Genomic DNA, 286,601 nt, shown 5'->3' with positions numbered 1-286,601 from the left:
GCCTCAAGAGGGAAAGAGGAATGTTTCCAAAATAATTATGCTATAAGATATTAAGAATAATCAATTTCCATTTTATTAAATTATATGCTTATATTATGATTTCAATTTCAAGTATTAAATGCATTATAAGTGCTTCTAAATCTATTACAGCAGAGTTTAAATAAGAATTAAAATGTATCTCTAACCTCTTTGATCTTTTCACAGTTTTACTGTTTCAGTCTATTTGAATGACTCTGAGCCATTCACCGCTACATCATTCATTAACCCTAGTTTCTTAGGGCTGAATTTTAACAGCCAAAAATGAATGAATTAGGTTTGAGTCAGATATTGGGTTCGAGTCAGATATTAAAATCTAAAAAATCTGAATCTGGGTCTCCAACCCGCCCACTTCCGGGTTTAATGGAGGCCGGACAAGGAGCAGGCAGCCATTCTGCTCACAGGAGATGGGTTGGCAATTTAAATATTTTTGTGAGGCTGGCAACCTCTGGTTTAACCCGATTTATAGGTGTATCTTTGGCCGGCTGGGTTTCTTAAGCCTTGGGAAGATCGTCAGCTCAATTGAGGCAAAGGCAAGTTCACAGAGAATGTCAGTGTGCCTTTGCAGCACTGCATATGGACCAGAAGGAGCAGGAAAGCTTCCTCCCGCCTTTATAGATCTCCACAACAGATCCCTCCACCATACAAAGACCCCCAGGATCCCCCCAAGCCTCTTTAACACACCTCTATTAAGATGCAGCCTGTCGTGTTCACCATGGTAATGGTGTTGCCATCTAGTGGTTTAAAGTGGAAAAACATTACATAAAATAAGATTTATTAGGACGTTAGATGAGTCACTTCAGCTGTTAATTAACTGAAGTGATAACATTTGAAGGAAAGGTAACTTTGTTGCATTACTGTTGAAATAAGAAACATTCTGACCAATACCAATTTCATCATTCTTTAGGTTCTGTGTTTTGTTTGCTTCTCAATTCTGATGCCATCAGGCCAGGAAAGCACATCCTTGACGGTTGTGTGAGATGGTGCTGTGGTTAGAGTTAAATGTTTGAAAAAATTACCTGAATGTGGTTCCGCCAGTAAAACAAGTTTAAAAATCAAACCTGTGTGATTGTGGGGGGAAGAAAAACTATTTTTCCTGAAAATCCCAACATCTAGAAACTTTTCGTCTTGCACTCATCAGGAAACTTCACAAGAATACCAGTATAAGGGGAAGCATTTGCATGTACTGGAAGCTACATATATTAATACACAGGGGTCTGTTCTTTGCAGACAGAAAGAACATGTGTACACATTGTGCCTGTTTCAGCTAAACAAAATAAGTGATGACCATTCGCTGACTTATTCCTTAGGAAAATGCCTTGACCAATCATGGTCAACTGCCTGGTTTAAATTTCAAACATTGCTTGGCAATTTAACTGTCAATCACCATCAACTGGTGCATTCTCCATGACAATGCCTCTACCAATCAGAGTTCACTTGCCAACCAATCAGCACTCTTCTTACACAGCATAATTTGTTGTTTGCCCTTATATTGGTATTCTTGCAAAGTGTCCTGATCAGTGCAAGATGAAAAGCTTCAACGTCTCTTTTTTCAGCAATACTCAAATTTTGTGCTATCAAACGACGAAGTCCCAATATTGTAGTTAACACCTTACAAGATAGTTAACTAGCCCAGTCAGTTTATAACTCTCCAGCGGTGCTGTTCAAGAAATCTACCATAAGTGCCAAAACAACAATGTTTAAACCCAGGCACATATCATTTTTAACAGGGTAGTGTTAATTTACAAGACTATTTGTGGCATTCACCATCAACCCAGCCTTCATTTCTGTAATTTTTTTGAGTGATTCCAAACGTACAATCTTAATGATTATTATGCTTGTTGATAAAGCACAGTAGATGCATATAAATAATACTTTGGATTCTCATACTCTATCTGTATTGTAACCAAATATTGTCTAGTTTCCTCTTTTTTCTGCTGAAAAATCTGGAACTTCCATACTCTGGACCATAACACTTCACCAGAGGATGTTCACACCCGATTGCAGCAATCACAGCATACAATCAGAGAGTTCTGTGCATCTACAACCCAATGAGGGGCTTGGCCTAAATAGCCAAGTGGTTATGGTACTGGGTTTGTAACCCCAAGATCAAGAGTTCAAATCTCACAATGGCAAATTATGAAACAATGTAACTTCATCTGAAACAGATGGAAACGTGTTTGTACTCGAAAGAGTTACAAACCCATTTCGCTTGGAAGGCTTGGCCTAAATAGCCAAGTGGTTATGGTACTGGGCTTGTAACCCCAAGATCAAGAGTTCAAATCTCACAATGGCAAACTATGAAAACAACGTAACTTCATCTGAAACAGATGGAAACCTGTTTACACTCGAAAAAGTTACAACCCAATGAGCCACTACACAGAAGAACTTGCAGCACATGCAAGAGGTAGAGCCTCTGTTAATTGAAAGTGATTTGGAAATGTCAGTGAGGGGTCACAGATGCCCTAAACCTGACATCAATTCAAAGGGAGTGTCTGACACTGAGATCTGTGTGCCTGCCCTTAATTGAGCTAATTGGAACAATAATGTCACATAAATTCTAAACTAGAAAGCTAGCAAAAGCTGACCAACAGATTCAGGACAACTGATGCCCGTCCCCATTAAGCTAACAAGATGGCTGCTGATTACAGGTCTATGTTATATATCAGGTAGACTTTGTAACTTAATTTGTAGATGTATTTAAGATACCTTTAATCTCAAAGGGAGATTTAAAAAAACCTGATTGCAGGAAGGTTTAAGGGAGAAATCTGAGTGCTGAAGGCACACAGTTAGAAATGTGTTGACTCTTAACTGCTCTCTGAAATGGCCTAGCAAGCCACTCAGTTCAGGGGTAATTTGGAATGGGCAGCAAATACTGGCCTAGCCAGTGATGCTCAATCCCATGGAAGAGTAAAGGACACAGCTAGTGGTGTACTCCTGAGGGAGATGTCTGGGGGCATGCTTGGAGTACTCTACTGAAATCAAGTCCTTTGCTGAAATTTACCACTTTATGCAGGGCTCCGCTCTCAGGATGCCTCCTCATCTGTATGAAATGCCTGTGCCAGTAATTTTGGAATCTGGTCTGTCCAAAAAGATTTATTAAAAGAATATTATTGCCCCCTCAGTTATAGTTAAATTTTGGGAGGCTTTCAGTTAAAATTTGCTCCATACATAAGTTCATTTTGATGACTAGTCTACCATTTCTCACACAAATTGGTGAGATGGGTATTTCTTTGGAGGTAACAACTCAGGAAACTAATTTTATGGAGTATACGGAGTCAGGTCACAGATCTGCCATGTTCTCAATAAACGAGCGAGTTTCTCTCCTCACTGGCAGCAACCTTCAAGTAAGCCCCAGAGACAAGGACAGCAAACAATAGCTGGCTGCCAACCCTCCAGAATTGCTCTGAAGTCTCTAGGAATTGAAGATTAGTCCCCAGGACACTGCCACAAAAAGCCTGGGGGAAAGATCATAATGGGCATTAAACAAATTTACTTTTACTTTCACTTATTAGTAATAAAGTATTGGGAATGGTAAGTAAAGGCTGTTGCACTAACAGTGAAAATGAATCGAATTGGATAACAAGGAGTCTAGTTCCTTTCCAATGGTGTGGGAACACTGTTGTCTTAGAGGATGGACCAATGGCAGGAGAGTAGGGGGGGCGGGTGGTTTGTGACAGGAGGTTATGTACTGAAATCTTCAGAAATGCATCCAGACAGAGTTGGCAGCTCGAATTCCCCAAAATATTTCCAAGAGGAATGAACAGTGAGGTGATGGCTACACCAGTACTGTGGCTTCCATTTGTAGAGTCAAACTCTTTTTCTCTCATTGATTACTAGATCTAAAAGTGCTTTAACAAAGCCACCTGCTGTAATGTTGAACTCTAGTGGCTTAGAATTTACAGCGATAATGGGAAGGAAACTGTCAGCATTCACTGTCATTCCTTCATTGAAACTGACAGCAACTCCGGGAGCCTGCACTTGCACAAATTAATGAGGAAATCCAGAAATTGCTGTCAGTGACTGTATGTCTCTCCAGATGCTGAACTATTTCAGTACCCCCAGACTGCAAGCAATGGGAAATCTTTGAACTGACATGAACTTCCTCTCCAACACTGCTAGTCTCACTGTAAAATTCTTGATTAAGTTACACCTTGCTTAATGAGGTGTATTGAATTCATAATAACTGCTAAACACGCTCAATGGCCCCAAAATAAAATTTTACATTTGTGAATGTCAAGTTTCTCCATGATAATAAAAAGTCCACACATTTCTAAAATAATATCGATATTCTTCAAGCTTATTTATCTTTAATTTACCTTCTATTATAATCCAGCCATCATCATTTATTTCACAGTCTGAAATGTTAATTAGAAGTCTACTTTTAATTTCCTGATTTGTTGTCTGTGAGAATACTTCAATGTGATTGGCTCCTTACCCTGCTTACTGACATCAGTACTGTCGCACACCTGGAGATTCCCTTGACTTAGTACCAGATTTAAACTCCCATTGAGAAAGAGGAAGTGTGTGCCACAGAGTTTTCTAGATCTTTGTGACCAGCTTTTTTAGTGGTCAGTAGTGAGAGCTATTGCTTCACCATTGACCACAAAAGCTGGGCCATTGACTGGGATTTTCTGGCCCCATCGCGGTGGGACCCATCGTGGGAGATTTGGTGGAGCAGCCAAAAGTCCATTGACTTTTGGCGGGACCAGACAATCCTGGCGGTGGGTGGGGCCAGAATATCTGCCCACTGTGTTTTTGCATTTTTATTCAGGTATTTTCTCAATGATCAGGGACCAAAGGTAGGTCATCAAAAATCAGAATGTACCATTATATATACAATACACATGGCATTCAGTCAAGGTATCAAACAGAAAGCCTTGTGTTTAGCTGAAATAACAGCAGTCATCTCAGAAGCAATTCATTGGTGTGAAGTGCTTTGCAGTGTTCTTAAGACATGGGGGTGAATTTTATGGGGCGGCCTCTTCCTCAAAAAGTTGGTTGGCATCTCACCAACTTTAAAACGGGCAGCCCTGTAGCAATGATGGGGATGGCCTTAGTGAGTTAAGAGTGAGACTTCCACCCTCAGGCACAGGAAGTCTTGCCCTTGAGAGCTGCAGGCCAATCAGATTGGCCGTCAGCTAGGCAGTACCAGAACACAGCAAAGGCCACTGCGGGGACTACAAGGAGTCTCGACAAGGAATAATGTAGATACCGGACTTAGAGGTAAATCCAGGGATTTGGTCAGGGCGGTATTGGGGTCCCTAGGAAGGAGGGGGAGGGCAGTGGGGCGTTGGAATTTAGCGGCCAGGGATGAGACACAACGCATGGGGTACCATCTTGGGGGGTCCTGATGGGCACAGAAGACCCCCAAAAAGGAGTTATCTCCTTCCTTCCCACCTTTTAGCCTGAGCTGGTGAAGTTGTGGGCTGGCCTCCTGCCTTCTGTATTCCCCTGCTCAACATATTATGGTGGAAAAGGCGGAATGAGGTCCTAATGTTGCCTTTAATTGGCAATTTAAGAGCTGAATAGGCCTAACAGCAGGTAGGCTACCTGATGCCTTACCCACCCACCGTAATATGGGGGGGCAGCTTGTTGGTGGAAAGGCGGTGGGCTCGCCACCCACTTTATTTTACTTCCCCCTTCACCTTCAAATACCGTAAAAGTCCCCCCATGAAGGTTACTATAGCTGTATAAGCATAAATCTTCACTCAGTAGTAGTGCTTAATCAGAAGGTTGTATGCTGAAGCCCACTCTAGGACCTGAGCACATCGTTTATGGTGACATTTCAGGGCAGTACTGGAGGGGGATAACAAACCAGGGTTCTCACTATTGTAACAGATCTATAGGACTATGTAACAAAGAGTAATAGGGTTCCTTGCTGTTCTGACTAGCATTTATCTCTTAACCAAAAGCAAACTATCTGGTAATTTATCTCATTGATGTTCAGCAGGACTTTGCTGTATGTAAATTAGTTGTCATGTTTGCTCACAAGGACAGCAGTACATATACTTTAAGAAGCGAGTTATTGGTTGGGAAGTGCTTTGCGGTTATAATCTGCTAAACAAATGCTTTTTTTTTGCCAAGATTACATCTATACATTTTATAATTTGTACAGCTACATATTATTACAATGTTATTCAAATTTATTAATTTATTGCTATTAATTGTTAATCTAGCACTTCAAAAACAGAGCTGCAATTAACTGAATTATTTTATAGTTGAATACATTTGCCTTAGTGTTTTGCTCAGCTAAAGTAAATGCTCCTTAACACTGTATTAATTACATCATCAAAATGTAACAGATTTCATTAAAAACATATTTTACAGTACTTCGTAAAACCACAGTATTTTCACAAAAACAACAGTATTTTACAAGAAGGTAAATTATTTTCAAGAAGTCCATGATGTCACAGGCTCAAATGTGATTTTTATGTAAAGGCCTTTCAAAGGAACAGTTCCAAATACTACATACTATTTTCTTTCTACATCTGCTGTACAAGTAACAGATTTGGATAAAATTTCTCAGACATGATTGATACCTATGGGGTAGCCTTCTTCACAAAATCCTTAAAGGTGGCAGGACAGGAAAGTGGTTTAAAAAGCTTATGGGTTACTTGGGTTTATATAAAGAGGAATAGAATGTAAAAATACAAAGAGATCATACTTGAACTTTATTAATCATTAGTTAGGCCACACCTGGTGTATTGTGGACAACGCTGTACAATTCACTTCACAAAAGATGTAGACCTTAGAAAGGGTACGGAGGAGATTTAGCAGCATAACGATGATCAAGGATGAGGGTCTTCAGTTATAAGAATAGGTTGGGAAAGTTAGGACTGTTCTCCTTGGAACAGAGAAGTTTAAGAGATGACCTAATTGTGGTTTTCAAACTGATGAGAGGTTTTGATTGAGTAGATTTACTAGACAAAATCTCTTTGTGATGTGGTGTGGCGTGTTATATGACTAGAGGTTACGGCTTCAAAATTATCGGCGAAATATCAGGAGGGGAGATGAGGAGAAATGTATTCAGACAGAGAGTTATCGGGTTCTGGAACGCTGTACCTGAAAAGTTGGTGGAAACAATTTCCATAAATACTTTTAAAAGTCGGTCATGGAGGTGCTTGAGGATGATGAACATGGCATTGGACAAAAAGCGATGATGTGGGACTCTGTACAGCTGCACTTTCTCAGAGCCAGCACAGACACAATGGGCCAAATGGCTTCCTTCTGTGCTGTAAGTTTCAATGAGCGGTATCTAATGTAGGTGACAGAAGTTTCACACTGGCTGGAGAGCTAGCGAGAGCCCCTTGTCACCACTTTTTGGCAAGGCCCATTGCTTTAAGTGCCAATCAGGCATTTAACTAGGCAACGGTGGGCCTTCTCCGGAATCAAGGACCCAGAGGTGGAAGTTCCATCCATTGAGAGATGCCAGCCAATCCGACGGCAGCTCATAACTGCTTGGCAGTACCAATGGGAGGCGGTGGCTGCTGCAGTTAATGCACCTAACTGAGGTCCAGGATCGCTGAGGCCACAGGTGAATGATCGCGGAATGGGGTTCGCAGGGGAGTGGGGTCACAGGAAGGCGGGGGTGGCTCTCAGCAGGATTCCCCCTTTCCAAATGCTGGGTCCTTGAATTAGACACTGCGTGCCTTTGAACGAGTGATCTCCATGGACACTTGCAGGCAACCCTGACAGGTTTTGCTTTTCAGGCTTCCCACATGGTAAGTCCCCTGCCCACAATTGGGGTGAATATTAACGATGGCAGGATGAGGCCCTTAAATGGGCATTAACTGCCCACTTAAAGGGCTTCAGTTGGCAAAGGGGTGAGAAGGCCATCCATGGTTCTCGCCATCGTGGAATTAATTGGGGCAGAAGTCCACATCTGTCATCCTCCTGCCAAATTAAATGCCCCACCAGCACCAAATTCACCATGCAGAGGGCATTAAATTCCACCCTATGATTCTAAACCCTTACAGTACATGCCATTTTACAAAATAAATTTAGATTTATAAAAGCAAGTAATAAAGCTGAAAAACAATAGATAACGTTGTATATTTTGTTCCTTTTCTAACAAGCTATTTGCTTGGTATTTTCTGTAGGTCATATAGTATCCCACATCTGCTGCCTTGAGAGAAGTGCCTGTGTGCTTTTGAGACAGAGAAAGTTAATAGCATCAAATGGGACATGGATTGCCTCCAGCTGTCTGTCCATCTGGTCTTTAAGCTGTTGGAACTATATGGCCAAGAAGCCATCATGCTACTCCTGTATTATTAAAATATTGTTGATCATTGTTATGGTAGTCCTAGGCCTAGCGTGGGAGCAACAAAAAAAGGCATAAACTCTTTTAATGTTCATATACTGTTCTGAGGCGGGAGTAACATAGTGACATATGGGTGAACTATGTTTTATTTTGCTCTACTTAGGAATTAATATTTTTCAATAACAACCTGCTAATGTATTTCTTGATGAACACAATCCTATTTTGTGCCATAAGTGGCAAGAGGAGATGAGGGCATGGATTGAAGAATTGGACCCAAATTTCAGCATATCTGATTCATGCCAGTTACAATTTTCTTGTGAGTAATTTGAAAAACAAAACCAAAAATGTTGGGAACCAGGTGTGCTATCCAGTTCTCTAATCAATAACAAGAACTTCACCTCATAAACCTTAAAGTTTCTGGTAAAGCTCCAATAAACAAATTTTAAACAAATTACAGTGTTACTGATGTATGGCTTTATTCAGAAAGCTTTTCACAGGTGTACCAAAAGGGTTTTCATTTACTTCAATCTCTCTTTAATTGCCAATTTCCAGAAGCTTTATAAAAGGAAAATACAGAAAAACTCACTTTTTGTGGTGCCCTTATACGTTGTGAATACAGTGGTTAACGAGGTTGATTATATCATCAGGTGTATTGGTCGCACTGGCAATGTGGATATGTGATGGGTGCATTATTGGGCCAGTTGGCTTTATGGGCAGAATTTTCTGCCTGTTGGGTGAGCGGGCCCAACCCAATCTCCGGTGGGTGGGGAGCCAATCCCTGCCGGAGAAGCGGGCCCCGCCGCCATTTCACGTGGGCGGGCCAATTAAGGCCCGCCCAGCGTGACATCCAGCGGGAGGCGCTATGCGCTTCCTGTGCGGGCAAGTGGGGGGAATCCCCAAAAGTGAGAGTGCGCTCTTTCGCACTTGCGCACGAAAGAGCGCACATCTCCATGAGGCAAAGTGCTGTCCCAGGGAGATCGCTTCCAATTTAAAAAATATGAAAAATAGAAAAAAAGAAATTCCCTAACATGTCCCCCTCATGTGACAATGCCACATGAGATGGGACATGTTCATAATTTACATAACAACTTTATTAAACTTTTTAAAACCCTACATGAAACCTCATCCTGTCGGTGGATGAGGTTTCATGTTTTCTCTATGGCCCGCCGGGGCTCCTGGCCTGCCCTCCAACCTGAAGGTTGGATGGGCAGGTCCTTTAATTGTATAATTGATCCTGTCAATGGCCTCAAATGGCCATTGACAGGTCGGCAGTCCCGCAGCTGATTTTGCTGTGCCCCCGCCTTCCTGAAAATTTAAATGGGGCGGGGTGACGTCGGGGGTTCCGCCCCGCCCCCTGCTCGCCGACAGCAAAATTCTGCCCTATGTCTGTGTCTCACCCAATGTACACAGAGTGGCATTTTGTGGAAGGGCCATGATCTAAAAGCAAGGGACATTTGCATTTTCCTCTTGCTGATGCTCCTCATTAAGACTTTCCCAAAATATATTAATCGACTTAAAGTACTTTTGGAACATAAAAGTTGCTAAACAATACAAAATCAAGCTCTGTATAATTCACCTGCTACCATCCTGATTGTCACATGTTACAACAATAATAGAAATGTTGACTAAGAATAGAAATCTCTACCAATCAATCCAGAACAGACCCGGTCATAAGGTGGGGAGTTTTGGGAACCATAGGTGAAAGGTCACCAATTCCTTCTAAGCATGCCACAATTACCATATGTCATGTTTCAAATTACTCATATTTGTATCCCAAAATATTATTTGCTGAAATAAATCGATCTAATCTGCATTTGACTTAATTAATTCTATCTTGCTCGAGATCCTATTCCATAGATTGGCCACTCATTCACTGAGATTATGGGAGAAATTTTAATAGTAAGGAACACGTAGGCTTGAACTTTGTCCAGGGTTGTTAAAATCAGCAAAAGTACAAATATGTCTGAAAGTCAGGTCCAGTGCAGATTGGACCTGGGTTGAGGAGCATGATGACCATCAGCAGCAGCAACAGCATCAGACCTGCAGCTGGTCAGCAGAGAAGAGAGCAGCAGACAGTGGAGTACCAGAGGGGTCAAGCTTGCAGAAAGCATTACTCAAATAACAGGGTGTGCAGGCAGAGGCCCAGATTCCTTGACATTTCTTCCAAGGAACAAAGTGCTGAGCACACATCATTGTTGGACAAATCCAATGAAGAGGAAGAGTAGGTGGAGGATGAAGATGGTAATCCCAGTGCAGAACCTGTCACTCATATTGCTGCTCAGGATGCCAAGGATTCCCTTGTAGCTGTGAGGTTCAGTTAATCACACCACTGGACCTAAACTATAATCACACCCAACAACTAATCTCCCCACACCTCTTCCAGAATCCCTCTGACACAAAGCAGCCTTGAAACTAGTAATCAATCTATTGCACTTACCCCTTGGCCTCCATCAATTCATGTCTTCATAGTCATTAACAAGCAACTAAAAATGCGAGTTGCTGCTGAGCAGCAAAGAATGAGCGACATGGAAAGTATTGTAAAGTAATACATTTCATGTGATTCTGCTAAGCAATGGAAATTAACAATGTAATATTTTGTCCAACAGCCATGTGAATACCTTTATTGAACTATAAAGCATTACTCTTCATACCTCTCCTACATGGTGCAAACCCTATGCCTTCAGAAAAAGTAGAGGCAGGGAGCTCACACCCCTGTTCTAACTGCTGAGATGCTCTTGGTCAATGTCTTCTGGGTTTTGGAGCCTGTGAGGACAGCTCCACCTGCAAATATTCAGTGGCAGATAGGCAGCCTGTCAGGCATTGAGGGGTTGGAAATTAGTGAGCATTTGTAGCAATTTGAGTAGAGCTCAGACTTCCATGCCCTTGTTCACCATTATTCCACTTATGAGCCAGCCAGACTCTCTGCAGGAGCACAGCTTGTATCAGATCAGTGATGTGTTATAAGGTCAAGGGTGAGTTGGCTGTAGCTCAATTTAAGTTGTCAGACCTGTTGGAATCCAGAGTGTGCATGGCCATGATCAAGGCCTCCATGGACTTAGTTGATCGTCACAATGGATGTTCCATGGAGTTGTCCAATCTATCTGTGGAAGAAACCATTCTCGCAATGCCCTGCAACATCAATATATTCATGCTGGAGCTGGACTCCTCCATTCTCTCTGCAATTGTGGACAATATGCATGGAAGACCTGCTAATACGTCACAGGTTTTCTGTTGCCCTGCAATGCTTATTCTTTTCATCAATGGCCCCTGATGTACAACATCTGTCTCCGGCTGAGCAGAGCTTGGAGAGGGCTAAGTTCTCTGACACAGACTCTCCACAGCTGTTCCTGCCACTGCTGTCCTGTGAACTGTAAGTTCCAACTAACTGGGCTGATCAAGGTGCGAATATTGGCATTGATTCTTGGTAATCACGAGTCCTATGACAGTGCACTCTCAGTAGGAATCAACTCCTTTGAGGACTCATTGCTTGGGATGTCCATTGATTGCTGATGTGTGTGTGAATGCCCTGACAGACAGAAAACACATGGGGCAGGATTTTATGTCCCGCGGGCAGGTGCATTCCTAACCCGATCGGACATAAAATGGCGCCCGATGATGTTGGGTGAGCTTCCTGGTGTCATCACGTACTTGTGCGACATTTTGGTCAACAGGTGTGTGTGAGAGTTGGCAGTGCGCCCGTCGACAATTAAGAGGCCTACTAAGGCTGTTAATCAATTAATTAAAAGCTCTTTTTCACTGCCGGTCAAACAGTACGGTTGGTGGGCAGGCCAGGTGGCCTTTGGATTTTTTAGGGAAACTCATCCAGGGGTGGGATGAGGTTTCCAACATTAATTTAAAAAGAACATGTTTTGACCTAATTTTTATTATGTTTATGTTCATGTGAGTGAGTCCTATGCGGGGACATTGTTTTCACATTTTCAAAATCTTTATTTTTGATTTTACAATTCTTCAGCTCCCTGAGGCAGCTCTCTGCCATCAGGGAGACTTCAGAGCGCCCTCCCCCACGCACGCGCAGAGTTTTGCACTCGCACTCCTTCCGCTCCCACTCCGGCAGCGCTGAGCTTCTCAGCACGCTTTTCACGTTGGCTGATTGTTACTTGGCCAGCCAGCACGAAATCGTGGTTGGGAGCCGATAGCAGGCAGCGGACTGTTTCCCGGACGCTCCTGTACCCAACCGCTGCACCTGCCCGACGACCTGAAAATCCTGCCCATGAATTTGTACTGACAAGGCAAGAATGTTGCAATTCAGTTTTGCTCACCACAGTACAAAAAGAGTATTGCAGAAAAGGATACAGAAGAGAGCAGCCTGAAAGATTGAGGTGATGGAGAGGATTACGAAGAAAGAATATGTAAATTCAGCTTGCTGTCAGTGGAAGAAAGGAGGTTGAAATGTGGTGTGAATGCTGTTTGATGGATTTTAAAGGGATTCGATAATGTATACCGCCTTGTTTCACCTTGTCAACAGCAGAATCAGGAAACTCAGCCTACACTTAAAGAAGGCAAATTCAAAACTAATCTGCAGAAACATTGGCCAGAATTTTTCGCTTGTCGGTTGGGTAAGCGTCCCGACGTCATTACGCACTCACATGACATTTCAGTTGGTGGGCACATGCAGGAGTTGGCAGCCCACCCGCCGACAATTAACAGACCAATGACGCAATTAAAAATCTAATTGAATTAAATTTTTCGCTGCCAATCCAACCTTGTGTTTTTTGTGAAACCTCATCCACGGGCAGGATAAGATTTTGATCTGTCATTAAAAAACAAATTAAACATTTTCATGTTAACTTTTAACATGCCCCTGCTCATTTAACAGAGGCACATGAGGGGATTTTTTTTTACCCTTTTTAAATTCTTTATTTTTAATTTTTAAAATCTTCATCTCCTTGAGGCAGCTCTGTGCCTGAGGGAGCTTTTCCTGCACACACCCGCTTGCATGCACAAAGCTCCCTGCACACCCTCCACCCCCGACCTCCCAAAACAGGCAATGCTGCAGCACGCATTTCACACTGGATGGGCCTTAATTGGCCAGCCAGCGTGAAATCGCAGCCGTGGCCCGATCGCGGACAATGGTCAGATGCCCAATAGCTCCCGCTCGCCCCTGCCAAGCTCACCCAACAAGGGCAAAATTCTGCCCATTGGCAATTGCCTTGCAATGGAAACCATTCAAAACTACTACATAAATCGCAAATTTTGGATGGTTCCAACTGTCATGCAGCAGTTCAGGACAAGTTAGAAGAATTAAAACCATTTCCAACTCCTGGGTAACAATAATACTGACCCCTACCCCCTTGATCCACTACAGACTCCCCCCAACCCCCTGACACCCCCCAGGTCCCCCCGACTAAACTCACCCCCCACTAACCCCTTCCCAATGTCCCCTCAACCAGTCCAACTTTGAACGCCAATAGGACTGCCCAGCTAACCACCCCGACTCCCCATGAGACCCCCCCAACCAATCCCCCCCCTACCACAAGTACTCCACTAACTCGTCACACTTGCCTGAGACCACCCCGATCCCCCATCCACTAAATAACACACCCAAACCCCCCACTGGACTGCCCCCACCCTCTCAAACCCCCACAGGACTGCCCAACTATCCTTCTAACTCCCCATGGGACTCACTCCCCCGACCCCCTCATGGATCTCCCCTCACACTCACTATCCCCCACAGGATCCCCCAACTGCTCTCTCCTCTCCCTCACTGACCACCCATCCTGACAACCTGAGCCCCCCCCCATGACTACCCTCACAGACTGCCTGACCGTTCTCCCTGGCTCCCACCCCCCTACTGACCATCCCCACTGACCACCTGATCTCCCCCCCACTGACCATCCCCCAATCCCCTGACCTCCCCCCGGCCCGCCCCACTCCCACCACCCCCGACAACCCTACCCACCCATTGATCACCCCACCCTCCTGACCAGCCCTCCAGACCACTCGACCCCCCCCCACTGACCCCCAACTCCCACCCGCTACTGACCACCCGACCCCCCCAATTGACCACCTGACCCCACCAACTGACCACCCAACCCCTGCTCACTGACCACCTGACTCCCACACCTCCACTGACCAGCCAATTCCAATCACATGATCCCCCTCACTGACCACCCCCCACTGACCGCCCCCCACTAATCACCTGCCCCTGCTACTGACCACCCCCCCACTGATCACCTGACTCCCTCGATCACCCAACTCCCACCCCCATGACCACCAAGATCCCTCTACTGACGACCCACTAATTACCTGACCCCCCCATTGACCATCCCATCACTGAACACCCAAACACCCCCAACCCAACTTACCTAGACTTAGTGGTTCCTATGTCTAGAAATGCATGAGCCTAACAAAGCACACCGTTCTCTCCTGTCCACAGTCAATGTTCCCATGTTGCTTCAGCATCTGTTGACCAGCTGGAGATCTCTACTGACAGTCGAGCACCAGTTCACCTTAGGCCATCCTCTTCTTCTATGTCCAGTAGGAGCCCACTTCATGACCTGATGGGCAGGCCGCAATGACGTTAAGTTGGGTGACATGGCCAAGCCAGCTGAGCAGATGATGAATGAAGCTGCAGGCTGTTCGGAATATTTTCTACCTTCGGTGTTGGGTATAAAATCACATCAGTGTATGCCTAGAATCCTTTGAAGACATCTGGTATCAAAGGCATCCAGTTTCCTGTCTTGGCAGATTTCCAGGTCCCAAGTTTCACAACCATATAGGAAAGTGGAGAGCACATTCGCACTGTACAACCTAAGCTTTTTACCCATGGAAACTGTTCCAAATCTTTCTTAGTTGATTGAAAGCTGATGATGCTTTACCTATTCTTGCATTCAGCCCTTTGTCTATGGCTCTGTGGATTTTAATGGAACTACTCAGATAGGTGAAGTCCTCTACAATGTCAACTTTGTTTTGATTGACATAAACATCTGTTGTTTGTTGACAGTTTGCCGTCAACATATATTTTGTTTACTTGATGTTTACAGCGAGTTCCACTCTCGCAGCCTGATTGCTGATTGAGTTAATGAGCTATTGTAAACCTGTTAAGCTGTCTAACAGGGACGCGATATCATCAGCAAAGTTGAAATCTGTAAGTTGACCATCTTTGATCCATCTCAAGGGAGCTCAGCAACATAATGAACCCGGATTGGCCTAAGATGCTGCTGGCTTGCTCAGTCCAATCTGGATGAATTCCCCATCACTTCTAAAGAATGTGGTAGTTACGAGAGGAATGCATGTCTAGATGTCACCATTGATGATGTTAGATAGATTCCCTCTGGCTACTTGAATTGAAAAATGAATGCAATGACAATCCGGCCAATGACTGTCCCATCAATCTACTTTTGATCATCAGCAAAGTGATGAAAAGTGTCATCGACAGTGCTGTCAAGCAGCACTCACACAGCAATAATCTACTCACTGATGCTCGGTTTGAGTTCCACCAGGGCCACTCAGCGCCTGATCTCTTTAGAGCCTTGGTTCAAATGTGGACAAAAGAACTGAATTTCAGAGGTGAGGTGAGAGTGCCTGCCCTTGACATCAAGGCAGTATTTGACTGAGTGCGGCATCAAGGAACCCTAGCAAAAGTGCGGTCAATGTGAATCAGGGGAAAACTTCCGCTGGTTGGAGTCATAGCGAGCACAAAGGAATATGGTTGCAGTTATTGGGGGCTAAGCATCTCAGTCCCAGGCCGTTGCTGCAGGAGTTCCTCAGGGTAGTGTCCTAGGCCCAACCATCTTCAGCTGCTTCATCAATGACCTTCCTTCCATCTTAAAGTCACAAGTGGGGATGTTCATTGATGATTGCACAATGTTCAGCACCATTTGCAACACCTCAGATACAATATACAATATGATATATGGTCATTTAGAAAGATACACACAATTCTCAGTGAACTTACCCAATGAGTAGCTGTAATATAACCACAAAGATCTCAGTTACAATCTCTACATCATTAGCTAATGTTAGTGTGCGAAAACTGGCCTGAAAACCTTTAGACTAACAAAGGGAAATTGGCCAAGGTTCCAGCTCCTAATTACTATTCAGTCAGTATGTGTGTGCATGTACATGCACGTGTATGTCATGCAAAGACAACATAATTGTTTTCCAACATTGAGGGTCCCACAGGGTTCTCCTATTCTGTTGTCATAACTTTGCTGATAGATAGGTTAAAAACCCTGGAGAAGTAGCATTAATTGCTTTTTCCATTTATGCTGATTATCAGGAATTCCACTCATTTCAAAATTCCAGGCATTACTGTCAAAGCTCACAAATAAATATTAGCTGCTTGGTGTCAAAAGGTGCCCTCAAGGAAATCAGACAGCCAGTACCTTCAGTAGGTTATAAAGATAAAAAATTAGAGCAAGTGCATCCCCACCCAAACCATACCCCCAAAAACCCACCAGGGTAGTATCTTAACCAGGCCATTAAAAAAAATCAAGTAAGATCAGGGCTGATAATTCACTTTGAAAAGCAGTGAGAAATTATATTATAACAAACATAACTAACTAAAGATACATTTATACCTTAGTTACTGATAGCTGCAGTTTGGATTGACAGCGGAATCGTGTTGAAAATGTTTACCTGTACTGTTAGAGAATGTAGATGCATGATTAGATGTATGCCTATGCAAAACTCTCTCCTGGCAGTTAGATATTTAAATGTTTAGAGAGTAAGATGTGAGATTCTCCACTGTCTAGGCATTTAATTGAGACTAAATAGGTTAGAGAGCACCCAGAAGTTCCAGCAGAACCCTGAAACATTTATATGCCAGGTTTGACAATATGCTAGCTTTACTCTTCATCCAGTGTTAAATCAAAGAAGCAGTCTGATACTCTGTGATGTGTTTTTTTTTCACCAGCTTTTGACTGATAGAAGCTGAATAAATTACTTATATTAAAGAACTTACATTATTTTAAGTTCTGTTCATCCTAAATAATACCAGATTTGCCTCCTTTTTATTTTTTGGTGGACTGAACAAATGTCAGTGGAAGCATTCGCCTTAAATAGGTGGACAATTCATTTGACTTGATTTGTGAGCTGTTGCTGCAGTGGCCCATTTTCTGCAGTTCTGGAGTATAAGATGCCTGATTAAAAAAATAACTTGCATTGATAAAGCACCTTTCACTTCCTTAGGATATTCTAAAGTACTTCACAGTCAACAAATCACTTTTAAAATGCAGTCACTGGCATTGTGTAGGCAAGTGCAATTTGTGTACAGTCCAGCAATGAGATTAAAGACAATGTAATGTGTTTTTGGTGGTGTTGATTGAGGGATGAATGTTCGGTCAGGAAACCAGGAAATCTTTGCTGCTATTTTTTTAAAAAGTGTAATGGAGTCTTTTATGTCTACCTGCACGGACAGATCAGGGTTTAATATCTCAACTGGAAAACAGCATATCTGACAATACAGCTGCCCCTCAGTTCCTCGATGAAGTTTCAACCTGGAATATGCGCTTAAACCCATACTTGGGCTTGAATCTACAAACCTCTGATACAGAGATGAGCATGCTATCATTGAGACAAACTTATACTTGGTGTAAACAATGCTTTTTTTAAATGGGTTGCTAGGCAACAGTAAATATCCTGACTATTATGAAAAGCACCACAGTGATATAAAGGTAAGTTAATTTTAGCCATTTGTAAAATGTTTTCTTTATTTTGATTAGAAACCCTTGTTTCATACATCTGGAAGAATGGGAGAACCTCTGGAGGGATGCTAGACAAGTCAAAATGCATAAGGTATGCCATGTACACAAGCTAGTGATCACACAATGGCAACAACTTACAAGGGTGAAAAGATTTTTTTTAATTCATTCACAGAATGTGAGCTTCACTGGCTGAGCCAGAATTTATTGCCCATCCCTAGTTCCCCTTGAGAAGGTGATGGTGAACTGCCTTTTTGAACTGCTGCAGTCCCTATGCTGTAGGTACACCCAAAGTACTGTTAGGAAGGGAGTTCCAGGATTTTGACCCAGCGACAGTGAAGGAACGGCAATATATTTCCAAGTCAGGATGGTGAGTGACTTGGAGGGGAACTTCCAGGTGGTGGTGTTCCCATCTATCTGCTACCCTTGTCCTTCTAGGTGGTAGCGGTCATGGGTTTGGAAGGTGCTGTCTAAGGAGTCTTGGTGAATTCCTGCCGTGCATCTTGTAGATGGTATACACTGCTGCTACTGTGCATCAGTGGTGGAGGGAGTGAATGTTTGTGGTGCCAATCAAGTGGGCTGCTTTGTCTTGGACGGTGGCAAGCTTATTGAGTGTTGTGGGAGCTGCACTCATCCAGGCAAATGGGAAGTATTCCATCACACTCCTGACTTCTACCTTGTAGATGGTGGACAAACTTTGGGAAATCGGGAGGTGAGTTACTCATTGCAGAATTCCTAGCCTCTGACCTGCTCTTGTAGCCGCAGTATTTATATTGCTAGTCTAGTTCAGTTACTGGTTAGTGGTAACCCCCAGGATGTTGATTGTGAGGGATTCAGTGATGGTAATGACATTGAACGTCAAGGGGCGATGGTTAGATTCTCTCTTGTTGGAGATGGTCATTGCCTGGTACTTGTGTGGCGCGGATGTTTCTTGCCACTTGTCAGCCCAAGCCTGGATATTGTCCAGATCTTGCTGCATTTAGACATGGACTGCTTCAGCATCTGAGGAGTCATGAATGGTGCTGAACATTGTGCAATCATCAGCGAACATGATTTAGGGCCAGATTTTGCCATCGATTGCAGGATAGCTGAAAATGGAAGTGGAAGGCCTGTAAATTCAAATTTCCCAGCAAATTGCTGGGAAATGGTTACTGGCTGCCACCATTTTGACCAGTGCAGATAACCTGATGGATGGTGATCCAACATGTGCTTAAAGTGACATGCGATTCAGCCTTTTTTTGAATCTGCCTCAATTTTAAATTTCTTTGCATTTCACATTTCTTTTGCATCTTCAGTGAGGTGGATGGGTTCCTGAAAGCTGTCTAAAATACATCGGATCAATTAACTCTTGAACCCTTAGGAATGCCTAGTGTGGAGCTGTGAACTTTTAAAAATGAAAAGACCTAGCCAACTTCAAATGTTATAAATGGATTCTGCATAACAAGTTAAATATGTTTTTAGTGTAGTGATTGATAATTGGACTGTGTCCTTAAAAGGTAAGTGACTATTAAATTGAGCAGCATTGTGTAAGTGTTCAGATGCATTAGAATGCTTTCTCCAGTGGATGAAGTGCTCTTCTGCATTCAACAGTATTGAGAATCAGAAATTAATGTGTCATCTGGACCCTAAGCTTTGATTTTTACATTAAAGTCTAGACATTTGTTGAGCCTTATAAATAGCTGAACAGATGCCTAATTTCTTTGATTAAAAGTCCATCTGGCAAGCCTTCAAATAAACGTACAGATTGGCATTGCTCAGGGAACTTCAAAAACTTCATGTATTGAGCTCTGGAGTGTTTCTTTATACAGTTATGCATTGGAATCACATAATGATTGTTTGGATGAGCTCCAAACCCTACTAATGGACTCAGCTCAGACCAGCCATCCAGGACCCTCTACCCCTGCCCCTGACCTCATCCAGTCTTCGAACCCCAGCCCCGGCCATGTATTCATCATACCCCTCTCAGATGCTGAACGTTCAGTGCTCAGCAAAGGACTCAGTTTCATACCCTTATGCCCTCACCTCAATGAATTCCGGGCTCGGCGCGATGCTGAACTCTTGTTCCGCCGCCTTCGTCTCTGTGCTCACATCTTGGGCAGAAGTCCTCTCCCCATTCAACTGATCCTTTTACCTGACTCCAATGTTCTCCCTCCACTTGGACCCGTCCCTCTGGATTCTTACCTGCTCTTGATCTTTTCATTGAGAACTGTCGGCGTGACATCAGATATCTCAATTTCTCTGCTCCTTTCACCCACTCTAACCTGTCTCTTTCTGAACTTGCCCCACTCTTTTTTCTCAGGTTCAACCCTGACTTTGTCATCAAACCTGTTGACAAGAGTGGTGCTATTGTTGTCTGGCACACTGACCTCTACTTTGCAGAGGCTGAGCGTCAAATCGCAGACACTTCCTCCTACCTCCCCCTGGTCCATGACCCCACCACTGAATATCAAGCCATTGTTTCCAGGACTGTCACTGACCTCATCTCCTCTGGAAATCTTCCCTCCACAGCTTCCAACCTGATAGTCTCCCAACCTCGGACAACCTGCTGCTACCTCCTACCTAAAATCCACAAACAGGACTGTTCCGGCAGACTGTTCCTGCCCCACGGAACTCATTTCTTGCTATCTTGATTCCATTCTCTCTCCCCTTGTCCAGTGTCTTCCCACCTACATGGGCGATTCCTCTCACGCCCTACATCATATCGATAATTTCCAGTTCCCTGGCCCCAACCGCCTCCTCTTCACCATAGATGTCCAATCCCTCTACACCTCCATCCCCCACCGGGATGACCTGAGGGCTTTCCACTGCTTCCTCGAACAGAGGCCCGGACAATCCCCATCCACCACTACTCTCCTCTGTCTGGCTGAACTTGTTCTCTCACTGAACAATTTCTCCTTAAACTCATCTCACTTCCTCCAAATAAAAGGATATGGGTACCCGTATGGCCCCCAGTTATGCCTGTCTCTTTATGGGGTATGTGGAACATTCCTTGTTCCAGTCCTACTCAGGCCCCCTCCCACAACTCTTTTTACGGTACATCAATGACTGCTTTAGTGTCGCTTCATGCTCTTGTCTGGCTCTGGAAAAATTTATTAATTTTGTTTCCAATTTCCACCCCTCCATCATTTTCACATGGTCCATCTCTGACACTTCCCTTCCCTTCCTTGACTTCTCTGTCTCAATTTCTGGTGATACTCTGTCCATCAATATTCATTACAAGCCTACCAACTCCCACAGCTACCTCGACTACAGCTCCTCACACCCCGCTTCCTGTCAGGACTCCATCCCATTCTCTCAGTTCCTTCGCCTCTGTTGCATCTGTTCTGATGATGCCACTTTCCAAAACAGTTCCTCTGACATGCCTTCCTTCTTCCTTATCTGAGTTTTCCACCCACAGTAATTGACAGGGCCCTCAACTGTGTCCGGTCCATCTCCCGCGCATCTGCCCTCACACCTTCCTCTCCCTCCCAGAACCATGATAGGGTACTCCTTGTCCTCACTTATCATCCGACAAGTCTCCGTGTTCAAAGGATCATCCTCCACCATTTCCACCAACTCCAGCATGATGCCACCACCAAACACATCTTTTCTTCACACCCCCGGTGGCTTTCCGCAAGGATCGTTTCCTCTGGGACACCCTGGTCCACTCTTCCATCACCCTCTACACCTCAACCCCCTCCCACAGCACCTTCCCCTGCAACCGAAGAAGGTGCAACACCCGCCCCTTTACTTCCCCACTCCTCACCCCCCTCTACCATCTTATATTCACCTTATTTCTATTTTTCCTTAGTTCTGATGAAGTCATACAGACTCGAAATGTTAACTGAATTCCTCTCTGCAGATGTTGTCAGACCTGCTGAGTTTTTCCAACTATTTTTGTTTTTGTTTCAGATTTCCAGCATCTGCAGTATTTTGCTTTCAGCTCAGAAGGGGTTGTTTACAGAGCTGTGAAAGGGATTATGAGCTTAGTTTGATTGACTGCTTTATAAGTAGTTAATATGATTTTGAAGTGGTTCTTCACGAGCTATTTGTTTATTTTGACAGATTTCTGAGCACCTAAAAGGAATTTTTTTAAAGGGATTTTTAATGGCTGTGTATTTCATTAACAGTTTTATGAGCTCCTGAAAGGATTAAAGTTTCTTGCAAAAGGTTTTGAATAGCTGCATCTTTATTTTGACAGTTTCATCAGCATCTCAAAGTCTTCCCAGTGTAATTATACTGCTCATGAGTTCTGTCCAGTATGGATACTGGGTGAGTGGGTATGGAGGATGCATGGGGGGGGGGGCATGAATTGCACATGGGGTATTTGGGGGATATGGGAGTGGTTGGGAGGATGAGGGGTGGTAAGGGTGAGGGCTAGGCAGCCTAATGATCTTCCACAGAAGTGAGATGATGTTCCCAAGAATGGGGGTGGGCCTTCTAACCTGTCAAACTCTGCATCTGCCCTCCTCCATTCCCACCTCAGGCCTGCTTCAGGAGGCAGCAGCCCTGAATCAAGCCCACTCCTAACTCTTCCGGTAGAAATCAACATGTGTGTGCAAGTTCATTCAGAACTTGGAAACGTGATGTTGGGAAATGGCCTGACTCGTGATTTCTGGGTCTATCATAAAAATCTGGCCCTTAGTGCTGATAAATGTATGTATGTGTGTGTGTGTGTGTGTGTGTGTGGGGCGGGGTGGGGGTGGGCAGGTGGGTGTGGGTGGGTGGGGGGGCAGTTAGCTTACTTGGCTAGACTGCTAGTATGTGGTTCAGCATAATGGCAACATTGTGGAGTTTGATCCTCATTCCGGCTGAGGTAGACTTGGGGCCTATCTCCTCGCCCTACCTCATAATAAAAATCATGGCATTAGCAACCCTCAAATAATCAAGGGGTGGAAAAGAAATGCTGATAAAGATTTGTGACAGCATTCTCCAGTAGCACCACTGAGGTATGTGAATATCTAGCTGTAATGTTAGATTCTTCCTTGGAAGCATCCCAATGTCAATATCTCGTGCTATCAGTGGCATGGGTAACCCTGGGTGATCAGGAGTCAGCATTGTTTGATTGTCCATATCTGTTAAGGTGGAACCAACCATTTCTGAATCCTCCAGCACAACTATTTGCTCATGAACAGTTGAAATGATCTTTTCAGGGTCTGGGTCCACAAAGAGGTAGGCACATTTTGTGCCATCAGCTGCAAGGATACTTGCAGCTAATACTTAGCATCAGACTGGCTTATAGTAATGATCAGCTGTGGCATGAAAATGTGTTGTATTTCCTTGTAGACATATTACAGTCCTGAATTAGGGAGGTGGTACATTTGGAGTAGTTCCGGGGCCAATACCTCACACAGCAGCTCCTTGACTTCATGAGCCATCAAACAGGAAGTTGACGCCTGGCTGCTCCATCACATTGCCCCAGATTCCTGCCTGCACTTTGCATTTCCTTTCCCTTTGCTGTTCTGTTAGTTTTCTATTCCTCCAACCTTGGCAGAAACTACTGATATGTTGAGAAGACATTTTCTTTAATTGTTCCCATCCCTTTAAGCTTAATTTGCTCATTTTCATTTCCACAACTGGTTTGTTTTATGGATCAGTTCAAATTTAGACCTGTAGTCATGCTGATCAGATGATCTACGAAAATGTATGCAAATAGTTCATCTCTGTGCAGCTCTGACTAAAAGCAGCTAATAGCTATTTTGACAGTAACAAGGATAATTGACGAAAATCCATGTGCTTGACTACAAGTTTACCCTTCAAAAACTGTGTGCAACAACAGCAAATTATATTTGTATAGGGTCTTTAACCGTAATGAAACATCCCAAGGCACATCACAGGAGCATTATCAAACAAAGCACGGAGCCACGTAAGGAGATATTAGGTCAGATGACCAAAAGCTTGGACAAAGAGATAGGTTTTAAGAAGTATCTTAAAAGAGAAAAGCAAGCTAGAGAGGCAGAGAAGTGTAGGGGTCTCAGCAACCAAATGCACAGCCACCATTTATGGAGATATGACGTTGGGAATGTATCAGAGGCCAGGATTAGAGGAGTGCAGACATCTCGGAGGGTTGTGGGGTTGAAGGAGATTACAATGATAGGGCGGGATGAGGCCATGGAGGGATTTGAAAACAAGAATGGGAATTTTCAAATTAAAATGTTGCATGACTGGGAGTCAATGTTGGTCAGTGAGCACAAGGGTGGTAAGGGTTTCTGACTTGCTATGAGTGAAGACAGAGGCAGCAGAGTTTTGGAGGGGAGAATGTGGGAGACCAGTCAAGAATGCATGCGAATAGTGGGGTCTATAGGTAATAAACGCATGGATGAGGGTTCAGCGGCAGATGAGCTGAAACAGGGGCGAAGTTGAGCGATGTTAATGGAGCTGGATCTAGGCTGTCTTAGAGATGTGAAGTCTCAGTGCATTCTTAGAAACTCGTCAATTAAGGTTGACATTTCTGCTTCTAGGCTCACCGAATCCCATTCATTTCAATGGCCGGAGTGACTAGCTGACTCTGCAGAAAAAGATGTCAGGAATGGGTTATGATCATTTTCACCAGAGGCTATTTGTCACTTTTCTCGTGTGCTTGCACAGGAACAGGAGAGTGAGCACATCCTGAGTGGGGCACAGCCAGGGTGGGTAAATCGGAATTTGGTGCAAAGCAGGAATTGAACTGATAAGTCTTTCTCTTTAATTTCTCTTTAATTTTTGTAAGTTCAGTAGTCTAGTTAAAAGGTTGGTAAGGTAGCTAACTCAGCTGACTGTGCGACAGTTAACTGTCAATCACCTGAAGCCTGATTAGCCCCTGAATAGGTGTTAATTACTATTTGAACTTAACGAGTGGTGAGTCAACTCAGCTCTATTTAAGAAAGGGACTATCTAGAAGCATGCTACAGTGTGCTTGCACAGGAACAGGAGAGCCAGCACATCCAGAGTGGGGCACAGCCAGAGTGGGTATTCAGAATTTGGTGCAAAGTGGGAATTGAACTGGTAAGTCTTTCTCTTTAATTTCTCTTTAATTTTTGTAAGTTCAGTAGTCTAGTTAAAAGATTGGTAAGGTAGCTGACTCAGTGTGGGGCACAGCCAGAGTGGGTATTCGGAATTTGGTGCAAAGCGGGAATTTGGTGCATAGGGGAGGAGATGCTCTTTGCATTTTTTCCTTGCTATCCAACTTCTTAAATCTTCAGTGCGTGTTGCAGCAGTAGAGGCTACAAGGGAAAGGAATCACTGGTAAGTAGTGGGTAAGGTATTTACTACTTTAATCGCTTATAGTTTAAGGTCTTTTTGTGGTTTACAGTTTGTATACTCTACAGTAATGAGGATCAGGAAAGAAGGGCCCTAGAGTAATTGACTTAAAAGGTTTAATTTAAAGGGGCTACATCATGGCAGGAGTGCTCAAAGCCGTGGTGTGCTCCTTGTGCTCCATGTGGGAAGCTGGGGACATTTCCAGTGCCCCGGACCAACATGTGTGCAGTGTGTCCAGCTGCAGCTCCTGGAAGCTCGGGTTTCAGAGCTGGAATGGCAGCTGGGGACACTGTGGAGCATCTGTGATTCTGAGAGCATAGTGGATAGCACGTTTAGAGAGGTGGTCACACCGCAGATGAAGGGACTTGAGGAAGGAAGGAAATGGGTGACCACCAGGCAGTCCAAGAGAAACAGGCAGGTAGTTCAGGAGTCTCCTGGGGTCCAACTTGGTATTCCGTTTTGGAGGCTGATGAGGGTGCTGGTTCCTCCAGAGGGTGCGGACAGAGCCAAGCTTCTGGCACCACAAGCAGCCTGTCTGTACAGAAGGGGAGGAAGGGAGGAAGAACAATAGTAATAGGGGATTCTATAGTCAAGGGCACAGATAGGCGCTACTGTGGCCATCAATATGACTCCAGGATGGTATGTTGCCTCCCTGGTGCCAGGGTCTGGGATGTCACTGAACGGCTGCAGGGCATCCTGAAGGGGGAGGGTGATAAGGCAGAGATCGTGGTACATGTTGGGTACCAATGACATAGGTAGAAAGAGGGATGAGGTCTTGCATCAAGAATTTAGGGAGTTAGGCAGTAGACTAAAAAGCAAGATCTCTGGGTTGTAATCTCTGGATTATTCCCTGTGCCATGTGCTAGTGAGCTCAGAACTAGGAGAATAGTGCAGAGGAATACATGGCTTAAAAATTGGTGCAGGAGGGAGGGTTTTAGATTCCTGGATCACTGGGACCGTTTCTGGGGAAGGTGGGATGGTCTACATCAGAACCAGAGTGGGACTAACATCCTTGCGGGTGGGTTTGCTGGTGCTGTTGGGAGGAGTTTAAACTAATACGGCAGGGGGAGGGGACACAGAATGCTAGCAAAATAGGGACACATCACATCATAATACAGTAAAACAATCAAGTCAGCTGCAATAAGCTTCAAGAGAGTAAGGCAAGGCTGGATGGCCTCTACTTTAATGCCAGGAGTATTACAGGTAAACCGAATGAATTAAGGGTGAGGATTGACATGTGGAATTGTGATATAGTAGCCATCACTGAGATGTGGTTGAGGGAAGAGCAGGATTGGCAGCTCAACATTCTGGGATATAGAATCTTCAGGCGAGACAGGAGAGGGGGTAAAATAGGAGGAGGGGTTGCATTATTAGTTAAGGAGTCAGTTACTGCAGTAAGGAGAGACGATATCTTGGAGGGGGCATCGAATGAAGCTTTGTGGGTGGAGCTTAGGAATAAAAAAGGGGCAACCACATTATTAGGTGTTTATTATAGACTCCCATATAGTTAGTGGGAAATTGAGGAGCAAATATGTGCACAATTTGTGGAAGTGTGTAAAAACAATAAAAATAGGGTAATTATATTAGGTGATTTCAACTTTCCCAACATTAATTGGGTTAGACATAGTGTTAAGGGCTTGGATGGAATGGATTTCTTGAAATTTGTCCAGGAGAACTTTTTAGGTCAATATGTAGCGGGTCCAACAAGGGATGGTGCATTGCTGGATCTAATTCTGGGGAATGAAGCCGAACAGGTGGCTGAGGTCGTGGTGGGGGAGCATTTTAGCGATAGCGACCACAACATGGTACTGTTTAAATTTGTTGTGGACAAAGAAATCGACAAGTTGCAAAAAAATGTTTTGGATTGGGGGAGAGTGGATTTTAATAAAATAAGGCAGGATCTGGCCAAAGTAGACTGGGAACAGTTACTTGTGGGGAAATCTACAGAGAAACAGTGGGGGTTGTTCAAAAAGGAAATGGGGAGGGTACAAGCTCAACATGTTCCCTCTGGGGTGATAGGAAGGAGTAACAAGCCCAGAGAACCATGGATGAACAGAGATATTCAGGTTATGTTGAGAAGGAAAAGAGAGACTTTTAGCAGGTACAAGGGAAGCAAATCAGCAGAGGCATTAGTGGAGTACAGACAGTGCAGGGTGGAGCTTAAGAAAGCAATTAGGAGAGCAAAGAGGGGATATGAGAAAGCTCTGGCTGGTAAAAGTAGGGAAAATCCCAAGATATTCTATAAGTATATCAATGGGAAGAGGATAACCAGGGAAAGAGTAGGGCCCATAAGGGACGAAGGGGGCAATCTATGGGTGGAGCCAGAGGACATCGCTAGAGTGTTGAATGAGTACTTCACGTCCGGCTTCACCCAAGAGAATGAGGAGGTATCTAACTTGGGGAGAGAGACTGCAAGGTTCTTAAGCAAATTGATATAGGGAGTGGCAAGGTATTGGAGGTGTTGGCAGGCTTAAAAGTGGACAAATCTCCAGGTCTGGAAGGTTTGTGTTCCAGACTGCTGAGGGAGGCATGGGAGGAGATCACATGGGCTCTGAACCAAATTTTTAATTCCTCTCTGGCCACAGCGGAGGTGCCAGAGGATTGGAGAACAGCTAATGTGATTCCGCTATTTAAGAAGGGTTGTAGAGATAAGCCAGGGAACGACAGGCCAGTGAATCTCACGTCAGTGGTAGGGAAACTATTGGAGAAATTTCTGAACGAGAGTATCTATCTCCACTTGGAGAGGCAAGGTTTGATCAGGGATAGTCAGCATGGCTTTGTCAGAGGGAGGTCATGCCTAACAAATTTGATTGAATTTTTGGAGGAGGTGACCAGGTGTGTAGATGAGGGTAGTGCAGTTGATGTAGTTTATATGGATTTCAGCAAAGCCTTTGACAAGGTCCCACATGGGAGACCTTTAAAGAAGGCAAAGGCACATGGGATACAGGGTAATTTGATAAGGTAGATTCAAAATTGGCTCAGTTGTAGGAGGCAGAGAGTGATGACAGAAGGATGCTTTAGTTACTGAAAGCCAGTGTCCAGCGGCTTACCACAGGGATCTGTGCTTGGTCCCCTATTATTTGTCATTTCTGTAAACGACACAGATGACTATGTGGGGGGTAGGATTAGTAAGTTTGCGGATGACACAAAGATTGGCCGGGTTAGGTTAACAATGAGATTGAGTGTCTTGGACTACAGGAAGATATAGGTGGGGTGGTCAAATGGGCAGCTAAGTGGCAGATGGAATTTAACCTTGAAAAGTTTGGAAGGAGTAATTTGACAAGGAAGTATTCAATGAATGGCATGATACTAGGAAGTTCTGAGGAACAAAGGGACCTTGGCGTGTGTGTCCATAGATCTCTGAAGGCAGAGGGGCATGTTAGTGGGGTGGTGAAAAAGGCATATGGGATACTTGCCTTTTTCAATTGAGGCATAGATTACAAAAGTAGGGAGGTCATATTGGAGTTGTATAGAACCTTGGTGAGGCCACAGCTGGAGTACTGTGTGCAGTTCTAGTCGCCACATTGTAGGAAGGATGTGATTGCACTGGAGGGGGTGCAGAGGAGATTCACAAGGATGTTGCCTGGGATGAAACATTTAAGTTGAAGAGAGGTTGGATAGACTTGGGTTGTTTTCGTTGGAGCAGAGAAGACTGAGGGGCGACCTGATCAAGGTGTACAAGATTGAGGGGCATGGGCAGGGTGGATAGGGAGCAGCTGTTCCCCTTAATTGAAGAGTCAGTACAAGGGGGCATAAGTTCAAGGTGAGGGGCAGGAGGTTTAGGAGGGATGTGAGGAAAAATTTTTTTACCCAGAGGGTGGTGATGGTCTGGAATGCACTGCCTGGGAGGGTGGTGGAGGCGGATTTCCTCACATCCTTTAAAAAGTACCTGGATGAGCACTTGGCACATCATAACCTTCAAGGCTATGGGCCCAGTGCTGGTAAATGGGATTAGGTAGGTAGGTCAGGTGTATGTCACGTATTGGTGAAGCCTCGATGGGCCGAAGGGCCTCTTCTGCACTGTGATTCTGTGTCATCTTCCATTGACACTGCAGTTTAAAGTATTGAAATCAAAGCAACATTTATTGCTGGATTGAGAAGGGTGTATTAAAGATTGGGGAATATTTGCTCTTGCGCCAGGGATAGTGAAATCGTAAATGAATGTAAACATCCTCATTACCCTCAGCACCAAAAGGAAATCTGGTTACTGGCTGCAAATAATAAACAAAATGAACTGATGATTTAATAAATGTGATGTCACAGTTCTGCATTGTTGTTCATTTCGGTAGGTAGTGTTGTTTAATAGCTTTTTCTGGCCATTTTGCACAGTTGATGTACACCTTATATTGTTGATGTTTTGTGCAACATCCCGCCACAGCAGCTGGTAGATTTTAAATTCAATTAATAAATCTGGTATCAGTAATGGTGACCATGAAATTATCAATTGTTTGAAAAAAACCATTCCCCACTGGCGGCGTTACGCCCACCGGAGCTGCGATTTCTCAGCCTGTCAGTGTCCAAGGGCAGTCGTGGAAACTGTAGACATCGAAACTGATCCCAGCGCCACATGCAGGTATGTGTTTTATTGATGCCTTATTCGCGTCAGGTCATTTGCAGATAAAGAGAAGGGGTTGAAAGTCTGACACAAACGGTGTGTAATCTGCTAATGGATGCAACCCACTCGATCAGCTCCGAACGCCGACTCCGCCCTCCCGACAACGCTTATCTCTCGCCATAGGCAAAAATATAGTGAAAATCTATCAACGGCACAACGTGAGAAAGGCTGGGCGATCCGCTTGTGGTGTCAGGTATAGGGGTAATGTGAGAAAGGAGATGCTTAAAGTGCCGTAAATGATCGAGAGAGTTAAATGCTCCATCATTCCTACCCACTAGAGCTCAAACTACAACTGTCTGAACTTTTATTTCATGCACACAGTTTAGCCTATTAATAGCGAGCAAAAAATCCGATTGGTTTTACGGAATGAACTGCAGATTTCGAAGAGCTAAATCATTGCGTCAATAATGGGAGAGGGGCATGCTGCAGTCTGTTAACTCACCATTATTCCAATAATGGAAATTATTCAAAATTGTCTTTTTCGATTTCCACCATAAAATTTTAAAATTTATTTTATGGGATTGAATTGGTAAAAAAAAACTAATTTTGAGACGGGGGCTGTGCCAGGTCTATGGTTTTAATATGCATGTTTAGCGATAGCCTTGCCGGAGATACATGCACACATTCCGGATCCGGCTTTTTCTGTCAGTAAAGCTTGGCGGGTTTGCATTTTTAAAACATCCTAAAATATTTGTTTAGTATATATATATATATCAAAACTATCATTTAATAATATTCTCCAGCATTATCTATTATCGCACCCTCGTAGTAGACGGTAAGTAAATCACAGCAATTAATACAGGTTCTTCAAAGTCATTTTTAACGTGAAAAAACAAATCGAGATTAAGTGAGGGCTTGTCGGCGAGGTCGCAAACATCATCTCCATGAATCATAAATATGGTTTGTCATTTAACTTTACTTAAGTACTACTCTTAAAAACTTGGCTGTTTTCTTGAGTTTTATTAATGATTGGAAATCTAGATATGTAAGTTAGTACAGAAAACAGCTACTGATAAAAGACATTAATACATATTTTTGAATTTAGTTGTAACGAATTTCAACGAGATTATCAGTAATATCATAGGAGCAACTCCAGCATAACTCCTATACAGAACTGTGGGAATAGTTTAGAACTTCTTTAGTAAACATATGGCACAGGTACCGTGAGCCCTATGACCTCCTTGGTGTGGATATATTTCCATGATTTTAATTCTTCAAATTGCAATAAAATAAAATTATTATGGGTCTGAAGAAATAAAACAGCAAACACTAAAATCAGGCAACGTCAACATTTTAACAGTACATTTGAAATAGATTATCCCAGTTGATGTTACAACTGGACAAGTCAGATCCCAGGATGGACTCTGGCTTGGTGGATCCTAACTTTTACTTTTTGTTTAGAAATGTGGAGAGCAGCAACTGAACAGAATCACAGAGTCTGCTGGTGTACTTTTAACAAAAGAATAAAACATTTAGTAAAGAAGAAAAAGATGAACTATATTACACTACTCCTCCAACCACAACCATAGCTTTACAGATACATACAGATTTGTAAGAGTAACACAAGTTACAAAATCTATCTTATACTCTAATGTTCACAGTGAGTATACAGTCCATGTAAACCAATAGGTGACCTGTGGTTGGACACACCACACTCCAAGATCAAGTGACAGATGCCACGCAAAGCAGATGCTATGGTTTTCTATTCAACTCCCCAGTTGCTTGTCACACTGTGAGCCAGCTGGTCCAACAGAAATTCTGGGCAGAATTTTCCCAGAATTGCACTAGGTGTGGGCTCTCACTCGTCTGCTCGCCATCACCCATTGTTGCATCATGCCGGCTGCTATCTTTAAAAGGCAGCCGCCAGCAAAATGCTCATCGCCACCAGCTCACCACCGCGCCTGGGAGACTCGGCCAGGAAAGGAAAAAAGACTGCAGCCCCCTGCTTCAATGACAGGTTTCTCGAGTGACTGCTGGATGCTGTGGAGGCCTGCTGGGATGTGCTCTACCCCAACTCTGGCCGCAGGATGGGCAGCAAAGTCACCAACCTGGCTTGGGAGGTGGTGACAGCGGTGGTCAGCGCGAACACCCTTCAGAGGAGGACAGCCACCCAGTGCCACAAAAGGATGAATAACCTCCTCCGCTCCACCAGGATAAGTCACTCTTTTAATCACTCCCAACTCTCACACTCACAAACCCATCACACATCCACAGGGCTTCGTTCACTGCCAGTGTAAGGGACATCACCATTCACTCTTTCACACACACTGTCATTGTCTTTATCCCATCCGTGGGACCATTCACCACGTGCAGACACCAGGCATACTTATCATCTGGCCTGGCAGGCGTCCTGATACACTCTCCCCATCTCTATCCATGCAGGACAAACTGGCTCACAACAGGAGGGAGAGGTCTCAGACAGGTGGGCGGATGCCCGAGATCAAACTTCTGACAGAATTCGAAAACAGAGCCATCCAGCCGGCTGGCGATGACCGGGACCAGTCCTGTGCTGACGGTGAGATTGGTGCGGCTCTACCAAGTGAGGATCCAGCAGTGCAACATTCATCAGACAACCATGCCATGAATGATGTGTCCTCTTTCACAGGCCACTGTCATGCACTAATTTCTTCCCCTTGCTTTCGCAGGCACATCTGCCAAAAAGCCGACAGAGTCCATGACCCAGGGCCTCCAATCAATCCCCAAAGACACCTCTGAAGGGGAATCTGAAGGCACCCTCCCTGAACTCCCGTCACAGCGCTCACTCACACCCTCCACCAGTGCAGAGACACACACCTCGCTGGGACCTAGCTTTAGAGTAGCCTTGGGATCACAATCTGATGAGCACATCATACTGTCTGATCCGCAGCAAATGGAGGCAGGGACTCCCCAGGTCCCCGGCAATTGGAGGACTGCTGGAGGCCAGAATGTTGCTGAGTCCTAGTCAGATGGCAAACCTCTGGACTCGATCATATCACAGTTGCTGGAGCTGCAAAGGCAAGCTATGGAACATCAGGAAGGGACATTCGCAGCACTCAGATTGCAAGGCATGATGGAGAAGTACGTCTGTCTTCAGGCTGAGGCAATAGCACCGGCATTGCAATGGACCGAGGTCAACACTGGCAGGATGGTGGCCGCCAAGGAGAACTTGATCCAGAACGTCACTCCTGCACTGCAGTGCAGGCTTAATTCTTTCGCTGACGCCATAGTTGGCCTACAACAGTATGTACACGAGAGGGGTGCTGGACAGTTCAATCTCACTCCAGCCACCCATTCCACTCACGGGGTCATCCAGGGGCCCTCGGGCACCCATAGGGAGGAGGATCAGCAGGTGCACACTCCAGGGCCATCCACCCAGGTGAATCTGGAAGTGACCGGCCTACCTGAATCCCCTCTTCCTGTGACCTCCGCAGCTCCAGCTTCACAGGCTGAGGAGGGTGCGACTGACACACAGCAGGACCCTGAAAGCAGGCCAGGGCCCTCTAAGTCTTTGCCCTCCAGAGGATGCCTGCCAAAGTCATCACAGACAGGGTGTCAAAGTCAGCAGGTTGCCTCTACCGCTGCTGTGGTTGTCTGGGGAGCACCAAGACATAGCAGCAGGGTTAGGAAAGTTAAGTAAAAGTAGTTGCATAGCCTGGGCACGGGTGATGATTGCTTGTATATACTGTTCACTGTTGTCAATAAATTCCTAAGAATGTCTCCCTGCCTGAGGCTCCTTGTTCTGATGAGCAGTGTTCTTGTCATTCAGTTGTGAAACCTTTCTGCGCAAGATAAAAGGCAGGTGTCTCAGTCTAGGGCCTCTTCCCTGTGCTCTGTGCAGCCTTCAAACCACAGTGATGGTCCAGCATCAGGCTCCCTGGAAACATTACTGATAACTGCACCTCGGCGGTGCTGGTCATTGCTGCCAGAATGTAGTGGGCAGGAGCCACAGAGTTCTCTCATACTCTCTCTGTGCTCTTAGCACCTTTAAGGTGGGGCTGACTCCCATCATACCAGCATCTGTGACCAGTGATGCTGTGTACTAGCTCCTGAAGGGCTGAGGTGCTGAAGGCGGACACAGCATCAGATGTGTCTAAAGTTTCATGGTTGCATCTCTGAGATGGCCCTGATCATGAAGTGCAAGCGAGCTGCCCTCGGCCAGACAGGGGTCAAACATTCTCAGAGGCTATGTGAAGATCTATGGAGTGTCCTCACTGCATGTTGTCATCATCCTCCTGTGATCGAGCAACTATTAGGGCCTCCATTGCATCTTCATGGCAGATCCCCATGGCAGGAGCATTCTCACAGAGGGTATTGGCGCTGCCATAGGCCAGACTGGAGCCAAATGTTCCATACTGAGATGTGAGGATCTATGGGGACACCGCACTGCATGTCATCATCATTCTCCACAAATCTGGTAGCTATGAGGGCCTCTCGAGTGTGCCTTTCTTGTCTAGCCAGTGCGAGAGCCTCATCCTCGTCTTTGTCACCACCGAGGACCCCCTCACTCTCATACTGGTTGGTGTCCTCCTCATCGGAGGAGACGTGCAGCTCCTCCATCACCTCCTCAGCCAGCTCCTCACCCCGCTGCAACACCAGGTTATAAAAGGTGCAGCAGACGATGCGTGACACTCTCTGTGGACTGTATTGCAGGGCTCCACCAGACCAGTCCAGGCAGTGCAATCGCATCTTCAGTATCCTGATGGTCTGCGCCACCAAGTTGCGAGCTGCTGCATGAGCCTCATTATAGCGTCGCTCTGTTGCAGTCTGAGGCTGCCACACAAGTGTCATCAGCCACAGCCTCTGTGGGTAGCCTTTGTCCCCAAGAAGACAACCTTCAGCCTCTGTGGACTTTGGAAGACTGCAGGGACCTGGGAAAGACTCAGGATGTAGGCGTCGTGCACACTCCCTGGAAAACGCACGCCTGCAGGATGAGTTTCTGGTCGTCGCATACCAGCTGTACATTCAGTGAGTGGAAGCCCTTGTGGTTGATGAGGTCACTGAGTGTAGCGACGGAGATCTGAGTGCCACATGAATCAATTGCATCCTGCACCTGTGGGAATCCTGAGATCAGGGCGAATCCAATGGCCCTTATATCCTGGGCTGTCCCAGTCCTGGGCGAAATGCACAAAGTTGTGTGCCATGGAGATGATGGCATCCATGACCTCATGGATACATTTGTGGGTGGCAGATTGTGAAATCCCACAGAGGTCACCTGAGGAGCACTGAAAGGAGCCACTGGCATAAAAATTGAGCGCTGTGGTCACTTTCACAGCTACTGGCAGTAGATGCCCTCTATGTTCCCTTGGCACCAACTCCTGCAGTAAATGGCAGATGTGAGCCACCAGGTCCCTAGACATGCACTGTCATTGGTGGCACTGCTTCTCAGTCAACTGCAGGAATAGCAGGCAGCGTCTATAGACCCTGGGTGTCGCTGGGCTCCAACCAGCCGCAGCTCACTGTCACTCGTGGGCAGCGTGTGCAGGAGCCCCTGCTGCCCCTTCTTCATGAGGTTGCTGCTCCTGCCTTTGCATGGCCAGGTGCCTCAGTCGCTCTCTCCTCAGTCTTCAATGGTCTCTGTAGGTCATCAGGCATACAGCAAGGTCACCAGGATCTATGATCCTGATGTGGTCCTCCTGCAGCATGAAAGAGAGAGAGAGATGTGATTAGCGTGGCTCTACTTATCAACTTTCCTGGCCCTGTGTGACCACCCCTTCATGCTTCCCGGAGAGTGCTGGTCACCCCTTGGATGGCCAAAGATGAGTGCGCTGCATGGCTGCCCTTTCAACCTGCGACATGGGGGACGCTGGTCCATACTGGGGTGCTGAGTTGCAAGGGGCTGTGAACACCTCCAGCAGTGACTGCTGCATGGCTAGCATTGGTGAGGAGATTGTACAACGTGTGCAGTCCAACTGCTGTTCAGTCCAATAACGTGGTGGCGGACTCAAAGTCTGTGCTTGTGGCAGGATTCCTAGCCTCTGACCTGCTCTTGTAGCCACAATATTTATATGGATATTCCAGTTCAGTTTCTGGTCAATGATAACCCCCAGGATGTTGATAGTCGGGGATTCAGTGATGGTAATGCCATTGAACATCGAGGGGCAATGGTTGGATTCTCTCTTATTGGAAATGGCCACTGCCTGACACTTCTGTGGTGCAAATGTTACTTGCCACTTGTCAGCCTATTTTCCAGGTCTTGCTGCATTTGGACATGGACTGCTTCAGTATCTGAGGAGTCGAGAATGCTGCTGAACGTTGTGCAATCATCAGCAAACATCCCCACTTCTGACCTTATGATGGAAGGAAGGTCATTGATGAAGCAGCTGAAGATGTTTGGGCTGAGGACACTACATGAGGAACTCCTGCAGTGATGGCCTGGAGCTGAGATGACCTTCAACAACCACAACCATCCTCCTTTGTGCTAGATATGACTCCATTCAGTGGAGAGTTTGCCCCTTGATTCCCATTGATTCCAGTATTGCTAGGGCTCCTTGATGCCACTCTCAGTCAAATGTTGCCTTGATGTCAAGGGCAGTCATTCTCACCTTACCTCAGGAGTTCATCTCTTTTGTCCATGTTTGAACCAAGGCTGTAATGAGGTCAGGAGCTGAGTGGCCCTGGCGGAACCCAAACTGGGCATCAGTGAGCAGGTTATTGCTAAACAAGTGCTGCTTGATAGCACTGATGACCCCTTCCATTGCTTTAATGGTTAGATTCTCTCCTGTTGGAAATGGTCATTGCCAAGAACTTGTGTGGCACAAATGTCACTTGCCATTTATCAGCCCAAGCCTGAAAGTTATCCAGATTTTGCTGCATATAGATACAGCCTGCTTACTATTTGAGGAGTTGTGTTACTTTCACATTGGCCCAATCTTCCAAACAGGTTTGGAACTGCTGCATCCAACACAGATCAGACAAAAAAGGAGCCCACTTACCTGCATTTGTTTTTGAGGCCAAACGTCCAATTTTAGATCCAGAAGAAATTCCTCAGCATAGGAATCAATGGGGAGGCCAGCGAAGAAGATCAGTTCAGAGGACACACCCCTCTTTCACAACATCAGTTTCCATATTCAGCTACGTGTTTATGGTCCTACAGTTTTTCCATCGCCCTGAACTCAGGATTCCCAGAGGTGCAGGATGCAATTGACTGCACTCATGTGGTTCTTAGGTGTCCATCGCTACACTCAGTTGACTTCATCAACCGCAAGGGCTTCCACTCACTGAATGTACAGCTGGTATGCGACCACCAGAAATGCATCCTGCAGGCGTGCGGTTTCCAGGGAGTGTACACGACGCTTACATCCTGAGTCATTCCCAAGTCCCTGCAGTCTTCCAGAGTCCACAGAGGCTAAAGGGTTGTCTTCTTGTTAGCGAGCGAGTAAGTGATTGGGTGAGTGAATGCATGAATGAATAGGTGAATGAATGAATGAGGGAATGGTTGAGTGAATGAATGGTGAGTGGATTGATGGGTGAGAGTGAATGGGTTGGTGGGTGAGGTGGGTGCATGGGTCACATGGGTAGGTGGGGAGTTGGAAAGGTGAGTGAGGTGGGTAGTCAGGTTCGGTGGGGTTGCCTTGTAGTCAGGCGTGTAGTCGGGTGGTTGGGGGGTAATTGGGTGGTTGGGAGGATGGCTGGGAGTGCGGGGGGATGGATAGTCGGCTGGTCAGTGGGGTGGGTAGGGGCAGATTTTGGGATTTGGTAGTGGAGTTCCCCAGCAGGCAGACCAGGTTTTAAGCTTTCTAACCTTTCCTGGGTAACTATCAACCTAGGTTGTGTGTAGCTAGCCCAAGTCTCTGAGTCTAGCTCAGAATCAAACCTTCTCCTATGATGCCTACAGACAGTGGTCTCCTCAGGAGGTATTCTTGGGAGAGCGATCTTCCAAGCTTTTGTTTAACTTCAAAAAAGGTAAGATGAGTCTGATTGGTTGAGACATTGCATTTTTTGAATTTAAACAAAGGCTTGGGGGATACCTGTTCCATGGGGCATTCTCCATCGCAATGCCTCAACCAATCATGTGCCAAACAATCAGCACCCTATTATCATGCGTTATGAATTGCTGCTCCCTTTTAAATTTGGTATTCTTGCATTTGTCCTGATGAGTGCAAGATGAAAAGTTTTGACAGTATGTCTCATTTTTCAGTAATACTCAAGTTCTGTGCTACTAAAGATAACATTGTTTCTACTACAGTAAAGAAAATGTCCCTAAATCCCCTGTAACTACCAATGTGTGCCAATCATGAGGTGTGCCATTAATTTTCACCAGGTGGAGGATAACTCTACCAAGAATATCTCTGGATGAGGGATTACAATGTCCATCAGCAAGAGTGGCTTGGTAGCACCACTACTGACCGAGCTGGTTGAGCCCTAAATGACGTAGCTGCTAGACTAGGTCTGCGGCAGGTGGTGAGAGAACCAACAAGAGGGAAAAACATACTTGACCTCACCAACTTGCCTGCCGCAAATACATCTGTCCATGACAATATCGGTAGGAGTGACTGCCGCACAGCCATTGTGGAGACAAAGTCCCACCTTCACATTGAGGATACCCTCCATCGTGTTGTGTGGCACTACCCTCGTGCTAAATGGGATAGATTTCAAACAGATCTACCAACTTAAGACTGGGCACCCATGAGGCACTGTGGGTCATCGGCAGCAGCCGAATTGTACTCGAACACAACCTGTAACCTCATGGCCTAGCATATCCCCGACACTACCATTACCATCAAGCCAGGGGCTCAACCCTGGTTCAAAGAAGAGTGCAGGAGGCCATGCCAGGAGCAGCACCAGGCAAACCTAAAAGTGAGGTGTCAACCTGGTGAAGCTATAACACAGGACTACTTGTGTGACAAACAACATAAGCAGCGAGTGATAGACAGAGCTAAGCGATCCCATAACCAACGGATCAGAACTAAGCTTTGCAGCCCTACCACATCCAGTTGTGAATGGTGGTGGACAATTAAACAACTCACTGGAGGAGGAAGCTCCAAAAATATCCCCATCTTCAATGGTGGAGGAGACCAACACATCAGTGAAAAAGGTAAGGCTGAAGCATTTGCTACAATCTTCAGATAGAAGTGCTGAATGGATGATCGATCTTGGCCTCCTCCGGAGTTCCCCAGCATCACAGTTGGCTGTCTTCAGCCAATTCGATTTGATCCACAGGATATCAAGAAATGGCTGAAGGCACTGGATACTGCAAAGACTATGGGCCCTGATAATATTCCGGCAATAGTACTGAAGACTTGTGCTCCAGAACCTGCCACGCCCCTAGCCAAGCTGCACCCCTAGCCAAGCTGTTCCAGTACAGCTACAACACTGGCATCTGCCTGACTATGTGGAAAATTGCTCAGGTATGTCTTGTACACAAAAAGCAGGACAAATCCAACCCGGCCAATTACCGTCTCATCAGTCTACTCTTGATCATCAGTAACGTAATGGAAGGGGTCATCAGCAGTGTTATCAAGCAGCACTCGCTTAGCAATAACCTGGTCACTGATGCCCAGTTTGGGTTCCGTCAGGGCCACTCAGCTCCTGACCTCATTAAAGCCTTGGTTCAAACATGGACAAAAGAGCTGAACTCATGAGGTGAGGTGAGCATGACTGCCCTTAACATCAAGGCCACATTCAACTGAGAGTGGCATCAAGGAGCCCTAGCAAAACTAGAGTCAATGGGGATCAGGGGGAAAATTCTCACAAAGGAAGATGTTTGTGGTTGTTGGAGGTCAGTTGTCTCAGCTTCAGGACATCACTGCAGGAGTTCCTCAGGGTAGTGTCCTCGGCCCAACCATCTTCAGCTGCTTCATCAATGACCTTCTTTCTATCAAAAGGTCAGAAGTGGGGATGTTCGCTGGTGGTTGCACAATGTTCAGCACCATTCTCGACTCCTCAGATACTGAAACAGTCCATGTCCAAATGCAGCAAGACCTGGAGTATATCAAGGCTTGGCTGACAATTGGCAAGTAACATTTGCACCACACAAGTGTTAGGCAACGACTATCTCCAACAAAAGAGAATCTAACCATTACCCCTTGATGTTCAATGGCATTACTATCACTGAATCCCCCACTGACATTGACCAGAAACTGAACTGGACTGGCCATATAAATACTGTGGCTACAAGAACAGGTCAGAGGCTAGGAATCGTGTGACAAGTAACTCATCACCTGACCCCCCAAAGCCTGTCCACCATCTACAAGGCACAAGTCAGGAGTGTGATGGAATACTCCCCACTTGCCTGGATGAGTGCAGCTCCAGTAACATTCAAGAAGCTTGACACTGTCCAGGACAAACCAGTCCCCTTGATTGGCACCACATCCACAAACATTCACTCCCTCCACTACCGACGCACAGTAGCAGCAGTGTGTACCATCTACAAGATGCACTGCAGGAATTCACCAATGCTCTTTAGACAGCACCTTCCAAACCCATGATCACTACCATCTAGAAAGATAAGGACAGCAGAAAGACGGGAACACCACCACCTGGAGGTTCCTCTCCAAGTCACTCACCATATTGAGTTGGAAATAGATCGCCGTTCCTTCACTGTCACTGGGGCAAAATCCTGGAACTCCCTCCCTAACAGCACTGTGGGTGCACCTGCACCACATGGACTGCAGCAGTTCAAGAAGTCAGCTCACCACCACCTTCTCAAGGGCAATTAGGGATGGGCAATAAATGCTGGCCCAGCCAGTGATGCCCACATCCGGTGAATGAATATAAAAAAAAATTAGCTCTCTAGTAAGCTAGTCTCATCAAATAAAGATGATGCACACATGAATAAAGTGAAACTATTGTAATGTGAAATATTTTCAAGTGAAATTTAAATTTGAAAACCCTCCTTGTTGCCTTTGTGCTCTCAAGTCTCATGTTAATGACATTGTAGTTGGGCAGGAAAGTTGTGTTCATGATGCACAGCCTCCCTGTTTGACCATAAGGCTCTTTCATATCTCAAGCATAACTGTTGCATTGTCAGCTAACGGCAGGCTTCACCAATGAAAACTTTCCCCTGCCACAGAATCACATGTTTTCAGTGTATATTGTTGTCACTTGAAAGTTTAAATATAATTATATGGTTAATGGGAAAAACAGAGAGAACTGAAATGGTGCATAGTTCGGTAATGATGTCGACAACTGCAAGCTGTTGATAAAATTCTGGCCAGAGTTCCCATTTCAGGCTGATGACCTTTCATCGCAACAACAGTTCTGATCTGCTGAATGCTGCCAGTGTTTTTGCTTTTATTTCAGATTTTGAGCATTTAGGTAATTTGTGTATGTATTATGTATGCATTATTTAATAAACTATCTTTATATCCTAATCTTATTACCTGAGTTTGATGGATATTCTTCTGCTTCCAAAGACTGAACCAGGATTTTCTGAAGGCTTAAGACAATCCAGTATCTAAAAACAATTACCAAAGAGAGTTTTGTCCTTACTTTCTCAGGTGAGTTATCAAAACTTCATTTATATAGCAACAACTTGAAATTATACATTGCCTTTAACATAATAAAACGTTTCAACACACCTCAAAGAGGCATTAAAAACAAAATATGACACCGAGCGCAAAAGGAGATATTTGGGCAAATGATCAAAAACTTGGTAATAGATGTAGGTTTTGAGGAGTGTCTTAAAGGAAGAAAGTGAGGTAGAGCAGTGGAGAGGTTTTGGGAGAAAATTCCAGAGCTTAGGACCCAGGCAGCTGAAGGCCAAGGGTGGAGCAATTAAAATCAGGAATGCTCAAGAGGCAGAATTAGAGGAGCACAGAAACCTGGGAGGCTGAAAGAGAGTACAGGGGTAGGGAGGGGCCAGACCATGGAGGGATTTGAAAGCAAGGTGAGAATTGTAAAATTGAAATATTGCTTAACTGGGACCCAGCATAGGTCAGTGAGCACAGGGTGAGGAGGGAACAGGACATAGTGCAAGTTAGAGTACAGGCAGCAGATTTTGGGATGACCTCAAGCCAAGGGTATGTAATTTTTATTTGTCCCTGGGATGTGGGCAACACTGACAAAGTGAAATTATTGTGCTCCTCTAGTTGCTCTGATGGTGTTAAGAGTCAAACACGTAGTATGGTTGATGATGTCACGTGTAGGCAAAACTAGTTAGGGACAACTTGACCTTTTGCTCTACAATATGAGAGCTGAAAGAATCAAGGATAAGAATGTTTAAAGAGACCCAAAGTATAACCTTTTATCTCCTTATTTTGCTTCTGGTTTTTTTTTGTATCTATTTAGAGTCACATTTATTTAGTCTGCTCACCATTTTTGTAGTGATTGATTTAGCACAGGGGCTTGCTGTGGGCCTGCAGAGAGTATTGAATATCAATCACTGGTCCAGGTGTAACACAAAAGGGAATGGCTCTGATTAGTTTTCATGTAAGCACCTGGAATGAAGATACAAACATCAAATCAAGCTCTGTGGGTTGTATAAGTAAGATTAAATTAACATGAAACTTGTTTAAATTTTTTATATGGTAAATTCTCTACAAAGAATCTAACAGAGTAAACTATTCATAAGAATAATTGGATGAATTAAATTGATTGATACTTCACTTATTACTGCACTTATTCTGCTGAGGGGTGCAATAAACTGTTTCCTAAAAGGTTACAACAGCAGATTTTGGCAACATAATTTATAAATGTGAATTGTTAATAATAAGAACATGAAAAATTAAGTTTCAAGAGTGACATAGACAACTTTTTTGTTGCAGATTTTGAGAAAAACCAGGAATCAAAACAGGAAGGTGACTGAAATTTATTACAAACATGCTGATCGCAATTACTCGTTCCATGCCAATGAATCTGCTTTTTCAGAGGAAGTGCTTATTTTGGCTCTGCCTGTTCATTTTGGTTTATGTTTTCAAAACTTCTTTGAATGACAGATCTAGGGAGAAGATCAACTGGCTACTCTTCCACCATCAGAAACCAATCGATAGAAATAAGTTTAATTTTACTATGAATCCAAATTTGAAACGTAAAGATGAAATTCCCTCTCTAGTTATACTAGTTGTCTCAAGTCCAAAAGAAGTAGATTCTCGACAAGCAATCAGATTAACATGGGGACAGATGCAGATATGGTTTGGGAAAAAAGTCATTACTCTATTCCTGCTTGGAAAAGATGTGGAAAATAACAGACATGTGAGACAATCACTGGAGCAGGAAAATGTTCAATTTAGAGATATAATCAGTCAAGATTTTATAGACTCTTATGATAACCTGACCTTAAAGACAATAATGGCATTTAGGTGGATTTCAGAATTTTGTCCCAATGCTGATTATGTGCTGAAAGCAGATGCCGATGTATTTATAAGTGTAAAATATTTAGTTAATTTTCTGCTGAAAATTAACAAAAATATTTCCAGTGACTTTTTCACAGGCTATCCCTTGATCAACACTAAACCAAACAGACCTTTCTTTTTAAATGCCATACGCCAAGACAAATCCAAATTTCAAATGTCAAAAAGTGACTATCCTTTCAGCATATACCCTCCACATTGCAGTGGCTTTGGTTATGTTTTCTCAGGGGAATTGGGTTTAAAGACTTATAAATTGATGAGTCATGTTAAACCAATTAGATTTGAAGGTGTATATGTTGGAATTTGTTAAAAGATATGGGTGTAAATTTGCATAATCCAGAAAAAAAGTGTTCTTTTTACAGAAGCTGAAGTTTGACAATTGTCTGTCAGTAAGTTGATTGCAGTACATAATGTCACACCACATCAATTAATAAGTTACTGGAAAAGTCTTAAAAGCATGAATAATGCTACTTGTTTAAGTCCGGTATAACAAATATATCGGGGTGGAGTTTCCACTTTCGATGCAATCAGCAAATTAATCGTAAATTGTTAAAATAAAAGCAAAAGTAAAATCCGTTCAACGGACTCTCTCACCCACCTCCAGTATTCTAAAAATGCTAGAAATCTGAAATAAAAACAGAAAATGCTGGAAAAACTTATCAGGTCTGGCAGCATCTGTGGAGAGAGAAACAGAGCTAATGTTTCAAGTCTTCAGAGCTGAAGAAAGGTAGAATTGTGATGGGTTTTATACTGTTGAAGAGAGGACACGGAGCAGGTGGAGCAAAATAGAAGGTCAGGGATAGGTGGAAGCTCAGGAGAGATTTGACAAAGACCAAGATTCACTTTCATAGCCATATTTCCTTCCTCAGCGGCTCGCTCTGTCTCCAACTTACCCTATGTGGATTCCAACTGAAGTTCCATCCTTCATGTTTCGAATCCATGTAGGATTACAGGTTCCTAAGGGACATACAATGTTCTTTGGACTGCTATTCTCGCTGCATCCTGAGATCCACACTCAGCGCCATGCGCTGCCATATGTACACACTCGACCTATCTCTCCAGCAGCACCAACTCACCCTATCTCAAAGCTGTCCTTGTCCCCAGCTCCATTTCATTTTTCGTCACCTCTGACGCTTTAACAAGAAACTTTTTCTCTTCCCTTCAGGTGTTAAGGAATGCAAGCTCCAACAACTTATTGGTATGCTCCACCCCTTCCCGTCCTTCTGACTACATCCCTTCTTCTAATCCCAGCTCTTGTCATGCATTCACTATGCCCACTGACCTTTCCCCCTGTGATGCCAAACATTCTATGCTCAGTAAAGGACGCCTTATGCCTTCATCTCAATGAATTCCGGGCTCAGCATGATGCTGAACTCTTCTTCTATCACCTTCATCTCTGTGCTCATTTCTTTGGGCAAGAGTCATCCCCCCATTCAACAGAACCCTTCACCCACCTCCAGTATTCTCCCCCTACCTGGACCCCTCCCTCTGGCCTCTTACCTGCTCTTGATCTTTTCATTAGGAACTGTCGGCATGACATTGGCCATCTTAACTTCTCTGATGCTCTCACCCACTCCAACCTGTCTCCTTCTGAATTTGCTGCACTCTCAGTCCAACCTTGATTTTGTTATCAAACCTGCTGTCAAAAGTGGTGCTGTTGTTGTTTGGCATAGCGATCTCTACTTTGTAGAGGCTGAGTGCCAACTCTCAGACACTTCTTCCTATGTGCCCCGGACCATGAATCCACCACCAAGCCATTGTCATTGAAATCAGCTCCTCTGGAGATCTTCTCTCCATAGCTTCTAACCTCATGGCCTCCCAACCTTGGACAGCCCGTGTCTACCTCCTTCCCAAAATCCTGGCAGACCCATTGTTTCAGCCTGTTCTTGCTCCACTGAACTCATTTCTTCCTATCCTGACCCTATTCTCTCTCCCTTTTTCTCTTTCCACCTACATTTGTGATTACTCTGATGTCCTATGTCATTTTAACAATTTCCGGTTTCCTAGCCCTAACCACCTCCTCTTCACCATGGATGTCCAATCCCTCTACATTTCCAACCCCCACCAGGACAGTCTGAGGGCTCTCTTCTTCTTCTTTGAACAGAGGCCCGAACAATCCCCATCCACAACCACTCTCCTCCACCTGGCTGAACTTATTCTCTCACTGAACAATTTTTCCTTTAACTTGTCTCACATCTCCCAAATAAAAGGTGTGGCTATGGGTACCCACATGGGCCACAGTTACACCTGCCTTTTTGTGGGGGTACGTGGAACATTTCTTGTTCCAGGCTTCCTCAGGCTCTCTCCCATAACGCTTTTTCCGGTACGTTAATGACTGTATCAGTGGCAGTTAATGCTCTCGTCTGGACCTGGAAAAATGTATCGATTTTGCTTCCAATTTCCACCTTTATCTTACCATCACATGGTCCACCTCCGACACTTGCCTTCCCTTTCTTGACTTCTCTGTCTCCATTTCTGGTGATAGACTGTCTACCAATATTCATTACAAGCCCACCGACCCCCACAGCTACCTCGACTACAGCTCCTCACACCCTGCTTCCTGGAAGGACTCCATCCCATCCTCTCAGTTTCTCTATCTCTGTCACATCTGTTCCAGTCATACTACTTTCTAAAATGGCACTTCTGACAAGGCTTCCTTTTTCCTGAGCCGAGGTTCCCCCCCTGCTCCCACCCACTGTGGTTGACTGGCCCTTCAACTGTGTCTGACCCATCTTCCGCACCTCTGCCCTCACACCTTCCTCTCCCTCCCAGAACCATGATAGGGTCCCCCTTGTCCTCACTTTCCACCACACCCACCTCCACATTCAAAGGTTCATCCTCCGCCATTTCCGGCAACTCAAGCATGATGCCACCACCAAACACATCTTGCCTTCACCCCCCCGTCGGCATTCCGCAGGGATCATTCCCTCCGTGAAACTGTGGTCCACTCCTCTATTATCCCCAATACCTCAACTCTTCCAACAGCACCTTCCCAGTCAATCGCAGAATGCCCCTTTACTTCCACCCTACTCACCATCCAAGGCCCAAACACACCTTCCAAGTGAAGCAGCGTTTCACTTGCATTTCTTTCAATTTAGTCTACTGCATTCACTGCTCACAATGCGGTCCCTACATTGGGGAATCTAAACACAGATTGGGTTATCACTTTGTGGAACACCTTTGCTCAGTTTGCAAGCATGACCCTGACCTTCCTGTTGCATGTCATTTCAATCTTGCTCTCACACCTACGTTTCTGTCCTTGGCCTGCTATAATTTTCAAGTGAAGCCCAAAGCAAACTGGAGGAACAGCACCTCATCTTCTAATTGGCACTTTATAGCCTTCTGGACTTAACATTGACTTCAACAACTTCAGACCATGAACTCTGTCCTCCATTTTGATATATATATATATATATTTAGCCCAGCCCTCTCCCTCCATAGGGCCAGTCTGTAACTTGTTCTTATGTTTTGCTTTCAGAGAACCTGACCCTTGTTCTGCTGTTAGCACATTCTGCTATTTGACATTTATGCCACTATTAGCACCCGCTTAGTCTTTAACACTATCATTAACATTCCCTTTGTCTTGTGTCCTTGACATCTTTGTCAAATATCTCCTGAACTCCCGCCTATCCCTGACCTATTTTGTTTCATCTCTTCAACAAAATAAAACCCATCACATTTCTCCCTCTCCTCAGCTCTGCTGAAGAGTCATATGGACTCAAAATGTTAACTCTGTTTCACTCTACACAGATGCTGCCAGACCTGCTGAGCGTTTTCAGCATTTTCTGTCTTAATTGTAAATTGTGCCTGTTTTGAGAAGAATTGGGCGGAACCTTCCTAACCTACTGGCGGCGGGCGTGATAGGTGGTGTGCGCAGAAAATATGCCGCAACCTGCTTCACGACTTCATGAAGGCAGGTCGTGATCATCTGCTCAGCCCAGCGATGGCGGGCTGGGCTTCCTGCCATTGGTTGGTGGAGAGCTAATTGTAATACATTAGCATATAATTAAAAGGCCATCCCGCCAGGCTCTTGGAACCCCGCCGTATCTTCTGTCCATGTCAGCGGGAAAGCACGCCGACGTGTTTCACACCAGCACACAGGCGACATGCACTTGGTGGCCTTCACTTTTGGGGGACTAAGGTGAGTGAGCAGCAGTGTTCTCCACAGCTCGCCTGTTGCTTATAGGCCTTGGGCACTGAGTGGTGGTGGGAGGAGGGGCAACTGATGCCTGGCCCTGGAGGGGACAGCAATGGGGTGGAGGTGGGTGAGTGTGCGGGGGCAAGTGCTGGCCAGCCTCGGAGGCAGTTGCTGAGGGAGTGGGGTGGGTACAGAGACAAGTGCTGGCCAGCCTCAGAGGCGACTGCTGAGGGGTGGGGGTGTCCGAGGGCAAGTGCTGGCTAGCCTCGGAGGCGACCATTGTTGGTGGGGGCGGTGGGGGGTTCAAGTGCTGCTCTGGCGCTGCATCCCACGCATAGTCAATCAAGGTGGGGGGCAGGGTAAGCGAGGGGAGCGGCCATGCATTAGCTAACCATGCCTCTGCAACTGAGATAGGTCAGGTGCAGCCACAGTGATATGATTTGGGGTCAGGCTTCTAGCCTGCCTGCACATGCAAGCATTGCAGAGGCATCAAAGAACCACCAAGAGCTTTATGCCTTTACTTCCCTCCCGCGCCACCGCCACCCCCCCCCCCCCCCCCCCCCCCCCCCCACCCCCGCGCAAACCCCGGCACAGACTTCGAGTCCGCCATCACGGAGCAGTTGGGCTGCAAACGTTGTACAATCTCCTCACCAACGCTGGCCATGCAGCAGACACTGCTGGAGGCGCTCAGAGCTCCTTGCAATCTCAGCATCCAGTTTGGACCAGCGTCCCCCATGTCGCAGGTTGACAGGGAAGCCATGCAGCGCACTCATCTCTGGCCATCTGAGGAGTGATCAGCACTGTCCGGGAAGCATTAAGGGGAAGTCACACAGGGCCAGGAAAGGTGCTAAGTACAGCCATGATAACCACATCTCTCTCTCTCTTTCATGCTGCAGGAGGACCACGTCTGGATCATGGATCCTGGTGACCTTGCTGTATGCCTGATGGCCTTCAGAGACCATAGAAGACAGAGGAGAGAGTGACTGAGGCACCTGGCCTTGCAAAGGCAGGAGCAGAAACCCCATGAAGAAGGGCAGCAGGGGCTCCCGCATATGCTGCGCAGGAGTGACAGTGAGCCGTGGCTGGTCAGCGCCTAGCGACTTCCAGGGCCTATAGACGCTACCTGCCATTCCTGCAGATGACTGAAAACCAGTGTTGCCGATGACTGCGCATGTCTAGGACCTGATGGTTCACATCTGCCACTTACTGCAGGACATGGAGCCAAGGGGACACGGGCATCCACTGCCAGTGGCTGTGAAAGTGACCACGCGCTCAGTTTTTATGTCAGTGGCTCCTTTCAGAGCTCCACAGGTGACCTCTGTGGGATTTCACAATCTGCCACCCACAAATGCATCCATGAGGTCGCAGATGCCATCTTCTCCATGGCACACAACTTTGTCCATTTCGCCTGGGACTGGGACAGCCACAATGCAAGGGCCATTGGATTCCCAAAAGTGCAGGGTGCGATTGACTGCACTCATGTGGTGCTCAGATCTCCGTCGCTACACTCAGTGGACTTCATCGATCGCAAGGGCTTCCACTCACTGAATGTGCAGCTGGTATGCGACCACCAGAAATGCATCCTGCAGGTATGGGCATAATTTCCAGGGAATGTGCATGACGCCTACATCCCTGCAGTCTTCCAGGGTCCACATAGGCTGCAGCATTTGCTCCTCGGGCACAAGGGCTACCCACAGAGGCTGTGGCTGATGAAACCCGTGCGGCGGCCTCAGACTGCAGCAGAGCGACGCTATAATGAGGCTCATGCAACAGCTCGCAACTTGGTGGAGCAAATCATCGGGATGCTGAAGATACACTTCCAGTACCTGGACCGGTCTGGTGGAGCCCTGCAATACAGTCTGCAGAGAGGGTCATGCATCGTCGTCGACTGCTACGCACTTTACAACCTGGCACTGCAATGGGTAGACGAGCTGGCTGAGGAGGAGATGGAGGAGCGGGAGGTCTCCTCGGATGTGGAGGATGCCGCTGGGGATGAGGGTGAGGGGGTCCTCGGTGGGGATGATGATGGAGGTGAGAATCTCGCACTGGCTAGATGACGCAGGTACAGTCGGGAGACCTTCATAGCTGCCAGATTTATGGATGATGATGATGACATGCAGTGAGGTGTCCCCGTAGATCCTCACATTGCATTTGTGAACATTTGGCTCCAGTCTGGCTTATGGCATAGCCAGTACCCTCTGTGAGAATGCTCCTGTCAGGGAGATGTAGTGGAGGCCCTAATAATCTCTCGATCACAGGTGGATGATGACAACATGCAGTGAGGACACCTCATAGATCTTCACATAGCCTCTGAGAATGTCTGACTCCTGTCTGGCCGAAGGCAGCTCTCTTGTGCTCGATGATCAGGGCATCTCAGAGACGCAGCCATGAAACTTTAGACACACCTGATGCTGTGTCCACCTTCAGCACCTCAGCTCTTCAGGAGCTGGTGCACAGCATCACTGGTCGCAGGTGCTGGTGTGATGGGGGCCAGCCCCACCTTAAAGGTGCTGAGAGCACACAGAGAATGAGAGAACTCTGTGGCACCTGCCCACTACATTCTGGCAGCAATGACCAGCACTGCCAAGATGCAGGCACCAGTATTTTTTCCAGGGAGTGTGAGGCTGGACCATCACTATGGTCTGAAGGCTGCACAGAGCACAGGGAAGAGGCCCTGGACTGAGACACCTGCCTTTTATCTTGCGCAGAAAGGTTTCACATCTGAGTGACAAGAACACTGCTCATCAGAACAAGGAGCCTTAGGCAGGGAGACATTCTTAGGAGCTTATTGACAATAGTGAACCTTATGTACAAGGGATCAACACATGGGCCAAGACTGTGCAACTACTTTTCCTTAAGTGTTCTAACTCTGCCACTACTTCTTGGTGAGGGCCAGACATCCACAGCTGAGGTGAAGGCAGCCTGCTGACTGCAACACCCTGTCTGTGATGACTTTGGTGAGCGTCCTCTGGAGGCTGAGACTTGGAGGGCCCTGGCCTGCTTTCGGGGTCCTGCTGTGTGTCAGTGGTGCCTTCCTCAGCCTGTGAAGTTGGAGCTGCGGAGGTCACAGGAAGAAGGGATTCGGGTAGGCCGGTCACTCCCAGAGTCACCTGGGTCGATGGCCCCGGATTGCGCACCTGCTGATCCTCCTCCCTATGGGTACCCGAGGGCCCCTGGCTGACTCCTGAGCGGAAGGGTTAGTTGGAGTGACATCGAACTTCCCAGCACCCCTCCTGCGTACATATTGTTGGAGGCCAACTATGGCATCAGTGATGCAGTTGAGCCCATGCAGCAGTGCAGGAGTGACATCCTGGACCAAGGTCTCCATGGCAGCCGCCATCCTGCCAGTGTTGACCTCGGTGCATTGCAATGCCGGTGCTATCACCTCAGCCTGAAGACGGATGGACTGCTCCATCGTGCCTTGTAATCTGGGGCGTGCGGCGGACATCCTTTTTGAAGTTCCCTAGCGTGCCTTTATAGCTCCAGCAGCTGTGACATGACCGAGTCTGGAGGCTTGTCATCTGATTCGGAGTCAGCAACGTTCTGGCCTCCAGCAGCTCTCTGAGTGCAGGGGAACTGGGAAGTCCCTGCCTCCGCCCGTTGTGGATCAGAAAGTGCGATGTGCTCACCAGATTGTGATCCTGAGGCTACTCTAAAGCTAGGTCGCACCGAGGTGTGTGTCTCTGCGCTGGTGGAGGGTGTGGGTGAGGCTGTGATGGGACTTCAGGGAGGGTGCCTCCAGATTCCCATTCAAAGATTTCTTTGGGGATTGATTGGAGGCGCTGGGTCAAGGACTCGATCGGCTGTTTGGCAGATATGCCTGCGAAAGGAAGAGGAGATAATTAGTGCATGGCAGTGGCCTGTGAAACAGGGCACGTCACTCACGGCATAGTTGGTTTGATGGATGTTGCACTGCTGGACCCTCACTTGGTAGAGCAGCGCTGACCTCACCGTCAGCACAGGACTGGTCCTGGTCATTGCCGGTCAACCTGATGGCCATGTTTTCGAATTCTGTTAGAACTTTGATCTCTGGCATCCCTCCATCTGTCTGTGACCTTTCCCTCCTGTTGTGCGTCAGTTTGTCCTGCATGGATAGAGATGAGGAGAATATATCAGGACTCCTGAAGGGCCAGATGATAAGTATGCCTGGCCTGTGTAGGTAGTGAGTGGTTGTATGGACAGTTTGAGGACAATGATGGTGAGCGTGAGAGAGTGATTAGTGATATCCCTTGCACTGGCAGTGAGTGAGGGCCCTGTGGGTGTGAGAGGTTTGTGAGTGTGTGAGTTGGGAGTGATGAAAAGAGTGACTTACCCTGGCGGAACGGAGGAGATCATTCATCCTTTTGTTGCACTGGGTGGCTGTCCTCCTCTGAAGGGCGTTGCACTGACCATCGCTGTCACCGCCTCCCTAGCCAGTTGGCAACTTTGCTGCCCATCCTGTGGCCAGAGCAGTGGTGGAGCACATCCCAGGGGGCCTCCACAGTATCCAGCAGTCATTCGAGGGACCCATTGTTGAAGTGGGGGGCTGCAGTCACTTTTCCTTTACTGGCCATGTCTCTCCCAGATAGCAGTGGTGAGCTGGTGGCGATGAGCACTTCGCTGGTGGCTGCCTTTTAAAGATGGTGGCCGGCGTGATGCAACAGTGCGGTGATAGCGGGTGGGCGAATGAGAGCCTGCCTGCCATGGAAATGGCGTGTTTCGCAGGAATAAATAAGTAATGAGGTGAGCTCGGGCTGATATGGCCTGTAAAACCAGCCATTTTCATCCGGGGCAGGACTATATTTTACCCGCCTGCTACCGCACGTAGCACAAATCTTGGAAAATTCTGCCCATAGATTTTGCCCAAGGTTTCACTCAAATTCATTTGCATAGCTCCAAACGCAAAATCCACCATGCGCCAGAGCAACTGTTTTAAAACGTAATTAGAAAATGTTTGCTTAATATTCTTTGATATGCTTAACAGCAGAGGTCTTGTGGTGCAGTGGTAGTGTACTTACCTCTAGATCCAAAAACTCTGGTTTTGAGTCCCACTTCAGACTTGATGGCCATGGAAGGTGCATTCAAAATGTGGTCAAACAGATTGATTATCAGACAGTAAATCTTTCCTAGCCTCTGACCTGCTCTTGTAGCCATAGTATTTATATGGCTAGTCCAGTTCAATTTCTGGTCAATAGTAATCCCCAGGATGTTGATCTTAATATAACCCTGTCAATTTGGAATAGACTAAAATCACAAGGCACAGTTTCGACGATTTTTCATGCATTTTATCAGTGCAATCTGGGTAAAATCAGCTGTCTATTGCAGTGGTGTGGGAAATTTAAATATTAGTTATGTCAGACTTAAACTGAGCTTTGCCAATCTTTAAGGCTGATTTAAAAATCATTGATCCCCAACCATAAAACTGGCCCCACCCGCAGATCAGAATAATGAGCATAAAAACAAAAAACTGCGGATGCTGGAAATCCAAAACAAAAACATAATTACCTGGAAAAACTCAGCAGGTCTGGCAACATCGGCGGAGAAGAAAAAAGTTGACGTTTTGAGTCCTCATGACCCTTCAACAGAACTGAATGGCGAGTCTCCACCAATTACAGTGGTTTGGGTAGGGTCTTCAAATTGCACTTCTTTGCTTAGGTGCACAGGCACTAGTTAGCTTGTTTTAATTTTTTGACATGTTAAAAAAGAGTATATGGAATTGAAACGTTAACTCTGTTTCTCTCTCCACAGGTGCTGCCAGACCTGCTGAGTTTTTCCAACGTTTTCTGTTTACTTTTATTATGAAACTGACTAGTACAATAATGAAGCAAGTAAATGGTTCAGTATTGTTTTATTAAGTATTTTAGTGCTTTAAAATCAGAATAGGAGTACATGCTTACTTTTGTGTGATAATCCCATTTTCAACTGTATTCATAAAACTGTAGAAGGTTATCACTCTTAAGTACATCAATGAATATTTTTCACTGAATAATTCCACTACATTCTATTATGCTGGCTAATTGTGCTGGTCCATGGAAATTGTGTTTGACAAATTTGTTAGAGTTCTTTGAGGATGCAACAAGCAGGGTAAAAAGTGTTACCCGTAAACGTAATGTATTTGGATTCTGTGACAAGCTTTGACACGCACCTCTGATTTCCTGATTTATACAGTGATTTACATTACTGCTGCTGTTTGGTGGCCTGTAAACAACTCCCACCAATGTTTACTGTCCCTTGCTGTTCCTTAGCTTCACCCAAACTGATCCTACTTCTCAATCTTTAGAACTAAGGTCATCTCTCAAGATCAAGACATAGAAGAGGTCAGTTTTTCTGTTTGGCAGAAAAGGAGACAGGAGCCCTTTGCTGTATTAGCTAGCTTGAAAGATCTAAACTTGGAAAGCTGTGTGAATAGCTTAAAGACACTAAAGAGCTGGGCGTTTTCCCGGAAGTGGCTAAATTGTGAACCAGGGTGTTATTGGTTAGTTGGTTGAAAAGGAACTCTGAAAAACTACACTCAGGACTGCCATGACCTGAGAGAGAGACAGTTTGTGGAAGTGTGTCTTGCTCATTACAATCATACCCTTGAAACTCAAAGGTGAAAGCTATTGTCAGATAGGACTCCTGACCTATCCTGTGTGGATAAAAAAACAGTACGTTGTGGAACAGTGGTGCCACATTTGTGCAGGGAATGATGTGAATGCTTGTGGTTGCCTAAGATGTATCTTTGCAGTGTCAACTATTTAAAGTGAAATTTACCTTTTTACTTGTAGTATCATTTGCCTGTTAATTCATGTTTAGTTTACATTGATTTGGACTTGTGTTAAAGTAAAATTGCAAAAAATGAAATCTTGTTGGTAATTTCTTCTTTGGGAGTCATTTGGTAAATTTGGTTATTTTTGATTTACAGTTCCCCCACAGGGATTATAATAGATTTCCAAAAGGGATTTGATAAGGTACCACATAAAAAGTCACTACATAAGATAAGCTTTTGGTGTTGGGGGTGATATAGCAACATGAATACAGATGTCATGAAGAGATATCAATATATATAATGTTATTGAATTTTTTTTAAAAAATAAAGGTTTAGTCTGTGTATAATAATTGGATTAAAGCCAGCTAGTCTGGGTGCTTTGATGTATAGTAGTTTTGAGATGTAAACAGTAAGATAGAGAGTACATTTGCATTTTGTTGAATAGAGCATTCAAGAGTGGGAGTGAAATCTTGTACCTAGTTAGGATACACCAAGCAATGTATATATTACTATGAAAATTGGTACTATGAAAGGAGTTCAAAGGGCCTGGTGATACAATGAGAATTTACGTTCAAAGGGAAGGCTGGATATAACAGAAAGGAGTTTGTGTGTGAAGGTCAGAGGCATGTAAGATCCAAGCCTGTATGCCCACCACTGTGTCTGTGAAGGAGCAAATTGAAAGGAACCTTATTTTGAATTCGTAGGATGAAAATGCTTTGCCTGGTGTCTGTTTAAGTCTATTGGTTATTGTTGCCTTAGTGGAGATTAATTTGGGAATTTGTTAAAAGTTATGATAGTAGTAATTTGTAGCCATGTGTATGTGTTTAATTTGTTGTAAATTAATAAATCTCTCATTTAATTTGATAAAAACCTCTTGAGAGCTGCTGGTCTTATTCCTGAATTTAGAGCTGCAACTCAAAAACATACCAATTGAAAATATAGGTTATGACAGTTGTTTAAAGTTTCCCTCTGGGATTTTAATTAACTCAGTCTTTAGAAACTGTGTCATAACAAGAGGTTTGGCTAACTAATGGGAAACAGAGCATTGTTATAAATGGGTCATTTTCAGGTTGGCAAACTGTAACTAGTAGAGTGCCACAGGGATTAGTGCTTGGGACTCAACTATTTATGATCTATAGTAATGACTTGGATGAAGGGACTGACTATTGTAGCCAAATTTTCTGATGATACACGATAGGTAGGGAAGCAAGTTGTGAGTTAGGTAGGTTAAGTGAGTGGGCAAAAATCTGGCAGATGGAGAGTTATGTGGGAAAATGTCAGGTTGTTGACTTTGACAGCAAGTATAGAAAAGCAGAATATTATTTAATTGGAGACTACAGCATCCTGCAGTACAGAGGGATCTGGGTGCTCTTGTACATGAATTACAAAAAGTTAGCATGCAAGTACAGCAATTAATTAGGATGGTAAATGGACTGTTGCCCTTTATTGCAAGGGGCATGATGTATAAAAGTGGGGAAGTCTTGCTAAAGCTGTACAGAGCATTGGTGAGACCACACCTCATGTAATGTGTACAGTTTTGCTCTCCTTGCTTAAGGAGGGACATACTTGATTTGGAAGCAGTTCAGAGAAGATTCACAAGGCTGATTCCTGGGATGAAGGGGTTTTATGAGGAAAGATTGAGCAGGTTGGGCCTGAACGCATTATAATTCAGAAGAATGAGAGGTGATTTTGTTGAAACATTTAAGATTTTGTGGGAGCTTGACAGGGTGGACACTGAGTGGATGTTTGCTCTCATGGGAGAATCTCGAATGAGGGAGCACAGTTTCAAAATAAGGGGTCTGCCATTTAATACTGAGATGAAAAATTTCTTTTCTCAGATGATCCTTAGTTTTTGGAATTCTCTCCCCCAGTGAGCAGTGGATTCTGGGTCATTAAATATATTCAAGACTTAATTAGACAGATCTTTGATCTACAAAGGAATCGGGAGTTATGGGATCAGACAGGAAAATGGAGTCAAGGCTGCAATCAGATCCACCGTAATCTTATTGAATCATGGAGCAGGCTCAAGGTCCCAATTGGCCTATTCCTGCACTCATTTTTATGTTCTTAAATTCTTATGCATAAAAGCTGGGCAAGTTTAACCTGTATGGTGCCTGACAGGGTCAGTTCCAGTACCAACAGTAGCATCTTCAGAATCTTGCTTCAATGTAGGAAGATGTTCAATGACTTCATAAGAATAGAAGGGCTTAATACTGCTCCTCATCTCTCTCGGTCTCCCAACAACATCTGACAACACTCCTTTACCCCTCACCCACCACTCCCAACAATTCCTTTCATCATATCCTTCAGTGCAGGGACTCAACTTTTTTGCTCCAACCAGCTAAGTGCTGCTGTTAGCTCCATGCTGCTGAGGAGGCTGAGGTACAGGAAAGCCCAGAAGCAGTGGTGTTCTGCTTAGAGCAGCTAGAGAGCTGGAATTGTGTCAAGGAGCTGATATCCTTCATGAGGAAAACCGTTTTTAAAGGGTTTTGTGGATGGGTTGCTGAGAAATATGTTGGATCTGTCTTGGTTGTGTCTGCCCATTTAACGTGCAGTTTGTGGTGTTTTCCGCCACAATTTGTCTGTTAATTCATGTTTACCTTATGTTAATTCTGGATTTTAGAGTATAAGATAAATAGTGTTGATTGTTTGCTTTGCTGACTTTTATATTGTAAATTTTTTTCTGTTTGTTCATTTGAAACTGTGGTATCCTGTGAATTTATTCTCTTAGTAAGTAACTGAGATATAACATTTAATCTACTTTAAATAAAAAATTACTGGTCCTTAACCAGATTGTAACAAATTTTGGGAACCTTGTCTGGGATCATAACAAATTGGGGGCTTGACCGAGATTTCGAATCTACAGTTGGATACAGGTGCTGGGACTTGCTAAAATTGAAGCTAACAGGATGTCACAGTGACTTGTACTATATTTACTTAAAAGCAGAATGGTTTTGTCAATTGTTACAATTTATTTGCAGCCTACGAATATAATCCTAGAATTGGATAATAAGAGAGTAAACAAATGTTTGGCAGACATTGTGCAAGAAATGGAGATGAAGGTTCCACTTTTGAAGTGTTGGGAAGAATATGAACATGTGCACAAAAGGCTGTTGCACATCTCTCGGCTAAACTAGAAGATGACTTGAGTAAAGGGAGCAACACTCGGTGCAGGCTTATTCACCTGGTGTTGATCGAAACAATGACAAAATCTGTTCTGAAGGAAGTAATTGAGGAAGATAATTTCAAAGCTGGTTGTCAATCAGAAATGTACGCTTTTTGAAACAAATTTAAAGGACCAATCAAAGGCATGTTGCCTTCAAAAGAGAAGATTAAGAAAACCCCTATGTTCTTCCGTATTAAAGTTGAGAAATCTTTATGAAAGTCATTTGTATCAACTAGCATGACTAATATGCATCCCTGTTTGAAGGGGAGGAGGCTGCCAGAGTTTCTCCAGAAAGGTTGAAAAACCCTGGTAAAAAGTAGAAATACAAACTGGTCTGGATGTAGCTAAAGAAAACTTACTGTATCTTCACTACATTTGGTTGACTATGAAAAGATTATGGAAAAAACAACGTATTTCCTGATATTCTGTCCAGAGTTTAAAGAAAGGGTACAGGAGAAAAGGCAAGCTCTGAGTTACGATAATTCTATGGCGTTAAAATCCTGCTAATTCTACTTGTTATGTGCACTTGCTTTTGTTTTGCTTAAGCCTTTATAACTCTGTATATATGATATGTGTAATTGTGAAAAAAATGAAAAGGTTACCTGTACAATATGTAGTAAGGGATTATGATGATAAGCTGTGTTATGTTGTAAAGAAACTGTAAAGCCATTGTGAAGAAAGCTTTCTTTTTTCCAAGACAAACATATGATGGAATTTGTATTCCTGGGTTGTTTCAGCGGGTTTTCCGACTGGAGGTTGAGGACTACAATTGCCAGCATGCCTGGGAATTCCAACGCAAGCACAGAACATAGAAGGGACTCAGGCCGTGTATGCTTGGTCTGGTGTTCCTCCACAATTGCAGGCATCTGGTGTGTAGTGTGTGGCAATGATAACAATGGCCATGGGACCGGGGTATGGTGCGAAGGTTAGTCCTGTGACAGGGAATTGGGAGCAGACGAAGATGAAGGTCGGCTCCACACAGCTGAAGGTTTGCCATTGCCTCTGCACTGCTGAGTGGGCTGGGGCTTAGAGAAGCCCGGGGCAGTCCCAGCTCAGGGAAGCTGGTTATTGGGGCAACAGAAAGCCCAGAGCAGTGGTGTTCTGCTCAAAGTAGCTAGAGAGCTGGAATTGTGCTGGCAATTAGATGCTAGGGTGCAGCCTCCGGAATTCAGTGGGACACAGTCTTGGGAGAAGGGATTGAGCAACTAGGAGGTGAGCAGCCATTGGGAGAGTTTGAGTTGGAGCAGCTGTTGAAGGAAATTTGAAGCTACATCCTCGAAAGAGAGGAGCTGAAATCCCTTGTGAAGAAGACAGTGGCCAGGATTATCCATGCCCACTGGCGTCAGGGGTGTTTGGTGGCTTGAGCGGAGAATATGGAGAGAAGGCCAAAACTCAGTTTCATGATGTTGTGAAACTAGTTTGTGATCGTCCGCTCAGCTCGCTGATGGAAGGCTACATTCCCTGCCATCGGACGTCGGGAACCTCATTGTGATACATCAGCATATCATTGTAAGGCCAGCCTGCCGGGCTCATGCACCCCCTACTGAATCATCTGCCCTCCCGCCAACGTGCTTCACAACAGCATATATAAGGCGTGCACTTGGTGGCTGCACTTGGCTCGGGACTTCAAGGGTTGTTTGCCTACCTTGCTTCAGTCAGCACTCAGTCATCAGCGCCAGGCTTCACAGACAACACCACATCACTTTTAGGGGAGCTCACGGGTAGATCTCTACCTAACAGATCAAGCATGTATGGGTGGCTTTTCAACAGATGCAGGGCAAGATCTTGCTTGGGGAAGGGGGAAAAGTGGCCTCAGGCAAGGGAAGAGGCTGCAGGATTACAGCTGTACTGGAGAAGGTGTCCCAGGGTGTGTGTGAGGGCACATGTTGATATGCACAAGTGGCCTCAAGATGGTGAGGGTTGAGGAGGTAGTCTCCTGAGAGATAAGGCCAAATGCAGATGTGGGGGTGTGTGTGAGAATGTGTGGTGATGTCCCTTGAGCTGGCAGTGAGCGAAATGCCAGTGAATGTGTGATGGGCTTGAGTGTGTGAGTTGAGAGTGATGAGAGGGTTGCCTTACCCTGGCGGCATGGATGAGATCATTCATCTGCCTTCTGCATTGGATGGTGTGGTCAATCTGCTCACATTCTCTTAAAGTTGTATTGCACCTCAGATTACCAGATCCGTTGAGCTTAAGAGAGTTGAAGAGACAAACTTACAGGTTCCTACTGATGGCCAAACTTTTCTGACCAACATTGGCACTGATCACCACTGCCATTGCCTACCAAGCTGGAGTGGTAATGTAGCTGCCCCTCCTGCGGCCAGAACCAAGATGATGACATCCATGGTATCCAAAAGGTATTTGAGGGCTGCAAGTCTTCTTGCCTTTCAGGGCCATGTCTTCTTTGCTGCAGTTCTGGGCTGGAAGTACTGAGAGTGTCTGTAATTTAAATGTGCCTGGCGTGATGAAGTGGCGAGGTGACGGCGTGGCAGGTGAATGAGAACCCGTCTGCCAGGGAAACCGTGTTTCCCGGGAATGCATAAGTAATGTAGCGGGTTTGGGATGATATGGCGTGAAAACCCGCCATCATGGTCAGCAGATAAAACGTCGTTTTACCCGTCCACTACAGCACTTTGTGCAAACCTGAGACGATTCCACCCAGAGCTTTTAAAGGATTTTGTGACTCACGGCGATCTCTGACACCTGGGTGGGCTGCTGAGAAATTTGTGGGATCTGTCTCGGTTGTGTCTGCCATTTAATGCACAGTTTGTGATGTGTTAGATCAGTTTGTTAATTTATGTTTACCCCATGTTCATTCTGGATGTTAGGAGTATAAGATATTGTTGAATTTTTGATTTGCTGACATTTATACATTAAAATTTCTTCTCTTTGCTTGAAACTGTGTAATATTGTGACTTTAGTCGCTTAGTAAGTAACTTGGATTTCACAGCTCATCTATTTTAAACAAAACTTACTGGTCCCTGACCAGATCATAACAGAATTTGGGGATCGGTTTGGGATCATAGCATCGTATTGTCATTATTGTAAGTGGTGGTCCCATGGTATTCAATGGATGTGATACAGAGCAGTCTGGTACACTATGACCAGGAAATTTCTGAGCTTGTGGCACAGTGGGAAAATGTTTTCAGGAATTTTCCCCAGCTATCAACCTAAATATATAAATGAGTTTTCCACATAAAGTTGCAGGCTTTAAAAACTACGCAGAACTTGACTTAAGTGGAGGTGTGTATAAAATTATTAATAAATATTCAGCATCATTTTTTAAAAGTTAGGAAAAAGTATCTTAAGAGGCTTGTTTATTTTTATTACTGGAAAGTTTGTGACCAGCAGTCAAACGGGATCATGTAGGACACCTAGTTGTGGTATAAGAAGATGGCAGTTGGCTTTACAGGGGCAATGTAAATTCAGCTTCTATTGCACTTAGAGAAATGTCTCAATATGCTTTCCAATTAATGAGCTAAACTGAAGAGAAAAAAAATCTCCTGGGCTATGTGGAAAGTGTGAGGGAGTGAGACCAGCCGATTTCCTCTTGCAGACAGCCGACATTGACATGATGGGCCAAATGGCTTCCTTCTGTTCAGTATTCATTCTATGACTGTCAGTAATCATAAATCAAATTTGAATGATATAAAGCCTTTGGCAGACATTTGTGCTAACATGCTTGACCACAGCTTGTTCTTGATTCAGGTAGTGCATTGTGCATTGTATGAGTTAGTCTTTAAGAGCATATCATCTGACCACAACCCTAGTGCACAACCTGTGGTGAAGGTAAAATTTAAATTTATGCCTTAACCCCTCGAATACTAATGTTTGTTTTAGCTATTTGCTCCCTATTATCTCATGTAAGGGGTTTAGGATTAGTTACCATTGGAGGTACCATTGACAGGAACAGCATAGCTTTTCTTTTTTTTAATCTGTTTGTCCTTGACAAACAGCCCAGCATATCTTCTGGTGGTTCACTGTTTGATATTGATCAATGTCAACAACTTATTCTCCTGAAAAATTGAATAAACATAGAAGCTTTGACATTTGACTTTAACAATTGGATTATCTGCAGACACAAGGGGAGGTATAAATTGAGAACCATGCCACAAGGAGAAACAAACCCTATAAATTCTCAAGTCTTCTTGCCTACATAAATCTGGTGGAACCCTGTGATATAGCCCAGTGAGGGGCGCAGAAATCAATATAACCTGCAGCATTCTAAATTATATTACAATAAAAGAAGGCTTGCTATTTTTGAAAGCTGGAAGCAATGATGAAGTGTGTGGGAGCTCTTCACCCCTCACAGCATGAGAAGGGTGCATTGGAAGGTCAAGGCTACATGCTATTTTCATGTTATTTTCATCTGTCAGAGGTGGGCGGTGGGTGGTTCAGCCTGAAGTGGGGACTGCCGCAGAGATGGAGATGGGCCGATGCTGAGGCAGCCAAGTTAAAAGGCCCACCTCCCTTCTCTGAGACATTGGCCCAGTTCTGGAGGGGGTGGGGGGGGGGGGGGGGGGGGCGGGTGCAGTAGGTAGGATAGTAAGATGTGAAGAGGACACAAGGGGGCTACAAAGGGATATAGATAGATTAAGTGAGTGGGCATAGATCTGGCAAATGGGGTATAATGTGGGAAAGTGAAATTGTCCATTTTGGCAGGAAAAATAAAAAAGAAACATATTATCTAAATGGTGAGAGCTCTGAGATGTTAAGGGATTAAGGTCCTAATGCATGAATTGCAAAAGGTTAGTATGCTGGTACCTAGACACTTGACCAGATCCCAAACTCGCATAGTAGTACCTGAACCAAACAGTAAAGTAGGGACATAATTATAAGAGTGTGCTAATCCACTAGGAGAGCCCAAAGACCCATGAGGAAAGACATGATAAACCAGCATGCACAAGTAATGATTCTTCCAAAGCTGTGAGGATGTGAATGAAAAAGGCGTTACTGTAAGATAATGTTATCCAGAAGAATTTCTGCTGCATTTGCCTCCCTTGTCCCTAATACTATGGACACCAGTCGGAAGAGGGGCCCAATTGAATTTTAAAGGCTCGTTCCTTCTGGTAATAAATTGCCTCCAGGTGACACCCATTTGGAAATGGACCATTTTTTTCAAAGCTTTTGCTGGTGCAGTATTCCAATGTTGTGGCATTACTTCATAACACCCCCTGTAGTGGTAATGCCACTGGACTGAAACCCAAGCTAATGCTCTGGAGACAAGGGATCAAATCCCACCACCACTGGAGCTGGTGGAATTTAAATTACATTAATTAATAATTTGGGAATTGAAATTCTAGATAATGAAACTATTATCGATTGTTGCGAAAACCCAGCTAGTTCACTAATGTCCTTAAGGGCATCTGCTATTCTTACTTGCGACTCCGCACAACAATGTGGCTGACTCTTAACTGCTCTCTGAAATGCAAGCCAATCCATTGTACCAGACTGCTACACCAGATGGACGGCAGCGGCTCACCACAATTAGGGATGGGCAACAAATGCAGGCCTTGCCAGTGATGCCACATGCGATGAAAGATATAAAAACGATCTAGACCAAGCAGGCATCTCAGCTTCAATTTATGAAATGCCCCTCATTCCAGGAATCACAATGGGAAAAGTGGCTAGATCTTCTGCTCATTGTTAGGGCAGCAAATCCCGATGCACATATTTTTGGTGTCTCCGATGAAAAAAAAGTGAAGAAAAAAGTGAAGGAGGAAAACAAGGCAGAACCAAAATGAAGGAGAGAGAGAGAGAGACAGTTATAGAATAGAACTAACAAACTCTATCATTGTCCTGTAGTCTCCAGGAATCAAAGATCTATATCCTAGACACTTGCAAGCAATCCAGGAGAAAAATGATAGGGCCATGAAAAGTTGTCTTTTTTTTCTGTTTTCTTTGACCACTTATGCTTATTACTTAAGATAGATTTTAAAAAAGTTGTCAAAAATCGATCAGTGGGTGAGGGAAGGTAATGCACTATGAGGATGGATGTGTAAGTGATCAATCTAAAGAGTGTGTGTGTGTGTGTGTGGGTGTGTGTGGGGTTGGGGGGGGGGTGGGTGGTGGCAGGGAGCGTAGGGCAGTGGAAGGTAATGCAGTCATGTGATGGAACTTCCAGGAATATGTCCACCTAGAGGTGGCAATCTTGTTACATAGACAGAAAGCAAGAAGAAAAAGGAATATCCAATTACCCAATTACCCTACAATAAATATACTTCTGGAAAGTAATTCTGGAAAGCATGAATTTCAGGTACTTTGTGTAAAGTGATGTGAGGAATTGTTACAGTTGACATGTGGCACCATGTTCACTTGCTGTAATTATGCTCTTTATCTCCTCAAATAGCACCTGTCACATGAAAGATTAATTCAACTCAGAAGTACAAATCCATATTTTTATTTTATTGTTTGCACAACACAGCTGCTTGCCCACATTTTCAGTAGTTTGACACTTTCAGATGTTCATTGTCACAGTGATTTACATATAGTTAGTATTTATACATAATCATTTCACCAGTTCTATCTAGCCACTAACTTTAGTAATGTAATTATGTCCTGGAATCATGTACTGTACAATTTAGGCATACAAAGGATGATACTTTGTCACCCAGTACGTAACTAAGACAGTATGGTTTATTTACATCCAAAACACCCTGTCAGATTCATTACTTGCAGTCTGTACTGTCTCCTAGAGACAAATATAGAGCCATGCAGGTCTTCAGAACCTAAAACAAGAATTTATTGTTTTTTTAACCATATTTATCCTAGACTCCATGTTCAGATTCATTAACAAAAGTAAGTATTAAACAATAAATAAAATAGGATTTAAAATAAGGCAACAATATAAACAAAATTGGAATCAGTTGTTCAAAATATATGAAGACCTTAACTGTTCTCCTGTTCAGAAGGTTCTGGGATTTGGATATTTTAGTTTCAGTCATGGAAATACACTGACTAATGCATCCTTGATGTTAAACTTTATTCTCTGTGATGCAGTATTTCCTTCCCCTCATTCAATTAATGTATAAGGTGTTTTGAACCAAGTGTTTTGAATTAAGACAGAATTTTTAAAATTGGTATGCTGGCAACACATTTCACAGTGGTAATAAACAGGGAAAATAACAACCCATTGTTACTATTTTGAATCTGCCCTATTTGTAAGTTCTCTATAGTCATGGACACTATAATGCACAAGTTTGTGTGAAGCCCAAAACCCATCCTATCATAGACATGTGTGAAGTATGTGCTCAATATAAGTTGAGATGTATTTACCCTTTGTTGGCCGGGAAGCAGTTTGGAAAGGCATAGGGGAAAACTTGGATTTTTACTGCCTAAGCATTATCTGGGTGGAGCTCAGAAAGAAAACGCAGGTGGGGTGGAACACATGTCCACAACAGTACACCTGAGTGCCCTTTTAAAGAATGAAAAATCTGGCAGTCTCTGTTCTCTGCATGCAACACTCCCTGTCTGATCCCTGCAGTCTGCCCAGGTAATGCTTAACACACAGGTGGTGAAGACAAATCTCTATGCCATATATTATATGACAAGATCTGATTGCAATAAAGGGTTCAGCACATACTAGTCAGAAAGAAATGGCATAAAACATGTCTTTTTTTCAATCTGATTTGATCTGCTTTATGAAATTGTGGAAAGGTTTGAGTCTGTGAAGGCTGAAATATAAAAATGAACTCATAAGTACCCTATTAGTCAGATACTGTACGGCTCATATGTTACATTGTGGACATGTTCATAGACACTGCTTTCAAGCATGTAATAATGTAAATACAATGCACTATGCAAATGGTGAAACTGGTTATAACTAAGTACCATCTGCTATCTTCACAGATTAAGGAGAATTTACTTAGCCATTAATCATATCCAAGGAGCACCATATAGACCTGTGCGCCAACATGAACAAACCACACTGGAAGTAGGAAGTAGCACAAATACACACAATTCAGAAGATGTTGACACTAGTGAGGATGCCAAAAGACAGGGCAATGAAGAACTGGCAGTGATATCGAGAGCCCAACAGATTTAGGCCTAGCATGTTGTATGTTCCTACTGAGACTAAATCTAAAATGTGTCTGCTTTCATATGGAGGCAACAGCAGCAGAAATATTGGGTGAGATTTTAACTCAGTCAAAACCCAACCACTCACACAGAGTTAAAATTGGGCCCATCGAGTTGCCATTTACCTCCTTCTGAATGACAATAATGTGGTTTGGTAGTGGGAGCAGGATGCTCAATATCCAGATTTGCAATGGTAACTCCCCCACGAGTGATGTTATGGATCAATGGTTGGTCGTATAGCGACCTGCCATTAGGCATATGGCAATATCAGAGCTCCATAGGCCACTGGCACAGAAGGGGAATTTTTCAAAAAGCTGCACTGTTGCTATGGAGGCTTTGGACTTCAGACTCTGGCTTTCAATAATTCCTGGCTTCAACTTACTTGGAGAATAGTGACTGGCAACTGGGGAGAGATGTCCACTCTGGTCATTGTGAAACAGGTGTCCTCCTGCAGTGGCCACATGGAGTAGAATAAGTATTGCCAATTAGCATGTATGCCCATGGCAGTTCTGTGCCCTTATGTAGCCCTGTAACTAAGCACTGCCTCAGAAATTACTGAGTCCATTGCAATAAGTGTACTTATGAGGTCATTCAGTATTAGTCCCACATCCTTCAAATTGAATCCTTCAATATGAGGAGCATATTATAGGGCACACTGACCACCAGTGAGAGGCTGACAACATACAAGAGGCAAACGTGACATTAAATATATACACCACTAATATTGAAGATTATTATTCCGTGCAGTCTGTCATTCTTTAATTATATATAAATTACACAATATATGCAAACATGGGAAATAAATGTGAATCCTAAATAGCTGTTCTATGATTGTATGTCCAAAAGAAAATAATCAGTTCAATTGAGGAGCTCACTGCAAGAACTAGCCATTGAGATCTTCATGGCCCCGTATCCCTACCTGCTGTGAGAAATTGACTTCAAAATACTCATCTCATTTGAAAATTTTTGCATGGTTCCATTCTATCCAAGAGCCTCTCTCCAGATGTCTGCACTCTTTGCTTCTCCAACTCTGCCTTACTCACTTGGTGGCCACTCTATTAATCATTATTCTTTGAAATTCTCCTCAAAAATTGTTTTGCTTTGCCACTTCACTCCAATCTTCAAAAGTATCTTAACTCTTTTTTTTGGTAGTGCATTTGTCTGACCCATCTCAATTCTTTTTCCTTTTTCTCAGCTCAGTGTCCGCCCACCATTTACTATCTTGTAAAACACTCTGTGATGTTTCTGTTACATGAACAGTGATACAGAAATACGAAAAGAACAAAAGAAAAGCTGGAAAAACTCAGCAGGTCAGGCAGCATCTGTGGAGAGAAACAGAGTTAACGTTTCAGGTTGATGACCTTTCATCAGAACATATGGAAATGTAAGTTGCTTGTGGTGGTGTTAGTATTGGTCAGTTACTAGTTCTTGCTGAGTTATATGTGGCAGGGTGCATCACAATAAGCGGCTCTGTTACCCATCTCAAAGCAGTAGCATCTGACTCCTAAGATGTCCCTTGTGGATTCTTGGAAGGCCTCTGTGATAGAAAATACAAGGCAACCCGCACTGCAGACCTTGGCTGCTCCTACAGCTCTTAATACAAGTGGCAGAGGTCAGTAACAATCTCCCTGTTGAACCTGACTCTCCTCAACCGTTGTTTCTCTCATATCCGGCATCTGACTCCATTAAACTGAGACAGTGGCTAGGGGAACATTTACTACAACTCACAAACCTCCCATGTCTTCTGCATTTGTGGACATCCTGTACTCTCTCTTGATTATCCTGCTTTTTCACCATGATATACAAATATTGGTTGCTACACCATGCTTGTAATGAGAACACTGATATTAATCACTATTCTTATGTCATAACACTTTGGTCTCAAAATTCCTGGGGTCAGACTGGGCACAACTAACAGCTATGGGATAGATCCCGCTCTGCTGGTTTCTGGACAAGTGAGCAATCAGCAGAACTTCCACCTGCTGCCCCCACCGATCACAGCCCCTTATAGGCTTTCCAAAAGCCACAAACATTTTCTGAGGCATCATTTATCTTTCCCGTCAGTTTAGCTCTGGTAGAAACTGAAGGGTTAAAAGATATATTTTCTTTGGCCAATTTGGGCCTCTCCAAGGATTGTGCTGCACTTTGGAAAGCCAGATCAGACTGCTGCTGTCTTTGCAGACACTGGTGGTTCCTCTCAGCTATGCAATTTTTAAAATTCTTTCACATGATGTGGGTGTTGCTGGCTAGGCCAGCATTTGTTCCCCCATCCCAAATTGCTCTTGGGAAGGTGGTGATGAGCCACCTTTTGAACCGCTACAGTCCATGTGGTGTAGGTACACCCACTGTGCTGTTAGGAAGGGAATTCCAGGATTTCGACACAGAAACAGTGAAAGAATGGTAATATGGTTCCAAGTCAGGATGGTGAGTGGCTTGGAGGGGTGGTGGTGGTCCCATGCATCTGCTGCCCTTGACCTTCTAGGTGGCAGAGGTCATAGATTTGGAAGATGCCATCAAAGGAGCCTTGGTGAATTGCTGATTGCCTCAGGTACATGGTATACACTGCAGTCATTGTGCATCAGTGGTAAAGAGGGTGAATGTTTACGGTGGTGTGGCATGTCAGTCAAGGGGGTTGCTTTGTCCAGGCTGGTGTTGAGGTTCTTGAGTGTTGTTGGAGCTGCACTCATCCAGGCAAGTGGAGAGTATGCCATCATATTTCTGATTTGTCCCTTGTAGATGATGGACGGACTTTGGGGAGTCAGGAGGTGAGTTACTTGCCAAAGAATTCCTAACCGCTGACTTGCCTTTGTAACTACAGTATTTACATGGCTGGTGCAGTTCATTTCCTGGTCAATGGTAACCTCCAGGATGTTGACAGTGGGGGATTCAGTGATGGTAATGCCATTGAATATCAAAAGGAGATGGTTAGTTTCTCTCTTGTTGGAGATGGTCATTGCCTTATGTCACTTGTGTGGTGTGAATGTTATTTGCCTCTTACCAGCTGAAGCCTGAATATTACCTAGGTCTTGCTGCATACGGAAATGGACTGATTCAGTATCTGAGGACTCATGAATCATACTGAACATTGTTCAATCATCAGCGAATATCCCCACTTCTGACCTAATGATGGAAGGAAGGTCATTGATGAAGCAGTTGAAGATGGTTGAACCGAGGACACTACCCTGAGGAACTCCTGCAGCATTATCCTGGACTATAATTGACCTCCAACAACCGCAACCATCTTTCTTTGTACTAGGTATGACTCCAACCAGTGGAGAGTTTTTCCCTTGACTCCCATTGATTTCAGTTTTGCTGGGGCTCCTTCATGCCACATTTGGCCAAGTGCAGCCTTGATGTCAATGGCAGTCACTCTCACTTCAACCCTTGAATTTGACCAAGGCTGTAATGAGGTCAGGAGCTGAGTTGCCCTGACGGAACCCAAACTGAGCGTCAGCAGGTCACTGTTGTGTAAGTGCTGCTTGATAGCACTGACAATGACACCTTCCACGATAATCAAGAGTAGATTGATGGGGCAGCAATTGGCAGGGTTGGATTTGTCCAGTTTTTTGGACAGGGCATGCCTGGGCAATTTTCCACATTGTTGGGTGTTGTAGCTGTACTGGAATAGCTTAGCTAGGGGCTCAGCTAGTTCTGCAGCACAAGTCTTCAGTACTATTACCAGAATGTTGTCAGGGCCCGTGGCCTTTGCAATATCCATTGCCTTTAGCCTATCCCCAGAATTTAAGAGAAAGTCTCCAATCTTGGGCAAGGTCAATTCGGGGTTCTGCTCCACTATAGTTACATTGGAGCGATGCCTCAGGAGTTTCTAGGCATTCGTGTTCATAATCCTCACTTATATCAGATCTGATTATTGGTAAAATAATCACCTTTGAAAGTGTCTTTGTAGGCACAGAACGTTGCTCATTTATTATCTTTATGAATGCTTAATAAGTTTATCTAGCCTTTTTCTCAACTTCTGCAAGCATTTCTAATATCTCAGGAGGATAGGAATGCTGAGAGCATGGACAATTAATTAATTGCTGCTTTTTAAGCAGGTATACTTTTTCACATTTGTCCTTGGACAATGGAATGTCAAACTCAAAGGTTTCTTAATTAACAACACTTCATACTTTTAGAAGACTTCCAATATTGTACTTTGGAACTCGTCCAATCATCTAAGAACTATGAAGAGATATAAACGTTACGTTTTTTAGGAATTGTCCAAAATCACTCATGCAATAATCTAGCCAAAAGTTTTAGCAATAGTGCATCAAGGACAACGTATTGCTTCATCATACAATATTAAAAGTTTATTTTTGTTAATCTGAGTGAATGATTCTGCAGGCAAAGCTGGACAAGTCCAGAAATCATACATCCATTTCAGGTGGGGCTCAGATAGAGAAATAGTTTTACTTTAGAAGATGACTTTCAAATTTTATACATACTGCAAGCTAATATATGAAGCTAATGTTACATCTGTTTTGTTGATGCAAATTTAACAATTACTGTATATATGTTCACTTTGGATCTTTAATGTGTCAGTTGAGACTAGGGTATATATGTTTTTCTATTTACTGATTTTGATGAAGTAGTAGTTGGGAACATAAAACAATTAATTCATAATCATGTCTAATTTTTCACTGAAATTAGGATTTGAAGGAAAATGTACCCCCACTATTTCTATTTGGTGAAATAAAGGATATTTCATGTGATTGCATTCTAAACATAATGCTATTAAGACTTGAAAATTGCTACTATTGACAGCATAACAGCATTCTGAATCTGAGTTCATTCATACAGTATTAGCAATACACATTTTCTGTTCAGCCTGAAATATTCTTTTAATAATTTTGATCACATTTAAATTCCTATTGAGATTATTTTTATGGCACAACAGAGCTGATTGGATCAGTGCTCTACTTATAATTTAATACAACATTTGTGTTAACTTTTTGCAATGTTAGATGCTTCCTATAAGATGCATGACATTCGGCACTCAGGGTTCTTGCTTAACCTTTCTCTTCTCTCCTTACACCTATGAGGATAACTCACACACCATCCTACTCAAAATGTGGCCAACATATTACTTTAACAGGAGAGTTCATGTTCTTATGAGGTAGCAGAAAACTGAGCAGTTCTCTCTTGTTATAAATCAGTATAATAATTAGACTTGTTTCGTTTTATGAATTTGTACTGTATCATTATTCACTCTAAGTTAGATACCCCATGTCTAGATTTATGTTTGCTTTGTCTTTGTTGAATGCATCTGACTCTGATGTAATGATCCGTGAACTATATATGACAAAGAAAGATTTTAAAAATTGGGATATGTACTCCATGGTCCAGTGAGAAATGAAAAAAAATCAGTTTAATCATTCTCTATTGTTGTTGCATTGAAATGTTACATTGTTTATTTTGAATTTTTCATGCCCTAAAGTTATCATTAACTCAGCATACCAAGATTTGTTTTTGTATTTGTTCAGTGTCTGTTAGATAGATTTCTCAGCACTGTATTTGTTACATGTACATCCTTTACAGGGAATTGGCTTTCTGAAGTTGCTGAGTAAATACTTAGGCACAACATGGATTGCCTAGATGTGACACTAAACCAGAGATTTGATGCATATTAGAGGATCGCTTTGGCCCCAGCAGCAAAAACAAAATCCTGGCCTAATTTTTCACTGACTGTTTAACCAGTTACATCTGGGTTGTTAAGTGAAGTGCTCCATCTATAGCTATGTTGGCACCAGGAAGAGAACCCTATCACAAAAGCTTATTAACACAATGTCATAAACTCTTCCTAATATAAGTCCTACATAACAGGTAAGACAATTTGGATAGCAGCCGATTGATTACTCGCTTTATCCTACTATTCAGAACAATCTTGTTAGCATTGCCATATTGAAAAGACTCCTCAAAGTCTTGCCACTTCGCCAAACCTGCCAATCAAAAGCAGAATTGTGACTGACTGACAATGATCTTAAGAGTCATCCTGAGAAACAGATCTTTATATTAAAATATGGAGAAAGTATGACAGATCAAGCATATTTTATTAATGTCTGAGAATGCCACTTCAAAATATCTATAGTGTAAATATAACCAGAACACTTGTGTTGGGGGTAACTTTGACTTTGGGTGATAGTGCAAAAAGGGCAATATTGGATCTGCCGCAAGTTTTGCATCTCCCTCAACTTTAATTTTTGTTGACTCTGAAGTCAAAATGACCACCGTGGGCTCTAGAACATAACTTGAATTTGGTGGGCTGTATAACTAGGGGATTAGTTGGAAGAATGTGTACAGGTTGAATTACCCAGCAGCCACTGACCTTTGTCAGCTGATCACAGAGCAGCAATTGCTGAAGGCCACAGAGAAGTTCGTAAGTTATACCATCCTGTTATTCTATCTGAAGAAAGAAGTCTGGAGCTAATGGCGTGTAGGACACGGAAGAGCTAAAAAGAGGAGCAAATCTAAACAACTAAATATTTGTAACATGTCAAATGTCCATACGTTATGTGCCTAAGAATTTATGCTACAAACTATACAGATACATTTATTCTCCTTTATCATGCAGATTGTTAAAAGAATTCCCCTTTTGTCAGGGTTAGTTAGATTTATTCAGCTTTTTTAATTCACAGTTACTCAATGAATGGCTGCTCAGTAGCTGTTCTACTGATTATGTAAACCATTGAATCAGCAACAGAGTTCCTGAATGTTAATTAGTTTTTGCTTTATTGCTTAAATTGGCTGTTCTTTATAAAACTGTTGGTCACAATTAGTTTAGTAACGTAGCATAAGATTTGCACTGTGCATTGTATTATATATAATAGAAATATTTTAAGAAGAGAATTGAAAATGATTCTAGATAAAAAGAGTGATATTTTGACCTCAGCCAGTTAAAATGAATGTGCGGCTACTTGGTCTGTCCAATTCTACAAGCCGTCTAGCACTGACCATTCAGATGTGAATATTATGACCTTTACTATTATTATCACACACATTGCTAAAATTTGCACAGCATTACTTGAAGAACCTTGCCCTCATGTGCTCAATGCCATTCACTGGTCATCAGTCTTACTGTTGTTTCTGAATTTTACCACCATTACAGTTATATTATCAGGACATCCTCTGTAAAAAGATTGCAGAACAATGCTTTTTGCACCAAAGTGTGGCTCATCAAGACGTTCTTTGATGAATCTGACTGCTTCTTCATTGCTGAAAGCATCCCACAGACCATCTGAAGCCAGGATCATGAACTGTGGCTGTAGTTTATCGAGGTCAAAAGACAGGATATCAGGGTCAGAGATGACGACATTGAGGTTTTTGAGAGGGTAATCTCCCAGGGAGCGAGACATTGCCAAAATTCCTTGGACCCTCCATGAACCATTGAAACTTATGAAACCACCTATAACAAAATAAAGCATGTTTTTCTTAAAGCGTATGTGTTTATATTATTATAATATAATGTTGCTCCACCGTAGTAATAGGAATAAGTCTGTAAACTTTCTGATTGTATCATGGTATCATGTGATCAGAATAGACCAGAATCTAATATTGGTCCATGGCGGCAATGTAATATCATAGTGCAATCAAGTTGCGCGATAAAATTAAGCTATTTTATTTCAACACACTTAAAATTTCAGTTACACTTTATAAATGATTACAGCCATTTAATTTATTTACATATTAGGTATTTGTGCAGAGCTGTAATGGTTGCCATCTGTGTTTAGAAACATAGGAACAGGAGGAAGCCATTTAACCCTTGAGCTTGTTCCACTATTCAATGACTTTATGGCTGATTCTTGACCTAACTCCATATATTCACCTTTGCCTCATATTCCTTAATATCTTTGGTTAACAAAAATCCATCAATCTCAGAACTAACCTGAACAACTGATCTAGCATCGATTACCGTTTGTGGAATTGAATTCTAAACTTCCATTACACTGTGTGTAGAAGCATTCCCTAATTTCACTCCTGAGATGCTCCTTTGCCCCTAGCCGGGACTTCCCAACCAGCAGAAATAGCTTCTCCCTATCCACTCTATCTGTTCCCCTTAATATCTCGAAAAATTTGATCAGATCACCCTTCATCCTTATAAATTCCAGGGAATAGTTTGGGATATGATATTGATTGATTAGACCCTGTTAAGAAACAACAAATTAGAAGAAGGTATCTATGATGAAGGGTAGGGGACATTTTGTGGCCATTTAGTTTCCATGGAGCAGCCAATTCACCAGAAATTGCCATTCATTCACTCATTTTGAATAATGTAATGATGAATGAAGTATTGAACACACAAGACAGATTTATTTAAAGTTTTATGTAACCTGTCAAATTTTCTTACAGGCAGGAAGTGTACAATTCATTGAGATGAAAGTGCATAACCAGCCATATTGGTCAAGGTAAAAAAAAATCACCGTGCAGTGCCCATGCTTCAAATAGGCATAGGCATATTGCACATGCAAAAAAAAGGGTTCATCGCTTGTTTGAGGCTACCACTGCATAATTGCCTTGCCCAGGTCTACATGCAGCCTATCAGGAAGCCCTTAAAGGGACCGTAAAGGAAATGTCTATTGAGGTTGCAAGTGTAGAAAAACATGCAACTCTGTACTAGTGCAGACTTGATGGGCTGAATGGCCTCCTTCTGCACTGTAAAGATACTGTGACACTGTGAACCAGACCTTTTTAGCACATCATGCTTTTTGAAAGAGCTATCCATTTAGTCCAACTCCCCTCTCCCTTCCCCATTGCTCTGCAAATTTTTCCTTCCAGTATTTATCCAATTGTCTTTTGGAAGTTATTATTGCATCAGTTTCCTCCAGTCTTTCAGGCAGTGCATTCCAGATCATAACAGCACAGTGTAAAAGAATTTCTCCTCATCATGTTTCTGCTTCTTTTATATTAAATCTGTGTCCTCTGATTATTGACTCTTCTGCCACTGGAAACAGTTTCTCCTTATTTACTGTATTAAAACCCTTTATGATTTTGAACATCTCTATTATATCTCCCTGTAACTCTTTCTGCTCCAAGGAGAGCAACCCAAGCTTCTCTAGTCTCTCTGTGTAACTGAAGTCCCACATGTCTGGTATCACCCTAGTTAATATCCTCCACATCCTCTCTACACCATCTCTAAGGCCTTGACATCCTTTCCAAAGTGTAGTGCCCAGAATTAATACCCCAAGTAGGGTCTTACCAGTGATTTATAAAGGATTAGCCGACTGTTCCTGTTTTTGTACTTATTCTCTGTTTATAAAGCCTAAGATCCCAAATGTTTTTTTTTTAGCCTTCTCAACTTGTCATGCCTTGTTCAATAATAGTAATATTTAAGATATAATTACCTGAATTTGTGGCATTGTCAGCCATTGCATCCCCTCTGCCCCCTACCATTACCTTCCCCCTTGATTGTCACAGCTACCTCTCCCTCAGCCACTACCTCCTTCCTGAATTGATTGCTCCCCTTCCTGGTCTCTCCCCTTCACTTACCAGAGGGCCATTTCTGACATCACAGTAGCCCAATGTTCAATTGCACTAGTGGTGAGTTGCCTGTTACTGTTCACAGCTTGCCAACTCAAAGGTCAATATCGGATGTGACTAGGTCTTACCATTCAGGAGTAGGGATTGACTTATAGCACCTTCAAACTGCCAACAATGCTGATACACAAAGGTCCAGCTCAACAGCATCAAGGATGATGTTGAGATTACATCCTATGATATTTTGCATTGATTTTAGCTTTTTCAGAAACACAATATTCATAAGATTCTTTTTCACATTACCTGCTCGTTTTATCCTCTTTCTTTCCTTCAACTGATAGGGTTTGTGATCATGTGAAAGAGGAACTGCATTTCCCTCTTTGTCACACAGTACGCCACGAGAATCTCCAACATTTGCAACAGTTAGCTCTTTGTCTGACAGTAGTGCAATCAGACAAGTTGTGCCTGTAAACAAAATACGGATAATTATCAGAAATAAGTGAACTGAACTGAGCAATTTTGATATTATAGAGTTCTGCATGGGGGTTTACTACCATCAGTAATAGTGATAGCTTCAATATTAGCCAATTTCATTACATTTTTGACCAGTGAAGAATATCAAATATTTAAACAATTTCAAAAAATTTCCAGTGGTGGTGTGGTCTTTACTATTTCTTGCAGCTGGTCAGTGCTTGTTGTCTGTTATGCCACCGAGTCAGGTAACATTGTGCATCAAATACTTAGTATTATTATGGAGGTGCTGTTTCTAAGATTTCAAAGCTCTGTACCCAACAGAACATTTCAGGCTATGCTATAATTAAAGAAAGGAATAGATGTAACCTTTACTCGCAGAGCTGATTTGTGTACTCTGTAATGTAGTATAAAAATATACAAGGTACAATACTCCTGAAGGCTTAAATTTCATTTAAACTAACACGTTCTTGACTGCTTAATTCCAATTTTGATAAAATAGCACTTTGCTGAACATAATCAATTAGCAAAGTTTTGGACCAGATTTTCAGAGAGAATCTCCGACATGGTGAAAATAGTGGAACTGCCTGAAAACTGTAAGTCCCTCACCGAAACACGGCACTTCCCATTTTCATGGGGGTGGGGTGTGTTTTGCATTGTGCATTTATGGAGGCAGCTCCTCCACTCTAGTCAGATTTTGATAGCCTAGGAGTGTGGAACCCAATGTTTGCAAAGTAGGGCTGGTAAGAGCAGGTCTGAACTTGGCATATTTCTTGGGATATCCAGTTTGGAGAGATTTGGTACCCTTGTTGAATTTGCTTTAAAATTTTATTCTCAGCCCCAGGAGTGATGCAAAACAAATTTCAACTATCTTCCCTTAACCCAAGGGAGTCAGAGGGTGGGGCTCCTGGGGTTGCAGGGCAATAATTTTTGCCACCACTGACTCATGCACATAGGTGCCAGGAAGAACTTTGTGCTGGGGAAGGGCGCATAGTTCTTCATGCAAAGGAATATTTGGGCATAAAGATGGGCATTGCACCCTTGCATATAGAGGCCACAGAAGCCAGTCACCGTGAACAGGCGGAGACCAGAGGGAGAGCAGAAGGACAGGAGGAAAAGGCTGCTGCCTGCACACCTGGGAGGAGAAGGAGGAAAAAGAGGACAACCAGGTATTACCCTGTGGGAAGGGTGCAGACCTAGAACATCCTACCTCAACATGATGGGGAACCAATGTTGAAGGCGAGTGAGGCTAAGCCATGAAGTGGTGACAGACATCTGTTGCATGGTCTAGCAGCAACTCGAGCCACAATCCATCGACTGCCAGTGGCTGTGAAAGACGGTTACTTTCTATGCCTCAAGGGAACGTCAGGAGACCTGTCTGGTATATCCCAGTTAGCAGCAGACATTTGTATTAAGGCAGTAACTAATGCCCTGTTTGCAGAGAGCCACAGCCTTTGCTCAAGTAGTAGGCTTCCCTCAGGTGCAGTGTGTTATTGATTGCACCTATGTTGCCATAAGGGCCCCAGCTCAACATGCGGATACCTTTGTCAATCAAGTCTTTCTGCTCAATCAATGTACAGGTGATCTGTGGCCACAGCAAGGTCTTATTTCATTTGTGTGCAAAGGTCCCTGGCAGCTGCCATGACTCCTTCATACTAAGGAGTTGGCAGCTCCCTCGGCTATTTCAACCACTAACATAGATCAGTAGCTGGCTTCTAGGGGACAAGGGCAACCGTTTAAGAACTTGGATAATGACCCCCTTTAGGAGTCCACAAATGGAGGCAGAACGCAACTGGCCATGTCGTCACCAGGAATTGCATTGAGCAGGCAACTGGCATTTTAAACATGTGCTTCAAGTGCTTCGCTCTGCAATATGCCCCAGCAAGGGTATCACGAATAGTAGTGGTGTGCTGCAAGCTACACAACATTGTGCAATGGAGGGGCATACAAATTGATGACAGTGATACCATGGGCGCAGCTCTAACCTCTGAGTAGGAGGAAGATGAAGAGGAGGAACCCCTGTCCATTCAGAAGATTCTGAAATGGATGAGAATGAGGAGGTCACCAAAGGCAGAGCAACTGGGAGGCATGGCCATGTAGCCAGGACTGACTCTGTGCAGAAGGTGATCATCACCAGACAGGCCCTTGTGCAAAATAGATATTACAATTGCCGATATTACAATTGCCATTAGCCAGTCCCTGGTGACATGATTCCACCTAATGTATCTTATGCATTGACTCCACAATTACTCAAGGGACTACCCAACCCCACAAGGGAGAGAATAAACATCAGTGAGTTGGACTCAGTCACATTTAAATGGCTGAATCCCTTACCATCACAACCATGGGCATCATTGTATTGCAAACACACAAAGTAATGAATCATTCACAACCTGTCCCCTCACATGAACACCAATGACTGTAAATGAGGGCCTATGATGCCAAATTGTCCATGATCAAACCATGTCCACAATGCTGAAAGTGACATGACGTCATTCTTAAAGGCCTGTATATGCTGATAGGATTGTATGTTGTAGCATACATGTAGATAAGGCATCTCACACATGATGAGCCCATAACTGTACACAACAGCTCTTTGAAAGAACTTATGCCCCATCCATTCCAGCCAATACTCCAGTTTCTGACATGGGCACCACATTCAACATTCCTGGCTTCCATATACTTCTGCTCACTGCACAAAGCACATCCTGTGACACCTGGAATGCAAATGCAGCCAAAGTAATGGACACAGCAGACGACCATTATTACCTGCACAGTGCATGCCCTCTCGAGCTGTGATGCCTACACCCAGGCCAATGTATAACATTGCAATGTAGATGAATGCCTTGCGCTCAGCACTCATACTTGAGATGCACCCGCTGCCCAGAATCTGTTTGTGGAGTCTGATCAGTTAGCCTCCTTAAAGTCAAGCTTGGATGGATAACAAAAGATACAAAGAGCAATATTGGCTCTTGAGCCTTTGACCTCGGGAATCCTATGGGTACAGAAGAGGAAGAAAAAGCTCCTCAAAGTGTCACACACAAAACAGCCAACAACCTTGATCCTGTTGACAGCATGTCAAGATGGACCTCAGCATGCAGCCCTCATTATTACTGGTAAGACCCATCTTCACAATGTTACCATTGTTTTTGAGCTCTCTGGAGTACAAACACACATCGAGTCATGTACAAGTGTAAGTAAATATATTCAAATGTGCTCAAGTATACTAAATTCAAAATGAAAAGTATAACCACAGTGAACCCATTAGTGCTCTAGATGAGAACACGCCCTTTGCTCACGTACACTCCTATGAAGTTCAGCCTCACGTTGCCTTGGAGGAGGTGGAGGCAGGCTGCTTGCTTCTCGGGCCAAATGGCAGGAACCTGCTGGGGACCTACTAGGATTTGCATCTCTGCATGGGCAGCTGTGGTCACAGGCACATGTGCAGCAGAAGAGGGCTCTGATGGAGGGGCCGGCGAGGTGGAAGAAGATGAAGGTGCTGAGGATCTCTTCGTACCTTCACCCTCAGTAACCTCCACAGCCCTGGGTTGGCCTTCAGGTGGTGTTGATGAGGCTGGCTGTTGGTGGACAACAGTTGCCCATTCCAGCAACCACTGGGCTAACAGTGCGATCGTCCTGTTAAAGGTACGCAGCTCCTCATGTATTCTATGGATGTCAGCGCTCATATTTTGAATGGACTGATCCAGGCTACTGAGGGAGGCTTACAGCCTTTCCCAGCCGAGACACTGCTCTTGCATCCAGTCCAGTGTTGCTGCATGTGTCTCACAGCTCATGAGGTTGAGCCCCTGGGATAATGTGGACTTCATGACAGTGATGGTCTCCTCCATTCGCAGTCCTAGAGCGCACACAGCCTCAGGGATGCCTCACTGCGAGATATCCACACATCTGCAGCTGATTATATAAATACAGTGCCCCAAAAGGTGACCCCTGAGGCTGGAGCATCATTGTGACTTTCCTCCCTCCTCTGAGGGGAACTGCGCACTGATGTCTCTAACTCTGACACCTCCTCCTGTACTCTGGGCAGACACTTTCTCCCTGTGCCACCGACTCTACACACGTGTTACATCCCTCCGATCTGCCTGTATCTGAGTTAGCAGCGTGTGGGTTAGTGTGATGTGATCTTCCTCCTCTTGATGCCCAAAGGCTGATCTGGCCCAGCGGGTGTGGGGCATTGGGGAGGGTGGGCTTGTGGTTGATGGATCAGAGTTGGGGTATGTGTGAGACACAAAAGGAGTTATTTAGATATAGCCCATCATATTGTGAAAGCATGCTCTGATGCGCACTGTTGCCTTAACCATGCTCGCGCTGCCCATATGATGTACTCCCTCTCATGCTAACTTCCCATTGTGCTCAGTGAACTGACACCATGGCATTCACCATTACCACCATGTACCAAGGTGATTTCAACAATGCCCTTATCACCTGCTAGCGGCGATTCACCATAACAAGAGACAGCTGTTTGGGCACCCTGGCAATCTCCATGGCCATTTGCTCAACAAGACAGATGTGTCTCATCCAAGATGTCCCATCCCCAGTTTGGGCCATTCAGTGGTGTTCTTTGCCTTTTTGGTCTGCAACACCATGAATTTAGGTTAGCCTGACAAATAATGCATGGAGGGATATTCTTCTTCACTGTCCCTGTGCATCACAGTGCTCATTCACATGTGTTCTGTGTGTACCTACATGAGCTGTGTACCAAACAAGCCTCAATCCTGAGGCAGAGGTATGTGCCATGTCTTACACCTTAGCTGCAACCTGTGGATATACCCGTCCCGTGGAGCTCTGTGTGGATGAGCCAAGCTACTCACCCTGCTGGAACGCAACTGGTCATTGAACCTTTTCTGGCACTGAATCCATGAGGGCTGATGGTCCTCTGATGTGTTCATAGAAGCTGCAATTTGAATCCAGGCCTTTTTAGTTGTTGCCGTGGCTTACAGCAGTCAGGAGGTAGGGGACTGGTCTCCTCTTCTGGATCTCTTCCAACTTGAAGGTCCTGGTCAGAAAAGCGCAGGGCAGCTGAACCAATATCCTCCCGCACGTCTCCTCTGTGTGACATTCTATCAATATTCATTTTTGATGATCACTGGTAAAGTTTGGTGGAAAAATGTCTCTGCACAAATACTTGGTACCATTTATGTTGTGGCTGTGACTCCAAGTTAGCATGCTGTGCTCCGCGACCACTGACAGCCTTACTGGTTTCCCCCTTCTTTATCATACTGTTATTCTGTAACAATGTGCAGCTGTGAGGGACCTGGTCAAACAGTGCGGGCATGTCCTGATAGATGGGTGGAAAGAAGGCAAGTGGATGGGATAATGAGCATGGCAAGGTTCATCATTCATCCACTGAGTGTTGGCAGCTAACTACATCACTGCATAATATCTGTACCAGGTAGTGTCAAGATAATGCCATCTCCATGGCTGTGATTCCATACGTTCAGTGGTTCAGTACAGTACACTTTGATTAGGCAGCAACAATTACAATTCTACCATAGGTAAAGCCAATGATGGACCATCTGTTCCAGGCTTAGCTAACAGTTGAACGACAGCTTTGACACTTGTCTGACAAAACAATGACGTCTCCTCCAAGGCAAACCATTGACGACCAGCCTTCAAGTGGGCCTTTCTGATGGCCTGCTTTTTATCTGCGCCCGAGTCACCCAACCTACACTGGGCCCATATCCAGCTCCTCACTACATCCAGGTCGCCCGCCCTGACTCCTTTCTGGCTCGCCTCCAGGACCAAAAATTGTAAGTTCTGGCAACCATTTTTAAAGGTCAGGTTTGCAAAGCTAGGAATTCTCCTGTCTCTGTGCATCTCACCTGAGAACGAAAATCAGGGCCTTTGTCATCATTTAGGCAATTTCACTTTATTTAAAGTAGCTCTATTATTCCAAGTAACATTTAAAGTTTGTTTGGAGATTTCTATTTACGTGCCCCTTGCCAGATGTATTTTTGGCGGGAGGGGCATGTAGAATAGGTCGGGTGACTAGTCCATCATCTTCCTACCTACCCGAGCTGACCTCCATAATATATTAGGTGCGTTGGCACCTAAGTTGACAGCCCATCTGCCTGCCATATGTAAATAAATAATTAAAGGTCTGTTAGACAAGTTAGCAAGCCTATTAACCTGGTAATACACTGCCCACACAATACACAGTACTGCCCACGGTGTACACAGGCGGGTGGGAATGCGCACATTGTTTTTTATGGCCTACATGAAGAAAGGTGTGAAGGAAGGTTTGGGCACCTCATTTAGCGGGCTGCTCTCTGAGCATCAGGGGCAACCCCCCAAGATGTGACCCCACTTCCTTCTGCACTGCCTGCCCTCCAAATCCCAGCCCTCCCACTCCCCTCTCCTCCACCCTGGGCTCCAGGAACCCTCTCCATCCTAAAACCCGGGATTTAAATTTCTGGAGCATCCATTCACATCCTCTTCCTGCTTCTCCTTGCAGTCCTAGCAGTGCCTATTACTGAGTTCTGTCACTGCTGGGGCTGATGGCATTGCTGGGACTGCCAGCCAATCAGATTAGCTGGCAGCTCCTGAGGGTGAGACTTCCTTCCACTGAGGGGAAGGAGTCCCACTCTCAGCCACTTTAGCCTGCCTGCAGCGTGTGGGGGTGGGCTTCTTCCAGGCATGTCGGCTTACAGCTGACTTTCCTTCCAGCATGTGGGGCTTTGAGGGGGCAGCCCCTTGTAAAATGCAGTCCCATGATTACTTTGGGGAAAAAATAGTTGTTGGAACCCAGAAGCAAAAAAATAGCTCGGACCAGTACTCTTATTCCCCAGTTTTTTTTGGTGTTCCATTTTAAGGTATACAAGACCAGTTTGGACCAGTACTCTTATTTCTCAGATTTTACAGTTTTACTGGGAAGTCAAATACTACCTTGTCAGATATAACCTTGTCACATACAATTTGCACCAAGAATAGGAGAACAATAGTAATTGTAATATTGCTTTATCGATGTTTGGTAAAATACTAAATAATACAGTATACCATTGCTGCTGTGTAGAATAATATACTTCATGTTCCGTTTCACTTTTTTTTGGGAAGCTCAAGTTCATTTCAAATATGTATTTGCCCTCATTAAATTCAGAAGATTTTCTTACATGATTAGTTTAACTTCAAGGTCAGAATTATTAATACACGCATATACAGTGTAAAATTAGTAAATCAAACTTTACTGATATTAGGTCAGATTTTCCTTTTATAGAACTTGGATGTAAGGAACCACTTGGACAAGGTGGCTTGAGATAAATTGGGCAAATAATATTACTTAATTGTAGGAAAACCACTTTATTTTCTGCCCATTGATTTAACTAGACTGAAAATCCGACAGGCTCTGTTACAGACTTAACAGAAGTGATCCTCTATGGCCAAATTTCCTCAAAACATTCGGTCCAAGTGACAAAAAACTATAAGAAGAAAATCTGCCCTATTACATGTAAGTATACTTTGGCAGTCTAACAAAGTAATAGTGAAGATATTAATAAGCCTATTACTAATGTGCAATATGTGAGGGCATGTGTTATGTGATACAAAGAATTGACTAATACTTGAATACAGATTTTTTTTCTGTACAGTTTTCTGTAACTTGATCAAACTTAGGAACTGACCAAACTTTGTACTAAATTGTACTAGAATGTTCTGCAAGGCTAAAATACTTTTTGAAGTAAAGTAAAAACTGCTGACAACTGCAAAGTTCTTTTCACAAATAAGAGAGGTCTTGGGCAGGAATGTCTCTGACTGGTATGAGAAAGGTAGAAACATCTTCAGCTTTGGCCTCGAAGCCCACAGATGATTCAATAAACTATGGTAAAAAACATATCTTGTTGGAATTTGAAAAATAATGGAAGGAGGATAACATAAAGATGGGCTTACTCAAGGGCTTAGACATAGAACTCAACATATCATTGGACATTTTGTATTAAGAGGAAACCTTCATTGGACAATAATATTATTCATTCAAGGGATCTGGGCTTCACTGGTTGGGCCAGCATTTATTGCCCATCCCTAATTGCCCTTGAGAAGGTGGTGGTGAGCTGCCTTCTTGAACTGGTGCAGTTAGTGGGCGAGTTCTATGGTTTGACCCAGCGACAAGAAGGAATGGTGATATATTTCCAAGTCAGGGTGGTAAGTGGCTTGGAGGAGAACTTCCAGTTGATGGAATACTCCCCACTTGCCTGAATGAGTGCAGCTCCCACAACACTCAAGAAACTTGACACCACCCAGAACAAAGCAGCCCGCTTGATTGGCACCACATCCTCAAACAGTCACTCCCTCCTACACCAATGCATAATAGCAGCAGTGTGTACCATCTACAAGGAATTCACCAAGGCTCCTTAGGCAGCACCTTCCAAACCCAAGACCACAACCATCTAGAAGGACAAGGGCAGCAGGTAGATGTAAACACCACCACCTAGAAGTTAAAACAAAAACAGAATTACCTGGAAAAACTCAGCAGGTCTGGCAGCATTGGCGGAGAAGAAAAGAGTTGACGTTTCGAGTCCTCATGAACCTTCAACAGAACTAGGTGAATCCAAGGACGGGGTGAAATATGAGCTGGTTTAAGGTGTGTGTGTGTGTGTGTGTGTGTGTGGGGGGGGGTGGTTGGGTGGGGGGAGAGAAGTGAAGGGGGGTGGTGTGGTTGTAGGGACAAGCAAGCAGTGATAGAAGCAGATCATCAAAAGATGTCACAGACAACAGAACAAAAGAACACATAGGTGTTGAAGTTGGTGATATATATCTAAACGAATGTGCTAATTAAGAATGGATGGTAGGGCACTCAAGGTATAGCTCTAGTAGGGGTGGGGGGAGCATGAAAGATTTAAAAATATTTAAAAATAATGGAAATAGGTGGGAAAAGAAAAATCTATATAATTTATTAGAAAAAACAAAAGGAAGGGGGAAGAAACAGAAAGGGGTGGGGATGGAGGAGGGAGTTCAAGACCTAAAGTTACTGAATTCAATATTCAGTCTGGAAGGCTGTAAAGTGCCTAGTCAGAAGATGAGGTGTTGTTCCTCCAGTTTGCGTTGGGCTTCACCGGAACAATGCAGCAGGCCAAGGACAGACATGTGGGCAAGAGAGCAGGGTGGAGTGTTAAAATGGCAAGCGACAGGGAGGTTTGGGTCATTCTTGCGGACAGACCGCAGGTGTTCTGCAAAGCGGTCGCCCAGTTTACGTTTGGTCTCTCCAATGTAGAGGAGACCACATTGGGAGCAACGAATACAGTAGACTAAGTTGGGGGAAATGCAAGTGACATGCTGCTTCACTTGAAAAGAGTGTTTGGGCCTTGGACGGTGAGGACAGAGGAAGTGAAGGGGCAGGTGTTACATCTTTTGCGTGGGCATGGGGTGGTGCCATAGGTGGGGGTTGAGGAGTAGGCGATGATGGAGGAGTGGACCAGGGTGTCCCGGAGGGAACGATCCCTACGGATTGCCGACAGGGGAGGATGAAGGGAAGATGTGTTTGGTGGTGGCATCATGCTGGAGTTGGCGGAAATGGCGGAGGATGATCCTTTGAATGCGGAGGCTGGTGGGGTGATAACTGAGCACAAGGGGGACCCTATCATGTTTCTGGGAGGGAGAAGAAGGCATGAGGGCGGATGTGCGGGAGATGGGCTGGACACGGTTGAGGGCCCTGTCAACAACCGTGGGTGGAAAACCTCGGTTAAGGAAGAAGGAGGACATGTCAGAGGAACTGTTTCTGAAGGTAGCATCATCGGAACAGATGCGACGGAGGCAAAGGAACTGAGAGAATGGGATGGAGTCCTTACAGGAAGCGGGGTGTGAGGAGCTGTAGTCGAGGTAGCTGTGGGAATCGGTAGGCTTGTAATGGATATTGGTGGACAGTCTATCACCAGAGATTGAGACAGAGAGGTCAAGGAAGGGAAGGGAAGTGTCAGAGATGGACCACGTGAAAATGATGGAGGGGTGGAGATTGGAAGCAAAATTAATAAATTTTTCCAAGTCCCGACGAGAGCATGAAGCAGCACCGAAGTAATCATCGATGTACCGGAGAAAGAGTTGTGGAAGGGGGCCGGAGTAGGACTGGAACAAGGAATGTTCCACATACCCCATAAAGAGACAGGCATAGCTGGGGCCCATGCGGGTACCCATAGCCACACCTTTTATTTCGAGGAAGTGAGAGGAGTTAAAGGAGAAATTGTTCAGTATGAGAACAAGTTCAAGTCAGACGGAGGAGAGTAGTGGTGGATGGGGATTGTTCGGGCCTCTGTTCGAGGAAGAAGCTAAGGGCCCTCAGACTATCCTGGTGGGGGATGGAGGTGTAGAGGGATTGGATGTCCATGGTGAAGAGGAAGCGGTTGGGGCCAGGGAACTGGAAATTGTAGATGTGACGTAAGGTGTCAGAGGAATCACGGATGTAGGTGGGAAGGGACTGGACAAGGGGAGAGAGAAGGGAGTCAAGATAACGAGAAATGAGTTCTGTGGGGCAGGAGTAGAGATTGCACTGCAGTAGTAAACTGGTAATGAGCCTGGATTGTTTAATGTTGAAACAGGTTTTCGTCCAGGAATTAGAGGCATAGTCATTTCCGTAATACTCGATGTCGGTTCCTTGGCATTGGAGTTTGGTCCATTTCCGGTATTTTGTTTTTACCACCTAGAAGTTACTGTCCAAGTCACTCACCATCCTGACTTGGAAATATATCGCCGTTCTTTCACTGCCGCTGGGTCAAAATCCTGGAACTCCCTTCCTAACAGCACTGTGGGTGTGCCTACACCACATGGGCTGCAGCAGCTCAAGGAAGCAGCTCACCACCACCTTCTCAAGGGCAACTAGGGATGGGCAACAAATGCTGGCCCAGCCAGCGAACACCACGTCCCGTGAATGAATTTAAAAAAACCTCCAGTTTTGCCAGGGCTTCTTGATGCTACACTTGGTCAAATGCAATATTGATGTCAAGGGCAGTCACTCTCATCTCACCTCTGGAGTTCAACCCTTTTGTCCACGTTTGAACCAAGGCTGTAATGCGATCAGGAGTTAAGTGGCCCTTGCGAAACTCAAACTGAGCATCAGTGAGCAGGTTATTGCTAAACAAGTGCTGCTTGATAGCATTGCTGACGACCCCTTCCATTACTTTACTGATCTGTCCTGTCAATACAACATCCAGGTCCATCCACGATAAAGGGTAAAAAAGACATTGTAAAGCAATACTTGGGTTTGCATTCAGAGGGTAACTTGGTTGGTTGCCAGTTAAGCTGTTATGTCGAGCCACTGCCAAACTGACCAATCCCTATTGTTCATATATATTTAACAGGTCTTTGCTTAAAGTTGCTAGAACTTAAAAGTAAAGGGGTGGTTCTGCACATGCTTATGTGCAATCTGGAATTACTGTGTAACAGTACTGTCAGATGCTTAATTGTAATCTCTTGCTGATTTTTAAGTAGAAGGAGCTTATTTCCAAAATCTTTGTATTGATTTGTTTGTTCCAAAAGTCAGAACTCTGTAAACTGTTTGACCAAACAAAAGTCTTACATTAAATTGGTGACGCACTGCAGAATGACATTAAACATGTACAGCATCGTGAGTAATTAAGTATTTCACTGATGAGCAGCCTATTTGACAAATGTTAATTTGGTTATATACTACAGCTTGGAAATTTTAGCAATGATTAATGCACATTACCACTCTTCCTCATCAAACTGTTGTATCGTAATCCTTTTGATCTATATTCATAACTGGTGCATGTCTAATCCGAATATTGTTTTGTGGTGGTAATGTTATTTATGCCAGCAGTCCTCTTTCAAGTTCTGAACTGTGATCTTGGTAAGGAAAAAAGCCTTGCATTTATAGCACCTTTCATGACCTCAGGATGTGCCAAAGTGCTTTTCAACCAATGAACCACTTTGATGTATTGTCACTGTAATGTGGGAAATGCAGCAGTTATTTGTGAATGGTAGGCTCCATGAAACAGCAATGTGACAGTGACCAGTGCCTCAGGAACAGCTGCTCTTGTGACATCATTTTTAAAAATATATTTATTTACAAACTCTCACCTCAGTAGTTGTTTTGACCAATTAGACAGTACATTCTTTCAAATATGAGCAAAGATGTTTTCTGAAACACTGACAATCATAATCTGTCAGAAAGATTGATGATGGCAGGAAGATTAATATGAGAGAAATGATTGTAGCTGGATTATAACAAAACAGTGATGAAGAAACAGGGTAGCGATGCATTCAGGTACAAGTTTAAGATATTCTGTAGAAAGCAACCACGAGAACTTTTTTTTCTTTAATTCATTCACGGGGTGTGGGCTTCACTGGGTAGGCCAGTAATTATTGCCCATCCCTAGTTGCCCTTGAGAAGGTGGTGGTGAGCTGCCTTCTTGAGCCACTGCAGTCTATGTGGTGTAGGTACACCCACAGTGCTGTTAGGAAGGGAGCTCCAAGATTTTGACCCAGCGATAGTGAAGGAACAGCGATACATTTCCAAGTCAGGATGGTGAGTGCCTTGGAGGGGAACTTCCAGGTGGTGGTGTTCCCATCTATCTGCTGCCTTTGTCCTTCTAGATGGTAGTGGTCAGAGATTTGGAAGGTGCTGTCGAAGGAACCTTGGTGAATTCCTGCAGTACATCTTGTACATGGTAGATACTGCCAAAGTGCTTTACAACTAATGAACCACTTTGATGTACTGTCACTGTAATGTGGAAAATGCAGCAGTAATTTGTGCATGGTAGGCTCCATGAAACAGCAATGTGACAGTGACCAGTGCCCCATGAACAGGAGCACTTGTGACAACAAGTATGTCGGTGGTGGAGGGAGTGAATGTTTGTGGATGTAGTGCCAATCAAGTGGGCTGCTTTGTCCTGGACGGTGTCAAGCTTCTTGAGTGTTGTGGGAGCTGCACTCATGTAGGCAAGTGGGGAGTATTCCATCACACTCCTGACTTGTGCCTTGTAGATGGTAGATATGCGTTGGGGGGGTCAGGAGATGAGTTACCCATCGCAGGATTCCTAGCCTCTAACCTGTTCTTGTAGCCACAGTATTTATATGGCTAGTCCAGTTCAGTTTCTGGTCAATGGTAACCCCCAGATGTTGATAGTGAGGGATTCAGTGATGGTAATGCCATTGAACATCAAGGGGTGATGGTTAGATTCTCTCTTGTTGAAGATGGTCATTGCTTGGCACTTGTGTAGCATGAATGTTACTTGCCACTTGTCAGCCCAAGCCTGCATGTTGCCCAGGTCTTGGCTGCATTTGGACATGGACTGCTTCAGTGTGTGAGGAATCGCAAATGGTGCTGAACATTGTGCAATCATCAGTGAACATACCCACTTCTGACGTTATGATGAAAAGAAGGTAATTGATGAAACAGCTGAAAATGGTTGGGCCGAGGACATTACACTGAGGAATTCCTGCAGTGATGGTTTGATAAGGTCAGCACATCATCAGGTCTGGGTGAGAGAACCATTGCCAGTACCGTATATGTGACGGTATCATTGTTAAAATATCATGGGCTTTTTTCAGGACTCTTGATATAAAGGCATGTTAGGCAGGTTTCCAGTGAAAATTAAATAAGTTTCCTGCTGAGCTGATTATCCCTCATCTTTGGCTTCAGAAGATCTTAAGATATTGCTGAAGGTCAAGTCCAGCCTTCAGAATTTACAACTCACTCAAAACTGCGCTAAGTTTTGCTCTCAGTTATCCCTGTATACATCAACTGTCATTGGCTCCTTATCGTATAATGGACCAATTTCAAATTCCTTGTCCTTACTTAGCGATCCCTCCATTACTTCAGCCCATACTATCTCTGAACCTCCTTTAACACACTGTTTCAGCATGCATCTTTCAGTCCTCCAATTCAGATCACTTTTGCATCAGCTCTCTGTCTCTCCACCACTGGCAGCAGATTTTTTAGCCATCCTGACTCATGTTCTGGGATACTCAACGTAAACTCCATCACCTTGTTAGCTCTCTCCTCTCTTTGAACAGTGCCCTTAAAATCAATGTATTGAATCAAGGCTTTAGTCACTATCCCTAATTCTTCTCACATTACTGTTCAGTGTCTAGCTATTTATTTAGTGTTTTACTGGTGAGAAGCAATATGGGACATTGTATTATGTTAAAGGCACTATAAAAATGCAGCTGTTGTTATTGTAAGTGAAATAATTCAATCAGCAAAAGCCAGTAATAACTATTAGTAAACAACTCAGCAAACATAAAATGAGCCATTGGAATGTGAATAGCAATACCACTACTACAACCGATTAGAAGATGGGCACAATGGACCTCTTCAGATTATTGTACCGCTAACAAGACTATTTTCTAGATATGAAATTATGGCTTTTTATTAATGCATTATGTAAAATATCCAGCACAGAAACAGGACATTCACCCCAACCAGTCCTTGTTCTATTCTGTAAAGCCAGTTGAAGAAGGATGATACTGGAGCCAATCTTTACTCAGTCTACATTTATTTACAAAGTGAAGCATTATAAGTACATTCCTCCTAACTCAACCTCCCACAGCTTAAATGGTCTTTATATGTGTTCAAGTGAAGCCCAAATTAATGCTCTTCACCTGCATATAACTACAATTGATAGAAGATTAACATGTTTGCTACTTTTTATTCATTTGAGCCCCATTCCATTTTCCTCATCCAAATCTAACAGCATATCTTATCTAGCCTTCTCTTAAGTGCCATCTATGCCATTCATTGCAGCCACTACCTGCAGTAGCAAGTTCCACATTCTCACTACGCATTGGGCAAAGACGTTTCATTTTATTTCCCTATTTGATTTCTTGCTGATGGTCTTATATTGATGGCCTCTAATTTAGCTCTTCCTCACAAGTGGAAATATTCTCTCTGTGGTTGCTCTAACAAAACCATTCAAAATGTTAAGGATCACTAATGGGTCACCCCTCAACTTTCTCTTTTCAGGGGGAAAAAAGAGATCGAAATTGCTCATGAGGCTTGATTGGCATAACCTAGTATTACCCTTGTAAATCCTTTTGCACCCTCTCCAGTGCCTGAATATACTTTTTATGATATGGCAACCAGAACTGTACAAGGTTCTCCAAATGTGGTCCAACCAAGGTTCGATAAAGTTTAGCATAACTTCTCTACTTTTCAGTTGTATCCCTCTGGAAATAAACTCCAATGCTGGGCTTACTTTTTTATGTCCTTATTAACCTATGTTGCTCCTTTTAGCGATTTGTGTATTTGTGCTGAAGAGCATGCCAGGAGCTGCACCACACATACCTAAAAGTGAGGTGGCAACCTGAGGAAGCTGCAACACAGGACAACATGCATGCCAAACAGCAGCAGAAATATGCGATATAGCAAGGCAGTCCCACAATTAATGGACCAGATCAAAAGTCTGCAGTTCTGTTACATCCAGTTGTAAATGGTGCTGGACAATTAAGCAACTAAATAATTGAGGAGGCTCTACAAACATCCCCATCCTCAATGATGGAAGAACCCAGCACATCAGTGCAAAAGACAAGGCTGAAACATTTGCAGCTATCTTCAGCCAGAAGTGACAAGTGGATGATCCATCTCGGTCTCCTCCTGTGGTCCCCAGCATTAGACATGTCGGTTTTCAGTCAGTTTGATTCACTCCACTTAATATCAAGAAATGGCTGAAGGCATTGGATACAGCAATGGCTATCCCTCTATCATAAGGTCAGAAGTGGGGATGCTCGCTGATGATTGCACAATGTTCAGCACCATTCATGACTCCTCAGATACTGAAGCAGTCCATTTCCATATGTAGCAAGACCTGGACAATATTCAGGTTTGACCTGATAAATGGCAAGCAACATTTGCACCACAAAAGTGCCAGGCAATTACCATCTCTAACAAGAGAGAATCTAACCATCTCACTTTGACGTTCAATGGCATTTTCATCACTGAATTCCCCAACATCAACATCCTGGGGGTTACTGTTGACCAGCAACTGAACTGGACTAGCCATTGGGGAGGCAGTGGCGTAGTGGTATTGTCATTGGATTAGCAATGCTAATGGGGTAATGCTCTGGGGTCCTGGGTTCCAACCCCACCATGGCAGATGGTGGAATTTGAATTCAATAAAAATCTGGAATTAAAAGTCCAATAATCACCATGCACCATTGTCGATTGTTGTAAAAACCCATTTGGTTCACTAATGCACTTTAGGGAAGGAGATCTGCTGTCCTTACCTGGTCTGGCCTACATGTGACTCCAGACCCACAGCAATATGGTTGACTCTTAAATGCCCTCTGAACAAGGGCAATTAGGGATGGGCAATAAATGCTGGCCTAGCCAGTGATGACCGACAAACAAATAAAAAAATATATTAATACTGTGACTACAAGAGCAGGTCAGAGGCTTGGAATTCTGCAGAGAGTAAATAACCTCCTGATTTCCCAAAGCCTGTCCACCATCTACAAGGCACAAGTCAGAAGTGTAATGGAATGTTCTCCACTTGCCTGGATGAGCGCAGCTCCAACAAAGTTTGAGAAGCTCCACCCCATCCAGGAACAATTGGTCTGCTTGATTGACACCCCATTCACCACCTCAAACATTTACTCCCTCCACCATCATCTACAGATGCACTACAGCAACTCTAGCGCCTCCTCTGACAACATCTTCTGGGCCTGCAGCCTCCATCACCTAGGGACACTGAGCAGCAATTGAATGACTCCAAACACCTTGCTCTCCATCCATTGAACATTACCGAGCTGACTGGAATCTACTGCCTTTAGCTACACTTATCATTCTTTTGGTAATCAGAGTGTACACATCTCTCCTGAGGACTTCTGATCCTCCCACACAAATCATTAGTCAGGTGATCAGAGTTCACAGCTCTCATCTGAATAACATCTACTTCCTCCCCCATCAGCTAGGGACCATTTGGGTGACTGAAACTGAGCCACTTCATTGGAGTAATCACATGACAGAAATATAGGAGCTTTGATGCCAGATCTATTTTGTAACCAATGTAATAGGATGTATACAGAACAACAATTAAGATCTTGTGTTGAATGAAAAATTGCTTTTTCTTTAATTGAAAATGTATGTTTTTAATAATTGAGGTGCAAATTAGTGTTTACAAACAAATGCCAAACAGTTCTGTATGAAATCCTTAGCACAATAAGAAAATTAAAATTTGCTATTTCTGTTTTTCTTCTTTTCTGTTCTCTTCTGCTCTATTTGGGCTAAGAAAAAATTTGCAATGTTCAGCACTGCTCTGCTCTGTAGGTTCCTAATATTGTTTCTGTTTTGCATCTTTTTCTGCTCTTTGGTTCACCTTCATGCTTCTAGTTTCATTTTTATTTGGCGACAGTCTTGGATCAGTAGCTCTCTCATTTCTAGGTCACAAGGCTGTAAGTTTCCAGCCCCACTTGAGCCAATAATCTAGGTTGAACACTCCAGTTTCAAGAGAGTGCTGCACTGTCAGATATGCCACCTTCTGCAGAAGCTTGGCTCATATTCCTGATATAAGATTGTTTGTTGTCTTACTCAGAGGTCTGGAGGCTTGTGTGGTTGAACACAAACCGATTATTGGTAACCCATAACTATATACATCTCCAAGGTACAGCCCTGCATGGGTGCTGTCTCCATGATGACTCCTTCCAGACTCTTTTACACAGTCTACCATCATGTGACTCTCTACATCACTATGTGAGTGGGACTGTTCCCCCAGTTCCAAATTAACCCTTGCTCTGCCTCAATGCCCTTGTACTACAATTCCCTTGAGTTTAGAACACTGAGGAGTGATCTAACTGAAGCGTTTAAAATTATAACATAATTTGATAGATACTGTGAAACTATTCCCTTTGGCAGAAAAATCGAGAAGAAAGGAGTACAATCTTAGAGCAGTTTTAAAAAAAGGGTAATGGAAATCTGGAACTCGCTTCCAAAAAGCTGTGGATGCTGGGGCAATTGACATTTTCGTGACTGAGATCAATACGTCATTGTTAGCTCAAGGGGCATGAATTAAAAGTGTGAGAATTAAGTTCAGCTATAGATTAGCCATGATCTGAATGAATGTTGGAACAGCATGGGTTGAATGGACTACCCCTGTTCCAAAGAGGTCTTAAACTGAGATCATGGCTACCTTCTCAGGCACTATTTTAAAATGAGCAACAGCACACTCTTGGTGGTCCTGGTACCTTTTGGACCTCAACCAACATCACTTAAAGAAAGATCAACTGGGCCTTTATCTTATTGACAGTCGCTTGGTAGTACAGAACTTGAATATTACTGAAAAGAGAGACATGTTGCCAAAGCTTTCTGTTTAGCATTCATTAGGATAAACACAAAAATGCCAAATTTCAAACGATCACAACAATTGATACTACAGGCAAACAGGGTGCTGATTGGTTGGCAGGTCAACTCTGATTGGCTGATGCATTCTCATGGAGAAAGCAAAGGGGAACTATGGCTCCCCAAGTTCCCTGGTAGTTCAAAGGAGGCACAAGGCTTGAACATATTCCTTTTGTTTGCAGAGAATGGGACCCTGCATATGAATTTATGTCACTTCTAGCAAGCGTGAATGGGCCACATTACAAGTTCAACTGATTATCTTAATTTGGTTGTTAGTGTGGCTATTAGCGCACTCAGGATTGTTCACCAGATACTGCCCAATCACGGAATCACATCTAACAGCAGATGTTTTGTTTTGGGTTTAGCAAGCACGGGCTGGTTGGGTGTGGTCTGTACTGTGCCTATTACAAACAACTGAAGGAGTTTGCTGCTTGTGGAGTCTTGATGAGTGCAAACAGTCTGCTGCATTTTCCTAACAGTGACTCCTCTTCATTGGCAGTGAAGCATGTTGGAGTGTCCTGATGCTGTGAAAAGTTACATATAAATGCAAGTTCTTTCCTTTGCAAATGTTTTAAGTGAGCTCCAAAGGAGTTCATATCTTATTTTTTTCCACTTTATTTAGTTTTAATAACAGGCCCAGTGCATTTTGATCACCAAATGAAATGGGGTTAGTTGTAAATATAAGAGTAAATTAAACAACAATTTTTAATGTTTTCCTATTTAGAAAACAATGGTGAAGTTTAAACTGCGCTGTATCATGGTGATAAACAAGGCAGTATATAAAAATAAATCTTGTGTGGTGAAACATTTTGTGCAATTATTTAATGTCAATCATATAGTATTGCGCCCAATCTACTCAAGCCAGGATCTAACTATAATTACCTCTGCCAGGTAGTGATGGAGGTAATGTTTTTGCCCTTATTAGTTAGTCTGTAAACAATATCTCTCAAAAGCTAATGGACGAATTTCAATGAAAGTTGGTGCACAGGTATACCCCAAGGAAGAACTGATTAGTTTTTGGTGCAGGTGTGGATCCAGATCCAGGAATTTTTAAAGGGATTTTTTAAAAACTGAAGAATTAAGGGCCAGCAATAATGATGATAATGATAGCCTTGTGCACAGTAGGTATGCTGGTTTTAAGTGCCTAAGATGCTAGTTGAACAAGACATTGGACATTCCTTAGGCTTCAGTACCCCATAATTCATGGATTTGATGCATGATGGGCATTATTGGCTGGATCAATATTTCTAGAAAAATCAGAAAATATAATTACTATTTTGTTCAAAATTGAAAACCTAAGATCTTCCTGCTATGTTTGACAAATATCAACCAGAATAAACATATCACAATATAAATATCCCTAAATTTTAAAGACTAAATACTACTTGTTACAAACCTGTTAGTATTCCCACTTGCTCTATAGATACAATTATCCTTCTGGTGCCAAAAAATTGCATCTAGCTCTACATCTGAGCAACTGAAATTTCAGCCAGTTGTACAGCCTCTTAAGGCTGGATTTTCCCTCCCAGGGCAGAAAACAGAAGTTGTTTCCAACTCCTGAACCCAACCCTGGGCGGGAAACAGTCACTCAACAGGATAACAGAGGCACCTCTTAACGGGCATGGAGACAGATTCCCTGTCCATGCGGCAGGACAGCTCGAAGTTGAAGGGCCATTTAGAGGTCTTCCAGCTTGAGAGGGGCATCAGGTTGCGATGGCAGGCAAGTAACAGAGAGCGCTCTTCAAAAAATGGAAGCGCCCTTCACCAGTTTCTTTAAACCTTTAAGGAAAAGACGTTTCTGACAGTCAGGATACCACTCGGGAGGGGGGTGTGAGCCTCTCTATAGGGCAGCCTGTGGATGCTCTCAGACTACAGGCAGCAAAGGCCACTGGTTGCCAGCCTCCAGGCACCTAAAGTGGCCTCTGCTGATGCAGGAAACTGGAGGCTGACTTCTGGACCCAAACCCACCTCCTCTAAAATGGCCAATGCTGGGAAACCAGCACACCATCATTTTCGTCTACTCCTAATAATTCAATCTTATCCAATCATTTAAATTATGTAATCTGAATATCACAGCAAAGTGGACTTATTTTCAAATCACTCTAAAGATACTGGGCCTGGGTATTATTCCTCTACCAACCTTTCCTCTACTTTAACTCACTGAGTCCAGTGTTCAATTTTTGCAAATTAGTTATTTTTAATGGATTCTTGATATCAACATTCTAAATCTAACACTGGCCAAGATGCTGGGCAGATGGCTATTTCTTTAACCTGTTATGGTATTCTGTAAGCAACCAGTAAGAAGTATACAAGAAGTATACAGCTTGTTTATCAATGTTCCTTCTCTCTCCTTCTCTTTAAGAAAACATGTTGCTTCTGCTCAGTATATTCTTCTGTTGGTCTGTCAAAGATTTGAAATTTGCTCCGTTTGTGGACATTACTGTTCTATCTTTCTGTGAAACAACATGCATCAATCTGCTTTTGCTCTGCTTCTAACTTTTTGTTACATTTTCTCATTTGATTAACTTTTACATTTTCTTCCTACAAAATCCCATGTACATTAGTTCTGCAGTTCTGTTTGGAACAGATGGCACAACTACAACTTCATGGGATGATGTGAGTATTATGACCTTTATCAACTTCCCAAATGGTGGCTTGTGGCCTCTGGCAAATAGGATAAACATTGACAAAATATATTGAGAATTGAGAAAACTTGGCTAAGAATAAATCCATCACAATGAAATTAATTTCATTGTAAAGATTTTAATGTTGAAAACACTTCACAAAATATATGGCAATTGCTTCTATAGCTGTGAACGCAAGTTATCCAGTAAAATAATGGTGATTCAGCACAAAGATAAGGGGCACTCCCAGCACAGAGTAACATTTACAGAAGATGTTCACAGAGAACACTGGTCAGAAAAACACAGGCCCATCATTTCACAGCCAGTGCTTTCTGTTTCTCTTTGTGCCAAGAGCATCAGATCAGAAAATCATTCCTATAATTGCACTCTGATCAGAATTAATCTTTACTTTTTTTATGTATTAAGTAACACAACATTATAGAGCTAGAAATAAGTATAACAAGGACAGATGGATTTCAGTTTGACTCCGGAAGTTGCTTTGAGAATAATTACTGAGATTTCATCTGCTAATCATACTTTTCCCATAGTTTACTGCATGCCTGAACAACCATTGTACAATAAAGCAAACTTATGTATAAAAGGAATTAGGTGACAATATCTAGGATAGAGTAAAACAGAGGAGAAGCAATGAGCAGAACTTAATGACCCCCAGCAACAGGTTTGGAGGTGGGATGGGTATTTAATTGGGCATGAGGGTGCAGGATCTAACCCTGCCTTGTTCCTTGTTTTGGCCAACCAAAAGCCTTCCCACCCAGATGCTAATTGAGACCCTTAAGTGAACAACTGATGCCCATGTAATGGTCTCATCCCACTGCTGCTGGTAATGATCCAGTGGTGGGCGGGGGAGTTGCCACGCAGGAAACCAGATGACGGGCTTTTGGGGGAGGGGTCAGTCCCGGCATTAGGGAAGGGGGGCCCACGGAGAGCTATCCGCGCTCTCATCCAAACCCCCTCCTCTCCCAGCCAGCGACCCCCATCCTGCGGCTCTCATCCCTTCCTCACTCACTTGTGGCCTGGGTCCCTCAGCATTCATAAGCCCCAGATGGGTGCATTATTGGTAGCTGTCGTTGCTCCTGGTGGCGATACCTGTAGTGGACAGCTGTTGGCCACTGGGGGGGCAGGATCTTGGCATAAATTCCCAGGAAGGCCTGTCACCAACCTGATAGGCACTTACTACTGTGGGCCTTTCCCAAAGGAGGTGATGGGGTTCTCACCAGCTCACCAGCTGAATGGCAAGACCTCTGTCGCCTGGATTAAATTGCCCCCAGTGTGTGGAACCTCTCTGAAAGTGCAGACCTTTTACATAGATGTGAAATGTTGAGGCATAACTGCAGCAACACTTCTATTCAGAGAATGGATATGGAAGCATTGTTTAAACTTCAGCATGCCTGCAGTGCTCGCTATGACCTTATGGGAGATTGAGAACCCAACCAGATCTCTCTAGTGTTGCAGATAGTAAATTCAAGGGTGCAGTAGGACTTCTCCATTCTGTCCACCAGTGATCTGGCCAACATCTACCCCTCAACCAGCACCACCAAAATAGATTAACAGGCCATTTATTTCACTGCAATTAGTGGGATTTTGCCTTGCACAAATTGGTTGCTGTTATTAACAGGGATTATAGTTCAAAAGTAATTCATTGGCTATGAAGAATTTTGTGAAGTCCTTAGAACATGAAAGCAATTATAAAAATATAATTTGTTTCTTTTTCTTTCTTTTGTTCAATAACAATAGCAAAATATCTTTTGAATAAATTATTACTCTTTGCTTAAAATATAATGGCCCAGATATTGTTCTCAATAGTAAAAGAATGCACTCATTCTACAACTGCTAACAATTGTTCAGAGTTTTTGCAGTCCTGTCAGCCGAGATTTCCCCTAATCTAGTGTCCATTTTATTGTGGTGCTCTCTATGAGGTGTCCACAAACAGAGCAAAAAATGGTGAGACTCTTCAACCAATCAGATTGAGGAATCCTCACTGAGACGTGCTAAGAGTCCAAATCAGGAATTATAAGCCCAGAGACAGAAATTTAATTTAAATGATGTACAGAAAACAGATGGGATTAAGGGAGAGAGATAAAAGAGACAAAAAGATAAACTAAAAAAATTTTAAGTCTAACATATTTTTAAAAATCTCCGACATTAATTTTCTTCGGAAGTAAATGAGATGCCACATTTATAAAATTAACTATTTCAGGACCAGAGAGCAACAATTATCACTTACTATGTTGGCCACATTACAACAAGACTACAATTCAAAAGTTTTTCATTGGTTATAAAGTATTTCTGGGACATCCCTAGGTCATGAAAGGAGCTATATAAATGAGTTTACTTTGGGCTCAGCATTATCAAACATTCCTTCTCCCACTTTACATGCTTTTCCTCCAATCACAATGAGATCCTTTACTGCAATTTTCTTTGCTTGGACTTGCACATCAAGACTTGCTGTTGTCCATCAACTACATGCCATTTTGCTTCTCCCTTTCATCATGGGCATAATGATTGATCAACATCAATCTTGATATTGTGCATAAGTTTCTTCTGCAATAAAATTGAGTAAATTAGGTGAAGGCTAACAATTAACCAAGGTCTCCCAGGTGATATCAGAAAGCTGATATAAGAAATATGGTGGCATAGCCCTGTTAAACTGGAGGAAAGGGTTTTCTTTTGTTTTGCATGCAAGTATGTGCTGTTGGGCAAGATGGTGGCACATTCTGCAAGATCCTGGCATAGTGGCCGGGATTTTCCATGTCCGCCTGTGTGAACCCAATTTGCGATTGTCCACTCAGCCTGCTGACGGCGGGCCGCGTTTCCCAACATCCGATGGTGGGAACTTCATTGTAACACATCTGCATATTATTATGAGGTCAGCCCACCGTCCGTTTGTGTCAGCGGGAAAGCACGCCGATGTGTTTCACAACAGCATATAAAAGGCATGCGTTTGGTGGGCTGCACTTTGAGGGGAACTCGGAGATGAGTGCACAGTAACGATGTGCAGCGCTTGCCAGGGTCACATGTTGGACTTCCAGCTTGAAGAGCGTTTGGGGTGGGGTCAAGGGCAACCCTGCCACTGAGGCGACTTGTTGGGGGAGGGCAAGGGCAGTGCTGTCATTGAATATAGCGCACAAGCATTCGGGGTGGGGGGTAGGCTGGGCGAGGGCCACGCATTTGGGAAACGTGTATAAAGTGACCATTCCTCTGCAGCTATGACAGTTCAGGCACAGCTACATTGATATGATTGGAGTTGGGCTTCTAGCTTATTTGCCCACTCAAGTAATTCAGTGCTCCAGGGCTTTTCACAACCACCCCCCACCCCCCGCCCCCCCCACCCGGCCCCGGCACAGACTGCAAAGTCATGAGCATTTTAGTGGACCGCAGAACAGCTGATTACTGCACATGTTGTACAACCTTGTTAAAGCTGGCCATGGATCAGTCGTTGCTGGAAGTGTTCACAGCTCCTTGTAATGCCAGCATCCTGGTTTGGGCCAGTCTCCCTGATGGTTTAAGCTAACAGCGCAATGTGGATTAGGAGAATGCCTGTGCTTTTGCTGAGAGTAGAGCATGCAGTCTGATGGGCAAAGCTGCTACCCATTGGTCGGGTGGAGTTGGGCGGAGGTGGGTAGGGTTTCAGGCAGCCATGCAGCACACTAAACACTGGCCACCCATGTGGTGGCCAGCACTCTCTGGGATGCATCAAGGGACCTTCATACTTAACCAAGACAGGTTCTTAGTACGCCCATGCTAACCACGTGTCTCTCTCTTCCATCCTACAGAAAGAAAACATCAGGGTCATGGAGCCTGGTGAACTAGCTGTACGCCTGATGGCCTACAGATAACGAAGATGATGGAGAAGAGACTGACTGATGCTCTTGGCTGCGCAGAGGGAGGAACAGCAACCACAGGAAGGAGGGGCAGTTGGGGCGTCCACTCACACCACTGAAAAGCCACAGCAAGTCATCGGCGCCTAGCTAGACCCAGGGTCTATAGGCACCACCTTTCATTCCTGCAGATGACCAGGAACCAGTGTTGCCGAAGACTGCGTATGGCTAGGGAACTGTTCGGTCACATATGCCAGCCACTGCAGGATTTGGCGCCATGGGGACATGGAGGGTATCCCTTGCCAGTGGCCATGAAAGTGATGGAGGTGCTCAATTTCTACACCAGTGGCTCCTTTCAGGGCTCCACAGGTGACCTCTGTGGGATCTCACAAGCCTCCACCCCAAATGCATCCATGAGGTCATGGATGCCATCTTTGCGAGGGCACACAACTTTGTGCATTTCACCCAGGACCAAGAGAGTCAGGACGCAAGAGTGATTAGATTCGCCCAGACCTCTGGTTTCCCACAGGTTCAGGGTGCGATTGACTGCACACATGTGACACTCAGATCTCCATTGCAACACACATTGAACTACATCAACCTCAAGGGGTGCCACTTGCTGAACGTGCAGCTGGTGTGCGACCACCAGAAATACATCCTGCAGGTGTATGCACGGTTTCCAGGTAGTGTGCATGACTCTTACAACCTTGGTCCGGAATAGATCTCTGACATCTTCTAGGGTCCACAGGAACTGCAGGGATGGCTGCTTGGGGACAAGGGCTACCCGCAGGTGACGTGGCTGATGACACCCGTGCAGCAGCCTCAGACTGCAGCAGAGCGAAGGTATAACGAGGTTCATGCTGCAACTTGGTGGAGCAAACCATTGGGATGCTGAAGATGAGGTTCTGGCGCCTGGGCCGATCTGGTGGAGCCCTGCAGTACAGTCCACAAAAGGTGTCATGCATCGTCGTCGTACATTGCGCCCTTTACAACCTGGCACTGCAACAGGGAGAGGAGCTGGCTGAGGAGGAGATGGAGGAACTCGAGGTCTCCTCTGATGAGGATGCTGATGGGGATGAGGGTGAGGAGGTCCTCGAAGGTGACGATGATGGGGATGAGGCCCTTGCACTGGCCAGATGAGGCAGGCGCACTCGGGAGACCCTCATAGCTGCCAGATTTGTGGACGGTGATGATGATATGCAGTGAGGTCACCCCATAGATCCTCACATTGCATCTATGAATGTTTGATTCCAACCTGGCTTATGGCAGTGGGAATAACCTCTGTGAGAATGCACCTGTCTTGGAGATGCAGTGAAGGCCCTAATAGTTGCTCGATTGCAGGAGGATGTGCAGTGAGGATACTCCATAGATCTTCACATAACCTCTGAGAATGTCTGAGTCATGTCTGGTTGAGGGCAGCTCACTTGTGCTCTGTGATCAGGGTCATTTCATAGAGACACAGCCATGAAACTTTCGAAGCATCTGATTCTTTGTCCGCCTTCAGCACCTGAGCCGTTCAGGAGCACAGATGCTGAAGAGATAGGGCCAGCCCACCTTAAAGGTGCTGAGAGCACACAGTGAGAATGAGAGAACTCTGCTGCCAGAATGTCATGTGCAGGTCTCACAGTGACAAGCACTGCCGAGGTGCAGGCATCAGTAATGTGTCCCGGGAATGTGAGGCTGGACCATCACTTTCATCTGAAGACTGCACGGAGCACAGGGAAGAGGCCCCGGACTGAGACACCTGTCTTTATCTTGTGTAGAAAGGTTTCACTTCTGAGTGACAAGAAAACTGCTCTTCAGAACAAGGAGCCATAAGCAGGGATCCATTCTTTGGCATTTATTGACAATAGTGAACAGTATGTACAAGTGATCAACACCCATGCCCAGGCTGTGCAGCTAATTCTTCTTAACTTTCCTAATCCTGCCGCTGTGTCTTAGTGCTCCCCGGACATCCACAGCAGAGGTGGAGGCAGCCTGCTGACTGTGACACCCTTTCTGTGGTGTCCTCTGGAGGGTCCAGGCCTGGAGGGCATTGGCCTGCTTTCAGGGTCCTGCTGGGTGGCAGTGGCACCATCCTTGGCCTGTGAAGCTGAAGCTGCTGAGGTCACAGGAAGAGGGGGTTTGGATGGGCCGGACACTCCTGGAGTCACCTGGATGGATGGCCCTGGGGTGTGCATCTGCTGATCCTCCTCCCTATGAGTGCCTGTGGGCCCCAGGCTGACTCCATGAGGGGAAGAGGTAGCTGGAGTAAACACTGTTGGAGACCAACTATGCATCAACGATGGAGCTGAGCCCACGCAGCAGTGCAGGAGCAATGTTCTGGACCAAGGTTTCCTTGGTGGCCACCATCCTACCAGTGTTCATCTCGGTACATTGGCATGCTAGCGCTATCCCCTCAGAGTGAAGGTGGACGGACTCCTCCATCGTGCCTTACAATCTGACGAGTGCAGCTGACATCCCTTCCTGATGTTCCCAAGCTTGCATTTGCAGCTCCAGCAATTGTGACATGACCGAATCCAGAGGCTCGTCATCTGACTCGGACTCAGCAAATTCTGGCCTCCAGCAGTCCTCTGAGTGCTGGACACCAGGAAAGTCCCTGCCGCCACCTGCTGTGGACCAGACAGTGCGATGTGCTTGCCAGATTGTGATCCCAAGGCTATTCTAAAGCTAGATCCCACCGAGGTATGTGTCTCTGTGCTGGTGGAGGGTGCAGGTGAGTGCTGTGATGGGGCTTCAAGGAGGCCTTCAGATTCCCCTTCAGAGGTTTCTTTGGGGCTTGATTGGAGGACCTGGGTCATGGACTCCACCGGCTGTTACCCAGATGTGCCTGCAGAAGCAAGGGGAGATAATTAGTGCACACCAGTGGCCTGTGAAACAGGACACATCACTCACAACATGGTTGTCTGATGGATGTTGCACTGCTGGATCCTCACTTGGTAGAGCAGCACTGACCTCACCGTCAGCACAGGACAAGTCCAGATCGTCGCCAACCAGCTAGATGGCTCCGTTTTCAAAGTCCGTGAGGACCTTGATTTCAGACATTCCTCCACCAGTCTGCAACCTTTCCCTCTTGTTGTGTGCCAGCTTGTCCTGCATGAATAGAGATGGAGACAGCTGGACAGATGGACAGCTGCCATGCCAGATGATAAGTATGCCTGGCCTGTGTGAGTGGCGAGTGGTCCCATGGACAGGATGAGGACAATGAATGAGTGTGAGAGAATGAATGGTGATGTCCCTTGCACTGGCAGTGAGTGAGATCCCTGTGGATGTGTGATGGGTTTTTGAGCGGATTGATAAGTGTCAGGTGGAGTTCAAGGCACAGAAATGTGAACAGTACGTTATGGGGAAAAGATCAGCGAAAAGAATTCACCTGCCAGGAAGTAGTTAGTGAGACAGAAGGGTATCGGTGGGCGAAGCACTGAATACCAGTGAAATGAGGATGTGGGATTGGAAAAGATTGAAATTGTTGCTCTTCCATGGAGAAAAAAATCACCTTCAGCTGAGGAGCATAAAGACCCAGGTCTCATGGGCCCATTCTTCAAAAGAGACATGATGAGGGTGCCTCATGTATAGGAAGTGCAGCTGACATTATTGCAATGTGACACAATATTGTTCATTTTCAGTTGGTATGTAGGACCAAACATCTACTGTTAATTACAAACTGAAGAAAAAAATTAAAATGTCAGAAGACTTAAATTGGACCTGTTGGTTAACTAAACTTCATAACTTTCATCACTACTGACACTGAAGAGAAATAGCAAATATTTAAGAGCTTATTAAAGTACAAAGAAACCATGGGATAGAGTTTCCACTTGTTTTCACCACTTATATTAGTGCAACCTGGGCGAATCTGCTGAACCAGCCTAAGATTTCAGGGAATTTTAAACGTAAGTGAGTTATAACCAAAACCCGCTGCGTTCATGTTTTCCTTGATCTGTTACTCTGGTTCAAGATTCAATTCACTCGAATCATCTATGCCCCAAGTCAAAACTGGGAGATTCCATCTTTTGCGCTGGTTCGGTAAGGCTCTTCAAATTGCGCTCATTTTCTTCGGCTCACAAAAAATATGTAGTTTATAAGAAACTGACTAGCTTACACCAGTGAGACCAATGAATGGTTCAATTTAGTTCTCTTTTAAAACATTTTCAGTGACTTTAAATCATGCTATTCATAGGTAGATTATTGGACCCTCATATTTAAAATGCTTATTTTTGCCAACAAAACAATTTTCAGCTACATTAACAAAAAATCACCAACTTACCACTCTATAATATGTCAAGAAATATTTCATAATGAAAAGCAAAGAAAAAGGAACAATTCTGTTCCATTATGCTGCCGGATGCTCTGGTTCATGGAGAATTTGACATTTATGATTATGCAAATAAACTTTAGAGGAAACGTAAAGCCTAACCTAACCAGTGCAATTTCAAATACTTTTTCTGATTGCACCTAAGTGGAAACTCTATTTCTATGTATGTCCCTGAAGTTAAAGCAAGCGCACATGGCAAGACTAAAACAAGCTGGCTGAGTGGTCATATAGAAAGACAAATTGTACTTGAACAAAAATGTTTTCAAATATTAAAATAATGTAATTCTTATAAAAACAGGGATATATATAAATACATAGAAGTAGCAGACTGAGACTTTGAACAAGTAAGGCAAGGACTTTGAGCAAGTGAATAGATTTTTTGACAATTTTTTTGTGAAATCTGTTATATCATATGAACGCCCTTTGACCACACAGAGTTTGGAGTTCACTTCTGTATATGCTTACAACTTCTGGGATTTGGATGATGATACAGGGAATATAGTCTTCTGAGGGAAATAGCAGAAGTCTTACCTAGTGAGTAACATTGCCGGTAAGTAGACAGTGAGCAAATTGCTGTTATATGACTATTTGATGTAATAACTTTTGTGTGTTAACCTTGACTCTGTGATTATACTCCACTTCTGAGTAGCAGTTCGTGACATTAAACCCTACTCCAGAGACTTGAGCACATAACCTAGATTGAGATCTCAACGCAGTACCGAGAAAGTACTGAATTAAGAAGCCAAGCTGAATTTTAATGTGCAGGAGGGCATGGATTTGGGGGCAGGTGGGGTTAAACCTGAGAAAATTAACAGCATGTCAGGCAGCTGGCTCCAACCTGCTGACTTGCACATTTAACTGCAGCACATGACATTGCAAGCAAGAAGCAAGCACTTAGAAGAGCCGGGCTGTCGATTACAACTGATTGATTACTCAAGTATAGCCATATTATCATGACTTTTGCAATTTAACTGAGGATCCATGTGTTATAAATACCTAGTTCATGGTTCATTGCAATATTTTAAAGGTAATTTTTAGTTCTGGGATGATTGAAGTTAACTGTAAAAAATGGGATAAATGCAACTAAAGCAGTTTGAAGACTCATACACTTAAAAGGTTGGGGCCATGTTGACTTAAGGGGTTAACAGCTAGAAAGTTAAGATCATAAAACAGCAGGTGGGCTTACTTAACTAGAGAATTGGAGATGAGGCATCTACACTGCTTGAGAAGAAATGCAGCCTAGGGAGCTGTTTTGTTTTGGGAGTTAAAGCTACAATTAATTCAAAAACATTTAGTGAGCCCTGGAAAGGCTACATCGTTATGGATATGAGGTGGATCTTACGAAAGCTCTAGGGTTTCAGTTCATTATGTGTTTGCTGGGCGAATGGGTGTTCTGCAGCAGGGGAGAATGGCCATACCGAAAAAGTTGCTGCTATTAGCAGTTATTGCTGTTAGTTGGCTCTGTTGAGAGCCATGCTGCCGGATATGTAGCTGGGTTTGGGTCTGGGTTTGTGACAGGGTCCATTTGGTAGGCCCCCCTGGCGAGGGGGGTGGGGGTCTATCTTGCGGGTAGTTCTGTTGGGTACAGATTGCCCAAATAGGACACCCCATCAGCTCACAAAAGGGATACTTGCCATATGGCATGGATACCTCCTGCCATTGATAAAATACCAACAGCAGTGGTAGAGGCCCAGGGTAGGCAGACCGCCTGATGTCTCTCCTGCTGCTGGTAAAATTTAGGTGGAGATGGGTAGGCAATGGGCACAGTGCCACGCCCATGACATCTGATTTTATGGTCCCCCCACCTGCCAACGTGATCTTGGAAGGATTGTAAAATACTTTGAAGCACTTTGAGCAGAATTCCCATTCCCATGTTTCCCTTTCAATGTCATCCTTCTCATGGCCCACCCACTTCTCTGCCACTCCTTCATGTTCTGTGCTGCCTTCTTTTGAAAGAAAGGGAAAAAAGAGACCTATGAGTGAGTGCAATGGCATATTGGACAGATAAATAGAGAAGAAAACAAAACACTGCTGGAAACCTGAAATAAAAACAGAATTTTCTGGAAATACCCAGCAGTTCAGCCAGCATTTGTTGAGACAGAGACAGAGTTAATCTTTCAGGTTGATGAATTTTCATCAGAATGGGAAACATTTGTTGAGCATGACTATGGGGGAAAAGGTGAGGTTGAATCACAGTGGTGGATGGTCAGTTGGGGATGTGAGGAAGTGCATAGATAGGGAGGGTTGATGTAAGGAGTGATTTGCTTGAGTAGGCTTCTGATGGTACACTGTAGGGTTTGGGCTTCAGATGGCACAATGAAGGGTTTGGGATGATAGGCACATCAGCATGTAGTTGAATATGCTACTGTACTCATCTTTTCTACCGTGCTTAGGTCATTAAACTGCATACGACATTGAATCCACAAGTGTGTCACCACACTCTTGATGAAATCTCATGGGAAACTTCCAGCCATGTCTTCTTTGTTTCATTAGCTTGCTTCCTCCTCACATTTGTAGGGAGCAACAATCCCCTGTGGGTCCTCACAGCCCCAGCTGGGAGGCATCAATAAAATTAACACTATTCTGCCAATTCCTTCAATCCTGCTCCCAACTCCAAAATCCACCAAATTTCACAATTGGAGGTCCCTGGGTTTGAAATGTGCTCACATGGGTCAATGAACCTGGAAATCAGATGGTGATGTAGTGTCTGGGTTACAAATAACCATTAACAGGTGCATTGCACTTACTCCTTGGTTTCTAGTGCGCTATTGGAACCCCACCACTCCAGCTCTCAGTGCATAAGGAACTTAAAATCCAGCCTGCTGTCTTTCAGATACTGTAGAAGATTAAACTGAGGTCCTATTGCCAGATATAAAAAAAACCCATGGCATTATTTGACGAAGTGCAGGAGAGTCCTCCTGGTGTCCTGTGCTATAAAGATCTGATTACCGCCACAAATTACTTACGGGTATATTGAACTTAAGAAAGGCTTGTGTGTTTTTAAAGAAATACAAGCGAGGACACTGAGCAAAAGATGGCTGATAATGTAAAGTGATCACTTTCTGGAAAATTCCTTTGTGGATTATACTGACAGACCTATCCTGAGAGAACATGGAATGTCACACCAGAAAAGGTATCATGGCCTTCTTCAAGCAGAGACAGTTGAAAGGGAGATAGGAAAGGTGCAAAAGACTGAACTTTAATCTCCTGTGGTTGCAGAGATAAAAGACTGATTTGCACGTCTCAGCAGTCACCTAAAAATACATCTCCTGTTGATTTATATCTCAGAATGTGTAAATAGTTCTGATATGAATGTAAGATGACTATTTCTCTTTGGGCACACACTGGGAAAAAATGGGTTAAAAAGCTAGCTGCAGAGCTGTGCAGTGTGTGCTGGTGTGCTGTGAGAGTGAGGGCACAAGAAGACCAACTAGTCACCCCTGCAGTTGGAGGCAAAGTCTCTCTGTTGCTGGAGCAAAGCCATAATCAAAAAGGAAATAGGACAGCCTCTCAGCTACCCAGCAGAACCAAGTGTCTCCAAACTAACCACGAAACTGCCAAAGTCAACTCTACTGGAATCACCCAATTTAATGGCTGCAAGGTACCACCATCTACGCCTCACAGACAAGCCAAAGACTGATTTGTTTGTATTTTAAAACTCTTATTTGGACTCTTAGCTTCTCATTTCTGATCTGTGTGTATGTGTTGCGTTTTTATTACTTGTCTCAAGTTTTAATAACTAATAAATTTACTCTTTCTTTGACTCAAGAAAGCCTGATTAAATTAGCTCCTCCTAAAAAATAAATACATTTGGACTGGGAGAATGTATCCATGGGGGACGAGATCCATTATAAATTAACTTTGTTGTGACCAACTGAGGGGGTTGAATAAAGAAAGGGAGCCAGCTCATGCCTCCTCACCCAGGAACATAACAAAATTGGGGTCAGGAAGTTAACAAAAAGGGGGATCTCATCCAGGGACCTGTCATCATTTATATCTAACCAGTACCATTAAAAGCAAATTATCTGGTCATTCATTGCATTCCTATTTGAGACCTTGCTCTATGTAACTTGAGTTCTCCATATTATGACAGTGACTATACTTTGAAAAATCTCATGCAACTTCATATGAAATAATTTGCAATGCCCCGAGGATGGGAAAGACAGCACAGAAATGTAAGTTCTTAACTTCCCTTCTAACCATTGAAGATCCTTCCTTTCTCTGTATTCTGGTTATTTAGTTCCATTTACTCCCTTTCATGTGAACAGTTGTCATGCTACAAGGCTTGAGATGTTACCCTGCAATCCCCCTGCCACACTTGACTTCATTATTTTCATCATCCTTTTCAGCTTCTGGATGTAACATACCTCTTTTTGTTGTGTTATGTAGCATGCTACAAACTGCAAAACTTCTAGAGACTTTTATTGGGCTGTAAGCCAATTTGGCATTCTGCCAAAATGCTGTCAAACTCAAGCCTGACTACACTGAGGTATATATAGTTTGTTGAAACACTTACCAGTGTTTAAACATGTGCATGTATGCCATGTAAATAAGTGCTATTATCAAGGATGCTTGATTACAATTTTAATGGGTAACTGAGCAGAATCATTATGTGAGATCTCCAACTCACTGCTAAAAACCATACCACCCTGTCTAATAAAAAGAGAGTTTGACTTAGTAGTCCTAATTGATAAAGGAGGCAACTGCAGAATGTGATCCTCAAATCAGTAAAAACGTTGAATTTGCATAATATAAAGCATTTGACTTATTAGGTGTTAAAAACCAGAGGCCCCAGTAACAGTTTAACATGTTTTGTGCCTGCAGAAATTACCAACCACTTATTCATGGGCAGTGGTAGTTCAATTTATTTATGTTTATTTTTTTAATTTTCCTCTTCAGCTGTATCTAATAAGTTAAGATTTGACTTAACATCACATATGAGATGACACCAGCCTAGAGAGTGAACACTTGGTCTCCTTGCTGAACAATTGTCCTTTGAAGCGACAGGAACATCCATCATACATCTAATATGAATATTTCAGAGTTTGCTTGACAGATTTTCAGTGGTAAAGTGGTGAACTTGTGAAACGGTTACTAATAAGAGAAAATTCATTTTTTGAGTTGCAATCCAAAGCAAACTTCAGATTTATTTTATCACTTACATAATTTCAAAAACTGATATTTAAATATATAAATATGTTGACTGTAATGTGATAAACCTACAGTATTGTTAAGGAATTAAGCAATAAAAGATGAAGTGTATAGTACTATGACATTTAGTTGTGCACAGAATTATTCTAATTTAAAAAAGGTCTTTAATTATTCTTTGTAACAAAGTTTCAAAAATATTCTAAGGAATGAGATAAAAGGAAACATTAAACTACCTCACCACCCAAAGGAACTTTAGGTAATTTATTCCAATCCTTATTTTATTAAATTATATCTGCTTTAAAGGGTCTTATTATTGAATTTGTTTCATTTTAATTTAATGTGTTCAGTCTGTCGGGCCCTGAACATATTCCCAAGGATGCCTTTATTCCTATTTTCCAGGTAAATTATAAAGTTCCAAGTAATTCTGTGACATAATGGGATTTTTCAAGCATTAACAGGTTTGCAAATAACATGGTAACATTCAATGATGTTGTTTAACTTTACTTCCTTATGTTATGCATAATCACTTCACAGTTAACCACATTTATAACTTTCATTTTAGGAATTTCTTTGGCACAGAAGGTGGTAGCTGGCTGTGCTACAAAACATTTGCTTCTACTTGAAGTTGGTGGTAATGCTTAGCCTCTTTCAATATGTGACGGAATCTATATTTCCAGATTGTTTCTGTGTTTTTAGGGTAGAGGTCAGAGCCTGGTTGAAGGACAACACCCTGCATTTCTGGGGCTCTGGCACAAACAGAGAGCGGCAGGGAGACATAGCATGCATGCTTGAAGATGGTGTGCAAAACCCAACCATGGGACCTGGAGAGATGTGTGAAAAGTTGTTCAGGTGACCGGCGTTTTGAGCATACAACAAGGCCACCTGACAAGATTAGTCCAGGCTGGAGAAACTGCAGGAGTGCAAAAGCACGATTCTCAGAGCAGCTGTGGGAGCAGCGGTGGCACAAGGCTGAAGGGCAGTAGCTGTTCAGTGAGCTGAGGCTTAGAGAAGCCCGGGAACACCAGTTGTTTGATGCTTCTGGGAGCAAGGGCTCAGAGAAGCCCAAGAGCAATAGTTGCTTGATGCAGCTGGGAGCTGGGGCTCAGAGAAGCCTGGGTGCTGCAGCTGTTGGTAGCCAGAGAGAAGTGTCAGCTGAGTGAAGCTCAAGAAGTATCTGTTCAGTGCAGTCAATGAGCAGTGGTTGCTTAGTGCAACTAAAGAGCTGGGATTGTGCTGGTGATTAGATGCTGGGGTGTGCAGCCTTGTAAATCCAGTGGGATACAATCTCGGGAGAAGAGATTGTGCAACTGGGAGGTGAGCAGTTATTGGGCAGGTTAAGTTGGAGTTGCTGTTGAAGAGAAATCAGAGGCCAAGTCCTTATGGAGAGGAGCTGAAATCCTTAGTGAGGGATTTAAATGTTTTTATTTTAAATGTTAAAAAGTTTAAATGATTTTTGTGGTTCACAGTGATCATTAATATCTGGGTGGACTACTGAGAAAATTCATGGAATCTGTTTTGGTTGTGTCTGCCCTTCAATGTGTAATTTATAGTGTATATATATATAATATATCTATATATTATCTATAGTATATATATATATATATTATTCATACTAGACCATGGTTTGCTGGTTAAGTCATGTTTAACTTATTAACTCTGGATGTTAAGAGTATAGGATAGATAGTATTGACTGTTTGCTTTGTTGACTCTTGTATAGTAACATTTCTTCTGTTTGTTTGAAATCATGGAATCTTGTGGCTTTTTCTCTTAGTAAATAACTGGGATTTCAAATTTTGTCTCCTTAACACCAAAAGTTACTGGTTCCTAACCAGACTGTAACAAATAAGAGATCCAGTTACTCACAATACAGAAATTGAAGTGCAGAGGAAGTCATCAACCACTTAAGAGAGACTGATGAATTTCTGAGGAGGCTTAGATAAACGGCTGCCACCTATGCACAAATTCTCAGCAGCCCTGGAGATATCTCTGCTTATTTTGTTCCTTCAAAATGCTATGCTTACCTTCTGAGAAACACTCTCTGCTACCTCAAGAGATATTTACATTCCTTGCCCTGTTATACATGTCAATCAGTGGGTCACACCTTTTTTGATTTGATGTAATTTTTGCAACTCAACTCCACAAGGGATTGGATTGCAGCTTACCAGAACATAGGGAAAAGGTTTCTACTTTATCTTTTGCCTACAACTTAATTATTTTCAAACTTTGTTCTTGAGGTATGAACATTGCTTGCAAAACAAGCATTTGTTGCCCATCTCTAATTGACCTTGAGAAGGTCATAGTGAGTCCCCTTCTTGAACCACTACAGTCCATGTGCTGTTAAGGAGGAAGTTTTGACCCAGTGACAATGAAGGAATGGTGATTTATTTCCATGCCAGATGGTGTGTGATTTGGAGCAGTACTTGCAGGTGGCAGTGTTGCCATGCATTTGCTGCCCATGTTCTCCGAGATAGGAGAGGTAGCGGGTTTGGAAGGTGCTGTGGAAGGAGCCTTGGTGAATTACTAATAATAATAATCTACTCTAAGTAACCATTATTTAAGGAATATGACAAATTGAATAGATTCAGTTGTGCTATTTTTTCAAATCAATTGTTTTGTAGATTTAGAGTTTAGAGTTCCTAGATTCTAAATATATTTCAACTGATTAGTCTCTAAATCTGCCATGGGAGACTTCAGCATTGAACTTAACCCTGTTTGTGTGGGATGTTAAACATTGCCTACCCATCTGCCGCCATCCTCCCCACACTCCCAACCCTGCAATTTTTAAGTCGCAGATTTTTGGAAGCACCAGAAGCACCCACCAAAGACATTCTGGGATCTCATAAATATTTAAGTTCCAGTGTCTGAGACGTAATTCAGCCATGGTACACAAACTTAATACTGAAATGTGAAAACTGGTCAGGTCCAGAAGCAGTCTACATAAGTTCCATTTAATTTGTTTTAAGGATTCTTGTGGCAAACACAGAGTACTGCACACAGCCTGGCCCCACATGAAAAGCTTGCAGTCACTCTTTCCTGGACTGCTCCCACCTTCCTTGACCACGAGAGTTACAATCTCCCCACTGGTCCAATTCCCATCATTATTCTTGCTGGGTCTATTTCCTTGGGTGTCTAATAGTGGCCTCCAGCCATGCAATCCCCGCTGTCCCCCCTACTCCGCAGGCCAGTTTCCACACTAATCCTGGTGGCTTCAGATGGGACTAAGGGTCAGAACGCCAAATGAGGCATGACAAAAAAAAATGCCTAGGTCCCACACTAGGTTGGTACTTCCCTCTCACACTGCCTCCTGCACCCACCCCAAGCTAAGATTGGGGCTTTGTTTAGAAACCATTGATCCCAGCCAGCAGCTAAAATGGGTAGCTTGACTAAAACTAATTAAACTGAATCCTGGCTGTTTATTTTCAGAGTTACCCCATTAGAATACTAGCTGGAAGGTCATTAATTGAAATCCCAGCTTTGAATAATATTCAAATCCCTGTGTTCTGGATGAATTGCATCACATTCAAGTCAGGGGTCACGAACACACAATGTGTGCAGGAGAGGAATGACCAGCAATAGGTGTTGCATTTTGCAGAACTGTACATCAAACTGATGACTACTGAGCAACACTGAAGGAAGTTGAAGAGAAATTACCCAGCTAGGTGAAGAAATATAAATGAGGGGCAAGAGAGGGATGCAGCAGCAAGTGAATCCATGAGGGAACTTTCAGTAAATAGTGTAAAATCACAACTGAGATTTTAAAAGTTTATAAACGTTTTAATTTCTCTATCATCTATTGAATGGATCAGAAACTTAGCAGCTATTCCATAATATCTGGTTATATTAGTTATGATTGGTATCACATTGAAATCAAGATGTGATGATGAACAAGTCTTGGGTCAGGAAAATCCTGGTTCTTCATGGGTACACTATTTGCTTTGTAATTGTCCCATTGAAATGGGTTATGGTCACTGCAGCTCATTGTTTATATAAGGGATGAATTACTGCACAATTAAACCATGAAGTTTGTAGTGGAAGCCAAAGACGATGGCTTCCTTTTTTTAATGCTTACTTAGAGGAAAGTGCAGCTCATCCGAAGCAAGATATTAGACAAGATGTCTGATAATATAAGGGCAGTAAATAGGTTGACAGAGGAGGCAAAAGGGTAGAGTTGAGTGTCGCCACCATACATGCAGAAGCTGACACATGTTTGCAGATGTTGTGGCCATGTGGCAGATTCCTGGAGTGGTCTAGAGGTGACAGTGTGGGTAGGCAAGATAATTCTCTGACAACAGGGAAAAATGGATCCAAGAGAGGGTAACCTCACTGTTAGAGTCAATGGAGAACAGAAATTGGAGGAAGATGGTATGATCAACCAGGTAAAAGGATCCATAGAGATGGAGAACGAGGAGGATGGATAATGCACCATAATCACAGTCAAAAGGTGATCATTTGTGACTTTGATTAGAACTGTTTTGGTGTTGTGGCAGGAAAGGAAACTTGATTGGAGAGATTCAAACATGTAAGGTGGGAAACATGCATATGTATTTGAGGGGCAACAACATGATCAACATAATTGGTGAGGGATAGGAGGTTGGAGAAGAAGCAGGACAGCAAAGACAAAGGGTTTTAGAGTGGGCATTTGCGAAGGGCAGTGATGATGGCTGTTTTAGAAAGGAAGGGGGTATACCTGAGGAGAAGGAACTTAAGATATAAAGAAAAAGTTGGTGGTCGAGAAATAAGCTGTGATTTATCTTTGCTCTCAAGGATAATCCTGGACTAGTAGGTGGTTTTGACAGAGGAGAACGAGGCCTGTTTTCATTTGTTGTAGTCAAAGGAACCGAGGGAATGGTGCAAGGCCAGGAAGATGAGCCACTGCTAGAGACTAACTGGACAAGTAAGAGTGGAACGAGTCAGGACAACCGAGGTGTTGGAGGAGCATTTCTTGATTATTAGCATCAAAGGTTGCAGGGTGCTTGAGAAGAGTAAATGTACCATAGTCACACTCACAATTTGTCACGTTGGATGGGCTGTTTCAATACTTTGGAAACCCGACTGGTCAGATTCACAAAGATCATTGCAGGAAAGGTGCACATGCATTTGGAAGGCGACAATAAATTCCAGGACTTTGAAGAGGAAAGGGAGGTTGAAGAAAAGAAAGTAGTTTATACCGATTGAGGAGTCATGACCGATGTCTTGAAAACTACAGAAATTCTAAAAATTGGCCTTTTGAAGTTTCTCTGCATTTCAGGGTTTCTCAAGGCACCTGCCAGCCTATGACAAAGTGGGGTTTTCCTCACAGCTGCCCAGTAAAACTAGCCTAAAATCAGTTGCATGAGATAATATATCAATTGCAACTTGTTCCTCTTTATGTTTTATATAATGGGAATCTTTTAATACAGTTTTAAGCCGCTGAGCCAATTTGTTATGATGTTCAAAAATTAAAATTACATTTACAATCATATGGAGCCAAATACAATTAAATACAAAATACAAAGGGACCAGAAGTGGCAATGGACAGCACAGACTGCCAGGGATTCGAGCACCAAGATCTCAATTACCAGAGAAGTAGGCAAGCTCTGTCACTGGTTAATGAATTCAACAAAACCAAAAGTCTGTAAACTATATGAGGAAAAATGTGCATTTTTATACTATCGTTATTGATTTCATCAAACATCATAGAGTAATTAATGCTTTAAAATGAACTTGTAGTATTCAACAAAGGCAACCTTGTGATGTCATTTTGTAGTAATACTTCATCTGTTTGGCACTTTAACATATTGGCTGGGATTTTCTGGCCCTGTCGCTAGGCGGGACCCGCCGTGGGCGAGGGGGCGCTCCAGCCAGGGGTCCACTGACCTGCAGGGGGACCGGAAGATCGCGGTGGTGGCAGGCGGGTGCGGAAAATCCCACCCATTGAAGTTGAGTACGCCTTTGGCTTAATGATCACTTTCCCATCACTGAATCCTGCTCAGTCCCAGGAGGTGATGGCCAGCGCTCTGGCTTTGAAATCTGAACATCCAGCAGAATACATGCACTCAATGGGCGTTTGTGAGTTATAGGCATCTTATTATGTTCTGCCTCTATTCTTTCTATTTTCACTCACTGAGTTCTACATTTGTATAGCAATTATGGCTTTATTTAGTGTGTAATGTACCTTGAAGAATAATACTTGTTAGGCAAGATCACATGATCTGTCGTAACCAACAGGAGTAATGAGGGCTACCTCAGCAGTCAGAGTAGAGATAGATTTGGAGTTGAAAGCACACGTGTAGTTGCTGCTGAGTACATTGTAAATAAACTTAAGGCTGAAGTTTCTGGTTGGCCGGGTGGGGCGGTGCGGGAGTGGGCGCAGATCTAATCGCCGCTTGCGATTGGGTCCGTGCCGCCATTTTACGTGGATGGGCCAATTAATGCCTGCCCAGCGTACTTCACGACTCCTGTGCACAGTGGGAGTGGGTGGGCGGCGGCAGGTGCGCTCAGGCCGTCGGGTCCAATGGCGATCCAGCAGCCTGTATAAAGGAAGGACTGGCAGCCCTGGAAAGGCTGCTCACAATGGCTGTGCAAAGGGCTGTGCAGAGGGGCAATGAAGTTCATGCAAGTCCATCGGCCATGGTAGGCCATCGGGGCAGGCCAGGCTGGAGGGTAGGGCGGAGGGCCAGTGTGCCCCTCATTTTTTGGGTGATTGCCTTGCTGGTCTCATTGAGGAGGTGGGAGCATGGCGGGAGGTGCTGGTTTCCCAGGATGGGAGGGGGAAGCCTTGCATCTTTGTGTGAGTCTAAAACAAAAACAGAATTACCTGGAAAAACTCAGCAGGTCTGGCAGCATCGGCGGAGAAGAAAAGAGTTGACGTTTCGAGTCCTCATGACCCTTCAACAGACGATGCTGCCAGATCTGCTGAGTTTTTCCAGGTAATTCTGTTTTTGTTTTGGATTTCCAGCATCCGTAGGTTTTTGTTTTTATCTTTGTGTGTGTTCGGCAGCAGTGGGGTGAAGAGGCACTGGAGCCCTGATATGTCCCACTCTGGTTGAGGTGGGCCGTGCATGAAGCAAGTCCACGTGCAATTTACACTAATCAATGCTCGTCTTTCATTTTCAGGAAAAGAATGCTCACAACGCGGCAGAGCGTGTGAGGACTGGTGGTGGCCAGGCGCAGATCGCTATTCTTAGCCGGTTTGAGCAGGAGGCCCTGGATTTGGAGAGGCGCCAAGTACCCAGGTCCACTGGCATCAGTGAGGCTGGGGTGCCACAGCCAGGTATTTATGCCCAACAGTGAGGTCAGCATTGTTCTCCCAACAGCCTTGGCACTGCTGAATGTTAATTGATTTAATTTTGCATCATGACTTGACCATGGCTTACGGAAGGATGAGCGCATAATGATCCAGAGACAGGGATGCACTTTGTCACTGTCTCCACGTTAACCGATCCACTGTCCTTGTTCTTCCTTTCAGCATCAGCGGAGCAGGGTTGGGAGGAGGAGCAGCAGAGGCCCCCTCTCACACCTGAGGGGCCTGAGTCTCACCAGCATCACACAATCTCTGCGAGGCAGGCACCAGTGCAAATACTAGCACCTTGGTGGGAATTCAAACATCGGCTAGTGTCTCGGGGCACAGTGGTGAGGGCACTTCACAGTCACTGGAGGAGTTGGCAGAGAAAGAGTGTGCTCATGGCGCCAGCAGTTGAAGGTCTGCAGGGGACCAGGCACATGCTCAGTCGGTGGCTGATGATGTGCCTCTGGAGTTGTCCACGACGCAGCAGGGGCAGGAAATACGGCCGGGGTGCGGGAGCATCTGGGGGAGATACATGAGGCTCCGCTTGGCTTGGTCTCCGTGGTGGAGGAGTCTACTTTGACGATTGCTGAAGCAGTGAACCACATGTCCGAGCGCCATGTGTCCTCCATGGAGAGAGTGCCAACTCTCATGGAGAGGATCCTCCAGGAGAGCTGTCAGGGCTTCCTGGGATGCACTGTGACCAGCCAGCCCTCATATCATCATTGACCTCAGCTGGTCATTGCTGGTGTGGGAGATGGTGTGGGCATCAAGTTTCCCAGCTCGGTGCCCATCTATCCACGGTGAACAAGGAGGTCCAAAGCGATCTCATGTCGACGCAGCAGCTGCCTGTCGTCTCTGCGGGCACCTCTCAGGGCGCTCCGGATGAGGGCAGCAGCTTCTTCGCTCCTCTCCCAGTGACTGTTGCATCTGGTGAGGCTGCGATGACTGGGGAGATGCCAACTGTGGAACTGGCAGCACAGGCTCCACGGGCCAGAGGACCACTGCCAAGGTCATCGAGGCCAACAGGATAGCAGAGTCAGCAGGCTGTCTCAGATGCCACTCCAAGTGATGGAGCAGCACCAAGTTGCAGCACCCGGAAACGAAAACATAAGGCATCTTAAGCACACCATGGGTTTTTCACTGGTGCTTTTTTGTTGGCCCGGGATGAGCTCCTTATGATTTGTTCTGATCTGTAACACTATTGTCTTTTTTTTTTTGCATAAGTTTGTTTGCTTGACATATTAAATTCAGATATGTCACCATGGCTAAGGGTGCTTCTTTTCTTCTGCATATGGATGGTTTCCAAAAATGTAATGAGTGCTTTGTTGGACATTCAATTTTATTAATAAGGCCCTTAGTTACTGTTGCCAACCTGGCAGACTTTGCACTTAGGTGTCGAGTATGGAGCCTATAGCCGAGGCTTGTCCTGGAGGTCCATCTGTGGTGTGCTAGCTGAAGGTTCATTGGATTAAAGCCTACCGGGTGTCCCTGCCTCCCTGGAGTACGCCCGGGTCAGCGTCAACCCCCCTCAACATTTCCCTGTGTGTGCTCATCCTCGGACTCACTGCTGGACTCATCGTGTGCAGCCGCAGCCACTGCGTCGACGTCTTCATCGTCCACTGTGTACTCCCTTTCCAGCGCCAGATTGTGGAGACCGCAGCATGCAACCACTAACAGCAACACATGATCTGGGGGGTACTGGAGTGCGCCCCCTGAGCAGTCCAGGCATTGGAAGTGCATCTTGAGAAGACCGATGGCTCTCTCCACCACAGCCCTTGTGGAGGCGTGGCTCCTATCGTGCTCAGCTTCTGTTCTTGGATGGTGGAGAGGTGTGATGAGCTACCTCCTGAGGGGATAGCCCTTGTCTTCCAGCAGCCATCCATCAAGCCAGGCTGGAGCACTGAAGAGCCCTGGCATCTGGGAGTTTCTGAGGATGTAGGCGTCGTGGGAGCTGCTGGGGTACCTTACACAGATTTGTAAAATCTGCATCCTGTGATCACACACTATCTACACTTTCATGGAGTGGAAACCCTTCCTGTTGATGAAGGCACCGGGCTCACCTGCTGGCGCCTTGATGGCCACGTGTGTACAGTCTATTGCACCCTGGACACGAGGGAAGCCAGCAATGGCCATGAAGCCTCCGGCTTGCTGTGCCTGGCTTGCCTGGTCCCGGCGGAAGGTGATGAAGGTCAATGCATGGCTGAACAGGGCGTCTGTTGCTTGACACAAGCGTGGACAGCTGATTGGGAAACACCGCATAGATCACCCGAGCCCTGGAAGGAGCCAGAGGCATAGAAGTTCAGGGCAGCTGTGACCTTCAGAGCCACTGGCATGGGGTGTCCACCCACAGTTACCAGAGATCTCAGGCCCTATCATCTGACAGATATAGTTGACTGTCTCCCTTGAGAGATGAAGCCTCCTTTGGCACTGCACCTCAGACATAATAAGGTTGCTGCTTTGCTGCTTGTATACCCTGGCAGCAGGATAGTGGCGTCTTCTGCGGCCCCTTCCACCTTGCTCCACCTCTTGGCCCTGCACCCCTTGTGCCTGAGCCTGTCCTCCCAAAGGTGGCTCCCCTGGAGGCTGAATTTGCACTCCTGGCCTCCTTCCCCTTTTAGCCCTCTCTTCCTCCTCAGAGGAGCTGTCTCCAGTGGACAGTTCAGCTCCCATTCCCAGGCTAAGGAAAGGCTTCCTGAAACCTGCAGGCCCAGAAAAGATTCCTCACTGCAGAGCGCTGACCTGAAGGTTAAGAGTCCAGACAAAGCAGCTGGTATGCGTTTTGAAGTACTGCAGATCACAGAGGCAAGTTTCAATAACTTTGAAAAATAACTACTTGACAGTGCACACTTGTGACCTCAGTGAGCCCTCTTATCCTGCCCGTGGATGAGGTTTATACAAATGTGTCCTACCTGCCTGCCTGTTGCGCCCGTGCGCCAACCCGAAGATTGCACAGGCACTGAAAAATCGGCATCGATTGGTGAGTCAATGGCCTTAAGTGGCCCTTTAATTAATGGTGGGTGCGCATCAGACATCATTGTGCGCCCGCCCAACAAAATATCGTAATGGTGCGCAGTGACATCAGAGCGCTCGCCCAATGTCACATCAACGGGAAAATTCTGCCCTTAATGTTTCCACCCAAAAAGTGCCTCCTGATCAACTCTATCATTAATAGTACAACTCAGTCACCCTACAACAAACTGGCGATGAGGATAAAATAGGGTTGAATAGAGGAAATCAAGTTAGAAAGAAATCGGCACTGTGGCTCGTCCAGTGATTGTAAGTAGCAAGCTCCGTTAGAATTGGAGAAGTTATCCCCTCTCAAAATGCCACAATTTGGGAGAATTGATCATTTTGAACCACCTACAGATGATTCGTTTCAATACATAGAATGCCTCATGTTATTTTTTCAAGCGAACAAGATTGCAGGGGAAGAGAAGAGGCGAGGATCCTCTTGAGTACTTTTGGGAGTAAAACCTATAGTCTGATTCGAAGTTTGATGGCACCCATGCCCCAGATTCAAAGAATTTCAACGAATTGGCGGACCTTGTGAAGGGTCACTTGCGTGAAGTCTTCAGTCACGATGCAGAGGTTCAGGTTTAATTCAAGAAATATAGCCACAGGTGAGACAATTGTATGCTATGTGGTAAATTTGGAGCAGCTGAAGGAACATTGAGAGTTAGGCACGACTCTGAATGACATGCTCAGAGATCGTTTAGTGTGTGGTGTCAAAGAGGATTCTATTCATAAAGGATTATTGTACGAAGTGAATTTGGATTTCAAGATGGCGTTACAGATAGCGCCGACCATGGAAAGTGCAGTAAGTGAGTCAAAAGCAATACAGGGTGCACAAAATGGCACCGTCCTCCACATCAGGCAATACTAAAAATCCTAAGGGCAGAATCTTCCCAGGTTGGCACTAAGTGCACTAGCAGGTGGGAAAAAGGACGTTTTACCCACTGGCCACAATGGCTGGTTTTCATGCTGTATCATCCCAATCACGCCTCATTAATCATGCATTCCTGGGAAACATGTTGTTTCGCTGGCAGGCAGCCTCTGATTCACCCGCCATGCCGTCACCTTGCTGCTTCCTCATGCTGGATGCCATATTTAAATGTGCAGCCGCACGCACACCTCGCAGTACTTCCAGCCCAGAATTTTTGCACAGAAGACATGGCCCTGAAATGCAAGAAGATTGCAGTCCTAAGGCTGTGGACCCCGATTCAATGATGCAGCCCTGTAACACCTTCTTGACACTGCTGTAGCCTGCCATGATGTCCTCTACCCCTGCTTTGGCTGCAGGAGGACCATCAGTGTCACCACTCTGGCTTGGGAGGTGTTGGCAGTGGTGGTCAGTGCCAATTCTGCACAGATTAGGTTCACCATCCAGTGCAGAAAGAGGATGAATGATCTCAGCCGTGTCGCCAGGGTAAGTCAACCAGGTCATGACTCTAAACTCTCACAGTCACAAACGCATCACACATTCACTGGCATCTCACTCACTGTCAGCTCAAGGGACATCACCACTCACTCTCTCACACACATACCCTCACATCACCATCTGGACTCATCTCCTCTGGAGGCTGCCTCCTCAGCCCTCACCATCTTGAGGCCACTTGCACAGATCAACTTGTGCCCCACACAAACCCTGGGATACCCACCTTCCCCAGTAATGCCCTAGCCCCGCAGCCTCTTCCCCTGCCTTAGGCCACTTCTCCCCCTTCCCAAAGCAAGCCCTAGCCTTGCAGCCATTGAGAAGCCAACCCCACCATATGGCTGGTCTGGTAGGTAGAGACCTGTCCATGAGCCCCCCTAAAAGTGATGTGGCGCTCTCTGTAAAGTTGGCGTTAATGACCGTGGGTGCTGCCCAAAGCAAGGTAGGCAAACAAACCTCAAAGTCCCGAGCGAAGTGAGCTCGCCAGGTGCACTTCACTTATGTACAGTTGTGAAACATGTTGTGCCCGGATGATCCAGCAGGGGGGATGATTCTGGCGAGTTGGGCTTATAATGATGTGCAGATATATTACGATGAAGTTCCCAATGTGCGGAGTGGATGATTGCAAACTGATTTCACGATGTTGTGAAACTGATTTTTGGCCTTCCCGCCATAATGTCCACTCACACCTGCCATGATGCCCGATGGCAATGGGCATGGCAAGTTCTGCCCTAAAAATCCACCCATTCTAATTAAGGTCTCAAACATTTAAGTATAAGAGCATCAGATCAACTTTAACCCTATGGGACTAGTTTTGAGACCAAACTACAAAGCTGAAATTAATCCTAAATGAAAAATGTAATTTGTTTTGTCATCCTAATTTATGAAGAAGGAAAATGTGCAAATAGGATTAGGCCATTCAACCCCTATTCTACTGTTCAGTCAGTTCATACGTCATCAGTTTCTCAACTCAACTGCTTCATAGACCTCGAATCCTATCTTTATAATTTAACCCTTTAGGCCTTTGCAATTGGCCTAAAATCCCAGTGCAATGCAGCAGAAGCACCTTATGTGTCTGGCAGCAGGACTATCGCAAAATGGTTCACCAGCCTCATTAAGACTGCACGACTGAACTGCAAGTACCATTCTTTAACTGGTGTAAAGTACTTTGGGAAATTCTGATGTTGTGAAAGGCACTATATAAATGAAAATTCCTTTCTTTGAATTTACAGCTCCAGAGGCAGCTTGCTGGTTCTGGTAGAGAAAGGGGGTGGGAAAGGGGTCAGCAAGATATGCTGGTGCTGAGGCCGTCCATGAAACTCAGGAGAGCCAGGTAGGGGGAACAGAATTGGGAGTGGCACGAGCAGTTACCAGCAACTGCTTGTGCTTTAAATCTGGAGTTGGCTGGAGCACTCCTGTTCCTCTTGGCTTCATATTAATGGAAGTCAAAAAAATTACAGCTTAGCTTTCTTGTAGCCTCTATTCATTCCTTTCAGGATCAGTTGTATGACTGCTGAATGCCTGAACAAACAGGTCACAACAATGTACTGTGACTGACTGCAGCATGCAATCTGGCAAAGGGGCTTAAACATGCATTAACTCCTTCATTTGCAGATGCAATGGGCCTAACAGCAGTATCAGATGCATACCTTGGCTGTTTACTGAACAGCCCTAACCATTATGATGGGCAGCAAACTTCTGGCAAGGAATGGAATTCCCTTTAGTTTGGATAGTGAAGAAGGATGAGTTTGAGCTCTCTCATGATGTTCTTCCTAGTTGGATGATTAGTGAACAAGACACACTGCACTGCTAAGATTCACATTCAACAACTGTGGAATCAAACCATAGCAAGGAGTCAACTCATCTGGCGATGAAGTGACACGAGAAAGTCAGTAACAAAATAAAAGTAAAAGATCAATCAGTCAGTCATAAGCTAATAGCCGTTCAACTTGCAATTTTTGGTTTTGACTTAGGAAAGTGAGCTAGGCCATTTAGCTTAACGGTATCTGCAGTCGTTATATTACACAACAGCTGTTCAGACCAACAGCTACTTGTAGTGGAAATTAATCCACTGTGATGAACATTAAGTTCACTTTGAAGTTCATGGCTCTGTGCACAAATGGCTTTATGAGCATTACCCTTAGAGTCTGTAATGTACATGGTCACATTGATTAGGTGTAAAGATTTTTAGTGATAATACAGCTTTCAGAAGCATTCAATTTATGTCAATTTATTAAAATGATTAAAGCTTGCCCGAAAGTTGTTGGAAATTTTCCAATGACACTTACCTGCCTCGTCATAGGCGGCAGAGAGTTTTTCAAGCACTTTACGGTCTATTGCAAGAATCTGCTGTTCCAGGATTGTTTGATGTGATAACACACTATTTTCCTTATCTTTTTCATAGTCTTGTAGATGTTGCTTCAGAGCCTCAGGCAAGTGTATCTTCACATATTCTGCAGCAGACTGCACAGAAAAAGATAGAAGTGCTCAAAGGAATGTCAACCAAATACTCATGACAGTTTTGTTACAGAATATAGAAACATATATATATATATATATAGTAGGAATTCAACTATTCTCATTGTCATTGAATCTATTTATGTCACATTGTTGGCTGTCAACTTAAACAGAGGTGTTTTAAAATGTGGTACTGATGAAAATTCCATCTCTTGCCCATGGAGCTAAGATCAGGATTTTCAAAATTTTGGAGGATTTCAGAAAATGCATCTGAACCTGAAATTCTCTCCCTTGTGACACATCAAATATTTCTAACTAGAACTACTGAAAACAATCACAATAAAGGGTACGTGATCAATCTATTCCACTGTGCACGTTAATGGAAAGAATGGGAAAGAGAACCATAATATGTAAGAAATAGGGGATCTAAATTGTTTCCTAAAATTGTAAAATATACTTTATGATATAAATATGGCTTAGGTTTGCCTATAAAATTTGAAAAAAACAAAGGCCTGAAACTAACTGTTAAAAAGACCAAAATGATGAGAGTTGAAAAAGAGGCACAGAATAAGGAAAAAAAATAAGTCAACAGTGAGGACATAGAAGTAGTCACCAACTTTACCTACCTGGGCAGCAATTTGAATGATCAACTGAATAACAGTAAAGGAATATGATGCAGAATGGAATGACCAAACAAACTATGACTCCACTAACTAATGTTTGGAAAGATAAATCTATGAGAAAAATTATTAAGCTTAAGCATCTTAAAGATTTGCCATTCAAGGTGCAGAATGTTGGACCACAAAGAAGATAGATAGGAAAAAGATCAGTTCTTTTGAACTTTGATATCCCCAAAAGATGCTCACGGTGAAATGGACTGATAGATGTACGAATGAGTGGTCATTATAACAGGTGGCAGTTGACAACACAGGCAAATTGTTATCAGTGGTGGACAGGCAAAAGTTGAAATAGAAACATATGAACAAGGAGCATGAGTAGGCCACTGAGCCCTTCAAGCATGCTCCGCCATTCAATAAGACCATGGCTGATCTGATTGTAACCTCCCTCCTAACCCTGATAACCTTCCACCCCTTGTTAATCAAGAATCTATCTCGTTCTGCCTTAAAAAAATTTGAAGACTCTGCTTCCACTGCCTTTTGAGGAAGAGAATTCCAAAGACTCATGACCCTCAGAGAAAAAAATTCTCCTCGTCTTTGTCTTAAATGAGTGACCCCTTATTTTTAAACAGTGACCCCTAGTTCTAGGTTACCCCACAAGAGGTAAGATCCTCTCCAAATTCACTCCGTCAAGACCTCTCAGAAACTTAAAGGCTTTGATCAAGTCAGCTCTTACCCTTCTAAACTCCAGCGGATACAAGCCTAACCTGTCCAACCTTTCCTCATAATTCAATCTGCCCATTCCTGGTACTATCCTAGTAAACCTTCTCTGAACTGCTTTGGGCATGTGGCATGAAGCAATAGTATAGAAAAGATGAAGCTGGAAGGAATAGTAGAGGGAAAACGTGGTATAGATAGGCAGACCAGATGGAGGGATAACATCATGGAACTAATGGGCTTGAGTTTCAAGAGGGCACTGAGAGCGACACGAGATGGATGCAGCTGGAGGATGAGAGTGCATCATACGACAGCAAACTTGGCCTCCTTGAGTTATCTGCACCAAACACACAGAGATTTGCCTTACTCTTTTAAGGGGGATTAATTAGATTAAATTTTGTTTTCTCCTTTAGCTAAATTGTATCGGATTAAGCTTGATCTTTGATAGTCTGTTTGATGTTGTTTATGATTTTAGAGATAAAAGCTATTCCAGTGGCAGAAATATGTTCCAACTATTTGTGCAGTACTGAAACAGTTAGCTGTATTTTGTCGGTTTTCTTGTTTTTTGTGGCTAACTAACCCCACTAGAGAGAGAAAAGATGAAACAGCATTGAAGTGGATTTCTAAAAGTAAAGGCCAGTTTAAAGATGAGAAAAATAACACCACATGGGGTTTTGTTTCATGGAAACAGCCAATCTCAATCCTATTCACTCAGCCCTGCTTCTAATGCATCAGATTTACAGTAGGACATTATCTGAATTGTCCAGAATGTTTCAATAAGTTGCAATATATATTTGCCATTCTCTATAATATAAGTGCACAGTACAAAAGAGACACATTTTAAATTAGCTTCATAGCTGTGAGTTTTGGATGTTATTATTTTGAAATTCAATGGATCCATTTTTAATTTTTCATGATTTGTCCTTTGTAGCAGCCTCAGGAGCTGTTATCTATCCACAGCATCCTTTGGCCAGAGGGAGCAGTTATTGTAATTCCACCTCAGGTGGCAGGTGCCATGTTTGACACAGAGGGAGGTGCTTTATGTCTGTCTTTTCTCTCCTGAACTAACCATTTAGCAATCAAAGGCATCCAACAACCCTGCAAAAACATAGGACATTCTTCACTTCCATGGCTGAACGTTAAACTGTTCACTATGGTTGAAAGTCAAAACTATAGTCCGTGACTGCCAGAGCCCCAATTTTCCAGAAAGAACTGAACTCAACTCAAGTGTAACTTCAGTTTGCCAGTGGCATTTCTGAAGGCAACTGTGAATTTGCCTAATACTTGCAGGTACAATCATTAAAGAATCTTCCATGTCTAAGAATCTGCCAGTATTTTTCTGAGTTCTGAAGGTCAGGTAATGGCAAAAACAAATATTACAATTGAGCAGCAAGAGGTCAGGACAATGTGAAAGACCAACTGTCATGATTATATGACTTGTGCATGAGTGATATCAATCTGTAATTTCTCTAGCTTATCAAGCATATATATTGAACTGTTTAAAAAGGACATTTTAAAAGCAAAGAAAGACACTGACTTAAGATGGTTGCGACAAATCAGGTATTGTAAATTGACCAGTTTCTGGAAAGTTCCAATGTGAATTACAATTCAGACATGCCACAGCATCCTTCTCTGGAACTTCACACTTGATGTGATTTGTTGAAAACTGTACTGGACCTCATAAGGCTACCTCTCAAGTAGAGACAGAAAGTCTACTAGGGCAAAGGCTATGTGGAAAGATGTTTTTCCTATCTCATCAAGATGGATAATGAATCATTTAGAAGCTAATGGTTGGGACATTATAGGAGGAGCAATAGCCACAGTCGGTTCAGACATCAGCTAAACAAATACCTTCTGAAATCATTATGAGGGCAGGGGTCATGTGACTGGAGCAACCATTTTTGAAATTTCTTTTGAATACAGCGTGCATACTGCTAAAACAGGAATCTGGAAAAGCTGCCAATGAAGTAGTAACAAGCTGCCTTCTCTTCTCTCTCAAGTTAAGATCCTACCTCGATTCCAGTTTAAAATCCAGCACAGAGATAGAGAATTTTCATCAAAAGGAAGCTCTGGTGGGAAAAGCATCAACTTCCAGAAAAGACAGCTTACATTTTAAAAATAAATTGTCTCCGGCAATTGTAGTTTTACATGACCTTCAACTCCTGAAATCTCAAGACAACCATGGAGAAGAATCTGTTGTAGCCAAGGACTCATAAGCAGTGAGCTCTCCATTTTTTTCACCTTTTAGCATTGAACTTTAATTTGGGTAAGGCAGTAACTATCTCCTGTATAGTTTGTAAATTTTGCATGTGTCTGTGTGTGTGTCTGTGGGTTGAGACCTGGTTTTACCTTATTAATTTTGAAAATATCTTTACCTGGGTGGGTTTTTAACTCATTAATAACTAATCCATTTTTGTTTTAAACTTAAGAGCTTGTCAGACTAGTTTCTTTGCAATCAGCACATAAATGGTCAAGCACAGTCAGTGAGTAAATATCTTCATCCTTCTAAATTCACCAAATACCCTGTTACAGTCAAACTTGGAGTGGTAAACGAGGGAGGTCATTTTTACCCCTCCTTATGTGGCTGTAACACCAAAAATATCTGTTTAATCACAGTGTGATCATTAAGCACATAACGAATGATGTTTTCATATTTTACTGCATTTTTGGTTCAAATACACTTTAATTCATTTAATCTTAGCTGTTGAAACTATGAATTGCTTAAACCCCTTTATTTGGTGCTTTAACTGTAGATGGTTTGAGCTTGGTTCATTAAGTAGGGAAGTAAATGTTGTGATTAGCTGTTAAGCAGGATGAATGGTTAGCCGTTTTGCGATTGGCTATTGTATAAGATAGTAGAAAGTTGAGCTCAGTAGCGAGTAGCCAAAATGCTGCCCAAATTTGCCTCAGAAGTGCAGTTGAACAGAAGATGTTTACCAACAGTGTATATATTTTCAAGTTAAACACATGGGGAAGAATTTTCTCCCCATCAGGCGGGCTGGTCGGGAGCAGGCACGGAGCCAATCGCCGCCTGTGATTGGCTGCGCGCTGCCATTTTACTTGGGCGGGCCAATTAAGACCCATCCTGTGTGATGCGCACCCAGAAGTGCTGAGCGCTCCCTCTGTAGATGGGGGTGGAGGAGGGAAAGTTGGGGCTGTGCTCTTCAGCGCATATGCGCCAAAGAGCGCAGAAATCTCCGTGCCTCAGGGAGATTAATTTCACAATAAAACAATGGAAAGAAGAAAAAATAAAATTACTCAGACATGTCTCCTCATGTGACATTGTCACATGAGCTGGGACATGTTTATGAATTTTGATAAAACATTTTATTTAATTAATAAACCCTTCATGAAACCTAATCCCGCCCGTGGATGAGGTTCCATGAAAAATGTGAAGGCTGCCTGGGCTCTTCACCTGCCCGCCAACCTTAAGGTTGGACGGGCAGCCCTGGCAAGTACTTTAATTAATTCATTAATGGCCTTAACAGACCTTTGACAGTTCAGTGTGTGCACAGCTGACTCCGGTGTGCGCCCACCTAACTGAAGAATTGAATGATGCACGACGACGTCAGGACACACGTCCGACATCACTACACATCGTTTTACGCGTCGGCATACCAAGCAGAAGTTTCTGGCCATGACTGCATTGTAGAGTGATGTGTGGGCCCATGGATCCTCAGTGTTTTCAGGTGCAGCATTTATGCACTAAGTTCCGAATTTTTGCACCCGAGTCAGCTGTGCAGAGTTGGAAAATTTCCTGGATCCACAAGCCCGAACCACTAGATTTTTGCTCCATGGAGGTGGGTGCATACTGGAGTTGGGGCGCACCACCCCTGGAAACAGCGTGGAAGCAGCCACAGGGGCTGCCAAGTGCTGAGGCAGGCAGTTTAAAAGGTCCATCTCAGTGCTCTGGCACTTCGTCCCTGTTGAAATAAAAATAGTAAACCACAAAACAGCCCTCATTCCTCACACCCCCCAAGCCCCATCCATGCCAACATATGCCCCTCTACCCACCTCCATGTCCCCTTATAGTCCCTATGCCAACCTGGTGCCAAATCATATCAACTAATGACCCCCACTCATCACCATGGTCCCTTATAAACATTATAAAAGCTTCTTGCCAACTTATGCCAACCCATGGCACCCATCCACCACTCTTTGCCCTTACACCCTCCATGCCAATTCATCCAGTATCTACTTTGGGCAGACTTCAGGAGCCATGCTGAGATGAAATAAAATAAAGTTCCAAGTATCTATTACAGACTTCATTACATAAAAAAACTGCTAAAACTCCATTCAACACATTTAAATCCTTTCAAGTGCTGAATCCCTTGTAGAAACAAACATTTGCATTCAAAGTCCCACATCAAAGACAGCTAATCCCTTTATAACTACTAGGACCTGTCAATCAAACTGTGAACTTACAGGACCCTCCATTGTGATAATGATAGGTTATGGAAGCAGTCAAGCAGTAATGATGCTACAATGATAACCCTCAGGCTCATGTCAACAAACAGCCATTGGAATTATAAGCACTGACTTTTTTCAAAGCAGCAGGCTGGTTTGTATTCAAAATTTATCCAGCTGGGATTTAAATAACTTGACAGCCTGACATTTCCACAGGCCTTATCCACCTTTTACACCAATTCACATCTACTCTTTAAGATCCCAAAAGGGAATCTGATCTCTCCAAATGGGACCTAACCTCTCCAAAGAACTCAGGTAGGTTTAGACCTTTTCCTCAAATTTGTAAACCGTACAAGTCGCATTTCAGAAACCTCGGTGACGAAAATTGCTTCTGAGTGAAGGCAGATGTACTTTTAAATGTGCCATTGCCTCCATGAACCATGTAAGTGTGAAATACGTCCTGTTCCCATTCTCCACCCCAGCTTAAATGGTGGGTGCCTGATACGGGGGTGGGACTTCTGGATTCGAGGCCCCAGTGCCATTTTGCCTAAGGCGCAGAGCCCTTTGGTTTCTGCGAAAATTTGGGCCTAAGTGTTGGAAAATTGAGTCTTTAAACCAGGTGACCTCTGTGCTTGAGCAACAATGAGCCATCCAAAGCAAAGAGAAGATATGGGGTAATAATGGTTATCTCCAAATGTGGTTACTCAAGAGGCAGTTCACAACATGGTAATGTGTAGAAAAACAGAAATGTCTGACAATCTGCTGGGGCAGCAAAATGAGATAGGATTTGCTGAAATGCTGTTAGTGGAAGGCTTGAATAGAAATAATTACAGTGTTACTTGATAAAGGTAATAGAAACAGAGGTAACTGTTAAACTTTTAACATTATGAGGATGACATTAAATATCATATAGTCGTAATTAGCCTCACAAGTGTGTTTTATTATCCTGACCAACGTTCCCTCTAAGGTGCATGGCCTTCTCTGGCAGGCCATGCACAAGTCAGGCCCCATAAGTTACATGCCTGGGCAGCTGCAAAAAAATTTAAAGGGCATTTAATAAATCAGCTAACTATTAAAAAGAAAAGGGTAGGTTGATCATGACAATAGGAAAGAGATATGAGGTACAGAATATCGTAAGAAAATGCATGTATTATAAAGAAATCGTTTTGAATATTCATAAATGAGGGTGCTAGTAAACAAATTAATAGAGAATCAATTACTGGTTTGAGGGAATAGTAAGTTACCAATATTTTACCTGAACAAAAGTGGGTTTTCAAAAATGCAAATAGAGACTGCACCTATTTGACAACAACTCAAAGCAGTGAATGCACTAAAACAGTGGAGGGATTGAATTTTCATATCTTACAAAAATCTAACCTTGTATAGACCAGGATGAACATCAATCAATTATGAATCTTTTATGAGTTGCCATATGGGCTATTTTAATTTGTGATTCATTTTTAGTGCACTATTAGATTTTGTGATTAATTCTTTGGCTTGTTGCCAGTGACCTTCATGCTGCTTTCATGCTTGACAACTTAGACACTGATAGTATTTGCACATTCTAGTTTTTAAATATCAATTTGTTCATATGTACCATATGGCACTGTGGAAGAACCTTATACTCAAAACAAAGTTGTACAGATATTTTCTAGTGCTTTTAATAAGGTTAAAATTGATGATCATAGAACAAGGAATATAGTTTTGCCATTTAGTTTGACACCAATTCCTTTTTTAAACACCTTTGAATCAAGTCCAGTCGCGTTAAATCAGATGTCAGTTTAATTATGAGCACTATGAATAGTCCACCATTCCTAGGCAGTCTAGAAGGTAAAGCATTAGAAGGAAGAAGGAAGTCAATTTATCAGGTGCAGGCTGCCACAATTAATCCACTCTATCATCATTATAATTTCTGGCAGTACCTTCTGATAGTGACAATGATCCTGTATGTATTCTTATAATAGGTTTATGCTTTTAAATTCATAGCATGAGAACTGAAGAGATGTGGAAAATGTCCAAAAAGACCATTGAAATTTCTCTGATTTTCAGATAACTCAAAATCAAAATTTTTTTGATCAGCAATTTAATGATAACATTCTCGAATGTGAAGGTCATTTGGGAAAGTTAAAAACCAAGTGCTGATTATGTTAATGCTTTGTGTTCTAAGGGTAGCAGCACATCATAAATCATTGGCGGTTCTTTACACCTTTTTGAAACTTCTACTCTGTTATTTATCATGTGCTACCAGTCTTTTCTCTAACGCCTGCTTATGGAGTGAAAGCTTTGATTACTTTTTTGTTATTTAACGCAGGGTTTAATGGATCCTTTAAAGTTCAGTTGGAGGGACTTTTGGAGTGATTAGCAAGATAGCTTGAGATATTATAATCCAAATATTGCTCATTAAAGAGGTAACCAGAAACGATGAACCTTCAAAAAGACAAATAATTGCCAATGATTTGCTGAAGAATGCTACTGCCTCCTAATAAAGACTGAAAGTATTAATAAACATTGCTCTTGGTTTTTAAACATACAAGATCCTTCAGGGATTTCTCAGGGGAGTGTCCTAATCCCAATCATCTTCAGCTGCTTCATGCCTTGATCTTCCTTCCATCATAAGGTCAGAATTGGAAATGTTTGCCAATGATTGCAGTGACTGGTAATGTAGCAATCCATGCTAATGTAGTAGGACCTGGAAAAAAATCCAGTCTTGGGCTGTTAAGTGGCTAATAACTTCCACGCCATACATGTGCCAGGCAATGATCATCTTCAAACAAGAGAGAAAGTTTAATCACTTTCCATACATATTCAAACCCAATGAACCTCATGGAGGTTACAATTGGCCAGAAAATTAACTGGACCAGCAAGATAAATACTGTGACCACAAGAGAATATAAGAAGTTGGGTATTCTGCTTTGAGTGACTAATACCCTAACTCCTCATGGCTTTTCCATCACTTACAAGGCACAAGTCTAAAGTGTGAATACTGTTTACTTGCCAAGATGAGGGCAGCTCCAACAACACTCAGGACACTTGACACCATCTAGGACAAGGTAGTCTGCTTAATTAGCACCTCATCCTCAACCTTAAACATTCATTCCTCTATTACTAGTGCACTGTGGCAGCAGTATGCTTCATCTACAAGATGCACTATAGCAGCTTGCCAAGTCTTCATTGACAGGGCCTCCCAAGCTTGCTAACTCTACCACCCGGAAGGGTAAGGATAGCAAGCGCAAGAGAATACCACCCCTTCCAAGCCAAAGCGTAAAACGATGCGCGGTGACATAGGGCATGCGTCCCGACGTCACCGCGCGTCATTTCGATCTTCAGTTCAGCAGGCGCACACAGGAGTCGGCTGCGTGCCCGCTGAACTGTCAAAGACCTATTAAGGCCACTTAACAACCACGTGAAAATAATTAACAGAGCTGCCCGTCCAACCTTAAGATTGTTGGGCAGGTGAAGAGCCCAGGCAGTTTTCACACTTGTCATGAAACCTCATTCACGGATGGGATGAGGTTTCATGAAGGCTTTATAAATTAAATAAAAATTTTCATTAAAATTCATTGACATATCCCAGCTCATGTAACACTGTCACATGAGGGGACATGTCTGAATATTTTTTTTCTTTATTTCAATTGTTCAAGATCAAAGTAATCTCCCTGAGGCAGCTCCATGCCTTAGGGAGATTTCTGCGTTCTTTCACGAAAAGGCACAGGCCCCAGCTCTCCCTCTCCCCCACCAACTGCACAGGGTGCATGTCACGCTGGGCAGGCCTTAATTGGCCCGCCCATGTAAAATGGCAGCGCGCAGCCCGCCCGACGGGGAGAAAATTCTCCCCCATGTTCCCCTCCATGTCACATACCATCCTGACATTGAAATTTATCACCATTCCTTCATCGTTACCAGGTCAAAGTTCTGGAACGCTAACTATCAGCACTTTATGAGTATTTTTAACTGCATGGACCACAGCAGCTTCACGCCACCAACTTTTTTTTATTCATTCATGGGATGTGGGCATCATTGGCTCGGCCAACATTTAGTGCCCATTCCTAATTGGGAATTGCCCTTGAGAAGGTGGTGGTGAACTGCCTTCTTGAACCGTTGCAGTCCATGTGATGCAGGTACACCCACAGTGCTATTAGGGAGTTCCAGGATTTTGACACAGAGACAATGAAGAACTGGCGATATATTTTCAAATCAGGATGGTGAGTGGCTTGGAGGGGAACTTTCAGGTGGTGGTGCTCCCATGCATCTGCTGCCCTTGTCCTTCTAGTCAAAGATTTGGATGGTGCTGTCTAATGAGGCTTGTTGTATTCCTGCAGTGCATCTTGTAGATGGAGTACACTGCTGCCGCTGTGCATCAGTGGTGGAGGGAATGAATGTTTGTGGATGGGGTGCCATTCAAGCGGGTTGCTTTGTCCTGGATGGTGTCAAGCTTCTTGAGTGTTGTTAGAGCTGCATTCATCCAGGCAAGTGGAGAGTATTCTGTCACACTCCTGACTTGTGCCTTGTAGATCGTGGGCATGCTTTGGGGAGTTAAGCGGCGAGTTACTCACCGCAGGATTCCTAGCCTCTGTCCTGTTCTTGTAGCCACAGTACTTATATGGCTAGTCCAGTTCAGTTTCTGGTCTATGGTAACCTCCAGGGTTTTGATGGTGGGGTTATCAATTATATTAATGCCATTGAGTGTCAAGGGGTTATGGTTAGTGATATCTATTGAATGAATTGTTTGGCTTGCCGTGCTTTGCAGGCCAGTGCATTGTGGGATTGCAGAGTCCATTTTTTGTTATTTCTGTTACTGCAGTAGGACAAACGAGAGCTGTGATGTTCAATCACCTCCACGCCTCCGGGAGTATTGATTAGTCTTTAAAAGGTTATTGGCTGTACCAATATTAAAACATAACAAATTGGCGACGAGGATGACGGACCTTTGCAGCAAGGCCACTCGAAAAATGAAACAGCTAGTAAAAGGAAATTGCTAGTAAAGATAAAAAGCTTGCCTACTCTCCTGGAGCACTCCTGAACTTCAGACAAAAGGGATCTGCAAGGCAAAGATAAAAAGACAAAAAGGGAAGAAATCGCTGCTGTACTTTTCTGAACAGGAAAGAAGTTTAGAAAAAAAAACTTACAGTAAAATGTGAAGCAGCCATGTTTACAAATAGAAAGAGACCCACAATTATGGGGATCTCGAGAAAGCGCAGGAAAAATACAGCCACAGGACCGCCAGCTGCAGACAGACTCCGAAGTTCCAAATATACAGGACATTCATGGCTCAAAAAGAAGATAGAGAGAAGAACATGCTGCAGTCTTAGGACATTTAAAAACCTACAGAAAGGGAAGGTCTACAATCGCTGCAGAGCTCAGTAGGGGCCCAAAAAGTGTGAGAGAAACCGCAGAGACAAAACTGCTGCCGCTGACAGCCTGAGTTAAAAAAAGGTTACTGTCTTAAAGCAGTAACAGCATTTAAAGTGGTGGCTATGAAAAAAGGAAATGACAGTAAGCAAAAAGTAACTGATGAAGAAATGGAAATAAAAAGGCAGAAAATGACTACATTTACTGGACCTATGGGACATTGTGATGAGGCTGTGGAAGAGTGAAGCTCCTACACTGAATGCTTTGAGGTTTTCGTCCTTGCAAATGGAATTGAAAATAATAGAAAAGTGGCAACTTTCTTAAGTGTGATGAGAGCTAAAACCTTCGGCTTACTAAGAAGCTTGGTGCCGCCTAGCACAAAATTGTATGAGGACATTGCAACATCCTAGAGATGCATGTTTTCCCTAAGCCACTTGTCATAGCAGAAAGATTTGGGTTTCACAGAAAGAAACCAAGACAGGGAATTGTGCAGTTTGTTGCAGCACTTAAAAAAGCTCACTGAAAATTGTGAATTCATGGAACTACTGAATGATACCCTCTGTGATGGGTTTATCTGTGGCCTTCGTACTGAAGCAATCCAGAAACGCCTCTTGACAGAGGCTAACCTCACTTTTCAGACATCATAGAGATTGCAGTCTCCGTGGAGCTGGCTGCAAAAGAAACATGGCAGCTGAGCGCATCATCTCGAGTGCATAACGTGACAGTTGAGTGTGTACAGAAGATAGCAAGCAGCCGAGAATGTTACCATTGTGGAAAACCTGGTCACTATCCATCTGAATGTTGGTGCAGAGACCTTGAATGCTATCAGTGTGGCAAGGGGGGACACATTGAGCGTGTCTGGAAAAACAAAAAAGTAGCAGTGAATCAGAAAGGTGAACCAGAGTAAAAAGGATCTGCTGTCTGGAGTAACAAGAAGAAAAATCTGCATGTCATACAGCAGGACCGGGTGGACCAGAGTGACACTGAATCTGAAGAAGAAGGGTCTTGTCAGCAGCAGTTGGTTCACAGGGTTACTGGGTAACACCGCTGCTGGAGGGCCAACCATTACATATGGAACTGGATACAGGGGCAGCAGTTTCTCTGGTCCCTGCTAAGCTACCACTGTTTGTGATGAGAGGCAACTACCCAGCTTTAGTTGGACGGTTATGGCTTGAGAAGACCCGGTTAAACTGGGCAAAAGTGTACAGCATTTCAAAAGAAGAAACTGGTCTAAGAGCTGTTATAAAAAAAATGCTGTTGTTTTCGAAGGAGATTTGGGAAGCGTGAAGGGAATCACCGTAAAGTTGAATATCAAACCTGACTCTCAAACAAATTTTCTGAAGGTCAGAACTGTGCCTTATGCCATATGACCAAAAGTCGAAGCTGACCTGGGGCATCTAGGCAAGATAGGAGTCTCGGTACCTGTCTCCCATAGCGAATGGGCAACACCCATCGTTCCAATGCTCAAGAAAGACAGCTCCATACACATCTGTGGGGTTTTCAAGGTTGCTGTTAACCCATAGTTGTGTGCTGAACAATATCCACTTCCCCATATTGAGGACCTTTTTGTTGGCCTGGCGGGTGATCAGAAATTCAGGAAACTAGATCTACTCCAGGCCTACTTACAAATGCATGTTGATGAGAAGTTACAAGAATAGCTTACCATCACGACATAAAAGACTGTACCAATATTGCTGTTTGCCTTTTAGAATAACATCAACTCCAGCCTTGTTTCAGAGGACCATGGATCAGATTCTGAGTGGCTTCCTGGAGTTCAGTGTTACCTTGGCAACATCTTGGTAATATGCAGGACTGATGCGGATCGTCTCAAGAACTTGGAGGCTAGAGGATTCTGGCCTATAAGTTCAAAAGACAAATATGAGCTTTTTCAACTCTCTGTGGAATATCTGGGACATGTCACATGCTGCTGGGCTTCACAAAGCACCCTCCAAGGTCAAGGTTATTGTGGATGCTCCAGCATCTCAGAATACCAGCCAGCTTCGCTCATTCTTAGGGCTGCTGAAGGATTACAGGAGATTTATTCCACAGCTGGCAACCCTGCTGAAACCCCTGCATGAGCTTCTCTGTCAGAACAAAGTCTGGAAACAGACAGAAGCCTGTGATACTGCATTCAAGAAGCCTAAAGCAGTACTGACAGGTTCCGAGATACTGACACACTTTGACCCCTCCTTACTTCTACAACTTGCATGTGATGCTTCGCCTTATGGAGTTTGGACCGTTGTTTCACACATAATGTCCTTAGGTGTGGGGAGGCCTATAGCGTTCGCTTCACGGTCTTTAAGCAAAGCAGAGAGCAAATATGCTCAAATCGAACACAAAGCACTGGGAATCATTTTCAGAATCCAGAAATTTCACCAGTACCTGTTTGGATGGAATTTCATGCTGCTGACTGATCATCGGCCACTCATCTCAATAATTAGTCCACACACAGGCATCCCTTCTTTAGCTGCAAGCAGGATGCAGCGTTGGGCATTGATGTTGGGTGCTCACACATATGACATCAAATATCAAAAACCTACCTTTCGAGGCTGCCGCTACCAGTCAGCCATGTAGGCACTGCTCAAAAAGACATTTTCTACTTTGCACACGTGGAGAACACACCCATCACTTCAGTCCAAATCAAGAAGGCTACTTGAGTGAACCCAACATTGTCCAAAGTCATGGACTTTGTGATGTATGGCAACTCTTCCCCGAACGTCTGACTTTCACCTGATGCCCATCCTTACGTTTCCAGGAGGATGGAATTATCAGTCACTTCAGGATGTTTGCTTCGGGGCATGCTAGTTATTATTCCACCAACATTGAGGGAACCAGTGTTAGACCAACTGCATTTTGGACACTGAAATAGTTCGCAAGAAAGAGATTGCAAGAAGCTACTTTTGGTAGTCTGATCTGGACCAAGACATTAGAGCCAAGGCAAGATCTTGTCCTTTTGTAAGAGTGTGAGAAACATGCCTCAATTGGCACCGCTCCACCCATGGAAATGGCTGGAAAACCCTTGCCAGTGCATCCATGTCGATTTCACTGGGCCATTTGAAGGAACAATATTCATGGTGGTTGTGGATGTTCATTTCAAATGGCCAGATCTTTCAGTGATGTCCTCTATTACAGCTGAGAGTACAATTCAAAGGCTAAGAGAAATGTTCAGTCATTACGGGTTACCAGAATAACTTGTGACCAACAATAGATCTCAGTTTGTCTTGCAGGAGTTTGAGAATTTTTTGAGAAGTAACAGAATTCATCACATCACCTCAGCACCATACCACCCATCCACCAATGGGTTAGCTAAGAGATTTGTTCAAACCATGAAACACATTTTAAGTGCAGCACGAAGACATTCCCCATTCAAAAGCATCTGGTCAAATTTCTGCTGACATACATGCTACGACTAAAGCATCTGCAGCATTCCTACAAATGGGACGGCAATAGCACAACCAAGTGAAGCATAGAGCACAAAGGTCAAAGCCAAGAATTTTCTGTTCTGGACAAGAAGCTCGTAATTATGCTACCGAAGCTAAATGGGTACCTGCTACGGTGATTACTCAGACAGGATCTGCTTGGTACACAGTCCAAACTGCAAATGATCTCACCTGGCAGAGATATGTTGACCAACTGTTGCCAAGTCAAGCACCATCTAAGGATACACCTCTTATGGAAGAGTCATCTCCAAGTCAAGGAATGCCAACTCCAGTCTCACCTCCTCAGTCTAGCTCGACTGAAGTTGAAGTCGTCTCACCTTCACCTGCATTAGACACAACTTCAGATTCGGCTACAAGTCCAAAATTGCCATCAGTCTCTGATGAACGTTACCCTGTAAAAGCACCAGAAGTCAGCCGTATCCCATATCGGGAGATAACGTCTCCTGAGTATCTGAATTTATAAAATCAGTGACTTGAAATGGGCTCAGTGAACACAGAGGCAGTCTACCCTCTTTCCCTAGTTCATGAAATGTTTTATTAACTGTCATTTCCAATAAGGGGGAGGGGGGAGGAATATGTTATGTTTGGCTTGCCGTACTTTGCAGGCCAGTGCATTGTGGGATCACAGAGTCCTTTTTTTGTTAGTTTTGTTGCTAAGGTAGAAAAAATGAGAGCTGCAATGTTCAATCACCTCTACGGCTCCAAGGGTATTGATTAATCTTTAAAAAGTTATCGGCTATACCAACACTAAAACATAACAGTTAGATTCTCTCTTGCTGGAGATGGTCATTGTTTGGCACTTGTGAAATGTTTGGCATTTCGGCAAATGTCACTTGCCACTTGTCAGCCCAAGCTTGGATATTTTTCAGGTCTTACTGCATTTGGACATGCACTGCTTCAGTATCTGAGGAGTCGCAAATGGTTCCAATCATTGTGCAATCATCAACGAACATCCCCACTTCTGACCTTATGATGGAGGGAAGGTCATGAATGAAGTAGCTGACACCTCCCTGAAGCAGCTGAAGATATTTGGGCCTAGGACATGACCCTGAGAAACACCTGCAGTGATGTCCTGGAACTGAGATGATTGATCTCTAACAACCACAACCATCATCCTTTGGGCTAGGTATGGCTCCAACCAGCAGAGAGTTTTCCCCTTGATTCCCATTCACTCCAGTTTTCCTAGGGTTGCTTGACGCCACACTTAGTCAAATGCTGCCTTGATGTCAAGGGCAGTCACTTTCACCTCACCTCTGGAGTTCAGCTCTTTTGTCCATGCTTGAACCAAGGCTATAATGAGGTCAGGAGTTGAGTGATCTCGGTGGAATCCAAACTGAGCATCAGTGAGCAGGTTATTGCTAAGCAAATGCCACTTGATAGTACTATTGATGACCCCTTCCAACACTTTGCTGACTTTACCGATGATGGAGAGTAGACTGATAGGGTGGTAATTGGCCAGGTTAGATTTGACCTGCTTTTTGTGTACAAGACATTCTGGGAAATGTTCCACATTGCCAGTGTTGTAGCTGTATTGGAACAATTTGGCTAGGGGCACGGCAAGTTCTGGAGCACAAGTCTTCAGTATTATTGCTGGAATATTATCAGGGCCCATACTAGAGCCTTCAGCCCTTTCTTGATATCATATGGAGTGAATCGAATTGGCTGAGGACTGGCACCTGTAATGTTGGACACCTCCAGAGGAGTCTGAGATGGATCATCCACTTGGCACTTCTGGCTGAAGATTGTTGCAAATACTTCAGCCTTAGCTTTAGTACTGTTGTGCTGGGCTTCCCCAGCATTGAGGATAGGAACATTTGGAGCTTTCTCCTTCAGTGAGTTGTTTAATTGCCCATCACCATTCACGATTGGATATGGCAACTTCTCAAAGGCAACTAGGGCTGGGCAATAAATGCTGGCCTTGCCAGTGATGCCCACATTCTGTGACTGAATAAATAAAAAGTCAATCTACAAAACACATAAAACCTCCTGAATAACTTTAAAAACAGCTTCAGGAAAAACTGAAAAACAGAATAGAACTGAAAAACAGCCCTGAGCAAGGTTCTCCAGCTGTTACAACAAAGTAAGCAAATAAATTTATATTTCTTTTTATCACATTTGATTTCAGGATTTATATTCATATTTTGGAATCACATATGCAATTTAATTTGTTTTCTGTGAAAACTGAAACCTGATGTATGATATGTGAAAAGAAGTACTTATAATAGGAATGCAGTAGTGCTTGAATTAGTTACGCTGTTCATTTTCTAATACTGGGTAAATAAAACTGAATGTACATAAAAATATAATTTTTGCAGTGGGTTATTTTCCTGTGGGTCCTAGAGAATTATTTTTGTTTCTCCTGCTTCTATAAAGAAAAATTTTAAACTTAGCTGAAAATTCCCCTTCAGACAGCTTACCAGGGTTTCTGCTGCCTGGCTAGCTGCTATGGTTGCTCCATTTACTTCTGGATTGAGATTATGTTGGGCTCCTATTGACGTAGGAGGCTCCCATCTGACTAATCAGGCATTTTATCATGGTAGCTAATTGACAATGGAGTGGTTATTTCACCCACTCCGATGTAACTGCCCTTCTACTAGATTTTTGTCAGGTTGTAGAGGTTATAATTCCCATCAAAGGTTTGCTTGTGAATATGGAAATCAAATAAAGTAACCCTGCCTCAAATTGGACTCCATTCTGACTATATACAATGAATCAAATTTACTGTCAAATTAAAGGTAAAACTCACAGCACCCACTGTTATTTATGTGCAATTTCAGACAGGGGCAGGTGTGCAATTAAACATGAAAATGGGAAGTTGCTGTCTGAGATGCTCCTCTGTTATCTTCCAGAAATGGTGATAGATCTTAATTACTGCTAAGCTTTCCCTCACTGCAAATTAACTATAACAGAAATGTAGTCTCACTCTTTCAGCTTCTATTTTTTTTTCTTTCTGTCTCTTTTTTCTCTTTCAGTGCATCTTTTTCCTTGTCTTTACTTAATTTTCTATACCTGATTTGACATTGAATTTATTCCTCTACCTTACACTTCCTGGTTCAGATTGCACTTTTCAATCCTCAAACCTTCAATGTGATTGGTTAAGGAGATGTACAGCTGCTTGCCCTGTTTACATAAGTCCCAGATGCCCCGTGAGGACACTTCCCATTTTGATCTCCCAATTACAGCAGCTTGCAGTATCACTGGAAATTAAATGGGCTAATGCTTTATCTTAGAAATGTGCCTTTTGTTCGTCAGTTGCAGTAAATTCCAGCCTATAGTATTTAAGAACATAAGAACTAGGAGCAGGAGTAGGCAATTCAGCCCCTCGAGCCTGCCCTGCTATTCAATACGATCATGGCTGATCTAATTTCGGCCTCAACTCCAATTTCCCGCCCTCTCTCCATAACCTTTCAATCTGTTACTAATTAAAAATCTGTCTATCTCCTCCTTGAATTTATTCAATGTCCCAGCATCCACTGTACTCTGAGATAGTGAATTCCACAGATTCATGACCCTTTGAGAAAAGTAATTCCTCCTCATCTCTGATTTAAATCTACCAACCTTGTTCTAGAATGTCCCACAAAGGGAAACATTTGCTCCACATCTACTTTGTCTATCCCATTAGCATCTTATATACCTCAATTAGATCTCCTCTCATCCTTCTAAACTCTAGCGAGTATAGGCCTAAACTGCTCAATCTCTCCTCATAAGACAAGCCCCGCATCTCTGGAATCAACCTTGTGAACCCCCTCTGAACTGCCTCCAATGCAACTACATCCTTCCTCAGGTAAAGGGACCAAAACTGTGCACAGTACTCCAGGTGCGGTCTCACCAATGCCTTGTACAGTTGCAACAACACTTCCCTATTTTTATACTCTATTCCTTTAGCAATAAATGTCAAAATTCCATTTGTCTTCCTTATTACTTGGTGTACCTGCATACTAGCTTTCAGTGATTCATGCACGGATAGGATACACTGTTCTTATGAGAAAGCAGGAAGACTCAGACAATGATCAGGCAACTAATTTTTTAAAAATGGCTTGGGGAACTAGTTCCTTTTGTTAGTTAGGCAATGGGCTTTTAGGATCTGCGTTCCAATCCATTCCAGCCTTATAAGGTGAAAGTCTTTTCTGCCTGTGAAATTATAGAATGGAAGGAGGCCATTTGACTTGTCAACCCTATACAAAATGAATCGCACAGCCTCAATCCAGTCAGTATAGACTGATAGCATAAAAACCGTCCCTAATGCGATCACTCAGAGGCTGCTGGCTGGTGTGGGAAATGCAAAATTACAACTTGGTGTATGCTTCTGAGGTGCACTGTTAGGGTACAGTAAAGGGAACTTTACTCTGCATCTAGCTGTGCTTAAAACTGATTTGAGAGTAATTGGCACCAAGACTGTGTGGCTGAAATAGCACATGTTCCATTCCCCAGCACTAAGATCTGAAACCTTAAAAAAAATTCTGCTATTCTGAAGCATCATGTGCATGATAAAATTGTAGTTTGTGTCCCTTGTGTATTTGGTGAACATCTGTTTGGTCTCACACTGACATAAAGCAGCTTTGATCATATTTTCTACTAGAAATAAGTGTTTAAAATAGTTACATGTATTACAGGATTCAAATTAAATGAGACGGTGGTGAATTTGCCCTCAGAAAGATCCAAAAAGCCCTGGAAAATTCAATCACAGGGATGACCAATGAGAGAAAAGTCACCTCCGTATATGGAAGTGACAGAATTGATGAGGGGTTGCTCTTCCAATCACAAGCTTTCTCTTTTGCTCCTGATAGGCTCAACTGTGATCCACCTAAAATATGTTTTATCATTTGCCTTAAACCCATGAGTAAAACTGAGTTGTGATTACAGAACTTGTGCTGATTCTTACCAAATAAAACAAAAGCCATCGGAAGTGGACTAGAGTTCTCATGTTGGAAATTCCCACCTATACTAATCCTCCAACCTATTGTAGGCTAAGCTCTTTGCTGAACTTCAAGATGTTTGGGTATCTGTATTTGTTGTTCTCGCTTTGATAGGGGGTTGAAAGTAATTACATTCAGAATCAAAGTTTGCAAGAGCATTGCTCTATCTACTAATTTAGTGGAGATGTTAAACTATTTAACAAGTACATTTTATACAGCTCCATATATGACATTGAGTGGAAGTGATAGCCCATTCCAAATAGATGGGCCAACACTTGTGTTAACTACTGGATGTACTAATCCTCTATTTGCCAATAGTTGTTGCTAAAATCATGATGAGTCGAAGCAGACAGCCATTACTGGAACCGTTTCATCATAGTAAAATGTGCTTTACTGGAAGCTAATCTGAATCATATGACCCCATCAGTTTCTACCTTATTTATTTAGGAATCTGGTTTTTCAGAAATCAGAAAATGTTGTTGCCATCTATTTTACTGTTACCTGTTCCTCACTGTTGTCCTGGCAAATGACACTAAAATGCCCTTCCTGTTCCCTCTGGAGTTTTCCCATTGCCCTTTCATGCTGTTATCTGACGTTTCATTGCTGCCAGTTTTGGCTCTAACTTGATAAATGTTGCTTCAATGAAGGAATAGATTATGTAGCCCAGCAGTGCAGGTGGAAATTCCTGGTTTAGCAACAGCTTTTGTCACAGCAAGAATTCCTATTAAGAGACTATTATTCTGATAATAATGTAAAGGTGAATTCTGCGGGTTTTGGGGGAAATGCATGTCCAAAACCCAAAAGTAAAGTTCCCGGGTTGGATTCTCCCATTTCAGCCTAAGGCAATAAATTTTGATCTCTGTCTTTCCAAGCTGCACAGAAAACATTATCTGGAGTCTATTATTTAAAAAAAAATGCAGAAATGGAATTGGAAAGTGTCATGTCTAGTACAGGCTTGAGGATATTACAAATTTTAAAACTGTATTTTGTTTAAAAGTGGACACAAATGCTTTTAAGAAGGTGGCAGCATATTATGTGACTGTGGCAGCATTAGCTCCTGAGAAACCTGAACCTCAGGCAAATACAAAATTACAGCTACTTGTCAAATTCATGCATCCCTTTGTTAAGGATGAACCGTAAGAAACAGAACTATATCAGCCAGTTAGTTTTTTCTGCTTCACCATGGATAATAGAGATGTTGAAATTCAATGGGTATTAGGCGAATATGAAATGGATCTCATTAACCTTTCATTGTATTGTGGTGGCTCTCATCCCAACATTAAGACCTTGGCTGTCTGAAACTCTCAAGAGTGCGAGAAGCCACAAGTCAGGATGTTTACTAGCTTAACACCCCACTTTATCTGGAAAAGGACTTTGGACTTGTATCAGGTCACATGCGTGAGGCAGCCATGTTTGTTACCTACTTTTAAAAATAACAGCAGAAGCTGCTCAGGCAGAAACACCATGACAGATACCATCAAAAACATCATCTAAGACATTGAACCAGCTGCACGACAACTACACAGCAAAGCTAATATACAGTTATACCTTGAAAATGGGAGAAGTTTCCCCCAACATGTTCCAACTTCAAATTCATCTGAGAGCCAACCTCCTAGCAATTCAGCTACAAGAAGCCTCACAACTGACTGAGAATCCTCTGTTTTTATAAGACCTCCACTCCAGCTTAAGCATCAATTCATCCAAGAAACTTCAGGCCTGCTATGAAAGAGACTGAAATAATTCCAAATTCTTCATCTATATCTAATCTTTCTCTATGTGATAGTGCATGTGGGATGTTGAGTTTTAAACCTCCAGGACAAATATGTGATAATAAATAATTTTTATTTTAAAATTCACAAAAGCTTGCTCCTGGAAATCATTCAAATTGGGACAAAATACTCCGAGAGTAAGAAAACACACTAACCTCACACATAAAAACACTTTCATCAATAACAACAATAAAACACACACATCCTGTCCCTGACAAATATCTTTAAAATGGATACAGAAAGATCAAAGGCAGTAGCATTCAGGTTTATTGATGCTTCTCTGGGATTTCTGCTGGCTGTATTCAAATGCAGGATGAACATACATGTCCTCCACAAGGGGAGAAGAAACCTGCTGCTCTTACTGAGAAAGTGTGATTTGAGGTGAGCAGCAGGAGCATTGTTTCCTGATTTTGGATGTAGTTCAGGGAACAGTTTAATGACCAAACAATATTAATGACCAAACATTGTCAAGAAAAGTGAGCTCTGAAGAAGGGTCATTTGGACTCGAAATGTCAACTCTGTTTCTCTCTCTACAGATGCTGCCAGACCTGCTGAGTTTTTCCAGCATTTTCTGTTTTTGTTTCAGATTTCCAGCGCCAACAGTATGTTGTTTTTATCAAGAAAAGTGAGTACAGCTGCAGATTCACCTACATCTTGTGGTGCAATCACCCTCTCCTCCTCCAACACACCACCCCCACCAAACCCTGTCTTGCCAAGTGTATTCCATCACATCACTTCTCGTGCCCATTTAAGTTGCAGCAGCATCTGTCCTTTACCATCGGTGCACTTCCTCATCTCCCTATCGATTCATCCATTACTGCCACTTAGCCCAATCTTTATGTAATACATGCATCCATTGGCCGAATAACTGGCCTTCACTCACTCATTCACTGAGGTCTTTTTTGGCCTCAGAAGGTTAATTGCTTGCAGTTAATTTTTAAAAGGGGCTGCAGCTGTAAGACTCATCCTCAGTAAGTTACCTTGTGCCAAGTAGTTAGAATTTTCATTTTAGAAATGGAGTACGGAAGATTTATTTATAATAAATTAATATAAACATCTTTTTTAATAGATCCCAAGGTAAAAGTTTTATAAATACACACAAGGCCTGGATTTTTGCAGCCTAACTGTTCCATGTCTTATTTATTCAATACATACATTGGATCAATGTATTGGCTACCTTCAAAGCGGAGATGGTTTAGGCACAGTCAAGGTGTGTTCCCTCAAAAGGGAAGGGTAGGACAAACAAATCCAGAGCTCTCTGGATGACAAAGGAGATAGAAATTAAGTTAACGAAGAAAAAGTGTGCTCATGACAGGTGTCAGGTAGCAAATACAATTGAGAACCAAGCTGAATACAGAAGGTTCAGAAGTTACGTGGAAAAGCAAGAAGCAAGGAGGTATTATGAAAAAAGACTGACAGCCAATATATGAGGAAATCCCAAAGTATTCTTTCACCACATTAATAATAAAAGAGTGGTAAAAGGAGGAGTAAGGCCGATTAGGGACCAAAAAGGGATTTACACATAGAGGCAAGATTGAGATGTTAATGAATACTTTGCATCTGTCTTTACCTACGAGGTAGATGCTGCCCAGGCCATGGTGACAGAGGAGGAAACTCAGTCACTAAAAGGTTTAAAATTGATAAGGAAGTGGTAATAGATAAGGTGTCGGTACTTAAAGTTGATAAGGCATCAGGACTGGATGAGATGCATCCAAGAATATTGAAGGAAGTGAGTGGAAATTGCAGAGGCACTGACAATAATCTTTCAATGTTCCCTGGATTCAGGGGAGATGCGGAGGACTGGAGAATTGCAAACATTACGCCCTTGTTCAAAGAAGGTTGTAAAGATCTGCCCTGCAATTACAGACCAGTCAGTTTAACTGCGGTGGTGGGGAAACATCTAGAAACAATTATTCAGGATAGAATTAATAGTCACAAGGAAAAATGAGGGTAGATTTCGAAAAGTCAGCAGGGATTTGTTAAAGGAAAATCATGTCTAACTAATGTGCTTGAGTTTTTTTGAAGAGGTAACAGAGATGGTTGATGAGGGAAAGACCATTGATGTGGTGTATATGGATTTCCAAAAGGCATTTGATACACTGCCACACAATAGACTTGTGAGGAACGTGGAATAAAAAGGACAGTAGCAATGTGAATACAAAATTGGCCGAGGTATAGGAAACAGAAAGTCATGGCTAATGGGTATTTTTCAGGCTGGAAGAAGGTTTGTAGTGGAGTTCTCTGGGGTTGGTATCGGGACCTTTGCTTTTCCTGATATACATAAATGATCTAGATCTTGGTGTGCAGGGGGCAATTTCAAAGTTTGCGGATGACATAAAACTTGGGAGAATTGCAAACTGTGAGAAGGACAATGTAGAACTTCAAAAGAACATTGACACATTGATAGAGTGGGCAGATAGGTGGCAGGGTGAAATTCAATGAGGAGAAGAGTGAAGACTTTGGCACAAAGAACATGGCAAGAAAGTATAAAATAAAAAATACTATTATAAAGGGTGTACAGGAGCAAAGAGACCTGGGTATATGTGCACATAAGTCATTAAAGGTGGCAGGACAGGTAGAGAGCTGCTTCTAAAGCAAACAGTATTCTAGGTTTCATTAATAGGGGCATAGTGTACAAGAACAGCGAGGTTATGATAAACTTATATAAGACACTGGTTAGACCTTAGCTGGAGTATAGGAAGGAAGTGAATGCATTGGAGTGTGTGCAGAAGAGGGTTATGAGAATTCCAAGGATGAGACACTTCAGTCAGGAGGAAAGATTGGAGAAGTTGGGACTGTTTTCTTTGGAGAGGAGAAGGCTAAGAGGAGACTTGATAGAGGTTTTCAAAATCATGAGGGGTCTGGACAGAGTAGATAGGGAGAAACTGTTCCCCCTGTAAACGGATCGAGAACCAGAGGGCACAGTTTTAAAATGTTTTGCAAAAGAAGCAAATGCGAGGTGAGAAAATCTTTTTCACACAGCAAGTAGCTAGGGTTTGGAATGCACTGCCTGGAAGTGTTGTGGAGGCAGGTTCAATTGAGGCATTCAAGAGGACATTGGATGACTATTTATATAGAAACAATGTACAGGATTATGGGGAAAAGGCAGGAGATTGGCACTAAGTTAAAATGCTGAGAGAGCTGGTGCAGACACGATGGGCCAAATAGCCTCCTTCTATACCGTAACAGTCCTGTGATTCTGTGATTTGTGTCTTTACACTTATAGGATAAGTATGCAAGTAACACCTAGGTATCGAGTTGCTTGCATCTGTTGTGCCCTTTTAGCCTAAACATAAAATGAACTAGTAAACAACAGTCAAAAAACAATGTTATCTAATTTATAGTACACCTTTACAGAATTTAGAGTCATTTCCTTGATCGTATTACAGGTAAACAGTGAGAACTTTGTATTAATTCAATTCAAATACTTTTACAATGCCAAAGAAGAAAATTGATAAAGGCAACTTGTTGGCATTTGAAAATAGAGAGTCTTTGTGAAGCATAATACAGGGCAAGTAACCTAGCTATCTTTGGCTGTGTCCACTACAGTAACTTCTTTGCATGTCAACTTTCCACCAAAAATATCACTGGCCACATTGTAAGTAGCTCATGTGACCTAAGTATCTGTACTAAATGTGTATAATGGTAACATGGATCAGTGGCTCTGGCATTTGAGAATCCCAGACAAAGGGTAAAGACACAATGAACCAGCATAAGTTAATGCCTTCAAGACAGAAGGGGAGAGCATTCTTAAAAGTACCATGTCCAAGCCCATCTAGGTTATTTGTATTTTACCTCATTACAAATAAAAGGACAGGCACAGCTTCTGTTCTGTTGAAGGGTCATGAGGACTCGAAACATCAACTCTTTTCTTCTCCGCCGATGCTGCCAGACATGCTGAGTTTTTCCAGGTAATTCTGTTTTTGTTTTGGATTTCCAGCATCCGCAGTTTTTTGTTTTTAACGCTTAAAATTCAATGTTTTAAATGTATTTACCTTCAACTATCCAGGTAGAATCGTCCCAGACTTACACTAAATGGGTTGGCAGGCAGATAAAATGACATTTTATCTATCGGCTGCAATGGCAGCTTTTCACGCCATATTGTCCCAAACTCACAGCATTAATTGTGCATTCCTGGGAAACACACCGTTTCCATGGCGGGCGGGCTCTAATTCACCCGCCACGCCATCACCTCATCGCTTCATCACACCGCGCGCTATATTTAAAGTCCAGCCTCGCGCACACCTCTCAGTGTTTCCAGTCCATGGCTGCTGCAAAGAAGATATGGCCCTGGAAGGCAAAAAGACTGCACCCCCAGGTTCAATAACATGTCCCTTGAGCACCTTTTGGATGCAGTGGAGGCTTGCCATGATGACCTCTACCCCTACTCTGGACGCAGGATGGGTAGGAACTTCACTAATCGGCTTGGGAGGCAGTAGCAATGGTAGTCAGTGCCAATGCCCTGCAAGAGATGACAGCCACCCAGTGCTGCTACAGGATAAATGGTCTCATCTGTTCTGCCAAGGTAATTCATTCCTCTATCACTCTCAACTCACACACTCACAAACCCAACACACATCCACAGGGACCTCACGCCTCAAGGGACAACACCACCAACTCTCACACACACCCTCACATCTCCATCAGGCTCAGACCCTCTCAAGCCCGCGTTTGTCAACCTGATCAAACATTCCATGCAGTGCCATGTGTCCTACTCACACTCTCTCCATCTGTTTTCATGTAGGAGAAGCCTGCTCACATCAGTAGGGAGAAGTCCCATACAGGGGATGGAGTGGCCCACATTAGGCCCCTCACTCACTTTGAGGAGTGTGCCATCACGTTGGCTGGTGAGGGCATGGACCGTACCTGCGGTGACAGTGAGGTCGGCAGTGAACACCCTTGTAAAGATCCTATACCACATCATCCCTCTCTCAACGCAACTGTGAATGCTCTCTTACCTGCTTTTGACTCTGCTGCCATGCATTACATATCTCTAGTTTGGTTCACAGGGAGCTCTGCCAAGCGACCGACACCCTTGGCCAGCCAATCCCTCAGCTCCAACCATGTCCTCACCTGCAGCCAAGAGGACACCTCCTCCATTGAAGAGCTGGAAATAAGCAAGCCTAGGGCACCAGTCACAGCGCTTACCCACACCCTGCATCAGCGCAGAGGCAAACACCTCAATGGGACCTAGATCTAGGGCAGGCTTGGGTTCACAATCGGTGGTCACTGCACAGACACATGTCTGCAGCAGCAGGAGGCAGGTTTGTGCAAGTCCCCCAGCAGTCCTCCGACTGCTGGGGAACGGGCATCTATGAGGTCCGAGTCAGCAGAAGTCGTGGGAACGTCAAGAGCTGTTTGAATCCCTCAGCAGAGTGGCACGTGAGTTGGAAGAGTGCGTCTGCCTGCTCTCTGATGAAGTGGTGCCCACATGTGTGTTTGTGGAGGTCTCCATGGGGAGGATGGCAGGTGCCATGGAGACCCTGGTCCAGCAGAACGCGGAGATGTGCACAGACCTGCACTCCAACGTCCCTCCAGGTGCTCCTTCCCCTCAAGGAGTCAGGCCGGGTCCTCCTGGCATCCGAAGGGAGGAGGAGTGGCAGCTGGACACCCCTGGTCATCCATTCAGGAGTCTCAGAGGCTGTCTTCTCCCTCCAATTCCCCTTTGCCTGCGAGACCCTTAACCTCATCCTTTGTCACTGCAGAGGGAGCAGCTGGCCAATGAGTAATTCTGGAGGGAGAAGTGTGTGTCTGGCAGGGCCTTTCGGAGCCTCATGCAAGCACTCTCCCACTCACGTATCACACTCATCTCAATGTCCTGAGCATATTAAATGCTGCCTGCTGGGGGCCACTTACAGTTATCCATTTGAGCTGACCTGCATCTTTGTCCATCCAATGATCACACTCCCATCCAGCACCTGATCTCGCCCACCATGACTGTTATTTTACTTTCGATTTGGACAGCATCGTCTGGATTTGGTTTTTCGTGCCGTTACCTCGTCTTTTACCCTCCTCCAGTCACCCATTTCCTATCCCCATCACAGTTGACCCCTCTGGCATCACCTTTCACCTCTCCTCCGTTACCTACCAGCCACAACTCTTTTCCTTCGGGGATGTCCAGGTGAATGTTCACATTCCCTTCCTTCCCAAAAATCCCACCCCCATCCACATTCGCTTCCCAACCTCCTCCTTCCCACTCGCAGTGTCTGTGTCTGCCTCCAAGACCCCACCAACTACCCTCACCATCATCTACCACTGTCGTTGAACTCTCACCCTCCTGCCTCACTCTGCCCTCAGTCATTCTCACCATTCCCTCATACCATGCCCACCCTCAGTTCGCTCCCCAGGAGACAGTCATGGATGCATCAGGCCCCTCCCTTGCACGGTCACCTAGACAATCTCCACTCTGGACCCCTTTCCTCCCAGAACTCCTTCCCCCCTCCAGACCCTTTCCCTCCACCCTGGAACCGCTACCCCCTCTAGACCCGCCTTCCCCTCCTGGACCCCTTCCACCCCTGGAACCCCTTCCCCCCCTCCCTCATCCTCCCAATTCCTGCGGACTCCCTGCCCCTACCCTTGCTTAGTCCCTCCCCTTTCCTGACTCCCTCAGACACCCCTATCCCTTTTTCCAACTTTGCTCCTGTCCCTCTCTGCGCAACTTCTTCCCCTGTACTCCCTCCCTTCTTCGCACTCCTTCCTCCTCCTGGACTCCATCCCCTGTCCACACTCCTTCCCCCCTCTGAACTCCTTCCCTTTCATCTTCCGCCTCCCCCATTACACCTACCTTCCCAGTTACCATCTTCTCCCTCGTTACCCCTCCTACCCCACCATTACACCTACCTCCCCAGTTGCCATCTTCTCCCCCGTTACCCCTCCTACCCCCCAACCTCACCCCCATACTCCCTCCCCTTCCCCCTCCCATCCTCCCATACTCTCTCCCCCTTCCAACCTCACCCTCTCATACTCTCTCCCCTCCCAAACTCTTTCCCATATTCCTCTCCTCCTCTCAACCTCAACTCCTATATTCCCCTCCCCTTCTCAACCTTACACCCCCATACTCCCCACCCCCTCCCAACCTCACCCCCATACTTCCCTACCCCCTCCCAACCTCACCCCCATACTCCCCTCCCCCCTCCCAACCTTGTCCCCCCGACACCTTCATTCCCCATCTCCCAACCTCACCCCCCCGACACATTCATTCCCCCCTCCCAACCTCACTCCGCTGACACCTTCATTCACCTGCTCCCAACCTCACCCCCACCGACACCTTTGTTCCCCCCCCACTCCCAAGCTCACCCCCCTCCCCCTACCCCCGGATACCTCTTTCTCTCCCAGTTGATCCTATACCTTCTTCTCCCACCCCCTCGACCATCATCTGTTGTGAGCATGAATGGTGACTTTCCAACTTCCGTGCCCTGCTTTGCAGCAGAGCCATGTCAATGAGAATCCACCCAGCGTGCCATGGGCATTCCTCTGGTGTACCATTGCTGTCGAGCTCCACCATCTTCTGCTCCTCGGATGTCTGAGATGTGGGCAAGGCCCTGGTGGTAAGTCCTGACTTCTGTACGTCACACTTGTCCTGCACCAGAGTGTTTTCCTGCCGAAGTGGATGGACGATCCAGCGGCAGTGGGGGGGTGGGGGGAGGAATGAGTCCGGTGGGCTAGCCTTATAATGATATGTTGATGTATTATAATGAGGTTCCTGACATCCGATAGCAGAGAATGTGGCCTGCCATCGACAGGTTGAGCGGGCTATTGCAAACTAGTTTCACAATGTTGTGAAACCAATTTTTGGCCTTCTCACCATATTGTCCATTCACGCCACCAAACACGCCTGACACCAGCGGGCACAGAAAATCCCAGCTTCTGTTTTCCTCCAGATGATATCACTAGAATACAGGAATGCTAAATATGCCTTCGTATATTGAAAATACTAATAACAAAGAATGAGATGCAACAATATCACAGAATTGTTACAGCGCAGAATTCAGCCCATTGTGTCTGCACTGGCTCTCCAAATGAGCAATTCACTTAGTGCCATTCTCCATGCCTTCTCCCCATAACCCTGCGCATTCTTCCTTTTCAGATAACAGTCTAATTCCCTTCAATTGAACCTGCCTCCACCACAGTCTCAGGCAGTGCATTCCAGACCTTAACCACTTGCTGTATGAAAAAGTGTTCCTCATGTTGCTTTTGCTTCCTTTACCAATTATTTTAAATCTGTGCCCACTGGTTCTTGATCCTTTTGTGAGCTCGAACAATATCTCCCTATCTACTTTGTCCAGACTCCTCATGATTTTAAATACCTCTAACAAATCTCCTCTCAGTCTTCTTTTCTCCAAGGAAAACAGTCCTAACCTCTCCAATCTATCTTCATAACAGAAGTTCCTCATTGCTGGAACCATTCTCTTGAATCATTTCTGCACTTTCTCCAATGCCTTCACATCGTTCCTGAAGTGTGGCGCCCAGAACTGGACATAATTCTCCAGATGAGGCCAAACTAATGTCTTATACAAGTTCAACATAACCTCCTTGCCCTTATACTCTATGCCCCTATTAATAAAGCCCAGGATACTGCATGCCACATTAACCATTCTCTCAATCTGTTTTGCCACCTTCAATGACTTGTGCACACATTCACCAAGGTCACTCTGCTCCTGAACCCCCTTTAGAATTTTGTCCCTTATTTTGTGCTCTTCATGCTCTTCCTACCAAAATGAATCACTTCACACTTCTCCACATTGAACTTCATCTGCCAGCTGTCCTCCCATTTGACCACCTTATCTGTCATTTTGAAGTTCTACACTATCTTCATGGTTCACGATGCTTCTAAGTTTTCTATCATCTGCAAACTTTAAAATTGTGCCCTATACACCATGGTCTAGGTCATTAATACATATCAGGAAAAGTAAGGGTCCCAACACTGACCCCTGGGGAACTCCACTCCAAACCTTCCTCCAGCCAGAAAAACATCCATTAACCATTAATCTCTGTTTCCTGTCACTTAGCCAATTCTGTATCTATATTGCTATTGTCCCTTTTATTCCCTGAACTATAACTTTTTTCACAAGTCTGTTATGTGGTACTCTATCAAATGCCTTTTGGACATCCATATATGCCACATCAAAAGCATTGCCCTCATCAACCCTTTCTGTTACCTCTTCAAAAAAACTCCAGTTAGTTAAATATGATTTTTCCTTAAGAAATCCATGCTGGCTTTCTTTAATCAACCTGCATTTGTCCAGGTGACAATGAATTTTGTCCTGAATTACTGTTTCTAAAAGGTTCCCCACCAGCAAGTTAAACCGACTGGCCTGTAGTTGCTGGGTTTATTTTTACACCATTTTTTTTGAACAAGGGTGTAATGTTTGCAATTCTTCAGTCCTCTGACACCACCCCTGAGTCTAAGAAAAACTGTAAAATGATGGCCAGTGCCTCTGCAATTTCCACTCTCACTTCAGTCGGTAATCTTGGATGCATTTCATTTGGTCCTGGTGCCTTATCCAATTTAAGTACAGACGACCTATGCAATACCTCCTCCTTATCAATTGTTTGAATTGCATCCTCTCTCATGATGGCCGGGTAGCATATTCTTCATAATGCATAGGCCATAATGCGTAGCATCATAATGTGAAGATGTCCCGTTTCATTACATGCAACAATATATTTTGTTAAGTGTGAAACTTGTCAAAACAGTAAACTGAAGATGTTTCACACCGAATAGCCGAAAGTTGATGTTGGAAAGGAGGAAGATTAATTACAAAGAAGCCTCAGCTGCGATATCAGATCAATGTTACCTGCTTTTTTGTAACAATCTTGATATCAGATCTGTGCACACACTCACATTTGCTGTACAAATGGAAGATATTTCACTTAACTGTAGCAAGACAAGCAGGGCCAAATCTTCCAGTCTCCATATCATCAGAAACCAGACATACAACTGAAGATGCACACTGGGGCCCTGTGGAATTCCTGATGCACAGACCTAAGTAGGTTTGTGGAAGGTTAAACAGAGTTTAACCTGCCGATGAGCAATTGACCTGCTGCCTGGGACACAATGTGAAAGACTTTGGACAGTTCCTTAATGCTGTACTTAAATGAATAGCTTCCCAGGGAATATATCACAGGTTCAAACCTAGTCCAACACTTGGTTAACTCCACAACTGACACCCAATCAGCCCCGACTGCCCCCCAACTACCCACTTGATCTGATTCATCAACACCTCGACCCTATCAACTACCACCCAGCCCAATTACCAACCCAATCTGATTAGCCCCCGACCCGACCACCCTCTCAACCCGATTACCTGACTACCCTGGCCCGACCCAACTACTTCCCGACCACTCAACTACTTCCCTGACCTGACTGCCCCCACCCCCACCCCCCTCCCCCGCCGCCCCCCCCCCCCCACCCCCCAACCCCCCGACTGTCCGATTATCCTGACCACCCGACTACCCCACCCCCGCCCCAGCCCAGGCTGATATCCTCCAACCACCTGACAATCCCCTGACTCAACTACCCACTCATCCACCTACAACCTCACCCACCTAACTTTTTAAAAATTCATTCATAGGATGTGGGCTTATTGCCCATCCCTAACTGCCCTTGTTCAGGAGGCATTTATGAGTTAATCACAAATCATGTGTAGGCCAGATCCAGTAAGGACAGCAGATTTAAGGACATTAGTGAACCAGATGGGTTTTTACGGCAATGGTTTCATGGTCATTTTTTTTTAAATTCCAGATTTTTATTGAATTCAAATTTCACCACCTGCCGTGGAGGGATTCAAACCCGGGTCACCAGACATTACGCTGGGTCTCTGGATTACTAGTCCAGCGACAACTATGCTATCGCATCCCCTGTATCTACCTCACCAACTCACCCTTCTACCTACTCTAGCCACTCAACCACCTACCACCTCACCCACTTACCCATTCTACCCACTCACCCCCTCTCCATTCACTCGCTCATCCATTCACTCATCTACTCCTTAATATTCAAAAACTGGACATTTAAAATTACCATACAGCAGCTAGTGCTGTAAAAACAGGTGGGCGGGGAGTGTTGTCCTGTTTTCCCCAGACTGCTCTGACGAAGTTCCTTGAGGGACGCTGTGCTGAGCATTTCTTTGACAGCCGGGATGGGAAGATCCCGCAAGAAATGTGCAGCAACGTTGAGTTGGGGTTCTTACGAGCGCAGCGGCAATCCGCTTATCATTGTCGCTGCTCGGAAGATCCGGTCCTGAGAGATTTTGTTTTAATTTCCTGAAAGAATTCTTGTGAGTGTTCTAAAATCTCTATTATCTAATATTGAAGCGATCTGTTAATCCTTATATGTGTTGGTACCAGAATTATAACATTGCCCTTTAAAATATTGGCAATTCAGTTAATTCAGGATAATTTTACTCACAAAGAGTGGCAATTGTCATATTTGTTACCCTAACTTAATACAATTACTCTTTATTCAACAGAGTAAGATATTTGAACACTTCCTCTGTTCAAGAACGCCACAAAGACTCTTTTGGCGTATCCTTCTCAATAACACAGCCAGGAATATAGCATTACCATCATTCTGGGAAAAGGGGAATGAGATATAGAGGGAACACTTAATTTCCAAAAGCATGAAAATTCATTTACAGAAGCCTCCAAAAGCAAGGCTAATGTTCACCTTCCGTTATGCAGTGGTGAAATGTGTACTGCACAAAGGCACTTGCAATATATTTTTCTCTCCCAATCCTTGAGAAATTGAAATAATTCTGACAAAATAAAATCACCTGTCAACTAAAACCAAACTTGTCTGGAAAGTGGAGATTGGCCTGTGCCTTTGAATTATCTGCAACACGGGAAAGAGCAGCATATAAGCGCTCTCAATCATGCAGTATTACAGTTTTTGACAAGCTCTTACATGCCTTTTGTGCACTGCAGTAAAATCAACTCTTGTACCTCTGTGAATGTGTAATTGTGGTTGTTTGAAAAGGTCACCACACAACATTTAAGCCTTTGTGTAACATAAAAAAAATTCTGATTCAATAAACCCACAGCAATATGAGTGGCCAATATTTCAAACTATGAAAAGAATGATGCAGACCAAACGATCTGCATTTTCATTGTGTTGAAATATCACTACACCAGAGATCAAAGGTAAAAAAAAATTGTTACATTAGTGTAACTAGTTTCATTAATTATGGGAGGAAAATGGAAGACAAAATTTGTAGACAGATCAGGTAGGCGATATTATTTGCACAGAGAGTTGTGGAATACAATTCACGTGGACATTGTGGATGAGATTTTTAACTCACTCAAAACTCATTGAGTTGCACAGAGTTAAGATCTGACCTAGTGTCAATATTCAAGATTGCACTGGCTATGTTGATGAAGCAAAAGGGGATAAAGAGTTTTGGAAACAAGGCTATTTGGATGGTAAAGGCTGACAAGAACTGATTGGGCCAAATGGATTGTTTTACTATGTATTTGTTGTAATTTCTATGTAGATGAGTAGGAATAGCAAAATTATTGATCTAGATTTTAATTGTCAAATCATTGACTGAGACAGAGAGGGAGCTTGTGTAGGATTCAGATCAGATAGAGGAGTTAAATATGGGTGAGAACCTTAGGACTGGTGACTATAACATAAGGTGTAAGGTCCAATTAGAAAGACAAAACAGGATTCCTGCCCTCCTGCCCAAAATAAGAGCATTTCAACTCCAACTCTACTTCCATCAACATCAATGACAATGTGGGAGCATCTCTGAGGATATCTGTGATCCATGTCAACACTTAAGAAGCAGTTAGACAGGTTGTCGCAGAAAATGGGGATAAAGAGAAATGAATATAGGGATGGCACATGGGTTTAAGACCACAACTCATGTGGAGGATAAACACCACAACACCCTCTTTCTGTTCTAATTTCTATGGGGCATTTGGGTTTTGTTCCAAAACTAGAGATCCAGAGAAGCTAGTCAAATATATGAGAAACTTGAAAGTACTTTGATTATGCACATATATTTGCTGCAATGGCCAATAGCACAAATATTGAAAAAGGTAATTTTACCCTGGAAATTATTGTGGTGGAATTAACTATATAATGTCCAAACTGTTTATTTCATTGTAAGAACAGTTCAAAGATGTACATTCATATAAGTGACACATATGTATTCATGGGCAGATATAGAGATGTGTAAAATCTCTTGCAATTACTCAACAGCCAAAACATATCAAGGGAGCATTTTAAAAATTTTACCCTCGCTACCCATCATCTATCACTGCACTAGGCCATTCGCATCTACTGCAATCATAAGGAAGTTGTGAATATTTGTATCCTTCAGTATTGTTTACAATGTGGTATGTTTAGATAGTGGAACAAATCCCAAATGCTGTAACAGCACTTTCCTTTAATTATAAACTGTCCACATTCCCATTTCCTTCCTTAACACACTTGAGGTTACCTTCAAGATTTAGTCTCAATATTAAGCTCTCAGATTAATCCAATACAAGGGTTCCCTGCAGAATGCAGAACTTGCCCAAAGGAAACTCTGAAGAGAAAAGGATGACATTTGGAACCTTGACCCAAAGTTATTTTCCATGACTTTCCCACCCCCACACACACTGGAACCCACCTCCAGGCTGGGAGAATTCTGCCTGTTTCTCTTTCCACGATGCTGCCAGATCTGCTGAGCATTTCCAACACCCTTTCAGGCAGATTGTAAACATTCACTGCAGAAAAAAGCTTTTCTTCATGTTGCCTTTAGCTCTTTTGCCAATCACTTCAAATCTGTATCTTTCAGTTCTTGACCCTTCCACCAATGGGAACATTCTTCTATATCTACTCTGTCTAGACCCCTCATGCTTTGGAACAATTCTATTAAACCTTCTCTTAATCTTCTCTTCTCTGAGGAGAACAACCCAAGCTTGTCCAGTCTATCCATGTAACTGAAGTTCCTTATCCCTGGATCCATTCTTGCAAGTCTTTTCTGTGCCCCCTCTAATACCTTCACAATCCTTCCTAAAATGCAATGCCCAGAATTGGACACAGTACTCCAGTTGAAGCCAAACCACTGTTTTATATGGGTTCATCATAATTTCCTTGCTTTTGTACTTTGTGCCTTGATTTATAAAACTCAGGATCACATATACCTTTTTAATAACTTTCTCAAACTATCCTGCCACCTTCAATGATTTGTACACATATGCCTCCAGGTCTCTCTGTCCCTGCGCCCCCCCCCCCCCCCCCCCCCCCCGCCTTAGGATTGTACCCTTTAGTTTACATTGCCTCTCCTCTTTATTCCTACTAAAATATATCACTTTGCATTTCTGTGTGTTAAATTGCATCTGCCACGTGCTCACCATTTCCACTAGCCAGTCTATGTCCTCTTGAAATCTATCATTTATCCACCTCACAGTTCATTATACTTTCAACATTTCCAACATCTGCAAATTTTGAAATTGTGCCCTGTACATACAAGTCTAAGTCATTAACGTAGATCAAGAAAAGCAGTGGTCCTAGTACTGACTTATAGCCACCAGCTCAGAAAAAGATACTGTGCATATCTTAGCAAATAGCACAGAGGCAGGAACTGTACATGAGACACAAGACGTGAGTAGACTGAAGCCAAGCAAGGAGCAAGGATTCACCAACCCAGAGAATCACAGAGTTGGTCCATCATATCAGCAGTGGCTGTCCATAGGAGCCATTTATCTCATGCCACTCCCCCACCTCCTCCCCGTAGGCCTGCACATTCTTCCTTTTCAGATAATAATTCAATTCCCTCTTGAATACCTCGATTGAACCTGCCTCCACCGCACTCTCAGGCAGTGTATTCCAGATCTAGGGTTGTGTGAGTGCCAGCTCTCTGGAGGGCAATGCTGTGCACATGTTCTGCTGAGGAGGACTCAGATGATTACTTCAATGGGAGGGTCTACAGAAGAAGGCCGATGGGTGTGAAATCCTTGGTGCCCTGGCAAGCCTGCCAGAAAGCCTGTTGATACCGTCAAGGAGCATGGAGGAGTCCAGAACCAACTTGACAGAGTTTGGAGTCTGTCCTTCCCAACATGTAAGTAGTGACTAATTCCATTAGCGCAGGTATGGACCCAACTGTGATGTAGTGTCTGAAGGCTGATTTAACAGCTTCCACTGCAGTATAAGCAGAAGTCACCCAACATTTGGGTGCTGCTGTGAGACCTCTGTCATGCAACCTCATATACTGCTGCCACCATGACTGTGGATTCCAGTGTTCCAAGTTGCTTGTAGTGTGTCACTGCACTTTAGCCAGCTCCAACAGATTATTAGGATTGCAGAGGCTTTGCCCCCTTGGGTGTGGCAGTGGCGCCCCAGAGCACAAATGAGCTGCCTTCTCTCAGGAAGACAGCATTTATCTACCCACTATTGCCACTCCACCAGTGCCCTTGCTGTTGCTTGCCTGTCAGCCCGCCAACCCAGACTGCTGCTACTTATGTGGAGATGGTGCAGTTCACAGAGAGGCCTTTTAGGCCGACAGCTGCTTGAGGTCATCCTGTAAGGCCAGCTGTGTTCTTCTCAATTGAAAGTCAACAGCCTTCCATCAGTTATGGTACAACTACTGGGGTAGCTCTTCTTAGGAACACTAGGAAAGCCAAAGGCTCAAGAATAAAATACAAACAGAAAACATTGAAAATACTCAGCAGGCCTGGTCGCATGAGAAATAGAGTTAACGGTCTAGATTTTCCAACGTTCTTCGGCATCCCAACATGGGCCTGAATTTCACGCACCGAGGTGAGCATAAAATTTCTTGGATGGGCTTCCTGCCAATTGTTGACCATCTAAGGGCCATTTCCAGTCCTGCCTCAATTTTTAGGCTGTCGGGAGGAGTTCCTGGGTACAGGGGAAGCCCGAAAATAATCAGGTTCAAGCCTTAGGCAAGAAGGTGCGCCGTCATCAGAAGCCCCCTTTTAACTTCGGGCGACCCCTTCCCCCCGCCTTAAGGTCCGGCAACCTCAAGACCTCCCTCCTACCCCCTGGCCTCACTGCCAACACCCAACTCCTGCACTGTCCACCCCAAGGATTCCACTACCCTCCCTGCCCTGAGACGCCCAAAATTTATCTCTTCCTGGAATCCTGGCATTTTGGCTCCAAGTGAGGTGTGGAAGTCCCACCTGCAGCCAACTAATACTCATTGGAGTGTGAAATGACTGTTGGGCAGACAGTGTTGGTGGAGATGTGTTTCCCGCTGGCTCTTTGGATGATGGGATGGGAAACCCCGCAATCCTAAAAATCCTGGCCATGGAATCAAATGGGGATCCTGAGCTGCACTTAACCATCTGCAACCACCATTCTCTTAATTGTCTGATTCGTCACTTACCATCCTATTAAGGATGATGAGCGGGTTCTCGATCTTGCTGGCCCAATCAGAGGGCAAATAGTTCTTGAGCCCCAACTGGAGAGCTGGGTGCTGTTGAGATAGGTCCGGGAGTACAAGGGCATCTCAATATGGAGGCACCCTTGGAGGCGTGTACTGAAAGTTAAAATTTTTAGGGCTGTTATGGCCCCTCAAAGCGGAAAGGAAATCACTGAGCATGTCTCCTGATGAATTAGGCCATTTGCATTTAAAAATAGCGCGAGTGCAGGGTTGGGACTTGAAGTTCTTCTGGGTGTTGGGTTCCTTTTAAATCTTTGTTAAATCTGCCCCAAGCTGTGTGATTGATGACATTTGGGGATTAGGCGTTGCATATTGTAGTCCGATGAGGTTGTTCACAGTAAACCATTTGATTTACTCTGATTGTTCAACAGTGGATGGCACAGTAACTGCTGCAGAATGAAAGCATCATGAGTGCTTCAAGGATACTGGTTGCTGACCTGCATTGTTCTTTGTGCATAGTCACCCACCAGCTAGATACTGAGGGAGTGGAATCCCTTTCAGTTGTGGTACATCTCAAAGTTGGTATGCGGCACCTACAAAGTGATGTGTCTACAGGACATCAGAGGCCAGTTAGCCTAACATCTGTCATTGGGAAAATGCTGGGATCCATTATTAAGAAAGTAGTAGCTGGATATTTAGAAAAGCATAATATAACCAGGCAGAGTCAACATGGTTTTACGAATGGGAAATTGTGTTTAACAAACTTATTAAAGCTCTTCAAGCATGTAATGAGCAGGGTGAATGAAAGAGAACCACTAGATGTAATGTACTTGGATTTCCAAAAGGTATTTGATAAGCTGTCACGTAAAAAGCTACTACACAAGATAAGAACTTATGGTGTTGGGGTGACGTATTAGCATGGACAGAGGATTGGCTAAGTAACAGCAAACAGACAGTTGGGATAAATGGGTCATTTCAGGTTGGTTAACTATAACTAGTGGGCTGTCACAGGAATCTGTGCTGGGGGCCTCAAATATTTACAATCTATATTAGATGAAGAAACCTTGTGTATTTGCTGATGATACAAAGATGGACAGATAAGCAAGTTTGAGGAGGAAACAAATAGTCTGCAAATGGAGTTAACACCTTCAGTCTGTCCGCAAGCATGACTTAGACCTTCCTATCGCTTGCCACATCAACACATCACCCTGCTCTCATGCCCACATGTCTGTCCTTGGCCTGCTGCAATGTTCCAGTGAAGCCCAATGCAACCTGGAAGAACAGCACCTGAACTTCCGATTAGGCACTTTACAGTCTTCTGGACTTGACATCGACTTCAACGGCTTCAGATCATGAACTCTCTCCTCATCCCTTTTTTCAAAATTCATTTTTATTTTTTAATTTATTTTTTTAAATTTATATCCACATTTTTACTTGTATATATTTTCATTCTTATTTATATATTCATTGTTTTATCTCCACCTTTTATCCTATTTTCAATCCTTTTCCCCACCACCGTCACCTCCCCCCACAAGGGCCATCAGTTACTTGTTCGTGTTGTTCTTTTCAGAGGGCTTACCCTTGTCCTGCTATTATCACAATGTGTTCTCTTACTTAATGCCACTATCGGCACCTCCTATAGCCCTTACCACTACCATTAACACCCCCTTTGTCCTTTTGTTCATGACATCTTTGTCAATATCTCCTTTGCTCCCTCCTATCGCTGGCCTTCTATCCAGTTTCACCTGCTCCAACCCCCTTAAACAGTATAAATTTCATCACATTTTTACTTCTCTTTAGCTGTGAAGAAGAGTCATATGCACTCGAAACATTAACTCTGATTGTCTCTCCACAGATGCTGTTAGACCTGCTGAGTTTTTCCAGCATTTTCTGTTTTTGTTTCAAATTTCCAGCATCCACGGCATTTTGCTTTTATCTTAGCCTGCAAATGGACATAGGTAGGTTAAGTGAGTGGGTAAAAATATGGCAGATGGAGTACAATGTGAGGTTACCCACTTTGGTAGGAAGAATAGAAAAGCAAAATATTATTTAAATGGGAAGAAACTACAGTACAGAAGGATCTAGGTGTCCTCATACACGGAACACAAAAAGTTAGCATGCAGCTTGCAGTATGTAATTAGGAAGGCAAATGGAATGAGTGACTAAAATAAAAGCAAAATAATAGATGCTGGAGATCTGAAATAAAAAGAGGAAGTGCTAGAAAAACTCAGCAGGTCTAAGCAGCATCTGTGGAGAGAGAAACAGAGTTAACATCTCGAGTTTGATATGACTCCTCTTCAGAATGAATACTGCTTGACTGCTTCCACAACCGATCATTTTCACTGTGGAGATCTGTAAGTTCAGTTTGATAGCCAGCTCCAAGAGTTTATTAAGGGATTAGCTGTCCATTTATTTCCATTCATTGTTTTATCCTATTAGCTTATTTTGATCCTTGCTCCCACACCGTCCCCTCCTCTCACCATACTCCCACTAGGGCCATCTGTCACTGGCTCATCCTGCTTTCTGCTATTAATGTCACATTAACACCTCCTTTAGCCAGTATCACTACCATCAATACCCCTTTGACCTTTTGTTTATGACATCTTTTGCAATCTTTCCTTTGCCTCCACCTATCACTGGCCTTCTATGTCTCACCACCCCGCCCTTATACAGTAAATACTTCATCACATTTCTACTTCTCTTTAGTTCTGAAGAAGTCATCTGGACTTGAAACTTTCTCTCCACAGATGCTGTCAGACCTGCTGAGTTTTTCCAGCAATTTTTGTTTTTGTGTAAGGGAGTAGCTGTGGGGATGTGAATACAAATGTTTGTTTTTTTAAGGGTTTTAAATGTATTGAATGGGCTTTTACCAATGAGAGTGATGCTTTAATACATAGTGAAGACTGTAATAAATATTTAGAACTTTATTTATTTCCTCTTAGCATAGCTCTAGAAGTCTGCTCATGGTGAATACTGGATGCATTGGCATGGAGGGTGTAAGGGAAAAGGGTGAGGGGCATGGGTTGGCATAATTTGACACTAAGTTGGCGTAGGGTCTATAAGGAGCCATGAGGTGTGGGTAGAGGGGCATGTGGGTTGGGTAGAAAGGCATAGGTTGGCATAGGGGCTTAAGGGACCATAGGGGATGGGTAGAGGGGCACAGGTTGACGTGGAGGGCATGAGGAGTCATGGGGAGGTGGGTGGGGGTATGGGTTGGCATGGATGGGGTATGGGGCACAGGTAGTTGAGGGCTAGAGGGCTGTTTTTTGCTTTACTGCTTTCATTCCAGCTGGGCTGAAGTCCTAGAGCACTGGGGTGGGCCTTTTAAACAGCCTGCCTTGGTATTGTCTGCCTCTGTGGCACTGTCTATGGGGGTGGTGGATCCGAGTCCTACACACTCCCAAATCCAGGAACAAAATACCAGCCATTTGGGCTGTTCCTGAGGTGAGAGCTGAGCTGGGAATTTTCTCCTGACTCTGCGCACTCACCTTGGGAGCAAATATTTGGGCCAGAGTGTGGGGCTGGCACCTAAAAGTGTTATTGTAATCACTTATTAGATCATTAAATCTCTTCATGCATTATATCCAGCTGCAAAGAACAGTCCTGCTATAATAAAAGCAAAATACTGCGGATGCTGGGAATCTGAAATAAAAACAGGAAATGCTGGAAAAACTCAGCAGGTTTGGCAGCATCTGTGGAGAGAGAAACAGAGTTAATATTTCCAGTCCGTATGACTCTTCTTCAGAACAAAAGAGAAGTAGAAATGTGATGGAATTGGTGGTTAGAGAAAAAGGATTTAAAAAAAGGGGTAAAAAATGAGTAAAAATAGAAATATGTAAATAAAAAATAAAAATAAATTTTGAAAAAAGGGATTAAAAAAGGGGTGAAGACAGAGGAGAGTTCATGGTCTGAAGCTGTTGAACTCAATGTTAAGTCCGGAGGGCTATAAAGTGCCTAATCGGAAGATGAGGTGCTGTTCCTCATGTTGGGCTTCACCAGAACATTGTAGCAGGCCAAGGTTAGACATATGGGCACAAGAGCAGGATGGTGTGTTGAAATGGCAAGTGCCTGGAAGGTCTGGGTCATGCTTGCAGACTGAGCTAAGGTGTTCAGCAAAGCGGTCACCCAGTCTGCATTTGGTCTCCCCAACGTAGAGAAAGGAGACCACATTGGGAGCAATGAATGCAGTGGACCAAATTGAAAGAGGTGCAAGTGAAGCACTGCTTCACCTGAAAGGAGTGTTTGGGCCCTTGGACGGTGAGGAGGGAGGAGGCAAAGGGGCAGGTGTTGCACCTTCTGCGATTGCATGAGAAGATGCTGTGGGAAGGGGATGGGGTGTTGGAGGAGTGGACCAGGGCATCATGGAGGGAATGGTCCCCGTGGAACGTTGATAGCGGCGGGTGGAGGGTGAGCATGAAGATGTGTTTGATGGAGTTGGCGGAAAATGATCCTTTGAGTGAAGAGGCTGGTGAGGTGAAAAGGAAGGGCAAGAGGGATGCTATCATGGTTCTGGGCAGGAGGAGAAGGGGTGAGGGCAGAGGAGCGGGAGATGGGTCGGACACGGTTGAGGGTCCTGTTAACCACAGTAACCACACCTGTTTGGGTGACTTCTTCCTCCTGTGTCCAAGGAATAGAACTTATCTTCTGGCTCTCACCATCTCCAGCATAATCTCCTGGGGAGAGTTAGAGAACTGGGGGGACAGCCTTCCCAAGACCCCCTGTCATTATTCTTCTTTCTGCAGCCTTCAGAAATAATGTTGGATGCAGCCATTCTGATCTGAGCCAAGGTCCCTTCAAATAGAGTCTTTCATTGACATAATTCAAGTTGTCATCATGCTTGCACTCTATGATTGGCAAGGAAAACAGTCAGTGGGATACGAATGCAGGGTGCGATTTTCCTGTTCTGCCAGGGGTGGACATCGTCCTGGGCAGGACATGAAAACTTGGAGAGTGGCCAAAAATCAAGCCACGATGCCCGCTGCTGGCGGGACCAGAAAGTCCCGCTGGCATGACTGAGTTAAGTAGCCATGGCAAAGCCCGCTGCTTCAATGATGGGGTTCCCGACCCGTTGCTGGCCCTGCGCTGTGAGCAGCTTGGTTCAAATAAAATCCTGCCCATAATTTCTCATGTCTGCCTCTAGGGGATCCATGTTTGTTTTTGCTAATCTCTTCCTTATTGTGTACTTATGATAGCTCTTATAATCTGTTTTTATATTTCTTGCTGGTTCACTCTTTTATCTTCTCCCTCCATCAATTTCTTGGTCATCCTTTGTTGATTTATAAATTCCTTCCCATTTGCTTACCTTGTCTTAGTCTTCATTCATTTGTAGGAAATTACCTTTTAGTCTGTTTTAAAGTGTTCTTTGTTTATTCGTTTGATTTTTACATGTTAACTTGCAAATACTGAACCTAATTTTAAATACTTACTGTCTCAAGCTTACACAAACCACAAGTGTTAAAGGCAAAAGGGGCACAACCTTCCCCCTATGTACCATGTGCAACTTTGGTTATATTTGTGTTATTTGTTTTATTTTAATGAAACAAAAAAAATAAATTTACTGTTTAATTGGCTTAAGTTACCTATTAATACAACTGGCAATACAATATTCTTGTGGAAAAACACCATGGGCGGAATTTTATGGACTCTCCCGTCGGCAGGATTTTCAGTCCTGCTGAAGTCAATGGACTTTTGAACAGCTCACTGCATTTTACGGCCCCACCCCTGCCGTGAAATTCCGCCCCATGATCTTTATGGAATAACGTGATTAACAATAAAGTGTGGGAACTTTGTGTAAGGCAAGAAAATAGCAGCAACGATTAAGCTTTGTTCCCTCCTTTAACTTCACGTGTTGGGTAGTCTAAGGGCAGGCTGGTCAGATATGGGCTGGGGTTTTCCTGTCCCACCTGCAGCAGGAACCGTTTCAGGCAGAAACAGAAAGTTTGGATAGGCAGCCAAAAATCCGTTGATTTTCGACGGGACCAGGAAACCCCGCCTATAGGGTGGCTAGTTTTAGAGGTGAGAGTTGGCAGAAGGTCTCTTTGCACAATTTCTTTTGCCAGACCCACTTCACTTTTCCCAGAAATTGGACATGTTTCACTATGAAAATCTAGGCTATCAGCCCATGATCATTAATTTCTGACACCTAAAATTTTTCATCACAGTAAATGTCATGGCCCACAACATTTCCTTTCTAAAATGTGGCACAACACAACAAAACTTAAGTGTTGGGACTTTTGTGAAGGCCACCCTGAATCATGAAAAGTTCCTCCTTTTCACCCAAAACTTGAGATCCTTTTTGATTAAAATTCTCACTACGTGAAGGTGTACCTTTGACACTCGGAATTTCAGTGATATCTAGAGAAAAACATTGTATGACAGTGATACAGGAGGCTTTTTAGCAGCATGATCTAGTACAACAGTGTAAAATACGTTTTAAAATCTTCATGAATACCTTCTGAAACTAAAAGGACCAATTTGCCAGGTAGTTGCTTGGGGGGGGGGGGGGGGGGGGGGGTGGGGGGGGGTGGCCTTGCCCATGGACAGCGCAGACAGGGAAAATTGGTCCTTTCCACTTAGTTACCTGTGCACACAACAGCAAAAGACATTAAGTATTAGGTTTGCCAACCCTCCAGGATTGGCCTGGAGTCTCCAGGGATTGAAGATCAATCAAACTATGTGCAATCCTGGAGAAAAATAATTGGGACATTAAAAATGATTGTTTTTACATCTACTTCGAACATTTCTCTTTACCAGATAGAAAAACATTGAAAATGGGGAGAAAAATGCAGTTTCACTGACAGCCAAGCATCATCCAATTGGGCAATGAATCTTTTTGCTTTTCAATTGGAGTAGGAAGGCAGTACATCACAAGGATGGATGTGTTGTCTAATGAATGGTTGGAGTGTGGGGGTAAGTCATGTGACGAAACCTACAGGAATACATTTAATTACAGTTTGGACTTCTAACATCGCTACCAGGATACAATTGAAACTCCTGATGCTCCTTAAAGAATAAAACAGTGACATAGTACATTCTAAGAGGAGATGGTGGCGTAGTGGTAATGTCACTGGACAAGTAATCCAGATGCCCAGGCTAATGCCCTGGGGACATGGATTCAAATCCTACTTTACCAGTTGGTGGAATTTGAATTCAATTAATAAATCTGGAATTGAAAGCTAGTCTCAGTAATGGTGCCATGAAACTATATCATTGATTGTCATATAAACCCATGTAGTTCACCAATGTCCTTTAGGGAAGGAAATCTGCCATCCTTATCTGGTCTGGCTTACATGTGTCTCCAGATTTATTGCAATGTGGTTGACTCTAAACTGCCCTCTGAAATGGCCTAGCAAGCCACTCAGTTAAAGGGCAATTAAGGATAGGCAACAAATGCTGGCCTAAATTGGTAGCGACATCCACATCCCATGAAAGAATAAAGAAAAAAAAACAATGTCCCTGGTCTGCAGTTTATGCTTGATGGGTAAAATATCCTGATAGTTGTTAGTGAAATCTAATTGTCAAAATCATGTAATCTTTTGTGAGCATGTTGGAACATACGAGACGACTATAACAATAGCAAAAAAGAAACCCTTCAACTTATTAAACGTGGACCTTCTCTGTGCTCAATTCTGCAGCTGCTACTCATCTTCATTCTCTGAGCTCCAGTCACAGATAAAAGCTTAAAGTATCGGGCAGGAGAACATAATTTGATCTCACAATAGTATTCATCCACAGCATCCACACCTTTACAACTTTTGGAAAGCCTCTATTTCTTGTTTCAGATAACATGAGCCAGGATTCTTTGGCTGCCACCAAAAGAGTTGGTGGAGAATGCATCACCAGTGATAGTGGCTGCCCTGCAACCTTTGAGATGGGACTTCTACCCTTCACTCAGGAAGAAGTTCCAATTCTGAGAGCTGCCAGCCAATCAGATTGGGTGGAAAGCTCTCTTGTCCTAACAGTACCAGAAGCTGTAGTGGACAGGACTTGCAGTTGAAAATTGGTGCCAATATCTATATTCTGAGGTTATTACACGAAAATAAGTTGACCCATTTTATATTTGGCCTTGAAAACTCAGGAATGATCTGATCTAGCTACCATAGAACTGTATGCATGGTACCCTTCACCTTTAGAAATGCACCTTCCACACCAATGGATCAGATTATTTGGTTGTGCTTTACATTCCATTAATTGAATGGCACAGCTATATTTTGCAATGAACTTACAATGAAGGCCAACTAACACAAGGAATGCCTGAAAGTGTTTTTGGCTGTGATCCATCATGTCCACTGTCACCTGGTTGGATCACTGGTTCCCAGATTTCACATGGGTGACCTAATGCAATACCTCAGCCATACGCCTCTTACCCTTAATTGGCGAGTTATGCGATAAAGGTCCAATTGAATTCATGGTCCAATTCCATGTCCAATTGAAAATGGTAATAATCGTCAACATTTGCTGAAGTGTAATTCTCAGTTTTGATTTAATGGAACCTATTGCCTGCTAGAATGCCGTGGGTATATTCTGCATCCCAAAAGCATGGCTGTGACCTCTTACAGACAAGACATTTTTTTTTAAAAAAAGCAAAATTGGGTTGTGATGCCTGGCATCTTTAGGAGTCGTTAGCCACTTGGCTTCTTAAAGATCTTAGCATTACCTTTTATCACAGGGGCAGGGAACTGTCGTCTTATCACGGGCCATTCACACATAGACAAAATCAGTTGCGGGCCACAGACATAAAAATCAACTTAATTTAGGTTTTTTCTTTAGAGAGAATACAGAAACATTCAACTCACCTCCTGTTTTAATGCAATGGCTGAATTTGAATATCATATTGTTAATTATTATAGTAATTTAGCTGATACTTTTATCCAAAACAAATTCGTAATGATGATGATAAATGCCATTTTGAAGGCACTACAGTCGTAGGTCTATATTTTTAGAAATCTTGCTGCGGGCCAGATGAAATTGAACAATGGGCTGGATCTGGCCCAAGGGCTGCAGGTTCCATACTCCTGTTCTATCGGGTTATTTAAGTTCCAATAAGCTGCACAGAATTATGTGATCTAAATCCTTTCTTCTTCTTGAGTTCTCTGCCTGAAGTCAGGTCCTTGGTGATTCTCTGCCAAACCATGGCAAAGTACATTGTTTTTTTTAACTATAGATAGGGAGACGAGGCAAACCCTGAGTCCATCTCAGCCAAAACAGGGATTGAACCCATGCTGCTGGCGTTAACCTGATCCACGTGCTAACCATTTACCAAACAGTGCTAAGCAATATTAACAATGTCCATGTGCCCTGGGACAACAGTATCACTCCTTGGTCTAACATCTCCTGCATTTCCCTAGCCATGCTTTCATTCACACTGGATGTATGCATGTTGGTTAGTCCACTGGATTTAAAGTGCCTTCGCTAAACTGATGCACATGGAGCTTCACATAGTAAGGGTGGGGTAGGGTAGGGTGGGGTGGGGGTGGGCGAGGTGGTGTAGTGGTATTGTTGCCACTGGTCTAGTAATCCAGAGACCCATGGTAATGCTCTGGGGACCTGGGTTCAAATATCCCACCACAGAAGATGGTGGAATTTGAATTCAATTTAAAAAAAAATCTGGAATTAAAAGAAGTCTAATGGTGCCCATAAAACCATTGTCGATTGTCATAAAAACACAGCTGGTTCACAAATTACCTGGTTTACTGATCTGGCCTACATGTAACTCCAGATCCACAGTAATATATTGATTCTTAAGTGCCCTCTGAATGGCCTAGCAAGCCACTCAGTTGTATCAGGCTGCTAAAAAGTCTCCAGCAGCTCAAGAAGGCAACTTACCACCATCTTCTCAAGGGTAATAAATGCTGGCCTGGCCAGTGATCCCCACATACCATGAATGAATAAAAAAAAGCCTAACTTGCCTAAGGACAGTGACCAAACTTCTAATAACATTTTCCTAGCTTGCTGGATGTGTGTATGAAATTAGTAAGTTTACAGACAAATTTCTTCCAGCAAGAAACTGGCTTACTCTGAGACAAAAGATTTTCAATCTCACCTTCCTCACCCTTCTCTAAGCCGGCCATATATAGTTGCACTTCCTCATAGAGGAGCTGGTTTTAGTGTATCCACGTGGTAGACCCAGTAGTAATGTAGATGATTGGTTATCTTGTCTGTGGGTTCTAACTGTTCATGCCTGTGTATGAACCAGAGTTCCTGTAATTTATTGTGCATCACTGACAATAGAATGAGCATGATCAACCAGACTTATTGGGGTAAAAACAAAAAACTGCGGATGCTGGAAATCCAAAACAAAAACAGAATTACCTGGAAAAACTCAGCAGGTCTGGCAGCATCGGCAGAGAAGAAAAGAGTTGACGTTTCGAGTCCTCACGACCCTTCAGCAGACTTATTGGGGTATGACTTGTGCCTTGAGGGTAGGGGCCTTGCAGGTCAGAAGAAGTACAACTGGCACTTGGTTGATGATGAAGGAAGTAGGTCATCTGGAGATGCTCTTTGCTAATACTGAACATTTTTGCTTCTGGCCTTGTAGCTCTGTAAAATTCCAGCATTGGCAGCCAAAACATGGGCTTTTTATATTGTTACCATTTATAGTACTCTAGGCTGTTTCAGCTATTACAGAGTCACAGGCTGTATTAAAACAGTTTCAAGCAATAGATATTATTTTCTGATATTAGACCAATGAAAAAATTCAGTAGTGTAATTATAAATAAATATAAATATCAAGATCAATCTTCTCCTTAAAAATCGAATGGTTGAAAAGAATTAGCATTAAATCTAAATATTTATTTGATTCTAGCCTCTTTCTGTATTTGTTATCTTTGAATATATGTTGAATATGTGACTGCTGGCATTCTCATCACTTGGAGAGTACCTCCCATCACAAGGTTAGAAGTGGGGATCTTCGCTGGTGATTGCACAATGTTTAGCACCATTCGTGACTCCTCAGAAACTGAAACAGTCGTGTTCATTTGCAGCAAGAACTGGACAACATTCAGTCTTTGCCCAATAAGTGGCAAGTAACATTTGTGCCACACAATTGCCAGGCAATGCCCATAACCATCTCCCCATGACATTCAATGGCACCATCGCTGAAATCCCACTATCAACATCCTGGGGTTGCCATTGACCAGAAACAGAACTGGATCAACCATATAAATGCTCTGACTACGAGAGCAGGCCAGAGGTTGGGAATTCTGTGGGAGGGTGGGAGCTGCATTAATGTATACAACCTCCATAGCAGAAATGCAACAAGCAATGAAACTCTGGGTTAATTGCTGACTCTACTGAGGTTAACCCAAGTGATGTCATCCACACATAGTATCCTGCCACGGATATTCAAAAGTAATCAAAGATCCAGCAATAAATACAAAGCTACCAACGTTTGTCAGAATTCATTACAATAATATTTTAAAGTAATTTTTATTGTAGATTTTGCATTTAATATATATATTTTTTGTTTTTTCACAGAATGAATGCCCATCCCTAGTTGCGCTTGAAAAGGTGGTGATGAGCCATCTTCTTGAATCGCTACAGTCCATGTGGTGTAGGTACACCCAAAATATTATTAGGAAGGGAGTTCCAGGACTTCGGCCCAGCGACAGTGAAAGAACAGTGACATATTTCCAAGTCAGGATGGTGTTTGGCCGGGAGGGGAACTTCTAGGTGGTGGTGTTCCCATCTATCTGCTGCCCTTGTCCTTCTAGATAGTATTGGTCGTGGGTTTGGAAGGTACTGTCGAAGGAGCCTTGGTGAATTTCTGCAGTGCATCTTGTAGATGGTACACACTGCTGCTACTGTGTGTCGGTGGTGGAGGGAGTGAATGTTTGTGGATGTGACAATGGATATTACAATGACTTGTCAATGAGCCAAACACAGATTCTTTAAGCAAGTCACAGATGCATTGACTACCATTGGTCCTGGCAACATTTTCCCAGTTTCCTGTTTGCGTGTTGAAATGAGTAATTCATAGATGAATCTCTGCCATCAAGGCACTGGCTTACTCTGAGACAAGGGATTTATAATCTTACCTTCTCAGCCTTCTCTAAGCCAGCTACACATAGGAGCACTTCCTCATTGAGGAGCTAAGGTTTAGTACATTCATGTAGTGAACCTAGCACTTATGTGGATGAGTGCGTAACTTGACTATGGAATCTCCTTATTATGACTTTCCCCCACTGTATATGAACCAAAGGTCCTGTAATGTGTTATGCCTCACTCACAACAGAACAAGCACTATCAACCGCACTTGTTATGTTGTGACTAGTAGCTCCAAAGTAGGGAACCCTGCAGGTCAGTTGAAGTACAGCTGGAATATGACTCTTGGTCAATGGCAAAAGAAGAGAGAGTCTCTAGCCCTAATAAAAAGCAGGTGGCACCATTCACCATGACCCAATCATGCTTTTTTAAAGCAGAGTCTAGTCCAGTTAAGGTTATAGTCACGCATTTTGGGACAGAGAATATATCCACTGGATTCTAGTTGATAGTAGGTTCCATTCTAACAAGAGCTGGAAATGATGTTTTGGCAAATGTTGCTGATATCATCATTTTCAATGGGAGATGGGATTGTTGTATGTGCAAATTGGCACCAACATCTGTACTGAGGCTCTTACATGAAAATAAGTTGCATCATTTAATATGTGGCCTTGAAAACTCAGGAATAATCTGATCTAGCTGCCATAGAACTGCACACATCATGTCCTTTAGCTTTGGAAAAACACTTCCCTCTTCCCTATGGGCTTTGGGATCCCGATGTCAGGGCCAAATGAGGGTATGGAACCTGCATTTGCTGGCAGGGCGGCAGGAATCAATCTTTCAGGAGGTGGCCTCCTATTTGCTGCCTTTGTGCTATTGATGCTGCTCGCCCAGAGGTCCAGAACCCTAGGGATTCATGGCAGCCCCACTGGTAGAGGTGGGTGCTGCTGATGCAGGTCGGGGACCACGAGAGCACTTCAACACAGAGGTTCCCTCACTGACCTATACATCAATAATTAAATAGCCAAGAGATAAATAGATAGGTGAATTGAGATGGAGGGGATATCCCTCTGCTGGACTGGTCATGGCTGAGGTGGTGGCCTTTTGTGAATGCAGCTCCTTCTTTGTGGCATGGAACCTCCAGCTATGTTGGCCCCTCCAGCCTGCAGCCTCCAAAAGCTGATGACTTCCACACATGGTGGGGGCCACTCCACCATCTGCAAAATGGCAGAGGCCGCAAAAGCACCCCTAAATGGGGTCTTAACAATGCAAATTTGTTGCCCACCTTGGTGGAGCAGGCAGCTGACCCATTTCCCAAACTGTTCTTGAGAAAGTTCCCTGGCATCGTAAATGCGTCAGAGAGTCCTCCTGATGCAGTTCTCCCATATTTACCTGGCACCCCGGCAGCCAGGATTGCCACTGGGGCTGGAAAAATTCAGCCCATGGATCAGATTGCCTGGTTGTGTTTTGCCTTCTATGTTAAACCATTTAATGGCACAGCTTTAATAATTTGGAATAAAACAACAATAATAGCTAGCCAACACAAGGAATAACTGAAACTGTTTTTGGTTATAAGGTGAACAAACAGTTTGACGTTGTGTCCACTATCAACTGGTTGGAACCTGAATAACCTGACAGAGAATGTAATGCTAACATCTTTGTTAACTTGTTTGCCAGGGAAAGTACTTTTATTTCTGTCCCATGGGCAACGGGTAGCAGCATGACAAAATCACTACAATAGAATCTGGCAAAGGTCTCAAGGATCATGTTTGTGGGCTGCATACTGCATAATTTAGCCTTATAAAGAAACCAAGATGATGGGATGGTAAGTTACACTTAGAAAATGATCACTCAATATTTCTTCTCAGCTTTCAAACAGTTTACTGTGAAGGAAGTGGTCCAAAGATTATAAACTACTATTATGCAGAATCTCCTAGACAGTGTAGTGAGTTGTTCATAACATCGTCCCTAAATGGCGTTGATCCTGTTGGTGTTTGATTGTGATAGCAAAGCTCTGGCCATGGGAAATAGAATTGGGCTAGAGATTTTAAAGTTAGTAAATTGTCAATAAATCTGAAAAGTGGCATGGAAGAAATCTGTCATTTGCAGAGATAACCCAGCAAAAAAGTCATGCAAATTTTAGGTTAGTAGTATTACCAATGAATCAGTATAGTAAGCATTAAATAAAAGCACAGAAAGAGCACATTGTTTATGGGGCAGGTTCTTCTTGTGTACACTACTGTATTTTCTCGGCAGACATCCCAGATAACATTTGTGCTGTCTTAGATTGTAAAAATGATATTAACCATAGCCAGGTCTTTTTCCTAAGGCAAGGTCTGAAAATCAGTATTCAAGTTTTCAACCCAGACTAGTGACGACAGAAGTGTCACATGGATGTAAAATTGCAGTTCTCAAGAAAAGAGATAACTGTGGTTTTGAAGTGTTGACCCTGCTTTGGTACTGTGCCAACAATGGAGTCAAGCCCTTCTTCACAGTTTGAATGGGTTTTTGCAACCTTGCAATGTTTCTTTTCACAATTGGCTCTGCTCCTTTTAATCATCCAGACACCGGCACAATATGGGTTTCTGTGTCTTCAGTTAGGATGAGGAAGCTGCATGTGAGAAGACTGGAAGGTAATTTTTTGAGTTAAGTGTGTTGCCAATTGGAGCAACTATGTCTGCAGCAGGAACATTGGTGAGAATGAGAGAAACCTTAGATTAAGGAGTTTAACTTGAAATGAAACTACTCATAAAAATCATTGGGAAGAAAGAAAATAACCAGAGACTCCAAAGTATTTAAAAAATATTTTGCATCTTATGTGGTAACAGCATAATCACTTAGAGACAGGATGCATTTCTTTTCATAACTAAATCATCAAGTACCAACAGCCACTGTATCAGCGTCTTCAAAAATTTTATACAGACAGCAATATATGTACTTTTTTTTACTGGATTTGCTCTATTTTCAATTTTCTTCAACAGAAACTTCACCCCCAATATTTTCCTAAAATAACATCTCTGCAAAAAATAAAAGATTTGTTTATCCTAGAGATCTGTGAGACTGCACAGATATTTTTAAAGTACCATCAAGAATTATGAAGGAAATAAAGAATATTGTAGAGGTACCAGTAGGTTAAAAGCAATTCAAAATTGTACCCATATTTCAAAAAAATGGTGCCAAATCAGGCACTGTTAAGTACATACCCATTAATATTACTTCCATTCTTTGTAAAATAATGTTATCCTGAGGATTATTTATACAATAATTCTGGTAAATATACAGTTAGAAGATGGCGATCCGACTAAAGTAACCTCCTTGATGTTTTGACGGTGAGGCACATGTGGACTGCAGAAAGCCTTATAATATAGTGTGCCTAGACTTCCAAAAGGAATTTGATGAAGTTCAACATTAATGGTTAAGTAACCTGGAATTTCAGGACAAATACTGAGATTGAATGGGAAACTGAATAGGAGGGGGAAAAAAGCAAGTACTTATTAGAATAGCTGGGGAAGAAATTTGTGCTGCAGTGGAAACTGGTACTGTTAGGGAGTTCAGGTAAAAATCTTATGACTAGGGAGGAAATTATGCAGGTGCCAAAAAGTAAAGGTGCACTTTGAACATCTCTTGCATTAGAAGAGAGCTGTCCTGTGTCATATCAATATGTAGATAATAGTGATTATCTAGTGGAATAATGCAAGGTGCTAATTATCTTAGTTACAACTTGTCTAAGGATTTTGATAACAGAGAGATCTAATGCATTACCTTCCCTGACTTCAGAGTATTGCTTCTTTTTTGGGGAGAATATGTTGTTTTTATGTTCCAGGGTTCTAAGTAATCAAGCAACAAATTATGAAGGAACAAAATCCAAATGTAATATGATTGAAAAATACAGTGGCAGTGAAGGATTCACAGGAATAGGCATGTAAGGAGAATCCAAGATCATTATTTTACACAATGCATTACCAGGATATTCACTCCTCTCTATATAATAGTATAGGTAAATAAGTGTTGAAGATGTACTTGCTATACATAAATATACATTTGGTGGGCTTGTAATGATGGCACAGAATGGCATCCAAGACTTGTGAAATGTGTCAATTGATTTACATGATATGCTAGAACTCTCAGATCACTTAATCAACATGTACACCAAATATGAGTCAGCTATCCAGCATGGAAGGGGGACAAAAACAGAACATGCTTGAAATATTTAGTAGCTCAGTACTGTGTATTCTTTCTAGCAAGTCAGACAGTGAAGGATATACCTGGATCATAATCTTTACACACTGTACAAGCTTTTACTTACAGAGGTATACCCTAGATACATGCATCTCCTAACACAACCATAATAGTTTCAGTCTGCTGTTATATAAACACATCTCTTTTGAAGATGCTCCTATATATACCTGTTTTGTTGCTGCTCCAATGCATATAGGAGTGCAAGTGCATTTTCAGTTAATGTCCACCACCCGAATACAATTAAGTACCCAATTACTTGTGATGAATATCTAGTTCATGATTCATGTTAATATTCTAGAGGTAATGTTTAGTTCTGGGAAGACAGTTGTTGTGAAGGTAAGTAAAATGCTAGGTTTAAGAGATTTCCAAAACACCTAAAAGAAAATGGCAATTCAGAAGATTATCCATGTTTGTTTAATAGAGTCGGAATAGAAGAGATGGAGTCATAAAACAGCAGGTGGGCTTAACAGGAGAACTGGAGACACAAAGTCTACGCTGCTTGCAAAATCATGCAGTCCAGGGAGATGTTTTATTTTGGGAGTTAGAAGTAAATCAGTTTAAAATTCAGTAAACCTGGAAAGAATACATTGTCACGGAGATGGGCGGAGCTCAAGAAGGTTCTCTAGTTTCAATTTCCCTATGTGTTTGGTTTCAATTTGTCTGTGTATTTGCTGGAAGAGGGGATTGGTTGCAGCTTGGGACTCATGTGGTTTGGAGCTCAAAGAGAAGCTCTAGGAGCTGCTGGCAAGCTCCAGGCAGTTAGGGCTCAGGGAAGTCCTGGGGAGCTGAGAAGGTAGCAGAAGGTCACTGGTTCTGTGCCAGGCAGTTTGGGCACAAAAGAAGCCTGGAAGCCATTTATAGTATGCTGCCATCGGGAGCCATTTATAGCTTGGTGCAGCTGAGAGACTGGAGTTTGGTGAAACCCAGAGGCAGTGCCAACTTAATGAATGCTAGTAGTCCATAAAAGAGATGAAAGTGTGCTAGTAAATAGAGGTGAGAGTGCAACTTTGTGAATCCCATGGAACTCGGTCTCAGGAAGAGAGACTGAGCCATCGGGAGGTGAGCAATCATTGAGGCTGTCCAAGTTGGCATGGATTTTGAGGACAATCAGAGGCTAACTCTTTGAATGTGAAGAGTTGAAACCCCTCAAGGGAGAATTTTAACAAGATATTGTTACTCACAGTTGTCACTGACATCTGGGTGGGTTGCTGAGAAATCCATGGGATCTCTCTTGGTCGCATCGACTATTTAATGTGCAATGTGTGACCACAGTTTGCCTGTTAATTCATATTTACCTCATGTTAATTCTGAATGTTAGAGTAAAAGATAGATAATGTAAATTGTTTTACTTTTCTTACTTCGTAAAGTTTATTTTGTTTGTTTAAAACCATGGAATCTTATGGCTTTATTCTCCTGGTAGGTAACTGGGATTTCAAATGTTTAAACAAAAAGTTACTGGTCCTTAACCAGATCATGTCATACTATACAATTAACTCCTAAGTCGAACTGAGATACCTGTTCTCTCCACAGATGACATGTGACCCACTAAATGTTTCCAACATTTTTATTTTTGTTTCAGATTCCCAGCATCTGTAGATTTTTGTTCTTTGTTAATGGAAAGGTAAGAATTGTTAACCATCTAATCACACTGTTGGTTTACCTTGTCTAAATGCGGGAACAGAAGCTTTACTGTGCATTAGTACTACTGAAATAAGGGATGCTTTGCATTTTGCACTGTGAATGAATTAACATATTTTCAGCCAGACTGATGGCTATTCAGATACTATGAAAATCCACGTGAAATTGATTGGAAACCCTGGGGCAGCTTTAATAGATCCTGAACAGTCTTGACAAGGTGCACGTAGAAAGGATGTTTCCTCTTGTGGGTGAGTCCAGAGCTAAGGGGCACTGTGTGAAAATTAGAGGTCGTCCTTTTAGGACGGAGATGAGGAGAATTTTTTTCTCTCAGAGGGTTGTGTGACTTTGGAACTCTGCCTCAGAAGGTGGTGGAAGCGGGGTCATTGAATATTTTCAAGGCAGAGGTAGATAAATCCTTGTTAGTCAAGGGAATCAAAGGTTATTTAGGGTAGATGGGAATGTGGAACTTGAAACACAAACAGATCATCCATGATCTTATTGAATGGTGGAGCAGACTCGAGGGGTCGAATGGCCTACTTCTGCTCCTATTCTGTATGTTTGTACGATGCTCTTTGGCCAACATTTTGCCCTTGACTGGGTCAAATCCAAGGCGGGATTTTCCATCCCCGCCCGCAGCCAGGATCGTCTGGTCCTGCCGAAAGTCAATGGACTTTTGGCTGAGTCGCCAAATCTCCCATGGCAGGTCCTGCCACGACAGGGCTGGAAAATCCTGGCTCAAGTGTCAGTTGTAATATCCACAGGAGTTATTTTGTTTAAGAAAGCCTTGAGGCCAAGGCAACAGTCATCAATGGCATTATTTGATTTATTATCTCCAATAATAATCTCATAACATGGTCTTCAATGTGCCTGTTCATTAACGCTTATAGCATCACTCTGGTAACACAAAACCACAAAGAACCAAATGATCACACATCAAAAAAAATGTATATGGATCTCAAAGGGGAGGCATGATATAAGCAATATATATAGGACATCTTAGAGTAAAATACGGAGAAAGATTGCCGCTGGCCCATTTAGATGACCACCTCACCATTACAGTATTCAACTACTTATTGAATTATTCTAGAAAGCCTGAATTTATTTATAGAAATACACATTACAAACCTGCATCTCCTAACAGAACAACCACATTTTCAGTTTCTTCCTATTTATAAGGGGACAAATGACACCCACCCACCCCAACCCCCAGTTAATACATACAACCTCCATACAGTTAAATACCATTAATATCCAATTAACAGATTCCCTTCTCTCTTTAAAGCACAATTTATATGTCACAAAGCTTCAATACAAATTAAAGACCATCATATACCGTACAAAGTGAGATGCCCCTCCTCTGAGACCCCTAACAATTTTTGTGTACATGCATTTCTTTTGAAAAACAATCTAACTGTCGACGACAGTTGCATTCATCCATTTAATTTCTGAGATTTGCTTTCTTTCTATTTTTTTCAAGTTAGTGAGGTCAAACCAAAGTCTTTTCTCACTCACAGTTTTCGTAATATACATTATCCCACAATGAATGATCATCTGCAAAACACTGAATGGGTGTACTATCTTCAGTGCAGAATCTCACTTAAAATATTTGATAGGTAGAATCCCATATCTGCTGCCTCTACAAGAGGCTGTGTTTCAGCGGTTAACAATCCTTTACAATTTCATAGCTTTCAAAGTCAAAGGACATTTCTAAATATCACCCATAATAAATGTTATGAAACCAGGTACACTGGAATACCCAATAGGAAGATTACCATGTTACGGATTACTAAAAATGACTAGCTTTATGTTCTGTTGGTCACGTAAGGAGGGGAATTAATTATGTGTTATTTCAGATTTAACTTTCTTAATGTTAACCCTTAAACCATTCTCTATTTCATTGTAGTATTTAATTCCAATAGATCAAAACTACCATCTGATCCAGTCTGAATGCACAACCAGTTCAACTGACCAATTAAGTTTCTTAATTGCTCTTTCTCTTCTGTAATGGCCTAGTATAACTAACAGGGATGAGACTACCACTCTCTAAATAAGATTGTTGACTTAATATTATTTCAGGCTGGCTTTGCTTAATATGTAAACCAATATATTTTAACTCCCACAATTCTGACTCCCAATTTCAAATTCTACTCAATTAATAACTCATTTCTCAAAATTTCACAGTATCACCCATCTAATAAGAAGTTAACATGATGATACCAGAATGTTTTCTTTTATGGGACCAATAATGGGATCTGCTTTTAGCTGAATAAAACCTATTTTCAACAATAATGATCTCATTGAAAAATACCAAACCCTGGGAGCATCATTCAAGTCTTAACATATTTGTTTAGTTTCTATAATTTTCTTTCTGCACCTAGTGCCTCTTTGGGCAGTTTCAGAAACACTTCTCTCTGTAAAATATTGCCCTTCAGAAATGTGGCTTTTATGTTGATTGACCTACACTCCTATGAATTTGTAGTCAAAAGAACTAAAAAAGATTTTTAAGATTACTTTTCCAGCTGTGGGAGAATCCACTCTAATATTGACATCACCCAGCTGTTCTTCAGCGGCTAGTTAATTCAACAGCTCTCCAACCCACCCCTGGTTCTATAAAACTGTGATTAAGCAAATAACCTAAATCTGTTTAAAACAATCTACTGAACCTTTTCAATAATTATCACCAAGAATTAACACAAAGAGAAATAACATAAATGAATGTAATCATTGGATTATATAAAATGGCCCTAAATTTCCACGGAATTTTTCCGATCTCCTGTTGTAACTTTGGTTGGAGATCAGCAGAGTTCCTGAGAAATGGCACAAGTGGGCTGTCATTAGCCATTCACAGTTTTCTGTAAATTCCAACAATCTTCCACCGGAGAATCTGTGGAGGAATTCAAACAAAATGCCCCATCTTTTCAAATATTATTTTGTTTTTGCCACATTTCTCACAGCCAGTCAGTGAAAGAATTCTAAGTTGACTTGGTTACAGAGTTTTACTCCCACTTTCTATCCATTCTCTTGCCATTGACATTATAGGTTGAATTTTCTGGACTTGGTAAATTTTTGACCACTGGGGCCTTTCTTGGATCTTGACCCTGTTGGCAGCAGCAGTGTGCCTTCTAGTGCAATCTTCCTGAAAAATAACCAATTAAGAACTTGCCTCTGGGACCCCAGTCCAATTAGGGATGGTGGGCGGTCAATTCGGTGTGCCCCATTGCAGTGGTGGCTGACAGCCTTCACTGTGTCTGCAGTGAGAGTTTTGCTGAGGGGAATACAGCAGGAGCATGAGGGGCACAGTGGAGGCATTATCAATATGATAATATTGGGTGCAGTTGCCAATGCATCACCCCCAGCACTTAAGAGACATGTGTCTCCAGGAGCTCTTTACACAACAAGAAGACTGTCAGTGAAAGGCATCAGCCTTGCTGTTAAAGGTTAGAAAGTATTGAACTCTCATGCTGCTCTGACCTCCAGCTGTGCAGGCGCTTTCTCTGAGTTGCTGAGATGCTAAAACAGTGTGGGGCACTTGTGACACAGGGGAAATTGCAATGTTGGTAGAAGATTGCTGTTAATTGCCTAATTATCCCCATCAGTTGGCTTACTGCTGTTGCTTGACAGATTCAGCCTGCCCCTAAGAAAAGTGGCCAGAGGCGGAAACACGTTGGCAAACCAGCTCAACATTTTCTCTAAAGAGATCATTGACCCGAAACATTAACTCTGTTTCTCACTCCACAGATGTTGCTTGACCTGCTGAGTTGTTCCAGCATTTTATGTTCTTATTTCAGATTTCCAGTATCCGCAGTATTATGCTTTTATCATTTCTCTAACTTTACTCCATTCCCAACCCCAGCCAGCATCCAAGAGTCTGGTAAAATTCTCCCCAATACTAGACACTGGAGAATTGAAGGCAAAGAAGGGCTTTTTTCTCTTGTGCTGAGGCAGTGAACCATATAGACCAGGCTAGTTCTAGATTCAATTAATGTGTTGAATTTGTCCATCCTAACCAGTATAGGAGAGAGGGTGCATAATTAACTGTCAACTGAATGAGATATTCTACTGCTTTGCTCCTTGTTGCTATCTCATGACTGTTGGAATTGTGGACACTGGATGAGGGCAGGATCAAGAGTTTGAAAACATATTCAAGCATTAAATGATAAGGGGAAAAATTAAGAAGAAATTGGAGAAGAAAAATAGAACACCAGGTACCATTCTAACTTGCACTTTGCTATCATAAGCAAATCTTGTTTCAATTTATTTTCAAATCAGTTGCATTTAACTAAAAGTACTTACAATACTAATTTCTCCTTTAAGAAAGTACAAAACATATTTTCTGTTAAATGATTTCAAAATATGGTACCATATTATGACACAGCTGATGGTAAAGGCTGAGTTGTTCAAATCCCAGAGGGAAACTTGAAACAACTGTCCTAACCCATTTTTGCAATTTGTATGTTTCGAAATGCAGGCTTGAATTCAATAGTAATAAGACCACTTAGTCTTAAGAGGTTTTTATAAAACTAAATTAAACATTTATTAATACAAGAAAGATTGTAAACACATAAATACATCTACAAAATTATTATAATAACTACAAAAATCCCCTAAGTAATCTGACTCTCAGTTATAACCCCATTAAGGCAACAGTAAAACTCAAATTCAAAGAGACACCTGGCAGTGCACATCCTGGACAGTCATATTCAAAATGAGTTTCTTTCAGCTCTGGGTCCTTACAGACAGACTTGAGGCTTACAGACTGGAGGCTTCTCACACTTGATGGATCTTAAAATGCCTCTGCCTTACATACAATCTCCTTTCTCCTTTATACATATCTTTCTCTTTGAATGTAAATTTTCCATTGTATCACTGGACTTTTAATTTTACCTCTTCTAACAATAACTTCCATTGATTCCACCTATTTTATTAGTAAGCTGGGAAAAAATAAACATTGCTTGGCATCTTCTAGCTGGGTGCAAGATTTCACCCGTTCTTTTGAATGGTTTATTTAAAAATGTAAATTGCCCCCTTGACAACTATGTTTCTAAACTTCCCCATGTTTATCTAATTACAATTTCAAACTTACTTCCTTCTATACATCAATGCCTTTAGACCAGTTGGCTTTAATCCAGTTGAACACATACAGACATACACAAAGACACAGACCCCACCAGAACTCTGTTTTAAAAAATAACTTCCAATAACATAATAGACATTAATCTCTTCATGACATACCACGTAAATCTGCAGCTACAACATTGCATTTACTTCATGGTTGCAGATGAATTAATGCAAATACATGAAAAGACAAAATAAGCAAACTGGAATGAGATTTATAAGCAAGCTTGCATAATGTCCTTCTGAGCACAATAAGGTATCCTTGTCAGCAATTTAAAGTTCAATTTATTCAGCCCCACAGATTATTCTTGTAAGGAAAGATTGTAATAGACCCCTCTTACTGAGGCAATCAAACTGTACATGCTTTTAGCTCAATAGAGCAGACAAAAACTTGAGTGAAGAGGCTGCTATGAATGATCAGGCTCAGAGCGAGCCAGCTCTCTATTATATTTCTACCAAAAGCTTGGCATACATTTTTCAATGTAATCATTTGCAAACCTGATTTTGCTTACATTTTAAGCAAGTACGTAAGGCCCTTATATCTGACATAATCCAACAGGCAGTTTATGCGCTAAATTCCCAGTGGAAGTCAATAGATTTTATGTTTTCTGGAGCCGATCGATGTCTAAAATAAATATATTGCACCGCCAATCCTTAATTTTGTGCTTAAAAGATATTGCAAGTTTCAGTTTCTCTTCCTGTGTAGTAATTATGGTTTTATTTAGTGTGTAATGTATCTTTAAGAATAATACTTAAGGATATCACATGATCTGTAGTAACCAATATGAGAGTACCACGGGCTACCTCAGCAATCAGTGTAGAGATAGAGTTGGAGTTGAAAGCACACGTGTAGTTGCTGCTGAGTATATTGTAAATAAACTTAATGTTTCCACTCAAGAAGTGTCTGCTGATCAACTCATTCATTAATAGTAGCAGCTCAGCCACTGTTACAACAAACTGGCAACGGTGATAAAACAGGATTGAACAGAAGAAATCAAGTTAAAACAAACCCAGCAATGTACCCCACCCAGTGATTGGAAGTAGCAAGCTCTGTTAGAATCGAAGAAGTTATCCTCTCGCAAAATGTCACAATGTGGTAGAATTGATCCTTTTGAACCAGCCACAGACGATTGCCTCACATTCTTTTCTCAAGCGATCAGGAATACGGGGTAAGAGAAGAGGCAAGCGACCCTCTTGAGTACTTGTGGGAGCAAAACATACAGTCTGATTCGAAGTTAGACAGCATCCAGTGCCCCAGATTCAAAGAATTTTGATGAATTGGTGGACCTCGTGATAGGTCACTTTCAACCCAAGCCCTCAGTCATGATGCAGATATACAGGTTTAATGCATGAAAGAGACCCTCGGGTGAGACAATTGCATGTTATGGGGCAAATTTAAAGGAACATTGTGAGTTTCGGTATGACTCTAAATGACATACTCATAGTTTGTTTAGTGTGTGGTGTGAACGAAGACACTATTCAGAAAAGATTATTGCCCAAAGTGAACTTGGATTTCAAGAAGGTGCTAGAGATAGTGCTAGCCATGGAAAGTGCAATAAGAGATTCAAAAGCAATACGGGGTGCGCAAAATGGCACCGACCTCCACATGAAGCAGGAAACCCCAGCCAAAAAGGCACGAAAATTGCAAGACTCTGCCATGAAGCGAGAAACAGCCCCTACTAGCTCTAGAATAAAGAAAAATAACTTAACAGTGAAATTGAAGAATACTTTTAACAGAGGTGGAGACAATTACTCTTTTTGCGATTGGCAGTTTAAAAAAATTGAATGCTACTATTGTCACAGAAATGGATATGTGATGAGGCAGTGCAAGGAAAGATTCAAGCAGGTTTGGAAACAAAAGAAGAAGCCCAATGAAATCTACAATATAGAGGAGCCTGAAACGACAAGTTCAGACATTTACTCTTTGTTAAGCTGAAAGTTGGAAAGACAGAACCAATATTTGTCACAGTGAAAGTAAATGGCAAACCTGTTAGAATGGAAGTGGACACTGGAGCTTCCACCACAGTAATTGGGGAACATACTTTCAGATATCTGAATAATGGTGAACTTCAATTAAGTTTAGAAGAAACAGCTGCCAAGCTCAAAACCTATACAGGTGAGACATTCAAGTAAAAGGCATAAGCAGAGTAACTGTCCATTATGGAAGCCAACTGGCAAAGCTACCCTTGATGGTGGTAGCAGGTGAAGGGCCAAGCCTCCTGGTGCGAGACTGGTTAAAGTTAGAATGGGCTGAAATTTTTCAGTTGAGAGCAAGTGGGTTACCAGGGTTACTTAAAAAGTACCCCACCGTTCAAGGATGAATTGGGGAAAATCCAAGGCCTGCAGGCCAAGATTCATGTGGTTCTGGAAGCAACCCCCTTGCTTCGAGAAGTGAGACCGGTGCCAAATGCCCTGCGAGAAAAAGTAAACATTGAACTGAACAGATTAGAGAAAATGGGTGTTATATAACCTGTTCAGTTCTCAGAATGGGCAGCACCCACAGACCCGACCAAAGCGTCCAAATTCGTGGAAACTACAAACTCATGATTAATAAAGTAGCTAAGCTAAACAGGCACCCCATTCCAAAAATCGAAGACCTCTATGCCAAGCTGGCAGGAGGGACAATGTACACAAAGCTTGACATGAGTTGTGCTTATCAACAACTAGAGCTGGATAATGCTTCCCGGGAATTTGTCACAATTAATACCTACAAAGGGTTGTACCAATATACATGATTGCCTTTTGGTGTCTCCTCAGCTTGTGCCATCTTTTAGAGAACAATGGAAAGATTAGGCACTGACTGCCCCAGGTTGTAGTCTATTTAGACGATGTATTGATGACAGGATTCACTGAAAAATAGTATTCCAAGCAAGGGAGGTAATCTATTTGGGTCACTGGATAGATTCACAGGGCCTCCACTCAGTTGAGGAGAAAGTGAGAGCCATAAGAGAGGCACCGGAGCCAAAGAATGCCTCAGAGCTCAAATCATCCCTAGGAATGATCAACTATTATGGGCACTTCTTACCCAATTTGTCTACAGTGCTGGCCCCGTAGCATTCTCTACTCAAAAAGAACTTACATTGGTCTTGGGAGGCACCCCAGAAAGAAGCTTTCATAAAGGTGAAACAATTGTTGCACTCGTCTAATCTATTGGTGCATTACAACCAGAAGAAAGAATTGGTGCTGACATGTGATGCATCTCCCCACGTGGTGGGAGCAGTGATCTCTCATCGGATGGATGACGGCATGGAATGGCCAACAGGTTACGTATCAAGAATGCTGACCACAGTAGAAAGGGATACTCGCAGATAGAAAATGAAAGCCTGTCCATCATCTTTGGTATCAAGAAATTTCACCAGTACATACACAGTTGCTATTTTACAATAATTTCAGATCACAAACAGCTGCTAGGATTGTTTAGTGAGGACAAGACAATACCACCCATAGCTTCAGCAAGGATACAGCAATGGGCTTTAATTCTGGCAGTACACGAGTACACTTTTCACTGAAAAATAGTATTCCAAGCAAGGGAGGTAATCTATTTGGGTCACTGGATAGATTCACAGGGCCTCCACCCAGTTGAGGAGAAAGTGAGAGCCATAAGAGAGGCACCGGAGCCAAAGAATGCCTCAGAGCTCAAATCATCCCTAGGAATGATTGCTTAGGCCTAGCAACCAAATCACAAACACCAATGCCCTTGGTCATTTGCCTTTACAAGAAATTGATGAGCACCTCCCAGTTCCACAGGAACTTGTTTTACTGTTAAATTTCTTAGATTCCTCACCGGTATGTGCTCGACAGATCAGAGACTGGACAAGTCGGGACCCAGTCCTATCTCAAGTATGAGTGTAAAGATCATATCTTTTTATTTCTGTTGGACTGTAGATTAAAATTACAATGGCTGCAGTTTGAAGGACATGTCTACTGGAACACTGCAACAATGTTGCTGTCCTGGAACACAGTTTGCCATGAAACACAGGTTGGTGCCAAAGAGGAATCTGGTCTAATGGGGAATAGCCTTGCATGTTTTAATTGGCTCCTGACCAGGTGATCAGGGTTTGTGTGAGAGCAGTGCAGCAGAATAGCTCCAAGCCTGAAAAGGGAAAAAACCTAAAGCCTCTTGCTCCTGTGTAAGATTCCAGTAATTATACAATAATAGCTAAGTAGCTTTTGCTCCTCATCTCTCTATAACCTGCTCTCTCTCTGAAAACCCCCGTCAAGAGGAAAAGGGGAAAATCACCATTAGAAACATTGAAAGTCAAGTGTTCAACAAGTGAACTAAAGTCTGAAAGTGCTGGAAGACCACCTTGTGTCATCAACAAAGAACTGAAAGGAATTTGGAAGACATTGATCAAAATCAATCCATCAAATCCTGTACGCTGGAATTGGTGCTTTTGAACTGTTTTATCCTATCCCTAAAATCCATGCTATTTGTGTGTCTTATATGTGTGTACAGGGATTTAAGGAGTAGCATTTAGATTATAGAGTTAGAAATTAGCAGTTCATATATTTTTCTTTTGCCACTGATTAAAGACAATTTGTTCAATAAACAGTTATTTATTTATTAAGTTTACAAACCTGGTGCTCGTATTCTGTTAACTTAAATTAAACAATTAGGCAGGTTGATCAAACTTCTTTCACATTTGTTGTGGCTCAGGGAACAGTGGGGCTTGATATTGCACTGCACTATCCCCAGTGAGTCATGACACGAGAACAAGTGCTGCATAATCTGTCACAGGAGCCCGGATGTGATAAAATGAAACCGTACTTCAACAGAAGACATGAAATAACCAGCCAGGATGACATCTTATTGTGGGGAACACGAGCGATATTTCCTCCAAAGGGAAGGGGACCACTTTTAATTGAACTACACGGTGCACATCCAGGAATTTCCCTAATGAAGACCATAGCATGCAGTTATTTATGGTGGCCTGATATGGATGGCTAAAGAGAGTTTAGTAAAGCACCGTGTGCAATGTCAGCAACTGCAAAAGTTGCTAGCGACAGCTCCATTACACCCATGAGAGTGGCCAGGTAGAGCATGGGAGTGGTTACACATTGACAATGTTGGACCCTTCCTGGGAACAATGTTCCTGCTCCTTGTCAACGCCCATTCCAACTGGCTGGATGTATATGAGGTGAAGTCACTCACGTCAACCGTTATAATTGAGAAACTGCATCAGAGTTTTGCCATTCACGGACTACCAGAAGTAGATGTTTCCGATAATGGCACGGCATTTATGAATGCTGAGTTTCAACAGCCTCAACAGTATCACTCATGTAAAAACAACACTGTCCCACTCTTCCTCAAATAGACTGGCCGAAAGGGTGGTTCAAACATTCAAGGCAGGCATGAAAAAGCAAACTGGTGATTCTTTGGCAACCAAGCTAGCATGCTTTCTTTTTCATTACAGGACTACCCCTCACACAACAATAGGTGTCACACCTGCGGAGTTATTATTGAAACTCCGTCTCAGGACAAGATTGAGCTTAAAAATGCTGAATTTAGAGGGGAAGGTGGAAAGGAGTCAGGAAAACCAGAAAACTAGACATGACTGGCATAGTCATGAGAGGAGAACTTCGGGAAAGGACCAAAGTGGTTACCGGGTGAAATTAGTGTGGTGACTGGGTCTCTATCTTACCACATGGAGGCAGAAGACCAGATCATCTGGAAAAATGAGGATTATTTAAGGAAGAGAGAGACAAATCACCAAGATTTGGTTCCACCAATGATCATGACCAGGTCTGCATTTCCTGTTGAGGATACTCAACCCAGGACAGTCATGTCTGATGTCCCTGTAAGAGTTGAGGATACAGGACTCCAAGTGCCGTCTAAAGCACTTGATGTTTAGGTAACTCTGGAAAAGGAGATTCCTGACAAAGAATCTGAAGTTGTGGAGCTGCGACCTTCCACATATACCAAGAAACCACCTGAAAGACTAAACTTGCAAATTCCTTACCCAGTGTAAATATTATGTTGTCTTTAAAAGTACATACTTGTAAATTTAATATGTATAGCTGAGTTAAAGGGGGAGGAATGTGGTAATTATGGTTCTATTTAGTGTGTAGTGTACCTTTAAAAATACTTAAGGACGATCACATGATCTGTAGTAACTAATAGGAGAACAGCACGAGCTACCTCTGGCAGTCAGTGTAGAGATGGAGTTGGAGTTGAAAGCACACGTGTAGTGCTGCTGAGTATATATTGTAAGTAAACTTAATGTTTCCACCCAAGAAGTGTCTGCAGATCGACTCTATCATTAATAGTAGCAACTCGGTCACCCTTACAATATCCTGTTTATTAGCCTTGTGGAGGGTAAAATTCAACTTTGATGAGCAAGGTGCATAATGGGCAGCCAATCTGCTACTGCCTGTATTTCCCCCACCACCCCAATCCTTTGCTGAGTTTTACCTTTACAATCTCTTTTGAAATGCTAAGCAGTTTTAAACAGACAAATTGTTGGGTAAAGGAGATTTACTCTGCTATACCTGAATTAATTCTTCATGTGGGTACCAGAAAGAGACACCACTTCCCAGCCCCACTGTCCCTGACTAATATTAGCATTAATAATAACAGGAAGAGAAAATTTGTAATCAAATAAACTTAGGATTCTTTCACTCGATGTTAGAAATGGGAAGAAAACAAAATAATTTTTAAAAAGATAGAGCATTTTGTTTGAATTTCTCCACGGATTTTCCAGTGGAAGATTGTGCTAATTCAACATGTGCTATCTCAAGCTAAGTTGGTAGAAACGTAGTGCACCACATCCCCCTCCATGAATTTTAAAAATTACTAAGAAAAATGTAAATCCAAATGAATAGCTTTCAATAGCATTTTCTTTCCATTCTGAATGATTCACAAATTACAAGTTTGTATTTTTGAGGGGCTAACAAGGAGTCTTAAAAGAGATTGCATTAAAATAGCACCAATAATCTAAATTGCATTTTCCAGAAAGTTGATTGATAGGTTGTGAAATCTGGCATAATCAGCAGAGTCATTTCTATCAGTTTCCTCTAGCAGTGGTCCTGATGGATCTCATTTGAATGGTAAATGCAGGTGTCTAACCTTGAGCGGTGCTCTGGCACCTGCCTACCCATGGTAGGGAGAAAACTTTGAAACTCAGCTACCATTGTTCGGGGCCAAATAACCATTTTGTTAATAAAGAAATAATTTCATCAGTGTCCCTGGGCAGAATTTTTCGCTTCTTTTTGTGAAAGCCCGTTGCATCAAGTGCAAACCAAGCACTTAACTAGGCAGCAGTGGGACATCCCCAGGATTAAGGACCCGGGGGCTGAAGTCCCACCCACCGAGAGCTGCTGGATAGTCAGAGGCTGTTCATTACTCAGCAGCGCCAGGTGGTGGCTGCTGTTGGCAATGCACCCACCCAAAGCTGAAGATCACCAAAGGACCCAGGTCACAGGCGATTGTTGAAGGGAGGTGGATCGTGGGGTGAGAGTCGCAGGTGAAGGGAGAAGAGGGGTTGGCAGCAAGGGCAGGGGGTGGTTCTCAGTTGGGCCCCTCCCCCTTTTCCGATGCCAAGTTCTTCGATTGGGCACTCAGTACCTTTGAGCAAGGGTCGCTCCCTGGAAGCCCATAAGCAACTGCAGCAAGATTTGCTTTTCAGGCTTCTCGCAGGATGAGTCCCCCGCTCACTGTTGGGTGAATAACAATGATGGGCAGTATGAGGCCCTTAAGTGTGCGTTACTTGTCTCAACTGGTAGAGGTCAGGGAAGGCTATCTATAAGCCTTCCTGTCATGGACTTAATTGGGGCAGAGGGGGGAAGGTGGCAGGGTCCCCAACCACCATCCCCCTGTCTGATTAAATGTCCCCTCTGCCACCAAACCTGCTATGGGAGAGGGCATAGTTCTGGCCTATGTGTGGAGACCTGATCATACTGTCGTCCACTGAATGATCAGGTCTCCACCTGATGATGCTGTTGTCCACTGAATGCAGAGAACTCCCAGTACAGGGAGTCCCTGCCATAATTTTTCTTCTCCGCATCCCGCCTGCCCCCCAAACACCGCCACCCCCCCCAACTCCTGTAACAAGGAAAATTTTGGTGCTGTTTGTCAAATATGGCCTTTTAGTTATAGGGTCTGGCTTTAAACTAGTTCAGCCTGAAGAGATAAAAATCTCTCCAGATTATTGCCATAATACATAGAATGAGTTAGGGCAGTCTGAACACACTAATTAACCTAGCCAACTGCACAAAACTTCCTATAATTTAGAGATCCTGGTCAGAGAAATGACATGATTTCTAGTGATGAAAGTTGAAAGGAGCTATAGTGGTGGAAAGGTTCTTTACAGGTTGGGGCTGAGACACATTGTTGAGGCATTGTGCATATGGGGAGCTGTACTCTGCCGCTAAAGGTACTATAAAGACATAGGAGTATTTAGTGATTGATCCTGAATTTGCGAAGGTTATATTCCTAAGCACTCACATTTATCACCTGGATGAGCATAAAATTCACAAAGAGGTATTCCAAAAATGTTCTTTCTGAAGGTAATTTTGTGTCAGTGTATGTTGCTTTGCAAGGAGTGGGAATGAGTGGGGATGGGGTTAAATGCAGAGAAATTCACAGCACGTCAGGAAGTCATCTCCAACCCGCCAATTTCCACATTTAACCACAGCGCATTAGGTTGTGTGCCAGCAGCCCCCTCGGGAGAGGCAGGTCATTAATTTTATTGGCTTGGATTTTGCAGCTCGTGGCAAAGCAAGGACATTCAGTGCTGACCTTGAAGAAAGCCTCACTGAGAGATCTAGCGATCTCTGTGGCGAGGACTTTACCTCACTCAATGTGCAATTCACTGTAGCTTTGCTAATGGGGATTCCCAGTGTCGAGCTACAGTGATGTAATTAAGATGTCCAAACAGTCAATCACATAAAAGAATTCTCACAGACAGCAAATCAGGAAATGAAAAGCATTGATAATCAAATCAGTTCTTAAAAATTTTTAGAGTGTGAAATAAAGATTGGGATTATGGTTTAGGTAGAAGCTGAAACATCATGAACGAACTTTTAAAAACTTATTTAAAAGAAACTAATTTTAAAAACCTAGGCTGGAATGTTACGGGCCTGTTGCGATTGCGAATGGGGCCGTAAAATTTGGCGAGCCATTCTAAACTCCATTGGCTTCGACGGGAACATAAGATCCTGCCACCGTAAAATTCTGCCCTTAGAAATTAATCATTATGGAGATATTTAACACTCCAAATGTAAAATTATTTTTTCAGGGCTGGATCAATTGTTCAGCAGCTGTGTGCACCTCATTAGCAAAGCTCAAACTTTCTATGGAGTTTCTAACATCAAAATGAGAGCAGAATTGGCCAGATCAATTGATTTCAGTGATTGCTGGCTCAATGGCGGGGGTGGGGTGGGCCATGCTACAGCCTGTGTCTGAACAGAAAATGCCAGAAGGCAACTTCAGAATTCCTGCGTTAATTTGCACTTTGCTAAATCCTGAAGTATGGTCAGATTCAGAAGGCAAATGACAGTGAATGCTACACAGTTCACTGTTAAAAATCCCCGCTCAAATTCTGCTCAATTATAGTTATATTAATATGACATTTGCAATTTAACTGTGGATTCATAGGCTTCCCAGGCTTCCTGGAAGTCACTGGTGAAAGCGAGGCCAGAACACAGCAGCAATTGAAGCCATGAAAGGGAAATATGCCAATAAGTTACTGAAGCCTTTCAGCTGCTTCCTTGGTTGCTTGTGTGAAAGCATTTGTTGACAGTACTTGTGCTGAGAGGTTGCTTTCATAACTTTAGAGATTATTTTGATGAGGTAGGAAGTCATTTTGACAACTTTGGAGGTATCTTTGATAACTTTGGAGGTTTGTACATCTGATTTCCACTTCAGAGTTCTGATCTATTATGTAGAGGATAGATTCTAGAATAAGACAGAGTGTTGACCCTCTTTAGACAACATGTAGGAGGAGGAGGAGGTGAAACGTGAGGTGGCTAAGGTGCCAGCCACAGTGCACGTTGTTGGCCAGGATGGCCTAATTATTGAGCTTAGGTTCTACAAGCCTACCATCTAACAGCCAAATACAAGAGCCAGCTTCACCACCCACTTCCCCCAACACAATGCAGACCTGCAAACAATCAAACATCCCTTTCATAGCCCCTCCATGCATTTCTTACCATTCATCACAAGTAGGCCACTCTCCAGGCAAGAAGCAAAAATTGCAATAAGGGCATGTGGTAGAAACAAATAATATTTATGGGGCTCAAAAATAAAAGAGGAACTTAATAATCTAACATTGTGTAACACATCAGCAGGTCAAGCAGCATCTATGGAGAGAGGTACAGAGTTAACGTTAAGTCGCATCAGTTCTGATGACGGATCATTGACTTGAAACCTTGACTATTTCTCCCTCCACAGATGCTACCTGAGCTGCTGAATATTTCTAGCATTTTCTATTACTTTCTCAGATTTCTGGCATCTGCAGTAGTTTGCTTTTGCATTCTTTAATACATCTGTGTGCATTCCCTTGTGCAACTATAAATCTTCACTCTTTCTCTTCCTAGTCCTTCTATGTGGTGCTACCCCACAACTTCTGCAGAGGTGGAGGCAGGCTGCACAGATCACTGTTCTGACTGTTCCTGGCTAATACCCTCTAGGTTTTGGAGCAGCTGAGGCTGTGCCAAAGCAGCTCTACCTACACCCATGGAGGGGTGGATTTGGCAAGTGAGACATGAGGCAGCATGTGGGGTACTGACTGGAGGGGAATGGATAAGAAAGCAGAGACTCCGCTGGTGTCCAGTGCCACCTCCTCTGCAGCTGTGAGTTGAGAGATGGCTACGTTCTGTACCACTCCCTCATGTTCTGTGCTCTCTTCTCCTGCAAGGAGAGAAGGAAGAGGCCAATGAATGACAGTAATGGCATTTGTTGAATGGATGGCTGGAAAGCAGTTCTTGAGGCTGACTATGAGGAACAGGCATGAAATTGCATAAAGACAAGGGTGAATATCAGTAGTGGATGGATAGAAGGGGATGTGAGGAACTGCAGAAAAAATGAAGGATGGGCATATCTGCAGGCTAAATTGGAGTGAGGAGTGATGTGTTGGAGTAGGCTTGAGAAGGCAGTGTGAGGGATTGGCCTGATACATCAGATGTGGGGGAATGTGCCACTGTACTCAACTTTCAAATCCTGCTTAGGTTATTGGTATAGCAATACAGTTTGTGGGTTAAAAAGGGACTGACACATCCACTGCACTTATTTCCAGGTTTTCTGCATGCTAACCGAGTCCCCATTCCACTGCGCCTAGTGTATTGGGAACTTAAAATCCAGGACAATATACCAACATTTAGTTCATAGTGTTCAGTTAGCTGGGATTTTCTCAGAGCTTTGGTGGCGGGTGGGAGGTAAAATGTTAGCGAAAGGTATCGGCAGGGGAATATGATGTGTTCCTGCTGCCAGCATTTTTCTAGCATTGGTACAGCCCCCGCCATGTGGAAAGACCATCAGTTACATTGAGGCAGGTTCTCAGAGGCTTTCCCAGGAGGGGAACCTTCCTTTCCAGAGGTTCCATGCCCAAAGAGGGGCCCCCAGTAGCAATGTCCACTCTCACAGTCCTGACGTTGCTGCTGGAGGGATTACCCCTCTGATTGCCTGGGCCTGCACAGAAATAAGTCTCTATCAGGATTCGAGAGTACCTTGAGATGAAGCGACCCTCTCCTTCTCCTTGCAGCCTCAGCAGTCACCACCTCTAACATTGGTGCTGCTGAGACTACAGGGAAGGCCATTCTTTGATTGGGCCAGCAGCTCAAAGAGGCAGGCCACTGTTCTTAATTAGATGCCATTCCTGGGAGCAGCCTCCAGTAAAATTGCTGCTGTGGTCCAGGATTTGATCCCAATATCAAGATGGGGAGGTGATGGTGTATTGGTATTGTCACTGGACTAGTAATCCAGAGACCCAGGGTAATGCTCTGGGGACCTGGGTTTGAATCCCATGGCAGATGGTGGAATTTGAATTCAATTAAAAAAAATCTGGAATTAAAAGTCTAATAATGACCATGAAACCATTGTCGATTGTTGTAAAAACCCATCTGGTTCACTAATGCCCTTTAGGGAAGGAAATCTGCTGTCCAGAGGTCCCATGCCCAAAGAGGGGCCCCCAATGGCAATACCTGCTTCTGCTCCCACAGTCCCAACATTGTCCTACCTGGTTGAAACTCCCAGAAAACAAATATTAATCTCTGATACAATATAAAATAAAAGCAAAGTGCTGGAAAAACTCAGCAGGTCTGACAGTAACTGTGCAGAGAAAAACAGAGTTAATGTTTCGAGTCTGTATGACTCTTCTTCAGAGAGCTTCTTCTAAAGAAAGCTGAAAATATCTCTGTCCTCATAGAATCAAACAGCACAGGAGGCAAATCAACTTTAACATAAGTACATGTGAGGTTATGCACTTTGGTAGGGAAAACACCTTACAAAATAAGAAAACTAAGCAGGTAGAATGTAAAGTAATGTAACTGCAATGTAACTGCGGGTAGTCAAATTAAAAGTAGCATTGCAGGTCATTAAAAATGCTAACAAAGCACTGGGACTTAGATAAAGAATTCAAATGTAGTGAAGCTATGTCAAACTTTTATATGACCAGGTCAGGTCACACTTAAAGTACTGAGCACAGTTCTGGTTTTCATGCCATAAAATGGACATAGAAGCACTTTAGAAAGTGCAAAATGATTTATAAAGATGGTACCAGAACTGAAGGATTACAGATATAGGAAAATAAGTTGGTACTTTTTTTCTCTTTAGGAAAGAGGAGACTTAGTGCTGACCCGATAGACATCTTTAAAATTATCAAAGGGTTGCCCCGTGTAGGTGTGAAGAGAACATTTCCAATTATGGGAGAATTCAAAATTAGAGGCCATAAATACAAGATAGTTACTATTAAATCCAACAAAGAAATAAGGAGAAATTTCTTCACTAAGAGGGGGGGTTAGAATCAAGAATTTGCTACCACATAAAATGGTTGAGGCAAATAGCTAAGATGCTTTCAAAAGGAAAATAGATGGGTACATGAGAGAAAACAGAATAGAAAGATAGGCTAAAAGGCTGTAATGAGATAGATGGAATGGGAGAAGATTCATCTATAGCATGAACACCAGCAGATTAATTGGCCAAATGCAGTGTTGTATACTATATACAATTCTCTGCTTGTGCTTGCTCTTCGAAAGAGCTGTTAAATTAGTCACAGTCTGCTTTTTGCCTCTAGGTCTGTAAATTTCTCCTTACAAAATACATTGCCAAAAATCTATAATGCTGAATAGCCAGTAATAAAATCACATCACAAAACTACTATATTCTAGCTCACAATTATAAATGCTCACAGATTTTCAACTGATTCATTATTTTCACTATTTTCATCTGCTCTGATGGTTTTGTTCTTGCTGTAGAATGGAGTGCTCAAAGCTGTGCTGAGCAAAAGTAATTCCTGCAAAAGACAATCTATCTTAATTGCTGACAAAAATTATGAAGTTTCTTTGTAGCCAAGTATGCGGTCATTCCTAAACAGTTATTAATTAATTGGTATCATGTCATGTCATTTCCTGTGATTTTAGTAGTATTCAAGGTGATGATTTGAACTTGAACAGTAAAGCTGGCTGATTTCAGCAGTTTGCTAATGAGGGCTTTGAATCAGGACCTCGTCCTCTTTGTACTGGAATGGGGCTCCATAATTCAAATTGCATTAAGGCATTCAGGACAGGGCAAAGTGAACACATCATTAGTCAATTCATTAACTCATTATCACCTGGTATTAAATCATGGCTATGCATTTAAGAAGCAAGTGATGCAGAGGCCCAGAACTCAGTGCTCTCACACCTTGTTTACAGGGTATTATAATCTAACTTGCCTGACTTGCATGGATCTTCAAAAAGGGGTTTAGCCTATGTGGCATTTTCCCAATTCTAGTCAGAGTCCATACATCATGCATTCTGACAGGAATGGGGAACTGGAGTGACATGGTGATGCACACATTCTAATCCTGACCCCAAATGCAACCATTTTGGGAAGTAAAGGGGTTGCCACAAAGACAATCAATGGCATTCCCAAGTGGTACTCCACTGTCAGGTAAGCTCATCTCCAGGGTGTGAGGTCTGCTTGAGATGCAAAGACTAGTCAAAACTCTCAGTGCTACCTGCAGCTGAAAGTTACATACTTCCTCACTACCATTCCCATTACAAACAAATGGACAAAGTTTTTCTACTTTTATCGGTAACTTTGGCTGATTGCTGATGCTTAATTTGCTGCATTTACATGTTCATGGTTATTAGGGGTGTGGGATCTGTCAAAACTGGCAGTGAGGGGGGAAAACCTTACAGTGGATGATAGCATTTGAAGGGTATTGGAATATAGAACATTGAGGACATGACAAAGTTAAGCATTTTCTTCTTCGTTAAATTATCCATGGGACTCTTTGGGTACAGCATTTATATATATGGGGATGCAGATTTGGACGCTGGCCAGGAGTTAAATCTCCTGAAATTGACACTGGGTTCTGATACCAAAATCATCCTGTTCTCTTCTATGTTTCACCAGGGTGGAATCAAAAGCAAGCGGGGAACCCCTTTGGACCTGTTGAGTAAGGAATTAAGACACTTAAAAAGGCAATTACAAAATGTTTTAACCCTTAATTCTGGACTCCCCAGCTAGGACACCTGTTTTCTGACCTGTCAGCAACTCATCAAGGTCAAGTGCAAGTACACAGCGGGAAGAGTTTTTCCAGTGAAACTAATGCTCTTATGGCAGGTCAATGTTGATATTTGCCTCCTGGAACAAGACCTCCTTCCCTGTGGAGCAGGTGAGCATGCATTGCCAAGGTACCAGTCACTGGAGGAAAACCCACCCTCCCTCTATCCTGGGTTTCTGTCTTTTGCCAATTTATGTGCTCTTTGTCTTACCATGAGAGAAAACAGAGGTGCAAGTGTTAAATGTGGCTTATGTGGAGAGGAGGGAACAGTATCATTTAAGAGGCTTTGGTGTGAGAGGGATATAGAATGAGAGTGTGTGTTGGCTTCTCAAATGGGAATATGAAGTGTCTGGAGACAGAGGAATATGTGGAGCTTCAAAAAGGAATGCTGTGCTGAGGAGGGCTGTGCTAGGGAAGTCAGAGTGTGAGGTTTGGTGCTTGAAAGTGTTACGCCACTCATCTGCCATGCTCTTTTGAGGTCCTGGATCTTCTTGTTGCACTGTCTATGGGATGAAGGGACCACATTCCTTCTGCTGACTTCCTCAGCCACTACCAACCTTGCTTGCTTGGTTGGTTGGAGAGACTGTTCTCTTCTTCCAGTCCTTGGAGGACTCCCCTAACTGCAGGCCCTCAGAATCTGTCGCAGCAAAGTTGCCAGGTAAGAGTGAGAGACCGAGGGAGCAGTATTCCCAGGTTTCCTCTCCATTCCTCTGGTTGCTGCACCTCAAAAACCCAAATGTTGGTGAGACTTTGTAACCCACTCTAGTTAAAGGTCCCTTTAATTAGAAATCATTTCTCTGACAGAATGGACACTCCAGCCCACCCACCTTCCCTAATTGGCCAGGCAAACTGGAGGTGGAATGCTAATGGAGTGGCTCTGGGAAAAACTCTTGGTAAAGCCCACTCATTCTCCTTTCAGGTTCCTAACCCACAAATGGTCACGTGTTCTGGCAGGGACTAGGTTGATAAAATTCTACCCTTTATTGCTGACCAAAATACACACGAGTTGTAGCTAGGTAGTGTGAGAATTTTTTTTTAAGTGGGATAAAGTTTCCATTATAATCTGTATAATATTTGTCCCTCAGAAATGGACTGAGACACGTGTGTTTCTGCACGTCCTTGGTATAAACGGTTTGATTGTTCATGTTGTAACTGGATGGGGATTCTACCACAGGGTAATTCAAAACACTTGACAGAGATCAATAAATCAAGTTATCCCATTTAATTCCAAACATTCTAGGTGATTGATAACCTAGGACAGTGGTTTCGATGGACAGCTGTGTCTGGAGCGAAGAAGAGTTAATCTAAAGCCTGAAGGCACTTAGGGCAAAACTGGCTCCACAGTAGCATTTGGCCACATAAGAAGTATGAGACGAGTAAAAAAAAAATAAAATATGTTGAGAGGTAGTGCGGGAGGAGTATCTATGTTGTTTTGACATTTTGAGCAGAATAATAATATTTGTGATGGCTGTTAAAAATAAACGGCCATGCTGGCTCAGTCTTGCTGTAACTGCAAGTTTAGGAAGATACTACAATGCAAAGCCATAAGCATCACCTGTCACTTTCTATTTTTTAAACATGTAATTACAGATGTGTTTAGCTGATTCAAGTGGGAAGGAATTTGAAAGCAGAAGCGGTGGCATTCATTTGATACTTCTGAGTACTGACTGAGGCAGGAGTGATAGGTTTCAGCGCTTTTGGAACTCTTCCATCACAGCATGCAGTGTGCTGAAAATAGAACTAACCAGCTATGTCAACTGGTTCATGAACAAAAGAGTTTAAAAAAGGTCTTTAACTATTGAGTAAACTGAAATAGTGTGCACCAAAATTAATACTTTATAAATTTACCTTGTTTTTAACTGCAAGTAGTGGTAAGATATATCACTGCTTTATTTACAAAATGATAAACTATAGTCCATGATTCAAGGTCAGCCCTGAATTTGTTTTTTACCCCAATGCAGAAGAAATTCAACAGCAAAAATGTCATGTTTAAATGAAAACTAAAATAATTTAACTATTTATAGCATTTTTATAAAGATTATAAAAGAAACATTTGTTAATTTATTTTTTTGTTACCACTGCTCTTTAACTCTCAAAGCATCCTCAGACTCATTTTACATCTACTTACTTCCAAAATGTAATAGAATACAACACTGCGAACTGAGCTTTCTTACTGAATAAACAATATTTATTGCTGGTCAGCTCTGGCTCAGTTGGCAGCACTCTTGCCTCTGAGTCACAAGGTTCCGGGTTCAAGGCCCACTCCAGGGCTTGAGCACACAAATCTACTACGACACTTCAATGCAGGAGTGCTGCACTCTCATAGGTGCCACCTTTCGGGATGAGATATTAAACTGAGTTCCTATTTGTCTGCTTGGGTGGGTGTAAAAGATCCCATGGCACTATTTTGAAGAAGAGCAGGGGGGGGTTATCCCTGGTGTCATGGCCAATTGTTACTACTCAATCAACATCATAAACAAAAAAATAATCTGGTCGTTATCACATTGCTGTTTGTGGGAGCTCACTGTGCACAAATTGGCTGCCGCATTACCTACATTACAACAGTGACTACACTTCAATGGCTGTAAAGCATTTTGGAATACGTGGTGGTCATGAAAGGTATGATATAAATGCAAGTCTTTTTTGGTGAAACATAGCAGTGAATTCAAGGCTGGCAACCTGGAACCTACCACTTGGATAAAATTAACAGTTTAATGCTCTAGAAGGGCACTTATATGTTTTATATAAATGGTGGAACTCATGGGGAAGAATTTTCCGGTCGGCGAGCAGGATGGGGCCTGCTCGTCAACGCGTAAAATGATGCATGACGACATCGGGCATGTGTCCCGATGTTATCGCACACCATTTAGATTGTCAGTTCGGCAGGTGTGCAGCTGCATTGGCTGCACGCCCGAACTGTCAAAGGCCTATTAAGGCCACTAAGAAAGTAATTAAAGTTGTTAAGAATGCTGCCCATCCAACCTTAAGGTTGGTGGGGATGCGAAGAGCCAAGGTGGCCTTCGCATTTTTCATGAAACCTTATCCATGAGGATGAATCACAGAATGTAATTTGGACTTTGATAAGGACCGTTTCAATGCTTTAGCACGATTGGAAACCTGAATGGCAGGAGCAGTTGTGTGTGGGGGGGGGGGGGGGGGCTCAAATATAGAGCAATGGGAAAAATGGATAGGGATTTGAGAAGCGACAACAAATTTAAGGACTTTGGAGAAGAAAGTCAGCTCAGAGATGAGGTGATAGTTTGCAAGGACAGAGGAATCTTTTTGAGAAGCGAAATGATGAAGGCAAATTTGAAGGAGATGGAGGCCATACCAAAGAAGAGGAAACCCTTAACAATTTCAGCTAACATGGGGCAGGAAAGGGAAGCTGAGTGATCAGCAGTTTGGTGGTACTAGGGTTGAAGAAGCAGGAGGTGGCTCTCATAGACAGGATGAGATCGGAGAGGGCATGAGGGGAGATAGGAGAGAAACTAAGATGTGTGTTCAGGCCTAATGCAGGAGAGTACTTAGGGGCAGTTTGGCTTGGTGGTAGATCCCTTTGAAGCATTATGAATGTGTTTTTAAGGATTATTTCCAGCAGAGACGTGTTTAGGCTGCTTTCCTGTTGTAGGCTTGCGTAGGTGTGCCTGATCAAGTACAGTTGACCTTACAATAGGAGAGTTAAATCTAAAATGCCATGTATAGCTGCAAGCTGTAAGGTCTGAAAGAAGTTAGTTAACTGAAAGGTGACATTTGCTACTCTGAAATTTAAGTGAATTACTTAAGATTTTTAACATAGGAACTGTTTAAATGTCAAATGAAAATGGGCTTTACTACTCAAGCATCACATCACTTCACATAAAGACCTGTGAAGGTTTAACAGGGAAGGGAGGAAAACAGCAGGGGTTGCTGAACAGATTACCTCAAAATTGGTGACAAAGAAATCCACAAGCTCGTCACATATGCTGTTGAAGGTATGGGTGTGGGAGGCAGGGAGAGTGGTTTCAGAAGATGTTTTATAGTGGAGAAGGGAAGCGAGGAGTTATCTTTGCAACATCAACTGTACTAAAATCAACTGATACAAATAAATGTGTTCGTTATTATACAATATATACTTTCTTGATTTTGAGTGGGAACTACTTGCTGCACTTTTCAAAAAAATTCTCTATTCAAATCATTCATATGATCTACTTAAAACTGATAATGAGGAAACTGAAAAAGTTGCATCATCGAAGATGCTCCTCACTGTTTTCTCTTCAATTAAAAGCTAATTCTATTATCCAGTTTCTAGTCCCAATCACCAGGAAAATTGATTCTGATGAGCACTTTGAGCATTACAGCAGGAAAGGAAGCAGATAGTTCTTGTTAATTTCACACTATGTATACAATTAGCAGCACTTGATGCTTATTACATAAAGTAAATGTTCAGGTTAGTCTTTAAACCTGAAAGTGCCAGTACTTGCAAGAAACTTTGTACTCCCCAGGTTCACCAATTTAAGTTTTCAACACATACACAGTCAGGCTGGGAAATTACCTAATATTTCAATGGTAATACTACAGTGATATTGGAATCAATTTTTTTGCTGTCACATATATGTATGCTAGTAAAATACAGACTGTATTGGTATGTATATTACTAACATAACTGAACTAAAATAAGTTCTATCTGAACTGCACAGTCCCTTCTTACCTTTATTCCACCTTCCTTGCTAAGTCTGTCCTTTTTCAATATTTACTATTTTATTCCCATAGAATTGCACAACATGTGTTTTGGTTTTGTCTATAAAAAGGTATATATGCTTTTTGATATTTGCATCGAAGGCAGGAAGCTAACTGTATCTGGCCATTGTTATATCTTCTCAGGTCTTAACGTGATGCTAGAGTAGAAAAATCCATTTTTACTGACATTTAACTTATAACAATTCCATGCTAAAAATCCTAATTTATTCGCTTTAATTTCCTAGAGAAGCATGTGCCGCTCTTCAGTTAACTAACTTCTTTCCGACTTTACAGCTTGCGGCTATACATGGCATTTTATATTTAACTCTCCTGTTGTGAGGTCAAATGTGCATGACCATGCACACCTAAGCAAGCTACAACAGGTAAGCAGCTTAAGCCTGCTGAAAGTACTCATTAAAAATACATTCATAACGCTTTGAAGAAATCTGCATTCCTTGCAGCAGGAATTAACTGGAGATTGATACGAGGCTGCATCAATCTGTGAAAAAAGATATAGCAACCCAATTGCCTTGGAAACCTTGTATTTCTAGCAAAGTACGGGAGTAGCTCCAAGGAATTTCCTGTAAATAATTTGCTTTCCACTCAGCTATTCAGATTAATTTAGTCAAGTATATAAATAAATATATAATATACACGCAACCTATATCAATAATTTGGATGCACAGAACCAAATGTATGGTAACTAAATTTGCTGATGACACAAAAGATAAGTAGGAACATAAGTTGTTAAAGGATTTAGATAGGTTAAGGGAGTGAGAGTGTGAACAAACATGAACTTGTTCAGTCTTGTAGGAAGAATAGAAAAGCAGTATATTACTTAAATGGAGAGAAATTGCAGAGCTCTGTGGTACACAGGGATTTGGGTGTCCTGGTACATGAATCACAAAAAAATTGGTATACACATGCAGCAAGTGATTAGGAAGCAATTGGAATGTTGGCATTTAATGCAAGGAGAATTAGTATAAAAGTAGGGAAGTGTTGCTGCAGCTATATAGGGCCTTAGTTAGACCTTATCTAGAGCACTGTTGTACAGTTTTGGTCTCTTTGCTTAAGAAAGATTATAATTGTATTAGAAGCAATTCAGAGAAGGTTCACTCAACTGATTCATGGGATGAAGTGGTTATCTTATGAGGAAAGGTTGAGCAGATTGTGCCAATACCGATTGGAGTTTAGAAGAATGTGAGGTGTTTTTACTGAAACATATAAGATCATGAGGGGACTTGATAGGGTGGATGCTGAGATGATGATTCCCTTTGTGGGGGAGTCCAGAACTAGGGGACATGGTTTAAAAATTAGGAGTCTCCCATTTAAGACTGAGATAAGGAGGATTTTTTTCCTCTCAGAGTCAGTGGAATTCTCTTCCCTGGACAGCAATGGAGGCTGGGTCATTGAATATATTCAAGGCTGAGTTAGATTTTTGATCGACATAGGAAGTCAAGGGTTATGGGGTGGGGGAAGACAGGAAGGTAGAATTGAGGCCACAATCTGATCAGCATGATTTTATTGAATGGCAGATCAAGTTCAAGGGGCTGAACAGTTTACTCCTCCAATTCTTATGTTCTTGTATTCTGTGCTGCATACAGAATACCTTTTGGTGCAATGAGGACTGTTTACAGATTCTACCTGCATATACATCCAACTATATAGTGAGACCTAGAAATAAGAAAATGAAAATAATAAAAGCAGCCAGTGAGACTGGTGTGATAATTTAGTTCCTCTGGCTAGTACAGAAACATCTGCAGAGAATTCAGAAGAACTTTTTAAAGGTTTAATTGAACATCTGTAGATCGTCAAATAATTGATTTCAATGGAAGGGAAATGTAAATCAAAACAAATAAACTGGAAATGTTCAAAACAAGGGAGTGATTTAATAAACCACAGCTTTAAGGGTATTTTACAAATTTTTGTTGAAATCAAAAGCTCTCCCCAGAGTTTAAGAATATGATTCATCCCACATCTAGCTTATGACCAATAATGCTTGTATAATGTGAAAAAACAATTGTCTTCTATGAAATTATTCTGCTCCATGGGATGAAGCTATAATCTACAATTTCATACAAATCAATCAGAGCCTATTTTCATCTCAGCCATTTTTTAAGGAATAAATTGCTTTCCTTTATATATTGGTACTGTTATTCCTGAGTAATTTGCCATAACATAGGATTCAGTTGTTCAATTATCTTTGTCCACTGCCTTTATATCAATTGTTTGCCTTTTTTCTCAAATGTTACAGAAACAATTTAAGAAGAACAAGAGAGCAATGTGAAATGAAAACAACAGTGCAGCACCACTGCTATAAGGCAGTTACACAACAAAAAATTCAATGTAAAGACCATCAATGGTTATAGAAAAACATGTTCAGTGCTTAGGTTGCTAACTTGAGTGGGAGATATTCATGGTAGCATGTTGGGTGGCTAAATGAGGTTGGCGGGGCTGGGGGACCAACTGATGAGAAGTGGGAATACTTTGAGTGGATTTTCCATTTGCATGTCCTCTTTGCCATTATTCCCCTCCTGGGCCAACACCGTATCACTCCTCCCATTCTGTTGCTTGGCAAGGCAGAGTGAGAAGGAGTGGCGATTGAGACATGGGATGGATGTACATGAATTAGCAAATGTATTCACATTTTCTAAACATTGTTTGATCATGAAACCACTTCCTCCACTACATCCAATACATCTGCACAATGCTCCTGTTATCCATCTCTTCAGCCACCTCCAACCATGCACTTTTGGTGACAGTTGCAGGTTTCTTCCTCATTGATGGGGAAAAGTATGCCCATACTCTCCTGACTGCACCCAGCAATAATTCAAGGGAAGCATCAATGGATCTGGATGCTGCCCCATGCTCATTGTAAGTCCATCCTAAATACCTTCTAGCTCCTCCAAATTACACTGGCCCTTTAAATACGGATTGTAGATCACGTTACACGGGTATGCAACATGTCCACTGCACAGCTTGGAGACATGAAACGCGGAACAAAAATGTTCAAGTTCAATATAGTCAAAATGAGTGAATTCAACCAGTTAACTTTATTTCCATGTTTTGCACATCCAATCTCCCATCCGGTTGGGATGCCACCTTTTGATTAAATCAAAGAGCTAACATTTTGTGTTCAAAGTGTTTACACTTTACTTTTCACCTCGCTTGGAACTTTACTGGTCAATTATCAGATTTTTTGTAATCTTTCAGATAACTTTTTAATACCTTTTGTTTATCATTGATTTCTCCTCAGGTGTTTTTTGATTCTATCAACAACCCAGTTGCACTTTCCTTCCCAATTACAGAATATAACTGCCATTAATCATAGGACTATGACTTGTCCATTGACTGAGACTGATGGTGGCCATGACCGGATCATCTGTTTCAGTAATGTTAGTTGACAGGTAAAAATATCAAAGCTCCAAAGCTTAAAAAAAAAGTTTAATATGAAGTCAATTTGAAAGGGATAAATATGATGAAAGATTAACACATCTTTATCTTTTAGATGTAACTGATTCTGTCTCACCCAGGAAATCACAGTGGTCTCAAGTGAGGTGGTTGTGGGTTCAAGTCCCATTCCCAAGGAGCACAAAATCTAGGCAGATACTTGTACAACTACTGAAGGAGTGCTGCACTTTCAGAGGTACCACCCTTCATTTGTCCTCTCAGGTGGATGTGAAAGATCCTATGGAACTATTTCAAAGAGCAGGGGAGTTCTCTCCTGGCCAGTATTTATCCCTGAACCAACATCACCAGTTACATTCACATTGATGTTATTGGAGAGTGCTTTAGGATGTCGTGTAAAGTACTACTATAAATGCAAACCTTTTCTTTTTTCTTTCAATATTCAGCCTGAAATTGTTATTTAAATTTGAGTCTCAAGGCAAGGAATGACAATCTAATGCTATATGAAATGCCAGGGGTGTACAATACTAAAGTGGTTACCCTAAAATTTTAGTATTATGGAAAATGAAAAAAGCCTGCTTTACCAATTTTGTATTCCAAATAGCCCAGAATGCCATCTCTTCACTACTGTTCAAACGATAATTGAAGTCTCACAATATCAGGTTGACAGAAAAGCATTTAGAGCAGATGAATTGGTTTAACATAAACAATTTCACATAAAGCACTCAAGGTTCTGCAGTATCTGATGGCCTGGGAACACCATCATCTATAAGTTCGCCTCCAAGTCATACACCATCCTGACTTGGAAATATGGGCTAGATTTTCATCCTAGAGGGTATAGTGGAAGTCATGAAATTTCCCAGCTCAGCTTGCCCGCCTTGGGAGAAAGTGCCTGCAAAGGTGGGATTTTCGTCCCCACTTAGGGTGGGGGGGGGGGAATAAATGCTGGAGACTGCTTTTACTGCAGCCCTATAAAATGTTAATCAACCAGACCTTTATGGCATTAACAGCAGGTATTGCATGCACTTGATACCTCTTTATCTTGTGTAAATAAACATTGTACTATTGGCAGAATAGATCACAGAGAAAAAGCTGTCAATTAAGCAACGTTTTCCCTAGGGCACAGTGGTTTCAACGGACTAATGAATGTCTGGGCTCTCAGCCATGCCTCAGTATACATTCTTGGCCGAGAGCCCAGACCATCCATTAGACAGTTGAAACAGCTGTGCCCAAGGGAAAACATTGCTTGATTGGTAACTCTTTCCCTTAGATCTACTTCTTAATTGCTCAATGCTGATTTATTCAAGATAAAGAGGTGTCGTAGCAGGGCAAAGAGGATATAAGGGGCTACGGGCAGGTTCGGTGGAGGGGCAAAGATTGGCATGGTGTATGGAGATGCCATAGGGATTGGAGGGACATAACTTGGCATGAAGGGGATGAGGGGCCATGGGGGTGGGTAGAGGGGCATAGGTTGGCATGGAGGGTATGGCTAAGACCTTTTGAACTTTCAAAAGGTTCTCTGATTCAGACTATGTTTCACGGCAACTTTGAGGTGTTGTGAACGAAGCCTTGAAAAGCTGGCCCAAATCCACGAAAATGGCATTGGGCTAGGAGATGCCTATTCCTACAATGGAGACAGCCAGGTTGGGACTGCAAGGTGCGGGCTCACACCAACCCTCACCCATATCCCGCTTTGATGAAAATTAGGGGCGCCAGGAATTCCGGAATCAGGCCCCAGCTGCTATTTTTAAAAGGTCCACAGAGTCTCCCCGATTCTGTGAAAATCCAGCTCAATATCACCAGTCCTTCAGTGTCACTGGGTCAAAATCATGGAACTCCCTCCCTAACACTGCTGTGGGTGTACCAACACCACATGGACTACAGCAGTTCAAGAAGGCAGCTCATACCACCAACTTTTCAAGGATAATAGCGATGGGAAATAAATGCTGGCCCTGACAGAGATGCTGACATGCCACAACTGAATTAAAAAAGAGATTGATAGCATTTAAGGAGATTGGGACAAATTAATGCAAGAGCTCCAGAATAGTAAATGAAAATTAATGGGATAAATATATGGGAATACACAAGGGTACAAGGAAAATTAAATGTATACACTATAAATGGATGGAAAGGATTTAAGTGAAATAATTACAATTATGTTTAAAGTATCCAGTTAACATGAAACCATTAGGGTAAATATCAAGGACACTTGATTCTAAACTGAAATAGTTTCTTTAAAATCTGTCCAACTCATAAATAAGGCCTAGGCAGCTGAAGGCACAGCCACCGATGGTGAAGCCATCAAGAGCAGGGCTATTCAAGGGGCCGGAGTTAGAGCAGCACAGATTTCTTGGAGGGTTGTAGGGCTGGGGGAGATTATAGAGACAGCGAGGAATTTTAAAAAGGTTGAAAATTTTAAAATCAACCCTCTGCTTAACCAGAAGCCATTGTAGGTCAGTGAGGTCAAGGATGATTGGTGGACTGGATTTGGTATGAGTTGGGACACAGATAGCACAGTTGTGGCGACAGAACGTGGGAGACGTGCTAGGTGTGCATTAGAATAGTCAGGTTTAGAAGTAACAAAGGGATGAATGAGAGTTTCAGCAACAGAAAAGCTAAGGCAAGGGTACAGTCAGGCAATGATACCCAAGGTGGAAATAGGCAGTCTTAGCGATGGCACGGATAATTGGTTGAAAACTCATGTTGGTGTCAAATGTGACACTGCGGTTGTGAAAAGTCTGGTTCAACCTCAGATAGTTGCCGGAGGGGAGTGGGGGTGGTGGTGGTGGTGGTTGCGTGGAGTGGGCGGCTAAGAGGCAGAGTTTACAGTGGGAACTTAATTGGAGGAAATTTCTGTTAATCCAGTGCTGGATGTCGGACAAGCAGTCAGTTTAGAGATAATGGAGGAATCAAGAGAAGTGGTGGCAAGGTAAAGCTGGGTTTTGAAAGTATACATGCAAAAGCTGTTTATGGATGGTGTTGTCGAGTGGTAGCATGTATATAAGAAATAGGAGGGGTCCAAGCATAGATCCTTGGTGACACCAAAGGTAACTGTGTGGGTGTGGGAACAGAAGTCATTGATGGCAATTCTCAGGCTCCGATTAGATATACAAGAATGAATCAGTTGAGTGCAGTCCCATCTACATGAACATGAACAAAGTGGAGAGGTGTTGGAGGAGGATGGGTGTGATCAACAACGTCAAATGGTGGAATTTAATGCTCTCCGCCGTGGCAAGTTTGGTGGTGCGGGGGAACATTTAATCTGGCAGAAGGGTGGGGACCCTGATGCCTTCCTGCCACTGCCCCGATTAAATCTGTTGTGGGAAGGTCCGTGGACAGCTTTCCCACCTCGCCATCAATTGAGGCCCTTAAGTGGACAATTAATGCCCATTTAAGGACCTCATGTTGCCGTTGCTGGTATTCACCCAGCAGTAGGAAAATTCTGTTGAGGTTGCTTGAATGCTCCCAAGGGGATCCCTTGTTCAAAGGCATTCAGTGCCTGATTGAGAGACCCAGCAACAGGAAGAGGGTGCCCACTGAGAGCCACCCATGCCCTTGCTGTTGACCCCACCTTCCCTGTGACTGCCCCCGTTCCTGCCATCACTCACCTGTGCCTGTGTCCATCGGCGATTGTAGGCCTCAGTTAGGTGTAGTATTGGCAGCAGCCACTAGCTCCATGGTGGCGCTGAGCAATAAATAGCTATTAGTGTCTTGACTGGCCAGCAGCTCTCAGTGGGTGGGATTTTTGCCCCCAGGGTCCTTGATCCTAGGGAAGGTCTGCCGCTGTCCAGTTATGTGTTTGACAGTTAATGCAGTGGGCCTTCTCAAAAAGAGGCAATGCAGGGCCTTTGCCAACTCTCCAGCCAACAGGCGAGGCTTCCTTTGCTTATATTAAATACCGCCCTAGTTCTGCAGGCAAGCTTAGAAGGATAAGGAGGTATAGTCTTCCTTTGGCACAGTCACATAGGATGCCATTTGTGAGACTTTGATAAAGAGTTGTATCGGTACAGTGGCAGGGCTGGCAGAAATGTTCCAGAGGGATTCAAACATGGAGCTCCGGGAAAAATGGGCATGAAGTCGGGCAGCAACATGTTCAAAGACTTGGGAATTTTGGAAACCAAAAAGGGAGGTTGGGTGGGAATAAGGTCAAGAGAGCAGGTGGTGTCTCTCATGGACAAGTTGAGCATGGAGTGGGCATGAGGAGAGAAAGCAGAGAAACTAGAGAATCATACAAGTTGAGGGGCTAGGGCATGGAGGAAGCCTTTGAAGAAGTTTGGCATATTGGGCTTGGAAAGGGAGGGAAGGGCAGGAGCAGCTGATCGAATGGTCTCAATCATGATGATAAAGAAATCCAGGAGCTCCTCACATTTGTTGTTGGAGTTGAGAGTGCAGACAGGGTTTTAACAAGATGGTTCAAAGAAAAGAAACCCTTTCATTCCAGGATGATCCTGGAATAGTAAGCAGTTTTCGCAGACAAGAGCAGGATCTAATAGTTTATTATAAGGTCCAGTCAGGTCTGGTGGTGAATGGCTTAAACCATTTGTCTGTCATATCCATTCAAGTCTGTGTCCCGGTACAACAAGGTTACAGCATTAAAAAAAGAGGACATTCATGTTAATTCAAGTGATTTCTAAAGATTGCCATGCAGGGACTTTGGTGGAGCCACTGGCAGCAGCTTCTGAATGTTCACATTTAACTGCACATGCGGATGCCAGAAGTCGCTGTTAATTTTACAGTTGTAATGATGCCAATTGCAAATTCTGGGCCCATAAGTTTAATTATTTATACTGTTGTATGTACTTGAAAGCAATTACACAGTTGTACATTAGTGGAGGCATTTTGATCATCCATAAGAATGTTCATGGAGGATACTGTTAAACTATGGGCTGTTTCCCCACATTTGTTTTGTGTTTATTGATAAAGGTAGCTTCCATAAGCTGACTAATTCACTGTAAGCTAAAACCAGTGTCCTTACATTCCAACCCACAGATGGCAAGTATATGTCCAGGCATAATAATTAACCTCTTATCGTCGGATGTTGATTAAGTACGGTTGAGTGGGGGGGGGGGGCTGGACTTCCCACCATGTTCCCCTGTTCCTTCCAAAGTAGATATTATCATGGCATCAAATCAGTTTGTACAAATTGTTATAATAATCTTATAAACCTCCTAATTGCATTTTTGGACTGTAGCTTTAAATTTAGAGTAAATGAAGGGGGCCATGTGACCTGTTATGCAGTCTGCCTGACAGCAAGCCTGAGTGACCTGATTGTTAGAGATCAAAGGAAGATTTACATTGTTTTTCTGGGAAGAAGGAGCAAGGTACATACACTTGGAGGCAATGGCAGTAAATTCACAAGTAGACCCTGAGTCTCCCAAAGTCCCAGAAAGATGTAGGTATCGGCTTATAAGCAGTTGTGCTGTAAATTCTCCATTTACTTCTCGAGCTGAGGTCAAGGATAGCTAAATATCTAGGTACAATGTGTTTCATGTTGTCATGAGGAAGAGATCAGGTTCCAGGCTTCCCTACAAATTAATGAATATCATGGACAGATAGCAGAGGTTCTCTGTGGTCAGACGGAAAAGGCTGCTTGACTTTGTGAGCTAGCACAGCCAGATGAGGGAGGGAGATTGTCTTGTACTGGTATACAGGATCAGCAAATGATTAGGAAGGCAAGTGAAATGTTGGTGTTTATTGCAACGATATAATTGCATTAGAAACAGTTCAGAGAAGGTTCACTTGACTCATTCCTGGGATGAAGGGCTTGTTTTATGAAGCAAGTGTGAGATCCTGAGGTAAATTGATAGGATGGATACAGGGAGAATGTTTCCTCTTGTGGGAGACACTAGAACTAGGGAACAAAGTTTAAGAATAAGAGATCTCCATTTTAAGATGGAGGTGAGGAGAATTATTTTTCTCTCAGAAGGTCACTAATCTGTTAAATTCTCTTCCCCAGAACAAGTGGAGGCTGGGTGATTGAATTTAATCAAGGTTGAGTTAGATAAGATTTTTGATAGACAAGGCAGTCAAGGGTTATGGGGGGCAGACAGGAAAATGGAGTTGAGACCATAAGCCAATCAGCTATGATTTTATTGAATATAAAACAGGCTTGAAGGGCTGAATGGCCTACTCTTGTTCTTAAGTCCTATGTTCCTATGTAAGAGACACATCTTGCAGCCTTCTATGGATTCTGGGAGATTTGTCCTGGCGTGGTCAGGGGAAGAGGAACCATCAGAACAGGCTTTACTGTTGTTGGTGGATTTAAGGAACTCTCCAAAAACTGAGGAAAGTGCCTGGAGATGGTAAATTGAAGTTACTACTCAGAAAAGGGGATACGGTAGACTATTGGAAGCTATGACAAAAACAGAATTACCTGGAAAAACTCAGCAGGTCTGGCAGCATCGGCAGAGAAGAGTTGACGTTTCAAGTCCTCATGACCCTTCGACAGAACTTGAGTTCGAGTCCAAGAAAGAGTTGAAATATAAGCTGGTTTAAGGTGTGTGGGGGGGGCAGAGAGAGAGAGAGAGAGAGAAGTGGTCCACTCCTCCATCACCCCCTACTCCTCAACCCCCTCCTATGGCACCACCCCATGCCCACACAAAAGATGCAACATCTGCCCCTTCACTTCCTCTCTCCTCACCGTCCAAGGGCCCAAACACTCCTTTCAAGTAAAGCAGCATTTCACTTGCATTTCCCCCAACTTAGTCTACTGCATTCATTGCTCCCAATGTGGTCTCCTCTACATTGGAGAGACCAAATGTAAACTGGGCGACCGCTTTGCAGAACACCTGCGGTCTGTCCGCAAGAATGACCCAAACCTCCCTGTCGCTTGCCATTTTAACACTCCACCCTGCTCTCTTGCCCACATGTCTGTCCTTGGCTTGCTGCATTGTTCCAGTGAAGCCCAACGCAAACTGGAGGAACAGCACCTCATCTTCCGACTAGGCACTTTACAACCTTCCGGACTGAATATTAAATTCAACAACTTTAGGTCTTGAGCTCCGTCCTCCATCCCCACCCCTTTTCTGTTTCCCCCTTCCTTTTTTTTTCCAATAAATTATATAGATTTTTCTTTTCCCACCTATTTCCATTATTTTTAAATATTTTAAAATCTTTTATGCTCCCTCCACCCCCACTAGAGCTATACCTTGAGTGCTCTACCATCCATTCTTAATTAGCACATTCGTTTAGATAATATCACCAACTTTAACACCTATGTGTTCTTTTGTTCTATTGTTGTTGACATCTTTTGATGATCTGCTTCTATCACTGCTTGTTTGTCCCTACAACCACACCCTCCCCCTCTACTTCTCTCTCTCTCTCTCTCCGCACCCACCCCCCCCCCCCCAACACACCTTTAACCAGCTTAGATTTCAACTCTTTCTTGGACTCGAACTCAAGTTCTGTCGAAGGGTCATGAGGACTCGAAACGTCAACTCTTTTCTTCTCCGCCGATGCTGCCAGACCTGCTAAGTTTTTCCAGGTAATTCTGTTTTTGTTTTGGATTTCCAGCATCCGCAGTTTTTTTGTTTTTATCTATTGGAAGCTATGGACTGTTTGCTATGGACTATAATTCTGTGGAGAGTATGATGAGTGTTAAGTATACAAGGGGAATGTCACTTTCTGTAGTTAAATTATAAAATGCCTACAAAAATAGTGTTTAGTCAATAGCCCTTTTAGTCATTTGTTACAGTAAAAGTCTTAAAATGTGAAATCTTCTTGGGTCATTCTTTCACCTAACAGGAAGTTCGAATCTCTTTAAAAGTAATCAGTCTCTACAGAGATTATAACAAAACTAAAACTATTCGAAATAGCACGGCCTCAAAATTGTTTCAGGATCCTAGCTACATCATAGGGCCCTGATATACATCTTGGCCACCCATCTCAGGATCCTATCCAAAATAGTAGCAACTATATGTAAATGAGGTGGTAAGTGGCCCACTGCTATTTTCAGGTTGCTACCACTCTGATTACGCTAGGCAGAGCAAGTAAAAATCAGGCCTAAAATATAGGGATGATAAAAATTTGAGACAATTTCCGAGTCCCAAGTACCTGCTAGCAATTGACAGTGGACAAGTGAGCTTAAGATAAAGCTGCCTCAGTTCAAGTAATTTCCAATGCAATCAACTTCACCTAGTTTCCATGGCAACCAATCTCTCATTCTCCATTTTGACACTTAGCAAGGGGAAAAAGCTTCCATTTGAATCCTAGCTATTTCAAAACTATGACAGAGAAACAGACATTTCTATGTTTGTCACAATTGTCATGCGAAGAAGGGTAGTAAAGTGTGAGGGGCAGGAGGTGCAGTGTTGGAGAAGGGTGTAGGTCTTGCAGGTTCTTTTTAACCATATTGTATTAATTTAAATCAGCACAAATTGTCAGTGGAAATGGCTTACTTTTTGCACACTTTCGGCACCTTCCATGTAATTCAAATGGTAATAGCTAAGAATTGACAGAACAATGAGCTACTTTTAAAGAGAAGATAGTTCTGGTACAGTCAAGATACATTACCACGAAGGGGAAAGGTAGGGGAAGCAAAGCCAGACCTCACTGGAAGGTACACAGATAGAGAGCAAGGGGAATCAGAAAAATGAGGCATGTGACTGATGTCAGGTTAATAATATAAAAGTGAGAACTAACCTGAACGTAGAAAATTCAGAGAAGACTTGAAATAGGAAATCAGAGAGGCAAAGAGTGCTACGGGCAACTAGCATAAAAGGAAACTCAGGTCTTCCATAAACACATAAATAGTTCGAGTAGTAAAAGGAGGGGCGTGGCCAATTGGTAACCAAAAAGGGGATCTACACAATGAGGCAGAGGGCATGGCTGAAGTACTAAATGAGTATTTTGCCAGGGAAAATGATGCTGCCTAAATCATTGTGAAAAAGGAGGTAGTTGAGGTTATGGATAGGTAAACATTTGATAAGAGGAGAAAGGCTGGCTGTAGTTAAAGTTGATAAGTCACCAGGACCAGATGGGTTGAATCCAGCGTGTGGAGGAAAGTAAGGGTGGAAATTGCAGAGGTACTGGCAGTAATCTTCCAATTCTCCTTAGATATAGGGGTGGTGTTAGAGGACTGGAGAACTGCAAATGTTATATTCTTTAAATAAGATTTTAAGAATAAACCCAGCAACTGCAGGCCTGTTAGTTTAAGCTTGGTGGCGAGAAAGCTTTTAGGAGACAATAATCACAGACAAAATTATCAGCTGCCTGGACAAGTGTGGATTAACTAGAGAACGTCTGCATGGATTTGTTAAAGGAAAAAATTGGGTTTAACTAACTTGATTGCGGTCTTCGATAAGATAACAAAGAGGGTTGACAAGGGTAATGTGGTGTACGTGGACTTCCAAAAGACATTTAATGAAGTGCCACATAATAGTCTTGACAGCAAAGTTGAAGCTCATGGAATAAAAAATGACAACATGGATACCAAGTTGACTGAGTGACAGGAAACTGACATTGTTGAACTGTTGACTATTGTTGAACCATTGTTTCTCAGACCGTAGGAAGGTGGGGTTCCCAGGGGTCAGTACTACGGCCGCTGTTTTTCTTGATCTATATTAATGGCATACACTTAGGTGTGCAGGGCATAATTTAAAAATTTTCAGATAACACAAAACTTGTGAACTGTGAGGACAATGGCAACAGACTTCAAGAAGGAGGATTAGGAATGAGCAATTTTGATCCTCATCCTCACTGCTGGCCACAACCTCAGCAATGGCCACTCCAATGATGGGAACTACTGTATCCTCTATGGGGAAAGGACATGCAGCCTGGTCTGTCCCACATCAGTTAGCTCTTCTGCCTCAACTTCTCCTGTGTGACAGAAGGAAGTGTGTGTGAGTTAGTGTTGTGCAGCTGAGGTTGTCATGGTTGAATAGTTGACAGTGTTTGCAAGCTATGAGATGTGGATGTGAGACTTGCAGCAGTGCTAAGAGCATGACAGTGAGACATTAGGTAGGAGTAGTGATTGACAGATTGGTAGTAGGCAAGTGATGGGCATGTGCATTGAGCAGTGCCAGAGACTATTGATACAGCTGGTGTGATACAGAATTTGAAGACACATTACATTTTTTGGGGCACTGCATCCAGGTTCTCAGTGTTAGACTCCTGGCATTGGCCATCATGGCTATGTGGTCCCACTGGCTTTGCAAATTTTGTCTGGAACATCTCTGTACTCTCTTTTTCCCACCTCCTATATCAAGACCTCCAGTGCAGCATCAAAGTACCTTGGAGCATGCTCTTTCCCTGCTGCACCATAATTCACTCTTCTTCTTGCTCAGACTCTCATCCCCAAATGGTTCCAGCATCTGCTTCAGCCAGAATACACCTCCCCTTTAAGAGATGCAGGCCAGCTTTCAGTGGTGCTAGCCTCTCAAAAATCTGGGGACCGTGTGCTGAGATGGGTAGCCATTCAACATCTTTAGTCCTGGTTGTACACATCATTCATACAAATTATCAGGCAGTATGAATTTGGCATGCCTGCATCAGAAGCAACAGGCACAGGTTAATCATGTATTGCAATTTCCATGCTCGTTTTCAGTAGCAAAAGGCAAATTTTAATATAAGTTATACTTCATTACACCATTTGTGACAAGATATCAATGAAAGCTTACTTTCAAATAAATCTGCCTAAAACGCCTTGGTACATACACTATTAAAAACCAAACAAAAATTGTGTATTCAGCCAATGGGACCATAATACTGAAAAAGATTATAGACACAGTTTCAAAATTTTAAAAATGTTTTATTAAAAAATAATAAAGTGCAGATTAATAAACCAGAATCATTTTGTCCAAGCTGTACAATGAAATTGACTTATTTAATTACACTATAGCAAAGAATGGGTTAAAAACCAGCTTCATTCATCGAAAAGAAAATGCTCCATCTTATCTTAATGCCTCAATTGGAATCAGTCTGAGTCCAGAGCATAAACATGGGACAGAGATATTTATTTCAAATGCAAACGTTTTGTAGAATTGGTTCAGATATATATTTTCTTGACTCCTCTTTTGGAATTAACAACCAGTTATTCCAATTTGCTGGTGTCCAATACTTAGTATTTTGCAGCCTGTCTTATCAAAACTGAAGAATCCAACTGAAGGTTTGACAGGAACATTGTACCCATGGAAGGTGCATGACTAACATCAGAAAATGATGTAGATTATAGTACAACACAGCAATTGTGATTTTCTACTTAGGTGAGGAATTAGTAAAGGTTAATAACTATTGTAAAATCTACAATGTCACAGCCATTGTTTACTTATTATTTTACTATCTGATTGTTCAAAAGTAAGTTTAGTGTAGCAACATTCTGTTGCCTGTCAAAATTATACAAGGGCACATGATAAAACCAGTAGGGTGAAGAGAGTTCTCTGTTCAACCCCAGGTAAAATACCAATTCACTGAGAAATTTCAGCATTTGGGTTTTCCTGAAAAAACTGTAAAATGCAGCCTGATAAGACCAACTCGATTTTTCCAAGGGAAAAGCTGATTTAGATAGTGATCTGGGATTACAGTCAATAAAACTAAATTAAAAATGATTTGCCAAATCATTTTGGCAAATGATTTATGGAAGAGTGGGGGAGGGCGGAATTCCTTCGAGGCACTATGTGTGACAAAATTGGAAAAGTGCTATATAAATTCTGACACTTTAATGCAATAGTGAGGGACTGATGTACTATCAGAGATGACATCTTTCATATGAGATGTTAAATTAAAGCCCTGTGAACTGCTTTGGATATCCTGAAATTGAGAGAGGCACTTTACAAGTGCAAATTCATTCATTTTTTAAATTCTTTCTACAAAACAATTTATAAAGAATGTGTTTACAGTTTGCTGCACATAACACATGGAGGGAATCTTCTCCTGGCTCTTTTACTGATTCTTTCATTAAAAGAAATATTTTACTAAAAGCTTTTACATGAAGGCAATTTTTTTTTTAAAAAGGGTTTACAGTTCAATGTTCATCCTGAAGGTACAAAAGCCTTTTTCTGGCTGCAGCACTATAAACTATTGCTATGTTACAGGAATCATAACATGCTGATACATAGAAACATTGAACCATAGCAATTAATAGTCAGTGAGAACTTTGACTAGACATGCTATCAAATAACTGATGATCTAAATAGATTTCAGGACAGGTCGATATTTAATCTGTCGACAAAACTCAGGCTGTGGGTCCCTGCTTCCGGACACATTTACTTTCAAAGATGGGATAGAAAGCTGAGTAAGCACGATTTGATTCTAATAAATAATCAGCTGAGTCCTGTAACTGTCCTGTTTTTGCACCAATAGATTATGCACATTGCTGCAATTTTGGAGCTCTTTGTATATTTTCTGGTGGTGTGGCCATATACCTTTATGTGTCATTCTTTTCAATTTAATTATAACGAATGTTGTGGGCAGACAGCATCAGTGACTCAATGAAGTTAACTCTTTTGTAAGATTATGTTGAGAATTATAAAGATAGGTGCTCATAGGTAAAGATGTATAACTATATATTCCTGGGATCCTAACATTTCTTGTGCTGCGAGAATATTAAAAATATTGTTGGAAAGTAACAGGTCTAAGCCCAATAGTGCAACTTTTAATTTGTGCTAGTCTAGCTGTTTCTAGATTTGGTGGTGAGGATGGCAAGGAAAAATATTTGCAGAAGCTACCATCAGGAAATTAAGTTGGGTAAAATCAATGATAGAAGCAATGGAAGAAATAGGCTCGATCGCTCTCCTACATTCAGAGTGTCATTTTCCCAATTACAACAATGAAAATATTCAGTGAGTCACTTCTACTTGTTGAGCTGCCCCTTAAAAAGCGATAAGCTAGTAGCAAAAACCCACACAATTCTGAAAATACCAATCTCCGCCTACCAAAGCACAACGTAAGTTCCACTGTGATTTGCAAATTAAACCTTAAGCCTCTAGTCCAATGAACTGACATAGCACTTGCGTTAGTTTTTGTAATGAAATAAACTGTACTTCCACCTGCATCAATGGCTAATCAATAGATTAACAGCATCTGCAGTGTGTTGAAGACAATGGGTGGAATTTTCTGTGCCCATTGGCATTGGGCGTATTTGGCAGCAAGAGTGGACAATATGGCGAGAAAGCCAAAAATCGGTTCCATGATGTCATGAAACCAGTTTGCGATCATCCACTCAGCCTGTCAATGGCAGGCTGTGTTTCCCGCTATCAGACATCGAGAAACTCAGTTACACATCTGCATATTTTTATAAGGTCAACCCGTCAGAATCACCCCCCCCTCCAACACACTGGATCGTCCGCCCATGGTGTGATTGCATGCCGACGTGTTTCACAACAGCATATATAAGGCGTGCACTTGGTGGGCTACACTTTTGAGGGATATTCGGAGGAGAGTGCACAGTAATATTGCGGAGCGCTCGCCCGGGTTGCCTGTTGGGTTGAGGTACATTGTGGGGTAAGGGCTGCCCTTGCAACTTGGGGGTGGGTGGGAAGATGGGGGGAAAGATTGTATAAAAAGTGACCATTCCTATGCAACTGAGACAGTTCAAACGTAACAATATTGACGTGCATGGAGTTGGGCCTCTAGTTTATCTGCTCTGATCATGGACTCCACCAGTTGTGTCTCAGATGTATGGCCTGTGAAAGCAGGACACATCACTCACAGGATGGTTGTCTAGTGGATGTTGATTTGCTGGATCCTCACTTGGTAGAACACCGCCGGCCTCACCGTCAAGACCTCACTGTCAGCACATGAACAGTCCAGATCCTTGCCAGCCAGCTGGATGGCTCTGTTTTCAAAGTCCGTGAGAACCTTGATTTCAGGCATTCCTCCATCAGCCTGTGACCTCTCTCTCTTATTGTGTGTCAGCTTGTCCTGCATGAATAGAGATGGAGTGTGTGTAAGCAGGACACCTACCAGGCCAAATGAGAATTTATGCCTGGCCTGTGTGGGTAGTGAGTGGTCCCATGGATGGGATGAGGACACTGAAGGTGTGAGTGAGAGATTGAGTGAATGGTGAGGGCCCTGTAGATGTGCGATGGGTTTGAGAGTGAGAGAGTTGAGAATGATGAGAAGAGTGACTTACCCTGGCAGAACGGAAGAGATCATTTATCCTCTTGCGGCACTGGGTGGCTGTCCTCTTTTGCAGGGTGTTGGCACTGACCGCCACTGTCACTGCCTCCCAAGCTGGATTGGTGATGTTGCTGGCCATCCTGCGGCCAGAGCGGGAGGTAGAGGACATCATGGCGAGCCTCCACTAACTACAGAAGGCGCTCAAGGGATGCAACAGTGAACCTGGAGGCTGTAGTCTTTTTGCCTTTCAAGGCCATGTCTTCTTTGCAGCAGTTCTGGGGTGGAAGCACAGACATGTATGCAAGTCTGCACTTCAAATATTGCGCCCAGCATGATGAAGCAGCAAGGTGGTGGTGTGATGGTTGAATGAGAGCCCGCCCGTCATCGAAATGGCATGTTTCCTGGGAATGCATAATTAATACAGTGGGATTGGGATGTGTAAAATATTGTTTTCCTGCCCGCTTCCACACTTAGTGCAAATCTGGGAGGATTCTGCCCATGTATGTGCTACAGCAATTATTGGAGCACCTTTATTCCATGAAGCAACTTGGGGGTGGGTGGGAAGATGGGGGGAAAGATTTATAAAAAGTGACCATTCCTATGCAGCTGAGACAGCTCAGATGTAGCCATATTGACATGCATGGAGTTGGGCCTCTAGTTACAATAAACTATTACTAAGGAAATCTAGCAGAGCATTCACACACATTTGCCTGCAGTAGTTACACACTTTTATAAAAATGCACAATTTTGTTTTTAAAGCCATTTTTTTGCCTTCCAGATTGAATAATCTTTATTGCAAATAACTAATCAAAATTTTAAATTAAAAGTTGTATTGATCATCTGCATTGTTCCAATTAATATAACTTTCCTCAAATTTTAAATTCTATCCCTATGGTCATTTAAAAAAAATGGTAGAAACAACATATTGGAAACTTTTCAGATAGGCTCCAAAATTTCCATTATGTACTATGTAGTGTTAATCACCATCGCATGGTAATATCTTTACTGCAGCGTAAACTACATGTTTTACCATTTTAATTGAATCCAAGGCACCATTATTAACTTTACCATGTCAGACATGATTGAATGTGTCATTTTGCCCTCCATTGTAGCTGAGGATGATAACCAGAGCCACTACCACATAATCCAGTTTCTGATGCTACCTTATTCCTGGATAGATGGTAAAGAGGTCCTAACTTGTTTGGGCTGTATTTGTTGACAACTGCAGTATAGTAACTCAGTACATTGGAGCACCAATATGGCCTGGCCTACATAACTTTTTCGTGACTGTGGATCTTAGGTTACCATCTTGATAATATTACTGTTCACCTTCTGTTTCAATTGGAGTCAAATTATGTTTTCAAATTAATAAAACTAATTACAAGACATAAAATGGACATGACCAATCATAAAAACGGATAACACTAAATCTCCACCCAACAACTTTCAGCAACTTGTATTTATATCGTGCCTTTAATATAATAAAACTGCTCAAGATGCTTTAAAAGAGCATTACAAAACAAAATATGACACCGAGTCGCGTAAGGAGATGCTCAAAGCGGTAGGTTTTAAGGAGGAAGCAGGTAGTTTGGTGCAGTACTATTCTGTTCATTCAAGTATGAAGTTTACCAACATAGACAGAATGATGTCAGCTGTAACCTTTAGTCCTTTTATAAGCATTTGCCTAAGTATAGCTTAGAGTCACAAGCTGTCAGTATTCCCTCAACCTGTATTTTTAGCTCTGTGCTATTTTCCTTTGGGTCATTTGACATTTTCACAGATTTACAAAATTCCATCATTAATGTGCAATAGATGGTTTGATAATGTCTTGCACAAAAATGCATCAAAGTATTAAAAGGAACATGATAATTTTCTCAACACTTTGGTCTTAAAGACAGTTATTAAATAGTTTCTAATAAATTGAACAGTAGGGACAGGGGCAATTATCCGCACCAAGAACAAACCTGTATCAGTCAGCCCTAGATATTATTTAAAACCAAATTAAATGAGGCAGAAAATAAAGTAATGTTTATGATACTTGCTGAAAATAAATCAACTTATATATTGGTTACTATCATTTTTATGGAAATCTCTAGCAGTCTTTTGAACGAATCAGTGAAAACATCCCCAAGACAAGCAATACATTCTTACAAAATAGCTCTCTAAGTCACAGGTTCAATGCCTCAATTAGTAGGATACCACCATATATACTGGCTGTGGCTGCAACTTTCTCATTTTCTGTATGTTTTTAGGTCTTTATCTTCCTTCCTTCGGGGAATCTCCCCATGCCAAGCACCAATCCCAAGAGGAAGTTTGGATAGAATGCTGCATTGCAGCCTCTTCAAATCCCATCCAGTAACTAAATACTTAGCTGTGCATTTGAATGATAATTGACAACTAAGCATCTGACTTACCTCCTACAAAGCACTTTTCTTCATTTGCTGCGATCCCAATTGCCTGATCTGAGGTCTCTACCTACTGTGTGAGGAAACAGATGCAAACCCGTATCTTTCCATTTAGCATCAATATAAAAACCGGTTAGTTCACTGCATCACGTTAAATCTCAGATTTTTAATTTAATACAGTGCTCTTTTAGTCATGCTTAAGTGTTGGTTGTAAACATATACTACTGGTATAACAAGATTATTTTTCTCAAGGACGTTCAGAATCTTTGCAATTAAGTTGTAAGATATGATTTAAAGTGAAAATGCTGTCTACATAAATACAGGGACTACACTTCATATGAAGTTAATTGCTGTGAAATGAAGTGGCAAATAATTACACACTTTCTTTATTCTATAAACAAAGTTATAGATTTTTAGATGAACTATGACAATGTGTCAAAATTATAAATGCTTTGATTTCATTACTATTACTGGCCCTAAACATATTTTTACAAGGGGGAGGGGGGGTGGGCATTGGGATTGATGGTAGTTAAGTCAGTGGACAATTAAACCAGAGCCCTAGACAAATTATCCAGAGGCATAAACTCAAATCCCACTATGACCTGATGATGATCACAAAACTATTTGCCGATTGTCATAAAAACCCATCTGGTTCACTAATGTCCTTTGGGGAAGGAAGGGGAAGTGGTGGCATAGTCGTATTGTCACTAGATTGGTAATCCAGAGACCCAGGGTAATGCTCTGGTGGCAGATGGTGGAATTTGAATTCAATAAAAATCTGGAATTAAAAGTCTAATGATGACCAGAAACCATTGTCGATTGTTGTTCACTAATGACCTTTAGGGAGGGAAATCTGCTGTCCTTACCTGGTCTGGCCTACATGTGACTCCAGACCCACAGCAATGTGGTTGACTCTTAAATACCCTCTGAGCAAGGGCAATTAGGGATGGGAAATAAATGCTGACCTAGCCAGCGACACCCACATCCCATTAATAAATCTGGAATAAAATGCTAGTCAGTCTCAGCAATGATTATTATGAAATTACTGGATTGTCATAAAAAACTTATCAGGTTCACTAATGTCCTTCAGGGGAAGAAATCTGCAATCTTTAATCTTCAGTCACCAGACACATACCAATGTCTTTGACATTTGCCCTCTTAAATAGTTAACAAGCTGTTCAGTTGTAGGCGGCTCACCATCCCCTGTTCAAGGGCAACTAATGCTGGTCCTGCCAAAAATGCTCAAATCCCAAGAACAAATAAAAAAACCAAAATTTGGCAAAATGTTAAAAGCAAATCCTATTTTATAAATGAACCTCAGACTTTTAATAAGAACTTTTTACAACAAACTGCCTGGAATTCATCTCACTCTGATGTTAGGTAACTCAGATTATGCAAAAATAACTTGTCTGTCTGTCCGTCTTCTAAGGTGGATACAAAAGATTTTATGGCACTATTCAAACAGGGGAGCTCTCTTGGTGTCAGAGTCAATATCCGTCCTTCAGTCAACATCACTAAAAATATTAAATGGTCATTAATCCCATTGGCGTTTGTAGGATCTTGGTATATGTACACTGGTTACCACAATTCCCTACCTCACAACAGTGACTCCACTTCAAAAAATACAATGATAAAAACAAAAAAACTGCGGATGCTGGAAATCCAAAACAAAAACAGAATTACCTGGAAAAACTCAGCGGCTCTGGCAGCATCGGTGGAGAAGAAAAGAGTTGACGTTTCAAGTCCTCATGGCCCTTCGACAGAACTTGAGTTCGAGTCCAAGAAAGAGTTGAAATATAAGCTGGTTTAAGGTGTGTGTGTGTGTGTGTGTGTGTGTGTGTGTGTGTGTGTGTGTGTGTGTGTGTGTGTGTGTGTGTGTGTGTGTGTGTGTGTGTGTGTGTGTGTGTGTGTGTGTGTGTGTGTGTGTGTGTGTGTGTGTGTGTGTGTGTGGTGGGGGGGGGGGCAGAGAGAGAGAGAGAGAGAAGTGGAGGGGGTTGGTGTGGTTGTAGGGACAAACAAGCAGTGATAGAAGCAGATCATCAAAAGATGTCACCAACAATAGAACAAGATATAGCACATTTTTCATTATGTAGCTTTTTTTGAAGTAACTGAAGTATACTTACAAATATTAAATGTTATGATATTTTTCTGTATGTTATCAATAATTCATTATTTTACCCATTTAGCAGCTTACATTGAAACTAAGAGCAGAATTTTAGCCCCAACATGAGGGCGGGAATAGACAGTCACATAATTCCGTGTCAACGGGTGGTGTGCTGATTTGGCGGCACTATCCCATACCCAGCCATTTTGCTGGAGGCCAGATTGGGAGGGAAGTGATATATAGTTTATTAAGCTAATTAAAAGGCCACTTAAGGCCCTCTGTGGCATAGGTAGCACAGCAGCTGCCTGGAGGCAGCCTCCTGGAGGAAGACTAGGAGGCCAGCACTCCAGGCAGAAGTTAAGGTCTAACCACCCCCCTCCCTCCCCTCAACCCCCCTGCCTATCTGGCCACAGATGCTTCCTCTACTCCTATATATATATATATATATCTATATATATATATATACCCCCTACTCCTCAAGCCCTTCCTATGGCACCACCCCATGCCCACGCAAAAGATGCAACACCTGCCCCTTCACTTCCTCTCTCCTCACCGTCCAAGGACCCAAACACTCCTTTCAAGTGAAGCAGCATTTCACTTGCATTTCCCCCAACTTAGTCTACTGCATTCGTTGCTCCCAATGTGGTCTCCTCTACATTGGAGAGACCAAACGTAAACTGGGCAACCGCTTTGCAAAACACCTGCGGTCTGTCCGCAAGAATGACCCAAACCTCCATGTCGCTTGCCATTTTAACACTCTTCCCTGCTCTCTTGCCCACATGTCTGTCCTTGGCTTGCTGCATTGTTCCAGTGAAGCCCAACGCAAACTGGAGGAACAACACCTCATCTTCCGACTAGGGACTTTACAGCCTTCCGGACTGAATATTGAATTCAACAACTTTAGGTCATGAGCTCCCTCCCCCATCCCCACCCCCTTTCTGTTTCCCCCTTCCTTTTTTTTCCAATAAATTATAAAGATTTTCCTTTGCCCACCTATTTCCATTTTTTAAAAAAAAAACCCACTAGAGCTATACCTTGAGTGCCCTACCATCCATTCTTAATTAGCACATTCGTTTAGATAATATCACCAACTTTAACACCTATGTGTTCTATTGTACTATTGTCGTTGACATCTTTTGATGATCTGCTTCTATCACTGCTTGTTTGTCCCTAAAACCACACCCCCCCCTCCACTTCTCTCTATCTCTCCGCCCCCCACACACACACCTTAAACCAGCTTATATTTCAACTCTTTCTTGGACTCGAACTCAAGTTCTGTCGAAGGGTCATGAGGACTCGAAACGTCAACTCTTTTCTTCTCCGCCGATGCTGCCAGACCTGCTGAGTTTTTCCAGGTAATTCTGTTTTTGTTTTGGATTTCCAGCATCCGCAGTTTTTTTGTTTTTAAGGATGTTATCCATGTGGTTTCCCAGAATTAAGGAAAAGTTTGCAATTAAAAAGGTAGTTAATGTGCATTTCTACCTGGAAACAGGCTGTGTGTCACATTGTCATGGAGGTGGGTGGAGCTTAGTGTGATTCTTTGTTTTGAGTTGCTCTCTGTGAATTCAATTAGTGTATAGTCAGCAAACAAGACTGTTGGTGTTTGGAAAGCCACTAAGAGACTGAATCAGGATGTGCGCAGTTCCAGCAACACTCAAGAAGCTTGATACCAGGACAAAGCAACCCGCTTGATTGGCACCCCTTCCACAAGCATTCACTCCCCCCACCACCAACGAACAGTGGCAGCAGTGTACCATCTATAAGATGCACTGCAGAAACTCACCAAGGCTCCTTTAGCAGCACCTTCTAAACTCATGACCATTACCATTATTAGGGGGAAATAAAGGGATACAGTATAGGGATACAGTAAGAACTCATTGAAGGGAATCAATACTTAAAATATCCAAGCAGGCAAAACCTGTCTGCGTAAGCAGTTAACAGTTAAAGGCTAGGCTGGACAGAGAGAAATCTAAACCTTGCACATTCTCAGGGCTTGTGAGTATCAGCAAGGCCTTACTGGACGAAGAAGAATGTAAATATGATAGATTGGGTGTTTTGGGAGTCAGACTTGAGCCTTAGGTTGGAAAACAACTAAGATTGAGCCTGTTTACAGGGATAGGGAAAGAACAGATGGTCTTAGTTTAGATACGAGGGAGGGGTCTCTGCCTGGGTGAGAAACAAATAGGGACGTACAATACATGTACTTGTCACTAGACTTGTCAGTTTAATGTAAATCTATATGTTGACAAGATCGAAATCTGGAAACTGTTCTTGTATGTGACCAATAATGTATAAATAGGATGAACATTTGTAGTTTAGCAGAGTACTGTCTCAAGCTGTATTGAGATGGTGCCCTCCTTGCAATTGCTCGAAGAAATGATTGTAACCTGTACCTGAGTCTCCTGTGGTCCGTTCATCAAAGACACCACATCACCATCTAGAAGGACAAGTGCAGCAGATGGCATAGTGGTATTGTTGCTGGACTAGTGATCCTGAGACCTAGGGTAATGTTCTGGGGTCCCAGGTTTGAATGGTGGAATTTGAATTCAATAAAAATATGGAATTAAAAGTCTAATGAAACCATTGTTGATTGGTGTAAAAACCCATCTGGTTCACTAATGTCCTTTAGGGAAGGAAATCTGTTGTCCTTACCTGGTCAGGCCTACTCCAGACCCAGGCCCACAGCAATGTGGTTAACTCTGAAAATGCTGGTGACACCCACATCCCATGGGAACACCGCCACCTGGGAGTCACCACCACTTCATCCTGACTTGGAAATATAATTGCTGTTCCTTCACTGTCACTAGGTCAAAATCCTGGAACTCCCTCCTGAACAGTACTGCGGGTGTACCTATGCCACAGGGACGGCAGTGGTTCAGGAAGGCAGCTCACCACCACCTTCTCAGGGGAAATTAGGGATGGGCAATAAATGCTAGCCCAACATCTTGAAAATGAATTTTTGAAAAAAAGATAGAGATGGTTAATAAATGCAAGCCTAACATCTCGAAAATGAATTTTTGAAAAAAAGTTGTTTCTGGTTGGGGAGTCTAGAGCCAAGGGACACAATTTCAAAGTAAGGGGAAGCCACTTAGGATCGAGATGAGGATGAATTTTTTTTTACTCATAGGTTTGTGAACATTTGGAATTCTTTACCCAGAGCTGTGGAAGCTGAGTCATCGAGTATGCTTAAAGCAGAAATTGACATTTCTAAATACCAATGACGTAAAGGGATGTGGGGATAGTGTGGGAAAAAGACATTGAAGTGGATGATCAGCCATGATCGTATTGAATGGCGGAGCAGGCTCGATGAGCCGAATGACCTACTTCTGCTGCTATGTTCCTTTTGGAAAATAGGTGTTTAAATTGAACAAGCAGCAAATGGTATTTGTTTGGTGTTTAGATTTCTAAGATAAGGAAATGAGATAGTAGTTCTGTGATTCCAAAACATGAATAGATAGATTTATCATGTTAAGATCAATAACAAATTAGTACAAGGCATGATTTGGCAGAGGTGATTGGATTGTAAATTGGCACAATCAATCCACATATGGTGAAAACACTGTTCTGAAATGTAATTGAACTGACTAAAGCGTAGCCTTTTTGAGATGCTTCTCATTATTCATATAAACAAGGAGCAGGAGTAGGCCATTTTGCCCCTTGAGCCTGCTCTGCTATTCAATAAGATCATAGCTGACCTGATTGTGGCCTCAACTCCACATTCCCAGCTACCCCCGGTATCCTTCGTCTCCCATCTTACTCAAGAATCTATCTACCCCTGCCTTAAAAATATTCAATGACCCCGCCTCCACTGCTTTCTGGGGTGAGAGTTCCAAAGATTCATGTCCCTCAGAGAAAAAAAAATTCTCTTCTCTGTCTTAAATGGGAGATACCTTATTTTTAAACTGAGCCCCCTAGTTCTAATCTCTCCCACAAGGAGAAATATCTTTTCAACATCCAGCTTGTCAATTCCCCTCAGGGTCTTACAGGTTTCAATAAGATCACCTCTCATTCTTTCCTCACAAGATAATCACCCCATCCCAGGTAACAGTCAAGTGAACCTTCTCTGAATTGCTTCTAACGTATTTATAAGGAGACCAAAAGTGTACATAGTATTTCAGATGTGGTCTTACCAACACCTCATAGAACTGTGGCAAAACTTCATTTTATATTCCATTCCCCTTACATTAAATGGCAACATTCCATTTGCTATCCTAAACATTTGATGTACTTGCATACTAACTTTTCGTGATTAATGTACCAGGACACCCAGATCCCTCTGTACCTCAAGAGTTCTGCAATCTCTCTCAATTAAAATAATATATTCTATTCTTTCTGCCAAAGTGGACAAGTTCACATTTTCCAACATTATACTCCATCTGACAAATTTTTGCCCACTCACTTAATATATCTATATCACTTTGCAGGGTCCTTATGTCCTTTATATCTTTCCTACCTATCTTTGTGTCATCAGCAAATTTAGCAACTCTACATATGGTCCCTTTATCCAGGTCATTGATATAGATTGTAAATTGTTAGAGGCTCTAGCACTGATCCTTGTGGCACTTCACTCCCTCCAGCAAGGAAGGAATGTAGGAACAGGAGCAAGTTATTTAGCATCTTGAGCCTGTTTCACCATTCAATTAGAACACAACTGATCTGTATCGTAATCTACCCACTTTGGCTCCATAATCCTTAATATACTTGCCTAAAAAAAATCTATTATTCTCAATTTTGCAATTTGAGACCCAGTTTTTTTTTTCTGGTGGAGATATTTCTAATACCCTTCATGTAAAAAGGTGTTACCTGATATGATCTCTGAATGGCAAAGCTCTAATTTTAAGGTTTTGCCCTCTTGATTTGGACTCCCCTAATGGAGGAAGCTTTTTTTTTCCCTATCTACCCTATTAAATCTTTTAACTGTTTCAAAAACCTCAATTAGATCACCCTTTAATCTTTGATATTCAAGTGAATACTTGCTTAGGTATGCAACCTGTCCTCACAATTTAAACCTTTTAATTTCAGAGAAATTCTGGTGAATTTACCCTGTACTGCCTCTACGAAAATATGTAGTCCCTAGAACTGAATACAATATTCCTGACAAAAATCTAGTCATGGCTCTATACACCTGTAGCATACCTTACATGCTGACATATTCCAGATGTCTCAGGATAAAGGCTATTTTGTTCTGTACCTGCCCACTAGTTTATAGTGATTTCTGATCTTGGACTTCTAAATCTCTGTTCATCCACTGCTCCTAGCACCTCACAATTTTCAAAATGCTCTGATCTAACTTTCTTATATCCAAGTGGATGACCTCACACACCTAGCCACAATTAACCTATCTGATATGATGCTCTTCAGAAATCTCCTGAAAATCTTTGACCTTCTGTGTGCTATACTATCAAGCCCCACTGCTCCCTGAGCTGAGACAAATGTGAGAAGTTTAATCAGACCACCAAATTGTCCCAATTCTACCTAACTATTTAATTTAGGTTAAAAGAATATGAGCACCAGGTCTGTAAACTTAACAAGTAAATAACTGCATATGAAACAAATTGTCTGTAACCAACGCTTTTATGTCTCTACTGGCGATTTTTCCCCTTTTTCTCCTGACAGGGGTTTCTCAAAGAAAGTAGGGTACAGCGATGTGACGAATAGCCAGCTAGCTACTATGACAGGATTATTGGAGTCTTACAAAACACAGGAGAGAGGGGTTTCAGGTCTTTCCTCTTTTCAGGCTAGGAGCTGATCTACTGCATTATCCTCACACAAAACTTGGCCACTTGGTCAGGAGCCAATCAAAATGCTGTTGCTAGGCAGTCCCCTCTTAAACTAGGTCTCCTTTCTAGCACCATTCTGTCCAAGCTGGCACACACTGTTCAAGGAGATAGCAACATTGGAGATTTTCTTCTTCCTGCTCCATCTCTTTTAAACCGTAGCCGTGGCAGTTTTTAAAGCCACAGTCCAATCTTAAAGCTACAGTCCAAGAAAAAATAATGTTCTCTACACTTGTTTCCTCATTTCCTTACTTCACCTTTCACCCAGTTGTTTTACATAAGCAGCACAATATGGATTCAAGAAAACTGCAAGAAAAATTGATTATTTATGCCTGAAATCACAAAAGCTGCTATCTGGCTACTTCCTGCTGAGTAAATTCAACACAACGTCAATGCCAAGGGTATATGTGATAATATATATTATCTCTAATGCTTCAGGTGTGTGCATTAGGCATAATCAGGTATAGCTTAAAATATTTAAGCACTAGCTGGAACAGTTCTATACCAGATAAAAAGAGGTGTTTCCTTTATCTGATATGCTCTGCATACTTTTCAATTGAATAGCTTTTAATACTGGCAATACAAAGCTTGTATAGTATGTACACACACAAATGTGAATCGTGAATCAATCTTATGATTTATGCTAATTGAAAATCAAATCAGCATGGATAAATAGGCATATTTCCCATATTACATCTATCCTGTTTCAACAAACCAGGAAGATCAGGTTAATAACTAGGCTTTTACATTTTAATTTCCTACAATAGTTGTAAATATATGTACAGTGTGCATATCATCATTTAAAGATTTGCAATTTGCTCCCAATAATGATCAACTCTTGAGTCCTAACTCAGTCGTTTTTAAAAAAAAAATGTTACTGGCAAAATATTTCCTCTGCACATTATGGCTTCGATATCAATCCCCATGAGTGGTGGGAAAGTGTTGTTTAGGTTAAAAATTAAAAAAAGGGAATGCATCCCCAGCCCACTAAATGCATGCCTGTTCCCATTTTCATGGTGGAAGGTTTTGTGGAATGCTAGTGTCCCACTGTGGAGATGGGGCATTTTATTAACATATTTAAGTCAGAATTTCATAGTGCAACTGGAAGCTGAACTAATTTAAGTTGTCACCTAATTTTTCCAGGGCCTGTGAAACTCTGGAGTAAGAGAGAAGCAGAAAATGCCGGCTCCAAAAGTAAAGTGCCTGTTCCAGCACTCATTGTGGGTCAGGAAAAGCAAAAGTGCTCCCCGGGCTCCTTAAAGAACGCTTTAACTTCACTTCCCACTCCTCTCTTCCTTACTCCACTCCTGTCGCGATTAGAGCTTCTCACCCGCCAACTTCATTAATAATTCCCAGGCTTCCATTCTCCTGATTGCCTCACCAACCTACCCCATCCTCACCTCAACCAAGTTCCTGATCTTGCACCCCATCTCCCCAAATGTCAGGGAACTTCCCCCATAGGTCCCTAACTGTAGCCTCTTTCTGCTAGTTTTCCCACCCAGCAACTGGCCAGCCTTTCAATTTAGCAGAAGAACATGATAATATCCTACTAATAAAGTCACAACACACCCATGTCCCTGGCCTCAAAATGTTCCCAGATCATTATCATCCTCGGCTCCTCAGATCATTATCAACATCCCTGACTTCAGGTATATAGTGGGTCTTATGTTATTGAATGCTTCCTAATTTTACTAAATGTAAAATAACTTGTCTCTCTGAACTCTGGAATAATTGTTCTGAACCTTTAGTACATCTAAGATTTCTATCTCATTTTTATCAAAATCATTGAATTTGTTTTGTTTATCTCTGGGAGGACAAGTAGTTTATGTCATCCCTTGTTAATACTTGAATTAAGTAATTGTTACTAATTTTGTTCATCTTCTGTTTCAAGTCTTTATACAGTGGTAGGTGTTGGCTACCTTCATATTGCCATAAGTGGAAAGATTTTTTTAACCGTAGTGTTAGCCTCAAAAGCTCGCTTTCATTACAGTTATGCTTTGCCTCTTTGATAGAGTCATAGAGGTCTACAGCACAGAAAAAGGCCCTTTGGCCCATTGAGTCTGCGCCAGTTAAACAAGTACCTAACTATTCTAATCCCATTTTCCAGCACTAGGCCCATAGCCTTGTACGCCATGGCACCACAAATGCACATCCAAGTATTTCTTAAATGTTATGAGGGTTTCTGGCTCTACCACCCTTTCAGGCAGTGAGTTCCTGATTCCCATCACCGTCCGGGTAAAAAAGTACTTCCTCACATCCCCTCTAAACCTCCAGCCCCTTACCTTAAATCTATGGCCCCTGGTTATTGATCCCTCCACCAAGGGGAAAAGTTCCTTCCTGTCTACCCTACCTATGCCCTTCAATTTCATACACCTCATTCATGTCCCCCCTCAATCTCCTCTGCCCCAAGGAAAATAACTCAAGTCTATCCAATCTCTCCTCATAACAAACTCTCCAGCCCAGGCAACATCCTGGTAAATCTCCTTGACACTCTCTCTAGTGCAATCACATCCTTCCTATAATGCAGATTCCAGAACCGCATGTAATACTCTAGCTGTGGCCTAACCAGCATTTTATACAGTTCTAGCATAACCTCCCTGCTCTTATGTTCTATGCCTTGGCTAATGAAGGCAAGTATCCCATATGCCTTCTTAACCACTTTATCTACCTGTCCCACTACCTTAAGGGATCGGTGGACATGCACACCAAGGTCCCTCTGATCCTTGGTACTTCCCAGGGTCCTACCAATCATCGTGTATTCCTGTGCCTTGTTTGTCCTGCCCAAGTGCATCACCTCACACTTATCCGGATTAAATTCCATTTGCCACTGATTGGTCTGTCTATATCCTCCTGTAAACCAAGGCTATCCTCCTCACTATTTACCACCACACCAATTTTTGTGTCATACGCGAATTTATTGATCGACTCTCCTACATTCAAGTCTGAATCATTTATATATATATATATATATATATATATACACACCACAAACAGCAAGGGACCCAACACCGATCCCTGTGGAACCCCACTGGACACAGGCATCTAGTCACAAAAACACCCCTCAACCATCACCCTCTGCTTCCTGCCACTCAGCCAATTCTGGATCCAATTTGCCAAATTGCCTTGGATCCCATGGGCTCTTACCTTCATTATCAGTCTCCTATGCGGGACCTCATCAAAAGCCCTGCTGAAGTCCAAGTAGACTATGTCAAATGCACTGCCCTCATCTACACAGCTGGTCACCTCTTCAAAAAATTCAATTAAATTGGTCAGACATAACCTCCCCTTAACAAAACCATGCTGACTATCCTAGATTAATCCCTGCCTCTCCAAGTGTAGATTAATTATGTCCCTCAGAATTGCTTCCAATAGTTTCCCCACCACTGAGGTTAGACTGATAGGCCTGTAATTCCCTGGTTTATCCCTTTCTCCCTTCTTGAATAATAGTACCACATTGGCTGTCCTCCAGTCCTCTGGCACCTCTCCTGTGGCCAGAGAGGTATTGAAAATTGTCAGTGCCCCTGCTATCTTCTTCCTTGCCTCACTCAACAGCTTGGGACACATTTCATCCGGTCCTGGAGATTTATCTACTTCTGGCTGTCCTCCAGTCCTCTGGCACCTCTCCTGTTGGCCAGAGAGGTATTGAAAATTATTGTCAGTGCCCCTGCTATCTTCTTCCTTGCCTCACTCAACAGCTTGGGACACATTTCATCCGGTCCTGGAGATTTATCTACTTCTGGCTGTCCTCCAGTCCTCTGGCACCTCTCCTGTTGGCCAGAGAAGTATTGAAAATTATTGTCAGTGCCCCTGCTATCTTCTCCCTTGCCTCACTCAACAGCTTGGGACACATTTCATCCGGTCCTGGAGATTTATCTACTTTTAAGCCTGCCAGGCCACTTAGAACCTCCTCCTTTTCTATGCTAATTTCTTTAATTACATCACAGTCCTTCTGCCCGATTTCCATACCTGCGTCGTCCCTCTCACTTGTGAACACTGACACGAAGTGTTAATTTAGAACCCTACCTATGTCTTCCGGCTTCACACACAAATTACCACTATGGTCCTTAATAGGCCCTATTTTTTCCCCTAGTTATCCTCTTACTCTTAATGTACTTGTAAAATAACTTTGGATTTTTCTTTATTTTACCTGCAAATGTTTTTTCATGCCCCCTTTTTGCTCTCCTAATTTCCTTTTTAAGTTGCCCCCCCCCCCCCCCAACATTCTATACTCCTCTAGGGGTTGCGCTGTTTTGAGCCCCTGGTATCAGCCATAAGCCTCCCTTTTTCGCTTTATCCAATCCTGTATTTCCCTCGACATCCAGGGTTCCCTGGATTTGTTGGTCCCATCCTTTATCTTTACTGGAATATGTTGGCCCTGTACTCTCCCCAATTCCTTCTTGAATGAGTCCCACTGCTCTGACGCAGATTTGCCTAAATGTAGCTGCTCCCAGTCCACTCTGGCCAACTCGTATCTGACCTTATTAAAATCAGCCTTCCCCCAATTTAGAACTCTGATTTCTGGCCCATCCTTGTCCTTTTAAAAGAGCACGAGGAGAGCAGCGGAGACACAGGATAAAAGAGCACGAGGAGAGCGGTGGAGACACAGGATAAACGAGCGCGAGGAGAGCGGTGGAGACACAGGATAAACGAGCACAAGGAGAGCAGCAGGGACACAGGATAAAAGAGCGCGAGGAGAGTGGAGACACAGGATAAAAGAGCACGAGGAGAGCAGAGACACAGGATAAAACAGCGCAAGGAGAGCGGAGACACAGGATAAAAGAGCGCAAGGAGAATTCCTAAAATGTAACTGGGCTAATTAGTAAGTTTGCAGACAACACTAAGGTTGGAGGAGTTGCAGATAGTGAAGAGGTTTGTCAAAGGATACAACGGGATATACATCGGTTGGAGACTTGGGCGGAGAAATGGCAGATGGAGTTTAATCCGGACAAATGCAAGGTAATGCATTTTGGAAGGTCTAATACAGGCAGGAATTATACAGTAAATGGCAGAACCCTTAAGTGCGTTGACGGGCAGAGGGATCTGGATGTGCAGGTCCAAAGGTCACTGAATGTGGCAATGCAGGTGGATAAGGTAGTCAGGAAGGCATATGGCATGTTTGCCTTCATTGGCAGGGATATTGAGTACAAAAGCTGGGAAGTCATGCTGCAGCTGTATGGAACCTTGGTTAGGCCACATTTGGAATATTGCGTGCAATTCTGGTCACCACATTATCAGAAGGATATGGAGAGGGTGCAGAGGAGGTTTACCAGGATGCTGCCTGGTCTGGAGGTTATTAGGTCTGAGGAAAGGTTGGAGAAACTCAGATTGTTCTCACTAGAGCGATGGAGGGGTGACTTGATAGAAGTTTACAAAATTATGAGTGGCATAGACACAGTAGATAGTCAGAAACTTTTTCCCAGGGTGGAAGAGTCAATTACTAGGGGACATAGATTTAAGGTGAGAGGAGAAAGCTATAGAGGAGTTGTGCAGTGCAAGTTTTTTTACGCAGAGGGTAGTGAGTGTCTGGAATTCGCTGCCAGAGGAGGTGGTGGAAGCAGGTACGATAGTGCTGTTTAAGAGACAGCTTGACAAATAAATGAATAGGATGGGAATAGAGGGATACGGACCCCAGAAATGCAAAATGTTTTAGATGACGGACAATATGATCGGCACAGGCTTAGAGGGCCGAAGAGCCTGTTCTTGTGCTGTACTTTTCTTTGTTCTTTGTTCTCTTTGTTCTTTTTCATAACAACCTTGAATCTAATGGAGTTATGATCACTATCTGCAAAATGTTCCCCCACTGATACCTCTACTATTTGCCCAGCTTCATTTCCTAAAATTAAGTAGGACCTTCTACGTACTGACTTAAAAAGCTCTCTTGGATGCATTTTAAGAATTCCACTCCCTCCAAATCTATCACACTATGACTAACCCAGGTAATGTTGGGGAAGTTGAAATCCCCCACTATTACTGCCCTATTATTTTTACACTTCTCGGAAATTTACCTGCATATCTGCTCTTCTATTTCTGACTGTTTGGGGGCCTATAGTACACTCCCAGCAATGTGATTGCTCCTTTTTTGTTTTTCAGTTCTACTCATATGACTTCATTTGACGAGACTTCTAAGATGTCATCCCTCCTTACTGCTGTAATTGATTCCTTGATCAATATTGCAATGCCCCCTCCTCTTTTACCTCCTTCCCTGTCTTGCCTGAAGACCCTATATCTTGGAATATTGAGCTGCCAATCCTGCCCCTCTCTCAACCATGTCTCTGTGGCAGCAATGACATCATACTGCCATGTGATAATTTGTGCCCTCAACTCATCTGCCTTATTCATCAGAATCCTTGCATTAAAATAAAAAGCATCCAACCTTGCCAAACTCCTTTGTGCCTTAACTGGCCTATAAGTTCTATGCCTTCCAGACTCACTTGCTCTCTCTTCTAATTTTGGCTGAGCATCTCCCCTTGCTGAACCTCCTTTCAGGATCCCATCCCCATCACAAATGTTTCCACATTTTATACTTATCTAATGAACCTTTTCCCTTATAGACTTCTAGAAGTCATTTATCCTCTTTGTTCTCTTTCATTCTCATCCAGACAATTTTTACACATGAAATCTTTATTCAGAAACAACTTCATGTTTGGCAGTTAGAAAAGAAATGCTTTTATACAGCAGCTTTTCACATCACTAAATTGCCTCAAATTTACTGATGCAGTACAGTAACTATTGTTACACAGGCAATTGTAACAATTATTCATCATTAGAACGTCTTACAAACAGCTGAATGTTGACTAGAACATCTAGGGATCTCTGTTCTCCTGTGCAAAATACCATGAGGCCTTTAATGTTCATTTACACCAATTTAACAGGAGGCAGAACCTCAGAACAACATCTGAAGTACCATATCTTCAAAAACACACCACCCTCTGAGCATTGCTTGAGGAGTCAGCCTACATTATACCCTGGTGTGGGATTCACATCTACCATCTTCTTTTAGAAATGAAAGTCCTGGCACTTCAGTCAAGCTGACACAGAAACGTTCATGATCTTTTAGTTGTATGCTGTAGTTACTTAAAAAGTTAGAACTCTAGTTTTCCAATTTTAAAAAAAATGTTTAAGGGATGTGGGTGTCACTGGAAAAGCCAGAATTTATTGCCCATCTCTAATTCCCCTTGAGAAGCCATCTTCTTGAACCACTGCAGTCCGTATGGTGCAGATATACCCACAGTGTCGGGAGAGTCAGTGAAGGGATGGTGATATATTTCCATGTTAGGATGGTGTATAAGTTGGAGGGGAATTTGGAGGTGGTGTTTGGTGATCCCATGCACCTTATAAGATGACAAATTGTGTGGATTTTGATATTTAAAGGTTAAAAAGCTTCAGTTCACAATTAAATATAATAGACTGGTCAGGATAAAATAAAATAATTGGCAATCTTTTCTTGGAGCTTTGATTCCAAGCAGTATTCTGTCACAGCTGTTTTATCATGTGTAGGGTTGTCTGGCATCAGTCAATGTTTGCACTCTGCTACCATTGTCAGAAACAATGGGGCGAATCTTCCATGGAGTGGCGATCACAATTGGATTGCCACTCTGCTCCTATTTTCCCACCTTGGTCTGGAGCTCTACATTTCTCATCCAGACTTCCAACCTGGGCCTGCTGAGAAATGTGGAGCATAGCTGTTCCTGAAATCCTTCAGTGTCTTGTAGGATTATCGGGAAAAAAAAGAGGCCACGTCTTGCCATATTTTGGTAACTTTAAACATCCCAGCCATTTTGACAAGCTAGAAGAGAGGGTTAAGTGTGTAAGTGGGCAAGAAGGTAGGATGGATTGGTTTTCGGTGCGGGGGGGGTATAGGTTAGATGTTCATGCGGTGGGGGGAGTTGGTAGGTAGTCAGGTAATGGATGGGGGCATATTTGGATATTAACAGAGCAGTCGGGGAAGTGAGGAGGTGGGGGTGTAGTCAGGTGGTTGGGGGCACAGTGGTCAGGTGGTCCAGTTGATGGTTGTAGTATACTTACCTAGAAGTTAGAACTGGTTTTAATCCCTCTAATTTTCCTGGGTAACTGTTCTAATTTTCCTGGGTAACTGTTCTAAATTGGAACCATCCATAATCTCCAGCTTTAAATTGGAATTTGAGATTTCCAGACACAGGGGAATTGCCCAATTTAAGATGAAACTTTCTACGCAGACCTTATGTAGGGACTTCCGAGGGGTTCTCCGGTATATCTTCCAGGCCATCTCCGGGTACAACCCACCAGAGAATGGAAGATCTCGGTGTATGTTTGACTAACTTTATAATGTTTAAGGTTTTCCTCTGTGAAGCAATCGTAAACTGTCTTCTCAAAACAAACATAACTTCTGGTTATAGACTAACAAATGCAAAAATGAACAACCAAACACACCAAATGTAATTATAATTATAAATCCTGTCATCTTCCACATCCAGCTGTCGATTTTACATGGGGGTGACAAACAAAGGGAATTATCCTTGTACTGGATGCATCACCTTCATCTTTTATTAAATACTTGCTGGTTGTCACATTACAGGCGATCAATGTGGGTTGTAAATACACCAATTGGTATTTAATTTCAAAGGAGCAAGTGAAATGAAGAATGCAGTATGTGTACAGATTAAAGTTAGCAACCAAATTCCTTTCATTGGAAAGGAGTTGTCAGAGAGTGCCCTTGTACCCTGAGGGACATTTAACTGGCAGCTGAATGTTAAATTAATGTTCATTCGAGAAAGAAGGAGCAGGGCATAGGTGATAATGTATATCTTATTTAGTAATCCGCACATGTCTTATTCTGGCTATAGGGTGCTGCTGCTCATAGTACTGTGAAATGCAAGGTCGCAGATGATGAGCTCACTTGCTGAAGTCAAAGAGCTTCACTTGTCTATTAAACCAGCTCATTCCTCCAAAGGGTGTTCCCAGCTTTAAGCGCTTCTTCCCAAATCCACAACCAACGTGAACAGCTTTATCCCTAAAGTCAAATTTACAAACCTTCGTAAAGATGAACCAAAAGGTCACACATGGATACTTTTTCTGAAGCTTTGGTTAACCATTCACATCAAAAACACTATTGAAGGTTTAGATCAAGAGTTTTTGTTAACTCCACATTTTCCCATTTAAGTCCTGCACATATATGTGCTCATTTCTAGATTCACAGGAACACAGCAGATTAAATATGACAAGTGTAACATAACGGGATATGTTTCACAATGATTAGAAATACAGAAATAATTTAATTTCGAGAGAGAATGTCAAATGAGTAAGCAATAAACTCCATTAAAAGAGTTGAGCCAAAAGCCTATAATAACCAATGACATAATACTGGTACAGGAAAAGCCTAAAATGATAAAATGACAATCCTGATAAGCCCAAGTCCTTAGCCTCAGCATTTAAAAGGTCGCCTTAGTTATTTCAGACAAGCTTTGTTGATTTTGTCTAGTTATTTCAGACAAGGTTTGTTGATTTTGTCTATTTATATGTGTAAAACCATTGTGCAATATAGATTGCAGACTATGGATACTACCTTTAAAACCATGGTAACACAATGATTCATTTGTCAGTAGTATCTCCGGTTGCTACGACCTGGTCTAAGCATGTTATCACTGAACAGTGGCTTCAAACTCATGTCTCAGTTATGTTATCCTGTAACACACAAAGGTGCATGAGGACAATATGTGATCACCTAACATTTCAAATAGAAGTCCACGTTATTGCTGTACACTTTGAAGTTGATTTTGCTCATACATTTGGAATATGGTGCAGCAAATGTAGTTCCTGCCTTTGGACACAAACTGCCATACAGTTGTTTCTACTCAAGAGAAAGGCTATTAAATAGTTCTGAAGAAAATATTGGTACACTTCTTTATGAAAAGTGAACTGTGGAATTTAGTCCAAGGATACGTATGTGTCCTAAATTAACATCAGTTGTTTGTTAACTCAATATGCAATATAGATCAGTGTGAATTTCCCATCTCGCATATGATAAAGGCATATATAGGTGTTTATCACTGCTCACCCTATTCACTAGGTAGTTCAATCTAAATCTCATATTTATTATTATATTTTCACCCCACAGCCAACTGGAAAAGGTTTTTCTACCCCACCAAATCATTTCCTAATTTTAAACATCTCTATTAATTCACCTGTAATCTCCCCTGTTCTAACAAAAACAGCACCAAATTTTCAAGTCTGCCAGGCAGCATCCTAGTAAATCTATGCTTCTCCATTTCCCAACATCCTTTCTAGCTGAGCTGCACACGTCAAATTGACAACAGTAATAAAAACAGGGTCGACTATGTGAAGGTTATCATCTCCCACCTGCCAAATATGTGAGACTCAAATCACACTCTACGAATGCTTTAAGTGATGCATGTTTTGACAAAAAAGGACAAATGGTGCAACCAGTGCACAGACACCAACATTGCCATCAAAGATATAATGAGTGATTGGACAGTAGAGCCCTCAGGATTCAACCTCCCTTAAACGGTGGTCTACACACAACAGGATCTGCATTCTCCTGCAAGGACATCACAGCTCTGCCTCAACTGCAATTCCAAGCCTAGCATTTGGCTGTGGTCAGCTGGATCAGACAGTTCCCCACATTGTGTGAATGAATGTCACCTACAAAAACTTGCTGCAAGATTCAAAGCAATCCACCTAATGATGGTGCGACTTGGCTGTCCAACTTGGACTTAGACTTGTAAAGCTGCAAGATGCCATAAGCATGAAAAGAAACATCCTTTCTACGTGGAATTCAAAGCAACACAATGTACTTCCCAATTGTGTTCTTACTAAGATTTTATATAGATTCACCATTATACATTGACTTTTATATTCTATATCTCTTGATACAAGACTCAATGTTCCCAAGTCCTTCGTCCCTATATTCAAATTGCCTTTTTTTTTAAAAAAAAATGGACTTTTCCATTTGAGCTATTTTGTGAAACTGAATGCCCAAATCCCTCTGCTCTTCTAGATCACCCAACATGCCTCATTAAAGGAATCATTTTTTTTTGACCACAATGTACTACCTCATATTTACTGACACTAATTTGGGTTACCCAACATGAAACGCTAGCTAACCAATAACATCTCATATGTCCAAAAACTCATGGCCAAGAGAGCCAAGATGGTACAGAAGGAAGGGCTTGAGGTCCCTGGGACATTGGGACCAACCTGCAGGAGATGGGACATTGGGACCAGCCTGCAGGAGATGGGACTTGTACAGGCCAATGGGTTGTGCCTAAACTGAGCAGGGACAAATTTCATTGTGGGGTAATTTGCTAGTGCTTTGGGGAAGTTTAAATTAACTTGGCAGGGGTGTGGGAACCAGGAGGTGATATCAGAGAGGAATACCAAGGTGCACAGAATATTGTGAGATGGAGACAGCACTGGAGTAGGAAACAGTAAGTTTTATGTGGGTTCAGAGTATGGAAGAAAATAATAAAGTCTAAATTGTGTTACCATGCATATATGTGAATGTGTGGTAAATAAGATTGGTGAGTTACGGGCACAGAGTGCCACATAGGAATATGATTTTGTGGCTATAATAGACCTGGCTCAAAGGGCAGGATTGGGTATTAAAAATTCTTGAATACAAGATGGTCAGGAAAGATACGCAATGAAGGAAAGGAGCAGGCTGGTTGTATTAAGAAGAACATGATAGTGCTGGAGAGACAAAATATCCCAAAGGGGTCAGGAAAAAAAATCTGGCTAGAGCTACAGAACAAAAAAAGTGCAATTACATTGCTTAGTGTAGTCTATAGGCCAACAACCAATGGGAAAGATATAGAGCAACAAATTTGCAAGGAAATTACAGAGAGGTGCAAGAATTATAAAGTAGTTATAATGGGAGACATTCATTATCTGAATATAGATTGGGATAGTAGTAGTGTAAAGGGCAGAGGGGGCAAGAGTTCCTAGAGCAAGTTCAGAAAAATTTTCTACAGCAATATGTTTCCAGTCCAATGAACATGGAGATACTGCTAGACCTGGTTCTTGGGAATTAGATGGGATCTGGATCAAGTGTCTGTAGGGGAACATTTTGGGGGACAGTGATCATTGTATCATAAGGTTTAGGCTGACTATGGAAAAAGACAAGAAACAATCCAGTGTAAGAATAATTAATTGGGGGAACACCAACTTCAATGGGGTAAGATTAGATATGACCACAGATATATTGGAAATCAAATGTTGGCAGGCAAAACTGTAACTGAACAATGGGGTGCCTTTAAAGCGGTAGTTTAGGCACAGTCAAGGTATATTTCCACAAAGGGCAAAGGCAGCACAAAGTTATGGGTGGCAAAAAATATAGAGATTAAGATAAGAAGAAAACAAGTGCATGACAAATGTCAGGTGGATAACAGAATTGGGAACCAGGCTGAATATAGAAGGTTCAGAGGGGAATTGAAAAAGGGATGGCAACTAACATAAAAGGGGATCCACAAGTTTTCTATAGGAGGTATAAATAATAATAGGGTAGTAAAAGGAGGAGAGGGACTGATTATGGACCAAAAATGAAATTTACACATGAAGGCAGGGGGCATGGCTAACGTATTAAATTAACACTTTACATCGGTCTTTATCAAGCAAGGTCATGGTGAAAGAGGAGGTAATTTAGACATTTGAAGGTTTAAAATTGATGAGGAAACATTGGATAGGCTGTCTACACTTAAAGTTGATAATAAGGCAACAAGACTGGATGAAGTGCATTCAGGGGCATTGAAGGAATTGAGTAGAGATTGGGGAGGTACTGGCCATAATTTTTCAGCCTGCCTTAGACTTAGGGTTGGTGCCAGAGGACTGTAAGTGCTATACCCTTGTTCAAAAAGAAACTGCAATGTTAAACCCAGCAACTACAGGTCAGTCAGTTTAACCCTGGTGGTGAGGAAGCTTCCAGAAATAATAATTCAGGACAAAATTAATAGTCACATGGGAAAATATGGATTAATAAGAGGAAAGCTAGCATGGATTTGTTGAGGGCAAACCATGTTTAATTAACTTTCTGGAGTTTTTTTGATAAGTAGTAGAAAGAGTTATGCTATTGATGTGGCATTTGATAAAGTGCCACACAATAGATTTGTGAACAAAGTTAGAGCTCATGGAATAAAGGTACAGTAGCAACATGGATATGAAATTGGCTGAGTGACAGAAAACCAGAGAATTATTAATGGATGTTTTCAGATTGGAGAAAGGTTTATAGTGGAGTTCTCCATGGGTCAGCATTTTACTCTTACTGATATATATTAATAACCTAGACCTTGGTTTAAAGGGCACAATTTCAAAATTTATGGATGATACAAAACTTGGAAGTACAGCACCATGAACTATGAGGAGGATAGTATCGAACTTCAAAAGGATATTTCATCTTATTTCATCTCATTTCTGTATGTCTTAGTTCTGATGAAGGATCATACGGACTCGAAACGTCAACTGTATCCCTCTCTGCAGATGCTGTCAGACCTGCTGAGTTTTTCCTGGTATTTTTGTTTTTGTTCAAAAGGATGTTGACAGTTTGGTGGAATGGCAGATGAAATGTGAAGTGGTTCATTTTGATAGGAAGCACATAGAGACAATATAAAATAAAGAGTACAATTCTAAAGGGGGTGCAGGAAAAGAGGGACCTGAGTGTATATGTGTATAATTCATTGAAAGTGGAAGAACAGGTTGAGAGAGCAGTTAATAAAGCATTTGGCATCCTAGATTTTATTAAAAGAGACATAGAGTACGGGAAGTTATGTAAACTTGTATAAGATGGGTTTGGACTCAACTGGAGTACTGCATCCAGTTTCAGGCACCACACTTTAGGAAGGATATGAAGGCACAAGTGAGTGCACAGAAAAGATTTAAGAGAATGGTTCCAGGGATGAGGAATTTCAGTTACATAGATAGATTGAAGTTGTTGGGACTGTTTTTCTTGGAGGAGAAGGTTGAGAGGAGATTTGATTGAGCTATTCAAAATCATGAGAGGTCTGTACAGATTAGATATGGAAAAACCATTCCCATCGGTGGAAGGATCAAGAACAGATGGTGTAGATTTAAAACAAAAACAGAATTACCTGGAAAAACTCAGCAGGTCTGGCAGCATCGGCGGAGAAGGAAAGAGTTGACGTTTCGAGTCCTCATGACCCTTCGACAGAACATGGTATAGATTTAAGGCAATTGGCAAAAGAGGCAAAGGTGACAGGAGGAAAAACTTTTTCATGCAGCGAGCGGTTAAGCTCTGCAATGTACTGCCTGAGAATATGGTCGAGGCAGGTTCCATCGAGGCATTCAAGCAGGAATTGATTATCTGAAAAGGAAGAATATACAGGGCTATGGCGAGAAGGTGGGGGAGTGGCACTAAGTGAATTGCACCTTCAGAGAGACAGCACAGACACGATGGGCAGAATGGTTTCCCTGTGCTGTAATCAATCTGTGATTCTGAAAAGAACTTCAATCCCTTCTTAAAAAGGTCGGCGGTGTAGCCAAACATGTCATTAAAAACGGACAATATCCCACGTATATGATTGAATGTAAAGAAACGTTACCATCCTAAGAATGAAATGACAATTTCAAATAGTTAGAAGTTTAACTACTATCCTTCTGAAACTGACATCGATGTCCATTTCTATTCCAAACATTTTAGACGCACTCAATCTGCAATGTTTTCCTCCATATCGTTATAATCAACTAATAAACGCGTAAAGTACTATGGATGCTGGAAATCTGACAAAAGACAGAAAATGTTACAAATACTCAGCAGTCTGCCAACATCTGTGGAGAGAGAAATAGTTAACGTTTCATATCGATAAAGTTCTGATGAAAAGTCACCGATCTGAAACGTTAACTCTGTTTCTTTCTACAGATGCTACCAGACCTTGAGTATTTCCAGCATTTTCTGTTTTCATTATCTTCTAAAGCTCGCAATGCTCTTAGGGTTTTTCCACACATATATAGGTAGAAAGGCCGGTGTCACAAACTGAGAAGATCTGATTGTGGTGGGTTTGACTAGACTCACCTCTCCCCCGTGCCCATCAAAAATCCCGAAAATGGAAGGATGACTTTTGTTCACCAGATCAGTAAGGACTTCGAATCGATCTTCCATGTGATCCCGCCTGCCTTGGATGGAATAAACAGCCACATTGTTGCTCTTGTACTCCCAGGTTTTGGAGAACTCGGCTTCCAGGACGTCTAGTCCCCCGAACCGATCATTCTGAATGATTTCCACCACTTTCCCTTTCATCATTTTCACCGCATTCTGGCTCGATTTCACTATGGTCTTTACTTCGTCTGTGTGAAAGAAATAACTCCAAAGAGCCAAGCTGATACACAATAGAAACAAAGTTTCCGGCCTCAGAAGAAAATAACGCATGATGCGGCCTAAAAGAGACAACAGAGTCATTGTATCTTCTATCATTTATTCTACAAACTTGGAGAGAATCAAACAATCAATTCACCAGCATCCTCTAAAACAGGGACCTGCGCAAAGAAGGCAGCGTCTCTGGCGTTTGATTCGTTTACAAGATGAACTGGACTCAGACAGCGAAACCCCTCCAAGCGATGATGGCAACAGAAAAAAAAAGCACTATCGCGGAGTGTGTCCTGACAGCGAACGATTTCGCCACGATAGGAAATCTTGCCTCCGGAAACCAACCACCGCCGTTTCCACAAAGATCCCTATTTATTCTGTTCCTGACAACACGATCTGCCGCATTCCCACTGCGGGAATGCCCCATCCCAAACCAAAGGGTGAACTTTTCATTCCTGCAAAACATTTCCTCTTTTTCTTCAACTGATCCTAAATGGTTTGATCATGTTATTTCCTAAATCAAGAATTCTTTCTATATACAGGGGTAAGCGACGTATCAAACAAGCCTCAGGAATTGACATGAAGTTCATTTCAGTTCGTCAATTCCCCTTTGTGTGTTTGGTAGATCCTACCTCTCAGCCTGCGAGTGAATTTGAACGGGAGGTAGGAAGGATCAAAACTCAATCATTATGAGAAAGACGCTCTTCCCATAGTGAAGTATCTAGAGCTATAGTTCATGCTGGCTAATGGATACTCTATTTATAGGAACACCCATTTCATACTTCGAAACACTTGCTCATTCCCTGTGCATTGTATCAGAGCGATGGAGGAAGGGGCGGGGAAAACAATAATTGTTTTTGATATAGCAAATCTTAAGCCTCGCATAGTAAAATAGCTAGCAAACAATGCTGAGTTTTTTTCACAAATGTAATCCTTATCAAATATTTTCGCTTCATTGCAAAAGTCTGGCCACTTTCCCAATAGATATTTCATCAATATTGATTTGAAAGTATAATAATCAAAATGTTATATACAAAATTTATTTTAAAGCTGGATGAACTTTCGACGCGCTTTCAAACAATTATGTAGTGGGGGCATAAAGTTTGGAGACAGAGTTGGGTGAGTTGATCAAAAACAGTGGAAGCTGAGAGTTTGGTGATAATAGAAATTCGATGAGGAGGAGAAAGGTGGTTCTCAAGCCCACCTCAAACACGGGAGTGATGCTACAGAACTGGAGAATTTTAGGGTAAGTAGTTAGACATGTATTAATAATTAGGTTTCTTGTATTTAATGATCTCAGTGCTGCTTATTAAGATGGAGTGAATAATCAGTCTTTGGTTAGTTCACTTTGAGGAACAAATAGAAAAATAATTAATTTAGCACATTTAGGCCTAGTTAGCACCAATTATCACCTTATAAACTAAGAAGCTTTTTTTTAGTTTCTAATTAGAATCGAGGGATAGCTGCCACCTGTTGCCTGTAAGTTCTACATCAAGTAGGAACTTCAGAATATGTCCCCAGAACAGGCATGTGCAGGAAGTGCCTTCAGCTGCTCAATCTCACATGGAGTGTTTCTGAGCTCAAGGTGCAGTTGAATTCACTGCAAAGCACTTAGGTGGCTGCATGTTTTCTCAATTGTGGATTCTAGGAAATGGTCATACCACAACCAGATAGACCAGAATAGCAAGTGGGAGGCCACCTGGAAGTGTAGGAGAAGGCAGGCAGTGCAGGAATCCTCCAGGGGTGGCATTCTCAAATTGCATTCCAACATTAAATATCAGTGAGGCTGATGACACCTCATGGGAGTGCAGTCCCAAAACTGTGGCCCTTGGCTCTAGCGAGCTGTAGGAATGCAGTAGTAATTGGGGAGTCATCAGATAGGCAGCTGTGCTACCAACAGTGCATGTCATGTGTGAAATGTTACCTCCTTGGTGCCAGGGTAAGGGACATCACAGAGAGGGTGTAGAACATTCTGTGAACAAGGTGGGAGAGAAGCATAAGTTGTTGCTCAGGTCAGAACCAATGATATTGGGAAAAAGAAGGTTGAGGTCCTGCAGTCAGAATTTAAAAATCCAGACCTCAAATGTAGGAATCTCTGGATTATTCCCAATGCCAAGGCCCAATGAGAGTATAAATAGTGCTACCATCCTCGTAGATATAGCTAACATTTAAAGAGAAATTCAAAATTCCAGTTTGCTACTGAAAGAATGAAGCCACAAGATTCCATGGTTTGAAACAAATGACTTTTGATATACAAGAATCAAGGAAAGCAAATGTCACTAAATAAACACTGTCTTAGATAATCACTTATACTTTACACTGAAAAGCACAATAAAATACACCCATATAAACTTTTTAAAAATTCACTCACAGGATGTGGACTTTACTGGCTGGGCCAGCATTTATTGCCCATCACTTGAGAAGGTGATGGGGAGCTGCCTTCTTGAACGCTGCAGTCCATGTGGTGTAGGTACATCCACAGTGCTGTTAGGAAGGGAGTTCCAGGATTTTGTTCCAGGATTTTGACCCAGCGACAGTGAAGGAACGACGATATACTTCCAAGTCAGGATGGTGAGTGACTTGGAAGGGAACTTCCAGGTGGTGGTGTGCCCATCTATCTGCTGTCCTTGTCCTTCTAGATGGTAGTGGTCATGGGTTTGGAAGGTGCTGTCGAAGGAACCCTGGTGAATTCCTGCCGTTCATCTTGTAGGTGGTTCACATTGCTGCTACCATGCATCGGTGGTGGAGGGAGTGAATGTTTGTGGATGTGGTGCCAATCAAGTGGGCTGCTTTGTCCTGGACTGTGTCAAGCTTCTTGAATGTTGTGGGAACTGCACTCATCCAGGCAAGTGGGGAGTATCCCATCACTTTCCTTACTTGTACCTGGCAGGTGGTGGACAGGCTTTGGGGAGTCAGGACGTGGGTTACTCGTCGCACGATTCCTAGCCTCTGACCTGCTCTTGTAGCCACATCATTTATATGGCTAGTCCAATTCAGTTTCTGGTCAATGGTAACCCCCAGGATGTTGATAGTGGGGGATTCAGTGATGGTAATACCATTGAACATCAAGGGTTTATGGTTGAGTTCTCACTTTTTGGAGATGGTGATTGCCTGACACTTGTGTGGCATGAATGTTACTTGCCACTTCCAAGCCTGGAAGTTGTCCAAGTCTTGCTGCATTTGCACATGGACTGTTTCAGTATCTGAGGAGTTGCGAATGGTGCTGGACATCATGCAGTCATCAGTGAACATCCTCGCTTCTGACCTTATGATGGAAGGAAGGTCATTGATGAAGCAGCTGAAGATGGTTGGACCGAGGACACTACCCTAAGGAACTCGTGCCGTGATGTCGTGGAGCTGAGATGACTGACCTCCAACAACCACAACCATCTTCCTTTGTGCTAGGTATGATTCCAACCAGTGAAGAGTTTTCCCCCTGATTCCCATTGACTCCAGTTTTGCTAGGGCTCCTTGATGCCACACTCTGTCAAATGCGACCTTGATGTCAAGGGCAGTCACTCTCACCTCACCTTGGGAGTTCAGCCCTTTTGTCCATTTTGAACCAAGGCTGTAATGAGATCAGGAGCTGAGAGGTCCTGATGGAACCCAAACTGGGTGTCAGTGAGCAGGATATTGTTAAGCAAGTGCCACTTGATAGTATTATTGGTGACCCCCTTCCATTACTTTACTGATGATTGAGAGTAGATTGATGGGGCGGTAATTGGCGGGTTGGATTGGTCCTGCTTTTTGTGTACAGGACATCCTGGGCAATTTTCCACATAGCCGGGTAGATGCAAGTGTTGTAGCTGTACTGGAACAGCTTGGCTAGGAGCGTGGCAAGTTCTGGAGCACAAGTCATCAGTACTATTGCCAGAATATTGTCAGGGCCCATAGTATCCAATGCTTTCAGCCATTTCTTGATATCACATAGAGTGAATCGAATTGGCTGAAGACTAGCATCTGTGATGGTGGGGACCTCCGAAAGAGGTCAAGATGGACCATCCACTCAGCACTTCTGGCTGAAGATTATAGCAAATGCTTCAGCCTTATCTTTTGCACTGATGTGCTGGGCTCCTCCATCATTGAGGATGGGGATATTTGTGGAACCTCCTCTTCCAGTGAGTTGTTTAATTGTCCACCACCATTCACGACTGGATGTGACAGGGCTGCAGAGCTTAGGTCTGATCCGTTGGTTGTGGGATTGCTTAGCCCTGTCTATCACTTGCTACTTATGCTGTTTGGCATGCAAGTAGTCCTGTGTTATAGCTTCACCAGGTTGACACCTCAGTTTTAGGTATGCCCAGTGCTGCTCCTGGCATGCCCTCCTGCACTTTTCATTGAACCAGGGTTGATCCCATAGCTTGATGGTATTGGTAGATTGGGGGATATGTCAGGCCATGAGGTTACAGATTGTTGCTGCAGATGGCCCACAGCGCCTCATGGATGCCCAGTCTTGAATTGCTAGATCTGTTTGAAACTATTTAGCACGGTGGTAGTGCCACACAACATGATGGAGGGTATCCTCAATGTGAAGGTGGGACTTGTCTCCACAATGACTGTGTGGTGGTCACTACTACCAATACTGTCATGGACAGATGCATCTGTGGCAGGCAGGTTGGTGAGGATGAGGTCAAGTGTTTTTCCCTCTTGTTTGTTCCCTCACCTCCTGCTGCAGACCCAGTCTAGCAGCTATGTCATTTAGGACTTTGCCAGCTTGGTCAGTAGTGGTGCTACCAAGCCACTCTTGATGATGGACATTGAAGTTCCCCACCCAGAGTACATTCTGCACCCTTGCCACCTTCAGTGCTTCTTCCAAGTTCCACAGCAACTCAGGCTCCCTGAGTAACTAACTGTAACTCTTTCAAGTACAAACCCATTTCCATCTGTTCCAGATGAAGTTACATTGTTTCATAGTTTGCCGTTGTGAGATTTGAACTCTTGATCTTGGGGTTATAAACCCAAAACCATAACCACTTGGCTATTTAGGCCAAGCCTTCAGTGCTTCTTCCAAGTTGGTGTTCAGCATGGAGCAGCACTGATTCATTTGCTTGGGGGGGGAGGGGGGGGGGGGGGCGGCGGCGGTAGGTGGTAATCAGCAGGAGGTGTCCTTGCCCATGGGAGCGCATTTTGATTAAATCACACGTGAAGGAGGAAAAGACGGTCCTGTGTGGTGGGGCGGGAAGAGCCGAGGATTGAGGCGAGTCTGGCCAACCGTCTTGGTGATGTGGAGGTGCAAAGTAAGTTTATTTAAGGGAGGGGATGCTGGGAGTAATATCAGGGACTCGAGTACTAAAAGAACAGATGGATAAAGGATAAAAACAAAAAAACTGCGGATGCTGGAAATCCAAAACAAAAACAGAATTACCTGGAAAAACTCAGCAGGTCTGGCAGCATCGGCGGAGAAGAAAAGAGTTGACGTTTCGAGTCCTCATGACCCTTCGACAGAACTTGAGTTCGAGTCCAGGAAAGAGCTGAAATATAAGCTGGTTTAAGGTGTGTGTGTGTGGGGGGCGGAGAGATAGAGAGACAGAGAGGTGGAGGGGGTTGGTGTGGTTGTAGGGACAAACAAGCAGTGATAGAAGCAGATCATCAAAAGATGTCAACGACAATAGTACAATAGAACACATAGGTGTTAAAGTTAAAGTTGGTGATATTATCTAAACGAATGTGCTAATTAAGAATGGATGGTAGGGCACTCAAGGTATAGCTCTAGTGGGTTTTTTTTTAATAATGGAAATAGGTGGGAAAAGGAAAATCTTTACAATTTATTGGAAAAAAAAGAAGGGGGAAACAGAAAGGGGGTGGGGATGGGGGAGGGAGCTCATGACCTAAAGTTGTTGAATTCAATATTCAGTCCGGAAGGCTGTAAAGTCCCTAGTCGGAAGATGAGGTGTTGTTCCTCCAGTTTGCGTTGGGCTTCACTGGAACAATGCAGCAAGCCAAGGACAGACATGTGGGCAAGAGAGCAGGGTGGAGTGTTGAAATGGCAAGCGACAGGGAGGTTTGGGTCATTCTTGCAGACAGACCGCAGGTGTTCTGCAAAGCGGTTGCCCAGTTTACGTTTGGTCTCTCCAATGTAGAGGAGACCACATTGGGAGCAACGGATGCAGTAGACTAAGTTGGGGGAAATGCAAGTGAAATGCTGCTTCACTTGAAAGGAGTGTTTGGGTCCTTGAACGGTGAGGAGAGAGGAAGTGAAGGGGCAGGTGTTGCATTTTTTGCGTGGGCATGGGGTGGTGCCATAGGAGGGGGTTGAGGAGTAGGGGGTGATGGAGGAGTGGACCAGGGTGTCCCGGAGGGAGCGCTCCCTACGGAATGCCAATAAGGGGGGTGAAGGGAAGATGTGTTTGGTGGTGACATCATGCTGGAGTTGGCGGAAATGGCGGAGGATGATCCTTTGAATGCGGAGGCTGGTGGGGTGATAAGTGAGGACAAGGGGGACCCTATCATGTTTCTGGGAGGGAGGAGAAGGCGTGAGGGCGGATGCGCGGGAGATGGGCCGGACACGGTTGAGGGCCCTGTCAACGACCGTGGGTGGAAAACCTCGGTTAAGGAAGAAGGAGGACATGTCAGAAGAACTGTTTTTGAATGTAGCATCATCGGAACAGATGCGACGGAGGCAAAGGAACTGAGAGAATGGGATGGAGTCCTTACAGGAAGCGGGGTGTGAGGAGCTGTAGTCGAGATAGCTGTGGGAGTCGGTGGGTTTGTAATGGATATTGGTGGACAGTCTATCACCAGAGATTGAGACAGAGAGGACAAGGAAGGGAAGGGAAGTGTCAGAGATGGACCACGTGAAAATGATGGAGGGGTGGAGATTGGAAGCAAAATTAATAAATTTTTCCAAGTCCCGACGAGAGCATGAAGCGGCACCGAAGTAATCATCGATGTACCGGAGAAAGAGTTGTGGAAGGGGGCCGGAGTAGGACTGCAACAAGGAATGTTCCACATACCCCATAAAGAGACAGGCATAGCTGGGGCCCATGCGGGTACCCATAGCCACACCTTTTATTTGGAGGAAGTGAGAGGAGTTGAAGGAGAAATTGTTCAGCGTGAGAACAAGTTCAGCCAGACGGAGGAGAGTAGTGGTGGATGGGGATTGTTCGGGCCTCTGTTCGAGGAAGAAGCTAAGGGCCCTCAGACCATCCTGGTGGGGGATGGAGGTATAGAGGGATTGGACATCCATGGTGAAGAGGAAGCGGTAGGGGCCAGGGAACTGGAAATTGTTGATGTGACGTAAGGTGTCAGAGGAATCACGGAAGTAGGTGGGAAGGGACTGGACAAGGGGAGAGAGAAGGGAGTCAAGATAACGAGAAATGAGTTCTGTGGGGCAGGAGCAAGCTGAGACGATCGGTCTACCGGGGCAGTTCTGTTTGTGGATTTTGGGTAGGAGATAGAAGCGGGCCGTCCGAGGTTGGGCGACTATCAGGTTGGAAGCTGTGGGAGGGAGATCCCCAGAGGAGATGAGGTCAGTGACAGTCCTGGAAACAGTGGCTTGATGTTCAGTGGTGGGGTCATGGTCCAGGCAAACCCGCTGACAAGGGTGGTGCTGTTGTTGTCTGGCGCATTGACCTCTACCTCGCGGAGGCTGAGCGTCAACTCGCAGACACTTCCTCCTACCTCTCCCTGGACCATGACCCCACCACTGAACATCAAGCCACTGTTTCCAGGACTGTCACTGACCTCATCTCCTCTGGGGATCTCTGTGTCTATGCCACTCATAATTTTGTAAACTTCTATCAAGTCACCCCTCCATCGCTCTAGTGAGAACAATCTGAGTTTCTCCAACCTTTCCTCAGACCTAATAACCTCCAGACCAGGCAGCATCCTGGTAAACCTCCTCTGCACCCTCTCCATATCCTTCTGATAATGTGGTGACCAGAATTGCACGCAATATTCCAAATGTGGCCTACCCAAGGTTCCATACAGCTGCAGCATGACTTCCCAGCTTTTGTACTCAATATCCCTGCCAATGAAGGCAAACATGCCATATGCCTTCCTGACTACCTTATCCACCTGCATTGCCACATTCAGTGACCTTTGGACCTGCACATCCAGATCCCTCTGCCCGTCAACGCACTTAAGGGTTCTGCCAGTATAGTATTAGTTGTGATGCCATCATTGGAGGCTGTAATCAGTAAAAAAAAAATGGGGTCGAGTTAGCAGGCAGGGCTGGAGGGAAGGGTGAAATAATGGAAGGATTTAAACACTAGGATAAGGGCTTTATTTTGAAGCACAGGGCAAACGGAGCCCTCGTAGGTCAGTGAACACACAATAAACACCAGTTTAACTGCGTTCGTTGCATATAACATAAAGTGAAACTGATAGTGATTAGAGGTTTTAATCCAGGGGTTCCTAAATGATAACGGCAGTTCTCTCGTGGTTTATAAGTAATTTGAAACTTTAAGATTAGATTCTTGCCTTGCATTCAATTCCTGGCATCCTGTGTATTTTTGAACAAATATGTACTGTTTATTAAGCTTTTATTCTATTTTGTATTCGCTGTTTGTAGAATCAGTGTTCTTAGTTGTGAATGCTGACTACTGATGCTGTCGCTGTCATTGGCACATTGATGTTCAATATTGTTGGTTGAAGAGGCTTGTATAACTGGGCTTTAGAATTAGTGATGCAGTACGAACATATTGTTTGTTTCGAGCACTAAAAATATTTTACTTCAATTTTAAACATGAAAACCACATTAATGCAGTTTGCACCAAGAATTTTTAATATCTACTATATGGCAAACTTTCTCAAGAGGTAATTGATCAAGCAGGCTGTTCCAGGAATGAAGTCCACCTAAAAATCTAGTCTTTTGTGATGTCCCTTTGTACTGTCATTATGACAAGTTGAATCATTTGTTGTTGATTATTGGGGAAATTCTGCACCTGTATAAATATATACTAGTTGCTTTGTATTGAGTTACAAGAGAGTATTTCAATCTCAGATTCTGAAATATCATAAACTGAAAGAATGAAGCTCAAGTGGGTTGTGGCAAATCATAAACCACTGGAAATTTGAGTTACTTGTTTTCAACAAATTCATTCTAACTGTAGATTATCAGTGAAATTATATAAAGCACAATCTCTTTGAAAACACTTATGGAAGCTGAGGTAAATAATTGAATGAAAGCATAATAATCAGGATTATGCATCTGAAGGAAGTTAAATCATATGACTATTTTATTGAATTATGTTGAGAACAACTTACTGGAACTATATCATATAGCCTGTAGACTACAGAATTTCTGATCCAAAGTCACTTGCCATCCACTGTCAGTGAGTGTGATACAATATACTTCTGCAACCTTTGACCTAGTTGACAATACCATCCTTCTTCAAAGTCTATTACCCATTGTCCAGATCAGTGGGACTGACCTTAGCTAGTTCCAATCTTATTTATCTGATCATAGTTAATGCACCCTAGAAATTGGCTTTTCTTCTTGTCACTGCGTAGTTACTTCTGGAACACCCAGGATCTATCCTTGGCTCCCTCTTCTAGTACATACTGCCTTTAGGTGAAAGCATCCATAAACATGGGATCAGCTTTCACATATAGGTGGATAACGCTCATCAGTATCTCTTCACCATCTCTCCTGACCCTTCCATTGCCTCTGTCAGACTACTTATCCAACATTCCGATTTGGACGAGTCACAATTTCCTTCAGTTAAACATTGGGAAGCCCAAAACTGTTTGCATCAGCCCTGCCACAAAGTCTGTACCTTTGCCAGAAATCCCATCCTCCTCTCCAAATGCTCTTGGGCTCAGTCAGACGGTTCACAACATTGACACAACAAAAACTACTTGGATTTATACGGTGCCTTTCATATAATAAAATGTCCCAAGGCAGTTCACGGGATTGTAACCAGACAAACAAGTTGATACAGAACCAATATATTTGATCAATCCATTTGAAACCATAAATAAAGTAATTTAAGTTTGAGTTTTTTTGGAAGTTTAGTTACATATGATTTATATTCATTGAGGGGCCCAGTTTCCACTTTGGGTACAATCAGCCAACTGGACACACATTGCACCATGATTTTGCTGTTTTTCCCAAATAAAGTTATGGTTCAAATTTCCAAATGAACTGAACCTATTCCATTAACTGTGCAATGGGTCATCATAATAAAACATTTTGAAGCTCCTTGACCAGAACTCAGATCTTGGGACAAGACAAAAAGGCAACAGACAATGATTTAGTGCACAAGCAAACAGAATTTATTAAATAAATGATGGAACAGAAACGCTTAACAATAGATGATAGTAGACAAGCTGCTTTCAACTCTTGTCCCGTGAAGCTGTCTGTACACAGGTGATGTTGTCTTTGGTTCTCTTTGATGTCATCTTTTCTCTGGTTCCTCCTCCTTTGACGCTGTGTGCCTCAAAGTTCCTACTTTTATATCCTCCCAGTGGCTGCCTATGTACAGTTCTGCACATCATACACTGCCCACGTGTAACCTAGCTACCTGACTCCTTGACTAGATGAAGCCTGGCCATCTAACTGCAGATTTGCTGTTGCCATTTTTGTGCTGTTCGTTGACCACATGACACTGAGGTCTGCTTTTGGTGCCAAACCGGCAAGCAGCATCTCCCAATGGAAAGTCCTTTATTCCCTTATAGCTATAAGCAGTACAATCAGTCATTATAAAATTCAGAACTTTTCCATAAACAGTATGTTAATCAGAACAGGGCTGTTAGGTAGAAAGTTCCAGGATTTTGACCCAGTGATAGTGAAGGAATGGCAATATATTTTCAAATCAGGATGGTGAGTTGCTTGAAGAGGAACTTCCACGTGGTGATGTTCCCATGTGTCTGCTGCCCTTGTCCTTCTCAGTGTTAGCAGCTGTGGGCTTGGAAGATGCTAAGGAGCCTTGGTGAGTTTCTGCAGTGCATCTTGTGGATGGTACACACTGCTGCCACTGTTTGTCGGTGGTGGAAGGAATGGATATTTGTGGAAATGGTGCCAAACAAGTTGACTACTTTGTCCTGGATGGTGTCAAGCTTCTTGAGTGTTGTGGGAGCTGCACTCATCCAGGCAAGTGAAGAGCATTCCATCACGCTCCTGACTTGTGCCTTGGAGATGGTGGACAGGCTTTGGGTAGTTAGGAGGTGAGTTACTCGCCGCAGGATTCGTAGCCTCTGACCTGTTCTTGTAGCTACAGTATTTATATGGCTAGTCCAGTTCAATTTCTGGTCAATGGTAACCCTCAGGATGTTGATAGTGGGGGATTCAGTGATGGTAATGCCATTGAATGTCAAGGAATGGTGGTTATTTCTCTCTTGTTGGAGATGTTCATTGACTGGCGCTTGTGTGGCGTGAATGTTACTTGCTCACTTAACCCCACTATTTAAAAAGGGAGGTAGAGAGAAAACGGGGAATTATGGACCAGGCAACCTGATGTTGATAGTGGGGAAAATTCTGGAGTCCATTATAAAAGAATTAACAGCTGAGCACATAGAAAACAGTGGCAGAATTGGACAGAGTCAGCATGGATTTACGAAAGGGAAATCATGCTTGACAAATCTACTGGAATTTTTTGAGGATGTAACTAGTAGAGTTGATGAGGGGGAGCCAGTGGATGTGGTTTATTTGGACTTTCAGAAAGCTTTCGACAAAGTCCCACATAAGAGATTAGCTTGTAAATTAAAGCGCATGGTATTGGGGGTAGTGTATTGAGATGGATAGAAAACTGGTTGGCAGACAGGAAACAAAGAGTAGGAATAAACGGGTCTTTTTCCGAATGGCAGGCAGTATCTAGTGAGGTATTGCAGGGATTGGTGCTGGGACCCCAGCTATTCATAATATATCTTAATGATTTAGATGAGGGAACTAAATGTAATATCTCCAAATTTGCAGATGACACAAAGCTGGGAGGGAGGGTGAGCTGTGAGGAGGATGCAGAGATACTTCAGTATGATTTGGACAATCTGAGTGAGTGGGCAAATGCATGGCAGATGCAGTATAATGTGGATAAATGTGAGGTTATCCACTTTGATGGCGAAAAGCAGGAAGGCAGATTATTATCTGAATGGCTATAAATTGAGAGGGGAATGGGCATCGAGACCTGGGTGTCCTTGTACACCAGTCACTGAAGGTAAGCATGCAGGTGTAGCAAGCGGTAAAGAAGGCAAATGTTATGTTGGCCTTCATTGCGAGAGGATTTGAGTACAGGTGCAGGGATGTCTTGCTGCAGTTATACAGGGCCTTGGTGAGACCACACCTGGATTATTGTGTGCAGTTTTGGTCTTTATCTGAGGAAGGATGTTCTTGCTATAGACGGAGTGCAGCAAAGGTTTACCAGACTGATTCCTGGGATGGCAGGACTGACATATGAGGAGAGATTGAGTCGGTTAGGATTATATTCACTGGAGTCCAGAAGATGAGGGGGGATCTCATACGAACCTATAAAATTCTAACAGGACTAGACAGGATAGATACAGGAAGGATGTTCCCGATAGTGGGGGAGTCCAGAACCAGGGGTCACAGTCTGAGGATACGGGGTAGATCATTTAGGACTGAGATGAGGAGAAATTTCTTCACCCAGAGAGTGGTGAGCGTGTGGAATTTGCTACAACAGAAAGCAGTTGAGGCCAAAACATTGTATGTTTTCAAGAAGGAGTTAGATATAGCTCTTGGGGCGAAAGGGATCAAAGGATTTGGGGAGAAAGCGGGAGCAGCCTATTGAGTTGGATGATCAGCCATGATCATGATGAATGGCGGAGCAGGCTGGAAGGGCCGAATGGCCTACACCTGCTCCTTTTTTCTATGTTTAGCCTGATGCCATGAGACTTCAAGGCATTTGGAGATGATGTTGAGGACTCCCAGAGCAACTCCCTCCCGACTGTATACCATCGTGCCACCACCTCTGCTGGGCCTGTCCTGCCATACCTGGGGATGATGATGGTGGTGTCTGGGACATTATGTCTAAGGTATGATTCCGTGAGGATGACTATGTCTTGGATTGACTAGTCTGTCAGCTCTCCCAACTTTGGCACTAGCCAAAGGTCTTAGATGGGTCGACATTGCATTTGTTATTTCCTAGGTCGATGCCTGGTGAGATGCCGGGTGTTCCATCCAGTTTTGTTCCTTTTTTGTGACTTTGTAGCAGTTTATGAGTGGCTTGCGGGTCTGGAGTTATAGGCCAGGTAAGGACAACAAATTTTCTTCCCTAAAGGGGAATCAGTGAAACCAGATGGGTTTTTACAACAATCAACAATGGTCATCATTAGTCTTCTAATTCCAGATTTTTATTGAATTCTAATTCCACCATCTGCCATCGTGGGATTTGAACCTGGTTCCAGAGCGTTACCCTGGGTCTCCGGATTACTCGTCTAGTGACAATACCATTACCTTATGCGCACCAATTAAATCTCCCCAAAACTAAAAGGTACCTCTAAAATAGTAATATATACCATGAAGCTAGATGATTATGACAATAAGTGGATATGGCTTATTAGTGTGTGGCTAGAGCCATGGTGCAGGTGGGAGGGTTTCACATTCCTGAGACACTGTGCCTAGTTCTGGAGCAGTAGGGTTCAAGAGGAACTGGTTGTATCTGAACAGAGCTGCATCCAATATTCCCATGGGCAGGTTAACTATTGCTGCAGGGGAGGATTTGAACTAATTTGGCAGGGGGTTGGGCACCAAAATATAGTATCAAAAAATCAAAACAAGGTGCACAAGAGGACAGGAAAAGACAGGTGGAGATAGAAGATATAACACAGAATTAGGTGGAATCAAAGAAAACGCAGAGTTCTAAGTGAGGATTGGAGTGCATTGTGTAAATGCAAGAGTGTGCTTAATAAGGTTGTTGAAATGCAAACACAAGTAGTCACATGGGAGTATGATGTAGTGGTGATTAAGGCGACCTGGTACAAAATTGGAGATTGAGTGCTCAATATACCTGCGTACAAGGTATTCAGGGAAGTTAAAGAAGGAAATAAAAGAGGCAAGGTAGCCTCTTGATTAAGGAAAATATTACAGTGCTAAAAAGCAATTGAAGGTCTTGTGGTGCAGTTTGTGGTGAGTGAAAAGCTCTGGGTTCAAGTCCTACTCCAGCTTTTGATTGCCAAGGAAGGCACATTGACAACATGGCCAAACAAGTTGGATATCAACTTGTAAAATCCTTCCAACACAAACCAATTGTAAGAGCGGGAGAGAATTCTGCTCAGCCATGTAATGAGTACTGTCACCTCCAGAAGGCAACCGCAAACTGCTGCAATATCTTACCAACCACAAACCATGTTTGAAGTCCAAGGTTGTCAGTGCTCTTTCTGCTTGTGATACCTGAAGAGAGGAAAAAGCAAAGGAATGCCCTGTGCTGGTGGCGAGGGAGGGGATGTGAGTGGGTGGGTTGGGGGGGTGGGTATGGTGGTCAAAGACAGAATATATTTGATTGGAGTTAAGAAACAAAAGGGATGCAGTTATGCTACTTGGTATATTTAAAAATCACCAGATGGTGGGAGGAAATGGAGGAGCAGGGTAATTACAGAGAGGTACATGAACTATACAACAGTGATAATGGGAGACTTTAACTACTCCAATATTGAATGGGACAGAGAGGGGCAGGAATTTCAGAAGTGCGATCAGGAAATCTTTCTTGATCAGCATGTTTGTGCCCAATGAAGAAGGAGGCATTACTATAATCTAGCCTTGGGAATGAAGTGGGTCAAGTGGCAAATGTCGAAATGGGGAGCAGCTCAGAAATACTGATCATTGTATTGTTAAGTTTACATTAGATATGGAAAAGGACAAGGATCAATCAAGAATAAAAATACTTATTTGGAGGAGCGCAAATTTCAGTGAAGCAAGGAGGGATCTTGCCTGGGTTAATTGGAGTCAAAGACCTGCAAGCAGAAATGTAATGGAGCAATGGGTAGCTTTTAAAGAGGAGATGGTTTAGGTACAGTCTAGGTCAGGCTTGTCCAATCTTTTCACATGGGGGGGGGGGACAAATTTCAAGTTTTTTCTCAGTCAAGGGGCCAATGAGCAAATTTCAGAAAGATAAGGTTTGGTATAACATTAAACTTTTTTTTAAGGCTAATATACAAGAAGAAAAATCTTGCTGAGGAAACAAAAAATGTCAAAGCAATAAATTGATAATTTCAACGAATGAGTAATAAATAAAGATCATGACTAGTGCCTGAGAGGGTGAGTGTGTGTGTGTGTCCAGCTCACTGCCAGTCTTAGGGGCTTACTCACTCATCCACTATGAGGGTGGGTGAGAGTGCGTGTTGGTTTGTTGGGGTGAGGGTAAATGTGAATCCTGAGACTGGGAATGAGCCATACACACACACACACACACACACACACTCACACTCTTCCATCTCACACACTGTTATGACGCGGCAAATTATGTGTGCCAGGCAGAGCAAATCCATGAGGGAAACTTGATCACGCGGTCACAACTGTTTAGTAATTGTATTTTGTTTTGAGATGCATGCTCTGAATTCAGAAGTAACAAGACTACCATGACTTCAGAGGCTTTTAAAAAACTAAATTAAGCATTTATTTCTAATTCCTAAATGTCCTCTCATTGGAATTTCATGAGCTATTCTCAGGATCTCATTTCTATATCCAAATGGTGTAACAATCTGATACACTTCCCTCAAGTTTTCATCTGCTGAAACATGATACGGCCACCACTTTCTCATTAACACATTATCCTTAAGGTAATAACACTCTGGAATACATTCTGCCTCTGTTTTTGAGTAAGCTGTCTGATATAACTGTCTTATGTGCGGATCCTTTTTCTGTAACTCAACCAACTGCCTTGAGCTAAATGCCTCAGCTGCATTAACCTACATTCTTTCTTCCTGAACATTCTTATCAAAGACAGTGTCAGGTAATTGAATTTCAACACCTTTTCCCTGCCTTTTAACTTACTGTTTCAACCTGTGAGCTTGAGATCTTGTTACCACACAATCTGGAAACAATCCAGGATGCTCTTTCTGCAACAAATCCATTGAAAATACCTCTACAGGCTGCTCAACTACCACAGGCAACAGCCACATCTGTGACCCAGCTATATCATTACCTGAAATAAATTGAACCCTTGCAATGGGCAATTTTTCCACTACTCCAACAACCACCTCAGCTGTTTTCCACTTACTCTTTAAATTTACCGTGCACAATGGATTAGGTTTAGCATCTCCATGAGCCCAATTATTATCAACTGTTCCTGCAATACTCCCTCTGAACAACAAATATCACTATCCCACAACATTAAGAATTGGCTAGCCCCTGTATCTCTTAAAATGTTAATATATGTACCTACTTCCCCCATAACACATGGAAAGACTTCCCCTTCACATACAAAATCTTTGAACAGTTCTGCAACTTGCTTTTCAGAATCCCCTTTGGTAACTTGTGAACACATTCCCACTTTTTTTACCTACCACTTCCTGTTTTGCCTGTACAAAACCACTGGTTTTTCTTGTGCCTGAACCTCAGAACCCACAGCACTTCTACTTCCAGAACTTTTCTGCATCCCAATAATCGCAACAGATTTTCCCTGTAATTTCCAATATACTGACTTTGTGTGCCCAAACTTTACTACAATGAAAGCACCTCAATTTTCAAATGTCACTTCACTACCCTTAGCACCTTTTTTATTCTGAGAAAAAACTTCCTGGGAATGTCATCCTACTCCTTCATTTCCTTGACTACCCACCTTCTTTCTTTCTATCCTTCTCTGATTTAAAAGGGTGACAAAAAAAGGTTTAGATCTATGAACTAACTCATAATTATCAGCTATCACTGCTGCTTGTCTTACCGTTTTAGCCCTCTGTTCCTCCACATGAGTCCTCACTACCGAAGGAATTGAATCTTTAAATTCTTCCAAAAGAATTACTTCTCTAAGAGCTGAATCTCTATCTTTAATGCCCATATCCACCAGTCAAAATTACTTTGTTTTACTCTCTCTCAAACTCAATATAAGTTTGCCCAGGCTGTTTTCTCATATTCCTAAATTTCTGACTGTATGCCTCAGGAACCAACTCATATGCATTCAAAATAGCCTTTTTTTCCCACATCATAGTCCAATGACATTTCTTCAGACAGTGAAGCATAAACCTCATGTGCTCTACCCAATAACCTAGATTGTAATAACAACATCCAGTTTTCTTGGCCATTTCATCTGTTTATCTATCTTCTCAAATTAAATAAAGAACACCTCCATTTCCCCTTCCTTAAACTTCGGAAGAGCTTGCCAAATTTAAACATTTCTCTACTAGGTTTTAGGTTGAAGGTTTTCTCATCATCAGAACTTTCCTCAGCATCTGAGATCTCCTTTTTAAAGACCAGCTTTTTAAGCTGATACTCTCTTTTTCTTTCCTTCTCTCTTTCTTCCTTTTCTAACCTCAACATTTTGAATGCCCATTCCTGGCTTTTTCTCTCCCCTGCCTTTCTGACACCTCACTTTGGAATGCCTGCTCTCTTTCCTTTTTTCTTTTTCTTTTGCCTCTAGCTCAAATTTTTTCATTTCCTTTTTATGTTCAAGCTGCTTCATTTGCAATTGGATCTTAGCCAACTCAATTCACTCACCCTCTAGAGAACTTGGTCACTCTAGTATACCTTCAAGTTTTAAATGCTGCGCTATTATCTCAACTATGTCTGCTTTCTTTGCCCCTGCAGGTAACTTCAACTGCACCTTATCCGCCAACTCTTTTAACTTACCCTTAGATACGTTTTGTAACCCAATCAAAGTTATATTTCTACTTTCAAAAAAGTTTCAGCCATGGATACAGCCATTTTTGCAGTCTCACCACTTTAAAAATACATCACAACAACTCTTGAATTCAAAGTGCTTCTCATACTCATACCTTAAGATCCACCAACTCCAAACCAATCAAGGAATTTCAAATATCCCGCAAAGAGCCCCCAATTTGTTATGATGTAGCAGATGATGTGTGCCAGGTGGATCAAATTCAGGAGGGAAACTTGATCATACGGTCACAACTGTTTTGCAATTTGTATTTTATTTTGCGATGCATGCCCTGAATTCAGTAGTAATCAGATTACCATGACTTCAGAAGTTTTTAGAAAATTAAATAAAATTTATTAAAAAAAGAAAAGATTTCAAATAAGTTCTTCGGTCTACAAATTACTACTATAATAATTCCTAAAACCCCTAATTAATCTGCCTTCCAGTTACACCCCCGTTAAGGCTACAGTAAAAACACATAGATTTAAACGGACCCAGGCAAAGCCACACAATACACTGGACAGTCAAATTCAAAGTGAGTTTTCTCAGCTTTGGTTCCTGTAGACAGCAACTTGATGCACAGAGGCTGGAGGCTTTTCACACTTATTAGCTCTTATAATGCCTTCCGCCGACACATAACCTCATCTCCTTTATATATGTTTCTCCCTTTTTAATACAAATTCCATTATTTTGAGAAATCTTTGGAATGTTACCTTTCTCATAAAATGAGCACTATGAAAAGATTTATATTATCAGTAACCTTTGGAAAAAATAAACACACTGTTTGGCTTAACTTTTTCTGGCTAGGTGTAACATCCTACCATCTCTTTGAAATTCAAACTACCCTAATTTATCTATAAATGCAAATTTTCCTCACATCTCACATTCGAAAACTTCAGCCATGTTTACATATTTAGCATTTCAAACCTAGTTTCCTTTTGATGACTCAAAAGCCTCCAGACCAACTATCTCCAATTCAATTAAATCCTCCACACACACACACACACACACACACACACACACACACATACAGAAACTATCCAAACCCCACTATTAATTTACTTTACAATAAATCACAATATTATGAGAATTATTATACTTTCATGACACACACACACATTCACAATCTCGCCTCACACACTCACACTCTCATTCTCCTCTCTCATGCACAAACTCTCCCTTCTCTCTCTCACACACACACACACACACGCACTCTTCCCTCTCACACACTCACAATCTCCCCGCTCATATACACTCATGCTCTCTGCTCTCACACACATGTACTAAAACTCTGCTCTCTCTTCCTCACAAACACAACACTCTCCCCTCTCACATTGTCCCCTCCCTCTGACACACACATGCTCTCCCCGCTCAAAGACTCTCCTCTCTCTTACACACACTTTTACACTCTCCCTTCTCATAGTCTCCCCACTCTCACACCGGTGAGCCCCACTCCGGCTCCGTAACCCGCTCTCCTTGCTCCAGGCCTGCTCTCTCCCTCCCTCTCGCTCCGAGGCCCACTCTCCCCTTTGTTCTCACTCTGAGGCCTGCTCTCACCTCTGCCTCTAGAACTTAGCTTGAAAACTTACCTTCCTGATGTTTCTGCTTGTCCAGTCACAAGCTGGTTTCTCAAGCCTCCGAATGAATGGCAGCTTTACAGTGTGAGATGAAACACTTTGGTAGGAAGGGTGAGGAAAGACAATATAAACTGAATGGTACAATTTTAAAGGAGGTGCAAGATTAGAAGGAATTTGTATACAAATCTTTGAAGGTGATAGGAAATGTTAACAAAGCAGTTAATAATGCAGATGGGATTCTGGCCTTTATATATAGAGGCATAGAGTACAATATGCAGTAGGATAGCTCAGTCAGTAGAACATCAGTTTATAGAAAAGATGTGATTGCACTTGGGAAGAGATTTACAGAGGAGATTTATGAGGATGTTACCTGACTGCAGAATTTTAGTTATGGGGAAAGATTGGATCAGTCAGGGTTGTATTCTTTGGGACAGAGGAGGCTGAGGGGAGACCTAAATGGAGTGTATAAAATTATGAGGGGTCTGGACAGAGTGGATAGGAAGGCCCTATTCCCTTTGGTTGAGGGGGTCCATAACCAGAGTCATGGATTTAGTCTAAGGGCTAGGAGATTTAGAGGGGATTTGAGTTGTAAGTTTTCCACCCAGAAGCTGGTGGGCATCTGGAATTCACTGCTTGAAAGGGTGCTAGAGGCAAAATCCCTCAAGCATTTATAAACATACGAACATACGAATTAGGAACAGGGGTAGGCCACTCAGTCCCTTGAGCCTGCTTTTCTCATAAAGTAAATTGCAATAGTTCAAATGTAGAATAATAATTTGTTTAGTAAAGGATTTGCAAGACTGATGTCTGATCATTGGGCCCAAGTTTACCTGTTAGCAGAAAGCCTTACTATTAGAATTCTGTAATAGTAGCAATGGTAGTTTACAATTAGAGGTGGAATAAGCTGATTAGGAATAACAGCACCCAATTTCACACATAGTGTGACCTAGCAAATATGCAATGGGAACAGATTATATCAGAATTTGATATTTCAGCCATAAATGAGTTCCCTATCAATAAACCACTACATAAGAAAGAAAAGAGTAATACTGAGAATGATTATTTCATATATTATATGTTATATAATTCATATATTGTCCTACATAAAAATTTGAAGTTAAGTAGTGGGGGACAACGCATTATCTATCCATTATCAGTTCTATTGCAGCTTTTATGTACTAAACGTTCCAGTAGGAATTTCTGGTAACAGTAATTAATATGATGGTTTATTAATGCATTTTGATTATCTAATTATATTTTAATTCTTCAGCTACAACAAAATATCTTGATGGGGGTAAAGAATTGTAAGACTTACCAGTAATTGGAATACTTGTAAAGCAGACTTGCAACAGATAACTATCATTGATACAAACTCCAAACAGCACATCAGGTTGGGTCATTTTGAGGTAACAGAGATTGTATTGGATCAAATAGAATGCAGAGGAAGCTTAAAAAATGGTAGCATAACGTACAGATTCAAGTTCTGCAAAGGGTAAAGAGAATCATAATTGGTTCGTGCTGTGCTTTCCTCAGCATGCATGTTCATTCCCATGGAATATAAGAATCTTCAACCAGCTCACTAACCACTATAATCAAGGAGTTTTCTTCAGGAATATCTCCTAATGCAGTATCAGTGAATAAGTAGTTATTCCTCAGCAATTCACTACAGAATCTGGGACTTGACACTTTATGTAGGTGGGCTATCTGGCATCTTATAACCATGATAGATTTCTCTTGCACAAATTGTGATCCAAAGGGTCTACACTTCAGAAAGAAGTCACAAGGATTAGACTCCCGTGTTACACAAGTTAAGGATTTGATTCATGCAAGGCTGATATTGTATATTGTCAAAATCAGAAGACATGAAGGAAAACTTATATATCTACATCATCCTAAAATTAATATTTTCCTCTTAAAATGGACAAATGGCTGGACTGATAAAATGGCCACCACTGACCACATGATGGTAGCTCTGGAAATTTCTGAGCAGTTTAAAAGTAGACAAAGGCTAACATATCAAAGCCCTGGAATGTAACATTCCTTGCATTGTATAAATATTCCAGCTAAGCCAACAGAAAGAACAGTAGATGAGACATCTGCACCAGCCAGCTATGGACAAAGGCAGAGCTATTTGTGACTCCTCAACTTCAACATTTTGTTAATGGTTCTACAGTTCCCAGCTCAAAACACAATGGGTTTTGACAAGAATCCTCATTAGCTGAAAAGCTCAACCCAAAACCACCCTGTCACATGACCAAGACTTGAGCTGTTTGAGTTGCTTTAATTATACAGCTTTCGGACTCCATCTTCAGTCTCCTGTTTAATATTTCACAGCTGGCCACACAGAAGCCAGCTCTGGCCAGGTTGGACCACCTAACCTGACTTTGCTGGGAGGATTTTGTACTATCGCCTACAGAACTGATTCGATCTCTGTGTGCCTACTTCAGCTAGGAACAACAACACCACCAGAAAAGTGAATCTCACACCACCGGTCTTCATACAGTTAAACTCTGCGAAAGAATTTCTCATTAGATTTCGATTCTGGACTATGGACACATGTGAAACCATAATTTTTATTGTCATCATGGTTTCTGCCCTGAACCCCTTTCTTTCCCTCATCCTTCTTTTATTGTATGAATACAAAAATAGGGGTAGACGTTGCAAAACCCCTTTCCTGCATTTTGTGTGTATGTGTAAAGTAAGTCAACCCTTTTGCTTTAACTTATCCCGAGTTTGTTGTCGGGTTATTAATAGAGATTGGATCACTCCAAACTGAAGAGTTGGGGAAAATACACCACCACTTATAAGGGGGGGAAATCAAAAACACCTTTCTGTTTACGGGCAGGTAGTGAAATCAGGGCTGTTCTAAATTAAACCCTCTCCTGTCTGTAACAGAAATTGGGAGCTTACATCTGAGATTGATCCAGTTTGAATTTGACCGGACTCCAAGTTAAGAGACAAGCCAAATTAGAGGTAAGGGTCAATTAGAAGCCAGAAGAAGGAAAGTTGGTGGCTGGAACAAATTTTAAGACAAGTAACTCGCCACAGCAAATTCCTTGTCATAACACTAAGAAAATGACAACGTTCGATACCCAAATCTCTGTCCAGCAAGAGAAATTAAACAGGGAAAGTTTGGAGACCCTTAGCACAGATTCATTAAAAGCTGTAACTAGGGAGATACATTTCAAGTTGCCCAGCAAAATCAAAAGAAGTGAGCTAATCCTGCCATTGGTAGGTCTGGATCTCATGTTACCAGTAGAGTGGTTAAATGAAGAACCCAATCATGACTCTGAACCCCCCCTCCCTAGCCAATTGTGAGCTGGAAAAGCTTAAATTGCAGCTAGAATTTCAAGAGAGGGAAAGAGAGAAAGAGTGGGAAGCTCAATAGAGGGAAAGAGAGAGAAAGAGAAGCTCAGGAAAGAGAGAGAGAGAGAGAGCAAAGGAAAGGGAAAAAGAATTCCAGCTCCGAAAATTGGAAATGGAGCTAGCAGCTCAAAGGGATAGAGAGGCCAAACAATTGGACACGGCAAGGGAAAATTTCGCTCTACCTCGTAGCACCCCGTATACCCCTAACCCGGAACCACTCTCTGTGGTGCTCAAGTATGCGAGATTCTTTCCCAAATTTGAAGAGAGTGATGTGGAGTCATTTTTACCACCTTTGAGAAAATAGCAGGATGACTAAAAATGGCGCTTAGAGATCTGGGTATTTTTAATACAAGGGTAGCTGTTAGTGAGAGTCCAAGGGATCTACTCCCTGTAGCCTTTTGATGTGTCCCTAAATTATAAGCAGACTAAGGCTGCCATCCTAAGTGCCTACATGTTAGTTCCAGAGGCATATTGAGAACAATTCCGAACACTTGTCAAAAGCCAATCCAAACCTACATTGAGTTTGCACGGCAGAAAGAAATCATGTTTGAACGATAACATCCCTAAAAATCCCAAGCACCTATGAGGGGTTGAGTGAGCTAGTACTGTTGGAGGAATTCAGAAACTGCCTACCCTCCAACCCACGGAAACATCTAAAGGAGCAGAGAATCCTCACAGCCAGGGGTGCAGACAGCTATGAGCTCACCCATAGGCCTAAAAACTCAGGCAGCCCCTTTCCAAACCATACACCTGCACATTGAAAAGATATGCAGGGTGATCTAGATAGGAAAGGCCCTCCACCCAGAAAAGAAAACACAAAGCAGGTGCGAGAAGCCCCCAGGCAGCCCGAAAGGAGAACTCTCTGAGGTGGATGTGTTCTCAATGCAACAAAATAGGCCATTCTAGACCTGGATACTGGAGATTGCAAGGCAAGCCAGTTGGCCTAGTAGGGTGCCACATGAGTAATCCCCGAAGGATGCCCCAATGGGTAGTGGAGCAGAGAAGGCAGAGACGCTCGCTATGGAAACTTACTCCTCCGAAGGAAGGGCACTCTGTGTGCCTGAGCCGGACAAACTCCCAGAGCGTTTCCAGAGCTTTGTCCATTCAGAAACAGTGAACCTCCTACCTGTCCCAAAATGTGAGCAAGTCTGTGGTACTGCTCTGGGACACAGGGGCCACTCAGCCCTTAATGTTGGAGGGAAACTTAAACCTACCTGCTGAGTACTCCCTGAACGTCAAAGCACTGATCAGTGGAATAGGAGGAGGATTCATGTTGGCACCCCTCCATAAGGTCCACCTAGAGTGTGACCTTGTTTCAGGCCCTGTTACAGTAGAATTGTCCCTAAACTACCAGTAGCAGGAATCGATTTCCTCCTTGGGAATGACCTGGCTGGCAGCAAGGCTCTAGCCAGTGAAAGAAATGAGGACCATGCTAAGCAGCAGGTAACTGCAGAAGGGTAGAAAGCTGGAGAAAATCCTGAGGGCCAAAAGGGTGAGATAGCAACCATAGATCTTGAGCGAGAATGCTTGAAAGTAACAAGGCCGAAGTCAGCCGGTAAAAGTAAAAGAAGTCCAGAGAAGGCGTCTAGAATCTGAAATAGATTCCCCAACTATCCCAGAATTAAATAGGGATCAGAGAAGTCCTAGAGCAGGGAGAGAAATAGTGAGGAGATGCCCCACATAGCTGAAGAGCCTGAAAGGACAGGTTATTAAGCCGGGAAAGGAAAGTTTAAGGACTTGCCTGAAATATGGCTATAGGAAACCTCCTTTCTAACATTAAATAGGGAGCCTCCCCTAATCGAAAAACCACAAGGGATTGTAGCTGGAACTGCAGCTCCCATCTGAGGGCAGAAGATTTCCAAGGGACATGGAACAAGTTAAGAAACCGCCTACTCCTAAGCCAACGGCCCCAGCTAGGAAGCCATTGATTGGTTAGGCCAGTACCTTAATAGCAAATTTAAATGTGGACCAGAAAAGTTCCCAAACTGGCCCAGAAAAAGTGAGGGTGATGCTTCAATTAGTTGAAAAGCCACCAGGAGGTACAGCAAGAGCTGACCACCCACCAGGGGGCAGTAGTGTCCCAAAAGACACAACGCCTACCCCACAACTATCCAGCAGAGGAACCCCAACCAGTTTGGCTTCCATGTTCACCCGTCATTATGTAGAATTGCAAGGTGACTGGACAGAGTTAACCACCCTACTTAAAATGACCCATAACCTTCCCACCAGACTACAGCACTATAACCCTCTCTGGTATGGATGCAGGAAAAGGCCTGGCCAGAAAGCCATCCTCCTATCATCCTGGCCCAGAAAGGCTGGCCCAAGTTCCAGAGCCATCTGCCAACTTGTTGCCATGCCAACTCAAAGCACCTAGCAATTGAAACTGGAACTCTCCAGTTGTGCTAGTGCCCGAACCAGACCCTGTAACTCTTGTAGAGTTAAAAAAATTAGACTAAATTAACAAAATTGGGATAAATCAGGCACAGCCCCTTATTCAGGTCAGCTGTAAAACCAAGAACAAAGTTTAAAGGAAACTTACAAACTTTAAACCAAAATGTGATTAAAGGGGTCAACAAAACACCCCAGTCCCCACCGTGCCCACAAGGCCTCGAGAGTGCCAGCAGACACCGTGTGCTCCCTCTCCAAAGACACCCGGCCGCGAACGTAGCCGCGGAAGAGGGATAAACAATCGGACGGGACTCCCCCATCAATCGCCCGCTGCCTGGACCTGTTAATGGCCAACTTGGCCAGGAGCAGGTTCACGAGGAGGTCCTCCTCCTTCCCGACCCCCTTCCGCACCAGGTGAACCAGACCCTGTAACTCTTCCGAGTACAAACACGTTTCCATCTGTTTTTCAGATGAAGTTACATTGTTTCATAGTTTGCCATTGTGAGATTTGAACTCTTGATCTTAGGGTTACAAACCCAGTACCATAACCACTTGGCTATTTAGGCCAAGTCCAAACCACACCCTGTAACTCTTTTGAGTACAAACACGTTTCCATCTGTTCCTATTCAGTTGAAGTTACATTGTTTCATAGTTTGCCATTGTGAGATTTGAACTCTTGATCTTGGGGTTACAAGCCCAGTACCATAACCACTTGGCTATTTAGGCCAAGCGTAACCAGACCCTGTACCTGCACCGGCCCAAGTTCCTTTAAAACAACCCACTCTCCTGACCCTCAGCCTACTCACAGTCCTTGGGTCTGAACAGCTGACCGAAGTTAACATGCAAGAGCTAAGCTGGACAAGAGCAGCTCAGTCCTATACTCCCAGGGCATGGCACCCACAGAGTGAGATGTCCAGCATTCCCCTGTGGATCACCCAGAGCAACTGGACCATCACTGAATGCTAACTATCCTGTAAAACTCCCAGACCCTTCCAAAGATACTTAATCAGGAGGTTGGAATGCCTGACCCCCAACAGAGAGAAGTCAGAAGTCTAGCACTGAATAGACTTCCCCAGGAAGATGAATTGCAAATCCTCCCAAGTCACCTAAACCTTCCCAAATCCCAGGGCCGGACAAGGTCCTTGAGGCTGCCCTGTCCAGGGTTTAAATCACAGAAGAAAATGCTGCAGGGAACAACCATTTCCCCTGCTAGCTGTGTCTGATGTGCCAGTGTGAATGAGAGAATGCATGTTTACTTCTTCACTTCCTATCCTTCCTTCTTAAGACTACATATATATACATAAAAAGATAATTCTCTTTTTTCTCCAACAGGGGAGGCATGCCATGATCAGAAGACAAAAAGCAAAATGTATATATATATATATGTGTAATGTCACCCTAGCTACTTTATAAAATTATTTTCCTTTTAAAATTGACAAATGGCTGGACTGATAAAATGGCCACCACTGACTACATGATGGTAGCTCTGGAAGTTTCTGAGCAGTTTGAAAGTGGACAAAGGCTAACACATCAAACCCCTGGAATGTAACACTCATTGCATTGTATAAATATTCCGGCTAAGCCAACACAAAGGATAGTTGATGAGACGTCTGCACCAGCCAGCTATTGACAAAGGCAGAGCTATTTGTGACTCCTCTTCTCCAATGTTGCTCTAATGGTTCTACAGTTACTGGCTCAAAACACAATGGGTTTTAACAAAAGGCCTCGTTAGGTGAAAAGCTCAACCCAAAACCCCCCCTGTCACATTACTGAGACTTGAGCTGTTTGAATTGCTTTAACTATACAGCTTTCGAACTCTATCTTCAGTGTGCTGTTTAACATTGATGGCAGGCCACACAGAAGCCAGCTCTGGCCAGGTTAGACAACTGGGCCCCATCTAACCTGACTCTGCTGGGAAGATTTTGTACTATCACCTACAGAACTGATTCAATGTCTGTGTGCCTACTTCATCTTGGGACAGCAACACCCCCAGAAAAGCGCATCTTACACCACCAGTCTTCAGACTGTCAAACGCTGCAAAAGAATTCCTTATTGGATTTTGATTCTGGACTCTGGACGCACGTGAAACCAGAATTTTTATTGTCATCATGGTCTCTGCCCTGAACCCCTTTCATTCCCTTATCTCTCTTTATAGTATGAATGCAAAAGGGGCTGACTTTCGAACTCCTTTCCCGCGTTTTGTGTGTGTGTGTGTGTAAAATAAACCACCCTCTTACTTTACCTTATCCTGAGTTTGCGGTGGAGTTATTAATAGAGGATTGGATCACTCCAAGACTAAAGGGTTGAGGGAACTCAAAAATCAAAAATGCCTTTCTGTTTATGGACAGGTGTTGTTGGGAGAAATAAGAGCTGTTCTAAGTTAAACCCCCTCCTGTCCATAACAATATCCTTAACTGGTTCGGTTTTGAGGTGTGCTGGAGATATCAGAGCTCCTTGGATCCTTTCAGGTAAGCCAAGGTAGTAAAGAGGCATAGGATTAAGCTTCTGAAAGGTCAATTCAGGACTGAAGTCAAGAAGAACTTCTTCATGCACTGAATTTCCAGGTGAGGATTGGAGATAAAATCATTACATTCATTCAAGATTCAGTAAGACAATGTGATGTGAAGTTTCTCGTGAGGGGTTTCTCCTGGATGAATGAACTCTGTTGGTCAAATGGTGTCTCTCTTCCCTGTTCATTCTTCTACCCCTTGAGTTGCTGTACAAATTTTTTTCCACTCACTTTTTTTTTTCTGATTTCTCTCCCTTCTTCATGACTTCTTGTTGGAGTAGAATTCTAAGTAGGCTTTCTATATCTCATTGAGGTGGTCATTGTTCATGTGTGAGCCTTTATAGCTATCCTGGCAGACAGTCACTAACTGAACATGGGCCAAGGATTGAATCTAGGACCCACGGGATCTGTTTTGATCAGCTGCTTAGTGGATAGCCTTGTTAAGTCATAGGGGAAGCTGTCAGGATTTACTTTTAATTAACTTCCTTTTAAATCCATCATTAGGTTGATCAACAAGAGAAGCATTTTTACCTTCTTCTAAAGCTTGGGTTTGTCATCCTTTGCTAAATGCAAAGAGTTCCTGTGCTTGAGATTAAACTTAATAATTTTAAACAATAAAATATCTACTTCTGAGCCTGTGACATACCCACTCTCCATTCTGTAGCTGTGACCATTAGATACAATTACACACAATTGGAATCTGGCTGTCAGAAAACAGCTCCACATATTTTTTCAGCTGGTCGAGATTCATGACTTCAAGGATTAATCTGGTCATGTGACAAACCCAACAGAATCAGCTTCTGAAATGTTTATTCAACAACAACACCAATAACTTATATAGCACCTGTAACATAATGAAATGTCCCAAGGCACTTCACAGGTGTATTATCAAACAAAGTATGACACACAGCCACATAAGGAGATGTTAGGTCAGATGACCAAAAACTTGGTCAAAGAGGTAGGTTTTAAGGAAGGTCTTTAAAGGAGGAAAGCAAGATCGAGAGGCGTAAGGTGGGAATTCCAGAACTTGAGGGCTAGGCAATTGAAGGCATGGCCACCAATGCTGGAGCAATTAAAATTGGGGATTTATAAGAGGCCAGAATTAGGGGAGCACAGATATCTTGGAGGATTGTGGGGCTGGAGGGCATGGAGGGATTTGAAAACAAGGAGAAAAATTTTAAAATCAAGATGTTACTTGACTGGGAGCTAATGTAGTTCAGTGAGCACAGGAGTGATAGGGAAACAAGACTTGTGTGATGAGTTAAGACACAGGCAGTAGAGTTTTGGATGACATCAAGTTTGGGTAGAATGACAGAGACCAGCAATGAGTCTGTTGAAATAGTTGAGTTTAGAGTCTATAAAAGCATGAATGGGGGTTTCAGCTGCAGATGAGCAGAGACAGAGGTGAAGTTGGGTGATGTTACTCAGGTAATAGGCCGCCTTAGTGATGGCACAAATAATGAGGTTGCAAGCTCATTTTGGGATGAAATGTGATACCAAGTTGTGAACAGACTGGCTTAATCTCAGACTGTTGCCATGGAGAGGAATGGAATCTGTGGCTAGGGAAGTTTTCTTTGGTGCAGTTTGAAAACAATGGCTTCAGTCTTCCCAATATTTAATTGGATGAAATTTCTTCTTATCTAGGACTGGATGTCAGATGGCAGTCCAATAATTTAGCAACAATGGAGAAATTGAGAGGTGTCAAACTTAGAGGACTCAAAGAATTACTGTCAGCAGTCTTAGATATGCAGCCTCAGCCTGACGGCATTGATGTTTTTTTCAGTCTTTGGAATTATTGGGTATATGGTCCTAGCACCACCTTGGTATGACGATTGATAGATTGACAGGCAATTATTTATCTCACAATGTCCTAAGTTGGTGTGACCTGTGACCAATACAACAGTTTTGAAATTTATAGCCTTTGTCAAATGTTAATATCTGTTGTCGGCTTTTTTGAAAAGCATGTGTCTAAGGCCACAGTGTGAAGTTCTGGCACTTTTTTCATTCTACGTATTCATATGTTTAAAAGCTTGGTTCATTATTCAAATTCCAGAAAAAATGTAGCTCTATCTAGGTGTAACCCATTCAACTTCTAAAAGAAAGATCTGGAAAATTTTCTCCTTGATATTACCTCATAAATCTCACTATTGGTAAACCAAATAAATACACATTTAACTTTACATCTCTTAACACAGTAACCTGGTGGATCTACTTTCATACTTGCCAAAATCTGCCATTGACTAGTCCAGGTTAACACAGCTGGTTAGTATGCCTGCCCTCTTGTCCATGTTTTGAACTTTTGTGTCTGTCTGGGTGACTCTGGGTTACAATTGTACCATGTTCTGTGTAACACAGTTGTTTGGATGCCAATGTAATCTCGAGTTGTGATGGTAACACAGTTTTTGCCAGTATTCCCCTATATTAATTATGGAATTCCACACTGAAAGCTTCAATGTAATTGAACATGGGCTTGGTTCTCCTGGGTGTATTTTTGAGTTCTAACAATTTAGAAACTGTTACCCATTTTTTCCCCAACATGGAAAATTGACTAACAAACATGGATACTTTCGATTTAGTACTAAAATAGAGTTTTAGATAATTAGTTAATGTAAATAAATGAGAATGTCATTTTACTTATAAAGGCGAAATGTTCATTCTCACTGAGTGTAATGACAGGCGCGACATGAACAGCTATTCACAGGAACCGGAAACGTTCAGCGGGGGCTTCGGGGTGGCACATGGTGCCGGTGCTGAGAGGATCAAACCGGAGCCAATCCTCAGCCGGGGAGAATCAAACCGGAGCCAATCCTGAGCCGGGGAGAATCAAACCGGAGCCAATCCCGAGCGAGTTGGTTTGCTGCTTGCAGGTCGGATGAGGCTACTTCGGAAACGGGCCTAGGGAAAGAAAACACAAGCGGCCCCAGTTCGAGCTGTCCTGTCACAGCCTCGTGCTCAGGACCATTGAAAAAAAATCCGCCGCCTGAGACGGGGGTGAGGGCAATGGGACGGACTTGGGGGATGGAGTCGGACTCGGACAGGGACAAGGGCAGGACAAGAGGGGGGAGGGGGGGGTAAAAGGACAAGAGGGGGGAGGGGGGGGTAAAAGGACAAGAGGGGGGAGGGGGGGGTAAAAGGACAAGAGGGGGGAGGGGGGTAAAAGGACAAGAGGGGGAGGGGGGGTAGGAGGGGGAGGGGGGGGTAAAAGGACAAGGGGGGAGGGGGGGGTAAAAGGACAAGGGGGGGGAGCGGGAGGGGGGTAAAAGGACAAGAGGGGGGAGCGGGAGGGGGGTAAAAGGACAAGAGGGGGGAGCGGGAGGGGGGTAAAAGGACAAAAGAGGGGTAAAAGGACAAGGGGGGAGGGGAGGGTAAAAGGACAAGAGGGGGGTAAAAGGACAAGGGGGGGAGGGGGGTAAAAGGACAAAAGGGGGGTAAAAGGACAAGAGGGGGAGGGGAGGGTAAAAGGACAAGAGGGGGGGTAAAAGGACAAGAGGGAGAGGGGGGGTAAAAGGGCAGGACAAGAGGGGGGGTAAAAGGGCAGGACAAGAGGGGGGGGTAAAAGTGCAGGACGAGGGGGGAGGGTAAAAGTGCAGGACGAGGGGGGAGGGTAAAAGTGCAGGACAAGAGGGGGCATGGAGGGGGGTTAACGGGGCAGGACAAGCGGAGGGGTGGAGGGGTGCTAACGGGCCTGGGGGAGGGGGGCTAACGGGGCAGGACATGGGCTGGGGGTTGGGGGGTACGGACAGACGGGTGGGGGCAGGGGTGGATGGGTGGGGGGCAGGGGTGAGGGCTGGGGGGCGCGGTGGGGGGGCAGATGGACTGGGGGCAGGGGTGAGGGCTGGGGGGGGCGGACAGATGGGGGGCATGGGCGAGGTCTGGGGGGATGGACAGACAGACCGGGGCAGGGGCTGGGAGACGGGCCTGGGCTGGAGTGTGGGGAGACGGGCGAGGGCTTGGGAGGGGCGGGGATGGTCGGTGCATGGGCTGGAGGGGGTGAGACGGGTGAGGGCTTGGGAGCGGCGGAGATGGGCGGTGCAAGGGCTGGCGGGGGTGAGACGGGCAAGGGCTTGGGTGGGGGAGATGGGCAGGGCAAAGGCGGGGGGGTGGGAAGGGCTGGGCTGAGGGGGTGTGTAAGGAAGTACTGGGGGATGGGGGGAACGGGCCCTGGGGTCGGGGTTGGGGGGGTGATGCCGTTGGGGGGGGTCGGGGGGATGAAGAATCGGAGGGGGGGGGATGGGTGCGGGGTGTGGGGGTCCGACTGATGGTCGGGGAGGGGTTGGGGTAGTGGGTGAGGAGATCGCTGGGGGAGGAGGGGATTTGGGTTGGGGTGGGGGGCGGACAAGGCTGGTGGGGGAGTACAAGGGTGGTGGGTGAGGAGGGGGTTGGGATGGGGGGAGGACAATGGCGGTGGGGGGGTGCGGTATAGTGTGGGAGACCGAAGGTTGGGCGGTGGGGGGGAACGGGTGGGGCTGGGCGGGGGAGAGACCGGAGGGTAGGTGGTGGTTTGGGGTCGTGGGGAGTTATCGGGTGAGTTGGGCAGGAAGGTGGATTGGAGGAGGAGGAGGAGGGTGATGGCCCGAGCACCTGACTGACCGATTAACTTACTGACTCACTTGTTTTGCTTTCTCTTACAGGTCCGCACACATTGCATTGGTCAACATCGCCAAGATGGAATACATGACAGGACCTGCTGCAAACACCCAGGGACATATGTAAGTTGATTATTTGCTTTAGTTGTAGTATGGTTGAACTTTTATTTTCTTCATTCAATGCTTGATGCTGTAGAAACATGTTCTTTAATCATCATCAAGCTCGGCAGTGTTCAAACCAACTACTGAAGATACATGTGCATTGTGCAATGCCCTTTGTAAGGCCGTAGCCTATCTTACCTAAACTCAATTAATTTGAGCAGATGTTGGCGGGAGCTAAGGCTTGAGAACGCCCATCAGTGTACAAGGCAATGATAGAGATTATCTAAATAAAACATGGAGAGGCAATGTAAACTAAATCAGTGGTTCTGATGGTTCTGAAAAGTTTTTGGTTGCATGCCCAGCCCATGTACAGAGTGTTTTAATAATACTCATAACAAAACAGATATTTACAGAATCACAGAATTATTACAGCACAGAAGGTCGTCATTTGACCTGTGCCGGCTCTCTGAATGAGCAATTCACCTGTTCCCCGACCTTCTCCCCATAACCCTGCACATTCTTCTTTTTCAGATAACAATCCAATTCACACTTGAATGTCTACATTGAATCTGCCTCCACCACACATTAAGGCAGTGTGTTCTTAATTTTAACCATTGGCTGTGTGAAAAAGTTTCTGGTCTCCATTACTTTTGCCAATTACCTTAAATCTGTTCCCTCAATCCTTTGACCAATGAGAACTTTTTTGTCCTATCCACTCTATCCAGTCCCCTCATGATTTTGAATACCTCGATCAAACTTCCTCTCAACCCTTTTCTTTTCCAAGGTAAACCATCCCAGCTTCTCCAATCTGTCTACATAACTGAAATTCCTCATCCCTGGAAACATTGTTGTGAATCTTTTCTGTACTCTCCCTAATGCCTTCACATCTTTGCTAAAGTGTGGTGCACAGAACTGGACACACTACTCCAGTTGAGGCTGAACCAGTGTTATATACAAGTTTAACATAACCTCCTTGTTCTTAAACCCTCGGTCCCTATTAATAAAGCCCATGATACTAATTTGTTGAATCTAATTAGTGTAGCCCCAGTTGAGTTTACTATAATTCAGGGTTCTTGAGTGCAGCTAAGTCAAAAGAGTGGAGCTGAGGGAAATGAGTAAAGACTTGGAGTTTGGCGATTGGGGGAGTAGTTCAGTGAAGGCGTGGAAGGAGGTGTTTGTTTCTTTTTTCTATCTTTCCCACTCTGTAGGAATTGGTTCTTACTCTACTACAGGGAAAGAAGCTAGCCGTTTGGTGAGTATCTGGTAAGTGAGTAAGTTCTATTCTATCCTTAAGGTTTAAAATAGTACATAACTTGCTGTTAAAGTTAATAAAGTATATATTTTTAAAAAATAACATAGGTGATTAATATAAATAAGTAATTATTTAAAACATTTTAAGGATGGCAGGAAAGGTGATGCCTCAAGGTTACAGCATGTGGGAGTTTCTGGTTAATGTGATCCAGGGCAAACATGTCTGCAGTTAAGTGTTTGTTGCTCGAGTAACTTCAGCTCAGAGTCAAAAACAGAATTACCTGGAAAAACTCAGCAGGTCTGGCAGCATCGGCGGAGAAGAAAAGAGTTGACGTTTCGAGTCCTCATGACCCTTCGACAGAACTGTCGAAGGGTCATGAGGACTCGAAACGTCAACTCTTTTCTTCTCCGCCGATGCTGCCAGACCTGCTGAGTTTTTCCAGGTAATTCTGTTTTTGTTTTGGATTTCCAGCATCCGCAGTTTTTTTGTTTTCAGCTCAGAGTCATTGAGCTGGAGGCTGAGTTGCAGACTCTGCGACATATCAGGGAGGGGGAAGTCAGCTGGATGCTTGGTACCAGGAGACAGACACACAGCTTAGAATAGGGTCTTCTGATTTGGTCAGTGGTCAGGGACAGGAGGCTGTGACTATGAGTGAGGCAGGCAAGGGGACCCAGAGTGCAGGAGCACGAGCCTCTGCAGGTGCTCAATAGGTTTGAGGTTCTCTCATCTTGTTTGGCTGAGAGTGGGGGCTGCAGAGTGCATGGGCAAACTGGTCATGGCACCATGGTACAGAAAGCCATTCAAGTGGGGGGAGACAAAAGGAACATAGTGGTAGTAGGGCACAGTATAGTGAAGGGGATTGACACTGTTGTCTGCAGCAAAGAGCAAGAGTCCAGACAGCTGCGTTGCCTGCCCGGTGCCAGAGTTTGAGACATCTGCTCGGGGCTGGAGAGGAACTTACAGTAGGAGGGGGAGGATTCAGTTGTTGTGACCCATGTAGGTACCAATGACATAGGTAGAACTAGGAATGAGGTTCTGCATAGAGAGTATGAGGAGCTAGGCACTAAATTGTAAAGCAGAACATCAAAGGTTATAATCTCTGGATTGTTATCTCAGCTGTTTGTAAATTGGCATAGGGTACCTAAAATTAAAGATGTGAATATGTGGCTGAAAGACTGGTGTGGAAGAAGTGGGTTCCTGTTTGTGGGGCATTGGCACCAATATTGGGAAAAGTTGGCAGGGGGTTGCTATACTGTTGGGATGGCCTACACTTGAACTGTGCTGGGACCAGTGTTCTTACGAACCACATAACTAGGGAAATAGAGAGGGTTTTAAACTAAATAGTGGGGACAAGGGATCAAATGTGGAAAGATGTGGTTATTCAAAGAGTAGAGACAAAGTAAGAGAGGAAAATAGTAATATGGGAAATGAGGATTGGAGAATGGCAGGAAGGGACAGAGAGAAAATCTAGAAAGCACAAAGAATCGAGACTAGTATATTCTTTTTGTTATCTTTGTAACATCTAAAGGCTCTATCTGAATGCACATAGCATTCATAACAAAGTAAATGAATTGATAGTGCATGTTGAAGTAAATAAATATGATTTGATAGTCATTCTGGAGACCTGGCTGCAGGATGACAAAGACCAGCTCCTGAATATTGAGGGGTATATGACATTCAATAAACATAGGAAGCTAGGTAAAGGTGGAGGGGTAGCACTGTTAATCAAGGATGGCATTTGTGCAATAGGTAGAGATGACTTTGGTTCAGGAGGCCAGAATGTAGAATTGGTTTGGGTGGAGATGAGGAATAGTAGGGGAAAGAATTCACTAGTGGGAGTGGTCTCCAGACCCTCTAACAGTAACCACAATGTAGGATAAAATAAAGCAGAAATATTGGGTGCTTATGATAAACGGACAGCAATAATTATGGGTGACTTTAATCTATATATAAACTGGAAAATTAAGATTGGCAGTAGTAGCCTGGGTGAGGAGCTCATAGAATGCTTTCAAGAGCTTTTTGTAGAGCAGTACATTCTTGAACCAATCAGAGAGCAGGTTATATTAGACTTGGTATTGTGTAATATGACAAGATTAATTAATGACCTCAGAGTTAAGGTTCCCCTAGGTAGCAGTGACCACATATGATTGAATTCTACATCCAATTTAAAGGAGGGGAAGAGTGGTTCTAAGACTAGAATGTTAAACTTAAATAAGGGCAACTATGGGCATGAAAGCTCAGCTAGCTGAAGTGAACTGGGAAATTCGGCTAGGGGATAGATCAATAGAGATGCACTGGTAGACATTTAAGGGGATATTTCAGAATATTCAGAATAAGTATATTCTTATTATAAAGAAAAATTCTAAAGGGAGGATCCATCATCCATGGTTTATATTCTGACTAGACAATTACTAAAATGTTAATCAGGAGCAAGAAATTAGAATATGAGAGGATGTTAACTAGAAATGTAAAAATGGATAGCAAGAGCTTCTACAGATATTTACACAGGGAAAGAATAGGTAAAGTGAGTGTTGGTCCTCTAGAGAGTGACAGTGGGGAGTTAATAAGGAAGTGGCAGATGAAATGAACAAATATTTTGCCTGTCTTCACTATAGAGGATTCAAAAAAATATTCTAGTAATATCAGCAAATTGGGATGTGAAGGGGAGAGAAGAACTTGGTGAAATTACAATCACTAGAGAAGCAGTACTGAGCAAACTGATGGGAGCTGCGGGCTAACAGGTCTCTGGGTCTAGATGGATTTCACGCTTGGGTCTTAAAAGAGGTGGCTAATGAGGTTGTAGGTGCATCAGTGTTAATTTTCCAAAATTCCCTAGATTCTGGAAAAGTTCCATCAGTCCGGAAAGTAGCAAATATAACCCCTCTATTCAAGAAGGGACGGAGGCATAACACAGGAAACTATAGGCCAGTTAGCTTGAAGTCTGTCATGGGGAAGGTGTTAGAATTGATCATTAAGGAGGTTATAGCTGGGCACTTAGAAAAGGTAATTGCAAAGAGTCAGAATGGTTTTGTGAAACGGATATTGTATTTAACCAATTTATTAGAGTTCTTTGAAGGAATATGTGTTGTGGATAGAGGGGAGCCTGTAGATGTGCTGTACTTGAATTTCCAGAAAGCATTTGATAAGCTGCCATATCAAAGTTATTGTGGAAGATAAAAGCTCATCATGAGGGGGCAACATATTAGCCTGGATAGAAGATTGGCTGGCTGACAGAAAACAGAGTATACGTAAATGGGTCTTTGTCAGATTGGCAGGATGTGACAAGCGGAGTCCCGCAAGGGTCTGTGCTGAGCCTCAGAATTTACACCAATGACTTAGATAAGGGGAGCGAATGCATGGTAGCTAAATTTTCAGACGATGCAAAGGTAGGTAGGAAAGTATGTTGTGAAGAAGACTTGAGTTTGCAGATGGATATAGATAGGTTAAGTGAGTGGGCTAAAATCTAGCAGATGGAGTATAATGTGGGAAAAGGTGAAGTTAACTTTGGCAGGAAGGGTAAAAAAGCAGAGTATTGCTTAAATGGAGAACGACTGGAGAATTCCAAGGTGCAGAGGAATCTAGGTGTTCTTTTGCATGAGTCACAAAAAGTTAGTGTGCTGGTACAGCATGTAGTCAAGAAGGCTAATGGAATGCTATCCTTTACTAGGAGAGGAATTGAGCATCAAAATAAGGATGTTTTGCTTCAGTTACACAGGGCATTGATCATCTCGAATACTGTGTGCAGTTTTGGTCTCCTTATTTAAGGATGTAAATGCATTGGAGGCAGTTCAGAGGAGGTTTACAAGATTTATTCTGAACCCCCCCCCCCACAGTTGGCCAGCAACTGTGTTTGTGATTTTTGAATGGAAACCTTGGGATATCTTTCAAAGTACAGCTCTCTCCTCCTGTATTGGCAAAGCCTCTAATTAAACTGCCTGGGGGCCAGGTACAGTTTCTGAAATGGTAAATCTGTTTGCTGCTCTTAGCCACCTCTTTTATTCACAAAGAGGAATTTCAAGCTAGGCCCAGCTTGTTTCTTTTGGCTAATCCACCACCTCATTTCCTGGGTATTCCACCCTCCTATCAGGCCTGTTTATCGAACAGTTGCTGGGTGAATTCATATTGAATGCTCCACTTGCAGCTGCACTCGCTCTTGAAAGATTTCATGTGTCCTATTTCGGTGTCAGACTTGCAAATGGCTTGGGCCGTATTTATGATATTGACCAGTGAAGGTGGGCTTGCAAAAGGGATTTTGTCTTCAATGGAATGACAAGTAACCTTCTACCTGTTGCCTATTTCCAATAAGTAGATGATACATTTGCTATATTTGAATCTGCAGCTGCATGTAAGAATTTTCTTACACACCTGAATGGGCTCCATCCTGCACTCAAATTCACCTTTGAAATGGAGTAGTCAAACAAGCTCCCTTTCCTCGACGTGCTAGCTTAGAAATATGCCAATGGTTCTCTACTACTAGCCACCGCAAGATCTCCTTTACTGGCCAATATATGGGTTGGGTTCCTACAGGTCCACGCGCTATAAGATTAACCTTATCAGCAACCTCATCAATAGGGCCCCAGCTATTTGCTCACCATACAAGCTTGATGATGAAATAGGACACATCAAAATTATCCTGCGGGATAACAGTACCTTGGTCAGATCATTGCTCATTGTAAATTGCACAGACTCGTGAATGGGCTTAAAGACATCACATTTGCTCCTGAAAAGTGCCCAGACTCCCTTGGATTACCCTGGAAAGGAAACCTGTCTCAAAACTTTGAACGACAGGGGAAGCTAGCTGTTTCATGCTGTTGCTATGCCGTGGCAACACAAATAGTATTCTCCACTAACAGGATACTGCTGTCAAGCTGAAATCAATGTTCTGCCTACCACACAAGTGAGCAATGTGGTAGATAAATTTGTGTTGATGTGATGCCAGGTATGTAGGCCACATGCCCTATCAACCGTGGATCATATCAAATAGCACAACGTAGCGCAACAGGCAAAGTACTGTCTGCACTCAGCCAGCCCAGGTTTGCAAAACTCAGAACATAGTGTCCAATATTAGATGAGATTCTGCGATTGGGCAACACTTACCAAACAACCCTGATTGTGCTAAGAATTGCACTAATAACCAATTTAAGATTATCAGCCGGGCTCAGTGTGGGTTACTTAGGCATATATAGAAGCTACATATATTCTCATGCAGGGCCCTGTTTTCTGCAAACAGAAGGAACATGCCCATGCGTTGCACCTTTTTCAACTAAACAAAAGCTTAGGGAACAGGCATTACCTGGTTCATTCCTCATGGCAATGTTTTTATCAATTCGTGTCGACTTGCCTGGTTTGAATATAAACAAAAGCTTGGCAGTTGACTGTTCCCTGGTGCATTCCCCATGGCAGTGCCACTAATCAGTGTCCACTTGCCAACCAGTCAGCACCCTCTTGTCATGCAGTGTAAATTTTTGTTCCCTTTAAGATTTGGTATTCTTGAGATTCTGTCCTAATGAGTGCAAGACAAAAACTTTTGACAGGACGTCACTTTTTTTTCAGCAATACTCCAGTTCTATACTACCAAGTGACTATTTTGTAAATAGAGCATTGAGTGCAAGAACAAGGAAGTCACGCCGAGCCTTTACAAATCACTGGCTAGGTCTCAGCTGGAGCATTGCTTTTAATTCTGGGCACTATTTAGGAAGGTTGTCAAAGTTTTCAAGATGGTACAGCGGAGGTTTACCAGGTGATTCCAGGGATAAGACTTCAGTTATGTGGCGAGACATGCCTAACCTTAGTGGCATACTTGACCAAGAGATGAGCTTCTGACCAGACATCCGTGCCATCACAAAGATCCCCCATTTGTACATCAGTAATATTGCTTGATTCTGGCCTTATCTCAGCTCAATTGCTGCTCAAACCCTCATCCATGGCTTTGCTACCTCTCGATTTGACTATTTCAATGCATTCCTACCTCTCGTTCTCTCTTCCCTCCTTTAAAACTTTCAAACCTTGATTAACCTTTTGGTTATCTGTCCTAATATTGTATTTATGTGGCTTGGTGTCAAATTTTCCTTTTAACCCTCCTGGAAAGCAGCTTGGGATGTTTTATTACATTTAAGATGTTATATAAATAAAAGTTGTTAATGAGATTAGAAAAGCTGGGATTCTTCTCGTTAGTGGCAGCTATGGCTCAGTTGGCTGGTAGCATTCTTGTCTCTGAGTCTCAACATTCCAGGTTCAAGTCCCACTCCAGGACTTAAACACAAATCAAGGCTGAATGCTCAAGTACAGTACTGAGAGAATGTTGCACTTCCTGATGAAACATGAAACCGAAGTCCTGTCTGCCCTGCAGAGTTGAATGTAAAAGATCCCATGATGCTATTCGAACAAGAACAAGGGAGTTATCTCCGGTGTCTTGGTCAATTAACATTACAAAATAGCATTTTACTTGGTCATTGTCATATTGCTGTTTGTAGGAGCCTGCTCTGTGAAAATGTGTTGCCAAATTTTCTACAATACAACTGTGACTGTACTTCAAAAGTACTTCATTGTCTGTAAATTGCGTTGAGACATCTGGTAGTCATGAAAAGTGCTATATAAACACAAATCACAATTTTTTTTTAAGAGCCAAAAAGGT

The 286,601-nt window shown here is 43.0% G+C and overlaps 3 protein-coding genes across 3 annotated transcripts in view; 2 read left to right on the top strand and 1 right to left on the bottom strand.

Annotated features, from left to right (window-relative positions):
* Positions 1 to 42,535: 42,535 nt before the first annotated feature.
* Positions 42,536 to 43,375, top strand: LOC121287456 (UDP-GalNAc:beta-1,3-N-acetylgalactosaminyltransferase 1-like). The gene has a single exon (XM_041205355.1). The coding sequence runs from the start codon at positions 42,536 to 42,538 to the stop codon at positions 43,373 to 43,375; it is 840 nt and encodes a 279-aa protein (XP_041061289.1).
* A 26,085-nt stretch (positions 43,376 to 69,460) lies between these two features.
* ppm1lb (protein phosphatase, Mg2+/Mn2+ dependent, 1Lb) lies at positions 69,461 to 246,888 on the bottom strand. Its single transcript, XM_041182763.1, has 4 exons — positions 246,192 to 246,888; positions 123,320 to 123,494; positions 74,947 to 75,108; positions 69,461 to 72,574 (listed from the first exon to the last, which is right to left on the bottom strand). Exons 1-4 carry the CDS (start codon positions 246,588 to 246,590, stop codon positions 72,228 to 72,230), a joined length of 1,083 nt encoding a protein of 360 aa, XP_041038697.1. The 5' UTR covers positions 246,591 to 246,888; the 3' UTR covers positions 69,461 to 72,227.
* A 29,866-nt stretch (positions 246,889 to 276,754) lies between these two features.
* Positions 276,755 to 286,601, top strand: part of nmd3 (NMD3 ribosome export adaptor) — a 54,097-nt gene continuing 44,250 nt past the window's right edge. The window contains exons 1-2 of the mRNA XM_041205992.1: positions 276,755 to 277,018; positions 278,659 to 278,736. Of these exons, the coding sequence (XP_041061926.1) occupies positions 278,693 to 278,736 (44 nt within the window). The 5' untranslated portion in view covers positions 276,755 to 277,018; positions 278,659 to 278,692. The remainder of the gene's footprint in view (positions 277,019 to 278,658; positions 278,737 to 286,601) is intronic.

The sequence above is a fragment of the Carcharodon carcharias genome, chromosome 2 (genome assembly GCF_017639515.1).
Source record: "Carcharodon carcharias isolate sCarCar2 chromosome 2, sCarCar2.pri, whole genome shotgun sequence".
In the NCBI taxonomy this organism is placed as follows: domain Eukaryota; kingdom Metazoa; phylum Chordata; class Chondrichthyes; order Lamniformes; family Lamnidae; genus Carcharodon; species Carcharodon carcharias.
The sequence above is the reverse complement of the archived record's forward strand: the minus strand, read 5'-3'. Positions and strand labels throughout refer to the sequence as shown.

Coding starts and splice junctions, on each gene's coding strand:
- LOC121287456 (XM_041205355.1), top strand. CDS start 42,536: ATGCTGATCGCAATTACTCGTTCCATGCCAATGAATCTGCTTTTTCAG.
- ppm1lb (XM_041182763.1), bottom strand. CDS start 246,590: ATGATAGAAGATACAATGACTCTGTTGTCTCTTTTAGGCCGCATCATG. Junction 123,495..246,191: donor TTGATGGGCACGGGGGAGAG/GTGAGTCTAGTC, acceptor TTTTCTGTGCAG/TCTGCTGCAGAATATGTGAA. Junction 75,109..123,319: donor TGCCGCCTATGACGAGGCAG/GTAAGTGTCATT, acceptor TTTTGTTTACAG/GCACAACTTGTCTGATTGCA.